The sequence below is a fragment of the Ptychodera flava genome, chromosome 15 (genome assembly GCF_041260155.1).
Source record: "Ptychodera flava strain L36383 chromosome 15, AS_Pfla_20210202, whole genome shotgun sequence".
Classification (NCBI taxonomy): Eukaryota; Metazoa; Hemichordata; class Enteropneusta; family Ptychoderidae; genus Ptychodera; species Ptychodera flava.
In genome coordinates this window covers 37,079,521-37,322,338 of record NC_091942.1, presented here as the reverse complement: position 1 = coordinate 37,322,338, position 242,818 = coordinate 37,079,521, and the positions used below count along the sequence as shown (strand labels likewise).

At 37.5% G+C, this 242,818-nt stretch overlaps 8 protein-coding genes across 9 annotated transcripts; 4 read left to right on the top strand and 4 right to left on the bottom strand.

Moving 5' to 3' along the window:
* Positions 1-12,951: 12,951 nt before the first annotated feature.
* Positions 12,952-35,953, bottom strand: LOC139152079 (eukaryotic translation initiation factor 3 subunit D-like). Its single transcript, XM_070725169.1, has 15 exons — positions 35,748-35,953; positions 29,500-29,545; positions 27,541-27,677; positions 26,874-27,023; positions 25,649-25,773; positions 24,373-24,505; positions 23,820-23,915; positions 23,027-23,075; positions 21,768-21,898; positions 19,178-19,260; positions 18,023-18,152; positions 16,791-16,936; positions 16,139-16,331; positions 13,664-13,754; positions 12,952-13,210 (listed from the first exon to the last, which is right to left on the bottom strand). The coding sequence occupies exons 1-15, from the start codon at positions 35,871-35,873 to the stop codon at positions 13,194-13,196; spliced, it is 1,653 nt and encodes a 550-aa protein (XP_070581270.1). The 5' UTR covers positions 35,874-35,953; the 3' UTR covers positions 12,952-13,193.
* A 276-nt stretch (positions 35,954-36,229) lies between these two features.
* Positions 36,230-60,159, top strand: LOC139152078 (E3 ubiquitin-protein ligase TRAF7-like). Its single transcript, XM_070725167.1, is given in 20 exon segments — positions 36,230-36,526; positions 38,900-39,031; positions 41,127-41,190; positions 46,546-46,643; positions 49,897-49,989; positions 50,531-50,570; positions 50,839-51,022; positions 51,358-51,433; positions 52,096-52,372; positions 52,704-52,745; positions 53,227-53,349; positions 53,928-54,132; positions 54,502-54,541; positions 55,129-55,245; positions 55,844-55,960; positions 56,453-56,572; positions 58,314-58,377; positions 58,380-58,444; positions 59,696-59,815; positions 59,996-60,159. Coding segments are annotated over 19 exon segments (1,923 nt in total). The 5' UTR covers positions 36,230-36,526; positions 38,900-38,965; the 3' UTR covers positions 60,008-60,159.
* A 2,571-nt stretch (positions 60,160-62,730) lies between these two features.
* On the bottom strand, positions 62,731-76,552 carry LOC139152077 (pentatricopeptide repeat-containing protein 1, mitochondrial-like). Of its 2 annotated transcripts, XM_070725165.1 has the most exons (9): positions 76,453-76,552; positions 71,585-72,362; positions 71,041-71,163; positions 70,406-70,546; positions 68,779-69,102; positions 65,844-66,584; positions 64,629-64,745; positions 63,703-63,885; positions 62,731-63,237 (listed from the first exon to the last, which is right to left on the bottom strand). In XM_070725165.1, the coding sequence occupies exons 2-9, from the start codon at positions 72,161-72,163 to the stop codon at positions 63,073-63,075; spliced, it is 2,373 nt and encodes a 790-aa protein (XP_070581266.1). In that variant the 5' UTR covers positions 72,164-72,362; positions 76,453-76,552; the 3' UTR covers positions 62,731-63,072. The 2 variants fall into 2 exon arrangements, with proteins under 2 accessions (XP_070581266.1, XP_070581267.1); XM_070725166.1 differs by lacking the exons at positions 62,731-63,237; positions 76,453-76,552 and having other exon boundaries at positions 63,725-63,885; positions 64,624-64,745; positions 71,585-72,332.
* Positions 76,553-77,586: 1,034 nt separating this feature from the next.
* LOC139152072 (protein phosphatase 1 regulatory subunit 7-like) lies at positions 77,587-98,104 on the bottom strand. The gene is made up of 16 exons (XM_070725163.1): positions 97,890-98,104; positions 92,878-93,064; positions 91,899-91,988; positions 91,331-91,401; positions 90,555-90,614; positions 90,033-90,085; positions 89,453-89,595; positions 88,612-88,698; positions 86,949-87,020; positions 86,039-86,100; positions 85,348-85,471; positions 84,896-84,978; positions 83,795-83,910; positions 81,988-82,069; positions 81,123-81,254; positions 77,587-80,443 (listed from the first exon to the last, which is right to left on the bottom strand). Exons 1-16 carry the CDS (start codon positions 97,988-97,990, stop codon positions 80,395-80,397), a joined length of 1,512 nt encoding a protein of 503 aa, XP_070581264.1. The 5' UTR covers positions 97,991-98,104; the 3' UTR covers positions 77,587-80,394.
* Positions 98,105-104,855: 6,751 nt separating this feature from the next.
* On the top strand, positions 104,856-107,411 carry LOC139152071 (polyisoprenoid diphosphate/phosphate phosphohydrolase PLPP6-like). Its single transcript, XM_070725162.1, has 2 exons — positions 104,856-105,322; positions 106,776-107,411. Exons 1-2 carry the CDS (start codon positions 105,016-105,018, stop codon positions 107,153-107,155), a joined length of 687 nt encoding a protein of 228 aa, XP_070581263.1. The 5' UTR covers positions 104,856-105,015; the 3' UTR covers positions 107,156-107,411.
* A 1,256-nt stretch (positions 107,412-108,667) lies between these two features.
* Positions 108,668-118,447, bottom strand: LOC139152070 (ADP-ribosylation factor-like protein 16). The gene is made up of 5 exons (XM_070725161.1): positions 118,242-118,447; positions 115,239-115,298; positions 113,571-113,690; positions 112,696-112,811; positions 108,668-112,263 (listed from the first exon to the last, which is right to left on the bottom strand). The coding sequence occupies exons 1-5, from the start codon at positions 118,299-118,301 to the stop codon at positions 112,089-112,091; spliced, it is 531 nt and encodes a 176-aa protein (XP_070581262.1). The 5' UTR covers positions 118,302-118,447; the 3' UTR covers positions 108,668-112,088.
* A 703-nt stretch (positions 118,448-119,150) lies between these two features.
* Positions 119,151-140,140, top strand: LOC139152069 (protein misato homolog 1-like). Its single transcript, XM_070725160.1, has 13 exons — positions 119,151-119,360; positions 122,346-122,438; positions 126,349-126,464; positions 127,129-127,204; positions 127,887-128,113; positions 129,352-129,469; positions 130,027-130,161; positions 134,906-135,058; positions 135,643-135,774; positions 136,458-136,645; positions 137,761-137,868; positions 138,218-138,333; positions 138,786-140,140. The coding sequence occupies exons 1-13, from the start codon at positions 119,277-119,279 to the stop codon at positions 138,989-138,991; spliced, it is 1,752 nt and encodes a 583-aa protein (XP_070581261.1). The 5' UTR covers positions 119,151-119,276; the 3' UTR covers positions 138,992-140,140.
* Positions 140,141-203,098: 62,958 nt separating this feature from the next.
* LOC139152068 (uncharacterized) lies at positions 203,099-227,103 on the top strand. Its single transcript, XM_070725159.1, has 9 exons — positions 203,099-203,558; positions 217,153-217,288; positions 218,749-218,979; positions 219,292-219,459; positions 220,845-221,009; positions 223,079-223,243; positions 223,679-224,317; positions 224,438-224,572; positions 225,145-227,103. The coding sequence occupies exons 1-9, from the start codon at positions 203,193-203,195 to the stop codon at positions 225,150-225,152; spliced, it is 2,013 nt and encodes a 670-aa protein (XP_070581260.1). The 5' UTR covers positions 203,099-203,192; the 3' UTR covers positions 225,153-227,103.
* Positions 227,104-242,818: the final 15,715 nt, after the last annotated feature.

Below are 242,818 nucleotides of genomic sequence, written 5' to 3'. Positions count from 1 at the left end.
CAGCTAAAGCGCATGCGTGAAGGTTGCCCTCTAGCGACGATACTCATTGTAGCGTTTCTCAAATATAATTTTTACTATAACCCAAACGGGATTCGAACCCCCACACACTCACAGCAACATCGCCTAGCTGCTAGGCCTCACACAAAAACCAGTCGGCTACCGTTTACCGTTTCTCATCCTGAACTTTTGCGCCGAAGAAAGTATCTCCCCATAAAAGTGCAGAAAATTAAGCATAAAAAATGAGGTGATTTACTGAAGCCTTGTATCTCTAAAGTGGCCAATATAAATTTACTAAAAAAACATAAATGAACTATTACTGATTGTCACTGATTTTTCTGAAATGCACACTTGCATATTGAGCCAGAAAGGGAAAAAAAATTACAAGTATCACAGCTTCAAGGCTATACCTGAGTTCAGTTATTTTAACAATTATTGTTCTAAAAGTACGGTTATGCGATTTACCTAAACTAAAATACGTATTTTTTATAAATCTTATACAATTTGATGCAATAAGTATCTTATAACAATACAACAACAATAGGACCTATAAACTTTATTTTAACTCTCTAGCCATGATAGGTATACGCCTCTTTTCTACAAGCGTCGAGCACAAAGAAAACTTACACACAGAAGACAAAGTACAGGATAACAACAACATTACAACACAGACAGGTTTCATGTAAAAGTGTCGAAAACGCTTTGTCGATAAAATTTGTAACAAGCCTGCTTAAAACCTCTAACACTTGTACAACTTCTTATTGCTGAAGGCAAATTGTTGTACAGGTAATTACTCAAAAAGACTGCTTAAATAATTCGGTTCTAGCAAATGTAACTTGTAGAGCTTTATTACTAATAAATCTTAAAATCTTTGTGGATCTTTGTACTTCGTTGTTATATCCCGGATGTATGGAGGAGACAGACCACAACATACCCTTGTAAACAGACACTATTAGGCTGTACTTATAACGATAGATAGCAGATACCATTGTAGAAGTGTAAACATTTCAATGGATGAGGTACCAATGTCACAATTCAAAATCAGTCACATTGCCCGCTTTAAAAGACAGTTCAAGTGATCCATATCCTTTTGACTACAACAACCCCAAATACCGAGACCATAATCAAAATATGGTAAAATGAAACTGTTATAAAATTGACGCCTTGCTGAAACTGGTAAAAATGCTTAAATTCTGGCAAGAAGATACAGATTACTCTTTATTTTTTCACAATACTATCAACATGTAATGTTTATGATAAATGACTCTGAATCTTCCACACCAAGCAGCTTTTCGCTTCTACATTTTCAATATCACTGTCACCATTTTATAATGGAACTTTGCGTTCATTTTCAACCAAAATTCATAAAATTGCAGAAATCTAGATTGTAATAATGATTAATGTCTTTAATGGCAATAAATCATTGTTGTAATAACATGTCAAAAATAAATTTAAACGTTTCAGTCCTGTCACGCATAACGTTCACTGGTCGTCAGTCCATGTAGTGTTGATCTGAAAGAATAAGTTCACACCACTTATTAATATACATGCATATTAAAAACCAGCAAATTTGTCATTTATTATACATATGTTTTAAAGTATTTGTCAATGATTATTTATCAAGTCTCAGTCAATTGTTAGGACAATTTAGTGCGTAAATTGTACAAAGAATGACACTCTTTGAAAATTATCACTTCAATGGATAAACATGCATGATATATTAACAGATATCAGTAGCAGATATTGTTATATAAAACAGGATTTTCACAAAACATCCTTCCATATCAGCTGTTCTGTGGAATCGTCCGACTTAAATGCTCTCATTTGTTTCTGATAGGATCTCATCTCACAAACTTAATGCACATCCGATGTGAACTCCCAATAGACTCCCTATGCTTGATATGAACTTCAGCCTAATTAGTATACAGCATCGCCCTCTAGACTATCATTTTCTCTAATGTGTACAGGTGAAGCTAAAAAATAGTCACTACTATGGCTAAAGACGCGGGTCATAGGAAGGGGACTTTGTTTTTTTCATGTTTAATACTACGTCACATTGTAAACACTCAGAGAAAAATCAAGAAGAATCGGAAATCGTACCCAAAAATGCAAGAAGATCGTTATTGACGATAAACTAAACAGGTATTGATTTAGAGACGTATTGGAAGCCATCGATGCTGGTTATTGAGTAAACTATAGCTTTTTGACAGGAAAATCCGTCTCCGAACTCGGCTGTACGTGCGTATAGCGGCTATTCCATTTCCCGACTTCCTATGTTTCTAATGCATACCAAAGCGGCCATCGCCGTATATCGAACAGCAAGTGACTGTGGCTCGAGGGTAACTTGCATGGTATTGTTTTTGAAATACCGCGACGGTTATAGCTATTCTGCATGATAATACATTAAGTAAGCGACAGGAGATTGTCAACTTAATGCTTCCCTAACAAATAACTGGATTAAACGACCGTGATACTAAATATGAATATTGTGAACGAAGTTATCATCAATTGTATCGCCTGGAAAGTTAATGTACTTCCGGTTTTCAGGTGTCTGCATTTCATACGCTATCGTACTGTCAAATGACCTCCTCCAGAAGCGATATTCACAAAATCTATCCTATACATAAACTGTTACGGAAATTACCAAAATTGTTCAAGATAAGGCCGTGAGACGAAAATGTTAACAACAGAAAGCAGGACATAATACCGAAACTTTCTCCTAACGATGCAATCCAGTATCGTCAGGAATGTCAATTTTCTTTGGGCATATTTACATTATTTAGAGGAGGATTACTGCATGAACGGTCAATTTTGATCAAAGACCAGTATTATCAAAATAAGATTACTTAAAATATTCCATCTCAAACTTACTTGGCGAAATTAAACGAAAATTTGGAGAGCTCCACCTACCTGAACCGTCACCCAGTCAGTCTGATGTTGCTCTGAAGCGCACGCCAGGACCCCTTGGCAACGATGGAATTTGGCATAAGCATGCTTAGCAACAACGGAAAAATCGCATATCTGCGTCCGCACTGACTAGACCATGGTCACCTGTTTTCCAAAATTCCGCATTGCGTGGAAGGGCTGTGTGTTACCGGCGTTGTACGGCAGTGATGGAGGCAGTATAACGCCGGGAACACACAGACCTGTACGCAGGGCTTAGGTAACACACAGCCTTGCTGCGAAAACGAGCCCTGCCACTCCTTGACGTGTTCTCCAATGACCAAGCTACCCGAGTGGCAGAGGCTACGGATTCGCAGCAACACACAGCCCTGTCACGCAGAACTATGTCTGAGAAGGTATACCTCCATACATATACATAATAATATGTCTACACGTGTGTTGGTATGAAAGCCCGTAGGGAACATACTCGTACAGCAAAAATAAAAAAAATTATCTCTAGATACTCAAGTTCGTTTCGCGTAATCTAAATTTTTTTTTATCTCGAGATCTCGAGATACTCAAGTTCGTTTGGCGCATAGGCGCAGAGCGAAATATTAGAACACAGGTGACCGTGGATCGAGCTGAGAATCGATCGATCCAGCAGACTACTCAACATACGCGTGCCTGTGGTGTATCTTTAATACGTCTACACAGTTCAAAACGTCTCTTGCATAGGGTCGGGGACCCGGGTCGGGGATGTTTTTGGGTGGTATGGTCATGTGTCATTCATTTTTTTTTCATCAATTGGATATTTATACTTTCCATTTTCATTTCCAAACTGTAAATTCAATGATGTTTATTTATTTATTTATTTATTTATTTGACTTGGAACAACAAGTTTGAGCCCAAGTACAGTTCCAGCAAAATAAAAAATACAAAACATACAACCAGGAGATAAATAATTAACAAGCAAGTAGCCTAACAAAAACTAAGAAAAATATTTGCAAAATAAAGACGAAAATATCAAGACTATGCTTCGTTGAAATTGTATTAAAAAATTTCATAGATCGCTGTAGGAATGAAAAAAAGTTTGCATTAGGCTAATCTTAGATACTATCATGGGTTCGATGTGCTGTGCAAAACGGAACGGAAAGGTACATTAAAACATATATTCTCTAAAATTTCAGGACAATTGTAAAAAGAAAGCATACATTTATAAAAGAAAGTCATCTCTACAAATTTCTACGCTCCTGTAACAGCAGAAGTTTGAAAAATGTGCAAAGCGACTTGTAGTTATTTGATGAATATATTGTGCCAACTCTGCCACACAAGTATTTTACAAATTTACACTGAACCCTTTCAAGTCGACTGATAAGGTAATGTTGGTGTGGAGAGTGGAGACCAAACCTGACTGGCGTGCTCCAGTTGGATCCTGACAAGTGTTATGCATAAAATCTTAGGACTGTTAACATTCTTAAATTTGCTGGAAGTACGTTTAAAAATAGTGTCTCCCATTTTACAGACTAAGTACTAGTACACACATGACATTGCATTCCTACAGAATTACTCCTCTACAAGTGCAAATCAATCTTATACCCCAGAAATGTGAAATGATCCACCTCATAATGACCTCTGCACCTACTTTAAAAGTGATGAGATAGACAGTTCTAAAGAAGAGTTTTTGACGAAAAATGGTTAAAATTGGCCAAAAATACAAATATGCAAATTTCACCATGATTTCAATGGATCCTATTTTAAATTTGGTCATTCTTAGGAACCTGTAAACCAAATTTTAAAGCAATAGGACCATTGGTTTTAGATAATTTTTTGACAAAATGAAAAAAAAAACATCAAAAGAGAAAACAGCCAATCTTAATTGGCATCACATAAGTACGGCTAAATCTGCGTCGCCTGCGATACTTTACAACCAGGTATGACAATGATCAGATGGGCAGTGCCTAAGTTCTTGATTTTTGACCAATTTTACAGTTTTGTACCTCATTTGAATTTTACGATGCTATTTACTCAGCTAGTTCACTCTCGTGCGCGGGAAATTTTTCGTGAGGTTTTGATATTGTTTGCCTCGCAAGGCAAATTCCTCACCGTGTGCGCCGGAGAAAGTGAATTCCCTTTGCCACTAAAGCACACGTAAGGAGATCGATATGACAGCGCAAAATGAACGCCCGTAGCCGGCCGTAGCAGTCGCTTGTGGTTCAATAAACGGCAAAGGCAGCTGTACACATTAGAAAGATAGGCCAATCTATCTTTTTGTCATGTATTTTCAAGTTGACGGCAGTTGCTCAAAACCTTTCCTCAAAAACCGATTGTTCGGTGTCTTTAACCTTTTCAATCATCAATATCCAGCGATGGCTCTGGACAGTTATGAATTTCAAGCACGTTTGGCAAAAGCTCTTCTCTTATAAATAATTGTTCGACTTCTGTTAACTTTAGTTTGCTAGTGAAGTCTTTAGGCCTACCCTTATTTGAGCATGGATTGGAATTTTCATTGAGAAACGTTGAGCTAAACTGTAAAAACAGTTCTTTCTCATCAGATTTAAAAGCTCTCATGAAATATGTCTGACAACTCAGATTTAGTTCGCTTGGCATGTCTTTGCTTTTATTTTAGCGATATTTGAGGGTTAATGTGTTGGTCCTCGTTGAATATCACATTTTCGACACTTTTGTCCGATAGCCATCAAATTTAATTATTGCACGCTGGTACTACTTCCACAGGGAACTTAGTAATCTTGTTGTTGTTGTTGTTGATGGTGGTGGTGATGATGATGATGACGATAATAAAAATATTAAAAAACAATGTCTCATTCCTTGCTGTTGTTTGTCGATGTTGTAGATAATTGTAAAAGAAAACTGTAATCGTGATCAAAAAACGACGTAGGTCGCCCAACGTCACTCCCGTCCTATTATACAACCAAGGGTGGAATCGAGATGCCCCTGATCAAGGCTCATCAGCCACCTTCAAGGCCCAGAAAAAACACCCCATTCACGAGCGATCGATTGAAATGTGCTATCATAGGCACTGAAATTTATCTCACTGACCTAATTTGGGCTTCACTTGAACTACCGACCTGCAAACGAGTGGAAAAACGGCGATTTCCAAGTCGTACCCGGTCAAAATCGATCACATTTGAACTTCCCGGTCGATGGTGACGGCGCTTTCGTCACTGGGCATTTAAATTGACCAATTGGGGGCCCTGTAAAGGCTGCTTCGGCCAGCCGATTGTTTATGTTTCAATGCTCCCTGCTCGTACGCGTACGTGTAACGTTCAAAAGTACGCGAAAAAACGTAGAAAAACCTTCATAGTCATGCAGATAAACGGAGACTTTCCAACTCTTTGTCAGGAAATCTGCCATTTTACGTCAGGATATACTGTCGATAGTTAGAGCGTACACTTCCGTGTATTTGACTTTCCCCCGTTACAATGATACAAGCGTAATCAACATCCGGGCTCGTACTTGAGCGAGTGTACATTGTCGTTGTGAATGAGTATTCCAGGTGATAGTTTACTGTAAATGACGGGTTGATTTGTCATTGGTATCCATATATAAGTATTATTCTACAAGAATAGAAATTGAATGAAGTTGAGACCGCGAAGTTTAAACTGTAGTGAAATTTTGCGTTGGGACAAGCCTCCTCATGTATTGGTAATGAGAGCTGGCCGAAGCAGCCTTTACAGGGCCCCCAATGGTCAATTTAAATGCCCAGTGACGAAAGCGCCGTCACCATCGACCGGGAAGTTCAAATGTGATCGATTTTGACCGGGTACGACTTGGAAATCGCCGTTTTTCCACTCGTTTGCAGGTCGGTAGTTCAAGTGAAGCCCAAATTAGGTCAGTGAGATAAATTTCAGTGCCTATGATAGCACATTTCAATCGATCGCTCGTGAATGGGGTGTTTTTTCTGGGCCTTGAAGGTGGCTGATGAGCCTTGATCAGGGGCATCTCGATTCCACCCTTGGTTGTATAATAGGACGGGAGTGACGTTGGGCGACCTACGTCGTCTTTTGATCACGATTACAGTTTTCTTTTACAATTATCTACAACATCGACAAACAACAGCAAGGAATGAGACATTGTTTTTAATATTTTTTATTATCGTCATCATCATCATCATCATCATCACCATCAACAACAACAACAACAACAATAACAACAACAACAACAACAACAACAACAACAAGATTACTAAGTTCCCTGTGATTTCATCATCAGACTCTTGGAATTGTCGTCCAAATACCATACTTGTCCTTCAATGAGTATATTGGTTACAAAATGTTCTACTAATCGCATTGCTTACATCGTTTGTAGATTTGAATCTAGCACTATTGACCTTTTTTGTATATCAGCACATTTTTGAGAATCCTGCGTTTATTAAAACAATGAAACTCTTCGTCTCTGTAGCAGTTTGTATGATATTATGTAGGATTTATTTTTACAGGTTCCTCGGGGTGGCTACATTTCGATTTTGGCTAAAATATGCGCTGTTTTGAAACAGTTTATGATGTTGCTCTAAGAGAGACGAATGTGAAATGTGCCTATGTAAAGTTTTTGGTTTGGGGAAAGTCTTCAGCGAAAGCCTGAACATTTCTTATGTAGCCTCCATTTCGAATATGCAAATTTCTGACGAATACAAAGACGCAATGAAAAAATTGTAGATTCACCTTATTTAAGGTGAAGCTTCATCCATGGCCAGTAGTCAAAAATCCTGCTCGTTTTACATTTTTTACATTTATTCATGCACGAAATACATTCTTAAAATGTATTAAATTAAAAAATGTATTTCGTGCAAGCCCAGCTGGACTCGACCCGATCTTAGAATGTATTTCGTGCAGACCTATCGTGCAATAAATTTTAATACATGTAATACATGTTTTACATGTAAATGTAAAAATGTAAAGAATTTATTTCGTGCAAGCCCATCTAGACCAAGTGCCGCGAATGTATTTCGTGCAGACCTTTCGTGTAATAAATGTAAAAAAATGTTAGATCGGCAACTATTGGCCATAGCTCAAATTTATTTGGAATTTCCAGTGTACGTGGTATACACAGATGGAAGTTATGTTGCTCTATACTGAACTGCTCCACGCGCCTGTGGGTGAACACAATACAGTGTCGACGCTGCTGTTTGGAATTTCTTCTTTACTCGCTTTTTCCAATAACTCCAACTATCCTGCCACCATTGGAGTAGTAGTTGAAGTACCCATGCCTCCAGAGTCAACCTCAAGGACTGTCGATCCCTGTCGGTCTTCCTATTTGGCGGACTGCTTCCTCTCTCCATCTTGGAATTGCACCAGTTGTAGAAACTGTCACCAACACGATTGGAACTAATTTGGGATAATTGGATCTTTATATTTTTCAAATTTCTCAAAAATTTCAGGTGCCCTATAGCTGAATGTTGCCTTATTACAAATAACTCATAAAAAAGTGTGTAACTTGAAAAGAAAAGCAGATGAGGTTACATTAGCAGCCTGAATCGACATTACTTTACCATCCAATTATCCCAAATTAGTTCCAATCGTGTTCACCGGAACTGTCGTATGGGACCCATACTATACGACCAATATAAAAACTGTGTATCCAAGGTACAGTGGTGATTGAAGAAAGTTAAAACTAATAGTGTCTGTCATAATCTACATCGTGTAATTTAAATGTTGCAGCTATGATGATGAGGTGCATCTAGATATTGTGCACCAAATACATTATTGTTAACAAGAAACTTGCACAGGCGCAGTGCAAACGACTGTTTCTCTTTGATATAAACTAAGGGAGCTTTCAGTAATTACAGGGAGTGTGGGCCGGGGGAATTTAGGGGAGGGTCACTTTTTAGAAAACAGTTCAAGGGGGAGGGTCACTTTTATAAACCTATCTTGGGGGGAGGGTCACTTTTGACAGAAGCAGATTTTATGGCCAAAACTTTGATTGTCCATGTGATATTTCCTGAATAGGAAATCACCAACAAAATACGTACACAATAGACCGCCATGCATAGTAAATTGACATTTCAGTGAAATTCCAAAATCAAATTTCTTGCACAATCATGGACTTGTAACCACTCTAGTCTAATCAAGAACAATAATCTAAATAATCAAGCATACATAAATGCACAGATTTATCTAATTTTGTACTGAAAAAAAATTATTCATAGTTTCATCATAGACCCCAATGCATAGTGAATCGACATTTCAGTGAAATTCCAAAATCAAATTTCTTACACAACCATTGACTTGTAACCACTCTAGTCTAATCAAGAACAATAATCTTAATAATCAAGCATACATAAATGCACAGATTTATCTAATTTTGTATTGGAAAAAACTATTCATAATTTCATCATAGACACCATGGATAGTGAACCAACTTTTTAGATGAAATTCAGAAATGAATTTCTTGTACACAAATGCACATTTTACTTCCCTATTCAAGCAAAGTACATTTAAATACATTATCAAACATATATAAAATACAGATATAGCATGTTTTGTTGGGGTAAATTGTCAATAATTTGCCTGATAGACTCCATGTATTATGATTTGATATTTTCGGATGAAGCACTAAATCAGCCACATCTTGCCCTCTTATAGTTGCACAAAATATGGTGACCCTCCCTCAAATGTATGAAATACCATATCTCTTCAAAAATTCTTGCGTGATAAATTGCGACTGTCCCTCCAAAACACCAGCCCTCCCCTCTGTAATTTGTCCCTAACATAACAATTGAACCAATTGTTATGTAAATTAGCTGATACTGTTTTAGTTATTCCTGGGGAGAATACCGCAGTGGTTGGGGGGAGGGTCAAGTTTTAGAATGTCGGACAAGGGGGAGGGTCACATTTTAGACAGGAGGATAGGGGGAGGGTCACATTTTACGGTACAGGTGTGCGCGAAATTCCCCCGGCCCACCCCCTGTAATTACTGAAAGCTCCCTAACGCAGAGTAGGCGATTACGATAGGCCTTCACCATCTATGGCTGGTTGTCACTCTATGTGTGAAGTAAGATTTTGTACAGTAAGGGTGTTCACAATGCACGTAACTGTCGTCTACGTAGCTCTATTGTTTAGCGGACCACTGTTAGCCCATCATACAGTGGATAGTAGTCTTTTCAAACCTTGATGGGGCGCTTCCTATGGAGCTCTTCATTAAAGAGAAATCACGGAAATTGCCAACTTTACTTGTTTACCGGTTACCTGCTTTTGTAATTGCCCTTTTTAACTATTTGGCTTAAACGAAAGATAGGCAAAATGGTTCAAACATCTGCAATTTCAAAATTCCTCTCCATGTTCCCCATAAGGTTCTCCTTTGGACCCTACATATCCTTTTTACAGATAGTGGACAAGGAGTTTGAGAACCGAAGTTGTCATTATTGTGACGAGATAATCTTTTGCCACTTACAACCTACCCTTGAGTCTGAAAGGATTATTCTTCAATAACGTACGGTGGGCAACAAAATTAACTTTAAATATGAAAACTTTATCGAAAACTTTCAAATTACTAGGCGCTTTTGACACTCGGTTATTCTTCAGATGATCGAGAAATTGGCATACGTAAAGTTTATGGATCCCCGTCTTTTGTGGCGAAACTATTTTCAAACTACTAGTCAGCCAATTTTCAATTTTAGAATGTCATATTTTGATCGATGTAACGGTTACACATACAGTCCCCTCGCACCGGGCCTCCCTCTGGTCTCAGCCCCTCAAAGCAAATAAGCCCTCTACGGAACCCTTTCAGTAAAACTGAATCCTAAGCTCCATGCCCCGTAGACTTGGTTCAAGTCTGTGATTTGTGAATGCTTGTGTGGAGCGAACGCGATGATTTGTGTTGCTTTCATGTGAAACCTGTGAGTAGGTTGAACGCGATGCACATTCCGAGGATACAGGGGAGTTTCACCCACGGCAGAAACCAAGTCACTACTGCGCAGACTCAAAGGTAACGCGTTCCATCACCAGTTAAACGTGACCCGGGCTGCCTAATTTCTCTGTTTGTATTAAACAAGGGGAACTACACTTGGCTCACATTTGACTCAATGTGGCAGGCTAGAGTGAGTGTACTTACCTATATTTACCCCTGGGAACATGCATACTAAGTTTCAAAGTAATCTGACGTGCGATTTAAGAGTAATTGATTTTTTGACCAAAAATGAGAAAAATTGCCCCAAAAATACAAATAGGAAAATTTCACCACAGTTTTAAGAAATCTGGCAGAAGACAACCCTAGGATCAAGAGTATCAAGTTTCAAAGCAATCCAACAAGAACTTTGGGAGAAAATGATTTTTTTGATCAAAAATGGGAAAAATTGCCCCAAAAATACATATATGAAAATTTCACCAAAACGTGGACTAATCTGACAGAGACCAACCCTGGGTTCATTCATAACAAGTTTCAAGGCAATAGGACGAGTGCTTTCAGAGAAGATTTTTTGACCAAAAACGGGAAAAATAACTCTAAAAATCCAACTATCAAAATTTTACCACCATTTTATCAAATCTAACTAAAGTCACCACAAACAACCTGCATACCAAGTTTCAACCAAATCTAGCTTATGATTACAGAGTTTTAGAGATTTTCCGGATTTTCTTGTTTTTACCTCATTTGCATATTTTTGACATGTTCATTTGAACAAATTCACATCTCCACCCTAGGGTGCACATGTACACCAGCTACTGCGATGGTAGGTGCTGCAGGTTTTGAGTTTTTGATGTGGACAGGCATACATACCACAGACGTTGCCGACCTACCATATGAACCTTTTAAATATATATACATATACCAAATGTGAGCTAAAAATTCACCAAATTAACCAAGTCTACATGCCCTGCTGGGTATGTTCAAAACTTTTTTATGCCAGATTCCCACTCTCAAACACATGTGGAGGTATATATTGACTGACGAGACTGATAATATAAACTTAGTTGATCTCCTATACTACATGTAAAAGCTCAAATCTACTACAAGATGTGGGGCAATGTCTAAACTGCAAAGTTCCTGGATAATACGTACCATAACTGTTGGTTCAGAATAAAATAAAAGTAGCATGACTGCTATTTTAGATATTTATTGTTTGGACAAAGATGATCCTTCTGACAGTTAAATTTTCTACCTTTGCTTGCCCGCCAGTTAAAGAAACATACTTTGGAAAATCTTTCTCTCGATTGCATGATGAGACTATGGCAGCTGTTGATGACCTTCATGTACGGCAGTATTCAAAATGAATTCCAAGACTAAACATCAAAGATGGCCTTAAATACTCATAATGAATTAAACACAAGTCCTGACTACTAACCATGGCAAAGTTGTTTGCCCAGTATACACAGGTGTAGATTGCCATAAAGATCGTTTTTGATTTTTTGTTTACTTTTGAGTAAAAAACCTTAAAAATGTGTCTTTAGGTAAACAAATGTATGTTAACTGTTTATGAAAAACAAACAAAATTTTTGAACTCTCCATTGACCAAGCTAATGAAAAATCTACATGTTGGGTGTGTGACCTCTTCTTTATGTGTAAATGCGGATTGAAAATAGGTATCAATGGAGGTGAGTTGCTACCTTAATGCAGATACATAATAATATTGCATATACATATAACAGAGAGAGACTTTTTTGAGGGTGGGGATTAGTTTGGAGTTTTTGACTGCAACGTCTGGATGCCATACCTTGTGAGGATTTACTGAATTTTCTAAAATGAAGATTATCCTGATCTCCTCACAAAATGGACATATAGGAAAACAGAATTCTTGACATGAACAACCATTATGCACATCAATCTTTGTCATTACTTTATTTTTCCTTTTTGTAGGGAAGAATGATAAATTCACAGTGACAGAGATATGGCTGCTTGAAAGGAAACAATTTCATATCGCAGTAGTTGTCATGGAGACTACAATGGCTGAATATTATGATACCAGTGTTTTGTTAACCCTTTGCACCCTGACCCCCTGGTACTCTATGACGTCATCGGACATTTATGTCCGAGCCGGGTTCAAAGGGTTAAAGGAACAGAGATAAATGTGGAATATTGTAAATACTGATAAGAGAAGAAAAATTCATTACTTATTTTTTTGCTAAAGTTACAACATTCATGGATAAAATTTGAGCCAATCAAAGTAAGCCACAGATCCACATCAAAATAATGTGTTACTGCAAGACGCTTCACTTCAATAATTTCTGTTCATACAGGTGTCACATGAGTGTCATATGGGTGCCACATTATCAACTTGGTAGTTCTTTTTCTTTGTCAACTGTTTCTTGTAGTCTCTATATAAACCATATCAGCAAACCATATAGGGCATTCTCCATCATTACTTAATCATCGTCTTCTTCTGCAGTGAGAAAAAAAGACAAAAATTATAAGATATGATAAAACACACTGGGTTTCATATGACTGTAGATGTTATTACTGTCCACAAATCAACTACAAAACCATGTACTTACAAATCACAAGGTCATTCAAGAGAGCAATAAAACATGTCAAAAGTGACAAATCTAGGTTTGACAAAAACTTTCTCAACCACTAACAGTGGCATTTGTTTATTATAATATAAAATTACCTTTATAGCTTAGGCATCAGTGTTTCAATATGTATGGCAACAAAACGCTGTCTCTATGTCTTCATCTATAAACTGTCTGACAGAAAATCACTCAGCATGGCAGTCTCAATTCCATTGAATAATAACACCTTTTTTCAATGATATTGCTTCAATATTTTTCAATAACTTTCACCATTTTGTAAAGTTCCCCTACTGATAAACCATATTCACACATTTTCAACTCACCATTGTCATCATTGTCATCTTCTTCATCATTGTCGTCATCTTCATCACTTTCAAAAGTGTTATCAGGGATACTATAGACTCGTACAACAGGCTGAAATGACAAACAGAATACATTGCGATTAAAGAACTGTTTAAGAACAGAGGCATAAAAGCTAATGAGATTCCCATTAAAGCAGACATAAGAGCTTCCATTGTGTATGACTGTACACGAATGGGGTTTTATTTGCTTAAATAGCTATCAAAAAATGTGTACATTAAGCTTATGTAAAGAAGGTCACAATGAATGGTAATGAGATATCAAAGTAGCAATACAAACTAATTCAAAAGATATTTGGTGTGAAATAAAGTTATTTTAAACATTAACAGTCAATGTCCCTACTTTTGACAAGTTTCTTCAACTACAGCTATTTATTTTTTTTCAACTTTCTATTAACAATATTCATTTTCGGTGTTCTACTTTTGACACTGTCTGCGTTGTCAGAACCCTATCGTGGCAGTTCTGGAGTCACATTCACCAAGCATTGGGCCTTCCATGCTTATTGACATCAAATAATTTAAAATATCTTAATTCAGACAACTGTGTTTGGATGTTTTGATTCTGCACTGTGTGCTGAACATGTCTTTGCAAGGTACAGACATGACTGGAATCACTGCTGCATTTATTGCAAAATGTGCAATGTTTGGAAACAGTTCACAATACTCATTGTGAAGAAGCGTGCAAATCCCAATGAAACCATTATTTCTCAGGCCATGTAGCATTATCTTATATGGCTGACAATGGACAAGGAGGTCTTAAAAGGGTTTGCAACTGTTGCGTTCATTTCCTTATTTCCATGTTGTACCAGAAATGGCCAATCAGTGATTGTATTTCCTCCACTCCGTAATTTTGGATTTCATTTCTGTCCTCTAGTAATCATTTCATGTTCAGAATGACATTTAGTGATGTGAGAATGCTAAATTCATCTAATGGAAAATGACCTTGTGAGTTTTCAATCAAATCCTGGCGAGTACAGTTTGTGAAAGCTTAAATATTAGCATAACTGAAGTAGAAGTCACAGAAAGTATTGCTCTCTTGATTCAAGTTGTTCATACACTGTGTCTCATAAAGGTTGCTGAGCAATGTTTCCAATAATACTTTTAGGCTGACTATCATAGACAAAATCACGGGCGATACATTTGATAGCTTAATCGCTGCCAGACAAGCCTATCTGATTGGAAAGGACATCTTTTAGAAGTTTGGTGGTTGCAAGGAATTTTGAAAGATGACACATAGTGAAAGCCCCCTAGTTGTTAGATTATTTTGACTCAGGGCGGCAGCCTGACCAAATTGCTAAGGGTAACAGAACCAAGCTGAGCTAGGATTTGGGTAACTTAAATAAATTTACATACTGACAGTGTGAAAAATTCTGGAAAGGGGGATATAGGCACACCCTATACGGGTTTTGTTTCTTGAGACAAGCTGCGACAATGTTCAATAGCCGGGTCATGATACTGACCTAAATAGATGCAAATCCCACAACTATGCATACATCAATACCACTGCTGTCAAGTGTGTAAAGTAAGAGCTGAGAATAGTTTTTGAATCCCTTTTCAGAATAGTAACATTTGGGTTGCAAGTTGTCATAACATGAATATAAACTATCGGATTGTTATTGATGATGATATTCACAGTTTTGCCTATGATAATACTGAATGATAAATGGAATGTTCTGAATGTTCCAAACGATGTCTGTCACTATTGTTTCTGCATATGGTGTCTGTGACTACCCACTGCATTTCATGAATGGACACTGACTGGGTGTACAGGTTGCACAGATTCAGTACAACGTTATTTTTTGCACTTCATACACACTCAATAATTTTGAATCTGTAATGTCTTCTTCAGCCATACAGTAAACTGTTAGCATATACGCATTTGAAAAATGACAGTAATCTTGTTGCAGCTGTTTCTTTTAACATAAAACAAAACCACGGCATTTGTTTAACTTTGCTGACAAATGTGATTCTTTGAAGAAAAGACCAGCTATACGGAGTCTGGATGAAAAGACAGGAAAACTTTGTGGAAGAATGATGTGTCTTGCAAAAGCTACATGATACTCAAGTCAAAAACTGATCTGTCAAGAAATTCTCAGTTCAAGATATGATGTTGAAATGGTAAATTGTTAAAAATTTGACATAAGTGGACACTTTAGTTTTATGAAAGTTGCACTCCTTAATTGTTTGCAGCAATAACTGCACATGATGTTCAAGAAAAATTACTTAAAGTAGAGGCTCTATTAGTTTATTGGTTATTTCTAACATATGATGATAAATTATCATGATGAAATAAAAACCTCACAATATCAATTAAGTCACTGCTAAGCCAGAGAAAATGCGCTGATTTGATGTTTTTGCAAGTTACAGCTTTGATAGTTTGTAAAGTCAATACATATACCATTGTTTTGATAAAGGTGACATATAAGATACATTGCATACCTTGTTTGGGTCTTTCATGATGAGGTATTTGCCTTCTTCCAGCTTTCTACAGATGTCAATAATACAACGAAGGATTCCCCATGCATTTTCCATGTTCAGATTAATTTGAGAAGCAAATTCACTGGGCTTGAACTGCTGAGTTCCAAGGATGACGTGTTTTGAAGAGTCTTTAGGATTCACACGGGAAACATAGCTATGATAAGGTAAATATGTGAAAATAGCATCAATGACAGTGGCAGCTGCAATAGCATGCAACCAAGGAAATTTGTAGTGGAAGCTTTTCTATTAACCATTACACATATCGAGTCAAGAAGTTTATTTCAAATCCAAAAATTGACATTATAAAAGTGGCATCATAGAACATACTGTAAAATATCAGTCTGTATTACATTGGTTTCATATAAAGACTGCAGCCACCAAAACTATGAAGTTACTCTCATTTCTCCACATAATGGTACATTTGGGAAAATTTACATACGGAATAGACAAAAATTGCTATTGCCCTCAAAAAAAGTGTGCAAAAGAAAACACCAGTGATGCTCCTTTCTTCCTACTATGCCAAATTCACTCTGTACTCAAAATGCTTTGAGGACTGGGTTTTTATCACAATTTATAATAAAGTCAACAACAATTAATTAGTTATCAAACTTACCCAAATTTAAGTTGATCAGAGTTAGCTAACAGTGCCACAGTAGTCCACTTAGCTAATTTGAAACTATTATTCTTCAACTCTGTTGCTAAAATAGCACCACGCTGAGAATCTAACTTTTGTCTCCATTCAACAGCACCGGGCACTTGCTACAAAAGACAACATTATTTAACATCATAAGTAGTTTGCTTTACCTATGAATTAAGATGATATTTTGGACAGACTTTTGTTACTTAATATACTTAACCTTATTCAAAGGGTATTTTCATACATGTTTCAATTGTCATGTGACACAAAAACATCATATTTTATTCCACTTCAAACAGAAACAAGTTGAGCTATATTATTAATTAATAAATTCCCCTTTCCCACCAAATCAGTTGAAATCTCACAGAATTTCTGGGTGTCCAAAGGAGTAAGGGGCCCTCATCTTGCCAAGTTAGTTGAAATCAGTAATGTCTTTATACAGTAGACAGACAAGTCCAGGGATCCACACAATGTTCAGGTGGATTTTTATGGTGTGCTAAAACTGCCAAGCTGAACACAAGTATGTTACATGTTAGTATATGAGACATGCTAGGTCTATGAAATTAGGTTTTGGTTAATACTGTTTTTCACTGACTTGGCAGGATGGCGGATGACAGGACCAGCAAGAAAACAGTTTTGTTTTCCCATCCGATACTGTGCAACTGTGTAGGTAAAGAAATACAAACTAGCACTGTTTTCAGGCAGTAAGGTCTACTAGTGGTATTATGTGTATTTGGTGAATTCTTGAGATGCTTACAGAACTCTTGAAACATTTCTTTTTTAATAAGACAATGGCCTTAACCTGCTTTACACTATGATACGAATCACTGTAATACTGTCCAAACATTTTCTCCCATTCTATCTGGACTGTTGTTTAAGTCCACGTATTACGAGATGCACATATTCAATCTCTGAGATTTTAAATTTTATTTGTCACCTGTCCATGAGTGTAACAGTAGACAAGACAACCACACTTATTTACAAGTAAATCAGTAAGAAACTGCATTTATGAATCTTGCCTGATAATTAAAATTTTCAGGTTTATTGAACACAGAATGCTGATTACTGAGTCCATGATACCACAGAGCAAACAAGGAAAAGGTTAAAACATTCATACTCTATCCGGTACATAACTGAATGCCATCCATTTGTTGACATTTTGCAAAACAGGAATTTTGGTAATATTTGTCATTTTCAGCTATGCCTACCTTTGAATCCCATTCATTCAGAGTTTTGATATTCAAAAATTGTGTTTCTCCATTTGAACCAACAATAACTCCATCATGTTCACATCGCACTATGAGTTCAATGCCATCACCTAAGTCCCACTTCCGATACCTATGAGAGAGAAAAAGAAGATTTTATTAAGATTAAGAACATGGAAAATAACAATTCCTACTACCATCAACATTTGTTAAAATTTTGAAGGACAAAGTTCAAGAAATCTGTACATCAATCAAAACTTTAATGAAATCCATTTTGCATACATTCTTCGTTCAATCAAAATAAAGACTTATGTGGTCATCCCTGTAACTTACTATCTGGCATTTATAGACTGTTTTACATCCAGACTGAAAAAGATATTTACTGATTTACGGTTTACTTTTGAAGCTTAGTGAAAACTGGTACTCCTTTTTACACTTGCTGTACAGAATGCACCTTTTCCTTGAATTGAAACAGAATAATCAGAACACCATATTTATCTTTCTGATCAATTGAACTTAGTATTTTATTCATTATGGGATAGTGACTATCAGATGTTGATGGGGGGAAATTAAACATTGGAAAAGAATCTGCCATAACAATTGTTACTTAGCCAGCATTTTTTGTAAAAAAAAGTATATAAACGAATGAAAGACTGAAACTGAAATAAAATATTGAATTCTAGAAAAAAGCATGCTCTGACAACTGAAAGTAAATGTCAGATTTCAGAACATGGAAAGAAAATTTGCATGTATCTTATCTGACTTTTCCTTAAATATCTACACTCTGGCAACTTGGGTACCAGCAACTACAATGTTGTGATTAATGTGTCTACAATAGCTTCATTATTATCAAATGATCAAACCCAAAGAATAAGAAGAATCTATGTGGGAAACCTATCAATCTGAGTGTGAAACAATGAAACAATTTCCATCAGTGGGTTTCAATATTACCCAACAATCACTGATAGGGTGATCTCTTATCCACAGCAATGCTGAAGCAAAAGTGGTGATCTCATTCTTTGGCCGCATTGAATGCATACAGAGCAATGGTAGAGTTTACTTTTGTCTGTATACAATGATATGTTATTGACGTCATTTATCCTGATTTTTTATCAATAGAGAAATGCATATGTTCTTTGACAGCATGGGACACCTTACCTGTATCCAACAGAAGCAATCTCACCGTCAGATTCATCTTGCTGAAATGGATTAGGATCTTCAAATGAATACTTTTCATTATTCTGAAGAAAAAAAAAATTACACAGCAGTGTCAAATATAATCCAAACAACCAATAATACCCATGACTATGATTGTTCATTACAAAAATGTTTAAACATTATGCAATATGATTGATACCCAACACATTACACAAATACAATAGAGAGAGCTATTTTGAAATATGAGACATTCAAATGTTAGCATAGTATGAAATGATGAAGAATAGAACTTCAATTGGTACTGGTAGAATCAATTTTACAATAACATATTAGCTATTTCTATGGATAAAGAAATCGTTCATGATATCAACATAGTCTATGTTGGATCAATTCTTCCAAATTTCTGAAGCAAACAGAGTGAGAAGGAAAGTCAATGAAAGCAGACAATGGAATGATTTCGCTTAGTTGTAGCATACATGCACAGGTATTGAACATGTTAAAAACTATTTGTTGGGCTCACAGATACATGTACATTAAAGGTCTGGTGAAATGGTCCCGTTCGTGTGACTGAATATCTTCCAGGGGGTCAATACTATTACACTCGCAACAGAATTGCAACCTAAAAGTACGCGCAAGTGTTAATTTTTTTTATATTTCTATGCGCGGCTTTCATGGGGTCATTTTGCGACACTCAGGTCACGCCCATAGCGGGGATAATGGTTGGCCGTCTGTGACGTCACTGGTGTGTTCATTTACATCGAATAGCGGTCCAACGCCGCCTTATCTCTGCCCGGTATCCGCTAACAAAACACTGTTCGCGCTGCCCATTTGCCACGTTCGCCAATGCGAATCGAAATCCGAAGTGGCCAAAAAAAATCGATCCTAATTCGCCACAGCGGCGAAACTGAATTTTGTTTAAAAATATGGTAAAATAAAGAAAAAACGTGGGTTTTTTAGTCTTTTGTTTAATCTGCGCTTCTCTCTCGGCGATTCGCAAAAACTGTGTCTACTTCCGTATTATTGCGTTCTTTCCGTCGTACGTATTTGCAATCGTGCCAAGTCTCGCGAGAGATTTGACGTCATTTAGTCTAGTGTACAGCATGCATAAATGGCTCTCGCGAGAATTGAAACTAAGACACACGCAATCGAGCCCTCGACATAAATTTGACGTCATTTTGTCTAGTGTACAGCGGGCATAGGAACGCTCGCTCGCGAGAATTGAAACTTTTGCTATACATAGCAGACATACGCATTTTAATCGAGGCAACAAGGTTCGGTGTTGCAGTTGATTTATATTGCGGTCTAGATGTTCTGTGTTGTGGATTTTCATCACGGTCTTCAACATTCCATGTTGCGGTCGATTTGCATCGCGGTCCTCGTGGTCCGGTATTCCCCGTTGTTCTTCAATTTAATTGCCGTCCCAACGACGCGTTCCATGTTGCTGTCGATTTGTATCAAGGAGGACTCTACCTCCGTGATTGGTATCGCGATCTCTACGTTCCGTGTTGTTGTTCGTTTTAATGGTAGTCTCAACATTCAGTGTTGCTGTTCATGCAGCTAATTTGCATCGTGGTCTCAACCTTCCGTGTTGTGGTTGTACTTGTAGTGCATTTAATCACGGTCCCATTTACCTTTTAAGTTACTGTCGATTTGCATTGCGGTCTCGACGTTCCGTGTTGTAGACAAGTGCATTTTAATGGCAGTCACAACGTTCAGTGTTGGTGTTCATGCTGTTGATTTGCATTGCGGTCCAACCTTCTGTGTAGCGAGTAGCGAGGCAGGCTGAGCCGAGGGACCGTGGCCGATCGTACGAACCAGCAGAGACAAGCACATCCTATGGTTCAAACACTCAACACTTGACGGGAACTTAAAATAATTTACAGTTGAGCCGTTCATGTTCTTGCCGCTGTCACAGCCACCAAAAGAACAACGTTCTCCCATAGTGAATGAGGACACTATCCTGATCATGTAAGCGGAAACCCTAGAAGTTACCCCCCGTAGGGAGCTTACGGAGGTGTGAAATACTTTAGTTCCCGTTATGAGATACGGCGTCGGGCAAACTTCGGAAAGCCGAAAAAAGTCGACTGGAGAGGCTCGGGGGACACGCCCACATTGCATTTTTCTTTTGCCATATTTCATAATCACGCGCGCTAAACGAAAAAAAGAAATGAACGTAACTGTTTTATAGACCATCAACTGTATTTCTGTGATTTTGCAACATGGGCATTTCACCAGACCTTTAACCAATTGTAAAACCCAATGGAGGACTTGTGTATTACTCATAACAAGACAACTTTCCAGTCATTCAGTCTACGCATGGAAACATGGACAGTCAGAGAAACTGCTTGTCACTTGAAAACTTACAACAAACTGGAAATAGACAAAGCTGATTGGATGACAGTGTGGTGTAGGAATTGGTACAGAATGTGTAATTACAAAAGACAGAGACATCTTCTACAAGTCAAGCACAGGCCAGGCACAATAAGTCGATTTCAAATTCCAACAGCTAAAACAATCTGACTGAAGAAATATCACTTGTGCCTGAAGAATGAAGGTTGCTGGTGTACTGTGACACTGAATATTTCCTTACCATTTTCAGACATTGTTGAGAAAAGTTGTGGTTGACAAATGTTGCCTCCAAAGCTAGATTCCTTGGTGCATTGATGTGTTTCTCCTCTTCCTGTGGAGGTTCTGTGGCTGTCTCATTGACAGTTAGTAAATCTGAAAAACCATGAAAGCAATGCATTATCTACGGAACTGACACAATTTCCAGTGTAACTGAATACAAAGAAAATTTTTGAAGAGTCACTACTTCATCTGTTCAGCAAGAGCCGCTGTATCAATTTTCACTACACAAGTTTCTTTGCAGTACCGAAATTATCCTATGCTACAAGTTCAGCTGTGAAACTTGTCAATAAACATATAACTGCCTTCGTCAATTGTATGCTGATAGAAGGGAAACAAGGAGCGTCTTTTACTCATTTTGGTCTTTTACTCATTTTGGTTCATTTCAACCTGATCAAAGAAATCTTACAAACAGCTACAAACATTTCACAATCATTTTGTCTCAGCAGTGCATGGAAGAGTGAGAAGTGCATGCACACAATATCATAACGTGGCAAAGAAAACTCTTTTTTAAGACATTGCTGTGCATCAGAAGCAGAGTTCCCACTAAGGCTTATTGGCGCTACTTGCATTGTGTCTCCAACTGCTCTTGCACGGGACTTTCATGTTTTTCATAACTTTGGTTTCAGTCATATTGATTGATATTAGGTTTAGTGATGATAAACATCAAAACTCTGGGCAGAAGGTGCTATCTCAGTGCTGATTTTGCTTCCACATTTTGAGTTTTAGCACTCCTTGGTGAAGTGGTTGCTACCAACATGCAATATGTATTCTGGGTAAGTTGTGACTATGTGACTGGATTTACATAACTTGAAAAATTAGCATACATAGAGAAGGCACAACTGTAGCTGCCATGCCCTCCAGGCACCATCACCGAAGTTATGATCAGAAGTTATGGACGAGAGATCATAGTGACAGTTCCACATTGGAGTGCAAGACAACCCATGGATACTGTTGGCAGGTCATAGGTCAGCTCTTACTGCATACATTTGATACTTATGGTACAGTTGATCATTTCACTGATGGTTTCAAAGTTAAGATGGTGTTAGAGCCAAGATATTTTACTGTGACAAAAAATTGTTGTTTTGTCAAACTTTGGATATAATGTTGTTCATCTTGTATATTTTAGCATAGCGAGCACTGTCAATGACTCCATGGTTAATACTGAAGTATAAAGAGGTGATGAATCCTCTAGCCTAGAGATGGACCATCATAGTGACTTACCAAATTCTGACTCATCTCTCTTGTCAAAGAAAAGCTTTCCTCCAACATGCTGAAACAGAATGATAGAAACTATTTTACTGTTTTATGAAACATTCTAGGATACATGTACGTTTTGATCAACTGCAATGACAAGCATACTATACAATTTACATATATACAGTAACAGCCTTCTGCAGTGTAACTTCTCCCTAACCTCCAAATATTTCTGAACTCTTTGTGTAAATTTAGGGATATCTTGAAATACCTCCTGGATCAGCTGTATGTCAGTACATGAAATCTGTACAATTTCCTTGCATAGAAAAGAAATATCTTGATTCAGTGTTGTACAAATTAGTTTGACAGCAGGGTAGTGTTCTGTCACATCTGCAGTAAGTATGCACATATTGACACGCCATGTAATAGCATAATGTTGTACTGATAAATCAAAACAAAAGTATCAAATCAAGTGCATGTTCAAAATGTATTGTAATAGTTATACAAAAACTACAATTAATATACACTGCATGTGATCCCTGCTGTGAAGGGTGCTTTTTGGCGGTTGCAAGTCGTGGCAAAGCTTGAAGTCATTGATAGCTGATGCAATTTGTGTAAACTTTAAATGATTTCAAGTAAATTTTAAAACTTCCTGCTGTCTACAAAGCGAATTGTGTTTATTTCTGCTTTACATTGGAACATTTTCTATGCATCCATGTACATTAGTAAATACAGCAATTATACATTGTCTGGGAAATAAAACTTTTGTACCATTGGAGACTAGAGTTACAATGTTTCTGTCAGATCAGTTGACACATACCTGAACAACCACATCCCAGGAGTAGACAGAACGATTACAACACATCAAGGTTGCTAAGATGATGTCTGTAGCAAACACGTTCCCCTTTGAGGCAAGCTGCAATTATACAATTGTGGAACATCTAGTTGAAAGCATGAATGAAACCAATGTGGCAAAATACAATGACATGAGTACAGAATAATCTCTGTTAACCCTTTTTATGAGTTGGCTGTGGTACATTGTCATTTTTCAATGTATTACTCTTTGGTGGAAGAAGTAGATTTATAAACAAAAGTTCAAAATTGTTGATCTGAAATTGTCATCAATGATCTACTCCTACCTATTTCATTACACTCATACTTTGGATCAACTATGCATTGTTGAATGATAGGCGGTTATCATGATGGCCGATTGCCACTGTCAATACTCGGTGTATATGAATATTTCAAGATCTCAGTGTAGAGGGGAGGTGTTGTGTGTTTGAGTTTAAAAGGGCATTTGTTTAAATATGGGGTATTTGTGCTGGACACCTTTCAAAGCAGTAAAGTTTGATGACTCCATGACACACACTCACCTTCCTTATAACAGGGTCATCAGTTGTAGTTACTTTGTGGAAGATACGATTCACTCTCTTCAACTTCTTTTCCAATTTGGTGGATACTCTATCGTAATTCTTATCATAATATTCCATGGATCCAGCACGGATTCTGAGAAAAGAAACACAAACAGTCAAAGAATCATACTTGTACTCCATACATGCATACTTGCATTATGGAAATGATTTTGCAAACAGAAGTGAGTTACGTTGAAAATTGAAACTTTCGGCAGTGTCTCATTATTACAGTATCCCCCAGAGCTGAAGTCATGATGGCGTTACAAACACAATCCTGTAAAACAAATGCATGTGGGTATACACGTTTCTCTACTGGTATGCATGTTTGTGGCTTTGTTTCCACTGTCCATTTCTGTTGAAGTTTGTGTTTTGCCCATCCCCTAGAACCAGGCCTAGAATCACCATTGATAACAATTGGTTTGGGCTAAACAATAGTGATGAAAGGGTTAAAGGGACATAAGCTGTAACTTGTAGCAAGTTTTTCAGTATTCTGTTCTGTATATCAACTACCGTGTCTGACCCTAATCCGTTTGTCATGCTGAAATTTTGAGTATTCTTTTTGTCAACACATCTTGTATGTGTGTATTGATCATTGCTTATTGTTTACAAATGAATTCTAGTCCGGACTTGAATACAATTTTCAACAATAACAATGTAGATTATACTCATATAGGTTGTGTTGATATGCTAAATACTTGGCATTAAATTACAGTTTAGGGATTCAATGCAGAAAGTGTAGGGAAACCACAAAACAAAAGTTCTGGAACAATAGCCAAAAGATACAGCTTATGGAGCTTTGAGACAAGAGTTTGAAATCTGCCATGACCTTTGACCTGCTCTGTGTAGCAATTCACTCAAATACGATACAATGTGTGGTCACATAATGGCTTCATGTTGACTTACCACACCAATGTTGGAAAATATGGTGAGGAAATCTAAGGTTAGCAGTCCATCTTTGATATCGACAATCATGTATAAACAAGTGAATTCCTCAAAACTTAATCTATGGCTCATGATGGCTGGGCTTCAGTAAACTGTCAAACACGACTGGAGTATGAATTTAAAGATGAAAGATACAAGACTTCACATTGACATTCATGTTTTGGAAAAATAATATTTTCAGACTGACAGTACTGGCAGGTCAAAGGTTTTAAAGCTACATGTATGTATCTGACATGCCACTTAGCAACATAAGCTGTGTAAATTCAATACAAAGACACACATCCTCTAAACTTACAGATCTTCTGGATCCTTGACATCCATGAATTTCAATTTACTAAGTCTTGGGAAATCCATTTCTTCTACAACCTTCCAGGTAGGTTTCACTTCCACAGAAGCCTCACGGTTCTTTACTGGACCCCTCTAACAGATGAAAAAAGTCAACATAATAAGTACTTGGCTGTCACACACTTTTATTTTGAAGATAAAGAAATCATCAACTGTTGTTTGTACACTCAAATCATGATAATGTATATATTTCAAAAGCTATTTACAAGATATGGTTATACATTTTGGTTGCTGGCTTGCCTAAATGATTGCCAATAAACATGACCACACAACTTTATAAGTTAATTTTGACTTCCTGAGGTCCGAATATGTTATACTGTGTAAACACAACTTCAGAGAAAACTATGGCCATTCACAATCAGAATCACTATATGAATCTAGAACATATATATGCATCTCATTTGTAGTATATTTTCACTTGTGTTCTCAGATTCTGATGATTGCTTGTGGTAGTGCTAAATGAAATTGCACTCTCGAGGTAGTGAAACTTGTTATCGGGAAAACTGGCGCACAGAGAACAGTCGTTCTGCATGCCAATGAGCCCTCTACACTTTGTTCTAAAGTACAAGCAGACGACATGCAAAACACACTCTGTCATGACCAGTACCAGTTGTAATATACTTGCAAAATTTCGATATGTGTTTATTTTTGGTAAAACTGTGCTTGTCCTGAAATACAGTGGTCAAAACTGAAGATAAACAACAATTTGAATTTTGACTTTAGCTCAACATTTTGGAGATTTGGGAGTACAGTTCACTGGGCTGCACCAAATGCTGTGCCATAAGTAGTTCCGATTTCAGTGAAAATATGATTCATATTTCGATATGTTAAAATACGGGTTCATATCAGTACTCTCTGAACAATAGGAGAATGACAATACAGACATAGCATGCACAATGATGGGAGATGCCAACAAACACTGCTAACACACTTGCATCAACATTCACTTTTTATTAGTATTTCATAAGAAATTTTATTATTTTATAGATTTACATGTATTATATTCTTTTTCATTATAGTTGTCAAGGGAAACAAATCATGCCACAGTGCTTTCAATTTCCTTACTTGTTCAAAACATGAATTTGTGTTACTGTTTACAGACACTGTGTTTGCATTGTTTGATTGGATCATCATGAAAACTATCTGAACAGATACATAAACTACATGATACATACTTGGAATCTATTGTCAGTCCACTTCTTGTTGCCAAACTGTTTCTGAAGTCTTCTCATTTGACGTTGTCTTTCTTTCTGTGCTTTAGTCAGAGTCTGCATTCCAGCATTGGCTCTCTGCTCTCGTCTTTCACGATCTCTTCTGATATTACGCTGCAAATCATAAACAGTTTAAGAATAATATTGTTGAGACCAGTCCATTTTTGTTTTCTCCTTTCCACTTGAACCAGTACAGAATTCAGATTCCCCACAGTCAGACATACCATACAATCATCATCATATGACATACCATGACGGTTATCATTATTTTACATACAACTTCTTTACTGGATACACATCCATTCATGAAGTATTATCATAATTTATACAATTTGGGCAAATAAAATCAATCTTATCATTAGAATGAAATTATAAATGAATACAATATATACAATATATATATATATATATATATATATATATATATATATATGTAAATCAATTGAATGATGAGGGTAGGAGGGTTTATGGATATTTTCTCCATGAGGTCACTGTACAGTAATGTCTTGCACTGTAAATGATATTATAGGAAATCTGACAGGTATCTTTCCTATTTTCCTAGATTTAAATCATTCTTATCTTTCCACACAGAACAACTGATTGACTTTTACTGAATTGAACACACACTCACCTGATTGACTCTGAATCTATTTCTTTGATACAATGGTTTAGGAATCTTAGCTGTATCAACAAGTTGGAAGGTTGTTTCATCTTCATCGTGGTAGTAAGCATACTGAGTGCCTGAACCAAACTGGGAATTGTATTTTCCTGGTTGAAAGGTGTGAAAATAATTAAAATAATGAACATAAAATGTAAATACTGAAATCTTTAATGCTGTTGTACTTTTAGTACATTTTTCTTACTGTATCATCAAATATATTGTATGCGTCATCACAACACATACATTTAAAACTAAACTTGAAAAGTCAAACAAAGTAACAATAAACAAATAGTTGACAATTATAAAGTTGAACAAATGGCGTGTTGAAAGATAAAAGGCACAGCTAAATAAAAAATTCCCTTACTACACTGAGCATTTTGCAGTGAGCTTTTAAAATCTACGCTCTAGCACTAGCTCCCGAAAACTTGGTTTGGAAATTATTTATGAAAGAATTATACCAGGAAAGCAAGCAATATCATTGACACTGTACATAAAGTAATTGTTGTTGTTCTTCGCATAGACCCTAGGAATAGAGTCGATCTTTTACAGAATACAAAATGCATGCACTGTGTTTTTCCAGACATCAGTGAGACATTACTGGCTAATTTGCATAACAAAATATCTGCAAATGACTGTGCATTGGCATTACGTCTATGAAAAAATAACAGTTTGTAATTTATCCCTTCTTTGAAAAACTACATTGCAGCTCATAAAAACATAGAAAATAGCTTTAAATAGTAGCGCAAGGTGGAAAACAGCACAATTTAATAATTTCATCCCTTTTGGATCAAACCATGTCATCAATCAATCACATTATTGCTCTACAACACACTCAGTTTCTTTCATCTCTGCAGCCTTTGATTTTGTTTATAACTAGAACCTGTGATAAGCAAGAGCTGCTCTTATTTTTCTGGTAACCTAAGTGGTCATCTACATTCTACTGCGCATGCTCAGGAATGTGACAGTGTAAATTGATACATTAGGGAATTAAGCCATGCTTTACAGTAAATCATCTTGCATTCTCCTAACAACATGGAACATGGTCCAATGGTTTCCCAACCATCATTTTAGGATAGAAAACTCCGATGAAAAGAGATTTGCAGCCAAAGAAAAATTGTTTTTACTGCCAATAAGGGATTAAAGACTCATAAATTATTCACTAGCTTTGAAAATTTTGTGAGTTGATCAATTAATAGAAATTCTTACTCAACTCACAGTCTCACTCAGTATACGCTGAAAAGGCAATATTTATAGTCTGACAAGCCTTTGAAATTGATTGACTGGACTTTTTTGACAGAGACTAAAATGACGAATATAAACTTGTTTTTGTCTGCTCGTTCAATTCCACAGGGATTATGGTGACATGAAAAGCTTCAACTCAGTTAGATTATTTCTTTGAGGATTATTTCTTAAAGCTACATGAACATACAATCCATTACTCCTGCAAAGAGGAAATTGATGTTGGAAACATTCCATAAGTCAGAATATACATGTTGTTAAATCTCAAAATATATCGAAACCTCATCCAATACTAAATCATTTTTGAATTTGCCACAGACACATTTACAAGCAAATTTACACTGATAGACAGATCTGGTGGAACACACAAGTCTTGTTAGCTAAAGTCATTTCAAAATCAGTACTAAATAGTCACAGTGGCAATCTGAAGCATCAACACAATGTGGTCACTAGTAATCCACTTTGACTCCATTCTGTTTCAAGATTGCTTTAGTTGACTCAAGAAAAATTGATATATTAAATGTGCTGATGTATGATTGAATCTGCAAAGAAATTCCTACATATTGAAAGTTAGGTGCCATACATGTATACTGTATCTACAAAAACTGTTGTCCTATACAAAAGATTAAAGTAAGGGTCTCAGACTGATAGTGAAATAATTATGGTGCATGTTGTATCAATCATACTTACCTAAATATCTTTTGTCTTGGTAAGTTGTTCCTGTCCAATCAGAAACCTACAAAAAATACAAAGTTAAAGGAAACATATAGAGATTAGTACAATAGATCACAGCATTGAGTTAGAAGCAAGATGATTGGGCTCACCACTTTTCGTTTCTAATAGATCAATCATTCTAGACAAGTTTCCATTTACAGCATGAAGGCAGCTACCTCCCATGGTTACAGGTTGATTGCCATGCACTTACATGTACGTTCTCCACCTTGTGGACCAAGTAACATTTTCTACACACATCACTTACACCAAATAATAGAAAGTCTTTCATATAAACACAAGTATTCTCTTTGGACAGTGTGCTGATCCTGAAAAGGGTCATGTCACAAGTGGCATCTTGTCCCAAGGAGAACTGTTTTGTGTTTGCAATATTTTACAGGCTTAGGCTCACATCAATGTCCAGCACTCACGGCAAGTTCAGGTACAGTGAACAGACTAGAGTTGTCAGGCTAACTTTGTTAGCCAAAGGTGTTTATTCGAGCATATGAGGCTAGGTTATTTTGTTGTCAAATTACGACAGGATATAAAGAATGAAAATACCAGTACTTTGATTGATCAACTATGGCAGAGAGAAAGAGTAAAGTTGTTTGATCCCCTACACATAATAGGGTGTTTCAAGAGGTTCCCAGACACTTCGCACAAAAACCACTTTGCACCATACCATCTCTTCCCATACCATTTCGCACCAAAACCACTTCGCACCAAGACAACCTCCTACCAAACCACTTCGCCCCAAAAGCCACTTTGCCCCAAACTTATCGCCAACCGGTAAAGCTGAAAATATCCAACCACTGTCATCGAAGTTTTCATCATCTTTCTGTCATCTCAGGACTGAAATCTTGAAACTCTACACATTTCGAGTAAATGACATCGTGCAATTCCACGCACGGCACCTGAGTTGTAGTATTGAGTTGTTTGCGTGTTTCTTTTTTCTCATTTTCTTATTCTACCGTTTATGGTTTCATGCAACAATAAATGGTTCGTGGTAGCCAAAATGTCCCGACACATTAACGCTTCCAAGTTGCAGGTAAAAACAGTGTTATGATATGTCGTGGCATCGTTGTTTTAGGACGAGTTGATGGTACTATACTTTGGGCGAAGTGGTTTTAGTACGAGGTGGTACTTGGGGCGAAGTGGTGTTGGGCCAGGTAGTACTTGGGATGAGGTGGTTTTGGGACGAAGTTGTGTGGGGCGAACTGGTTTTGGTGCGAAGTGTCTGGACCCCGTTTCAAGATTCTGATCAGGGACAAAAATATTTTTTTAACTACATGTATCTTAAGCTCCAGGTTTATTGCTTTGATCGTAAATATTTTCTTCCCTTATGTTTCCTATAGACCATTATAATCTTTTACTCTCCTTCATGACTGTCCATACTGTTTTATGACAGCTGTTTTAATCACTATCCTATCACTCTCTCAGCTAATTTTCAGATTGTGATTTTCATTTCAGCAGTTGTTTTCAATCTGTATGCCCTGGTGCTTTCATAAATTCAATACATACATATGACCATTAATTAATGTCAAGATATGTTGTTAACCCTGTCATACTTCAAATGAATACAGATGTACCATATCACAACGTTTATGTGAGTGTATGCCAAGTTATATACTTCAATGGGGTCCACACACCTTGCACCAAAACCAGATTGCCCTTCACAACTTTGTCCCAAAACCACCTCATCCAAAATACTACCTTGTCTCACCTCACATCACTCAACTACATGTACCAGCTTGCTCCAAAACTATTTCACCCCATAGATCACAGTGTAATGTCTTGCATTGCACTTTTAGACATATGCTGTGGCAAGACATTTTGGCTACCACAAATCTTTCCTTCTTTCCAAAATCATAGACTGTGTAGAATTGGAAAAAAGGAATATTGCAAATATGCCTGCAAACCACGTTCACAAGTACAATTGTAGCCTGATGAGTAATAGAGGGTGGTGAAAGTGCAGTGTTTCCCCTGGGTTCCAAAATCTTGTAGCAAATTTGGCTAGAAGCCCTAAAAAATTATTCGCCAAATGAGATATTCAATTAGCCAAGCCGATACCACTGATCACAAATGACGTCATTTCTTTCTCATTAATATGCAAAAATAAATATTTGTCTGCATTTTCCGTAAGAATGACGGAAATAAACCCTGTTAGTGCTACTATGGATACTAAAAGTAACACCAATTTATGGTTCAGATTACAAGGTGCCAACATCAGCCACGCATACAATATAAAATTTGTCCGAATTTCAAGCGACACCACGCGAGCGACACTTGTCCAAAGTTAGGCGTATGCAACTATATTCAGTAACAAACCTGAAATCGCTATCGTGCGATACTGTACATATCGCTACAGACAACGGCACGAAACCTGGTTCAGCATACTAGTTTTTTCAAACGAATCAGATATCTATTCTCGTAGCAGTTCGAAAGTAAAATACTCTCAGACTTGAGAAATATGTGCATTTTTTTAGACTTCCAATACATTTGCTTTACGCTTGAAGTTTAGCAAGCGAAGCTCGGCGCTCGGACAGTGCACAGCGTATCAATGGCGCTCGGGTCAGGGGTCATCATCAAAGACGTCAGTGTGTATTCACAGCAAGCTTGCCATGGATCGCGGAAATCACGGATCATAAATCCAAATGTTCACGTCTATTATGTAAACAGAACCGTAAAATATCAAATATATACCATTTTGATATGGAGAAACATCTTTTTGTTTCACTGACGATCAAGTTAAATGCTCAAATATCGCGACAAGACTTAGCGTATTTGCACAATGTGAATGCGGAACTAGGCGACTCAGCGGACGAGCGAGCGCCTTCTCTGAAAGTCCGATGTCACGTCACAATACACCACGGTCCGTGATACACTGAAAATTGTCGCGAATTTATATTTAAGGAAGCCAATTCACACAAGTTTCTAATGCCAGTAAGGTATTTTCTTGTTGGCAGCAATACACCACGAACAGTTTCGCTATTCAGGTGTGCCTTACTCGCTCTACGTTCTAAAAATGCCATGCGTATGCATGCATGCCGCTACCTTCCTTTCCAAATTCACGGTCGACTTTCGTACATTGATCATAATCTTTCTTTCCATTTCATAGATTTACTTGCGCGTAGAAATGTGTTTTATAGGGGTGGTTCCCCCATATTGGTGAACAGCCAAAGTCAAAAAGGAAAGTTTGCCGTTTTTGCTTAGTTTCACCGTCACTACGATCCTTCAGTGTTGACGATGACATGGCTGTCACTGCACGGAGTTATCACACATTGCGCGTAGTCAAACCCAAAACTTCGCAACATTTTAGTCAACTAGTCATGATATACGTGCGGTACTATTAATTTGTTAGTTATTTCGTTACAATTTATTCATACTGTATGTGTTACAAATAGGATCTCCTGACGCATAAGGTCGGGGATGTAGAGAGATAAAGCATGACGTCTCAAGTTGAATGCAGGACATCGATGTGCGCGCGGACAGACAAAGTGATGACGTCATAGTGCAATTTTCGATTCGCAAGTTTGGCTAACTTTTGCCAAAATCTTCTCGCCAAACGCTACTTTTTTCTCGCATTTGCGATTTGGCGAGCGGGCAGCGGAAACACTGAAAGTGTCCATCTGTGACAACACTGTCTTCCTACACATCTGTATGTACAGTAGATAATATGGTTACGGTCTTGCATGCTGTTGTTAGTTTCTCGAAATGTGTTCATTTTCAAGGCTATGATAGGTGATGAAATCTTCATGGGTATTGGTGGGGTTTCCAGTTATTTTCAGCTTTACAGGTTGGTGACAGTTTGAAGTGAACTAGAGTTGTTTGGGGTGAAATGGGTTTGGGGCAATGAGACTCTTCCAGTGAAGTGGTTTTGGTACGAGGTTGTTTAGTTGCAAAATGGTATGGGACGAGGTGGTATGCTGTGACTTGGATTTGGGGCAAAGTGTCTGGCAACCTTTCAGTAATCCCACTAAATTGCAAGATACTGTTTATCTGGGGTCCAGACACTTCGCACCAAAACCAGTTCGCCCCACACAACTTCGTCCCAAAACCATTTCGCACCAAAACCACCTCGTCCCAAGTACTACCTCGTCCAACGCCACTTCGCCCCAAGTACCACCTCGTACAAAACCACTTCACTATTAAAGGTTTACTTCCGTCATCTCGTCCTAAAACAGGCTAAAACGTCGACGCGGGTGCCACGAATCATAACGTTGTTTTTACCTACAACTTGGCTACCACGAACCATTTATTCTTCCATGAAACCATACGGTATATTAGAAAAAAAAGAAACACGCAAACTACTAAATGGTATATTTCAGGTTCCGTGCTCGGTATTGCATGATGCGATGTCATTTTCTCGAAATGTGTACAATTTCAAGATTTCAGTCCTGGGATGATAGAAAGGTGATTATAACTTCACTGGCAGTGGTTGGTTATTTTCAGCTTTTAACGGTTAGCGATAAATTGGGGAGTGAAGTGGCATTGTTTTTGGGGCGCAATGGTTTTGGGCGACGTGATTTTTGGGGCGAAGAGGTTTTGGTACGAGGTTGTTTTGGTGCGAAGTGGTTTTGGTGCGAAATGGTATGGGACGAGATGGTATGGTGCGAAGTGGTTTTGGTGCGAAGTGTCTGGGAACCGTTTATCTCAGTCTGAAGATCTAGAGGTACAGTGTATGTCACAAATCCTGTATTCTGTAAAGTTACAGATCATTGGATGTGTGACATCAGGGACTGAATTATATAATCCATGCTCAAGACACAACAGTCGGTCAAAGGAATTACACCGGTAACTGGTCTTTTCGGCAACAAGTCGTTTCGGCCTCTCAATTTCTGGCCCCAAGTCACTTTGGCATCGCAACCCAAGACGTTCGGCATCCGTGTTTCGTTTTTTTTTTCAAACTACTGTATTTAGTAATTGACTGATCCGTCATATTCGTAAGCGTGACCTTTGCGTTCTGACCAGTACTTTCACATGCATTTTGTGGTACTTTTGCCGTGCTGTTTTGGCACCGCGTTCAAACTTTTGCCATGTTCGTGGCTATTGATATCGATAAACTTGTGTCACAGATTTGAAAATGATATGAAGCTTTTTCTTACGATCTCTTCCCATGTTCTCACAAAGATTAAAGCATGTACGTGAATGCATGGAGGTAGCTTCCTACCTCCATGGTGAATGTTAGTTGAAACTACTTTTTAGTGCTTTGATTTGCAACAATATACGCTCCAGCACTAGTTCCCACAGGTAGCCTTCAGCGGTGCCGAAACGTCTTGGGTCGCGGTGCCGAAACGACTTGGGGCCTGAAATTGGGAGGCCGAAACGTCTTGGGCCGAAACGACCTGGTGCCGAAACGTCAAGAAACCCTAACACCAAACGTGGCCAAGAGCTTTTCGTAATCAGCAAGGCCGAAGGGGCAAAAGTTGTTGCGGCTGCAAACTTAGTCGGCTCATGAGCCATGCTTCTATGATGATCCATAGTCCCTCCTGTTGATGATCAAACTATCATCTATGGAGGTAGAAGCGGTCTCGCTTCTACCTTCGAGCCCTGCGTACGATGCTGTGAGTTCCCGGCGGCCGTACAACGCCGGGAACACAGAGCAGACATATGCATGGCGTTTGTTCTCGACTCGTCTCAACGGTAACTGGTCATTTCGGCACCAAGTCATTCGACCCAAGTCGTTTCGGCCTCGCAATTTCCGGCCCAAAGTCATTTCGGCACCGCAACCCAAGACGTTTCGGCATCCCTGTTTCGATTGTTTTCAAACTATTTAGTAATTGGCTGACCGGACCGTCATATTCGTAAGCGTGACCTTTGCGTTCTGACGAGTACTTTTCTGTGCATTTTACCGTGCTGTTTTGGCACCACTTTCAAACATTTGCCGTTTCGGCGGCTATTGCTATCGATAAACTTGTGTCACAGATTTAAAAACGATATGAAGTTTTTTCTTACGGTCTCTTACTATGTTCTCACAAAGTGAAGCATGATGTACATGAATTTTATTTGACACTACTTTTTTAGTGCTTGGATGTGCAACATTACGCTCCAGCACTAGTTCCCTCAGATATCCCTGAGCAGTGCCGAAACGTCTTGGGTCGCGGTGCCGAAACGACTTGGGGCCTGAAATCGGGAGGCCGAAACGTCTTGGGCCGAAACGACTTGGTGCCGAAACGTCTAGACCAGCAACCAGCATTCACAGCCTGACGCATTCACAATCTTCCTACCTTTCCGAGGCGATCTCCTTTGGAGAATGGTTGGTATGGCATATCCTTAAATTGCTCTGGGATCTCACATGGCCCCCAGCCATAAGCATTGTCTTGGATTGTTGGTGGTATAAAGTGGGCTGACATTTTTCAACATTCAATATGTTGCCTGCTTCTTACCACATGTAATCCCAGCAAATGGCGGCAGCAGTACGCCCTCTATAGAAAAGGTGAAATGATTACAAACATTCGAGAAACTGGGAGAGTTGAAAAACAGGTTGTTTTTATTTCGTTGTTTCTCAGACAGTTCGAATGCTTCACTGGAGTGAAGTTGCTCAGTGCAATTTTTTATTGCTTAAGAATTATAGGTCCCCAAGAAAGACATACCTCTGCCACTTTTTTGCCCACTGAAAACACTCAATAAAAAAATCGACGGGACGCCAGCAACGGTCATTCTAGTTGACAGTTTCGCATACGAGATTTCGTACGCCTACGCAGCTGACATACGGAACTTAGACGGATGTGGAAAAGGTATACAAAATATTACTTTCAGCCCACGAAGAAGTAGATTGTATTGATAACGATCACATGCGAAGCATCAACTTACAGTTGTAGTTCTCAGGCAGTTGTCTTCTTGTTGTGATCGCATTATATACCCTCTCGATCGTGGTTGAAACATAAGCAAAGTGACGGCAGTGATCAAGGATTGAAGGAATAGTGAATTGATATGGTCACCCATCTTCGGAAAGTTACTCAAACACAGACAAGTTCACCGTCGTACATTTGAAGGTTGTCAGCAGGTAATTTTATACGGTGTATTACAGTTAAACGTCTAATACTGATTTACAAGGAATCGATTTCTGGCGGTTAATATCAGCACGATCTACCATACATATCGGTGTAGATTGTGCAAGCTATGCGATAGTGCATAATACAACTTACAAGTGGTGTGATGAATTAGCATATTATAAAGGCTTCTGATGACGTCATACAAGTTGGGAAAGTTTTTGGCTATTTTTAAAGTAGTCTACAATGGCCATTGAAGTTCTCGTCTTTGTTTCCAGAAACCATTTTCAATAAGGGATTGGTACGTCTGTCATCATACAGGAATAAATGTCACGCTTAGCGATACTCCTTTAACATTTGCTTTCCTCCTAAGAAACTTTGTTAGTACGTAGGTTTTACTGGTTTTTATAGCATTTACAGATTTTAGGGATACAGTAGTGTCTAGATAAACTTAAAATGATATTAATTTTATGATTTTTCTGGTCATCAAATTTAGGAATTTCTTGAAGTTTTGCTGAGAGCTTTGTAATAGTGCAGTACATGTAATATGCAATGAGAATCATTGTCAATGGCGCATTAGATTGGCCTCAGAACACACTGGCAGCATCCCTCATAATCAGTTGTATTGTAAAAGGGTGTAAACCAGTGGATGAACAGATAATGGCATTTTCTAGTCATTTTATTAGATCGCACAATTAAAGATCAACAGAACAGCATAGTTCTGTATCACAGACCTTTGCCACAAACATTAGCAAAAAGAGTGTTTTATGTGAAAATACCCCTTTCTCAGTTTATTAGCTACTATAGACTATAGCCTATAGAAGCTATTGGGATGGGTATCCGTCTGGCGTCCGTCGTCAGTCTGTATGTATGTATGTCCGTTTGTGAGGCGTCCGTCCACTCAAATATCTTGAGAACCGCAGTACTTACTGATTTGATATTTGTTGTGTAGATGAAAAATTTATGAGAAACGTTTTTTTATTTTTTGATGTTGTTAAAAATATGCAAATTAGCACCAAAAAAGGCGTTTTTGGTAAAAAATCTCCACTGGTCAGACAGCTTTGTTAAATTGGTATACAGGTTCCTAGGGATAACCCAACTTAGATTTGTTCAAATTGTGATGAAATATGCAAATCTGTATTTTTAAGGAATTTTTTTGTCATTTGGGTCAAAACTTTATTTTATCAAAACCACTTGTCTGTCTGCTTTGATATTTGGTATACAGGTTTTTACAGATAAACTAATATGATATATTGAATATATGATGAAATCTGCAATTTTGTATTTTTGGTGCAATTTTTGCCATTTTTGGTCAAAAATGTGTTTCTCAAAAACTACTTGTCTGATGCCTTTGATATTTGGTATACAGGTTCCTAGGGGTTGTCTTAGTGTGATTTATTGAAATTTGATGAAATCTTCAATTTTTGTATTTTTGGGTCATTTTTGCCATTTTTGGTCAAAATATTTGTTTCTCAAAAGTTACTCATCTGAGATAGCTTTGATATTTGGTATACAGGTTCCTAGGCTTTATGTAATATAATGTAATATATTGAAATTATGATGAGATCTTCAATTTCATATTTTTGCAGCTTATTTGCCATTTTTGGTCAGGCCATCCTGAAATGAGCTATCAAAAGAAATATCCACCTTCTTCATCAATACATGTGTCACAAAAAGTTATTCTCTACATAACACAGTAGAGCTCTATCGACTGTTGGGTCACTTGTTTTTTCAAAACCGCTGGTCAGACAGCTTTAATATCTGGTTAACAGGTCCCTAGGATGACCTTAGTGAGATAATTTCATACAATCAGGAAATACTTAATTTTATATCCATGTCTACAGTAGCTTCAGGGACTTTGGCCCTATGTTTAGAAATGTAATCAGTCAACTTTCTTACATTTGTCCAGTTTCTGACGTAAAACTGAGTTGCTAGTACTTGTAACTGTAATCTTTGCTGATTGTTCTGTTTTGTGTGTTATCAATCAAAGCATGAACATCAACTGTTCAATGACAGTATGAGTGGAGTGTGTTGACTGTACATTGATACCAGTGTGCCCTCTATATCGTTGTTGAACTGTATCTCAATATTGCTTGTCAAGTTATGCATGAAAGAAGATAAAATGAAAACTGAACTTCTTGACTCAAACTATAGGCAGATTTTGTCTCTCAAGTTTTGTAAATTATTGGAATGATTCATTCAGTACATACAGAAAGTATAGATCAACATATTTAGGGAACATTTTTCATGAGTATCATTTCAATTAATTCTTTTTGTATGTCAATGTGTAACAAAATGCAGAGTCTAGCTATGTGTTGGTCAATGGACCTTGCCATTATCACCAGCAATAAATAAGTATTGATTTGTATCCTTTTGTTGTCTAGCAGAACTGACTACATTGTAAGTTGGAGAGTTGAAGCATTTCCAACTACTGTTTGCAAAAACTGAGAACCATGGATACGAGAAACAAGCAACCTCAGAGTTTACCGTCACCCTTACTCGACCAAGATGTTAATAATGTAAGTATGATGTATTAGTTCAGAGTCAGGATGTATTTGATCCGTTTATACATTCACATTTCTGATATTGTTATGATAACATTTTGATTTCAAATACAGCCTATGAAAAGTAACTGATAGCAGAGATCACACCTTTCTCCCAAATTCTGTGTGCTACTTTTTAGCTCCGCTGTCAGCGACGCGGAGCTTATCAAATAGGTTGATTATCCGTCGTCGTCCGTCGTCGTCCGGCGTCCGTCGTCCGTCGTCGTCCGTCAACAATTGCCTTCTCCTCTGAAACCACAAGTCCAATTGCTTTGAAATTTTATATGCAGTTCACTTGGGGTGACCTCACTTCAGTTTGTTCAAATCATGGTGAAATTTGCATATTTGTATTTTGGGGCATTTTTTGGTGTTTTTGGTAAAAAAATCTTCTACTCTGAAACCGCTCGTCCGATCCTTTGAAATTTGATATGCAGTTTGCTTAGGGTGACTTAAACCAGATTTGTTAAAATGGTGGTGAAATTTGCATATTTGTATTTTTAAGGCAATTTTTGTCATTTTTGGTAAAAAAATCTTTAAAAATCTTCTTCTTCAAAACTACTGGTCAGATAGCTTTTATATTTGGTACATATGTCCCTAGGGATGATCTATTTCAGATTTTTTCAAATTGTGCAGAAATATGCAAATTTGCATTTTAAGGCAATTTTTGCCATTTTTGGTCAAAAAATGTATTTCTCAAAAAGTACTGGTCTGATAGTTTTGAAATTTGGTATACAGGTTTCTATAGATGAACTAAGTAATATATATTGAATTTCTGATGAAATCTGTAATTTTGTATTTTTTGGGCAATTTTTGCCATTTTTGGTCAAAAAATGTGTATTTCCAAAACTACTCATCTGATAGCTTTGAAATTTAGTATACAGGTTCCTACAGATGAACTAAATGATATTTATGGAAATAATGATGAAATCTGCAATTTTGTAATTTTGGGGCAATTTTTGCCATTTTTGGTCAAAAATGTGTTTCTCAAAAAGTACTGGTCTAACAGCTTTGAAATTTGGTATACAGGTTTCTACAGATAAGCTTAGTAATATATATTGAATTTCTGATGAAATCTGTAATTTTGTATTTTTGGGCAATTTTTGCCATTTTTGGACAAAAATGTGTATTTCCAAAACTACTTATCTGATAGCTTTGAATTTGGTATACAGGTTTCCATAGATGAACTAAATGATATTTATTGAAATAATGATGACATCTGCAATTTTGAATTTCAGGGCAATTTTTCTCATTTTTGGTCAAAAATGCGTTTCTCAAAAAGTACTGGTCTAACAGCTTTGAAATTTGGTATACAGGTTTCTATATATGAACTGAGTGTGATATTTTGAAATTATGATGAAATCTGCAATTTTTATTTTTGGGGGGCAATTGTTGCCATTTTTGGTCAGAATATTTTATTCTAAAAACTACTCATCAGATAGCTTTGGTTGACATGTTCTTAGGGATGATCGGATGTGATATATTCAAAGTATGATGAAATCTTCAATTTTGTATTTTTGCAGCTTATTTTAGCCACTTTTTCTGGCCACTGCATTGAGATATCAAAGATTTCCACCTTCTTCATTAACATGTGTCAAAAATAGTTATTCTGTACATAAACACAGCGGAGCTATATCGACCGCTAGGTCGCTTGTCTTAATTTGTATAAGCTTTAAACATAAGTCTTGTTTGAATGCACAGGTGACCAGCACAAATGTAAAAGTGTCCCTCTACAAATATGCAAAAACTGAAAACAAAACTCAATAAATAAAAAGAAAGCAAACAAAAATAAACTATAAAAGTAACAAACTCATGAACAGGGAAGATTAAGCTCAACATCGTTTGAAACGGAGATATAAATAACACTAAATATTTATCAAGTCTACACTTTATGCAGTGGCACTTTCCTACCGAGATACATGTTATCTGAAGAAAAATAATTATTTCAAAGTTTAACTGGATAAATGTTCCAAAGAAAGGTTTGTCAACATACATAGGTAGTTGCAGAAGACTAGATAGATGGTACCCTGTAAATGCTGTGAAAGATAATTTCGCTTTCTTGATCTGATTTCAGGGTCATTTGGAAACCACATTTGGAGTTGGACCTGCCTCACCACCAGTGACCACTATCACCTCAGGTAGGTACTAGTACCTGTACATGTAAATATAGACTAGGCTAATTCATTGCTATTGTTTACTCAGACTGTGTGAGGACTTCCAATCTAGCCATTATTCTGCTCTCTATGCCTACATGCCTATGACAAAAAGGAATTCTATTTGAAATCAGACAATACTTCATTAGTGGGAAAAGGATTGAAAATACATATTGATATTTCCTATCTGCTATCAAAAGCCTACGGTAGAATCACTTTAGTAAACAGGATTTCTGTAATTCAGTTTCTGGCCTTTGAAGTAAGGAGGCATAGTATATTTTTTAAGTCCTGCAAAACATAATTCAAACCTTCAGTTCAAAGAATCTGTCATTTGATTTCCAGGAATGGATTTTAGGAATATATGTCTTTGTACTTTTTAGTCCCCGCGGACGAAGTCCGGCGGGGACTTATAGATTGGGTCCCGTCTGTGCGTCCGTCCGTCCGTCCGTCCGTCCGTCCGTCCGTCATCAACAGTTTCTCAGACACTGCTGAACCAATTTCGTTCAAACTTGGCACAAAGGCATAGCACTATGACCTACAGATGCATGCCGATTTATTTTGTGATACGATCGAATTTGGCCGCGAGGCGGCCATTTTGTTGCGATTTTTCATGTCTTTGGACCATAACTCAGACATCCTTGAGCAGATTATGTTCAAACTTGGCACAAAGGCATAACACTATGGCTTTCATATCCATGTTAAATAATTTTGCAATATAATCCAATATGGGCGCGAGGCGGCCATTTTGTTGCAATTTTTCATGTCTTTGGACCATAACTCAGACATCCTTGAACAGATTCTGTTCAAACTTGGCACAAAGGCATAACACTATGGCCTACATGTGCATGTCAAATTAGTTTGCGATACGATCCAATATGGCCGCGAGGCGGCCATTTTGTTTGCGATTTTTCATGTCTTTGAACCATAACTCAAACATCCTCGAACTGATTCTGTTCAAACTTGGCACAAAGGCATAACACTATGGCCTACACATGCATGCAGGGTTTTACATGACGCGCATTTCTGCGTCCTTTACGCATAAAACCGGACGCAGGACCCCTCAAAAACTAAACACGCGTCCCTTGGGACGCAGCAATATCTGTTGCTGGTGTACACCTTGCGAAGCTGCTGAACACGTAAAACACATCCCAGTAAACCTTACCGACCCCGTACTTTAATGGAATGCTCCATAGTGCATTGGCCTCCACTGTTTCATAACCGATGGTAACCGCGGAAACAAATTCTATTGCTGTAAAAAGTTACTTTCAAATGTAAACTGATTCTTAATTGGTCGATTTCTTGTTTGTGTCGATTAACACATGTTTATGCATTATGGTGGGTCGTGTCAAACAGGCCGATCTGCGAAGGTTTTTTCGGCGGCCGCAGCAACCAGCACCATGCAGGTTTGGTCGAGGCCGAAACGGCAGCTACGCCATGCGATACTGATACATCAGGTCCCCCGACCAAGTCAGCAAAATTACGAACATTCAACAGAAGTTGACTCAATAGATTTACGATAAATGGCTTCGATATTCTGAAGAGCGAAACGTCATTGAATGCGGTGTATGTTTGAAAGCGAATGTTACATGCCCGTTCATGGAAGGTTTTTGTAATTTTCAACATTCAACTCTCACTCGTCATCAGGACTCGAAAAGTTGTCTCACAAGCGTTAAAATCCTAAGCATGAGGACTGGCAGTTGCAGGGTAAGAGCACAGTTACGAGTGGAGTGATACGTAGCGGTAAGAGTAACGAACTCGAGGCGTACGCTGCACAATTACGTACTGTTTTACCTGATCGCTAAACGTGACCTTCCATGCGATGTATTCACTGACATCATTCATCTGCAGAATCTGAACGGCTTAGACATTGAATATTACAAACGTCCTCAGATAGTTATGGAGTTTGAAGAGTGTATTCAACATGCGATCGAGAAGTCCCTGATTGATAGCATATGCAAGTGACGTCATCGGTATAATGTTGGATGAGACTTGTGTTGTGACATTTCATTCATAAGAAACTTGCAATATATGTTCGATATATTCAGAATGGCGAGGCGAATTTTTCTTTCCTCTGTAACCAGCAAATTACAGATGCCACTGCTGCAGAGATTGAAAACGCCTTGATTGAATTTTTGACTAGGAAAGAAATCTGTGACGCAGCCGTGGACAAAATATATGGACTAGGAACAGACGGGGCGGCCGTAATGACCGGCCGTTTGAACGGGTTGGGTGCAAAATTAAAAGCCAGAAATCCCAACCTTGTTCAAGTGCATTGTGTTGCACATTGATTGAATCTTGCTGCTTCCCAAGCAGGCAGAGATATTGAATATTGCAAAGAATATCATAATATAATCCATTCATTGTATAAATACTTCATTGACTCTAGTGTGAGATATGACAAACTTAGGGAAATTCAAACTCTGTTGAATGGGAAAACAAAACAAATTACTGAGGCTACATCTGTTCGCTGGCTGTCGGTCGAATCAGCTGTCAAGATGGTTTTCATCAGTTTTGAGCCAATTGCCTTGGCACTTGCAAGTGACAAAAAAGGGGGAAAGGCTGATGAGCTGTTGAAATTTATCTCTAATTCATTGTGTCTGCTATTCACTGCCTTATTGATTGATGTTCTTACTGTCATTGGAATTTTGAGCCTTACATTTCAGAAAGATTCTGTCACCTCTTATATCAAAAAAAGTGTTCAGTCTACTAGGGACACATTGAATAGAATGACTAATGATTCACACACTGTCAGAGACGTCTTAATGATTTGGGTGATGTTCCTGGCAATGGTCAGAAAAACACATACAAAAACATTCAAAATACTGACAATCAGCCACTCAGACAGAGGTTCTGTGATGCAAGAGAAAATTATATCAACAAACTGCTGCAGAATTTAGATAGCAGATTTCCAGATGATGAGATGAATATTCTGGAGTGTTTTGATGTGATTCTCAACCCACACAGATATCCTGAAAATGTGGCCAACCTACCTGACTATGGGGTCAACCAGCTTGATCAACTGTTGATTCATTATAACAATACACCAGGTATTGATGCTGATAGAGCTAGGGCACACTTCCTTGTTTACAAACACTTCACAAGATCTCATAGGGAGGCACTGAATTTTGATATGTATATCAAGCTGTTGCTAACTGATTTTACAGAGGAGTATCCTGATTTTGCCATCCTAGCTAAAATTGCTCTTGTCATACCAGTGTTCTCTGCCCCATGTGAAAGGGGCTTTTCAGTACAAAATGCCATCAAACAGAGGGCACGAAATAGACTCAATCCTCAAAGGCTTAATAGACTAATGTTCATCAAACTGGTTGGCCCCATCATAGATGATTTTGACTTCATGAACACTGCTAGGTTATTTGCTGAAGGAGCTGCTGGCAGAGTGTGAACTCAAACCTACTGGACTTGCTAGGTGTATGCCATTTCAGAGTATGAAATTACTTACCTTCTTGTCAATTTGACAAATTTGAATATTTGTTCAAATTTCACGTTGTGAACTTGTCATTAAAGTTATGAGATAATATCATGAATAATGTTCTTTGAATTGATCAATGAGGGCCCTCAGTATGAACTAGAATTTTCATGTAGGAATTATTTTAAGAAATATGCAACTATTTGCTGTGTGTTTTAATACTAATTGAACACAGTGAAGACCATGGCATTGATAAACTATAAAACATTTTTGTGAAATAAATTGGGACCCCCATATTTTGATGTAGGACTCCCATTTTCTAACACCAGGAGTCCCAGGGACTCTCAAAAGTTAAAAGTGATGTAAACCCTGTGCATGTCAAATTATATTGCGATACGATCCAATATGGGCGTGAGGCGGCCATTTTGTTGCGATTTTTCATGTCTATGGACCATAACTCAGACATTCTTGAACCGATTCTGTTCAAATTTGGCACAAAAGCAAAACAGTATGCCCTTCATATGAACACCAATTTATTTTGTGAAATGATCCAATATGGCTGACAGGTGGCCATTTTTTTGCGATTTTTTCATGTCTTTGAACCGTAACTCAAACATCCTTGAACCGATTTTGTTCAAACTTGGCACAAAGGCAAAGCACGTACTATGGCATGCATATGCATGTATCAATTAACCTTGCGATAGGATCCAATATGGCTGCAGAACTGCCATTTTGTTGGAATTTTGCGTGTCTTTGAAGCATAATTCAAAGGTCATTACACCCATTTTGTCCAAACTTGGCACAAAGATCAAGCACTATGGCATACATGTCAAACATGTTCCAATATGGCTGCCAGATTGTAAATTTTTTCCAATATCTCTTAATCATATGCAAATATTCCTTAACCAATGTTGTTGAGACTTGGTACAAAGATAAAGTACTATGGCATACATATGCATGTCTACTAATTTTGTGCTATGATCCATATGGTCAAGAGACAGCCATTTGATTTCAATTTTGGTGTGATTTTTTATGTCTTTGAAACATAAACATAGGTCACTGTCCCTCGATGGACTGATTTTGTTCAAACGTGATACGAAGATAAATACTATGGCTGCATTCTTGTGCACATTAAATTGTTTCATTATATGATCCGAAATGGCTGATTACAACAACATACCCAATCCCATAGCATTTCGAAAATTCCACCAAACCATGTGTATAGTATGTGCCGTCATGACACTAGAGGCAGTGAGGGCATCGTTATGTGTGATGTAATCAAAAGTTCCTTCAGTGGTCATTACCGGCAGAGATGAGTCATTTATTACACGTTCCTCAGATTACTTTATTATGCAAGTCACAGGCCTGATGCACCCATTGCATCAATGTCATTCCACAGCGACCTAGACCACAGCTACCTAGACACCAATGATTATAACAAAATGGACAAGCGGGGACTGTGTCATCAACGATGACTTGTTTCCAAACAAACTTTCTTTAAGTGTAACAATTTACAAGTGATGTACTTTTCATGAAATCTTAAGACACACAGTGACAGTTACTGAATGTTCAATTTCATGTTCTCCAAGAAGTGCATGCTTATTCCTTATTGTACCGTGCCTGTCATTCTCCCATCTTAAATCAGTTTAAAGCAGTATTTAACCAAAACCTATTCATACTTGCATCTACTTGGCATGGTATGTTATAATGGGTTAAGTCGGTAAATAATCATGTTCACAGTATCTCTGTTTTCTGGGGCCTTCAAATGTTCAAGTCCTTGTTGCAATGTAAAATATTAGACGTAATGTACTTCATCGGTGCAAACTAACTTTACCTTGTGATGACATGTGAACTTGGTAGAATAGGGGTTAAGAGAAGTTTTGTTGTTGACTGTTGATTTCTTATACTTCTAGGTGATTTGTTGACACCAATGTCACCCAGTAATCGTGATCGTAGTGCATCAAATGTATCATATGACAGTGAACTTGGACTAGATTGCCACGATGAAAAGGTAAAGTACAGTACTCTTGATCATCGATACTTGAACACAGGATTACGTTATCAAGGTCTTTTCACAAGTGTACTGTCAACCTTTAAGAAGTGAAACATAACCTGTGGTAGATCTTTCCTCTATAACTTAAATTAAACATGGTAATCTCTGTTTAAAACTAACACTGTTTTATATGACAGCCTTCTCCATTGTCTGATAGATGCAGTGATAATGAACAACATCTATGAATATTACTCTTCCAAATTGTAGATTTTAGAAATATCAATGATTATGTAAAGTTGTGTCAGTTAGATGCTATCTCTTGGAACAATACAAGACTCCTTGTATGGGTAATACTAGATTACTCAACCTGGTTTTTAGAACATTATTTATTTCCCATAAAAAAAAGGTATCTCCAAACTTTGTCAATTTCTTGCATCACCTTCACCAACATGTACCAGGTCATAATGTTAAAAATACCTTTTGGATGTATTGGCTGACTGGTTTTCATGAACGCCAAGCATTTATTGTTTGTGCACAAAGTTGTAGACTAGGCTATAATTCGCAATTACCAAGCTACTGATAAACATAATATATTAGGTCATCAATCATGGTATTTTTATCCATTGTCTTTCACCCCATCTCTTTGCTAACAACCAAGTATATTAAATCAGAGCCCAATAAGCTAGTTCTGACTTGATAAATGTTAAAATCTTCTTGTACTAACCAAACATGGCATATTTTGCTATCCTCTTGCTTCTGCTTGTAGTTTTCATTTGTACCTCATCATAGACGTACTGGTTCCAATATCTCTGCAAGATCTTTTCCTTCTGTTAGTAGTGATGAAGAGGAGGTAATAATCATAGACATGATCATGTTTTCTATGTTAAATGTACCGATGTATCTGTAAATCTCAGTGTATTAAGCAGTTACTGCATGCATCATGGCAAAATATCACCAACTAACAATTGAACTGTATGTGGTGTTATTGTGTCTATGTGTTTTTGTCATTCGGTATCACACTTTGTAGCTCGATTTCGAGATGAGCTACCAGCTAGAGCAATTGTCATATACACGTATGACTAAGATGGGATGGGTGGTTGGGGCTCTAGGACCAAAGGATACTAAATTTTTCATTTAGAAGGCAGTCACTACCCTGCACTTTGCTTTTCTGTGTGCTGTTAAGCAGTACACTGGAAATTTAACAAGAAGACAAAATTTATAGGGTGCTTACAATGAACATAACTTCTTGTAGAAAAATGTTTGTATGATAGTTTATACATTATAAAAAGAACAAGATCATATTAAATGTATCCATATTGTCATATATTCACTTCAGTATTGGTGGTATCATGTCATTTGTCATTCAGTGTTGTCAGTTTCATTTTTTTGCTGTTTTTTCGTTTCATGTCACTCTAAACTCATATGTCAGGATGATGATGTGTTTCTTAGTGATGTAAGTTGTCCTTTTATGACAGTTGTAGTCAATTGGTGAAATCGACCCACTACCATAGTTCCCCCCCCTCTTTTGTTGTGTGATTTCATGTCATTACTGACTAATTAAACCTTAATGCTCTTATCATTAACTTTCTCAATGAATCCATGTCAATATTCATTGGATGTGGCGTTGTTGTAATCATTTATTTGCCGCATGCTTCATAATATACTGTACTTATCTGAGTATAAATCCCTACTTCAGCAACACAAAACTGCTGTTATACCAGGGGAGGGTCTTATACTCAAGCAACCCATGTTATCTGCCATTTGCTAACTTATGCACAATTACTGAACTGCACTCAAACTGTCAATCACGTCCAAAAATCTACTTACATCAAAAGAAATTGTAAAAGACAAAATTACTGGCAAAATTTACATTCTTATGATTTTATGAACTGGCATGCCTTGCATTGATACTGATAGGCAACCATTGCCAAAAGTCCGCAAAACTCAGTGACGATTTCCAAGCTGAACTGACACAGTATTTTATATTGCTGTTTCAAATCAAACTAATTACACCATCCCAGGATACAGAAATGACAATTTGGTAAAATTTCAGCTTGAATTATATTTTGAAATAAAATGTTAAATGTGGAACAAAGACGTCATGTATACTGCTGATCAACAGCATAGTGTGGATTATGAACCAGCATGCACTAGCTACACATAAAAGCAACTCAACTTCATAATATCAAATGGTCAGCATCTTTGTGAAAATAACATCATAGCACAGCAAATCGTATTAGTCACCAGTAAAAACACTTCAAAGATGAAAGGATAATTGCTTAAAACAAATTAAATCACATGTTGAGAGGATCAAAACCTATATCATGGACATGAAAGAAAATAAACAATGGTAGATGTGACTTTGAAGTGGTACTTTTCTACTTTTGGTAACGGGGATGGAGGGGCACTGGAAAAACGTGCCATTTTCCATATGATGCTGTCATAGGAACTTCAATGTCCCATTATTTTAACATCTTTTGATAGTTTCTTCGATCTGAAAAGAAATTTTACCAACTGTAACAACCCCTTATACCCTCCAAACCTTTCTGTATTTGAGTTAATTTAGGGTAGGGTTTACACAAGGATGTATAGCATTTTTGAAAATCGGGGCAAACACATGGTCAGTGGCTTATACTCAGGCAAGTACAATATACACACACTTCATATATAATCTGTCAAAACTAAGAGTTGTATCAACTAATATGAAAATTGATCACTAGATCAATGTGTATGACTTACCAGGGCTACAAGGTATAGTGACTGTCTGACTTAGCATGTAATCACTGAAAGCTAAAACAGATTTGAATGAACTAACTGGTGATGGTAATCATCTGCTGCAGCAGGTGATGACTTCTTGTGGATGGCCAACGATGAAATAGATGGTTATTGGTGTTTGTCTGAAACCGTTCTGGCCATTTGCAACAAAGTAGTGACCAATAGCAAGTGTCAAATCTTGCTTTTGTGTTGAGTTTTTACCCAGAGTTGGAATGATTCAAGTCTTGTTCAGACTACAGTTCTTCAGGTGTTTTCCCATGTAGCTACCCTACTGGTGTTGTATATGATAAACCTTCCTCTGGAAATGTTTATATTATTTGCAGTAGAGGAAGTCATTTGCATGTATGTGTAACAATCAAGCATTTGCAGCATTTTTCCTAGGATAGTATTTGAAATGTTTGTTCTCCAATAATGACACTGTATACAGACCTTACCATACCATATTATGAATGAGATGTACCTGTTTCATGAATTGCATCTCTCTCATTCTTTACAGGAGATCCTCATATTCACAGAGCCTCCAAACAAAAAACTGTACTGTTTGCTATGCGGAAAGGTTTTCAAGGATCCAGTTATTACTAGCTGTGGTGTAAGTACTGTCTTGATGTTTTCTATTCAGATACATATTTGATCTATTGTTGCTGACCTTACAAAGAGGAAATTTAAAAATTTGTCAGCTGATTACTGTTCTATTCTTGTGTTGAACATGAACATTGAAAGAGTGTTTTATTCCTGTTCTAGCAAACCATTTGACTTCCATGTGATTTCTACCCATTACATCTCAAAAAGTACGAAAAGTTCAACAAAATTTACACTATTAAATGTACCTAGCATATCTGATATTTCAAAAATAAAAATCTGTATTCAAACTACTGATGGGCATGAAATTACAAATAAAAAAAATGACTGTATTGTTATCAGGAAATTCATGTGTTTATATCAAAATATTCAGTGCATTAGTTTTTAATTGAAACCCTTTAGCAGAATGAGAAAGAAGAGTTACTAATATCACAAGCAGGAGCAACTTTAAGATCAGAAGAAAGTAATGATTTTCCCAGTATCAATATGATACTGATTTATGACTATAATACCAGTGAAATGAGATATTTTCTTTTTTTCCTTTCCCTCAGCACACATACTGTAAATGGTGTGTGACAAGAGGAGGACAAGGTAAAGGTTATCCTTTTAAATACAAATATAATAATGGAAATAAATTTTTCTTCACAGGACATATCTTATTTGTAGAGTGTTATAACTGGCTGTAATATCAACATCTTCAATGAAGCCATGCAATTCTGTAAAAAGTCAAGATTGGTATACACAAAAAATGACAAGTTGTCAGCATTGTTTATGATTGGCTTTGTTGGTGTGCAGTTTGTGTTGAATGTCAACAAACATGTTTTGTAACTCGGTGTCGCTATTCTTTATCATTTGACAGTCAAGTGCCCTGTAGATGATAAGAAACTTGCGTTTGTGGTAGCAAACATTGCCGTACAGGAACAGATAGGTGAGATGCAAATCCACTGCAAATATGGTTGTCGTCCATCAAGCAATGGAGTGCCTGGAGATTATGAAGTCAATCCAAATGGATGTCCAATGACAATTAAAGTCAATGAGAGAAGGTTTGTAAATCAACTTGTCTCATTCATTTGAGGTGCCATCTCTAATTCTCTTTTTGTCCAAGGAAAAAGTTACTGGAGTTGTAGGGTTTTTCAAATCCACTGGCTGAGTTTTAACATATGAAGAACCCAATATAAATAGCAATGATTATTTTTGTTGGTAAAAAGTCTGATTAAATGTATACATCATAAAAAATAACATTGAGTTACAAAAATGGTGACACAAATATAGTGGTGATATTTTTTAGCATCTCCATGAGTGTTTGTATTCAACATATCTGTGCTAGATTTCTAAGAAATTTCATCCTTTTACAACAGTAATGGTACTTTTCTTGCAGAGCTCATGAGAATGAATGTGGCTATGCTCCACTGCAGTGTCCAAACAACTCTGCTTGTCCAATGATTCGGAAAATGGTACGTCCAGAATTATTGTGAATTTAACATCTTGCAGAATAAATATTACAACTTTGGAAAGCAAACTTATGAAATATTGATTAATAAGCATAACCAGGATTTTGCAAGAAGGAAGATATAAACAAACCACATGCACAAATGCACATAGAAATACTTGAATTTCCATCCACATTTGTATATTTTGGTTGGTTTTTGCCACCATTATACGATGTGTTGCGCTAAGTGAGTGTTGTAAAATACTGCACACTTTTATCATAGAGAAGGCTTATTGAATTTTATTTTCATAACCAAGAGACAAGTACATATTTTGATTATCAGTTTGATGCAAAAACTATGATTCTAGGGCTTGCACTTCAATATTTGCAATACTGTTGTCAACTCTAAAGTGCTACTGACAGTTTTCTCATCAGAATGTGGTGTTAATTCTCAAACTTGATTTTATCAATCCTGTATCCATGACAATAATTGTTAGATAGGTTTCATCATTGATTGTGATGAGATAGCTCAATGGGAAATCTTGACTGTTCCTTTGGATGAAATACTGCGATCTGTTTCATGTTTTTGTTTCCAATTTCTTGGTTTTAATGGGTGTTCTACTACATGGCATTATGATGTGCATAAGACAAACGAAGAAGATCATGAATAATATTATTTAACTGCAGGATATGGAAGCCCATTTGAAGATATGTGATCAGAGAAAGTGTGACCACCAGAAATATGGATGTATGTTTGTTGGTACAGAACAAGAACTTCAGACCCACCTTACATCATGTCGGTATGAGTCAATGAAAGAATTCCTACAGAGCACAGAAGAGAAAGTTGCTGAATTACAACTCAGTCTGGAAAAGAAAGACCAAGACATTGGATTCCTGAGATCTATGCTTGGAAAGTTATCAGAGAGAGTTGATAGGTTGGAAAAAGCCAATGAACTTAAAATAGGTAGGTATTCACTCATGTATATATCTGTGTAAATTGTTGACAATCATTTTTGCTGGCAGCAAAATAGGACTCCTTTTGATTTTCTTCACTGACTGTGTCACAGCTTGAAGAAGTTATGGCCTTGACAGCAGTTAAAATTTCACCGTTGATCAAGAATGATTGATCTGCAAATCCAAATCTGGGAAATAGTCCATTGGCATTGCAATGTAACACAGATACATTTCAAAAGTGAGGAAGGATTTTAATGTTACTGAAAGTGATTTGATTCACAAGAAAAACTGTCACTGACAAGGAAAAACTCAAATTCGTATTTCTCTTCTTTACTTCACAGATATTCTTGATGAGAACCAATCCAGGCTGGAAAAATCTATAGGTAAGATGTGTAACTTTACCATCAGACACATCTGTATAGTTACTGCTTTTCACCCATTTTACGTGTCTAGGTGCCATAAAATATTTCAACTGACAGAAATGATGTACGCACCATCCATTTTGTATTAACAGCTTAAAATAACAGTTAATTCATATTCATCGCTTAGAACATGTACAGGATTCTAAAATATTCTAAAACTTCAGATACAGACATTGTAGCTGATGTTTTTAGTTGTATAGGAACAGATTTATATATTTCAATAACAATCACTAGTGTCCAGCTATATTCTTATATTTCAATCTAAACAACAACGCATTTGCACTGAATGTATCTTATGTACACTTCTGCATGTAATTTCTTTCAGCAGAAATTTTCTCATTGTTTCTGAAATTTCTGAGTTTGTACTCATATTATAGGAAGTGAACTAGTGCCATCTAGTGCTACCTCTCACAGTTTCCACTTGTTTGTGATTTTCACATAGATGTCCTGGATGGAAATCAAAGCAGAATGACTAATGAGTTGTATGATCTGAGAAGAGATTGTTCAATGATAAATGATGAGCTATCACACATCAATGCTAGGTTGAACTCAGGAGCTGTGGGCTGTAAGTACATTTTATGTCAACTGTAAACCCCTGTCTATTGAAGTGTCATTATCTACTAGTCATTAATGAATTATTTATATTATGTGCAACTGAAGGGGCTGACAATTCGGGGCTTTCTGATTATTTGGGTCACTGTCAGATTTTCTGTAAATGAAAATAATGGGGTCAGTTGCCCCAAAATAAACAAGGTGTCAGGGCTCTGAAATATTTTTGCATTGAGCCAAAAGAGTCTATAGTAATTAGGAGTGTTTTTAGGTAAGTTTTATTGGAAACATCCAGCCGTTAGGCAATTATGTTGGCAGAATGCAGAGGTTAGACAACATTTTGTAACCCTGACTCTTGATCAATTTATAATGTGCAACAAGTGTAAAGGAAACCATATGTATCCATAGCAACTGTGCATTCCCTGTAATGCTTGTCAAATACTAACAATAAGTGGACGAAAACTTACAGCTTTCTAAATTGTATGGCTAAGAGAAACTGTTTTGAATCTAATGTAGCAAGATGAAAACATTCGATGTCCATGAATTCCTGTTAGGTTTTGATTACATAAAAAAATTTCCTTTTTCTTGCATCAGGTTATGATACTCAACCAGTGTTCAAGTGCAAGGGCACATTTGTAGGTCATCAGGGCCCAGTATGGTGTCTGTGTGTCCATGGAGATCTGCTATTCAGTGGTTCATCAGATAAGACTATCAAAGTATGGGATACATGTACCACATACACATGTCAGAAAACATTAGAAGGACATACAGGAATTGTACTGTCTCTGTGTGTGCATGGGTAAGTTGGAAAATACTGTGAATAGTAACAAAATTATCATTAAAGACCTGGCAGCATATAAATCAGCAAGTTTCTTTAACCCTTTCACCATCATGGTTCCACCCAAACCCATTGTTATCAATGGTCATCTTGGACCTGTATACAGGGAACTGGGGATGAAAGGGTTAAAGGCTTCAACAATAAAATGAAGAAAATTATGTCCAATGTAACTTTTGAACCCTTTATTTCTCACTGTGCTTATCACTGCCTTGGACCGGTACATAGAAAATATTACTACAGTTGCAGAAAAAACAGTAACCCTGTTCACAGAGTCATATCTGATTGATACTCCCTAAGAGTAATTTCTGATTTTTTTCATTGACTTTTCAGTACCAAGTTGTACAGTGGATCAGCTGATTGTACCATTAGAGTAAGTAATTGTTTTGCAATCATCATTCATACTGCATACATAACTGATAAAAGTATTGCCTTTGATCTTTGTTTAGATTGCATTGAACCAGTTAGAAAATCATGGCTTAAGAATTTTTAGATGTGAGTTTGTCTGAAAGAGTGTCATCTGTTGTATGAGCAGTTCATGTATCATCTGCTTGATTGTAGAGTTTGACAATTTTGTTTATATCTTCCTGCATGTGTTGCCAGTATTTGAATATCAGCCTAAACAGTGATCATTATGTCAAGATGCACAACTTCACAAAACATTGTTTGATAAAAGTTTTCCGCCTTGTTTGAGAACTCTACAGAAACATTGTTAAAGCTTGTGACTCCTGTTGAAAAACACTGAAATATAAATGCATCCTTTTTAACACTATAACCACTTTGGCTAGTTCAGTTTCCTTGGATGTTAAATTTCGCTTTGACTTGGTCTTGAAGTGTATTGACAAAAAAACCAACATGATAAGTATAGTAATGTTTAGTACTGTCAGTCATTTTGACTGTATTCGAAATTTTGGGATTTTTATTGATAACATAATTACTTTTGTCATTTTATGAACACAGGTATGGGATATTGACACTCTAACTTTTGTCAAGGAGATTCAAGCCCATGATAACCCTGTCTGTACCTTAGTTGCTGCCAATAATATGTTGTTCAGTGGTTCACTCAAGGTCATCAAGGTAAGTCAAGTGTGGATGACAATTTTACCAGTATGTGATTTGGGAGATATATTCTGCTGAAGAAGACAAAGTGTTAATTGCTACAAGTAGAAGGTGATGCAGTCATTCATGATTATCAAGAATAGTGAATGAATAGAGTTAATGATGATTCTCTGATACAGACAGACTATGCAATTTTAATTCCCATTTCAAATATCATATTTAATCCTCTTACGCTTAAACCTCTCTATATAGGCATAGCTCTGGTAAGTGACCAGAAAGTCAGCCGTGAATTAATGTTGTAAGTCACCAACTCATTGCCCTGTGAAAAAATTGTGTGGGCTATCTCAACTTTGGATTGGATAAATTAACATTTCCACCCTATCTAGTCATGATTTTCTGTTGCTGTGTTCAGATTCATAGCAACAAATAGGTGGACATTCATCAGTCTCAGAAACATCTTCGTCAGCAATTTTATCTCCATAGCTATATAGAAATTTGTTACTGACCAAGCATATAATCACGTAATGAGCTAACAATTCACTCAAAGATGATCAATAAAACCATGAAAATATCAAACTGAATGTAAGTTTCCTCTGATGCATTCTATGATTTTCAGGTGTATGATATCCACACACATGAATTCAAGAGGGAATTGACCGGACTGAATCACTGGGTCAGGGCATTGGTTGCCTCTGGAAATTATGTTTACAGTGGTTCCTATCAAACAATCAAGGTAGGAATATATATCAATGGTCTCAATTAACCATGTGAGAATGAAAATGTGCCTGGATAAAGTTGTGTGTGCAAATAATTCTACTTACCATATCCCCCTTCACCATACAGGCAGTAGTCATTCTTTATCCATTTTATGTGAAGAGATGCTTTAAAGGCCAAGTAACTGTAGCTTTTTACAATTATTTAGTCTTTGTTGCATATGTCAGCAACAGTCTGTGTGTCAGTAGTTCACAGTGTTTTGAAATACTCAGTACTCACCTCATCAACATTTACTGCATATTTGTATTCTGTATTATTAGCGTTGATAATCAAATTCAGGTCTGGACTTGTGCCCATCCGTCAATAATTACAATGTCCATTACACACTGACATGCTGGTTTGACAAAACCAAATACTGGATATTTCAATTCTTCATGTTTGAATAATTGTAGCAGTTATTGACATCGAGGTGTATGAATGATTGACTCTTTGTTTTACTGTACCCTTACAGGTGTGGGATTTGAAAACACTGGAAATAGTCCATGTACTGCAGACATCAGGTGGCAGTGTCTACTCAATTGCAGTAACTAGTCATTATCTACTGGCTGGAACTTATGAAAATTGCATTCATGTGAGTATCAGCCATAATTTGTCTTTGACAATATTATTAGGTCAATGGTGGTAAAATATTGCAACATTTTTTCCGCAGACAGTACCTTGAGTTAGTGCAATATACAGTGACACTTTTGGTATACACCAGATGTTATCCCAGAAATGAAAGATTGCGCAATATTTCTGGCAGTGGTAGTTTTCACAAATTTACTAATTACTGGTAAATGCTATAGTTCTGATGATGTTCAGAAGAATAAAGTTCCACAGAAAATCCTTCTTTATGGCCAGAGGACAGTCAGGGCTTGAAAATTTCTATCGCCAGATGCCTGGGACAAGTGAAATTTACATTCGGGCAAGTCAAAAATAAAATCTGGTCGCCCGCTGGACAAGTTGTTTATACAACTTCTGGCACGATCAACGCGTATCTAAGTTGTGGTTTGTGCTCATGTCGCCCGATTTGCGTTGTAGTACTTACACACAACATAAATGTCAATCTCTGACTTTGTTTTAGATACAACTGTGACATTCTTCTGAGATTCACTTGCCGACTCACACAATGTTGCAATTTTAAGATGATCGACATGAAAGTGTTTCATCATCCAATCAAAATAGTTGCTTAAATTTTGCGTAAGCAGCATTTCTTTGTTGTATGCTGACTACTCTGCCCAAACAAATTAGGTAGAAAATTGCAAAACCCAATCATATTGCTTATCGACGATCGGCCATGATGTACTTGAAAATCACATATGCGGCCTCAAGAGGTAGACAAACATTGTTGGCAGATAGTCTGTGGAGTGATCGCTGTAAATATGACCATTTACGGTAATATTCCCACTAACACTAACAAGGTATTGTGCATTCTCGTGAGCCAGAGCATAATTTCCGCTCCACTGACCGACACAAAAATCAAGCAAAGCTGTTGCAGTAAAGTGGCGCGTGGTTTACGACGATGGGCATTGTGTAACTCTGAGAAACGACGCTGTGATGATTTACGATGGCGCCACGAGTCAGCGTGAGTGGGATTGTCTGAGAATCGACGACTTAATGTGATGATGTTTCTGACAAAAGATCTAAACATAAGCGTTATGATGCGGAAAAATGCTGTAGATGTTATCTCCCGACATGGAAAGCACAGTGCCCTTGGTTGAAATATGACGGTTCACCATTGCCAAACAACTTGGAAAGCGAAATGCTTTTCTTGACGGATGCGACATGTTTCGCGTGAATCAATAAGGTCTCACGAGTCTAGTCAACCGCATTTGGACTGTTTGGCGCATCAAAGATGAGATCATGATGGGGACAATGATTGTGGAAATTTTGCGGGTCCCAGTGAGCCTGATACGGTTTCACTTGCCAACACCCCGATCACATGCACTTGCAATGCGTAAACCGAATGACGACGACCAGCGACAGAAACTGACCAATCTGTTTACGACGGCATTTATGCTTGCCAAACACGGGAAGCCGGTGTATGATATGTGCCAGTAACGTGAACTTTTGAGAAAAATCGGCGTCAACATTGGCGAAAATTACCAAAATAAGAAAGCCCTGAAAGCCTCTACGGAATTCGTCGCAAGTATTGGCTGTTCTGATTATTACAAATGGAGGACAAGTAAAATTTTTGTGAGGACAAGTGAACTTGAAAATCCACTTGTCCCACAGACAAGTGAACTGAAAAAAAAATTGTCAAGCCCTGACAGTTCTGATAGCATTGATACTATTCACAAGTGGAAATAATGATATGTCAATATTTGTTGCAGGTGTGGGACCTTGAGAACTATGACCAGCAAGAAACATTGACTGGGCATGTTGGCACTGTGTATGCATGGCTGTGATACAGGTACCAGGCAGTACTAGAGTTTTCAGTGCATCCTATGATAGAACTCTCAGGGTAGGTACACTTCAACATTTTCATAACCACACATTTGGCAACCTTCCTAGCATTTTCTTTGTCAGAATTTTACCTCCATATTGTGATTTCAAGTTTAGGTGATGGCTCAAATATTTCAAATTGATCAGAGTTAGTAGCCCTTTTTTCTTTTCCATGCCCAAGGAAGATTGAAGAAGTGCATCGGTACTTGACGGCAGATCTGTGTCCAGAAAATGTGTTTGTTAGTTAGCAATCACATTCCAGTTGTTTTCATGTCCAAGGACATGCTACCAAAACATTTACAGTTATGCTCAACGGAAAGTAGACGATGAGATTAAATGATACCTTACTCAATTACTAATTTACATCAGACACTTTATTTCTAAAACTACACTAGTACCTCACAATATTGCTTGCGAGCGGCAAGTTCTCAAAGACAAGAATAACAAATACCAGACCTAAATGATTCCTTAACATAACAGTCGCTTGCCTGCTTCTCTGCCGACATGAGTGCCTTATCTCTTTCCACTGGTTTATTGCCGTAATCTTATACGTATTGTGATTTTGCAACAAAGTGTTTAGATTGATACTTTTAATAGTTTGACGTTCAGAGGTCGTGAACTTGTTACAAAGTGTGTCCACTGTTACAGTATAGTAGTCATGTTGAAAAAAAATCAATTTGTTTGAACTCGTGACGACTGCTCAGTACTCAACATCGCGTCCGCGTCGGCCGGTCTACCCCGGCGATGACGTTCATTTCAGCAAGAACTACAGTTGTCTTTTTGTCGCTGTGTAATTAGTATCGTGGTATAAGATTACGGCAATAAACCAGTGGAAAGAGATAAGGCACTCATGTCGGCAGAGAAGCAGGCAAGCGACTGTTATGTTAAGGAATCATTTAGGTCTGGTATTTGTTATTCTTGTCTTTGAGAACTTGCCGCTCGCAAGCAATATTGTGAGGTACTAGTGTAGTTTTAGAAATAAAGTGTCTGATGTAAATTAGTAATTGAGTAAGGTATCATTTAATCTCATCGTCTACTTTCCGTTGAGCATAACAGTAAATTCTGTGTTTTTTTACAAGAAGGAACTCAAAGCCTTTGTCTTTTGATCAGCATGTAATAGCTGTGTCACCATGCATAGGATTGTAGTACATAACAGATGACATAATATTGACATACTGACCATTAATCACAGAGCCTGCATGTAATTGATCAAATTCATGAAACAGTTTCAAACATTTTCATGAATATGACCAATTATTGAACATTGTAGGTATGGAGTATGGAGAACATGATCTGTGCCCAGACAATGTTGAGACATCAGGGTAGTGTGGCGTGCTTGGCAGTTTCAAGAGGACGTTTGTTTTCAGGAGCTGTTGACAGTACAGTCAAGGTGAGTTTCATTTCTGCCAGTTTTCCAGTTGTTCTTTACGCAACTATGATTAGCAAATAGAGATAATTACGTAATGTGGTTTACAAGCTTGGTCAGTGAAGCAGTGCAGTGTAATTCATTCATTCATATGAAATCAAAATATTCAAAAATCCGAATTAAGGCTCTGTTTCCTACTTGTAGGTATGGCAGTAATCTTCTCATGTCTTGGACAACTTTAAAGAAGAAGAATGTAGGTGTGATTGGATTGGTCACATCTTAGGATTTATACATCAGGGATGTTTTTCAGTTCAAAATGTTAGCTATATCAAGATAACAAAGCTCACATGGTGTATGACATGCTGTCAAATAGACTGAGTTGAGACATTGAAGAGATTACAAACCAACTATGGAGATCGTTAGTTTTCAGTTTCCTGTATCACTTGTATTCATGAACATTTACTGCTATGTTTACTGTTCCAGTATTCATATCCAGATCATTATTTTGTATTTTACCTTTCATTATGTGTATTCAAGCCAGTTGATTATGTTTTGATTATGTTTCTGTCAAATTTTCAAATTTATGTTATAATTTATGAATTTATGTTATAAGACAGATACCATATGCTCATTAGGTGTAAAATTGACAGTGTACCGATAGCATTTTCAGTTTGTTAATTAGAACAGAACAGAAAATATTTAACATTCAATATGTGTGTCATTTGAATTTTGAATTTCAATACGCTGACAAACTACATAAGTTGCACATTTTCTTCATTTGGATCTTGTCTTGCCAGACGTTTGATATGTTGCATGTTCAGTTTTAATTTTGATGTTTGGGTATCTTCAGAAACAGTTCATAAAACTAAGGTAACAAAACCGTGTTATGCAAAGGTCCATTAGCTCCTGCAGTCCTTGAATAAGTGACTTTGAATGTATGGACCTTGTTTTCCTATCAGATATTATTCAGAGGCAGAATTATTTCACAAGTGTGGAATAGCTATGTTGATTATGTCATATCTACAAGTGATTTGTACAGCACCCTACCTCAGTAACATCTCCCATTGTATTATGTAAAGTACTCAAAATGACAATTGTGTGTACACAGCAAATAATCTGATCTACAATTTCAGACACATACCAATAATTAATCCAGGATTGTCTAGTTAGTGAGTGAGTGTGATAATTGCAGTGCCATATTATTTAATCCTTATTGTGAGTTTGTCAATTTTATGCCAAACATTTTGACTTTGATTTTCTTTTTGTTCCTATGCGGGTCATGGGAATGCATTTTGATTATGAATTTGATATGTGTAACATCAACATGTTAATCATGAATTTCTATTGTAAATCCTATGGTGACAAGATCTGACTTGACAAGTTTTGCCCTTTTCTTATTGTGCTGGACACATATTTGTAACATCACAGAATTGTGTTGTACCGTAAATTACTTTAAATGATATTGATTACAATTGTTTATGCCAATAATGGCCTTATTATATAGTTATTGGATTAATTTCAAACTAAATAATGATATGAGAAAATCACAGACTGTGCCTTTTTTTTACTGTCTTAATGTCAACTTGCCGAGTTTAAGTGTAAAGTTGATAGTTGTGGCCGTGAGAATAACAAGATTTCACATGATCTGCAATAACCTGGAAATAAAGGCTGAAGTTTCAACACAGTGATTGGTTATTTTATTCTCTGTGGACTCTTTAACATTGTATCAGAATAGTCACGTAGTGCATGCAAAACATGATCGTTGATTGCAATGCTATCATCATGTGAATCCATCACAGAAATAGAAAAATATTTCAATGGCAGAATATTAGTACATTATTGGTACTGCATCACAGTGTTGTCAAAATATCACAAACACCTGTGATTTCTCACCTCTTTTTAAGTTTGTGTAAGAAATTGTGGAGATAGTTTAAATTTTCAGTAATGAGTTGGCATATTTTCAGGAAGCTCAGTCTAATGCATGTCACATTGGACTCAACTCACTGATATTTAACAGGTTGACACGTAGAATATTCTTTTAAGATTATTGGAAAACAACTTCAGCATGTACACTTTTGTTGAACTTGTAATAAAATCTCTACCTGAAATCTTTGTGGTGCCTGGATTTGTATGTGCAGCTCTCCATTAGTACTAGCACTGTAGCCCATAGCAGTATCTCATACAAATTGTTACAAGTTTTGACAAGCCATTTGTACCTTACTACTGGTCTAGCTTCTCACAACAGCTGTTTTTTAAATACATTTTCTTAAAAAATCAAGAAGTGTGATATTATATCCAAAGGGTCACATATACTAGTAAATTTTTCACATGAATAGTTTTTATGAGTTGATTGTCATTTACCACAACAGATCTTTTCAAGAAATGAAATTGGGATTTCTGATCATACATCAGCACATCTGTATGATTGAAAGTATCCCATGATGCAGTCTGTTATATACCCATCAATACTATTCTCATGACTCCAGATAATCCACTGCTTGACTCAAAACAGACAGCATTTCTGTACTATATACATGTATTTGATTTCAACAACTGAAATGAATCAAAGCAAATTGTCTAGACATGTGATATTTAAGCAATAAAGCCCACCCAGCGACGATATACCATGAGATTTTGACCAGTTCATGACATATGTGCACGAGCGATAGCAAGTATGTATACGAAGTGAACTGGTCAAAATCGAGTGGTATATCGTCGCTGGGTGAGATTTATTGCTATTATATCATAGCAGTATATTGAAATTCTGGCGTGGAACGTCAAAAACATATTTTTGGTCAAGCCGAGAGCTTGCGTGTATGCCAGCCATGGTATATTGCCAATATACCACGGTTCTTTTCACATCTCGACCAATTAGATCACTGTATTTGTGCTATCAATGTACTGGTATGATATAATAAAAATTGTCAAACATGTCAAAGTTAACTGCATTGCTGTCAAAACTTTATTCATTAATTATGATCAGCTTCACCATATTACATTTACAGACCTGAAAAGTACATACACAAAAATACCATAGAGGGTACAAAAATACCATAGAGGGTGTTCAAATGCAAGAAACAATGCCACTCTGATGTGATGAGGTGTATTGGAGGCTGAAAAAAGTCTATGTTGATGATTGACACTTTTGAGTTCATGAAGTATGCATGGAGTTGTCTGTTGTATTTCATACCAAATGTTACCACACCATATTTGGACAGGTACTGCAGCATCAAGTTACAATGAAGAGATGTGACCATGGTAACATGGCAATAATTATCACCTCATTGATTTATTTCATGGCTATCTTCTTGTTCATGTGTTTTTAATCCAAACTTTATCCATGGATGCTCTTCAATATCAATCTTCATCTCTTTCAACCATACAGTATAGTAACCGCGGAAACCTTGTATTTTGGCCATTTTGGGGTCCAATTTCTTGTTGAATCCCTTTGAAATAAAGATAAAGACCAAGCATTTTGTTAAAATGAGTTTCCAACATATCTCTGTACACCTGTAAACATGAAATGAGGGGCATTATGCGTAATTAAAAGATAGGAAATGGGAGGATACAATACACCATGAAAATGTTATTAGGGATTCAATTACAGAATTGATGCGGAGAATTACACCATGATATACTTGCAGCAAACATCTTGCTCACATAATTGTGAGATACCAGTAGTCCCACCAGCTGGATAGAATCTGTTAACACATCATGTCATTTGTGGAGTCTAACCGTCAGGCATGGAAATGGAAAGCAATTACACAAACCTAATTAATGTCAATTTCATAAATTTGCAGTGACATAGGATATGGAATTGAGCAAGTAAACAATTACCGGTAAAGCATATCATATCATAATTAGGGGGTTTCCTGATGCTAACATCATAACAAATATAGCACATGTAATACCTTGGCAATATTGGTGGTGAAAGCTGCAGCAAGCTCTAATTGATTAAGAATAATTTCGTTTGGCTGGACTCCATCAGCTTTCATAATTTTCATAATCTCTATCAAGTATCCATACTCCTTTTTCCTTCGTGCTGCAGTGATCAATGCTCCATACAATGGCAGATTTGGACTTAAACCAGTTGCCTGCAATGAGGGAGAGACATACATAACTTCTACTGTGTCACTAGTTCAACTGCAATGAACTATTACAATGAAAGCACAGTTACAGAGTACATGTGTATTGAGTATGGGCACGGTCCGTCTATCATGGATTGCAGTATGAGCATGGTCCCTCCAACATGGACTGTTGTATGAACTTAATCTGTCCAGTGTACCAGAGTAAAACCTTGGATATAAAATGTGATGGAGGGATTTGGTAAAATATTGACACCATGGGGTGAACAAATCATTTTCAGATCCACTAGCAAACATGCTTGTAGCAAAAAAAAATTACTATCCCATTAATAACTCATGTTTTAGTTACTAGCTCAATGATTCACTTGTTCTTGGGCCAGTAGAAGCCACAAATTACAAGCAAAGCCATAAAATCTAAGTTTGGGCTTAGTGGACTTGCTCACCATGAACACCAAATACAGTATACTACAGAGGGATAGAGAATGACTTTGTGCTGAAGAGTCAATGTACTATGGCTATATCACTGATCTTGGTTAACTCATCTGTCAAACACACAGGGATTATCTGATACGGCATTGCAGCTCTCTGAAATACAGGTTTTCAATTCATTGTGTCGCCTGTTTACACACAATATAGAAAGGTCAAAATGATGCAGGTAGTGCAGAACTGAGAAGAGTTATTCATAAATTCTTGATGATGAAATGTGCACTGATGGCACTGAGTGGATTTAGAGATGTGTTGCATTACCTCACCTTGACATCTTTCAGCAACTTGAGTCCATCTTCCTGTTTGAAGCAAGCACATGCCAAGTTGACAAAAGTCCTCAAATTTGGATACAATGCACTTTTATGAATCACCGAAAGAATATCCTGGCAACAAAAATAATTAAAGTAATCAAAGGAAAGAACAGTCGGATACAGATCAAGAAATTAATGATGTCACTGATGGTGTACATACTGGTACATTGAGGAATCATACAAGTTTAAACCACAATTCTTTTGATTTTCAGTCCACACAAATAATATAATTACGGAGCAAATTTTCCTACAAATTTTTAGAAATTGCTCATTTAAGAATGATGAAAATGATAGTTTTACCACTAATGACATGATGGAAGCAACATCGAGGGCTCACATCACATGCTGCAGCAATAAACACAGGTGTAAAACTGACAAAAATTTTCAAAATTTCTTCTGGTACAGGCAAATACCATGGGCAATATGTATTGATACCAGTATATTGACAGTACAAACAGAGTGATCTGATTGGCCGAGACATGAAAATAACTGTCTATATTCGCAATTTAGCACAGTTTGGAATATGTATGAGCTCTCAGCTAGAGAAACATTCCTTGTTTGACATTTCACGCCAGAATTTCAATATACTGTTATAATATGAGAGCAATAAACCACCTCAGCAACAGGTATAACAGTCGATTTTGACCGATTCACTCCATATTTGCACTTGCTATTGCTTGTGTATATGTGTCATGAACTGGTCAAAATCGAGTGTATACCATCACTGCCTATACTTTATTGCTTAAGTGTCCACAATTGCAATTGTCATCTCCAGAATACTATGCACCAAAGTAAGGAGATTTTAAGTCATGGACGACCTGCTCATCACTTTTAGATACCGGTATTTGCAAGGACATTTGTAGTTATGAGATAAATTACTGCCATTTGGCCAGATTTCTGCATTGTTATAGCTAGCAGTGTAATGAAGGGATTTCAAACAAAATAAAGATGTTGCAGGATACAAAAATCAGTAATTCTCTAGCCACCTTGATAAGCTACAACTGTGTGAATTCCTTTGTCAGTGAGTATGACACAAAAATGAGTCTCCTTTTGATGCCAGAAACTTATAATTTTGACACAAAGTTCGTGAATTCCTCACTTGAACCACAGAACACAAAAATGTTGTTTGGCATGAAGAAGCAATACTTGAAATTTACAGATATTGTTCACCTTTGCACCATTTAGATCATTCCTTTTTGTTCTCCTTCTGATGATTGCATTACAAAAATCAACATCAGGTTGTATTCCTGCTGTAGCCATGGCAACCATGAGCTCCTTCTCTGCTTTCGCTGTCATGGGAACACTATCCAGGAACAGAGTGCAAGTCTTGATATCAGGCTTTGCATTGTGATGTTTCATCTTTGCCAAGACTCCATGTACACCGCCAATTAATGCAAGCCTGGCTTCTGGACTGCTGCAATCACCTAAACTTTCAACATTTGCAATGACTGGAGAATTATCAAGTAAATTTGGAAGTCCAGATGGAATGCCAATTCCAGTTAAATATCCTGAACCACTGTCCTTTAATCTGTCATCTTGGCTATCCATAGCAACCAGACTGTCATTTTCTTTACTGTTTTGTTTCCACCAGTTTGGCTCTTCCAGGTCATTTTGATTTGCTCTATCTCCATCATCACTGATGTCCATTGTTTTCAATGTAGACACATCTTCCTTTTGCTCTATGTTCTTCTGAACATCATCAGCTATATCTAAAGTTCTGTCATCAGTAATTCCAGAAGAAATCATATTTACTTTCTTCTTTTTCTTTGTATACATCTGTCCTCTACTTCGTAGCAGAAGATGGTTGGCAGTTTCCACATCCCCTATCCCACAATCCCTCACTGCTCTGAGTAGCAGGTTGTATGTCTGTGTGGCAGGCTTAATACTCCTTGCATGCATCTGCTGCCAGACCTATACAAACAATATAAACTTATTCAAGTCAGTAAATGATTGCATTTGAAACAATGTAAAGGTAAAACAAAGTTTATGCACCTAAGTACTATTAAAGAGGCACTCCCACTTGTAACATTTTTAAAACACATTTTTTAATGCCAACGGTCGATATTTGACGTGGCGACTGAGCACCGATCGCGAGATATCGTATAAAAACATGTCATTTCCTGAGCGTATTTTTCATATCCCGAAGTTTTAGGATCGTTTCTGATTTTGACCCGAAGTCCCCCAAAGTTTGTTGTTGTGCTGATTGACGATATTCTAGGGAGTCTACAATAAGTTCGAACGATGCAATTAATTTACTTCCCACTGCAAAGACTTTATATACAGCATTATGCCATTACCTCAGGTAAGTTTTGTAAAACTTCTCCTTAGTTTTGTCGTTTTCATTATTCTAAATCAGTTGTACTATATTTTTTACCGATACCACATAAACATCAGTTTTAACATGTCAAATATTAGCGGCCTCCGGTGACTACATTTGTCGTCTGCCACACAGTACGCCGCGCGCGTGGTATGCGTCTATGCATACCACGCGGCGGCCGCTATGTATCAACCGCACGTAACTGTGCTAGTCACCTATGCGAATTCTGGTGGAATCAGCAAAAATTGTTTTTCGTTTTTACGCCAAGTCAGTAAGACTCAGCTTTCTCCCACAGGGCATGACCGATCACCGACGCCAGTGGTACTGTGGCGTACAGCAGCGTAAGCGTAGACTTGTACTCCATAGCTTAGTTGACAATGGCCCCAGTGCCGAACGTTCGATGTTCGGAAGCTGAATTTAGGTGGGCCACCGGAATTCAAACTTTTACTTTTTTTGAGGACATGTTTTTATCGATATCTCGTGATCCAGGCGCGGCCGCCGCCACGTCAAATATCGACCGTTGGCATTAAAAAAATGTGCTTTAAAAATGTTACCAAGTGGGAGTGCCACTTTAAGGCTTTGTCATCGTGATTTGTTGGTGAAGACTGACCTCTCCAACAATTGCAATGATCAGAAAAAGACATTTAGGTATAACCTTTGTCAGCCAAATGATGTATATAAACACTGAAATAAACACACAGCAATGAAATCAATGTTGGCTGACCTTTTTAGTCTATTGTTCAGGAAAGTCTGCATGTGCTTACACTCTAAGTGATGTTGGACTGAAAGAAGATTACTCAATGTCTACAGCTATTAATAAACAAACAGAGACTTCAGTGTTGATCAACATCAATTCAGCTGCCAATCGTATTAAAATTTTCACTACTATTGTGACAAGAGAAGTTAAAGGGACAAAGTCGCCCATTTTTCATGAATTTGTTTGATACGAGATACTATTTGTTTGACATGTTGAAAGATATTGAATAAATGGGTGACCATGCATATATTCGACACTGGTTTTAGACGTGAGTCATGAAACCAACGTGATAACGAATTAATGGTCATGACCATTAATTCATTTTCGCAATGGTTTCATTTAATTTGTCTAAAACCGGGGTCAAATATATGCATGGTCACCCATTCATTTACTTTCAGCATGTCAAACAAATAGTATCTCGTATCAAACAAATAGTATCTCGTATCAAACAAAATTCATGAAAAAATGGGCGACTTTGTCCCTTTAAACACTGGCACTTACAGAGAAGTGAAAGAGATTCTGAAACTAAACTGCTAAATGCTTGTACAAAGTGGTATGTTCAGACCAAAAATGTCTCTGTATTAAGTCATCCATATCTACCCTGTTGATAAAACTAAGCTCAGGCAATATGTGTTTCAAGTAGATGTCTCTCTTTATAACAAAAGCAGGTCAACATAAGCGAAAATCAAATTCATTATCATATCACAGAAATTTCAATGTAGATTAATGCATCACATTGATCCTTTGATCAAAATTATAAAAGATATGATTTGTTGATCTAAAATAATGGACAGCAACAAGGGTACTACTTGGAAGCAAAATTTAGGTTTTAGATGAAAGCTATCTTTTTATTAGTGAGATATGTAAATAATGTTTGAAGGTGCCATACAAAGAATATGAGACACAGTTTTAATACCTTGACTCTCAGTTTGAAGCTATGTATTATTGTTATGCCAATAACACCATCCTGATATAAACAATGTGTAACTACTACAAATGATATAGAGTTTTAACTGAGAGTTAAAGCTTACCTGTAATGCCATCCTGAATCCAGAATCCTTCTCCTCGATGCAAGCCATCAACAGCGCATTGAAACTATCAGTCACTGCTGGATGCTTGGCAAAAATCATTTCATCAAATGTTTGGAAAGCTGACAAAATATCACCACATTTAGCATATGCTTTAATCAATGATCGATAGCTGATTGCATTCAGTTTAACAGACTTAGCATCAAGCAGTGCTCTTAGTTTATTCAGTCTTGACAATCCATCTGTCTTTGGCCACGGAGACTGTGCACAGGCATTGATTAGAGCTGTGTAAGTCACATCAGATGGACTTAATCCTCTTCTTTTCATCTGTGGATCAATTATACAGTCCGTGTAAAGTGTCATGACGATCTTAAGAAGTTTATGGGTACTTTCATTTCTACTCTCAGTGTACCATAGCAGGTATGTTTTTGAGTGTGATGTGCATGTACCAATACATGATTGTTCCCGTTAATCTTCCATAGATCCATCGTGTATGTACTACTATGATACCAGTATGCTATTCTTGGTTTGGGTAAATCATTTCACAGTGGTGTTTTACTCTTAGCTATCAACCAGAGTTCTTGCAACAAGTGAAACTACATACAAGCATTTACACTCAAGTGCAGATTAAGGTGGAGCTGCATGTTGCCAACGCAGTTTTTTAACAAAGCAATATTTCTCATCAAAGATGACAAGGAAACCCTCTCATATTAGTACATGTATATATTTTCAAAAAGCGGAGACTCTAAAGTTTTAGTATTAAACCCTCAATTTTGGTATTAATGATAAAAATTAATTTAAGTCAAAAACTTGACGTTATTTTCTGAAATGTAATATTTAACTTGAAAGAAGAGTATATGTAGAAAAAAACGACTATTTTATTTTGCATTATCTATCCTCATTCTAAAATGGCAAGGGTTGAAAGACTGACACTCAAAAAGTGATTACGGTAAAATCATGATTAGCAAAATTAAAAATGATAGAATTTTATTGCTAAACAAAATAGTTGTTTTGTTATATAGCAATTAAAGAACATAATGTGAAAATTTCAGAAAATTTGACCCAGCCAGAGTGGAGTTAAATTCTTTGGAAATTTTGAAATTGGGAGGAAAAAGAAGCCAGGAAATCGGGTGATTTGCATACATTTGCATAAATTAACACTTCTTTATCACGCAACTTACGACTGCTTGACAAGCTAAAAGGTGAACCCAACCAATATTTTAATCTTGGGTTGACAATTTTTTAAAATTGAATGAATACTTGCAAAAAAGTGATTTCGAGCAAAATACGCTGGGTTGGGTTCAGCGCCCCCCTTAAATTCATTCATTCATTCATTATTGCTTTCATTCTTTACTATATGAGTTCATCAGCATTCACTGGCCCATCAGATCAGTCAAGCTGCAAATTTACTTGTTTGCAAATATGAGTCATCTCTGACATTGTACAACTGGATTTACTACCAGTACCTCTCATGTGTATTATGATACACAAGCTGCTACAGCAGAGTAAACAAAACAGATCTAGGTAACAAAAAAAAAGTTAAAATGTGCTGAATTTTCATATAACTTGCATTTACTTCAAGAAAAGTGAATGAATTTGATGAGCTGATCACAAATATCCAATTACTTACATCATTGTAAAGCTTGAAGGCTTTCTTGGTGTATCCAGCTCTACCACATGCACCAATAAGAACATTGTAATTGTACTCTGTGGGATGAACTCGATCTTCAGTCAACATTCGTGTTTCCAACATCTCAATGGCCTCCTTCAGCTTTAGATAGTATATGAAAACATGATAAGTATTATGAGACAAGAATGATAAGAAGAAGAGTGGTATTAAATATGTTTGTGGAATAATTTGTAAAATGACTTCACAAAAATGTCAATTGATGAAATACTCAAGTTACCCATTGGTGATTACAGCTTTCATTTCTCAAAGTACATTTCTAAATGTCACTGAACTATACATTGTTGCACTGATATGACTTCAACAAAGTCTGACCTTAACAAAGAAATGCAGGCAATGTTTCCTTTCAGCAGAACATTTTTTTTTTCAAAAATAAACAGAACAATGCAACAACAAATATTTGTAAATACATCTTTACACAGAAAAAGTGAAGCTTTCTTCAGAAAAACAGTGCAAATGTGGTACTTAATATGGATGTGCTTTTAAAATATACATTATACTAATTGAAGCTACATTTAGAATCTCAGAATTTACTTATTTCACTGTTTTTCAAATGTTTGATTTGCTAGATGACTTACTTTCCTATGTTTCACAAGTTTCTTCATTTGGTTACCATACCATATCGGGGTGTGACGGCGCCCTCTAGGCAGTATTAATTCTTTATCCTCTTCTTCAAGGATAAGCAGATCATCTCCCTCATACTTGAAAAAAATGTAGCAAATGAGATAACATGACAATGCAAGTTGCTGTAAAAATATACATTTTCACAAACTGATAAATTTCATGCACAGTTCTTGAAGGAATCAACGAGCTTAGCCTACAAACTTAAATGATTACAATATGGAATAGTTTAATGACACAAAATTTCAATGTGAGACAGTGATATTTTGAGATTTGATATAACATATATTTTGTTGATTTTTCCAGGAATCAATAATTTTAGATGAAAGTTTACAGTACAACATTCCTGTAATCATTTGTACATCTGTAAGAATAATTTTTCAAAAGGTAATGTTATGGTATACTTTCTTAAATACATACTGTATTTCAAATTATTATACAGAACAGTGCTGGAGTTATTTTGGACCTCTGAATATGTCATGATCATAGCGATTTACTCACTCTTCTATTCCTATATTCATCTGTCAATGTTCCAAATACATCAGAATCATCAACAGCTGCGATGACTGGACTTTCATCTTTATCTTTATCTTGATGGGGTGAATCCTCACTTTCTTCAGTAAATGTCTTACGTTCAAATTCTTCTCCTTTGATATCACGTAAAGATCTATTTGTAAATCTTCTACTGAGGTACGCCTGTCTGTGACTTTTAGATATTTCTTTATCGTATGTCTCTCTGTCCATTTCAATATTTTCACTATCATTATTGTTAAGCATGTGATTAAGATCCATTTGATTCAGTAATTTATTCCTGCGTCTTTTTGAAGATTGTATAATGTCACTTTCCTTGGGTGAAATGTCTTTGAAATCAGAATGATTGACAGTGCTGCTATGGAGTTTCCTTTGAGGAGACACAGTGTTACCGTGTTCATCAAGCCATGGTTGACTTGCATAAACAAACTTCTGAGAGGAACAATAACCAGTTCTCCACTTCTTTAATAAAGCAATTGAAATCCTAGCATTCTTCATGTAGAAGTTCTGATAAGCTTTTAATGCGCTGTGTGTCAGTAGGAAAGCCATTTCTGGACAACTGCAAAGATGGATGGTGGTTGTTGCTAATATTCAGACTAATTAGTGGAACATAGGCATGTCAGTTGATGTTTGCTTCTGGTAATGGGACAGAGTTTCAGAAACACACTTGCCAAACATGAGCTTCAAAGTCTTGATCTTGTGCCAGCACAGATGTAAAGCTAGATCTGTGTAGGTATGGTTTCAAGTGCTGAAAATAGAACAGATTCCTTGATGATAACCTTTTCAATTGGCTCAAAGAGGTACAAGACTGGCAGAAAATCAAAAATGATTTTATTGTAGTTTCATTATTATATTAGTTAACTTTCATCTGGTTTTCCTGTTTTTTGAGGGGGGTCATGACCACAAGGCCCTCATACAAACCAGCTGACCGGGCTTGAACTGCAAAGGGCTACCTATGTTGTAGCTGTGGGGTCCACACACTTGTTCCAAAACCATATTGTACTAAAAACACCTTGTTCTAAGTTCTACCTTGTCCCATGCCATTTTGCCTTAAGTACCACCTCGTACAAAAACCACTTTGCCCCATGAAGCAGCTGTTTCAATACCACTATGGCTCACAGTGTTATACGTTTACCATGTAAGGTGGATGCATTTGTGTAACCTTTCATTCTCCTAAAAACCATAATATGGTAGAATTAGAAAAAAGAATGATGCAAATGAGCTGTCAAACCCACATTCACATGTACAATAATAGCCCAAGGAGTATAGTGAAAGTGACCCACTATGAAGATGCAGCTGCGTCCTTACATGTTCATTTCTTTACATGTCTGATAGCTAGTAGAAGCTCCGACTGGGGCCTTGGGCAAAATTGCACTACATGTAAGTCAGTTTCTTGAAATGCATTTACTCTCAAGACTTTGGTCATGGGATAGATAGGTATAAAGAAATCTTTGTGGGTATATTCATAGGTTATTTTCAAGGTTACCACTTGGTGACAGTTCAGGGATCGAAGTGGTGTTGTTTGGGAGCGAAATGGTTTTAGGATGAAATGTGTGACTCTTGTGGCAAAGAGGTTTTTGGTATAAGCATATAAGGTGTTTAGGTCGTTTGCTGTGAAATGGTGTATGATGAACTGGTGTGGTGTGACTTGGTTTTGGTGCGAAGTGTCTGGCAACCATAGCTGAGAATGGAACACCATACTTCAAGGTTTTACCAGACGTTTTTTGGAGTCTGAGGTTTGCCATCAAGCACAAAAATCCCTGGTAAAACCTTGATGTATGGTACTGCAGCTACACCAATTGCAGCTACCAGAATTTACACAGCACATCAATGCAGTTACATGTACTGCAGTGCTGCAGTTAACTACAAACAAACATACATACATTTTGTATCTCCATGTTCTGGGAAAGCTACTAAAATCACTGAATTTGTGGTAGTATGACCGTCACCACAGCTACCTGGAGTTGCCAGTGTAGTATACATCCAGAGGAGCTTCTCTCTATGTATACTATGCTGGCAACTCCAGGCAGCTATGACCATCACATGGGCTTGGCACATTCAGGGTCTTGAAATTGTTATATTTATAAATGAGGCAAGCCGAGAGCCTGTTTGGGTGGTGTGCTATGATGTAATCAACACCAACGTTCCTGATTGATTGCATGCTAACGACGTGGTTCCACTTACAGGACTTTGTGATCACGTACACTGAACAGCCAAGGATACTGCAACATTGGCACTTTAGGCATTATGGAATAACATTATCTAAGTTCTCTAAATTAGAGTCTCATGTAAGACAAGTGGGTAAGTGGCCGATGCCCGACACGCTCTGTTATTGGATAATATCGGATAAAATTGATAATATCGTCTAACATCTGAGTTAGAGTCTAATATTAGAAGGTTGGGAAGTGGCCTATACCTGACATGTTGTTTTATCAGATAAAATCAATAAAATCATCTAACATCTAAGTTAGAGTCTAATATTAGACAAGTGGGGAAGTAGCTGATGCCCGACATGCTGTTTTATCGGATAATATCTGATAAAATTGATAATATTGTCTAACATCTAAGTTAGAGTCTAATATTAGACAAGTGGGGAAGTAGCTGATGCCCGACATGCTGTTTTATCGGATAATATCTGATAAAATTGATAATATTGTCTAACATCTAAGTTAGAGTCTAATATTAGAAGGGTTGGGAAGTGTTCAATATCCAAAATGCTGAAACCGAAGAATCGAAAAGGAGCTGAGTCGATTGAATCTCATGTTATGATGTAGTACGGTAATTTTACCTGTACGGTATGTTAAAAACATAAAGAACAAGAAAACACTTCATATTTTGCTGTCAAGTACTGTTGTAAATAAGAGTTTCAGTAGGTTTTGTGTCAACATGTTACTTAAAGGATTGTCAAGTTAATATTCATGAATCAACGCAGTAGAAAATAGCGGCTTTTACTAGTCTGTGAATGAAACGGAGAAGAAGGAAAAGCTCCACATCTGATTGCCAAGTACTGTCATGAATTAAGATTTATTTAATATTTGCAAATTAACATTGATTTTAACTTTTCTGTAAGTTTCGCATTATTGTAAGTATTAAAATAAGCTTATTTGGCATAAAACAAGATCTTCTATGATTTTTGTTGAATGTGTGTACATAGATATGGCAGAAATAGTGTAAGCCTGATCTCAGAACAAGTTGACTACTTTCACTTGTGTGTCTTTGATTTAAGACATTTACAATGACCGTTAAAACTGCATGTTGGGCATCGTCCATTTCCCGACACTTCTAATATTTGACCCTGAATTAAAAGTTAGAGGATATTTATCGATTTTATCCAATAACATCTGATAAAACACAATGTCAGACATCAGCCACTTCCCAACCTGTCTAATATTAGACTCTAACTTAGATGTTGGACAATATTATGATTTTTATCCTGTAATATCCAATAAAAGACAATGTCGGACATCAGCCAATACCTCAGTCGTCTAATACTAGGCTCTAACATCCAAGTTAGAATCTAATATTAGATGAGTGGGGATAACATCGATAATATCATTTAACATCTAAGTTAAAGTCGAATATAAGACATGAGTGCGAAAACTGATAAAACACTGTTTTATTGGTAGCTGCAAAATTGTAGCTCTACGGTGAGGCGGTCGGTGAGTTTTGGTTTTTGCGACCTCGCTCACCAGTAGAGCTACAATGCCGAAGGCCCTGTAGCATACAAAATACGTGCGCCACACATGGTGCGGCATTTTGATGTAAAATCCCACATATTTACTGCATTTGGTCGTACCGATTTATCAGTACTGAAGACTAAACACTATACTAAACTAACCTTGTCGTTTATGGGGTTTGGTATTAGCACAGACACGTCGATCGCGTTCAATAAACATTGAGCGTGTTTCTAGGAGCCGCCATTACCGGAAGTTGGTAATGGCGGCTCCAAGAAATGTTTTTGGAACGCGATCGACGTATTTGAACAAATACCAAACCCCATACACGACCAGGTTAGTGTAGTATAGTGTTTAATCTTCAGTAGTGATAAATCAGTATGACCAAATGCAGTAAATATATGGGATTTTACATCAAAATGCCGTGCCATGTGCAGCGTGCTTATTTTGTATGCTTCAGGGCCTTCGGCATTGTAGCTCTACTGGTGAGCGAGGTCGCAAAAACCAAAACTCACCGACCGCCTCACCGTAGAGCTACAATTTTGCAGCTATTTTATCGGATAATATTATGCATTATACATCACTTTAGTCTCATGCTCCTGAAACTCTCTAACTTAGACATCTTATGCGATATTATCGGATAATAAAGAAAAAGCACATTCGCGCCTTCATGGCATGACACGGAAAAGAAGTCATGAAACAAACTCAATGCGTACGCAAGTGTCGCAAAGTTTGGAGAATATTTTCACTCACAAGAAGAGGGAAATGACATCGGGCGATTTCTGAGTGTGTCTACTCTCTCGTTTTATGTGGCCTTAATCTAGTGAATCACATGTGCAGGTAACTGCATGACCCACGCTCCCCGTGGCTGACCTGATCATTTCACGCCACAGGCGTGCTGTTTACTGGGTAGTTTGTATAAGTGTAGTTTATGCGACGTTCCATGGCCTTTGGTTATAAGGCTACGGAACAGAACGTCGGAACGTAGCATAAATTACACTAAAGTTATACCATGGATGTAAAAAATAGATCCAAACTACCCAGAAAACAGCACGCCTGTGTTTCACGCGCCTGCGGTTTAATTCCGCTAATCAACCATGAACATCGCCTGCAGTTGAAACGTAGCTGGAAAAGGCTTAAACTACTAGCATCAATCTGGCTTACCTCATAAACACCCGTTGTCTTTGATGTCGGAGCCGGCCCGACGCACAACGTGCATCGCATGGAAGTCGCCATCTTGGATACTGGGCAACTAAATTACGCTACCTGATTGGTCAGAATCGCTGGGAGCATAACCTTTGACACGCTTAGGGGCATCTGAAGCTCGTAATACAATTACTGGCGGGAGGGGGGTGTCCTGAATTCGATATTGGTGTACTCAATAAGACGATTCCAATTCCCCTGTGCTACCTCCATGCATTTTTTTGATAGTATCGAAAACAGCTAGGGGTAAAAGTCTTTATTTCATCAAAGTTCCTCAAGGATGGAGGGGGGGGGGGGGGGGGGGGGATGTTAAAACCTTGATAAGTGGTCTTGGTTGCCCAGACTGCACTTTGGGGCTCTCTTCCGGCACACAGTACTGTAAATTTCCCATAATTCATTGCGATTTGTATCCTCAGAGATTCCCCAGAGAAGTCCAGGTCTCCCATGTGTAGACAAATTCATAGACTAGTTGTAAAAATTCTGAAAACGTACTTTTAAGAACACCATTCTTCTCAATTCTCATTTTAAATGATTTGGAAAATTATGCAAGATTGAGAGAGGAGATAGCATTTTTGTAAAATTTTCCACTGATTGTGTCTTCAGCCATACAGAATAATGTGATTGAAAGTAGGGAGACCAGTTGCACCTGTTTTTGAAACAAAAGGATATTGATTTTTTCCAATGGAAATGACAAAAGAAATTTGCATTCTAAGTTTTCTCAGAGAATGACCCCTTCAGTTCGTCATAACTTGCTGCCTAAAAAGTATGGCATTTGTAGTACCTACAGAACATGACTTCCATGGTTGTTTAATGGTTATTTTGAAACTTTTGCTGAAATTTCTAAACGTACTTTTACAGGATATTATTTAACAATTATTCTGATGCTGAACATTAGTGCTTACATGCAGAACTGAAAAAGTTTTTAGAAAAGTAACCTTCATGGATACAAATCAAAGAGAATTGTGGTAATTTATTGTACTGTGCGGCAGTGCCATCCTTAAACTATCAAATCACTAGTCCAGGTATGTTTGAATCTGTCACTATCCAAAGTGACACTGTTCCATTGATGCAATATTATTACAATAGACATAACCATTTAAATTCACATATTGTTTATTATAATAATATTTATAAATTTTAAAATGTTCACAACAAAAGAAAAACATTTCAAAACATGCGTGCATAAACTGTACAATGGTTCAGACTTCAATTCACAGATATTTTGTCAAGAAATTAGAAAATATGCATTAACCTTGCTTTGAATGGCACAACACAAAACGTTCAAACAAAGGGCATTAATTACACAATGAAATGATTTTTCAGCAATGGTCAGTCTGGCCGGAAACTCAATCAATAACTTATGTAAATGGAAAAATATCACCTTGCTGTAACCCCTGACATACACATTTCCTCTTTGAATGAGAAGCAGGTCATTTTGTTTACTCAAATGAGCAACTTTAGTTCAAATAATGTCACTCCATTGAGTTATACAATTGTTTTGAACTGCCTCCTTCCTCCAGTATTCTAAAATGGAGTTTAATACAAGTTTAAACTTCTCATGATGTGTTCAAAACAATATTTAATATCAATAACTGCCTTTTCCTTTACTGTAAGTGTCTAATCAACAAGCTTTGGTCAACTAGCAGTGCAAAAATGTTATTTTTTCTACATGGTCATAAAAAAAAGACCATTGATGGACATTACATGATTGAATCAATATCAAAGACATACACAAACAATATGCTCTCCCTGGTGAGAGACAAGTTCAAACTGTAAACAGTATATATCAAGGCAGCCATCAGATGAACACTTGGCAAAACCTCCCTTCTGGTAGAAATCAATGCCTGTCTGGGGTGCTTTAAAAGGTCAATACACATGAAAATACCTTCCACCCCAAAAATGAGAATGGTCTGAAATTGTACGACAGCTCACCATGGGTAAGGTTTTCTTCAGCCATGTAGTCAATGGATGGATATTGAATGGGGCCTTTGCTACCCAGTATATCAACTTTGTTGATAGTTACCAAAATACCAAATATTTCCATTGGCTCAAAGATAAGTATACCTTGGGCATGTTTTCACGGGCACAGGTAATTTAAGGATGTTATGATATTGTGTATCATGATTTTATAGTTTCCAGCAAACTGAAACATAACACAGTTCACCATAAAAGCAGGGCAACAGATGGTTTGTTGAACACTGATTGTTATGCTATTCAGAATAAAACCAGCATTGATAGAACAACTATCTACACAGCAAATTGTGTTACAAGTTTCTATATGATGACCAACCAACTGTGACAAAGGCATTAGATTATTATTTGTATTTCTGAGCATCCTTGTATTCACCAATTTACCAAGGCAATAGTGAAACACCCAATATACAGAATGTTTCATTCATGTTGTAAAGGGATTCACATGCAATCTTCAGACCTGGACAGACAAACGTCAATTATATGATTGAAACAAAGCAAAGTTATTTCTCATAAAACTACAAAAGTCGATGTTTTGCTACATCTTCCTCCTCCAGTTTTTAGCTGTTTACCTGCCCCTTAAGTTTTGGCCAATCGCGTGTGTCATCTTGTTGTACAATGTTCATCACCAAAGACATTGGCTATTGTTGGATAAAGTACATAAAAATATTCCCATTAACATAGTGTGAAACAACTGGTCATTACTATAACTTCTTTCCAACTCAAGGATACAATGCTTATCTTATATAAGTGTGAATGACGTCAATGAGCATCTAAATAATAAACAGTTGGAAACTAAACATGAATAACTGTAAATTATCATACTTCCACATTCCAAGGGGGTGCTAGCACCACTCATGCCTTTGCACTTGGCATGCGAACATCAAATTTGTATACGGCACCTGCTTATCTTAAACAATACAATTACTTACAGCAACACAAAGGAAACAGTCAAGGGAGGTTTCCAACAGATAAAATTAGAGTCAAACAGAGGTTTAACCATTGCAACTGAGTTGTTTCCTTGGTAAACTATCTTATGATTGGCAACTGATGGGTTAAATTTTTATGTACTGAGCCTTGATGTTACAAACTGTCCGAATGCCTGGAAATCAGAACAAAATCTGTGGTGAAACCCTATAGTTGTTGGCCTTAAAACTTGTATGTAATATAGAAATTGGCAACACATTAACACAATTACAATGTCACCTCTTATGGCAGTAGAAATTAAAATTTAACTTAGGATAAATTTGAAGTCCATTTCATCATACATATATCCAAGACAATCGGTAGATTGTTACAAAGTCCAGTAGTAATATCTTTACCTGGCAATTAACACAATAATTGGTGGCTTTTCTCAACAAAATAACACAACCACAGCCAAGTTCAAACAATGTGGTCATTTCTAAAGCAAAGTCTGATTGCTTTATACTCATATTCACATCAATAATTTTTACAGGTTATAAAGATAAGTACAACATAAAAATGGTATGGATGGTAAAATTCATCCTTAAGTTACATCTACCAGCATGGTTATCCAACTGTTGATTTAGCCAACTTGATGAGAGAAACTTTGTGTACAGTAAATAAATATCAGAAGTGCTTGGGAAGAGTAAATGATGTTTCATTTTCTGTGTCATGGACAAGATCAGATAGGAAGTACCTACTAGTATATCAGCAGCTTTGATCAGACATTACTTTTGCAAACTATGGAAATGCTAGTACAAGTTACTGTCTCCATCTTGACAACAAGCTGCCCAATTCCACTTCTTATTACATCACCATAGGCATCATTGCTCTCTTTACATAAAAAGGGAATCTCTGCTTGTCTTGGCCAAATGTAACCAGCAGTTGAATGACCAGGGGCATATAAAACATTACTATGTACATATTTACACAAAAAATTCTCATTGCACATTTGTACTCAAGTTTGCTTCAAAAATTTTGTGACGCGAAATCTTGAGCATCTCTGATTCTTGACCTCCTGTAGGTAAGACAAAGAAATTCATGGAATTATAATATTCGAATACATGTCAGTTATATGTGTGATAACTTTATGTCATAACACATGCAATACTACAATAATGATTGCTTTTGTCTTTTCCAATGAAATGAAACTTACTCTTGTAAAACCAAAGTGTTTAAATGAATGTTAGCTGTGAAAATAAGTTTGCTGATTTACTTATAACTGCCAGCAAAAAATCTATCTTGATCATCAGAAACATGTACAGTTTTTTAAAAAAATGATAGTTTTTTCCAAACTTTACTTGCATTACTTACTATGATAATAACATTTGATAGATAATAAATGGATTGCTTCTGTCTGCAGTAAAACGAATTCAAAAGTTGAAGGACGAAAACCATCTTTCATTTGACTTTCTTTGGATTTGATCATTGTGTGTGATATCTCAGAGTACCATGCAAGTCAGTTATTTGATTGAAACAAGAATGATCATTACTATTGTAATATGATGAACTGATCAAAATTTAGCCACCCAATGAACAACAGTGTAATCACTAACTTGGCTTCTAATATTTCAACAAAGTACAATATTTTTTTAAAAAGAATTTTCCCATGGCATACATTGTTCACTACTATCATTTGCATAAAATAACATGTTCTGGTTGGGCTGAAAACGGGGACATAATGGAGAGACACTTACACACTGCATTTACTTGTAGCTGGTCTTCCATCCGATGTGCCAGGGATTGGAACACCATCAAATGATGTCATCACTGATTTCTTAGGAAGTTCAGCAGGCAGGGAATTTACTGACATTCGCACATTATCAAACCTGAAAGCATATATATTTATTGATGCTATCATTTCACGGGCAACATACAATGTTTGTCAGTGGTTGTTTAATATTGCTGCCCCTTGATTTAGATTTATAAGCTACTGCAAAGTGTCTTGAAAGCTATGTGTAATTGAATGCAGAGAAGGTAATCCTGACAAAGGCAAATCAACAAGAGATCCAGCTCAGAGATCTGTGGATACATGTCATATTTCTTGAATACATGGCTTGTGTAGGAACACTTGAGAGAAATGAATCTACCATAGTATGACAATATGAATTATTTAAAACCAAACACTGTTATAAAAGGCGTAGAATATGTCATAGTTCATAGCCACACTTACAATAGAGCATGTACTAACTTACAGTGGAAAAAGTTCTTTTCTTGATGATTTGCTGTTGTAGGATATGAGTCTTCCTGACAGAAATAAGGGCTCAAAGCCATGCCACATTACAAATACTAAATATCTCAGAGTAAGGTACATGTGGGTTAGTTGAGTGAGAGTTGTCACTGTCCTTCTGAGAACATCAGATCAAATTGACTATTGGACCAAATATTCTCAAAGTGTGCTAGTATTTGCTAAAATTGACAAGAAAACTAACATTGCTGACACAAACTCAGTCTATTTCATGACAATGTGGCAAAACTGAATATTGAATATTGCCTAAAACTTTACCATCTTTGAAGCGCTCATACAAAATGGTAATTGAACTATTGCAAGTGACTGCTTACCTTGATGCTAAAGAGCTTTCAAATGTCAACATCTCTTGTACTGTAGATCTGATTTGATTCTCAACCTGTCTACTACTAACAACTGTAAAGAAGAAAGACAGACATTCCAATTACATCTGATGCTGGATTACAAAATGTTCTGAAAGTAGAAGATGAGGTATTAACTCTCCTCTACAATATTATCAATGAATGTAAAATCAAATCAACAATATAAGTTCTGGAAAGCAACTCCATCATATCAGTGTTTTTCTGATAATGTCACTTTTGGTTCTTCAGCAGTGTTCGCGGTGACTTTTTTCTCCTCGCGTACGGCATACGCATTAGTCTGCTAAAATTGCGTAATGGCTGGATTTGAGTGCGTAATTTCACTTCCGCACTCAATTGATAAAAAAACGACAGCAAAATACAATGTGCCGTTGAATAAACCTACACTACATATTCGGGTTGTACGATGTAACATTATTTTAATGAAAACAGTTTGCGAACAACTTGAACAATGTTGAAACGTAACAGCGAAGGGTATACATGCAACCGTCACAACACATCGGGCAACCCAAAAGTTAGAGTATGGCAGCTATCCAGACGGTTTCTGGACGTTTCGGCACCAAGACGTTTCGGCCTTCCAATTTCAGGCCCAAAGTCTGAGTCGTTTCGGCACCGCAACCCAAGACGTTTCGACACCGCTGAAGGCTACCTGTGGGAAATAGTGCTGGAGCGTAATGTTACAAATCAAAGTACTAAAAAGTATAGTGTCAACTAACATTCACGTACATGCTTAATCTTTGTGAGAACACGGGAAGAGACCGTAAGAAAAAAACTTCATATCATTTTCAAATCTGTGACACAAGTTATCGATATCAATAGTCGCCGACACGGAAAAAGTTTGAAAGCGGTGAGGAAACAGCACGGCAAAATTCACACAAAATGCACATAAAGTACTGGAACTTACTGGTCAGAACGCAAAGGTCACGCTTACGAATAGGACGGATCAGTCAATTACGAAATAGTTTGAAAAAAAAATCGAAACACAGATGCCGAAACGTCTTGGGTTGCGGTGCCGAAGTGACTTTGGACCGGAAATTGAGAGGCCGAAACGACTTGGGCCGAAACGACTTGGTGCCTGAAAGACCAGTTACCATCAAGACACTTCTGCAGTGTTCAAAATTTATCGGGATTCCGACGAGCTCTACCAATGAATCATTTTTTTCACGGACTCGTAGAGCAAAGTTGAAAGAAATTAAAACAGATTTGTCTGCTTCGACGCCATGCTGCATGTGTGCTTGATCAAAATTTGGGAACAGCGAGACGCGATGATCGTGCACGGTTGCATTTATATAATTTGTCGCAACATTTCTGTCAATCACTCACTTTCAGAAACTATCGCGCTCGCCTGAAAATTAGCAACGTAATTCATAGGCACAGCTGACATGATAACGTGCCTAACGTGATAACGTGTGGACTACGATGTCGATTTTTCAGACAACGCCCAGAGAATTCGAAACTTTCCACACAAAATGAGTGATTGACAGAAATGTGTTGCAACAAATTTCGTCTGGTTGTCGCCTAAGCTCAGTCGTGGGGAGTGCTTCGGTGTTATCCTTTGCGTATAGAAAACGCATAACGATGAAAAAATTGCGTAGAGAGTCAATTTCAATGCGTAAATACACACGATTTTTGCGTAAACGCGAACTCTGTTCAGGTATTTCATCTCTTGACACAGATGATTTTTTGATAAACAACAAACTTGAGACCAATTCTGATTTTTGTTTTGCTTTTTCAAGACAGATATAAGTATAATAATGAGTACCTGTAGACACAGACATGGGTCTCATTACTGGTGCTGACTTCTGTTGAAGTCTCTTCATAAGGGCTCCATCTAAGATCTCTAGCCTTGGTAACAGCTGATGCAGCTCATGATGGTAGCTGTATGTATAAAACACAGAAGGAAAATCATGTAAATATGTAGCATGGCTTTGAAGGCTGTCAGTGTCACTCACAAAATCTGATGAATGCAAAACATAGTTCCTTAATTAAAAGACTGGTAGCTGTCACTTTTGATGATGTTTTTCACAAGTTTGTTTGAAATGTCATTACAGTTTCTTGTTCTACTTCCCAAAGTAAGGTGAGATACACAGGGTAAGCTTGTCAACTTAGTCTGTACATGTGTAGACTGCATTGTTATTGTTAACAAGTGAATTCTATTCTGGACTGGAATTCAATGTAAACAATAAAAGTGCATTTTACATGGCACTGTATAGATGCGGTACTGACAAGCTAAAAGGTTAGTGTTTCAACATGCTATGGGAGTAGAATGAGAAACGTTAGTAAAAAAAATCATCTAAAGATATTGCTACTAAACCTTGAAAAGGAAGCATACAATCTTCACATGTGTGAAACTTCTCAGTACCTTTGTTGTGTGTCAGATTAAATGTCACTATGTAACTAGTACCACAACAAATATCTTAGATTTGCTTCATTTGTTGACAATACAGAGCTGACAGGTATTTGACTTCAAAAGTAGGTTCAATATATCACACATATCTGACTCTCACACGGCACATTTACCAAGTACCAATGCCTTAGAATAACACAAATATCATCTCACACAAAAATTTGAGCATTTTGAATAAATGTTTTAAAAGATGTGAGGCTACAGGGTGGCAGTCTTGCTAGCAAATACTGTAAGAAGAAACATGTGTGGTTGTTTACTATGTTTGAATTATTCAGTTTTCTGTTGCTGGTGTCCTTACTGTACGGCAATGGTGTAAATTGCACATACAAATCAACCAGTCAGTTGGTTGGAAAACATGCTGTCAAATTAAATACCGTGTATCGCTAAAAATCACAGTCTATGATGTTTTATAGCTGTTCAGTTTCTGTGAAGTTTATTATCGATTTGTTATTTCACCTCTGTTTCTCTCCCCCTTCTGCTGCAAATGGATTGCTGGAGACAAACAATTCGACCAGGGTAGCCATCTTGGATAAACAACACTGGAAAACATACATATACAATACATTTTTTACATCTTATTATTCTATGATACTTACAGTACAACTGATACAACCATAGAAATACCGCAATGAAATATCTTGGCACAATACTAACAAAGGTTTGGTAATTTTCTAGATGTATCACTCTATTCAAAGACTAGCGGAGGACTGATCCAAATCTCTACTGAGATTGTAGAATCTATAAACAGGATTTACCAAATCATAAATGTCCCTTCAAAATACAATGTTACATTTCCAAAAATGATGAATTGTACACCTTTTCTTGAAAAGGTTTATGTTTAAAAAACCAAACAGTAATAAAAAGACACAATATTTAGACTACCAGCATATCATTTTCTGAATACTCACAATCTCTTTCCAGTGTTTTATCCTATTACTGATAACATTGAGTGTTTGCAAGGATGGCATAGCTGAAATAAATGGCTCTAACAATTCTATCTGATTATGTGCGATATTCAAATCTTCCAATGACCTGTAAACATGAAAAAGTAATTAAAAAAAATGATAAAAAAAATCTGTGTCAAAAAATGCATTTAAAGTGGTCAACAATGACTGGTCTCAAAAAGTTTGAAAAGAGTTCTTCATATCATTTCCTTTAATTGGACCAGGGAAGTTACAGTTCGAGCGACAACTAACAGTGGTAAGAAATTCCTTCATGAATGAGGAAACTGAGGGCTTTGTGATAAGATTCTTAATTTCTGTTGATTCACAATAGAAAGGATACTTCATCATATGGTTTGCCTGATAGTTATGATCAATAGCTGTTTGCTAATGGTATATGACAGTGCAAAACATTCGTCTTTTGAACAGAACAAACAGTCATAACATCCTCATCTGACAATGAAGTCTAGAGACAATTTGATGGTTACCTGGTACTAACTACATTGATTTTGATCCTGACAGTTCAGTGCAATGCAAAAATGTGTATTATTGTATGATCACAGCTGTGTCACCAATGGCACATGAACATGCAACAGTGACTACCAATATATTGTGAAAGACAGACAGAAAGAAATATGATCTATAAATAGTCACTTACTTAAGTTTACCGACAGCTTTGACACTTTCATTTGAAAGACAATTATTGCTTAAATTCAGAGTCTGCAAAGAGATTATTTTGATGTTACTGTAAAGTTAATCCAAAAATTGAATGAAAACTCAACCAATGTTTCCATACAAACTGATTTGTGAACAATGCATAAAGTTATATTATTGAGTCATGAATTAGGAATTATTGAAATAATTGAAAAATTAAAACATACAATAGCATATCCACCTGTTTTATTTAAAACCATCATATATAATGAAATAGCATTTGAACCAAAGTTGGTGACTAGGTTGTGATTTCTAAGGATTATTGGTCAGTGATATAATGCCCTTTTGCACAAAACATATTGATCTCTATTCTAATACTGTAAATTCATTGCATACTTGACTTTGAAGTTAGGTTTGATTGGAAATAGGAAAATTCAAGAAATCAAATTATAAACCTACATTCCATTGTGACTGACGAATAAAGTTTGTCAGTACACTTGACAGCTGTTTCACAGCATCTTCTTAAGTTCATTTCAATTTTACCATTAAATATTAGAAAAAGTACATTTCAATTTTACCATTGAATATTAGAAAAGTACATTTCAATTTTACCATTGAATATTAGAAAAGTACATTTCAATTTTACCATTGAATATTAGAAAAGTACATTTCAATTTTACCATTGAATATTAGAAAAGTACATTTCAATTTTACCATTGAATATTAGAAAAGTACATTTCAATTTTACCATTGAATATTAGAAAAGTACATTTCATTTTACCATTGAATATTAGAAAAGTTCATTTCAATTTTACCATTGAATATTAGAAAAGTTCATTTCAATTTTACCATTGAATATTAGAAAAGTTAATTTCAATTTTACCATTGAATCTTAGAAAAGTTCATTTACTCACTGTAATATTAGGAAGCCCTTTCAGTCCTGATATATCTGTTAATTTGTTGTTTGACAGATCAACTTCCTGAAGCTACAATGGAAGAAATCAAAGAAATGGGTCACATGAGTCAGAAAATTCTATACTGCAGTTGAACACTACTGTAACATGCATGAATAGTATCTCTAGCTATTTTGAGGAGCAAAAATGGAGAGGATATTTACCCTACATGTCAGAAAAAATTCAGGACAGACAAACTTGTCAAACATCTTGATTGTGAGGCTGATCATGAGTGTATTTTATATCTTTATACTAGGTCCTTTTCCTGAAATCACACGAGCCCTTGGGAAATTATTGCAAAAATGACAGCCACTTGATGAAATCCAACAACAATATGAATCCCATTCAAGATCTCTAAAGTGTTATCCTTGCAAAATATTGTTGTAATGATATCAAATGATCTGGTACTTTTTTACTAAATCTGTGAAGAAAACATCACTGAATCTGAAAAGTCAAACAAACAGTAGCTGGACTACCCCGTGCATCATTTCCATATGACGGTACATTGACCTTATGAAGTCTTAAAGATGACAGCACTGGCACACACAGTAAGTGAGGCTACCCACAATTCTCCATGATCCGTACACACGGAGATCACTCACTGAACTGAAGCAAATTTCTTCTGTACACAGAACAGCTTGGTCCATATTTCGAAATTCTGGGACCATAGTTTTGATAATCATAATTCTCTAATTTCTCACTGTGAATAATGAGAAGATCAACCCCTTTTCCGCGGAGGAGATAGCAATTTTGTGATTTTGTCAACATAGTTTTTTGACAGCCATATGCAATATTTTCAAGGAAACTAAGGGAATAAGTTGCATCTGTGTTGGCAAAAGAAAGGGTATTGATTTTTTTGAATGTTTGTAACAAAGGAAATTTGCATGTCTGACAGGTGGTATGATGAGACCATCTTAGTTGCTGATAACTTTACCTTGACAAGTGTACAATTTTTAGCACCTTCAAACGTAGCATTCTTATGCAATTTACTCCTGAACTTTAAACATAATCAATAATTTTGGACCATAGTTTTAACCAATAATTCTAAAATTAAATTTTAAGTTTCAAATTGTTCAGAAACTGATAAAATTGAAGAAGCCTTTAGCAAATAATGTCTGAGCACACAAATCAAGGGGAATTGTGGGTAGTCTCACTTACTGTGGCACATGTTACATTTCTGGGAAATATCCCCGGTACACTCAAATGTAATTGCAATCATATATTCAAATATTCAGTAGCTGGTGAATAACCTTTAAAGACAAAGACATGAGGTCAGATTTCAGGCACTAGAGACAAGTTAATCAATGTCTCTGCATTCTCCCAACTCATGGCTAGTTTTGATCTTCAGACTAGCTCAAATTTCATAATATAGATTTTAAATATCAAGTCAAAAGAAGCTTCCATACATTCAGTTTTTAATTTGCCATACTGTATGCATGCACTGGCAGATATCAAGTGCATACTTATCTCAGCAGCTGATTGTTAATTGAGCACCAGCATGTCAGTTTATCACAGATAATCTTTGATTTATAAAGTCATCTAGATATCTTAGAATTTAAATCTGATACCATCCCAGAAATGTAACATGCACCTTTGGCCAACAGAACAACCAGTCAACACATACCTTCTTACATCTACTGAGGTCAGTAACTCTTTGAAGTCTGTTCTCTGAGGCATAGAGTTCCTCCAAACACTGGAGACAGTTCAAACTCTGTGACAGTGTAGAGAGAAAATATCAGATTCTGTAGCTTCTTTGACTTACTAACAAAATAAATACATTTTAGAGTAAAATACAAAATATTTTGAAAACAGTTTTGATGAATAATATTGCAAGATACAACCTCAGTCCAACTACAAACATTGAAGTCACTCAGAAACAGTGGGCATGTCCCAGAATCTTGACAAAGCAAGTACGATCTTGATATGTTTTAGTAGTACATCCATTCAATACTTGCAATTGAAAATGTGTGACTGCAAATTCAGTAGCTTTACATAAGTACATGATTCTTGCAGACACACTGAATCATTGATGCATACACTGCAAACCTTCACTAATTACAAATGTGAAAATACTACACTGTTGAATCATCAAATGATTGATCATAAACAAACTATTGTTAAATAACAGGCTCCCGGGCTACCATAAAATGTTATACTGACTGATTGAATGAACCCAAATAAGATGAATTGAATTGGACAAAAAGGCTATTGTTTGAAGTACCGGTACATGAAACATTTAAAGTTTTGACATGGTCTGGGGCATGCACACCTAATTGTGCCATTCATATCTGTAGCACTGAAGACCTTAGAAAATATTAGTAACAATCACATTTTCACGTCTTGAGTCTAACATGGTTCTCAGAGGCCCAATAACAGAACTTACCTTAATATGATTAATTACCAGCACATCAACAGTAATAGAAAATGGTATTACGTGAATGATTAAACCATTTATGGGTACTTACCACAAGGTTATCAATTCTATTGTTGCTGATGTCTAAGAAGGTGAGCTGACCACAGACTGCTAACTCTCTGGATTCCACTTTACATATCTGATTATTATCAAGCCTCAACATCTTCAATTTCCTTAGATTTGAAAGACCTTTCCCTGTGGAGATAAGGGTTCCATGTCAATGTGAAATGCTCAATTCAAAACTGAGATGAATAAAATTAAAAACAGTGACGGTATACTACCAACCAGAACAGAGAAGCATTGGTATTGACAATTGACTGGCTAATCCAAATAACTAATGGGTAAAGTTTCAAACAAATGAAATAATAGTACTTGGCAATAATACAGAATACATGAAATCTAGGAATAGGTTTCAAACTTTGGGAATAACTTTTATAAAAAGAGTCTTCAAATACCATTGAGGTGTTTCTTGTCATCATCTTTTTTTGCACATAATGTGTCATACATTGGATTTCCATTTCATATTCACAATAAAACACAATCACTTATACAAGTTGAACTGAAACCTAAACATCTGTATGAAAAGGAAATTCACTTTAATGTAAATTCTCCTGAAGTGTAAAGTGACTCACCTATTGATCTAATCTTGTTGTGTTGCAATAAAAGATTACACATTTCTTTGCACCTGATGATTGAAATAGATAATATGCATCATTGAACTCAAATAAATAGTCGTAAATAGAATAATCAGTTTTGTCAATACCTGCTTTGAAATTCTCTGACATGAAATTGTAATATGATGTCTTCACATGGTGGATATTTTGATGAGCTAACAGAATTATTTAATGGATGAAGAATATGGGCTGCTCATGGTTATAGCTGTTGACGTGGTAACAGTTTTAGAGTTTAGCGTTTTCGGCAAAGAATACTCTTTTATATAGTTGTGTATGAATATTCAGAGTATGACCTAAATTATGGACCTCCTAATTTATTAATAACACAATGGAAGTTCTTTTGTGAGTGTAACACTCCATTTTTTTATCTTTATTTATGGTCAAAAGCCATACCACCAACTGTAACACATAAATATGCTCCTAAAATGTGCACATTAACAAAACATCTCAATAAGTTAAATGGAAACAAAATGAACTTACCCTTCAAGATTTTTTATTTCAGTAATTTGATTACCATACAGTTTCAGCTCCCGCAGATCTAAAGAGTGACAAAAAGCTAAAGGAATAACTATGTGTTGTGAATATTTGGCATCTTCTAAACACAATACAACTATACAAAACCTTATGTTTTCAGGTTTGACAATCTTATTCTGTGCATAGCAATGTTCTTGATTCACAACAAAAATGGCTGAACTTCTCCTTCTTTAGAAGTCATTAAAGTGACTTTCAATTAGTGCATAATAGTTCTGACATCACACTTTATTACTTCATAACTAATGTATTTCATACATTGTAAACTGTACATAGCATGGAGTATATTGTTCAAGGTCCCTTGTAAATAATTCTTTGAACACCTATTGATATTCAAAAATGAATGAAATACACAAATTTTAAGAAGTTTTGCCTGTTGCAATATTAGCACTTTACTTTGGTATCCAGTCTATGACACATTAGAATCACTGAAACGTGTACCTGATAAACTCTCACAAAGTGATAGCAAAGTAGGGTCAAATGACACAATTAACTTACATACTTGCAAGAGAGAAGGGCACAATGCTCAATCCAAAATACCAAAACTATTTGTTTATTACATCTGTGACTTCAATGTGCATGGTTAAATTCATAAACTGAGATTACTGGTCCTAGAAATATGACATTTACTGCATTGTGACAACAAGATCGTTTTCTGTGGCAAATGACAGCAACAGGTGACAACAGCAACAGCATAAATAAGCTCAAACAGCCTGGTACTTACTGTATTCAAGTTCAGGTTTTCAATGTTCTTGATGTAATTACAAGACAAATCCAATATCCTCACTTTGGCAAACTACAAATAGAGTAGAATATGGTGCAATTTGAGAAACTTCACAGTAGAGGATAAAAGGATAAACAAACTCATTTTAAAGTATTCATTTGTTTGATAATACTGTAACTGGTAGACAAAGACTATTGTAATCTATGGAATGTAACATTTTCATTTCATTTGTCAATGATATCATCCAGGGAAAAAATCATACCTCAGTTTCATTATTCAATTTCTGACCAACATATCAATGCTGATAGATCTTGAAAGATTTACATGCACTTGACATTGTACAGTATGCATGAAAAGAAATTTGATTCACCTACTACTACCATACACATTGTATTATATACAGTACTTCTAACCGTCTTTACATTATTTCTTTCATAAAATATTGCACTCTTAGAAAGAGGAAGCACATGTGATCTCCTTTCAATGATACCAAAGATTTACATAAGTTTGCCATATCACCAACAATTTGTTGAGGGGCAGGGAAGCAAAGATTGAAAAAATTAACTTACCTTAGTAAGGTTATTTATTTGTGCTATTTTGGATGCATGTAAATCTACCTCATAGATTCTATCATAAGTATTTTCTCCAGAGTGTTGCAACTGTAGATCAAAAACATGAAAACCTCTTTTAACATTACACTAGAAAGTTATTACATGTACTTCACCATCTTCCTCATCAATGATAATTTTTTATACCCTTTTTCACTCATTGAACATGTTCTGACACCAAATATCAACTTATATATATTCTTAGATATTTCTATTCTGTTTTGCATTGAAGGTTAGCAAATATTGTATAACACTAGCTCTAGTTTTAAGTCTTTCAACCCCTTTTCAGAAAAAAAATGCAATTTATATCAAATATGGTTTCTTCAATATTTACCATACTGGTACATCAACAACATTTTTTCATGTCTGAAGTGATAATTAATCTTGATGTACACAATATTGAGGTTGGTTAACAATGACAAAGCATGTTTTTGTGGGTGTTTTTTTTTTCACCACTAGCCAATGTCACGTCTACAAAAGTGTATTATTTACTTTGTGGATAGATAGCAAAATACTCCAGGATGAAGCAAAAATAGAAAGATGTAGTCCATACATCTATGAAGACAATGTATATAATGAAAATTACTGACCATTGTAATTACAGCCTTGTCAATGCAGGTGAATTTTGTTATACAATCACAAGATGATCATTGATAATGTATCCAATTATCTAGTGTTGGGGCCCCAGGTGTTTTCTATATTTTCAAATTCCCTGGCATTGCCCAAACCTCTAAAATAATAGCAATAATGTATGCTTTTCCAGCCAATAATGGAATCAAGTAAACTTTGAAACTGCATGATGTGCTCAGCTTTGCCTCATACATTGTGTTGTGCAAAGATTCCTTGCGTCCATTATGGGCTGGGAGTGGGTACATATTGCATAAATAAATGGCTTAAACAATGAATTTTTCAATTTAAAAAAAATGATTTCAACACTCACAATCATTTGAGGATTGATTTCAGAAGTTATCCTGTTTGATGCTGTCTCTTGACTTGTATCCCCAGCTGATGGAACGTCTATCATCACTACACTTTGTTCAGTGTCACTGTCATCATTCTCAACAGTACTGTCACGTTTGGATTTGGTTGCACTTCTTCCATTGGTAGCACTTCTGACCTGATGATTTCTGTGAGGAGACAATAGTCACAAGTTACGGCTTAAATGATATGAAAAATATAAAAACTGTTAAGAAGGTACTGACTGTAAGTACAGTAATACCTGACCTTATTGAACTCAGTCGTAGAGATGGTGGCATTTCAACCTTTGCTTGTTCTTTGCTGTTTTGTGTTCAGCTGTTTGTTGAATGAGACATGTAGGCCATTTCTACATTGGACTTTGATGAGATTGGAGAGGATACATATTTCTCACAAATTATTTATCACAAAATTACTTTATGATCTAATTTACACATGATGTGAAGATTCATTTTTTACAAGGGCTGTGGATGGATTGGGAATGTAGTCAATAAACCTTGTCAGCCATCACATGTAAAAATGTTGTGAAGTGCGACCGGGATGACAGAAGAAAGGGGGTATTGGGATAGTGCTCATTCCTAAACAGTGACAGAAACTTAACCTGTTAATCAATGGAACACTGACCTGAACACCCTACTGTTCATTTCCCATCAACTAAACTGTTTGCAGTACCAGGCACTTTCATGTACCAGTACATAATCCAGTACAGTACAGGCCCAGGGAATGCAAAGTTATCTAGTTCTCTGGTGCAATATATTGCTCTCAGAACCACACATGCACAGAGCAAGTCTAAGGTCAGCATTTCTGAATTGCCTGTCCTAGGTGCAACCTTCTTAGCAGGTGCCTGATTTGGCTAGTGCAACTAAGACTTGTCGTTAACAAGAGCAATAATACAAGAGCCATTGCAGGGAGAGTGTGTTTCTTTCTGATGTATATCATATTGTGTCCTTTTGAAAGATGGTGTTACATGTACCGTGAAATGTGATCGCCAGGATGCACAATGGAAAGGTGGACAGAAAGTGAAATGTCAAAAAGCGATAAAAGTTTGAATTTATTCTCTACCAGATATTAAGAAGTCGAATATACTGCTGTACACAATTTAAAATAATGATATTTATATATAATCCCATGGTATTTTTCTCTGTTTGACATCATCGTATACGAGTGTTTTACGGCTTCGCGAAAAACACTCATATACGATGATGTCAAACAGAGAAAAATACCATGGGATTATATATTTATCACATGAACAGTCTTCTTCTTATTTTTCATTGATGTGGATGGATCAAAATTATTGTAACAAATTGCATGATTTTCATCGCGATTTTGTGTTTTATTTATGTGGATTAGTTTCATTTCATGAGTAAAGCGACTCGTCATCCAGGAGATGTGCAAATGTTTACAGGTATACTTTCATTCATAAATCCGATTAAGCTGAGATTTTGATACAACATTACCCAAGCCCTGCGTACAGGTCTGTGTATTCCCGGCGTTATACTGCCTCCATCACAGCCGTATAACGCCGGTAACACACTGCCCTTATTTATTGTTGAACGGCATTTCGTGCTTGTGTGTGTCCTTTTCCTGAACTAGTCCCAGACCCCAAATATGTTGATTTTCGAACGAGTAGCAACACGCACGTTGATTGTATTCACCATCTGAACAGCTTCTAGTCATCTCCACCCCTGACCGTATTTAATTCTCTTTCTACCAGGCTCCATAGACAAGCCATAGAAATTACTACAACTTAGGAGAAAGAGGATTAACCTCGTCAGCCCGGGTCACCTTGAAACCTCTACCCTAGTCACTTCAACCCCCACCTACCTAAGGGCTTTAGTAGAAGCCGGTAATGCAGAGAACACACAATGTGCCAAAATTCCCCATGGCTAAAAGGCAGATGTATTTTATTCTTGTAGAAGGCAAATCATCGTCACTTTATTAAGGTGGTTGGAAAGGCTATTTTTGCACCAATTCTTTTCTCAGAGTTAATGTCAAATTTCAAGTGTTAGAATCAAGATATTTAGTTCAAATTTTCAGGATAACTCCCTTAGTTAATATTTCTCCAAAGAATATAAAAATTGTATATTTGCAGCCATGATTTTGAAATATGACACCAGTAAATATTAAAATTTAATTTTCATATTTTTTTTACATATTTGAATTTAATAATAATTGGATAGTATTAATATTACCAAATTAGTTATAAATATGTTGACACTATTTATTGTAAGATTTGTACGGCAGGATTTATAAATAAAATTTGTTTTATGATTTTACATGGGTTTATATATCAAAAAATTATTAAAAATTCTTTAAAATTTCAAAATGTGATTTTTCAAAAAGTACTTCAAATACAGGAAAATTGTGCCTTACAAATCTTATCTGTAACCTTGTTAATAGGCTGTAAAAATTCCATGTCCATATCTCATTTCAAAGTTGGATTAAATTGGTATACAATTATGTAGGAAAACTGTTATTCTGTCAAAAATGTTGAAAACAAGCCATATTTGCACCCCTCTTTTGAAGTCAAAGAGCAGTTTTTTTGGTTAATCTCACTTTTGACACCTCTTTGACACTCAAAGAATGTAAAAATGCATTTACAATAGCAGTCACTCACTCTGAATGCCAGCACCGCCTTGTCAAACTTTCCTGAAAAACAGCAAATAATGACTTTCCCTTTTCAAACATTTTATTAAAAGCTAGGGGACCTCTACCATAGTTAATACACTAAGGACTCCCCAACTTCTTCTTATTTGGTCAGTTTTTCAGAAGTTTTAACAGGCTATAACTCTGCAATGCCTTTGTGCCCAAATGTCTAGTTTTTTTTATTCCACAGAGAATGTTGACTACTTTTATATTTTAATAGTTTTGTTGAAATTTATAACTGACGCTCTAGCCTTTCCAACCACCTTAATACACACAGGCACTAGACTGTGGTGCCTGAATTTAGCATATCAAAATGGCTACATTACTGTTAGAAGCAAGCAGATTTTCTCACAGAAACACCGTCAATTCTCCCTGGCAAGTTGCATGATATATTTAAAATGTTGTCATGTAACAGGAAAAGAGTGACCAGACCGAAGTGACTAGGGTACTGGGGCCAAGGTGACTATAACCAGCGACAAGACAGTGTGCCCTGCCTGTAATAGCACTCCAATCATATGTTGATGATGGCTCTGAAACAGGACTTAGGCATTGTTAATAAAACAGATTCTTTCTTTGTAGCTTTTTATTGATTGAAGTAGTCTTTGGTGTTGAGATATCAACTGATTACAGTTATTGGGAAGGTTAATTTCCTGACGGGTAGTTGATGAGCAATAATAGTAGGACTGGGTTTGGGTATGAAGAATGAGATGGTTTTGGTGTGAAATGGTATGGGACATGGTGGTGTGGTGCAACTTGGCTTTGGTGCGAAGAGTCTGGCAACGTTATGGGTAAGTGGTGTGGGACGAAGTGGGTTTTGGTATGAAATGGCACAGGTGTATGTGGACTGGGGTTCCCAGACACATCACACCATACCATCTCGTCCCATACCATTTCACACCAAAACCACTTCGCACCAAAACAACCTCATACCAAAACCTCTTTGCCCCAAAATCATTTCACCCCCAAAACAATGCCACTTCACCCCAAACTGTTGTCAACCGGTAAAGCCGAAAATAACCAATCACTGCCATAGAAGTTTTCATCACATTCAGGACTACAGGTAAAGTCTTGAAAATGTACACATTTCAAATAAATGACAAGAGCTATTCCCCGCAACGCACCCGAGTTGAAGCATTGTAGTTTGCATTTGTCTTTTTTCTAGCTCTACCGTTTGTGGTTTTGTGCAAGAATAAATGGTTTGTGGTGGCAAAAATGTCCTGACAATTTAATGCTGCAAAGTTGCAGGTAAAAACAACGCTGTGATACATTGTTGTTTCAGGACGGGTAGTATTTTGATGGTACATATTGCATACACTGTTGAAGTGGTGTTAGTACAAGTGGGAACTTGGGGCGAAGTTAAGTTGGACGAGATGGTACTTAGGACGAGGTGGTTTTGGTACGAAATGGTTTTTGGATGAAGTTGTGTGGGGGCAAAGTGGTTTTGGTGCAAAGTGTTTGGACCCTGTGGACTGGATCATGTGGGTAGTTTTAGTTATGCTACATTGTGACATGTGACAATCCACACACAGATAGTCTACGTATCAGAACGTTGTAATGTAGCATAACTCTACACTAAAATGGTAACTGGTAGATTGGGCCCAAGTCGTTTCGGCCTCTTAATTTCAGGCCCTGAGTCGTTTCGGCACCGCAACCCAAGAGGTCTCGGCATCCCTGTTTCGATTTTTTTTCAAACTAATTATTAATTGACTGACCCGTCATATTCGTAAGCGTGACCTTTACGTTCTGACCAGTACTTTAAGTGCATTTTGTGTGATTTTGCAATACTGTTTCGGCACTGTTTTCAATCTTTTGCCGTATCAGCGGCTATTACCATCGATAATTAAACTTGTATCACAGATTTGAAAATGAATAATGATATGATTTTTTTCTTACGGTGTTCTGCCATGTTCTCACCATGGAGGTAGTAGAGACTACTACCTCCATGTTCTCACAAAGACACAAGTAAGTACGTGAATGTTGAAATATACTTTTTTAGTGCTTTGATGCGTAACGTGTAACGTACATTACGTTCTAGCACTAGTTACCCGAGGTAGCCTGTGGTAAATCACGGCTTTGTGGAGGGACCGTGGATAAATAGAGCGGTGCTGAGACGTGTTAAGTCGCGGTACCGAAACGACTTGGTGCCAAAACGTCAAGAAACCCACTAAAACTACCCAGTCCACATACGCCTGTGTGAAATGGTTAGGGCCGTCTGCTGCATGCTGTGTACCTACCAACAAGCCACTGTCTGTGAACCCGTTCAAACAGATTTTACATTTGTCACCGACGTCGCTACTCAAACAAAACTTAGATCTTTGCTGTCACACTTACCTAATAGGTGGAGTTTTCCTTTGATAATGTGATGATGAAACGGATCGGGAAGGGGGTTTGGGTCTCCCTGAGGAGAACTGACGGAGAGTTTTAGCACTCATTTCGACGGAAAATATTTTGACAGCGGATAGATGGTGTTGTGTTCAGCAATGCGCCATGTTTAAAATATTGTTCGTTTGTTTGCGGGTAACTTTCTCCAGGTTACCATGCCTCAAATGTACGCGTCCCAGCAGGGCAGCGTTCCATGGCAGGTGAACGTAATCATGTGATAATACACTAATCAGTGTTTTTACGGGATTGGTGGGGGAGGGGGTTGCAGGGGAAATTGATTGCACCTTGTATCCCGACAGTTAGGAATTTGACCGCTACGTTACACCTGCAGACACTGGGACTATGTGGTAGCTTATTAGTAGCTTATTAGTCTAATTGTCCCAATATAAATCAGGCTCAAAAACAAACCCTTCAAATTATAGAGGAATCGCTATTTCAAGCTGTTTAGGAAAATTATTCACTAGTATACAGGGGTTTGAAGTAGGGGCCAGAATGGAAAAGTAGGCGGCTTGCAGCTGGCATGACAAAGCGGTCGTCGTCGGGGTAGGGTCCGGGAGGCCCCTCCCGGCCGAAGGCCGAAAACCCTGAAAAAATGAGCTAAAATTCACTTTTTACAGTTCACAGTCACTTGAATTTCTAGTATTTTTAGGAGAATTGTCAGCAGTGTTCCAGAGCAATTTATGGTCATATCATAAAAGCCATTTTCCTGGGAGATTAGGCCTAAATATGATAATTCATAATTAAAAATGATAAAATGTGGTAATGTTGACGATATTTTGAACAAAGAAAACTGAAGTCTTTAGAGCCTTTATGCTTTTAGGAGGTAAACTATAATAATTCACCATTATTAAGGATATAAAATTGATATTGTAGATGATATTATACAGTGTTTCATCTAGACAGGGGGATAGGGGATTCCCCCTCTGTTGAAATGTTGGCACCCCAATTAATTTGTCAAGGGGGACCACTCCCCCCCCCCCCCATGAAATGGTGCCAGTCACACCTTAGAGGTACAAGTAGAACACATGAACTGGTGAAATGCCCCCGAAATTTTCTGGTAAAGGGGCAAAATCCCCTTGTTGATGCCATCCTGGATGAAACACTCATATTTTAAGCACAGTAAATGAGAAACTTTTCATTAATGTACTATGCTGAAAATTAAGAACCCTGATGTTTGGTATGGAAATCTGTAGATGAAGAATTTTATACCACTTGGGAGGTAAAAAGGATAATTTATATAACGAATAATGATAAAAACTGACAATCATTACCATATTTCGCAAATAGAATCAAAGACCCTCAGGGTTATTTGACTATATGGGTATGCAAAGTAAGAACCTTGATATGGGATATGAAAATTTGTACGTTCAGAAGCTCACATTTGGATTTAACCTGACGATCGTTTTGAAGTGAATTTAGAGGTCTGATCTTATTTTAAACCACTCTGGGCGACATTCTTATTCAGGCGGACGTGCATTGCACTGCGGTAGGCGTAAATGTGAAGGTATATCATAACCAGCTGGACGTATGATATGTACTGCTTTTCGGTCTAGCCACGCCAATTATTGGCGTGGCTAGACCGAAGGCAGTACATATCATACGTCCAGCTGGTTAGGGGAACACCATTTGATTTCGGGGGAGGGGGTATGGAGGATTTTGAGAAAAAAAAAATTGTCGCCAGGTGAGATAGAAGAAAAAAAATTGATCCTGTCATGGCCTGAGAAAAAAAATGTCATAACAGACAGAAGTGAAAAAAAAATTGTCACAATACACCAGAAATTAGCAAAATTTGGAAACCCTATTCTCATGTATTCTTTGCCGGCGCGCCGCTATAGGCGGCGCAAATGGTTTTACCACAAGCAATTCTTATGTTTTTTTCCAGCACTTATGATATAAGCATGCACTACATAGGTCTACTTTACACCTCAGTGCACTTAATGTTTCTCTTCCCTTTTCTGACCCAAGAAATCATATTTCAGGATTTCTGTTGCAATATCTCAATGGCATAGGCACTATCTAAAGGGGACTTTTTGACTTCTGTAAATTGTGAAAATTTTAAAAACAAGACAGGAGTCAATAAACTAGTGTTAAAATCAATATATTATTCTCTCAATATAAATATATTAGGAAGATGTACAAGTTGACAATGAAAAATTGAGGAACAACAAATATAATGAAGTACAAGGGAGGGGTCACTAAAAAAATTGAAATTTTCAGGGGGGCGTTACTTAAAATGTGGAGAGGAAGAAGGGGGGGCGGGGTTACTCAATTTTTTTTTGCGAAATGAATTGAAACACATCTCAGATTACACCATTGCACACATACATTTCTCAAAATTTTCAATGCGAGAGGGGGGTACCCCTCTCGTGCTCTCCCCCCCTTGGGTCTTCTAACAGTTTTACTGGTAAAAGACAAATTTAAAATACCTATCGGATTGCACTACACTGCACCGTGGCGCACATCAATTTCTCAAAATTTTCACAGGATCTAGGACAAAACTGAACTGTTGTGAATTCATCCTTTATTATCACAGAAACATGTTTTAATTTGCCTCAGTTCAATGACCATTTTGACAGTTAAACATACCATATATATTCATGCTTTTCATTAGAAGCTGGCAGCTGGAGAAATGACACAAGAAGGTCACAGATTTTCCGTTCCTGTATATTCATCTTCAGTCTCTGGCAAACAGAACTGTTTTTCACAAATTGTATTGTCATTGTTTGGTTGTTGAATATTGTGACACAAACACTGATCATGCATAAAATGTAAAAAAAATATGCAGTGCTCAATGTCATTTTCAAACAGTTTTACCGAGTGCAAAATAACCTGAAACTCCTCTCAGATTGCACCATTAAACACATCAATTTCCCAAAATTTCCAATTTTCAATTTCGTGCTCTCCCCCTTGGGGTGTTCTAACAGTTTCACTTAGTAAAAAAATTAAAAAACACCTCTCAGATTGCACCAGACTGCACCATTGCACACATTAATATCTTAAAAATTTCCATGCAAGATAGCGGAAAGCCCCTGTGACACTTTCCCCCTAAACCTCTCGCGTGTTCTCCCCCTGTACTTTCAAATTCTGCCCGGTCAGATATCCTAGTGAAAACCCTGTCATAATACCCATCCAAATTAAACAATATACTATATGGTTAGATACTGCGTGAGCTTTTATATCTTTATTTTATTGTGACTTGCAATTTCATTTTGATGGGTTCACCTTTTTGAACCATCATGAGATAACTGATGATAGTCTAGCAGAGTACATCAGGATTTCAAAGGTTTCTACTGTTGCTGTATTTTGTAAATTTTACAAATACATGTATTTTTATTCAACTTAAAGTGGGGGGGATCAGTCAAAATTTCAGAGTTAGAGAGGGGAGTTACTCAAATTCATCATGGCTGACGGGGGGGGGGGGGTGTCACTCGAAATTTCTGAGTTTCAGGCCGTAAATAATGACGGCTCCCTTATATACAACGCATCACAAACTTGATGACAAAGAAAAAAAATTTGCATTGCTACTCCATTTGAAAAAAAAATTGATGCAGCTCTAACAGTAGAAAAAAAATTGCTGTCACTGTGACAGGAAAAAAAAAATTTGCTCCCATACCCATTTCCTCCATACCCCCCCAAAATCAAATGGTTCTCCCCTTATATATATACCTTCACATTTACGCCAACCGCAGTGCAACGCACGTCGGCCTACTAAAATTCGAACTGTAATCGGGAAGTTTTTTCGTGAGAAAAACATCAGGTCATTGCCTTCGAAAACAGGTTAAATCCACGTAATTATCCTTCTTTTGTTTCTTGGTCCACTGCAAAACCAAAGATCGTACAGCGAAGCTTGACCTTGCGATCGCTTCCGTCTTCATTTGTTCATCGACCATTTTGAGTTGAGCTAACCCAACGGCCGACAGGTGTAGTATGCACGATTTCATTGGCGTATATATAGGTCACCACATAGGAATCAGCAATCAGGTAGCCAATAGAATCGTCCGTGGCAATCCGATTTTTATTGAGGCAGTATACGCAAGACCGTGCTGCATCGTAATACAAGGCGATCGTAGTAGTCGCTCGTCTTCTAAATTTTGTTTCACTTAAAAGCCGTTGAAAAGTTTGATTACACAGCTTGTTAAACTTGTCCGTATCATTTCAGAAGGTAAACAATATTTTAGCTATGAAAGAATTCAAATTTTCCGAAAAAGTAGCCGGCGAAATCGTGAGAGTAACAGGTCAATTTCGCCGGTATATTAAAGGGATATAGTCGTCGGAACTGCGCCTGTGCGAGTTTCTTGTTTACAAACAATGTATTTCGTGCACGATATCAAGATGCACCTCATCATCATAGCTGCAACATTTAAATTATACGATGATAGATTATGACAGACATGTTTTAACTGTCATCAATCACTATTGTGCCTTGGATACATTGTTGCCATGGGTCGTATGGGTCCCATACGACCTTTGAGCGCAGTTCCGACGACTATATCCCTTTTTAAATCATAGATTGACAGAATACCTGATTAAAACAAGAAACTGACTGAACAACAATTGGCTAACTCTTGAGAAACAATATAACAGGCAAAATGTATAATATTATAAAACCATGTAGGCCCTATAGCAATATGACGTACAAGATTAAAACTAACGGGGGTCTAACCAAACAATTTCAATCTACCGTAGGGGTAAAACAGGGATGTAACCTAAGTCCAACACTCTTCAACCAGTTCATTAATGACCTTCCAAATATCTTTGATAATGATAAGTGTGACCCTTGATAAGACTAGCATCAGCTGTCTTCTCTACATTGACGACATCGTCATTCTGTCAAAGTCCAAAAAGAAACTACAAAATTGTTTGGACAAATTAGCCATGTACACTACAAAATGGCACTTAACGGTCAACACGGATAAATCAAATATTATGATATTTAATAAGTCTAACAGATATTTGGATAATCACGTATTATTTATTGGGGGTAGGGAGCTTAAATAGTCAAACAATTTAACTACCTTGGTTTGGTCAAAGGCGCCCTTCTCAATCCCAGGTTCTCGCATTAGCAAATGTGTCAATAGCTCATTAACAGTTTGTCATTCTTTTGTTTTCCATTGAATATTTTATCAAATACATAATATTGATATTAGATAAATCTGGTAATTGAATGGGGGCTTTATTTAAGTGCAAATGGAAAATTTAAATAGGACAGGAAAATCTTAAGAAAAAGGGTATGAAAGCAGTGTACCTTTTAAAAGAAAAAATTTGTAGAAATCTAAATGTCCCATTAGCACAATCATTATTTGATAAACTTATCAGACCCACTTTTGTGTATGGTTGTGAGATATGGGGACACGAGTGTACCTCCAAATCAGAAGACGTTCACCTCAGCTTTTGCCGGTTCTTATTGGGAATTTCAAGAAACACATCAAAACTTGCAACATACAGCGAACTCGGTCGTTATCCCATCGAAATTTTCATTCAAAAACAGATGATCAAATACTTTAATAGACTTAATAATAGTGAACACTGTCTGTTAAAGGAAGCATTCCTTGTTACTGCTAGTAACAAAATTCTGAAAAGCAAGTGGTATTGTAAGATTGAGTCAATCTGTACTAATATCGGGGAAATGCAACTTGTTAATTCCGATCAAATTATCACTAGGTCTGAATCGACCAAAATTTATGGCAAACTTAAAGGCACATACGATGAACTGTGGGAAAGAGAAATCCAAGATGATAAAAGAACGAATAAAGATGCAAAAAATAAATTGAGAACATACAGAATATTTAAACAAAGTATCGAGCTTGAAAATTACATTACTACTATCAATAATATTGATCTCCGAGACAGTCTTGTCAAATTTAGATTAAGTAACCATTCATTAAAAGTTGAAACAGGACGTCACAATAAAATTCCGGTACATGAAAGAATCTGCGAACTTTGCGATAGTAAATGTGTAGAAGATGAACAACATTTTATCATTTCTTGCAAATGTTACACCAGCCAAAGAAATCTCTTGTTTGCTGCAGGTGCAAAATATAACGACACATTCTATGATATGCTAAACAAATGTGAATTCATAATGAAAAATACTAGCATATCAATTCCTCTAGCATAGTACATATCTACATGTATGACATTGAGAATGGAACGCCTATCAGAAATGTAATCATAATTTGATTTGGTTTTTTGTATGAATTTATTTCTTTTTCGTATTATTACTTCGAAACACTGTTTTGGTTTCGTTGAGTAACTTCCTCATTTGTTTGTGTTTAATAAATATATATTATGAAGCCTCAGGACTAGTACAGGTGTAATTTTTTATTTCATACCTCATTTATACCTGTAATTTTTGGTACCTGCAATTTTGATTTCATGCCTGTATTTTTTCATGCCTGTAATTTTCATTTTATTTTTATGAATAGTCTTAAAATATTATTTTTTTCGTAATAATTAAAAATAATAAGTCTTAATTATGAAACATTGATATCACTAATACCTAGTTTGTATTTCATCAGGGTTGAGCTTCCTTGCTGCAAAGCAGTACTCCACTAAATCGTTGTACGTGTATGAGTTGTGTAAGACGTAGGTAGGTGTACAGGCGAACTGAAAATGAACAGTCTAAAAATATGATATTATTTTCGTAACTATTTTAAAAAATATCGTAATTATGAAACATTGATATCACTAATGTCGAGTTTGTATTTCATCCGGGTTGAGCTTCCTTTTTACGGAGCAGAGCTCGATAGAAAGGAATCGCAACCCGGATGAAATACAAACTCAGTATATGTAGTATAGAATTGTCATAATCAATCAGACAATAAGCAATTAGACAAATGACAATGACCAGTAAGATAAGGTGCTCATATGAGAAAATTACTAATGATGGACGTAGTTGGCGCTACAGTAGGGAGACCGAGAGGCATACACATCGACCTACACCTTGTTCTACTTCTACCTTCCGTTCTGTTCCTACGAATTCCCTGTATCCCTAAACTGTATATATTTTGTTCATGGACGTCCGTGTTTAGTTCAATGATATTTTGAATATTACCTGTCCTGAGCGAAATTCACAATGACAACGCAAACAATAAGGCGTTCAAAACATAAACTGCAATCGAGTCCCAGCGGATACACCACAGTGCGAGATGATGACCAGCTGAAACCGGAATGTAATAGCCTCCTCCAACTGGATGTGTTGTGGACCGAATCCCTAAGCATATGTGCTAATACAGACTCAAAGTATGGATTTCTTCGTCCACTAATGAAATTGCTGGAAATCAGTGGGCATGGCATACCCTGGTTGGCATCACCGTTTATTTATGTCTACGCTGCCGGGGTTGCGAAATCGAATCGAGAAATTGCAATGAATCTGCTTCTAGGTAAGGCCATCGTCACGGAGGAGGGCGCGGGGGGGGGGGGGGGGACTCAACAGTCCTCAGTGGAAAATATGCTACAAGAAAGTGTCTTGTTACAATCATCAATATCATGAATATATGGTGTAGTATGTGCGCTCAAACACAGACCATGACGATGAGTGTAAGTAGTAGTATGCTGTAATTTAAATGGAAGGTACGGTGTCTAACCTAGCTGCAATAATTGTAGGCGCTACACAGCCAACACGCAAGATAAAGCTCGCGCAGGGCCCATGGGCTAAAATTTAATATTGCAGCTAGGGTCTAGCCCACAGTTGCTTGTGAACTGATACATGACAGCCGCTGCTGTGGTATGCATTAGAAAAATACCACAACCGCAGTCATGTATCGGTTCAGAAGCGACTGTGGTCTAACTGACAACATTCGATTTTTTTATTGAGAATAGCATATAAAGAAATCACTATGACCAATACGTAGTCCCCCATCCCCCAAGTTTGGGGGCTGAAACTACGGACAATTTCTAGGCACTTTCTAGGGAGACACCATATCAGTGACATATTTAGGGTTTATGGCGTATGCACTCTTTCATGAAACCTTTATACACTTTTGGTCTCCAAAAGTATAGTGGGGATGAAACTATAATATAAACTTAAGACAACTTATGAAAGGAAATAATTTTTGTTGGGTGGCAAACATGAACTATGCTATACCGGGGTATTATAACTAGCGTGTCAGTTACACCAATGTGTAATTCTGATTGGACAAGAGCTCATTCCAGCCAAGTTAAAAAGCTGTTTTATCAGTGCTAAAAGTAAAACTGGCCTCTCAAGTAGCATAGAAGCTAAATAGACAGATTGCAGGATAAATCACCCTTAGAACTACTTCATTGATTAGAGACATCTACATTTAATTGCAAGAGTAGTGTAAATGTTTAGGATGAGTATTTTGTTTCCACTTTGCCAAAACAATGTTGCTATCTTTTATCATCCATGTTGCTTCCACTACCAAAGCCAAGCATTCATGTTTATGTATCCTTCACATCAACACTGGTCACTGGTGCTAAATTTCTGTTCTTTGACAATCACTCAAATTTTTATTCTTTCTCCTTTTTTGTGCTAGAAACCATGGAGGAAACAACTTTTTATGCCATAAACATAAATGTTGATACAATTAACTGCCTTTGCAGGCAAGTACATTCGGTTTGGGTACAGTTTGCCATCTCCAGTTAGCACCATATAGCTACCACCTAGCAGCTTATGTTACATTCCAAGCATTTTACCCAAATCTCGTGTATACCAGCCTGCAGTGTGTGTGTGTGTGTGTGGGTGGGTGGGGGTATTGCTTAGATTAAGTATGTACACAAAATTTATTTGATTTATAACAGAGCATGATTTTAACTTCTCATGTAATCTCGAATCATATTTGAAAAGATGAATGAGATTTTGTATTGTTACTACAGGATTGGTCATTGATTTGGTATTAACGGCAGCCATCAAAGCATTGGTGAGAAGACCAAGACCAAACAGCAACAAAATGGACATGTTTGCTACAGTATCAGTTGACCACTTTTCATTTCCATCTGGTCACAGCTCAAGAGCTTGCATGTTACTTGCATTTTTCATCTCTGAAATGACTTTCTCATCACCATTTTCATATATACTTCTGACAGTTTGGTCGCTAGGAGTGTGCATGTCAAGGTTGTTTCTAGGGAGGCACCACATTAGCGACATTGGTGCCGGAATGATTTTAGGATTTATTGAGTATGCACTCTTAAAGCAACTTTGGATTCCAGCACAGCAATGTGATGAATTAATGCAATATTTTGGTTTGCTTCCATAGCCTGAAATACTGATACTTAACTTTCCAAAGTAGCCATCTTCAGTCATTATTTCTTGTCATTCTGTTTCAGCTAAAGTAATGACCATGTTTATAATCAAATGAAACAGATAGTGACATATCCCTGTGAATAATGTAAAAAAACCGTGTATTTTAGCAGCAAAGTTTCCAATGTAATCATGTTACAATATAAATATTTACAATATCATGGAAGTTCATAACTTGAGATGATAAATTCAATAAAACTATACAAATAGTACCATTCTGTGTGTAGTATGTGTTACAAGATATCTGAGGCTCTCCACAAATCACTGGGACATACCGTATATGAAGACTGTCTTGTGAAGACAAGCGCTTGCTTTGACAACAATGCTCTGAACAATAGAATACTTTATGGGAGTTCCTTGAAATTTAAAGACAAACTTTGCCCAAACTTTCTTCAAGGAAACTTGAAACCATTACCTTTCAAAATCATGAATAAAACTTAGGGGTCACCATACAAAATTTTGTACCTGGGAAACAAATTACCCAATATTCACTGGCTCCTGAAATTCAAAATGGCCACCAACCCTGTGTTAACTCTAATTGGCAAAATAGTATCCGTTTTTCAGTGAAACTTTATGTAGTCAAGAGCTACAAAATGAGTCCAGACACATGGTAGACCAAATTTATTGTAAAAGTTGTTTTTACTGTTGTTGAGGCAGATTCTACCTTGATAGTATGGATGTACAGCATACTGTACTTTGCAGATCCCATGGACAGATCCTGAAACTTTATAGGTGAAATTGACACAAGCTAGCCATGAAAATTTACAGATACCCAACACAATCCATCGTAATTGCTTGGCTACCGAAAAGTCTACATCCCAGAGTCCCTATGTCAAATTATTGGATAACTCTTGTTCTTAACACCCATCACAGCATGGATGAGGTGTAATAAAAAGTGTCTATTGCATCTATGGCATTTAGGTGTCTATAAACTATCTATCAGAAGTAGGTCCTTTACTTTAGGCTACTTTACTACTTTGAAGTTGTAAACCTGGTAATCTAAAATTCTACTACTTATTATTCCTATTATTCTATTGCTTATTATACAACTCGGTATGAAAATCTCTGCAGTTAAAAGCTGTACGGAATGTCTATATGAATATGCATGAGTTCAAACACAAAGTATATTATTTTGAAATTTTCAAGACATGGATTTGTGTAAAAAGATGAACAAGACTTGAATTCCAGCATGCCTATATCGCTTCATACTTTTCAAATGCATTAATGTTTGTACTAAGTGTTATGTGAAGGTTATGGGTCAGAAAATTGAAGAAACTGCAGAGTGACAACCTTTAGGAGATGGACACCGTCAACAGGAATGGCGTTACTATTTTGTTTGATTTTATCCCACTCTATGATAATGGCAATAACATCTCATAACACACAGCGTTTTTGATATGTTTGATGTTTTAATATTCATAAAAATACATATGTGTTGTACAATATATACAGGACATGAGCAACAAAATACAACAAATTTATTTTATTCATGTTACAATGATCTCCAGTGACAGTGTAACAAGTTGAAAATTAAGACCAGTACCTGTTTCCCAGTACATTACAGAAACTAAAGAGATAGAAGGCTGTGTTGTTTGAATGTTTGCATGGCTAGTTTTGTCTCCTCCATGCAAAGATAGCTACAAATTGTAATTTTCAGTACCATGAACAATGCCATACATGTACTTGAAAAACTTGTCAAAGGGTTCTTGCCTTTCTGACGTAATATTTTAACAGCTCTTCATTGGCATGTTTTGTATGTTGAACTATCGGTCACATTGCACTGAATTTTAATAACATAAAATACTTCATGATACCCCTGTTGTAATTGTTGCCATATTTTCATTCAAATAGAAGCTATCTATCATACCACTCATTTAACAATGAAAATATGGCTGATTCCTAAATGACAATACAGTACCTGATCATTAACTATAAATTGTAAAAATAAATACTTGTCAGAGATCTTTCACTAGAGTCTCAGAAATATAACACACAAGAATAGGTACATGGCTCTTTGTAACTAGCTGTGTCAAGATGAAAACCCAAGCAAATAACATTTACAAGGATCTCATGCACAGACTACTCTGGTAAATGAAGGTGAAAAAAGAAAAGAAATGTTTCTGAATTTCTGTCAACAGTTAAAAACGGCATGGTGCTATATTTAGCAACAGATCTACTATTTTGATCTGTGCTGCCAAAAATCATTCCCGTAAAATATCTGCAACAATTCCTCCATGTAAAGTCAAAGACAAAAAGCATCTTTTGTACAGCAACCAAACACAATTTACAGACCAGTCTAAAGTTGTACATAGCTGCCAATGATAATATTACACAATGAGTCTGAAAGCATCATTGATGGGACAGGATTTTTATCAGGTTTATCACTGAACAAATTGATAATAATAACTGGACATCACTTTCTAAGAGAACAAAGAACTGATGAGCATTATGCAAGAACTAGGGACTGAGGACTACCACTTTTGTTAAGGTGGTTGGAAAGGCTATTTTTGCACCAATTCTTTTCTCAGAGTTAATGTCAAGTTTCAAGTGTTAGAATCAAGATATTTAGTTCAAATTTTCAGGATAACTCCCTTAGTTAATATTTTCTCCAAAGAGTATAAAAAATGTATATTTGCAGCCATGATTTGAAATATGACACCAGTAAATATTAAACTTTAATTTTTCATATTTTTTTTACATTTTTGAATTTAATAATAATTGGATAGTATTAATATTACCAAATTAGTTATAATTATGTGGACACTATTTATTGTAAGATTTGTACGGCAGGATTTGTAAATAAAATTTGTTTTTATGATTTTACATGGGTTTATATATCAAAAAATTATTAAAACTTCTTTCAAATTTCAAAATGTGATGTTTCAAAAAGTACTTCAAATACAGGAAAATTGTGCCGTACAAATCTTATCTGTAACCTTGTTAATAGGCTGTAAAAATTCCATGTCCATATCTCATTTCAAAGTTGGATTAAATTGGTATACAATTATGTAGGAAAACTGTATTCTGTCAAAAATGTTGAAAACAAGCCATATTTGCACCCCTCTTTTGAAGTCATAGAGCAGTTTTTTTGGTTAATCTCACTTTTGACACCTCTTTGACACTCAAAGAATCTAAAAATGCATTTACAATAGCAGTCACTCACTCTGAATGCCAGCACCGCCTTGTCAAACTTTCCTGAAAAACAGCAAATAATGACTTTCCCTTTTCAAACATTTTATTAAAAGCTAGGGGACCTCTACCATAGTTAATACACTAAGGACTCCCCAACTTCTTCTTATTTGGTCAGTTTTTCAGAAGTTTTAACAGGCTATAACTCTGCAATGCCTTTGTGCCCAAATGTCTAGTTTTTTTATTCCACAGAGAGTGTTGACTACTTTTATATTTTAATAGTTTTGTTGAAATTTATAACTCACGCTCTAGCCTTTCCAACCACCTTAATGACAATGTTTTCTCTCAACTGGGCATTTTGAGCAATTATCTGCCCTTAAAAGGTTACAGACAGCACAGAACTCACGCACAAAGCACAGCAAAGCAAAGACGTCCATATATATATTGGTAACCCAAGCGCATAGTGTAGTGACCTGTGAATTTACCATAGTTTCTAGTCATAGTACTCCCTCGGAAAGACAAAGTATCGCCTGTCATTCAGCCAACAACGTAGTTGTGGTTCAGTCACCAGAAATACTAGTAGAATTTTATGTTCATGTTTTGATAGCAGTAAAGTTTGATAGCAGTAAAGTTTGAAACACTGTATCAATGCTGGAATTAAGGAAAATTCCAGTTTTAGCTTTGTATATAGGCACGCTGCTGTGACAATCAATCTAAAACGTATGAAACACAATCGTTTGATAGCCGCATATTTTATTGTGTCCAAGGAAACAAATATGTCAAATTCTAAGTCAAGGAAATCTGTGGGTGACAGTCAATAGAAGATTGAATGCAGCCGAGCATATCACAAGCTGACAAATATGATGTCAGATGTCGACAGGTGTTGTATATAACATAAACAATACTGAACTTGGTGGCAATCGTAATGATATTGGGGAAGGGCTTTATTGGAAGGCAAAAGCAACATCAACACTACCCCCTAATTTGATGAATGGGGCACTAAGTGCCCCTTTCAATGAACATGCAGAGAAAACACTGACTTTCTGCAATGTGCCACCCAGCATTAGATAACTGATTGATTCAACAAAATAAAAAACACCATCGCAGTTATTTCAAAGATTGATTAATTCAGTGAAGTTAAAAAAAATCATTGCAGTTATAACTATGAAAAAACTGGAACTATGTACCACTTGTATCAATGACTGATTAATTCAATGAATAAACACTGTCTTTGCATTATTTCTCTAAATAAAAATAACAAAGTTAATTCAGTTTGAGAGGGTTTGTTAAAGGACACAAACACATCATCACCTAACATATTACAGACATACTGAGTTGGCTATTCAAGGATTTTAGTCAGGATTGTCTGAGAATAGAGTCAAACAAGGAGATTACTTGCAATGTGGTGCCATCAATACAAAATCTGCTTCTAGTATCAATAAACAGTGGTTAAACTACACTATGTGAGATGCTTCTAGTATCTGTAAATGGTGGTAGCTATATTCTATGTGAGAGACTTCAATCAGTACCAATCTCATTCAAAGTTTGCTACAAGCCTGATGTATCACATATACCAGGTACGGCATGCAAGAGCAGAAAGAGACTTTAGTGGGGATAAATCAAACTAGAAATTCCTAAATCTGACAGTTCTTGCAGACTGTGTACCAAACACATCATTTGTTGACCCTGTTTAACAATATGCACCATGTATTTACAATTTTGGGCACATCCACACAACACCAGACTAGTATCTCAAAATTCTATGAAGATTCTGGTTGATGGTTCTCATTTAACCATTTCACCAATTCTGGTAAGCCCTGTCCTCGTCTGGCACTTATCTCTAGTACAGTTATTGTCTGTTTGGCGTGTGAAATTATCTCTCTCATCCGCAGTAGTGAGTCCAGTTCATTACGGTTCATGGCACATGGTGAGTCACTTGGTTAATCAAGGAAAGAAACGAAGGAACAGTTAATTAAAATGTGCAGTCATTTTCAAAATGCCACCTGTGAATCTCGGATAAATGTCTGAACTTTGGCAAAAGTAGCAGAGAGAGCAACTTATGAAAGTTTTAACAAAAATGATGCAATAAATCAAACACAGGGCAGCAGTTAGATCAATTTACATTGATATCCACTTCCCTATGAACAAAAAAGATATGCTTGCATAACTCTAAAGTATAAATGCTCAAAAAAGTGAAAAACTTCAATGTGTCTCCCAAAATAAAAAGTCGTAAGATATCAAACACAACATATTCATAGGTTACTGGTTATGTACATTGATATAACATATGATTTCAAATTCACACTTGCATGTTACTTCTTTGCTGATTGAAATTGCATCAACAGAAAGTAAAACTCTCATACTTACACTTTGTTGAGAAGTAGGAGAACAGAGACATTCTGCAGTTGTTCATGGGATAACACTGTCAGCAACTGAATACAAGATGATGCAACTTGACAGGGATTGGCCATGTCAATCATGAACTTTGAAAAAAGACATAGTGAGAAAAGTAGTAAAGAAAGACACAAAATAGAGTACTTTGTGACTGACATTAGCAGTTCACATACAAAGGTATACCCTTGACAAATGTTACAATTATAATGTACTGATGGAGAATACACTAATATTTTTTATTTCTCTTTTGACAGCAATATTTGAACTGATGAAGTCATTTTTGTATCACCTACAAATGAGTCTCCACATTAAAATCATTTCTGATCTAACAAATAATATGATGTCCTCAAATTATGTTAAATAATGAGTGAATACAGCATTAAAGTTACCGACACTAAAGATTTTATAAAACATTAAAACTTCTTTCATGACTTCTGTATTGTAATTGGGATGCTTTGCAAATGACATAATTGTTTTTTCATAAATCTGCAAAAATACACATTAATCTGCAAATTCTGATTTCATTTTCTCAAAATCTCTGCATGCAAGTAGGAACAAAAATACAATTTAATACTGGTGACTGCTAATGTTACAATGTACACTGGAAAGGACATTATTTAGCAGCTCAGACTGCAAGCTGCGACAGCAGCCACACATGCTATACTGACAAAATTTGTCCTCATTGCAAGCAGCAGTGTTTGATGTCGCATGCGGTCAGCTGCAGCCAGTCATATCTAGTAACAATCCTGTAACCCAAAACAGAGCTATATACTTACCTAAAAAGTATGACGATAAATGTAACTTGTGATTGATAATAAATACTAATAGTATTTTATTTGATAACCTACCATTAAGACTGAACAGTCTTTGTAATAATTGTGCCAAATTGGTCCCATACAACCTCCTAGCTCTCGGATTGTAACATCATTTTTCTTTCCAATGTTGACATTTACAAGATTTGTTCCGACCTGAAAGTGAAAATACACACATCATAACTACGATTTCCCCAATATTCAACAATTGAAATTATTTATATTGCCAACTGGCTATTCTGCATGTATGAAAGTACAATAATTTTTCTGATTTCATAAATAAACACAATACCGTCAAGGACAGTGTGCTCACATTTGGTTTGAATTGGTCCATTCAAGAAATATTTAAACAAGAAAACAAGAATGACAAAAGCAAATAAGGTCTGCAACTTAGGTACTGGAGGTAATCTTTCGGAACATGCATATCAACTTCTATAGCAATGGGACAAGCAGATCCTACATACATAAGCAAATGTCAACCAAATATTAAATATGACAAAATTATGTTCACAGCCTTCGAAACTGTCTCATAACATATCCTGGGTTGTAGGTCATTTAAGGTCACAAACTGAGAAAATTACCTAAAATATAAAAATTTGGGGGTTTCCCAACACGTTGAGCAGAAAATTTATCTAATAACATCCCTTCAGACTTTTGTACCAAATTACAAAGATATCAGACAAGTAATTTTGAGAACAAGTTTTCTTGACCAAAAATGACAAAATTGTCTTAAAAATGCAAATTTGTATATTTCAGGACAACTTCCACATATCTACTGTCATCCCTGGACATCTGTACACCAAATATAAAAGCTGTCTGTCAAGGGGCTTTAAAAGGAAAATATTTTTTATGATTTTTTGACCAAAAATGATAAAAAAATTGCCCGAAGACAGTAATTTTTCCAATTTTGTCATAATTTCAACAAATAAGAAGAGTAACACCTGTGCAAACATCCAACCCAAATTTGACAGCAACTGTGCTGGCGGTTTCAGAGAAGAATTACCAAAAAATTAAGCAAAACTAAAAAATTCAAGATATCTTCACGATATTCATAAAACTGTTTAAGGTTTACCTAAGGTACTTGCACATAAATTTTCAAAGCAATCAAAACAGCGCTTCTTGAGTTATTAATCCTTGACCATTTCCACATTTTTAAGCTCATTTGCATAATTTTAGCAATGCAGACTTCATTTGAACAAAATCCCATCTATAGCTCAGGGTGCATCAACACACCAAATACCAAGCTGAAAAGTGCAGTGGTTCATGAGTTTTTGATGCTGACGGACATACTATACGTACATACATACATACATACATACAGACGCCACCAACTTCAGCTTATACGATAACCTCACATTGGTATACCAAATGTGAGCTACTAAAGCAATTTTATACTTTGTAATGCTTCCATGAACCATGGACCTCTCAAAATACTATTTTGGCAAGATGTACTTGAAATTCATCAGAGCTATGGAACACTCTTGTATGGTAGAAAACCATAGACCCTCCACAAAACTTGAGATGGAGTTACTCAAGGAATGAATTCATTATTATTATAAACCAATTGCATTAATGAATTTATTTGTTTTGAAACATTTCATAATGACATGTATCTGAGAAGATGAAGGCATTTAACTATGCTGCCGCTGTGGAGGGACTGTATATACATGAAGTAAAACAAGAGTCTAGGTAAATGCTACTTACTGTTGGTATTGTTGCAGGTGCTTCGTTGACTTCAGAAAATGAACCCTTGTTTGAACAATGTAATCATGCTGTCAAGGAAATCTAACAACAATTTTTGGAGACCTTAGAGAGGTTCAGTAAATACGTTCCATCACTACACGTTGCTTCTTTGTCACGTGACAACCAGACGCATGTACATGTAGCACAGACGTTGGGAACGGTGAACAACACTTGTATACGTAGTCATAATTACGTGTAGAAGTTTTTAGATTTTCTTGATGTTTTATAATTTAGAATAGCAACCTCATAAATTGTCATTGTAAAGTAGCAAACATCTTTGATATCAGAATATTTCATAGAGTTTGCACCAATATAAGAAGTACTTGCTTTGATTTCGCAAAATGAACAAAATGTTGAAGTCTGAGTCCATTTTTTATCTAACGCCTTGACAAGATATCTTTAAACCTCATACATAACTGAATCAAAGAAACTCAGCCAATTTAATTTGAGGGTGGAATGAAGTATAAGAATAGTCGTCATGTAAATAAACTAATAAATTTTTCTTAGGATTTATACAAATTTCACATATTTCTGAGAAAATATGTCGCAAAATCATACATCAAATAGCTCTGGATGCAAAATTACAGGCGATAGCATATATACAGATTTCAGTAAAGCTTTCAATACTGTGTCACATACTTTACTGTCACAATAACTGATTGCATATGGTTTCTCTGGCAATGTTATATCTTGGCTTACATCGTACCTCCAAAATAAAACACAATGTGTAGTTATTAATGGTCACATGTCATCACCATATGATGTCACATCAGGTGTACCTCAAGGTTCACTAATTGGGCAACGTTTGTTCATTCTGTACGTCAATAACATGCTAGATATTATCCATTGTCATCATCATTGTGCTCAATGTATGGTGACAATGCCAAAATTTACCACATAATTAGAACACAATGTGATTGTATTTCCCTTCAAATGGACATTGATGTTTACAAATGGTGCAATGTGTGGAAAATAAAGCTTAATGTCGGGAAATGCAATATTATTACATTTATTGACGAAGAGAAACTGATCACCTGCAATTACAATGTTGCTGTTGAGTCGCAATTTTGTGTTCATAGTGTTAAAGATCTTGGTATTCTTCTTACTTCGCAGATGTGTTTGAATATGGTGAGGAGGCGTAAATTTTTTGACGCTACTTTTGTTTATAAACTGGTCAATGCACACTATAACTGTCTATCCATTTTGTATAATTGTCCATCCATTTTGTACAAAATATCTTTTAATGTATCAAGCAGACAGCTACATAATAACTATACTTTCCACGTCAACACCTCTAGAAGTAATCTGAGTAATCTGAGTTTACATTCTCCCATTTTCAGATGTGTAACCACATTGATTTACATGTATTTAGTTCTACTTCCACCTTTCGGCATGTGCTGTAGAGTGCATGCTTTTGCTAGTTGTCCTGCATTGTTGCATTTGTTTGTGTTTGTTTTGATTATGATGTCACTTTTTATTTGTTATTGCTTATTATAGTTTTTTATCTTTTATGTGTTTGTTTTTATATATTCTCCTAAGGTGCCCGTAAATTAGTCTCGCTTCCAGACCGCGTCGCTTCGCCAGTGCAAAGTGCGCCGCTGGCGGTAGGAACATGAAGTAATTTTTCCACTGGCTGGGCGACGGGGTCTGGAGACTACTGACTTCCGCATTCCAAGATATTTATACCCACCAATCACATGGCTCAATCGACAACCACGACAACAGGCAAACTTTGATGCATATTCAATAGAAGGAGGGGCTTGTAAAAATATCTACCAACAACTATGAGGAACTTCTATGACTGACAACGTCAATAAGCTCAACTACGCAATGATATGACATACATAAAAGGATTCCCTCGGATTCCCCAAACGACGCACTGGGCATTCACAGTACGCGGACGTGCGTAAATTCAACTGGCGTAAATGGGGCCGACAGCCGAACTTAGGAAAGCAATCGATTGTGGCAAAGAAAAATTAGCCATAGAATACCTGAAAGACGAGCAAATTGAAGCAATTGCAGCTTTTCTACGGGGGGGGGGGGGGGGGGGGGGGGGGGGGGGGAATGACGTCTTCGTAAACTTGCCAACTGGGTACGGGAAGTCTGTTGGCTGTTGTCTTCACATGCTCTCCGTATATTTTCACGGGAGTTTCAGCATGGTCATTGTCCACAGAGTACATTTGCCCCGGACATTTGCGACGAGCTCGATGTTGACTATCGCATATTGAAAAACACATGCATTTGTCTTGGTTTTTCGGATTGAATATTCAAGTAGGTCAAGGGTCATATTTAAATTTGGTTCTCCGCCCGTCCTGATGCGTCATCACAGTGGAATGCAGTGGTAGTCACCAGACCCTCGTCGCTTCGCGACTCGAAGCTCGTCGCTCCGCGACTCGCCATGTCCTACCGCCAGCGGCTCAGTTTGCAGTGGCGAAGCGACGAGGTCTGGTAACGAGACTACCCGTAAATAGGCTTTATGCCAGTTGGTTTACCTGAATAGATAATAAATAAATAAATAAATAAATAGCTCCAAACATTCACCAACCTGCTGCCTATGCCGGTAGCTAACAGCCTAGCCCGGTATCTCCATGTTTAGAGCATTTTGTTAACATTAACACTTACACTGCAGATCCATGGCCAAGACAGATACGGGGCTCTAACGGTATCGCACTACTAGGATACTATCCTAGTGACACAGAGGGCGCGCACTACTTCAGATACTAGCAGCACAGTCGCCTGCGGTTAGCTACACGGTGAAGACCACTGTAACCTACAAACTGGGTTACTGGGGCCTCATAAACAAGCTCCTGTACAACAATCATGTTATGTTATGTTAAGTTATGTTACGAGAGCTAAATAACATGGAGCTAATAGCTCCATGTATATACCATGGGGCTACCAAAAGAGAGCCATGGTAGTGGTACGTGAGCATTATGATTTTGGCGACGTGTAATAAAGGATATGCTGTAGTCTCTTTAAAAGTAAAGTCTTGCCAACACCGGTTGTTCCGACTAAAAGACACATGCTTCTCCGTGTTATCTATCGCAATGCGTGTGATAAGAAGCTTCGGAACTTCAATCAGCTGAATATCTCCGGTATCATCTATAAAGAGCGCTGTCCGACAGCACTTTCATGGCACCGTCCGTCTTGCCGTCGGTATGTTTACGACTCCCTAGGTCAGCCAAAAAGACGCGGCTTCTAAACATAGGGTTGCACCATTGTGTTTTGGGGGTCTTAATGAATATAGAGCATTGCAATATCTTTTTGTCTCTTTCTGTGTCTTCTTCTTCTTCTTCTTCTTCTTCTTCTTCTTCTTCTTCTTCTTCTTCTTCTTGTTCTATTTCTTCTTCGAGAGAACAACAACAACAACAACCACAACAATAATTATAAGAGCTACTATCACCCGTATGAGTCATAGAAAAGGTGGCCGAGAACAAAAATTGGGTTTTGTCAAAAATGACATCCACTGAACAAGAGGCATGATCGATTTACTATGAAAAAATGTATACTTAATTTTTTAACTTCATGATATTGCCCTTTATTCAAGTTTATTTTCGAGAAGGTAGATCTTCCTGTTTTGTTTGTTATTTCTGAAAGCTACGTTCACTTTCCCCCTTCCAGTGGTGATGTGCAAAGCCTAGACTTCTGTTTTAGACTCTCCAAAAACTAATGGTTCATCCCTTGATGTAGAGTTATACTGAACAGTACAAACATAACAACTGGATTCGCATATCTATAAATCGTCTTCAAAATTTAATAATGATATTATGAGATTGTCATTGTAAGTCGATTAAAAAACGAACGTTACGGACGAAAGAGTATTTATATTTACATCTATGCGTTCAAATTTATTGTATAATATGATGACGAAACAACATTCTGTAAATGTATGGCTACTTAATTATGGCGGCCTCTATTTGATGCGGAGTGACTCAGGAATCCTTCTCAAGTAATCGTGAATTTCCAAGCGTCAAATTGTCATCTAGGTAATCGTCGACAATGGGAAGTAGCTACAGGGAAATCATTTCTTTGCAGTGTGGGCATTTTTCAAATTTCATCGGTACACATTGGTGGAATATTCAGGTAAGTGTCACTGGGACTCACACATCGAAGGCGTCGTCTGCATTATCATTTAAATGATGGATTCACATCTGGAGTAAGGAGATCGGTGCAACTCCTGGCCGATAACGTTGTAATCTTAGATTGCACTAATCTGTAGTGTCTTATTTGTTATTCACTGGTCTTTATAAAGAAAGAGTGAGATCACACCTCCTTGTACACACCCTAAGCTGTTGGACAACGTACGAGGTAGCTGTCGTCGAGTCTTGAATGTGGGAGGGGCCAGCTAGAACACCGTGAAAGTGAGGGCGTGTCTTCATGATTCGATATACCGCATCGAGGGATGATTCTTATAGAAAGAATTCCGCAAGGACCCATCGTATGAAAAATGCCATGGGAGACATGGGAGGGGACTATTTTTGATTAACTCTGATCCCTGGAATCCTGCAGCATGGTCCCGTTTGATGTTCCCCTGACCTCCAAGGAATGTCCTTCCATTAGTTTAAAGTGAGGGCATGGATAGATATTAAAACTCATCGTTTTGTTCTTGTAGTTGGATTTCTAACTTGCAAACTTGTATAGCGCCAAATGTCCAAAGTTAAACAATGCTCAGTGGTGCTTAGAGTTAAAATGAGAATCTTGAAGATGTCTTTTTTTAAGCATCTTTTGGAAATGTTGACATTAGGAGAGGTTTTTTAGTCCAAGGCAAAGAGTTCCAAAGGACAGGAGCTGCTGCAGAGAAGGAGCGGCGACCATAGGTAGTCAGATTCCTTCTAGGTGTGTGCAGGCAACATTTATCAGATGAGGGAAGAATACGTGATGAAGCACAAGGTGTTATTAAATTCTTGAGATATTGTGGGGCTTGTCCATTCAGGGCTTTGTAGGTAAGCAGCATAAGTTTGTATAAAATGTGATGATGTGGAAGCCAGTGAAGTTGCATACCGTATAGGGGTAATGTGGTCCAATTCTTGGTCTATGTAACAATTCTAGCTGCTTTGTTTTGGGCACGTTGTAACTGCTGTAACTGAGTATCAGGCAAGCCATATACAGTCTGGGTCATTTCCAAAATTGGCGACGCTATACCATAATATTTTCCCCTATCATTAGCCAATTAGCGGCCAGCGCGCCATCAGTAAAAATTGTATTTCCTGGCAACCTCCACATGCGTCCTTCGTTACGTACGCCATACTGTGTCGAACTCTCGCGCCGTATTCTGTCATAATGTCGAACAGTTGTGTGGCCACTCCGTCAAAACATATTTTCAAAATCACGTACCATTTTTATTCTGGCTTAGACAACCAAACCCCATATATCGCTGTGATTCCTGGACTCTGTCCTGAAGTCCTGTGAAATATAAATCGTGTACCTACACAGATCGTTCAGAAAACCCCATTTGTATCGGAGATGGCAGCGATCACAAATTCTACCGTATGTTGAACAGTTGTGTGGCCACTCTGTCAACACATTTTCAAAATCGCGTACCTTTGTTAGTCTACGTAGAACAACTACAATACAGGTATCATTTTAAAGCTCTGACATCGCTCTTCCTTCTTGCAAAACGCCATACGCGTACCTACACAAATAAGCTTTATAACAGTATTTCTAATAGAGATGACGAACATCTACAAAATGATTTTCGGTACTTGAGCGAAATCGATAAACTGGGGGTAGAAATGAATCGTCAATATTTCGAATATTTCTTCACTCATCGGACTCTTTGTTGGACATGACCTTCTGCAGAACACGTGGATTATGTTGACAGTCAAAATTCATCGAAATTCACAAGGCAGAGGCTTAATAAGCGGCCCAAAACTGCTGATCACACTTGGTGGGTAATTTGTGACCCAGCATGACCTGTACTTTATAAATGATGTAATCTGGTCGTTGATTGGCTAAAAGCCGGAATACATTATCATAATGAGTCACCAATTTTGGAAATGACCCAGACTGATATTAGTAGGCATTGCAATAGTCAAGCTTTGAAGATATAATGGCGGTTACAAGGTTGGCACAGGAATCTCGGGACAAGTACTTTCTGATACGACCCTTGTTGCGGAGAAGGAAGTGAATAGCACTGCAGTTGGCACCAATATGTTGTTGAAATGTATGATTTTCATCAAATATTACATCAATGTTCCTCAAAAAATGAAGTGGTATCAATTACACTAGAACAGACGTTGATATCAGTGAAAGGTGCTGGCGAACGGTCAAATTTAGAGCAAATAAAAATGACCTCTGTTATAGAGTCATTTAACTTCAGCTTGTTTTGTGTCATCCAGCACATAACATCATTGACAGTTTCAATGGAAGATACAGCAGATGTGATATTGGATTTCTTGAAAGAAAGGTACAGCTGATTGTCAACAGCAAATTGATGGAACTGGAGTTTATGGTGGTGAATTTGAAAACAAGGGTTCTCTAGGCCATGATGCTGATACTATAGTATAAGCAAAGTATGAACAAGGCAACAGTTTAATTACTGTTTGAGCAAACATACAGCCATGCCCAGTGATATTTGTTTGTCAAAAGGCAGTTTTATAGAAAGAAATTTCCAGTATATGAAAACCATCTCAATTCATGTAGAATTTTGATAAGCAGACACACAAAGTACAAACAAGTTGAAATGTGAAAACAAACCTGTAGAAATGATAAACAATGCTGTACTTTAAATAGTCCTAGTATATATGAAAATGAAATCTTGTCAAATATTATTTCCAATTTACATTTGATAGGAAAGAGGAAACTGTTACCTGTTCATGTTTTTCAATTCCAGAATAAGACTTTGGTTAAACAATTCTTGATACAAATTTACATTTTAAAAAAAGGAAAACTTTAATGTACCTTATTAAACCAAACTCTGAAACAGCAAATACTGCTGCCAGTTTTCTGAGTTTCTTTGGAATTGTACTTGGCAGTTTTCTGAGTTTCTTTGGAATTGTACATGGATCAAAATAACTTGTACACCATTTTATGAATTTCAAATTTTGAATGACTTCTTCTCTTTTACAGGAGTCTGCATTTTGCTATGAACCATTGAACACCAGTGATGTTCCAAAAGAAATTAATTCAAATATACTTTTCAGAGAAGGACTCACTCTTGCTGTAAGTTTACAATCACAAAATATATGTCTTTGTAATTCTCTAAGCTATTCTTCTCAGGAGATTTTCTTGATGTTATGTATGGTACTTAAAAATTATCTTATTTTATACTTGAAAATGCCAAGTTACTGCAGTTTAATGATGTGACAGTTTTCCTGTCAATATCATACCAGGCTGAGCCAATGATTTTTGTCTTTCTGACAATACATTCATCCGTCATAGTTAATTAGTACAATTTGAAATTTATAGTACACTATTTCACTTATATATTGAATGAATGTAATATAATGTATAGATTTATCAGACTGTTGCTTTGATCAACAGAATCAAGAGAAACCAGCTTTAGAATAGCCTTTCTACTTGTAACAGCTGGATGTGCACTGCATTGAACATTTCATGACATGGTGTTTGGTTGCTAGATCACAATCCCTCCCTTCTAAGGGATTGTCATCATATTCATTGGTGTGGAGGGAATTTTTGTATCCCCTACTTGGCTAGACCTCATTATATGCAAAAGTTTTACAGCTTTCATTCACTACATGCTACATGTGTTCATTGCCAATGTTCTATAATGGATGCATATTGTAATGTCGATAATGTTATAACTTTTCAAACAGGCAAGAACAATCTGGTCAAAATAAATGCATATCGTCATGTCATTTATGATGTAACCTTTCAAACAGGCAAGAACAATCTGGTCAAAATAAATGCATATCGTCATGTCATTTATGATGTAACCTTTCAAACAGGCAAGAACAATCTGGTCAAAATAAATGCATATCGTCATGTCATTTATGATGTAACCTTTCAAACAGGGAAGAACAATTGGGTCAAAATGCCTTATCTCAGGTCAGTTCAGCCTATGCCAATCCTTTAACCTTAGCCAAATTTTCATGAGGTGTTTTACATCAAGTCCAATGCAGCGAAATTTGTGTTACAAACTGCCATTATCAGTCTCATGACTGTGTACAGCTTGTTTGTCAAAATGAAGCTTTTACTCTCATTGTTCAATTTAAATTGAGAGCGCCTTATAGGAATATATGACAGCTTTTTTCTATGAAAGGGCAAGAATTCATGTTCAAAACAAGGATATGATATGAAAAAGACTAATATTCTAGCACAAAAGTAAGAATGGTAAGGGATAAAACTGAGTATTTGATTTCTTAAAAAATGAGTGTTGATGAAAAATCTGATAGCTGAAGTTTTTAAGAAAGGACAAAGGTAGATTAATGGAAAAAACAACTGAATACAGAGCACCTCATCTATATGCATGAAGACTACCGGTAGCATCAGGAACATACCAATGTATTAGCAGAAACAGATGAATTTAAACTTGAATAGGCAACATAGAGGGCGCTATACTAACCATGGTTGCTTGCTTCATAATCAGTGATGAAAAGCACGGAAGATGTCATGGTTGGGTCTAAGATAACATTTGTGAATGTGTATTCCGTTTGTTCAGTTGAAATCGTATTTCATATTTAATATCTGTTTGTATTAACTTTCCTAGTCTTAAAGCTCTGTGTTATTGTATGTATCTACAATCATTTGTCTTGTTTGTGATTGTCTAATTTTAGTTATTGGTGAAATATGTGTTCATTTTGAAGTCTTTCAAATACTGTGTATGGCAATTGTTACAATTTATAGAAGAAATTAAGATTTATTAGAATTCAATTATGATGTTTTATTCTGAGAGAATCATTGCTTTACCGTTGTCATACATGAATGTTACATGGTGGTAAGTTCATTGGTGTAACTCAGTAACCTCACATAACGGAGGTCGAGTACTGTTCACAGTACAAACAATTAAGTTAACTAAACAAATATATTACCACTCATACTCACTTTTATTTGTCAGAGAATGGTAATATCACATAGTTTAAAATTCATCATCCATGGCTTTGCTGTTGCACTAATGAAACCTTGTAAAACTTATTTTGGAAAGATAAAATATGGTACCGTACCTATATGGCATGCTTTCATAAATGCAGACAATGTTAGTATTTTTGGTGTGTATGATTATAATAATTATAAATTACCGGTAGATGTATAGCCATAAGGCTGTACTAATGGCAAAGAAAATAGTGGCATCAAACACTGTACATTTGTATCAGAATATAATGTTGTTATGACAACTTCACTATTCAGAGTATGATTGCATGGTTACATGTATTTAAACCTCTACCAATTCACTCTCTGTGTGTGATGATAATATGCATCAGCCAAGTATCCAATCAGTTGATGGGAACTACTGTTGTCATTGTTTTAAAATTTCCCCTTGTCCATTGTTCTATACCTATACAGTATCCAGTACCTATCAAGTGTTAATTTACAGCAATACAGGTGATTCTGATGTATGAGGTTATTGACAAACCATACTTTGTCTGTCAGTTTTGCAGAGTATGAGTACAGTGATTTAAAAGTGAGTCATTTCACTCGAGCCGATTTCACCACTTTTTGATCACCATTGCCTCAGCTATAGCTCTCCAGGGGCAGTGTTTTGCTTGTAAAGAAATGATGTCATCTCCTGAGAGTGTGAAAAATAGATAGGAACAATGTGCACACTGTATTGTGAAGTGTACCGTCTGAGAAAGAGTGTCTCCTGGGGGCTCAGATGTGCATTTGTGGAGATGTCATGCACAGTCCATTCATCCATTGATTCATTGATAAATGTAACACTCTGTGGTTCTACAAAGGCAGTGACAATGTCATTAGTCAGTACCTCTCTGACAGTATTGAAACAGTATTGAAAAATACTTGCTTATAACAGATTACTCATGCGTGACTGGCAAATATAAACAAGTTAGTATGGTAGTCTGTGCTGTGTATGTTTATTCATCTATTGATCTGGGTCATAGAGTGAGAGGTCACAGTAAGTCCTTGCCCAAATGACCTGCACTTCCATGTATAGCAATCTTCATAAGAGTAGGAATTTCACGAAGACATAGCATTATAGCAATGCAGTAGAGTAATCATAGTAATAAACACATACAGCTCTTCCTTATGCATCTTTTTGTATGAATATTATAAAGCTAAAAATTAACTTTGGTTCAAAATAAGAAGCTGTCAATGTGTTTTCAAGTTTTCAGGTTTTCATGTCTCTATCACGTTGTGTCCATAATCCTCAAGATACTACATTGTCATGTTTTGATTGGTTTCTGAATCTAGCTTAAATATACTACATGAACCTTCATATTGTAGTTGTGGGTTGAAAGGAACAAAAACAAATCAATGTGATGGTCTTTGAACATGGAAAGAAATCAATCTGGTTTATTTTTAGATGTGGCTATATGGAGAAATACATTGTATTAAAGCAGTGAGCAGATGAATAGACCAACAGATGAGTCAGATTTCAGACAGCTGTTAGCTCTAGACTATGACATCACTTTGCTTTCTCACAAAGAATCCAATACTATTCAACACTTCACCATTGATGTGTCAAAGAAAAGAAAGTAACACCTCTTTTACAAAAAGCATTGCAATGGCAACTGTATACTTCTATTCACACAACTCTCAGATTTGTTGTTTTGAAAGGAAAACACAAATCTGCTGTTTACAAGATGCTTCGGAGATTTATAGTCAACTCTGTATTCAGTTTTATACTTTCTCAAAGAGAACTTTAGATCATTGTATTTCCAACAAGGTACAACACACATGTCCATAATAATAATCTGCCGCTAAATCTACCTTGTACTTACTATCACTCAATGGCTCTGTTTAACATTCCTTGTGTTGTATCTTTTGTTCATGGACATGATCACATGTTGCAATAATACATCCTTGAGTGTACAGTATTTGAAATTTAGTGAAAACTATGAACATTAAGACTGTGCTTTATAAGTGGAAAATTTCAAAGAAGAAGCATTGGAAATAATGTGAATATACAGTTTACATTACATTTGTGTCTTGTCAGGGTGAAGTAACCTACACACCTAGACTGGTTGCTATTGATTTAAAAGGTAGTTTGAATACACTGAAAGCTGAAGGGGTTCTCTATGACACACCAGTACAAGATGAAGATCTGAAATGGTATTCTCATCTTTTCTCTCAATATTTGTATTATATACACAATTCATTCCTTCTTTGTGAGTTCCTAATTTCCCTTCATCAAACTGTAACCATATAGCCTAATTTGTGTAACATAACTATTAAGACAGTTCTACTTTTTTCAAGACATTTAATGAAGTATGTATTGCCTACAAAAGCAAATATATGACAAATTCAGTAAACATAAACAAACAAGCAACATTGAAAGACTCATGGTATTAGAAGTTTGCCTTTTCTTTCAAAATAAAAGCTCAATACATGGTTTAGATAATGGCGTTCAATTTATGGAATCATACTGAATGAATGATTTTGTTTCTTTTATCAATTTTTAATGAAATGTACATCTGCAAACTGATGTATCTCTTTGCTTCATATTTATAACCAAAAAAGTGAAAAAAAAAATATACTGGTAATTTTGAAGATTTTCATTTATTTCAATATATATAAATCAGTACATTTTTGCGAGACAGGATACCGGTATATTTAGTCATTTTAATGGAAGACTTATAAATTGTGATGGCAGTGCACTCAGTAAATTGATATAGCTAATGATATGTGATACAAGACAGTCACAATGTTCATGCCATCAGTTCATCACAATAACTGTTCTTCACATTTTGAATCACTTTGATTTCTACTTTGACAGGACAAGTGATGTAACTCTACACAAGACTGACTCTGTACCTAAAAATGAGTTCTTGACAGATTTAGAGAAGGTGGATGTAAGTGATGTACATTGCTAGGAATTAAGCCAACTTTACCCCAGTAACTATGGATACCACATACTGAAATGATAAATCTGTGGCATTCCAAAGGACAGTTAGTTCATCAACAGCACTTTAGAATTTCGAGCAAGTAAACAAGCAACTCCTAGTTTTCAGCCAGCAGTTTGAAATAACATTGACATATGTTGTGCAATTGCAGGCTTCAAAATAACTCTTATATTATCAGTTACCAATTGTATGGTTTCCTTTCTTGCATAAACAACTCATTGAAATAATGGTAAATTGTTTTCCACTTTAATCATTTGTGCTTTATGTCAGTTTTATCATATACTGGTATGTCACACCACCACAAAATAATACTTAATTTATAATGTTAATGTGATAAGATTGTAACTTTGAACCTTTATAATTTGCAAGAGCTATGAAAAAATTACTTTTTGAAATTATAGGAGTGTTTGTCATAAATGACAACTAATGGTTTTCAATGACAAATTCACTGCAACTTAACATTGATAAATAAAAACAAATTGCTCTATGTCATTCCGTTTATAAAAACGTTTTAGACAAAAAATATCAATCGGGACTATCTTACACTGAAATGAAGAACTATGGATATAGTGCTGTAATAGTTTACTACAGTAGTACATGAATTGATATCAGCATTATATCTTCTTGTTAGAAAATACGATCCGGTGGTATGGATGTAGATGACACATCCCAAGGATCACAGGAGGAGGCTGACATCATGGACACTGATGATCCTGTTCCTTCAGAGAGACAAGAAACACCAGATGTGACAAAGAAAATCTACAACTTAGACAATCAAGTCAATGTATGGTCTGACTACCTTAGGATTCATTTACATCCAAAGACATGCTCTGTTGTACAGGAATACACCCATGATAGGTGAGATACTGTATACATGCTCTGTTGTACAGGAATACACCCATGATAGGTGAGATACTGTATACATGCTCTGTTGTACAGGAATACACCCATGATAGGTGAGATACTGTATACATGCTCTGTTGTACAGGAATACACCCATGATAGGTGAGATACTGTATACATGTTCTGTTGTACAGGAATACACCCATGATAGGTGAGATATTGTATACATGTTCTGTTGTACAGGAACACATACGTGTTCTGTTATACAGGAATACACCCATGATAGGTGAGATACTGTATACATGTTCTGTTGTACAGGAATACACCCATGATAGGTGAGATATTGTATACATGTTCTGTTGTACAGGAACACATACGTGTTCTGTTGTACAGGAATACACCCATGATAGGTGAGATACTGTATACATGTTCTGTTGTACAGGAATACACCCATGATAGGTGAGATACTGTATACATGCTCTGTTATACAGGAATACTCACGATAGGTAAGATATTGTACACATGCTCTGCTGTATAGGAATACATACACCCATGATTGGTAAGATACTGTATACATACACCCATGATACGCAAGGTAACGTAGACAGTATGGTTTATCTAACATTCTTATATTTCTGAATTTCTGATCTTAGGAAATAGGTTTGTGTAAATTTCCTGTTGACTCAGACACAAAACCTTGGCAAACTCATGGGATGTTACATTAAATGTTCAACTGCAATCTTTAACAAAATGCCACAGGCTGCAAATCACATAATTTTATGTTGACCTTGGCATTGAAAAGTCATGTTATAACACAGACTGCATTTGTAATACAGAAGAATATGATGCAAGGTCATACAAGCAGTTTTTGTACCTTTTTTTCCTGTTGAATAGCACTTATTAGCTGTATGCCTTTTGACCAGGTGTTTGCATTTCCCTGATTTTAGCAGTGCACATTTTTTTGAGACTGTATCATATATAACCAGAGTAGCCCACTCTATGACAAAAACTGTCTGCTGTAATATATTTTTTCAGTGTAGAGAAAACTTTCATAGACCAGCACATATACCGGTACTGTATTATCTGTTCTATATCCCGTGGGTGAAAATTTTCAAATCTTGCATTCTGTTTATCCTCAAAATGTCTTTGATTGAAAGCCAGTCACTCTATAAGGGTATGTAAATAGATAAGAGAAAATTTGCAGCAATGTTTAAATGCCATCTGTTTGAACTCCGTATCACTTTATACTTTAGTGTTACAGAACAGTTTGATGTATTCATGTATGGGCAGCAAGTGATGAACAATACCAAGACAGCAGATGATATTGAAGACAGGATCAGATTCTTTACAGAGGAGTGTGACTCCTTACAAGTAAGCATTTCCCATCAACCATCAGGGTTTGGTCTCTAGGTGTCTTGTCTTGATGAATTACAGAACACAGTACGGATTTTGAAATAACCTGATATCTTAGGGAGACTGCTTCATAGCATTCAGTTCATACTTCAAATTGACATCCACAAGACATCAAAGATACATCTTCTCACTTGTCATCAGAATTCAGCAGTACAGAAATTGTAGATAACCAAGTCTATGTTGTAAAGAGGAAGTATCAATAAAATATGAACTGTAAAGAAATCCATAACAAGGCAGTGATTATGTGAAAAGTTCATCATATATACAGAAATCTCAGCATGTATACCTCAATACTACAATGTCCTTGTTCAAAATTACATTTGAAACATGTCGTGATGTTGTTGTCTCACATCCTAGATCATATACATGTATGCTGGTATGTTGCCAAATTACATCAGCTAATATTCCATTTGATTGGTGATGCCATAATTGCATGATATCATTGTGACTGTTTTGTCCATTGTAGTGTACAGTAAGCCAAAATATCAACACACACATTTGTGTTCTCTCTACAGGGTTTTCAACTTCTACTAGACACATATGATGGCTTTTCTGGTATTGGATGTAAGCTGATGGAACAGCTTGTTGATGACTTTAGCAGTAAAACAATGCTGTCACTAGCAGTATCACCATCTCACTTTCCAGACACTGTAAGTTGTCATGTGATCACATTCTGTAAATTGAGTGTGTTAACTAATGTCACTCACAAAGTGGGCTATTTGTAACATTGAGTGTGTTAACTGTTACAAATAGCCCACTTTGTGAGTGACATCAGAAGTGAATGCAGCACTGTGTCTTGTTTCCTAGAGCTGGTTAAATGCTAAAGGTATTTACCCATCTGTGCCTGGTAAATCTTGCTGAACTACTGCAAGAATGAGAATAGTTTTTTTAACTGCAACCATGGAACTCATTATAGTTTCGGATGTATTTATCTTGATATTTTTCTGTTTCTGTGAAAACAATGAGCCCATGTTGTATCTGAAATGATAGTTTATGTGCTAGGTTAGGTTTTATTTGCGTTCCAAGGCCACCGGCCCATATACAAAGGGGTTACATTAAGTATTGCAATACAAATAAATGTAAGCTACAAAGATGTGATACTTAAAGGAATAACATGCCAGTATATACTTTGTAATTGCATACAGAGAGTTAAATAAAAAAGTTTTGACTTGATAACATATCAGCAAATTTCAGCAATTCCACTGGCTCTTTCTCTAAGTTTGAAAGCTCTGTAAACAAAATTACACAGACTGAGCATAACATCTGATTCATTTGATTTCATAGCATTAATAAATTTCTGAAAGTTTGGTTCCAAAAATAGGTCTGTAGGTAAATATTTCAATCTCAGGTTGTTATACAGAGGACATATTACAAGAAAATGGTATTCGTCTTCGACAGTTTCTGTGTTACATATTGTACAATATCTGTTTGTAGAAGCAATACCATGTCTTCTGCCTTCCTCTATTGCTAGAGGAAGCGCAGAACAACGAAGACATGCTAACATTTGAATGGCTCTGTGATTACATTGGACGTAAAGATATCTTTCAGGTTCTAGAACGCTCTTAAAATGAATATATGTACGCAGTTTTGGCTTTTGAGCCAAATTTTCCATCCACTGTTGTCTTAATGTGTCTTTGACTCTAAGTTCAAACATTGACAAAAATACTTTCGTATTACCAACTTCCTGGGAAATCCACGCGAAACCAAATCCAAACGAAAACAAAATATTTTTTATGGAAGTAGCCCAGGTAGTTCTACCAATATTGTCGAGATTACATAACATACGATATGCTTGTTTTGGAACTCTACTATTAGGCATTTCTAAAAGTTTTATCCAATACCTTATACAACGACTGAGGGTATGATAATAAATAGGGAAACGACCACATTCCCCCATTACCGCTTCCTTTGCTGTAGAGTAGGGTAATCCCAGTAATTTCCTACACCAACTTCTTTGAACTTTTTCCAGGGCATCATAATATTGATATCCCCAGATTTCAGCGCCATAACACAAAACTGGTAAAATTGTTGCATCAAAGATCTTAAAATGTACATTAACATAAAAATGAGAAAGCCTCCACCTTGCAACTGACAGTACATTTAAAGCCTTACGGGCTTGCTGAGCTAGAGTATAAACTGCTTTTGACCACGTATTTCGTGACGAAAGAAGAAGTCCTAGACATTTGTAATAAGACACCACTTCAATTGCATTACCATTAAAACGCCAGTTTTCCCATCGAGAGCGGTGACCACCTTTACGAAAAATCATAACTTTTATCTTATCGAGGTTGATTTGCATACGCCATTTAACACAGAAACGTGATAGTATATCAATTAAATACTGTAAATTTGTGATTGAATCTGCTAAAATGACAATATCATCAGCGTAAAGTAAACAGAAAATGTCGTACATTTCTTGTGTGAGCTGGATGCCTATACGACCTGATGTCATGTACATAGTATTGAGTTCTTCGATAAAGAAACTGAAGAGAATAGGGCTGAGAATGCAGCCCTGTCTGACACCTGCTGGACATTCAAAATACTGTGAAGAGACATTGCCAGCTCTGACACATGACTTAATACTTGAATACATAGAATGCAATATATGAAACATTTTACCCTTAACACCAAGCGACAAAAGTTTGTACAAAAGAAGAGAATGATTGACCCTGTCAAATGCCTTGGAAAAATCAATAAAAAGACAGTATAGTTTACCTCGTCTTATACTTAAGTATTTTTGGATGATGGCGTGTCAGATAAAAATGTCGTCAGTAGTGCTGTGATTTTTCCTGAAACCTGACTGACAGTCTGAAAGTATATTTGTGCTGTCAGACCATCTTGTTAAGCGTACATTTAATACTGAAGTGAATATTTCTCCAAGTGCTGTTAGTAATGAGATGCCTCGGTAATTATTAACATCACTCTTATCACCTTTTTTGAAAAGCGGAATTACAGTGGCAATGTCCATTCAGGAGGAAAGTTACCAGATTCAAAGATAAAATTAAACAGGTGAACTAACAGTGGTAAAATTACATCTGCTGCATGGCTATAAAACTCGTTAGGCAATCCGTCGATGGTTTTGCCCTCACTGGAAATGTTTGACCTGGATAGGATTCTTGTGACCTTATTCAAAAGTAGTACAAACCATATAAATTTAATAAAGACATGGCCATAAGTCATATCAGTATTTGTTAGAGCAATGTCAAACACTTGACATAGTACAATACTTGAATATGATAGAATTGACTACACATAATCAACTGTACACTTAAAATCTTGGTCCCAAACAGTTACATATCATTCCAAGTTCAGTTTAGACCTGCAGAACAACAGGGGGTAGGAGTGGTGTAGTGAGACGGTTGGTGTCAGTTGATGTGTGTGGTAATTTTTTATGGCCATATCAATGTCATCATTGCTGTCATGCAACGTGTATGGATCTTTAGAAAGTCTCAATATATTGTATGTCAGGTGTCTGTCTAACTGTTTATCAGGAAGTTGAAAATGTGTTGTATCATGTATTACATGTCTCAATTTTATGCTGTCTACTTATTTTTTTTTTATGTATATTTTATTTCATCGTATAAAGTTTTCCATTTCTCTTTAGCTCTTTTACGATCTAGAAAAGATTCACAGAATATGGTAGTCTCCAAATCGTGTTGAAACACAGCTTTACATGGCTTTTGTAAACACCACGCCTTAAATATCGAATACATTGCAATAGTGATCAAATGTGTCACCGCCTTGTTTGGCATGCCGACAATCAATGATCGCATATTGATTATGGGATCAATGTCAAATGTCTGCTGATAAGAAGTCTAACCTCATTCCAAAAGGACTGAACTTTAATACAGTGAAAGAAAATATGTACTTGGTTCTCTGTCAGGTGGCAAAAAGCACAAAATGGAGAAGTGCGTATTTTCCATTTGAATAGTTTTAGACCACAAGGCAAAATACAATGTATAAATTTAAAAACAAAATTACACAGTTTTCTATCAAAGGAACATCTACTGCACCTTGTTTCCCATATATTATTCCATTTTACATTCTGCAAATTGCATGTCTTGGACCACATAGCCTCCACATACGATTTCTTTATTTTGTATTGAAGCAAGTCAAGACAGAAAGACTTAGTTGTAAATTAACAAAAATATTTCTATTGAGTGTAAAATTTCGAGAGGGTTCGGTATTTTCACTTAGCAGTGTAATCCAGGGTTTCATTGCATTTTTAAACAAAAAAAGCTCATTTACATAATTACGTTTGTTAACAATGATATTTATAATTTTCTGCATATCTATTTTCTTCCCAGTAATAACATCTTTTACAAACAAAATTCCAGATTTAATCCACTCCGGGAAAAAAAGAGTTTTATTTTTATACCTTATAAACTGGTTAGACCAGATTACTTGTTGCAGCAATGACGTCACGGAATTAGGCTTTTCAATTTTACCTTCAAAAGATTCGTGTAGATAAAGGATCATTTCTCTATAAAATGTTGGCAGAGAACCAGTACAAGGACAATCTACTGGTTTTGTAAAGTTGCTGTAGAAACTGATCACAATTTTTTATGGCCATATCAATGTCATCATTGCTGTCATGCAACGTGTATGGATCTGTAGAAAGTCTCAATATATTGTATGTCAGGTGTCTGTCTAACTGTTTATCAGGAAGTTGAAAATGTGTTGTATCATATATTACAATGTCTCAATTTTATGCTGTCTACTTATTTGGTATCAGTTGGAGACAAGCTGAATGAAGTATATTTTCTCTCTTAAGTTCATATGCTCTGACTCTAGATGGAACCTCAAATATGAGATGGCAGACTAAATCTAACAATTCAATCAGAATTGTCAATAGCACTTGTCATTTCACACCTGTACTACAGACAATGAATTGTTGCACTAAAAGTTGTGTACATAGTGAAGTGAAATAGCACTGAAAACTCTGCTGGAGATTTGCAATGAAAAGAGTGCCCAGACTCTTGTATTGTGATTCCATATTATTGGAATGACATACTAAATTTGTCCAAAATATAATTCTTCACAAATATTTAGCTTAAAATGTGTAGTATTCCTCCAGACATTGATAAATGTGTAAGAATGACATATGAAATGAGTTTCCTGATAAACAGAATAATAAAGCCTTTAACAAAGAACAATTTTAAAATTTAATGAAATGACTTTAATCTTTAATTTGAATATGTCAAAGGTCAAATAGTTCTAAAACAGTTATTTGGATCACTGCACTTTGTTTTGTACCGTTGATATTTCAATCATCTGATTGTTAGAAATAATTTCATCAGTGGTTCTGTGCAAAATATTTATCCTTCATATGTCTGAAGACTTTATACAGCTGAATAATTGTCTGATTTCATACTATGTTTTGGATATTTACAGACTTCGATAGAGGACAGTCAACGTGTCATCAACAGTGTTTTATCCTATGACAGACTATGCAATCACAGTTCATTGTTTGTACCTCTGTCTCTGGCAAGTACTCTATGGAGAAAACCAGGATCTTCTGTCAACTTTCCAAATCTTATTTATGATGTAAGTAACATTTCAAGAGACATTATTATATCACAAATTCAACATAAACATACCGGCTTTACTCTAAGTTTCTCTTTTTCTCCAATTTCAAAATTGTGATTGTAAATTAGGACTATTATGCTTACTGTGTGTGCCTATACAAATCCTCCATTAGCTGTAATCTTTCATATTGCTGTGAATTTCTTAATGAAATATTCCATTAAGTATGTATGTGGGATATCAAAATACATGTTGGCAGAATACTGTTGGTTTCAAATAAGCAGATCTGACAGGACTTTTGATTATCAATAGTTTCCAGAGCAATGTAAGTACATGTCTAAGGGCAAGTTGAAGTCTGAGTGTTTTAGTTCTCAAATAATAGAAATTTTTCATTTCTTGTATCATACCAGTACTCTTTTCAAAGACAAGAACTGACAAGTTGTCAGAAATCTTGAAGATAGCTATGATCCTTTTCAAGGAACATTTTGCATACAAACAATCCAGCTTACAGGTGTCAATTCATGATTTAGAAAAAGTCAAGTCAATATCATGTTAGGCATGTGATTTGTATTGATGTCACTTCTTGATATTTTATGTCACCCTAGGCTTCTTTGAAATACCACAATAGTGCAATACTAGCCATGGCATTGGAGACAGCTACATTACCATACAGACTTGAAAACAATTCAGTCCAAATGAATACTATCACAGACACTCTGGCCGCAATGGGAAGAAAGGTAACATGTCAGATCTTAGTTAGGATCATGATGAATGTTATTTCAGCTATAAACCACATTGAGCCGTGGTGTACCGTTTGATTTTGACCAGTTCACGACATGTATACACAAGCAATAGAGAGAGCATAATTTTATATTGAGTGATCTGGTCAAAACAGAGTGGTATACACCACTACCTGTAGCTGTGGTGGTTTATTACTATAATATCATATATTGAAATCCCTGGGTGAATTATCAAAGATTGGATATTTTCTGACTGAGAGCTCGTACACATTCCAGCTGTGCATATCACGAGTATAGCACTGTTCTTTTCACATCTCAACCAATCCAATTTCTATATTTGCACCATCAGTATACTGGTATGATGTAATTGCTCATATTGCAGGTCTTTGAATGGTTTTATTAACGCATTTCAGACAGAGGGCTTGATGATTCACCAAAGTTCATTTGTTTTGGCCATTGTCTGTTTTAACGCTGTTCAACACCAACCTCAACACTCAAATACTTTAGAATCTCAATCTCTAACTGCAATCTGTCAATCTTTGACAGTGTAGACATTTCACAGTCATGATAATCACATATAGTTCTTGTATCTGTGATTTCTTTGTCAAGATCAGAGGAACCTTTTATGGACTTCTTAAGTTGATTTGAAACATCAATGCTAAATGTACTTCACATTGCAGGCAGCTTCCTTATCGGTGGCATTGCCAGTACCACTTTCTGCAAATTCAACGTTTGCTGACATGCTCAGTAACTTCATTGATGTGTTTCCATGGCAATCAGTGACACCTTACTGCAGCCAAGCATCACCTGTAAACTGCTATGCACAAACCGTGGCATTACGAGGAATACCTAAGGGACTATTCAAAAGGCAAGTTGTTTCTCGCATGTTATGATAGACCTTTTAGTGTGAGTATACTGTATCTTCCCATTCCATTGTCTTCAGTATCTCTCTGAAATTGATGCATTTGAAGATTAATAATTCTGAAATTTGCAATCTGAAAAATTTCCCTTTCTAGAGAAGAGGATCTCTGTCAATGGTATACAATATGTATGGAGCATTTTTTCTGCAAACTTAAAAGATCTTGATGCTATCAACATGATTTATTTTTTAAAAATGCACCGTAATTCACATGGAAATGTGTAAGGTTTGTACATTTTGCAAATTGTTTGTACAAAGAAAAGATGATCTTCTCTGAATGCATACATTGATTTCAAAATGGTCTCAGGTGCCACAGCCAACATGAAAAGAACCCGATTTTTATTGTTATTTCAAAGTACTCATGACAGTAACTATGGTGACATGAACAGAGCACTACTTTCTACAATGCCAAGAAAGACCAGCTCCTTTGATCTTTATCACAGTATCTTTTATCATTGTATGGTTACTAAATTAGTCAGAAAGCATAGATGATTTTAGATTTTATTATAAGTAATGATGAATGAATTGTGGCAGTAATTAGAACAATTTGTAGATATTACTGCCTCCTTGACGTCTGTGGAGAATTTATGTCATAAATTTACTTTAATATCACTGTGTACAAACAAGGCAAATATTGTTATGCACGTGGTGTACACTGAAGACATTTCAGTAGCCAAGATGCTTTAAAGCACACAGTAAAAATGAATTGGAACAGTTGACTTTAACCCTTCGCACCCTGGCCCCCTGGTACCCTATGGCATCATGCGGACATTTTTGTCTGAGCTGGGGTCCAAAGGGTTAAACGAAGCATTGTCAGTGTTGTCTATGGAGTCACACACTGCTCATTAACGTACAGTGTGAGGTTTTGAAAAAAGACACAATAGAGATTTCCAACATCAGACTTTTTCTGTACTCTGGTGTCAGTTCATGCAGCTCAAAGGATAGGCTTTGTACATGCTGACTTTCTGTATTGATATACTGACTTTTTTACAAGAAATCATTTTATAAAATCCTGTCTTTGGCAATAAAATAGGTAATAAGCTAACTATTTTGTTTGATTGCAGGTCATCGACTGAAAGTGACATACCATCTGACAACCAACTACAAACTTGTAGGAACATGGATGAAATGCTGAGAATGTACTTAACTGCTGTCTTTCCAAGAACCCTCAAGTAAGTGTGCTTTATTCATAAGTATTTAAATCTGAAGTAAAATTGGACACTCTGGGCTAATTGATACATTTTAAGATATATTTGATCTATTTAGATGTGAAATAAACCAATGAAGCCTCTAGTCAAAGTACTTGTAATCCAATATAATTCTATGATTGATTGATTGATTGTGAATGGCAGTGTTGAGTTACCCTGGATATGCAGTCTGCCTAGTACTTGTACTGGTACTCGTGAATTCATTCAAGATTTACTTTAGATGAACACTCTTATTTTACATATCCAGGGGAAAATAACTCTGAATTATAATTTTGCATGTTCTTATTCTATGTATTTGTTTGTTTTTACACAGCTCAGGAATATTTGTAGAACAGCCATGTAAGACAACAACACCGTTTCCACATATCTTTAGTCCTAAGATTGACAAGCAGGGCTTAGAGAGGGACGTAAACAGGCCATCAACAACTGGTAAGGACATTTTCTTATTACTGATAAAAGTGTGAGAGTCACCATACCAGTTTGTAATCTAATCTTGATGACTTCTGAACTCTCTCTGTTAATTTAGGAATTTCTTGAAATTTCCATTAGTTAGCTCAACAGTCAACACATGTTTAAGAGACAAAGCTGGTATACCCAGGCAGTGTTGCCTTTATTGTATTTAAATACATTACATGTACCATACCTTTGAAGTTAACATAAGTAGGTTGGTCTGGAATACAATTCACATACCATAGCTGTATCTTCATTCATTGTGGTAGAGTCCGTGAATAGGGTTAAATTTTGAAATTGTGTACTCGGCAACGTCATCATTGTTACAATGTGGTAAGTTGCAGTTATATTTTCAGATGATTTTAAAGCGACTTCTTAGTTACAACATACATAGTCTAACACTGATTGATCTCAATGTTGGTTTCTTTCAGCCGTAGAGAGTGTACCCGTAATGACTACCTTACAGTCAACATCATGCATGGACAATCTGCTATCATCTCTACATACAGAAGGCAAGAAACTTGATATTAACAAATTCCATCATTATTTGAACAGTGGTTTAGAAGTAGATGACTACTCTGAGAGCCTGGAAAACCTTCAAGAATTAGCTCAGTGTTATCAAAACCAAATTTCCTAGATTCAACTTGTGTCTCAGAACATATGCATGATTTTCATCTTAGTGTAATGGTCTTGTCAAAAGTAAACAGAAAATGTGAAAATGTTTTCATATCTGTCCACAAGGTAAGTTACTTTGTGACAGTTTTAAATGTCCATGTACTTTGAATTTGGTAGGTTTCTGACAAGCTTCTATTGGAGTTGATGAATTATAATTTTACTCTTTTGAGTAAGAGATTTTCTAGAACAACTCTAGCTCATTCTACACACCGTGTGTGTTACAACTGGTGAAAGGGCTAAATCTAGGATTGATAAGTAGTGTATTGTATGTGTACTGTTTATCCATCTCCAAGTTTGTCATAAGGGTATTGTTAATGTTGTTATAGCCCTGTGATGGCTATTTGCCATTCATAGAAAATCTGTTTGAGGCATTGTCCTAGATGTAGAACATCTGTCTGAAGCAGGTAGCCAGACACAAACACCTGTCAAAGTGTTATTCTGTAAACATTGAGTGCATCTTGTCGATCCATCCAAGGTAAAACATTGAGGGCATACATCCAAGGTAAAACATTGAGGGCATACATCCAAGGTAAAGCTATCCCAAAAGGAAAAGAAAGGACAGTTTAACATGAATGCACCATGCACTTTGCCCCGAGGATAGCGTTAAATGTCAATTTGAAAGGCAGCTGAACTTGTTTGAATATAAATATCAAAGGCATTTGCACTTTGACTAAGGAATTACCTGGTACATGTTTTTCAAGTGATGTCATAAAACACTTAGATGTGTGCAAACATGTAGTTGTTAGCTCCATGACACAAGTGTAGAATTTTTGTGGAATCATGAATATGTAATTATAGATACCAATTACAGTTATATGGTCACATGTGATGTGTCTTTTTGAAACAAAACACCCGCCAACAATGTTATGCCAGGTTTTGAAGTCAAAACTGATCAACATGAAATAGATATATTTATTTAAGTCTTTAGCCAGTTTTTGAGAGCTTTTATGTTTTTATATTTATGTTTGATATACGTAGACATTTATAGTTATTTATTACAACATAATTTTTGATCAGCATACATAAGGAGTGTATTTTTTTATTCATATTTGAATGCTTGTACACTGTATTGTGGAACAGCAAAATTGAAGAAATCAGAAATCTTTTTTTAGTTTAACCTGTTCACCCCCGATTTCTGTAAACAGGTCCAAAATCACCATTGATAACAATGGGTTTGGGCCAAACCATAGTGGTGAAAAGGTTAATACTTACTTTAAAGTTTAGAATATAACATTCTTTAGAATGTGAAACATTCCATTGCATAGATAGTTGTTACAGTCACCTGTTTACAGTACTTACAGTACCTCTATGTGACTGTAGTACAGTAAAATCAGTTTTCTCATTGCAATTCTGGCTGATCTACATGTACCAACAGTCTAACTCACCACAACTGATCCCAGCATTATGCTGTACGATACAAGTACAGAAAATGACAGTGCATTTTGCACCGGATAATCCCAGTCAATAGATTTTACAAGATCTAATATCGTTGTGTATTTAGTGAGGACCATATAGACTGCCATCAGAGTAACAATTGCTCCATGTAAAACTGATCACATTGAGGTAATGTTACAAGAAACTTAAATGTCATTTGTAGCAGAAGCTTACCTTCTTTCCAAGGAACAGAATTAGGTTTAGAAAATTGACAACTATTCATCAAAGATATATGTGACTATATGTGATTTGAATTCATACGCTGCAATGTGATGTACCTCTGCATGCAAATCTGCTATTCATACAGAAGTGTGTAGAGTGTTTGATCTTAAATTCCCCATGTGATATAAAATTGATGTATTGGTGTGTTGCAATACTTTGCAAGTTGTGTCATGCGCTAGTTATTGTATAATATTTCATCGCCAAACTTTTCAGAAATATGATCCTGCAGCTGAACAGTACAAATGAAATCACCAGTCAGCAAATTACAGCATCACATTGGTAATGCATAACTTTCTGTTCCAACACTGTACCAGGAAACACCAATTGTTATTTATATATTTATTTGTAAACTCTTCAGGATACTCACTTTTGAAGTGTAAACATACATGTGGTATCAATAAAGACACTGAAAAGAAAACATGAAGTAAAATATGATGCGTCAGGAAAATGCTTTGATCACACTTTTTACTCAGGACACAGCCTCTATCAAATCGATACTTTTATCACATACTAAACTAACTGCTGGTGCAATAATCTATTCTTTGCTAAAGCTTGATATTCAGTCATCAATCTACAAATACTTTGATGTAATTATTGATAAAACTCAGCAGGTACTCTTCAAATTCTCACCATACATCAAAATGGTGAGATATGCTGACATTGGCCTGGTGCACTCTTTATAGTTATACCCTAGAAAACGTGTTCTAGCGTCTTTTGTATTCTCGCTCATATAAAACTTTCTCAAGCACTTAAATCTCTGCCAAACTCAATGATATGGTGAACATTCACCAGGGCGTGGCCTTTGCAGAAAGGAAAAAAACAAGAAAGACAAAATTGACAAAAGAAGAGGAGAAAACAAGGAGTGTCCTTACAAAGAATCCTGTTGTAAAAAAGTTGTGAAGAGGAACGGATGTTTCTCTGAGTTCGAAAATAGAATAAGCAAATTAAGATAGTGAACGCGAGGACTGGCGAACAAAGTTTGGGTGTAAGCCAATGCTAGACAAACTGATATTCTAATTTCTGTAGAGCGCCAGCTGGAGACCGAGTGGTTTGTGTTGTAATTTGTGTGTTGTTGTCACAGTAAACAATAGAAGTGTTTCGTTGAAATAAACTTTATCCAGAAAAGATGGGTTCCGAACTCACAATCAAAGGACAGTGAGTTTGAGACGCGACTTTGTGCATCGTAACGGACTCACTATCAGAGAATGGTGAGTTCAAGACTTGGCATAGTGTTGTATCCTTGAGCAGGCTCTATACTTCTCGTTGCTCGCAATGGCTGTTAGATCCCCCATCCTGTACATACCGAGCTTCTCGCCCCTTGAATGATGGATTAATGTGCTTTGGGGTTTTTTAACTAAAATGGCAAAAGTTGTTCATGGTTAGCTTTCTGGGAATGATTGGGATTGAGATGGATATTCGTGGGAAGAAAAAAACAGACAACTCGCTGTAACAGTCGAGATATCTGATTGGAAGTGAGACGGACATACAAGAATGATTGAAAATCTAGAGACACAACTCTAAGATACAACATTTTATGACATTCTTCAATGACCAGGCAAATCAGAATAGTGACATTAGCAGAAGTGGCTGAATTTCAATCCGGGCGGAACTTGTGTACTTTAAAGATCCATTAGCTTTAACTTAGGTCATTTTTTTATTTTGTTTGTTCTGTGTATCATCTGCAGTTTCTTATGTGAATCCCTGAACCATGGAGAAATTCCTAATATTTAGCTCATAAATATACCCTATATGAGTATAAACTGCATTGTTATTGTTTAAATTTTGTATTCAGGTTCGGACTAGAATACATTTATCAACGATAACAATGGTCATTTCACATACACAGGCTGTGCTAGCAAGCAGGACACCGAGCATGGCCATCATGATCGAATTATAGTAAAATGCTGTAGTTGATACATTGAAACAGAGTAGACTACTACTAAGTGAAAAATTAGTCAAAAGTTACAGCTAATGTCCCTTTAATGTTGTCAATGGTTTGTGTGCTGTGGTGTAACTCTTAGATCAACGACTTCCACAGCTTTCCATGGATGTACCCGGCAGAAACTGACGAGCTCATAGTTCAATGTGAAAAAGGGATAGAATCGAAGATAACATGAAGCGTCAAAGTAATTACCCATCGTAAAATAATCAAAAATTGAAGATTTTGAGATACTTTGACATTTACAATTTTGTTCTGCATTTCGGCTTACACAACTGCAAACAAATAAAGACCATGGCCATGCATTGTGTGTATCACATTTCAGCAATGAACCTTGAGTAGTGATGATAACATTTCCAATGCACGATTTGTAATCTATTTTTCAGTGACTGTCGCGGGCTTCGATACCTACGTCTTGGTGCCGATAAAAATTAAAACATTTAACCAAAATTATCAGCTTTCGATATATGCCAACTTATTTTAAGAAACTTTAAGGAACCTTACTTAAAGTAACAAAGTTCTTACAAAAAGCAATGTTTCACCAAATACCACAAACCAATGTTAACTTCACACTTAAACGATTCGACACTGTAGCAATTGTTACTTTTAAAGAATACTTTGTCTGGTATCAGGACAACATTCACTTTCGAATTCCATGAAAAAAATATAAACTTTCAGCAAATGGTACAGCTTGTTGCCGGGGATACACATTCGTACGTAAGTGCACATAACTCAATAAATGTATTTGGTTTCTCTGAGTATAAATCACTTTTCTGCTTCGTGCAGATTAAACAGTTCATCATGTATGCAATATAAAACACCCAACCGACAAAATGATTGGAAAGTTAATGTAGTATAGGTCTCTTTATCTGAGGCAAAATCAATCGAATATCTGTAATCGTTAAATAATCAATTAGCAGTATATGAAGGCAAGAAGCGGAAAATTAAACCAATCGACAGTTCTGACATATCAGTGTTGTATAAATTAGACCAATCATTAGTTCTGTCATATCAGTGTCTTATAAATTAGATCACTTTGCAGTATTATCCAGTGAGTTCAATTGATCCAAATGATAATCGACAACGCTATCTAAAAGGAAATATTTTCAAGCGGTGAAATCAATGAAGTTGAAAAAAACGTTAACTTTCTTTTCACAGAATAAGAGACATCAAAACATATGTAGATTTTTTAGATTGGAATGACGTAATGCATTTACAGTTTGAATTAGGCAGACTGTGCATATAATCTTTCATTTATGTGAGTTTTGCAAAAACTGGCGAGCCTTATAGATTCTTAAACAATTTTCACTCCATAGAAGCATTTTCCATTTTTGACCTTCCGGTCTGAAATCTACTGGTTTATCCCGTCATCCTTCACTCTCACCCAATGGTGACGTAAGATGACGCTCTCTTGCCACACAGTGCACCTAAAAGATATCAAACATTGTTTGTCCTTTGTTTTCAATCTGTGGCAAAACTCAAAACTATTGCACTTGTTAGAAGACATGTAGGCTATAATTTTGTAATTTCCGATATTGGCCGCACGACTGGCTCAGTGCATCTGCCCGGCAGTCACTCATCGTTACATTGTGGCAGTAAGCAGGAATTACCTTGGGTTGACTCGTATCCTGAAGCTTAACTTACGAATCAAATTATCGATTCCAACGTCACTTGATTTTCTTGCCCTCGCGCGTGTGTTCAGTCACAAATATATTATTATTATTATTATTATTATTGTTGTTGTTGTTGTTATTATTATTGTTGTTATTATTGTTGTTGTTGTTGTTGTTGTTGTTGTTGTTGTTGTCAACAACAAAAGGATGTAATCTGAAGACATTTTAATTTCAATCAGTACCCCCAAGACCGCCACAGGATACAATTTTGACACGATAAGAGTAAGGTGGTCTTAATGAAAGAAATAAACGTAAATATAGCCATATGAAGCAAATAATTGTAAGTCATTATCAGTAGTGACAGTGAAAGATACGTCAGTGAAAATGAGTGTAAACAAATGTTTATGTTTCTTTTTTAAGGCGAAAGGTTATACAACTGTAGGATACATTTATTTGTGAGCGTAGAGTGAAAATACCCTGGAAGGTTTCCGGTATATGATACAAACTGAATCCATTGTTAGTGCTTGTCTTAAGAAGACAAAGGGAAACGTAAACGGAAAAAACGTATAGGATCATTAACCAAAACTGACATGAATAATATTACGTGACAAAAATCCAGCTATTTTATATTTTTACCATTGAAAGTTAGAACAAAAGGATGACGTCATAAGGCACAGTTGAATAAAAATTACATCGATGTAAGCGGAAAAAGAAACGGATAATCTGGGCTTAGTTTGTCCAATTACGTGGCTTACTTCTCAGCTATTGTTGATGGAAATGCACTTAAAACTGATCTCCTCCTTTTCCCATAGTTAGAGTCTTAGAGCATGCCCCAAGGTATTGGAGTCTTACATGTGCTTTAATAGACATCTTAAGTACGTGTTTTAACAGTCATCCTAATTAAAGGTTTTGGTTCGAAAAGGCCATTGATGACGCGCATGGTGGAGGATAATGATCTGATTTGGAAATTCAAAGATTTGCCTGTATTATTCCATGGTATGTATTGTTTCCGTTCGCTGTTGCATAATCACGATGCAGTGAAAAGAAATATGACTAAATATTAACTTCTCTATTATTAATTTTTATGTACTCGAAATAATACGAAATGCGTTAAACCCTTTGAGTTTTCTCATTTTGCCTACTATACTGCTCGTTGGAACATCATGCCGTATAGTCTTTTTGTAATGATCACCGAAAAAGGTCAAGTCGAATTCAAACCAGTTGTCTCTGTATTATAATATAAAATGTGTCTCTCAAATTACCAGTAGTTGGCCCTAAATTTCCCCTGGCATGCTTGTCATTTCATTGCGATTCACATAAAGACCCATATATATGTGTGTGTTGCCAGTCGACAGTCCTGTGTATTAGGGTGTAGAATATGATGATGATCCAGACTTTGCGAATTCCGACAAGATCTGATTCCATTGAAATAATTCGACAGAAAACCATATTTGTAATGGATTTTAAGGTTTCCTTCAATTATTTTCTTCGTGAATATAATTAGTTACGCTGATAATTCGTTGTTTCATTTAACTGATCGAATAGCGTATTTCATTTTATTTTCAACAAAGCCAATTAATTTAAGAGCCCCAGGTTCTTCTTCTCACCCTGACTTATCTTATTAGCCATGTTCACTGATTTGACAACAGGAAGGACAATACAAATCAGCACATTGTGTTTCCAATAGTGACACTCGCCTGCAGCGTGTTTTTTTCTCTTCATCGTGCCTCTTCTCTGGCGGATTCTATGTTTTGCCAGTTGGTTGATTTCAAATCCACATGTCAAACATCAAAGAAACCCTACATGATATCTGTGTACTCAGAAAACCATTGGATGGCAATTGTTATCAGCCCTTTCAATATGTTTCCCCGATGACTTATTGATCAAACCACAGCCACACCCAAACTTGGAAGCATGAAGGACCCGCCAGACGTCATTTCCCCGCGGTGCTTTGGCTTTTTGTCAACAGCAATTCCTTATGTAGACCGATACGATTTATTCTCACACCACATCCTATTAATTCCTTTCATGAATAAATGTAAGTTTGGTAGTTGGTAACCAAGATATTTCTTGAAATATGTCTTCATATATAGCATAACTTGTGAAGTCTGAATGTATAGGCTAGTCTCTGATATTCGCCCGAATTCTGAATGTTGCTTGTTGGACTTGTTGACAAGACTCGAAGTATCAGAGTTAAAATGGAAATACTACATGGTTTAAAAGTCAGATGTCAATGTCAGATCTATAATTTGACAAATCTATTGTGCCAAAGATTCAATAACTCGATCGATTCTCAGAGTATCGTAAACTACAAAACATTAGGGGATAAAATCAAAACAAGATAAAAACACACCGCAGATTACGACATTTTGTGATATACAAGTAGGTTTTTAATTCCACATTAATTACAAGAAGTCAAACGAAGGAACGAATGAGGATACGCATCCAATGAATTTGGGAGATATTCACAGCTAAGCGTAATATAGGCATACAACGACGTTACATAAACTAAATCAATTTGTGGCGGCAATTGTTGACTGCTTTCCTTTGGCAATGCTCAGCGACATTCGTGCCTGTTCCTGCTTCACAACAACATGAAATTGTATCCTCTTTGCACAGGTGCGCCCAACTTGCCGTCATTTGTTTCCAATCTAGTAATTATTCCCCAAACCGCACTGCTTGTTGGCCGTGCGCCATTGCAGTACTGCCTGACCGACGCCGTTTATTGAAAGAGAACTGCCTCAAATTTCACGGTGATCACAAGGGCTCAGCTGGTGAAACGAATGTGTTATATTAGATAGCTGAAAGCCAAGCTTGCTTTGTAAAGTGACATGTTGAAATTCTCAAGGCAGCCTGGCCTAACGTGTTTATGGCTTCGCCCATTACGGAATGACATGCACAGTCTGTTACACTGTAATATTTTATAAAGGAAATGGAATATGAACGCCAGTTAAAGCGAAGGCTGCAGTTAACCTACAACAATATCCTTACATCCAACATTTCAAATCGTTTTCGATTTCTTTTCATCAAGAGTTAGTCTTTTCAACTACAGCAGTAGTTTAATTTTCCCTGTGTAAATATGAAATACCGAAGCTGCTTTTATTTGCCTGTTCAATAGTATTTCCTACATTCAATAGAAGGAAGCTTGTCAAACTATGCCCTTTCGCGATGTTTTATTCAGCAAAATCGCCCTCGTTCATTTTCCTTCATCATCCGCCTGTTACTACATTTTACCTTTTTACAAGGTATTTTCGTGTCTTGTGGTTAGTGATGTTGTTTATGGTTACACCTTTTGTTGTTGTTTCCTATGTCGTCCATCATCTACTGTCATGACATCGACGTCACCAGTTGCCATGTCAACCATGAGGTTCATCACCGCTTGTCGTTCATCTAAAAAATACAGGTTTCTTAGGGTCTTCTGTCGATATTTCTTTCCATTTCACTTCCTTCGCCTCTGCAGAGAATGACATCATACAATGACGAGCTGTCTTTTTAGACCTGATAACTGACACGTCACTATCGTAACGGTTACAATGACAATCTACTATTTACAACGAAAAATGGAAGGATCAAACCAAAATTCTGCTATATCACATAGATATTGCTGTGCAAATGCGACTGGGCGGATTGTACTGCTCAGGATTAATCTAAATCTCATTTCACTATTGGCGTCTGATTTTTAGCGGAGTCAGTTAAAGAGCGGTATAAGGTGATCGTCTGAGATAAACAAACGGCTCAGAAAACGGGTCGAAAACGATGAAAGGCGGAGGAGAAGCCCTCCCGTCCAATTAGCATTATGGAAGAAAATAATTTTCCCAAGGGTATGATATAGTTTCAATTGCACTAGTAATATACGTGTATGTATTTCCCATGACTCGCTTTTAATATTGTTTGAAGCGCACAGGAAATTAGGCTTGATTTTCAGGTGGCCCTGATGAAATGAACATTAGACTACCCCAGAAAGATGTGAAATTGATCTGACTAATTATAACTCTATAATGTCACAATCTGGATATTTTTTCTTTTGAAAATGTGCTTGTATATTTTATTCCTTCACAGTGTGGCACAAGACCATCGGGTATCATTGTCCAATGTCTCTTATCGTCACCGAAATTCACAGGCAACGATTGCTGTATTCTATGTTTTCGAATTAATCAAAAGAAAGGGGAAAAATTGTCAACGGGCGTCCAAAACGATAGAACAAAATTTCGGATAATATATTGTCTGCCTTCTTTTGTGAATATTAACACAGTATGCGCCTCGAAAGTGAAAGACTTAAACTTTGGTCAAACCTTCCTCAACGGAACTTTCAACTTGAACCATTCTCTTGCCAAATCGAGAATAACAATCAAGGGTCACAGTGCAAAGTTTGGTACTAGTGAAAAAATTACGTAACATTTACCAACATTTGAAATTCAAAATAGCCACCATCTCTGTATAAACGCTATGAGGAAAATGTTTTTCTCCCTCCAAGAACTTCAAAACGAGCTCTCACACGTGGCAGATCAGAGAAGAATTGTAAAAAGTGTGAGAGTCCGAATATCTGGCCCAGAGGAGCATTCTGCTTTAAAACGATATCCGTCGGAGAGTAGGTCTTTACGGCGTTTGTATACGTTTGTAGTACTATTTTTAAAGTGTTCATCATGCTTTTGATTACCGTAGTTAAAAGTCCTGCTTATATTGGTCCTATAGCTGCGCCATCATCACATTACGTGTAATATTGTTCACAAGATGGCCCTGTGTGGTTTGTATTTCCCCTGTCTTCTTGCTTGGACTGTCCGCTTTGTTCTTAATTCAATTTCATCTCAGCTTGAAGTGTTTGTATCGCTGCTGAAGATGCACCTGGTGTCAGTTGTGTCATTGGCCTTCGATGGCTTTTCTAACAACGAAAGGCTCTCCATCCACTGATCCTAAAGTCTATTTATCTCTTTGTCCTTAGCCTTGCTGTGACTGGATAGTGTTTGGCTGAAAGCCAGAACTCGTGCACTCTCACGCCCTTAGAATGTCAGATCTCGAACTGTGGTCTATAAAATTCGAAAAACTAATACGGTAAAAGGTAAACAGCAGTTACTTTGTCATAATAACCACGGTAAAAGTATCTCACACAATCACGCAAAATTAGAATAAATTTGACTATTCTATTTCAAACTAGACCTGTGAATATCAATGGTAAACGCAATATAAGATGAGAAGAATCTTTGTAGAAAAACTCCATTCATCAAAATAATATGGAAAGATGTTGGTACTTAAGTGTTCAAGTGAATTATTATTTGTCTGTCTTCAGAAATGCAATATCTATTTTAGTATAAAACATTTAAGACGACAGAGGACTTCAGAGATTGCAGAACAAAATATAAAATCATGAAATTTTAAATGTTTGAAAGAAGGAGCCTTAATAATCTATATACACTAAAATATTACTGGGACGGACGAATAAATTCGAATGAGGATAGTATCAACTCCGACGTTCCATGATTTGAAATGTCACTTATCTCCTACAACAGATATCTTACACTTTGAACAAGCAGTTGTTTCTTAAGAAAACAAATGCTGTTCGATCTGCCAGATTTAGTAGCCTTCACATAAATGTCGCATTGTATCATTTTCTAGGTTACCATTATCAAGTGGCCGAGATCGACACAAGTTGGGTCCCTTTCTGTGATTATTGTTGCCAAGCTATACTGTCCTATTCCCTAAATACTGTTCAGTTAACAAAGTCATTTGAGATGCACCGCCTGTCCTAGATGATTAATATTGACAGAATCTTTTATGCTCTTACATTGTTTGTTTTATCTTAAACCGAAAATTCGAACAATTTGTACCAATGGCTGAATGTGTTCTCAAAATTCACAGTTTCCCAATCCACACCTTATGCGAGGTTGGATTCAGAGCGCACACACTTCGATCCGAATCAAAAGGCGATGACACATTACTATTGCAGATTTGTTTATACCGTATAAGCTGTGCTTTTTCATTCATGGCGGGGAGTTTGTAAGCAAAGCACACGTAATTTGACGAAAATGCCTTATTCCGCGGAAGGTCTATTCTGCATTAGAAGTATATTGCTTCGCTTTCCAATCGACCACCAAAATTTGTCAACTTGAAAGAATAGGTATTACTAGAAGTAACATGAGTGCGGATTGTATGTTTGCTTATTGTTTGTTCTTTTTCTTTTCAGTATAAGTTTATCCTATCGACACCAAGCTTAACTCTATCTAGTTTCAAGTTGACAGTCTCTGTCCTTCGATTTGTCTTATCAACTCCTCTTCGTGTAAATCATCATTGTGTCTGTTTTCTTTATTTGTACTGACGAATTTTCTCCCGTCTGAATATCCATTCCATCTGTTTACGAACAGACAGGACAGCGTTATGGTTGCTGTTGTCGGCCTGACATTTAGCACCCGGACACGTATTACATCGTTGTGTCGAGTACGATGCAGGAAATAGTGATCGCATCGTGTGAAAACTTCCATAGACTTATTAGGTGAACTCGTTACGTTATACGAGAGAAAAAAATGGTTTATCAATGAATTGAATTGAATTGAATTGAATTGAATTGAATTGAATGAGTCAGCGATAGGATAATATGAGAAGTGGAATACAACTCGAAAAAAAATCATTTATCACTTTTGTAAAGATTGTATTTGACTTTGACTTTAAAGTTACGTTTATAATTAGACTTGAAAACATGTTTTCATGAAAACAAACTGTGACAAGCTTGGACGGTGCCACTTTACAAATGCAATGACTAACGTCAATTCGACGCTTTGCACGCCAGTGCCCGAATCTTGGCATACAAATTTGCAGGCTTAGATCTTACATCGATCGCATTTAAAATTCTCAACGATGTCGATTCATCGGTCGAGCATATATTTTACCAACAGCGCACTACACAATTTAGAGAGCATATGGCCAAAAGTTAACTGCAAATAGGGCTTAGGGGTGTGCGGAGTTAAGAAGCGGGCATGGTAGCATTGTTCTTTGGCGAACACAATACACCAACTTTCCCCAATTAATTAGATTCTCCTTTTCTCCCGATACAGCAGTGTGGGAGCGAGGCACACACCACTTTTCTGGAAATTAACTGTAATTAGTGTGCTGGGCTGTACAAAGCGGTGTTACAAGGGCCAACAATATCGTAATTTGTTCCTCTTCGGGAGGGATAGAGTGGAAATCAATTGTCTCGCCTACTAATGACACAAGGATTGCCGTTAAAACATGCATGCTTTAACGCCATGGCAGCGGTAGTGTGGATACAAATTACTCGTTTTCTCCGTGTAGGATTTACCAATCAAGGCAATGGAGACAGACAAGTAGCGACCAACATACGAAACCCGCTGAAAGTCGTCTGAAGCGCGGCGTTAAATCCTGAATGATCGGGACAAGCTGTTGAAGGCCTGATGGACAGGCGAGAAGAAAAAACGCCTGGGAAAATTTCTACAATGTCATCTGACTTTTACGAGTCCAACGAAGTTCAATAAAGGTTTTATTGGCGACCAGGGTGGTACATAGAGTAGCCCATCTCCCGAAGAGAATAAGGATGAGAGAAAATTAGGATGCCCTATTCAACTACTCTTTCTGGAATATCCACAACAGCGTACGGGGGCCATTAATTTTTGAAGTAATGTCCAACAATTAGACAAAACAGCAGTGCTTGAGATCATACGAAGGGCCAGTTACGCCTAGAGTGCTGATTACACGCCCCAATGAACCTTTGTTAGTCGAATTTCACGGTTCATCGTCTTCCTATAAGCCAAGCAAACGATCCCCAAATTTCATATATATATCGACGTATTCTCAATACACGGGTATGAATAAAGTTTTATTGACAACAAACAGAAATGGTAGGAACAACGACGGGCTCGTTGCTCTTTGCAATTGCTCGTCTTCTCTAATGAGAACGTCCATCTCACGAACAAGGGAAATGTGCGGTAAAAACAGCCAAGAGTGCTGACGACATTGTTCAAGTTTGTTTTGTTTGATGGACAATAGTTTCTTTAAAGTTGATCCCGTGGACAACAACATTTGTTGTCTTATTGAGTTTGTCGTTTTTTCTCCGTCCTTGTCTATACCATCAAATCGAGTTGCAAATTTGTTCATATCTTGGTGAGTGAGTTATTCACTGTGTATGGATGTCCGAAGGAAAGTCTTATCACGATGCAGTCTTCGCTAATTAATGACTGAATGACCGGGGAAAATTTGAACATAAAGGCCAACGTGTCAGGATACCGCACAATTTCAAAATGTATTTGTAATTTTACTTTTGTACAGGTCTTCATATTTAGATTGAATCGTAATCGGGATTTTGAACAAAAATGTTTTAATATTAAGTGAGAGAGAGGGGGGGAGAGAGAGAGAGGGGGAGGGAGGGAGGGAGGGGCTTTCATCATCATACCGAAAAAATGATAAAACAGTTTCGCGTGCAGTCTCTGTGACAGAGTGGTGTCTGTGGCACAATACACCATGGTTACCACACACTAAATGCAGTAGAGATCAACTATTAAACAGAACACAGATCAACAAGGTGCAGTATCATCGAACAGAAACTCGTCAAATCACGTTTAACCATATCAAGTCACATCAAATTGCACAAATTGACGATACATCTCTAGATATCGCATTGGAAAGCGTCGTATTACATCACTTCTTCACCCGACATATATCATTACCTTACATCACGTCACGTCACAACACATCAAATCAAAGAAAAGCAAGACGCCCCAGCACATTTCAGATATAGTGACATTGAAATAGAGTTACGAAACGTGACGAAGACATTAAAGACCATGTGAACATGAAAAACACAAGGCTAGTGCATTTCAAACACCGAAATTTATAGACATCGATAACAGTAACTGCGCCGGTCAGTTTGTGTATTCGATGTAACTTACGTAAGAAATCACGTGTGGCTCGGAATACCTTTTTGACTCGAATTTGCCTAAATGTATGTATGTCACACTGAACGACGGTGCGTATGTAGGTCGTTAAATTTATTTACAAGATGAGTTCTTGCTCTATAACATCGACGTAGAATGATAGACGTATGACAATAACATACATCATCCTAATCTGTACTGCTAATCTCATTTTCGCTATAGGAAGCAACTTTGATTAACTTACTTTTATAGCTTATAACAGAACACTTTCCTAAAATCCTGACGGATACAGAAAATCATTTTGATTTAAATCCAACCACTTCTTCTTTCGTTGTGTGTGAATATCATCAGCTTACCTATATGGGATGGGTCTTTGTCCCCATCTGTTACCATGTCCCGTATTTAATGTTTATAAAATAGTTGACCTTTTTTGGTCGCTTACAGGACAGCTGAATGAGTTTTCAATTACAGCGACCTTTCAAGAGCGTTTTTCTCTAAACCTACTGAGTGGCTGATCAAATCATAGAAGCATGAACGGTCAGAAAGTGTGCACCATATTCTCGGCACAGTGAGCGCCTTGTCTTGTCGTTTTGACTTCCTGAACCGAGTAAGACCTGTCTGCCCTCTTGATAAAGAGTATCGCTTTTGAAATCTGGCAGTGTTTGACAAGGAGATCTGGGTTTTGGAATATGGCAAAGGCCCGATTCGACTGCTGTCAAGTCGTCAATTGTGTCGCATTTGAAACTGTTTCAAAATGAAAACTACACGAAATTAAGGTGGCTGATTTTACCATTCACCTCTTGAGTTTTAAATTCAACAGCTGTCTGTCATTACAATCGCCTTTCTACTCGACGTTTCTAATAACTTTACCTTTTGTCTTTTGCACTGAGCACGAAAGAAAAAAAGCTGTATTCATCACTGATGGGATAAATCGATGTTAAATTAGTGACAGCGATCTTCACAATTTTAACAAGTAAAGTTACCACACCCTGGCATTGATTGCAGCGATTGAAGGCACTAGAATGAAATAGACTCCTTTTCAAAAAGCAAAGCTTTTAACAGCCAGGTCTCAAAGCACTGGATATCAGTGTCCCTCAAGTTTAACATATACTAGACATTTGAATGCTGGTAAGTATGGTTACGCATGTCTACTTTCTATTTTTGATTTGAGTACTGACACAATAAATTCGACCCTATTTAACAAAATAACGTTCACACCAAAATTCAGTAAAGAAAACAATTGACAAATGAAGAGATGTTACGTTATTACAGTTTAACAATGAAGGATTATTTTCTGTACCATGGATACGCCAAATTGAAAATTGTGATTTTCTTCAAGAAAGAAATACAGTCAGAGAAGAAATAGACATTGCCATTGGTGAAGTAATATCTGATACCTGACGGGTTACATCAGGGAAGTATAGAACAATGTCTGACAAAGCAGATTATTATAGTTATAATTTCGAAAGGGAAGTCAATCACACATGAATTACATGGTATTTCCAAACCTCCGAGAATTACTATACGAATTTGTACAATTGTATTGCTTCTGTACTGGCCAGAACCACAGCTCACTTTCATTACATTGTTTCGTTGTTTCAGCAAATCTTTTATGAGAGAGAGAGGAATATGTTTGGCATGCCTTGATAGCTATAGTGTACAGACACAGTAAACTGACGTGTTCTTCAATGTCAGTGGTACTTGGAAGCTTTATTTTCCCACAGGTATTAGTTTGGAAAATATTGGCTTGTTTTCAAGCCTACAATAATCTTGTGTCTAAAAACGAACACCGTTCAACATTTGCTCTTCCTACCGTCTGAAATAATAGGCTAGGTATTTGCTTCTGTTTGCTACTTCCTAGAGGACACTCAACGAGAACTCTCAAGAAATCCAGTCATTCAGCGATGTACTTCATAACTATTATCAACTTTTCATATTTTATTTTGGAGATTCTGTCAATTGTCGTTCTTTGACTAAATGTTCTCCTGTAGCTTGTAGTCATGAGAACAGTAGATGAAATATGGACCGTAAATTTTCAAAATAAAGTTCATTGCGGCATCGTTTTCAGTTACGACATAAAGAAGACAGACAATTACGATTTCATCAAAAATCCACTCTTCCCATTCTATGCCATCCCAAGCATTTGCCTTCACTGAAATGCTCTCATCATGACAGCTTGATTTTATATATCGATAAGTCACACTCGTTTCCAGAACGAAGATTCGTCCTATTCTCATATCTCATAATCAAATTAAAGTTTTAATGATCTTTTTTTCAGAAAGTGTTGATGTCAAATTAAATAGATTGCTGTTTTGCCACAATAGCCGTTAATGAGATCTATAACTTACGGTACAGCGAACTTTTCCGACTGATTTGAAGATAAAAAGTTCACCTTTCAGACATAACTATTTTAGAACGGAGAGACATCACCAAATGCATGACGGGATATCGCCTCGAGCACGGACATTTAGTTTCCATTAATTGTGGAAAATAGAATATGATAAGCATCTAAAAACGAACATTACATATCGTGTCTGTCATATCAATCAATATTTCCAGTATGGCTTTACGTTTTTCCTGTTTATTGACTTTCTTTACGCCACATTTGCCTTCCTTTCAATGTTTAAAGTGAAAAATAAATGATAATCATTAAACTAAACTCAACTTCATTTTACTGGCGGAAATTGTATTTAGTTTGAATGGGAAAATGATGTGGAAGGTGTTGTCGGTAGCTGAGAACTCCACAAGTAACGCGCCAGTCTTGGAGTCAAAATACTTGCTAATGGTACTAGTCAGGTAAGCAGAGGTGAGGGAAGAATTGCCGACTCCAACAAATACTTACCAGGCAAGCACTTCAAATCTCAGCATGTGTCCGAGTAGAGCTGTGGACAGCAACAGATTCAAATGCAGAGACGAGGTGGGAGTTAGATTCAGATAGAGTTCGATAAACATGGCGACATACAAGACCAGGACAAAGGAATGAGTCAAGACACATACCTTGACACAGAAGCTGATATAAGTCAGTGGACTCAGGACATTGTCTTCCGAAACAGACAAGATTGACACACGATATCAGAGATAGTACTCTACCCAATAGACAACGAGTCAGACGGAATTGAATTACCGAGAAAATAGTTTGATATGCGCTATGAAAGTAAAGAAAAGGTGCCATTACAGACAGAGAAATGAACGGGCAGAGACACTGTAACAAAGGACAAAATATGTCATACAAAATATATTGACCTCGAGCAGGCAATCGATCAATCTGGCAATAAATTATGAAAAAATTATATATATATATTATATATATATATATATATATATATATATATATATATATATATATATATATATATATATATGAGAGAGAGAGAGAGAGAGAGAGAGAGAGAGAGAGAGAGAGAGAGAGAGAGAGAGAGAGAGAGAGAGAGAGAGAGAGAGAGAGAATTTTAGTGTTTTTGATTTGAATTTATGAAAAGACTGCATTATGGTAATCGACGCTGAAAACATTATACAATTGAAGTCCATCTCCGTCGAGAAAAATTAACTTCAATATAACTTCAATATATTTGCTGTCATTCTGTTCTTTCTGTATTATGTCCGTTCATCCGAATGATTCGGTATCCCTTTGCACCGCTATCTCGTCGCTTTACGTTTTCCCAAGTTACAAGATTCACGGATGATCTATTGGTCTGTCAAATTCATCCATCGAACTGCCTGCCGTCTGCTCACTAAGACGAAAGAATGTCAGCTTATCCCAAAACAAGTACTTGATTTCACTCTGATGAATAGCCATCAAAGATTATGTTGCCAACTTTTGATGGAAATTAATTGCATGCTCATTAAAAGTTGTTTTTGCCTTCTCCAGGGAAAGCCCGTTAAAACAACCCCAATCATTAGACGGCGGGGCTTAGCTTTCGTTCCTCACACTTAATTTAAATATCCATATCCTAGTGCCAAGTATGTATACTGTTTCATATTTTTATGAAAACATCGATTATGCATTGTCGTTTCTCTGCATTGTATGACCTTTTCTTCCGTTGCAGTGTGACCATGCATTCATCATACACTCTAATAATCCCTACCTTTCCACAAAGGAGAATTAAATGTCAACTTGTCAAACCTTCCAATTAGTCCCATTTTCAAATTAAAACCATAGTCATTTTGCTCTGATTCGGTCAAGTCAGGAGGAAATCAAACGCAATGACATACTACAGGGATCAAAGAGAAAACAATGACAAACAAGTTTCAATCACAGTTTTTCTGGTCACTGATTTGGTCACGTGATCGACACAGTTCAAGCTTGTTGTGTTCCTGGTCCCTGAAATGCGAACTTCAATGTTGGTCGCCAATAAAATTGTAAGCTTTGAAATTCTACAATTGGCGTAAAACGATGACAAGTGATTCCAAGTGATTATAAGGCAGAAGCTCTATCAGCAACATGTCCTTGACGATTATTGTGTTGTGTTTGAAATTATTACATGTGTAATTAAATTTTACATGTCTCGAAGCTAATCGTATTTTTCTTAGCTCTCACCATTGTACCCTGATCAGTCTAACACTTAAGGTATATATTTCTGATACACATTATAAGGGTCCTCCACTAGACATTAGCGATACACTCAGTAACCGAACCATTGCAGAGTGATATTTGACTCACATAACAAGGTGTTGAAATTAATTAATAACTAACCAACAGTAAAGGGCTTTGACGAAATCAACAAATACTAATTACTGTATCGCTTAGCCTGCCAGGCCAACCACCTGCACCTATTTGCTTTTTTCACTCACTTTATCTCTTTCCTTATAAATTACATGATTGCATTTTGTTCTGTGTTTGTTAGGGCTGCATTTGTCAAGTCTTTCCCGTCATGTAGGATACTTTGGATACAATTCACATCCGTTCACAACCCAGAGTAAACCGTGAATACAACAATCTTTTGTTTTATAATGGAACAACTAATGAGTACAATCGATGACAGATCATTGTCGAATGACAATATCATCACTGTCATCAACTTCTGTAAAAGGCATGGAGACAGACTCAAATGTTACAAATGTTACAGAGGTTTATTTCACTCATTTGCCTTTTCTGTCACCTAACCGTGTTAAACTTAAGCTTTAAATAAAAAAAAAAAACCGCCTAGAAAATATTGGATGTGAGTCGATGCAGCATCGAATTATAATGTATTCGCTGGACGGCACGACACCTTCAAAATTAATACATACATTCAGTTTGAACATTTCGCGACTAGCTTTACAGTGTGGCATTTCGATGTAGCTCACTTTCATCAGTATCATTGTATCTCATCAGAAGAAGAATCAAACGATAGCTGTAGATTCAGTATGGCTAAAGTGCCTAAGGTCCGCTAGTCTCTAAAGCTTCGAATCCGATATCATCAACTTTCACACAATTTTGATGCAGACACACCAGTCCGGCTGCAGCGGTTTGATATTGCTTGCATTACATCAATCAAACTCCCAACTAGCCAATTTAGGATGTATGGTTAGGATTTATACAGTCTTCACAAACTCCGTCGGGAACAAAGAGAATATTCTAATCGTTAAATTTCGTTTACTTCGTATTTATGAAAATTGGCATATCTTTTACACAAAAGCAAGCGTCAACATTGGAAATATTTTCTGCCGCGATATGCCTCTTTGACAACCGATATACTTAGACTCATGGGAAATGAGATGGCACAAACAAATCGCTCCTCGCCACATTGAGTTATTTAGCAAACGGGGATAGAATGACAAGTTGACATACCTTGAACTTGGCCTGAAGACGTCATGTTGACGCTCAGGTATGTAAGCTTCGAAGGTAACCATATTCATTCTATCAAGGAATTGCTTCACTTGAGAATGTAACGAAAGCTTTGTTCTCTTTAATGTCTTACTTCATCGTATTTGTGAAGTAGACATGCAATGCATTTCGTGTAATGTGGGTGGGTGTAGGTAACTGACTTTAATTAGTCATACTAACATGAGCTAAAAAATACCGAACCTAACTTGCAAAGTTGTCAACTACGAATACTTTGTGAAAACACACCTGTTATTACTATAGGTACTATATATATATATATATATATATATATATATATATATATATATATATATATATATATATATATATATATATATATATATATATATATATATATCAATCAGTTGGTAGAGCAATCGAAATGTATTCGGGGGGGGATGTGTTGGTTCGAGTCCCACATGGTCACTTTTCATTCGTTAATGTATAATAATATATATATATATATATATATATATATATATATATATATATATATATATATATATATATAATATATATATATATATATATATATATATATATATATATATATTCATTCTCAGAGAAATTCTGCGTGAAGATGACGCGTAAATATCCCCTGTTCTTTTGGTTTTGTTGTTGCTGTTTTTCGCTAGACATGCAATTTAACAACATAGGCGCATCGGGCTTAACTGTTCTCATTTAAGATCATACAGCCCGGCTTGGCACTTTGCACTGAATGTGTGACGAACAAAAGGTTAGGTTAGCTTGGTTTGTCCGTCAGCTGTGCCATAACAGGACCACACCGAGCGACACCTCCGTTGTTCAAATTTTCTCAATTTACTCTCAAGCACTCTCAACGCGCTTGTCGGACATAAATCACATTAACCTGACATTTCAGACACCGAGGAAAAGTGGGCTTGGTGAATTAGTGTCCCGGTTTTTTGTAGAGATGTGGTTTTCAATCGTTAAGTAAAACGCGAGGCAACTATTAGCAAATTCAACAACTATCACCATTACAAAATGCATTAATCACATTACTGAATTTATATTTCCTTAGTATGGCGATATTTTGTTGCATATACCGATGAGAATCGACAAACACAACGATAAAATTTACTGTTATTAAATCAGGGAAAAAGAAAAGACATTTTTCGGTAAATACCTTTCAGTTTCACAAGCAGAAAATAAGATTTTTCCTCCTTATTTAACTCTCCAAGGCTGGTTGTTGGTCTATTGTTACTGACACGTGATGAACGGAGTAGGGTTGCATGTCCGGGCATGGCTTCCCCTTCTCTTTTTCCACCTGTTTTGCTCAACACATCTAGCCTTCAAATAGAAAACAAGAAGTGAAAGATCTTCAATGTCTCTTGTTATTTTATATGATTTGTAAAGATACACTCCATATTCAGGGTATGCTTGACATTTGAATGCATTAGCGTTGATGATGTAATGTTGTCTATCGTCACTGAAACTAATGAACAATTCTCCTGTTCTTGCACGTACTCACAAGCTATGTGCCCGTTTCACGAGGGTAGAAATGGATTAGCATGCTCGTAGTTTAATTGTAGGCAACACAATCGGTCATCTAGGATCGTTCCCTAAAGGGTAGATCAATAGATGGCTGTTGTAGGGCACGGAGGATAGCATTTTCTTCGGTAAAACATGGGGCAACGACGGCTGCTGTATCACACGGTCTCGCAAGCCACGGAGAGACACAGATAAGAACGATTAAGAGCGGTTGAGCTGTTGCGGACAATGACTTTGCCAGAGATCGGTTGCAGCACTGAATCGATCTGTGTTCCTAAGGCAATACAAGGGATGGCATAGCGGTGATCCAATACAAGTGGGGATTAAGGAAAAAGGTTCCAGGTGCATGGTTGTTTCATCGTGGAAAAAAGCTTACACACTGAACGTAGTATGCGTGCCTGAAGCTGTTGTCTCTTAACACAATGCATTTACTGCAGTCCCCAAAGCACTTATTCGCAGCCTTGTACATTCCAAGTTTTGCAGTCCAAACATTTTCGTTTGAAAGAATCAGGAGAAACTGGTGGCGAGAATCTTACCCGATAGGAATCATTTTGACCGGACTTAATCCTCGTTCTGACAACATCCACTAACTGTCATTCACAGTACATATGGAAATAGAGTATCACTCTTTTTTTTAAATTTCAATGTCGTCCCACCATATAAAGTGGACCTGACCTTCGAGCTCAGTATCATGGCGTTTTTAAGTTCCGTATGTCGATCGATGGGGTATAGAAAAAACTCAACCAAAGTTTCATTAAACTTATCACAAGCATTTCCCGCCCTTGCCGATCAGGCAACCGTGCATTGCCCACTTTCACAGTAAACGATAATTAGGCCTTGTGTTCAACATCCGTGATCTTAACTGTAATATCAATTAACATAAATTATAGACTTCATATACTATCATTTTTACTTTTATTTCATTCTATTTTCCGTCAAACGTCAAAGTCAAAGTCTTTATGGAGAACCATACATTCTGTGGATGTCTGTTTGTAGAATCGTCAGTGTAGTTTATGCAATGCAAGTGCTGACGTTGAAAAGATGTTTGGTAATATTGCTGGTCACGATATTTTTATGTGTACTATTAAATAATGCTACAATAATGTAAAGTTTAGTCATCAGACACTAAAAATCGCTGAATCAAGGTTCGATCACATGTTGAAACTTTTTAAGACTATCCGGTATTTTTGTTATATTTGTTCATTTCAGTTCTTTCTTATGTCAAACTGAGTAGTGTTTTATTTGCAAACAAAACCTGTAAGAGCGCATGTATGTCTTTCAATCTTATTGTTGACAACATAATATTAGTCTAGTCTTGCACGCATTCGACAACAACACCAACAACAACAACAACAACAACAACAACGATAATAATAATAATAATAATAATAATAATAATAATAATAATAATAACGACAACAACAACAAAACTAACTACGACGACAATGCATACAGTGCACAATGCACTCTTTGCATCGTCTAATACTTTACAGGTCAACACACTGTAGGGAGAAGACGTCGAATATTTACATCTTTTTTGTAAAATAAAACATTAAAAACATACATGTATTTGTCAAAGTTACAGTCATTGTCCCTTCAATGAGTAATAACAAACCTTGACAAATATCTCAATCTCCAAAGGAACAGTTGATTCTTCTTTGAAATTCATGCACTGGATGGTGACTTTAAGATTTCGTTCCATCAGCTGGCCACAGACGATATTGTAAGGAAGGTATTTGCTAGTAACATATATTATTTGTAAGAGAATACTCAACATCAAGGATTACGTCGAGGGAAAGTTAAGTTAAATCTTTAATTTTGGAAGGCGTATTAACCCAATACGAACCGAGTAAATTAAAAGATACTTAATGTTTATAGCGTACTTGTAAACTTTGCCGGAGACAATAGAAATGGAGATACTTAGGCCGGTCAAGAATATCAGAACTGCCAACAAATGAACGACATGGGATGATTTATGGCATACTTAGATTACATCTTTTCGTATACATTGTTATGAAGGTAGACATGATCAAATAGACGAGATCAAATAGAGGTTTGAAACATGATGACGTACCGGAGACAATGTCAACAGACACAGCGAAAGGCGGGGAGATAGGTAGACACTCTACACGGCTATTATGTTTACTCCTGCCAGTTGCAGGATTGCAGATGAATCATCTTGGGATGTTAAGTGTGTGTGTCCGTAGTCACATCATCTTCTCCGTAGTCACATCATTGTGTCCGTAGTCACATCATTGTGTCCGTAGTCACATGTGTGTGTCCGTAGTCACATCATCTTCTAAAGTAATTATTGTTAAGTTTAGGGTTTTGTTTCATTCATGTATTTGCGTTATTTCTGAATGTGATGCTTTTTCAAGTACAAATCCATGCATATTTATGTTGTTATACTTTCAAGTATACAATCATGCACATTTATCTTCAAAATTGTGAACAAAATGTCAATTATTGCTGAAAAGTGTTTCTGAATGTCTATTAAGTTAACACGATTGGAACTAATTTGGGATAATTGGATTCATATTTTTCAAATTTCTCAAAAGTGTTAGTTGCTCTAAAGCTTAATGTTGCAATATTACAATTTACTTATAAAAACAAATGTATAACTTAAAAAGAAAAGCAGATGAACTTACATTTGTTGATCAAACAGACATAACTTCTCCATCCAATTATCCCAAATTAGTTCCAATCGTGATATTTAAATTTACAATATAATAATTATAATATAATAATTATAATTATCTGACTAAAAGTGATATCTTAAAATTGTAATAGTGTAAAATTTATTGGATAGTTTCATCGCTATTAGTGTGGCCTGTTTTGAATTTCCCTAGCGTTCAAGTATAGATGACGTCATAGATTAAGCTGATCAGCATCACAGCGGACATTCCAGTATTCTTCAACTGTCCCGGATGTCCCAGGATAGTAAAACTAAAGCTAATTGCATACAGCTAGTCTTGGCAACTCAAACTTTTTTTCTGATCTAACGACAACTTAGTCAAGCGTCGTCGTCAATTTATTATCACCTAAAGCTGTTTTCACCTCGGCTGAGTTACTCCATTGAGTATTGTAGCCAGTGGCATTACCAATAATCCAACGATTTATAGTTGTGACGCGCGTGGCCAAGGATCTGACGAGAACCGACCAATATGTTCACTCAGGTGAGTTAATCTGTACTTTGTCCTTGCCATGGCTATAATTTTGCCGTAAAATGGACCTGAAAAGTTCAGACAGTGACCCGACGCTTAACGAGTCAAAAATCACATTCACTACAAAATGTTTTCTGGTATTCGGCAAATTGGAGAGAATGCAAAAACTTTCAACTGCGAGATTTACTGTGAAACAATTATGAAAAGAAATATATATCGCCTTGGGATAACGCCATCAATGGCACTGTTCGAAAGTAGTAAACTACTTGTATAGTAATTTTCCTCCATTTCAACAACGATTTCTCACTCTTTTCGCACGGATGATCACAGCTAGCGGGAGGTCAACGCATGGGTTCCGCCCACAACCGTTATCCTGAAGTGATGTTGAGAGTTTTTTCTCTCTGTTGTCCGCCTCCATTACGTGCAAGTCTTCTCAAGTCAAGTCGGTGCGGACATAAAAGATTACCATTAACGGAGACTACGCTTTTCATATGGTGTTCTGGATTGAAAAAAAACAACATGATGTAATTAAGTAGAGGACAAGGTAGACGTGAAGGTACCATATCTCTGTTGTGTTGTCAGTTGACAAGAGGTGACTACGTCTTTATGACGTCACAGGTTGCTCAGTGTGGCTTCAACGTGAGGGAAAGCGTAGCCCCCCCTGCGTCACAACAAATGCAGAGAAAAAACGGCCAGCGTGTTTCCTCATTGAAGGATACATTTTAAGAGCTAGTGGCTCTGTAGTTTCATACTTACAGAACTCGACATTTCCGAATGGTTTTGGGGCGTGACCTTAGATAGAACCAATAGGCTTGCGGATAACAATATGATAGACAGTTGGCCGAGATCCCATTCTCAAGCTGCGTGTACAGCTCAGCCCGTTATATAGCAGTTCGTGATGCAATGGTTTGGAGGTGCGTTCCTACAAAGGCGCAATTATACGGCGATAAATTACGGACATAAAGGAGAAGCGATATAAAGAGAAGTTTGAAAAGAACAGTTGTTCAGTCGATAGCACAGGCAGCGTTCACGTTTATAGAACGCGCGTATATGGCCTCGTGTTGACAACATACCAGTGAAGGAACATAGACGCCGTATTTAATTCTTATCGTTAATCAACTGAAAAGAAGTTTGATCTAGACAGGTGAAGAACGCCACAATTACGAGCGACCGTTACTTCAATCCGCTATAGGAACTGAAGAAGTGAAGAAAGCTGTGGCTTGCTATTGTTGTAACGAGGACAAGCTTGTTTCCCATTTATAATCTGTTCAGGTCCCTTTCTGCGCAGTTGTGTTGACCAAGCCACAGACTTGAGGAGCAAACTGTGTCTTATATATTCAAAGATGCGATACTCCGTTCAACATTGAAGCTAAAACAAGCCAAGGTGTGCTGCAATCAAGTAACGGAATCGGGACACAATATCTCTGCTTTGATTTTTTCGGCAGGTAATGTGTCGATCGGATCAGATGAGTGGATGGATCGCTGAGGATGTCCGCCACGCTTGAAAACGTTTCGACATGGTCTATTGAAGTTGTCCATGTGAAAAAACTGTTCTTTGTCTAGGCACAGTGGATCAGGATATTCTTCGGGCTTCTATGCCGACAGTGTAAACCATAAAATCAAGCCAGGGTTACATCTTTCAATCCAGCACATCTGTGTTTTGTTTCGTTGACAGGAGGATGAACTTTTTACTTGGCGGCACTTATCCTGTTCCCCCTCCGACAACAGTGCAGGACAAGGGGAAAGACCTCCTGACGTTTGTCAACGTCGCTTCTTCCCACATCATGAGAACTTTGCAAAAGCCAAAGAAAGGGAGATCAAAGAAACGAAACGTAAACCATCGTCGTTTCCTTGAGAAACAACTCAGTAAGAAGTACAGCACGGCAGTTGTTACCAATGATCCATTAATAGCTGCTGTGGAAAACTCGCCATCGGTAGAAACGAGTGAGAAAGAACCAGGTGAAGATATCCCGGACGAAAACATTACCACAGCGCAAACTCAAACAATCGTTTGCAGAAATAAGAACTTAGCAGCAACCGGACAGGTTAACGAGACTGTTAACACAGTAACCTACAAGAAACAACAGCACAGACACCGAGCACCAGTCATGTATTCGGAAAACGAATGTCTGGCTAGGCCACCGTCGCATCAACATTCCAGTTGCGTGTACAAACCATCGAGACACACCAGTAACACAGAAATGCATGGAAATATTGGCTATTTTCAACCGGCGAGTGAAAATTATTACGAAATACAAAAAGTTGGCAAAGTCAATAGATCATCGTCTATGGCGTCTCCGACCATGACATCGATGACAACAGCTTCAGAAATGGTTTACGGTGTTGATATTAGTGGGCCGCACTTTCAGGAAATAACGGACATTTTAACGCCTATATTTTCAGAAGAACGAAACAGTTACAACCAGGATGATACAATTGACAATCCAGCACACTGCAATAGCCATATCGCAGTGGAGTATCCGCCAGTGAGAGACTATGCAGATTCGTCTCCGGCTAGCTCTAATCTGTCTTATAGCACTGAACAGTCGTCGGAGTTGGAGTACGACATTCAGTCGACGGAACAAGTCAGTCAACAACAGAACAGTATTGCAGAATATACCGAACTTTCACCGTGTATGTACAACGATCTCAGCGGCTGGATCAGTAGAGACAGCAATCTATCAAATTTGTACGACCTGACAGTTCAACTGCTGGAGCAACAACGGGAATTCACGTGTGACAACGTTACAATCGCCGCCAATATCGGAACATAGCGTACGTTCGATAATTATTTTTATGGCAATTTTTTGCTCCGTTGTTTGTTTTACTTCCGTTCCCCATAGCCTCGTATAATAGAGAGATACTAGTGTTTGGTCAGCAGAATGCAATGCCATGATTTTGCAAGTAGAAGTGCTGGCTATGGAAAGGTATGGATGACCCTAATTCATTTTCGATGCCGAATGTCGAACATCATTGATATTGTGTACTTAGATTCAACCAACGACCTTGAATGGAAGGTCGTCATCTGTATATTACTCAGAACGTTCTGTCTGCGTTTGGCAAGTTTCGCTCGGTGTTTCATTGTGCTTTCATGAATGGCACATTGGTGAATGGGCGATAGGCAGTAACTAGCTCTGACTTCTACTCACATGTTTATGTATGTTTCAATGAAACTGCAATCTTGATAATAATAAACAAAACATCTTGCTGATGAAAAATGTACACAATAGAGGGTTTATTGTCTTTGGTTTTAAGTGCCTCTCAATGATAATATCTGAGTTAAGGATTGGTATTCATCCCACATTAAGAGACATCATCTCGTTGTAACCATCCGGGTTGAAGTTTACAGCTCAACCGTTACTTTTTACTCACAAGGGGAGTACGAGTTTCGTGTAGGTATGAATCAGGGTCCTTTGAGAGTAATATTGATCACGAAGAATAGCCAATAATGGGATTGCCTGATTGTCTATTTGTGCACATTTCACCGTGTTTACTAATCTCCGACAAGAGCAATTGAATCAAATGCACTTTATCAGCCGTGAAATAGCAAGAAGATTTGAACATTTCAACTACACGCTTCGCGTCCTTCTGCGTTTGTGTCCAAGTTGAGTTTAATCAAATTTGAACTGATTTCCTGGCATTAGTGTCATACACGGGATGCTACTACTCTCAGCTTAAAATGTACGATGTATAAGGCCCGGATTAGTTGTGTTGAAATCAGTCTATCACACATCGATGGTGTTAGACCCCGCTTGTCATACACTTTCAGTACTGAGTTTGGTTTTTCAGGAGTTTACTGCAATTTGTTTGAATGCTCTCTCTGTCAGACACACCCATTTTTTTGTTTTCCTTGTTTTGTATTTGGAACCGTACTATAGCATGGCGACCCTTTGAAAAAACATAAGCCATGGACATAGAAGAGAGACGAAAATGTATTTGACAAGAATCCATGTTCTCTTCCATTCAAAATAGTGGAGTATGACTTTGACCGAGTCAATTGCACATGTTTGTGCTACAGCAGTCTCTATCAACTGCCAAATTGATATTCATCATGGTTAACTGTATCACACACAGTCGCCATACGTAACGTCTACTGCTTCACTTCAAGTCACGTCTACTGCTTCACTTCAATTCAACTAATGTGCCATTTCATAAGCTGTCTTATTCGGAAGTATTTTAAGATTAATAACTTAAATCTATTGCTGTGAGAGTGCTGTCATTTACTAGTTCCCAGACTGCATGGGGTGGTAAAGACATTGAAAATACTCAACCCTTTGTGACAAAACACACAGAAAACTGAAAACTATGGTTTGTCGTAAGATAAATGACATGTTTTGCCTTGGCGCGTGACATCTATCTTGGTTAATTTGTTTGATAATGAAGTACACATTAACTAGAAACTTCATGATCTCTCTCTCTCTCTCTCTCTCTCTCTCTCTCTCTCTCTCTCTCTCTCTCTCCTGAAATCACTATGGGCAACACAAGGATATCAACAAAAACTAAAGTAACGGTGCACAGGCCTAGCGCCTTTGGTCAGAGACACCGGAGTTTTGTGCCCCCGAGTCTGACACAACCCTTGTCACGCTCTAGTGTGTCTTGTCAGTAGCAATCCTGCCCGGGCAAGTTGTTTTTCAGACTTTTTAATGTTCTGTGGGAGAGAAAGAAATCAAAGCCAGTATATCAGGGTTCCACTGGTGTGTAACCGCTATGACAGAACTTGTTCCATATAAAACTGCACAATTGACAGGCAGGAGTACTACTGCATAAAAAACTAAACCTCCATTCTTAATGCGGACAATGGAACTGAATCTCCCAACTGGGCCATATTATATCTGTCTTTCAGTCGACTAGACTTAGTTATACGGCAACCTATGTCCCGAAACCTTCATTGTCACACACACTATAGACTTGGTATAATTGTCTCCTTTATTCTTGTGGACATCACGCCTTAAAACACACATGTTTTGGAACGTATTATCAATCAGCTTATGAGGTTTTCCACGAGGAAATCTACACTGAAAACACTCTCATGACGAGCTTAACAATATTGTATTATGTCAAGTGTTTGAGACTGTGCGAATCGCGACAGAATTTCGATCATGGAGTCTGACAGTTAACTAAAATGCAATGGCCTTCTTTACTTGTTTGGGAACAAAAGAGTTGACCTTTAATTTGGGGAACTAATTACAGGAGGATGTTTCATTTACAATCTCTCTCTTTGCCCACAAACAAATGGAATTCGGGTTTCACCTTGGACCAATAGTGATACACGTACCATGCTGTAAGTCTAACACATCATTCAACTAGTGATACACGGACCATGCTGTAAGTCTGACACAACATTCAACTTGTACACGACAACAGCGGATTCTTTTTAATCAAAGGGGTTCTTACGCTTAACAGTTTGTTAGCCTAACTGGAAGCGGTAGAGACTTAAATTTTACTGTAATACCTCAAATATCTGAGAGCCCTAGACAGTTTCAACTTATTTTCAAATGTGACTTCGTTATTTATGTTCGGCATGAATTGGAGTATATCTGACTTTACTTTTACAACCTGCTGAGAAAGCGACTATGCACATTGATAAAAATTCAAATAAATTACACTAGCAACTAGCAATAGCAATTTTAGTCTTTAGAATTGGTGAGGGATATTTAGCAAGCGTAATTTTGTGATTAAATTTGAATAATCTGACGGACAGTAATATCTGCTATAGACTCCCTAGCTATTTTACTTGGCTACATGCGTTTATGGATGTTATGATGCTTATTTTGTAAAATCACCGATTAGCTTCATTTTTGCTTTTTATTATTTTTATTGTTATAGTTTTACATTCAGATACTATTAATTACTATTTTGTCTATCAACGCAAGATCATCGTTGTCGAGCGGAGGGTATTTAGCATTAATCATGTCCAATCGATAGAATGATAACAGAAAAGACGGTTTTCCATATTTAAAGGATTTAAAGTTTTTTTACCATTAAAATGTAGGTATAGGCGTAATTGCAGTACGTAAAACAACGTTCACAACTATTCTTAGTGATACACTTGAATTAAAACATACAACATAGTAAGCACAATTTGTTTTTAAAAAAATGTTGAGATATTAAGTCGCTTCTTAGAAAATCAGTTCAATCAGTTCATCGTATATTTCATTCTTCGCTCTGTGTTTGTCACACCACTGAAATAGACAACTGCAAAATGTACGAAATAAGAATGAAGAAATGAAAGAAAAGCTTGTAGGCACATTATTATCTTCCACAATAAATATTTGTACCCATTTGACATGCTCCTGTAAAGGTTCGCCTGCAAGCAATTTTAGTCCTACAGCATCAAAGAAGAGGCCAGATTTTTTATTTTGCTTCAAAAATTGCCTTATTTAATCCCCCTATCATTTCAAATAGAGATTTACAGCAACGGGTAACGCTTTATGCCATAAATAACGTCTTAATACAGCAAAGAAAGTGATAAACAAACTGGAACAACTTCCAAATCTTTATTAAGTGATTTCTGCGGTTCAGTATCCACGACACTGTGAGTCTCAGTGCTGTATTATCCGAACAAGCCGACAGAATAAGGTGAGTCTGTACAAATGTTGGAGCTTTCGCGAACAAGCCGACAGAATAAGGTGAGTCCGTACAAATGTTGTATTATCCGAACAAGCCGACAGAATAAGGTGAGTTGGTACAAAGTTGTATTATCCGAACAAGCCGACAGAATAAGGTGAGTCTCAGTGCTGTATTATCCGAACAAGCCGACAGAATAAGGTGAGTCTGTACAAATGTTGGCGCTTTCGTGAAAAAGTCAACCGACAAAAACTAATCCCATTCAGAATCTTATTTGTAATGATAATTGTTGTACTTAGTGTAGTGAACTGCTATTGGACAAAGGCCATGGCATTCTTCATATTAAACTACCCGTGCTGCGCTGTTTTTGACTTGAATTCAAGATGTACAGCCTAATACAATTCTCATTCCAGTTCGCGAGATTTTGTTGGGAAATATTAAGCCGAAGTCGTGCAATCTCTAAAAGCATAAGAAATTGATTAGCATTAATGTGACCTTGCACAGGTTTGAATTGACATTTACTGGGTCAGTCTAAACTTATTCGTTCGTCTTCGCTGGTGAAAGTTTGTTTGGCGACATAAGCTAAAGCCTTGTTCGATACAAATTTCAAGGGCATTCATACGCTCCGTGTTGAGCGACAAGAATCTGTTTTAGAGGCCGCCATTATATACGTAGTTTTCGGATGACTGACTGTGACAGAGCCATGAAATTTGGATTACTGTCTTTGCTTGCCGCTTCTTCCACGTAAGCGAGCAAATCCAATGCACCGTTTGTTGGCTTGAGTGAAAAACAGAGTATCGACTTTAAATAGGCCTATTGCCTGCACAAAACTTACTCTAGATTTCGTCATATATGACTTTGTAATTGAATCCGTCAAGGTTTTTCGGCGTAGCACGATCCCTAACAGAAATTCATACGGAAATAAAATAGATTCATAAATAATGTAAACGTTGCATTTTTCAACAATTTCGCTCATGAGCATGGCGGGCAAACCCTAGTTGCGTAAAATATATAGCGTTATGTGTTGCTATGTTGCATTTAGCCAACCAATGAACCTATGCAGCCACTACAAACAGCATCGCTAACATTACAAAAACAACAAAGCAATGACAAATCAACAAATCAAGTCAATAAACAAAAAGGTCACTGAGACGAGATTTACGTTTTCCTAAAAGTTGCTTTGTTCAGAGCACAGAGTAATATCAGACAGAGTGGCAACACTTGCATGCCTTTTGTTCCATGGTCGTCTCTGTAGACTATTGGCTTTTCATATTAAAATGAGCTTAAAAGGTGTTAAACTTTTTGGAGGCTTGGTTTGTGGTTGATAATTACACGAGATTATGCGAAACATACGACGAGATGGCATCGTACTGCCAGTCGCGTAGCAACCATGGTTACTTTGTGAGCTCTCAGGCCAGAAACACTGCCTCACGCCAATCAAAACATAACACGCCAGCAGTTTCATAAACATGTCCTTTCTTGGCGCACGTGTAAAAGACGGTATGACTGACCGTAAACCATTGAGTAAAACCAGACAGTATCGATAAAAGACTTTCAAATTTGGTTCAAACACACTCATTATATATTCATAAAAATATGAGAGGAATTTTTAAAACGGTAAAACCCACTTTCCTGAAGCTCAAAACACTTCCGTTTTCGCCAGCACATCAATTCCGATCAGCACCACACGACAAACAACAACACAAGCTTTGTCGAACATACTTTCGCTGAACAATTGGTGAAATCCGAAAATTACCGAAGGGTGCATGGTCGGCACTCTTCGGAAAAGAGAGCCAAGAGCTTCGTGAGGCGAGGCAAACATGGATTGCTTACGTAACCGCTTCACGCCTTAAACAATAGCTGTTGCCACTCTGTCTGATATTACTCTGTGTTCAGAGCGACACTGCTCACAGTCGCTATACAAAGTAATGCTGCACATACTACACGGTATCTTAGCTGGAGATTTAAATTCAACAACGCTGTTCACTCGAAGATTTTACATAGACAATGACAGAAACATCAACACAGGTAACCTATAGCGAGCGACGTGTGCCAGCGGGACTGCACACGGGGACTGCATTGTGCGAATGAAATGCACAAGGCAGATAATATCAGTCTGCGTGGCAGAGTCATCATGTACCGTAAGACAAACACCCCATTGCTAATATATATATATATATATATATATATATATATATGATAAATATATATAAAATACCTGATATATATATATATATATATATATATATATATATATATATATATATATATATATATATATATATCAGGCAGGGCTGTTCTTTGTCAGCCCTGTTATTTGTATTGGCGATCGAGGTATTAGCATGTAAAATTAGGTATGACGAAAGCATCAAAGGTTTTAAATTACCTGGTCCAAGCAACACAATACGTGAAGCAAAGATTTCATTATTAGCAGATGACACAACTATTTTTGTTGAAGATATTGCCTCTGTTGAATCAGTTCTTACAGTTATGGAAAACTTTCACAAATGTAGCGGGTTAAAGCTGAATAAGAAGAAAACGACAGGGGTTCTGTTGGGCAAGTTTAGACACAAGGATGTGAAAGCTGGTGACATTAAAATGGACTACAAACCCTGTGAAAACACTGGGTGTATATTTGGTTATGATGATATACTGTGCAAGAAATTAAATTAGGAAGAAAAAGTGAAATCACTCGAAAATTTGTTAAATTCTTGGGGAAGGCGCCACCTTACAATTTATGGGCGTATCGTTATTTCAAAATCTCTTGCTGTATCAAAGATAATGTACCTTGCTTCTGTAATTGGTATACCAGAAGATATCTGTCAGAAAGTCCAAAGTTTTATTGACATCTTTGTCAAACGAAAAAGAAATATTTCAAACAAAGTGCTTGAAAGAGGTTACAAATGCGGAGGTACATATCAATGTAAAATGTCAAGTGCAAGCACTGCAGGCTATGTTGGTGAAAAGATTAGTGGAAAGTAAAGACACGACATGGGCAGCGTTACCATGGTCGTACTGTTATCTTGATAATAACACAAATTTAAAAGCAACATTCTCTATATGGCGTGTTGTCCCAAACTGTATTGTAGCTGCTTTACCAGTTTTTTACGTTAATGTTTTGAACACTTGGTATGATGTGAATCACAGTGTGGACCACGCAGATCGTCACTTCTTACTTGGCTGGTCTAGGAAATATTGTTGTTTTTACTCAATGGTTTCTACAGATGATAATTTTGAGGTTTCTGCCAATGATAGTAAAATTCCCCTGAACAAATTGACATGCAAGGCACTGTATTCCATTCTTATACGAAAGCATACAAAACCCCCTATGTACTAGCTTTTGAAATGGTTCCACAATTTAAATGCAACTGCTAGAGAATCAGAAATCCACCTTATTTAGAAAAATGTGTATGATATTACAAATGAACTTAAACTAAGAGAGTTCCAATGGAAGCCTTTTGCACTTTCTACTCCCATGTAACAAATATTTATATTTTTGGAAGACAAAAGATACAATGCTGTGTTCAGTTTGCCAAGAAATAGATTCCTTGAAACATAGATTTTTAAATTGTTCAGTTGCTGTAAGATGCTGGACCAAAGCAAAAAAACGTTATTAAAAGATTTGCAGGGAAAGAAATTGAAATATCACCATCACATATTATTTTCACAGACTGTAATGAAACTACCATTACTGACACACATAGAAAATCTGTACATTTTTAATTTCAGTTGGAAAATGGTGTATCCATAAATTTTGGATTGAAAATGTAAATTTACCCATCGAGACGGTTTTCAAAAACGAATTCAATGTAAGATACAAGCTTCTTAAAGAGATGCACTTAAAAGTTGACATACTGCATGCTTTTGAGAGAATTTATAGATTTATGTAAAGAGCAGATTTGTTGTATATGGGGGTTTTCCCCGTTAGTCGGGATGATATTTTACAATAAAAGATAACACACACACACACACACACACACACACACACACACACACACACACACATATATATATATATAATATATATATACACACACACACACATACATACATACATACATACATATATATATATATATATATATATATATATATATATATATATATATATATATAATATATATAAATTCCCATTGACCACAAAAACAAGTGAAAGAGAAGTGATCGATGAGTAAAAGTGTAAAATTTGATGTCAACTAAGTGTTGATTTCGAGTACTATTTTTCTGTAACTACACTTGTTCAAAATCTTTCACAATTACAAACAACATTTCAGCACCAAATCAATCACCATATAAATATTCATGTCGAAGAACATGGTGATATTTCATGGCAGCTTACCCAACGAACTAACAGTACTTACTCGGCACAGCATATCATTCAAATTTTAGACGAATTTAATAAAAGTTAAGAAGAAAATTCAAATTTTCTTCTCATTTTGGATAAATTACAGCTGTCGGCAACAATAATGGCTCACAGATACCTTTAGGGAATACCGAACGAGGCGTTGAAAATAATAACAATGAGCGTAAAATTGACAGAGACCAAATTATGCGAATGAAATGCACAAGGCATCTGTTGGGAGTGAAAGGTCATCAGATCTAATTAGAACTTAATCAGTTGATCATGAAAGTAGCCATGAACACCGAGGCATTCTGCGTTCCTTATGTTGTAGTGCAAACTCACTGCATGGTTGTATGGAAGATTTTCACACTGACATGGGTTTTGGACGGTTTGCTGCACTGAGATCATATCTAACAAAGTTATTGAAATACCCGATGTACATATATAAGTTACCCGAAAAAGAACAAATGTAAGTCTCACATGGAAGCATATAACGGTATCAAAAACTAGTTATCTTTGAAAATGCGTAGTGCAAATTATTGTCCATTAGACCTTACAAACGTCATGACTTACAAGAAGTGTTTTATTTGATAAGAATCGTGCGGTTTAAACTAAGCTAAGTGTAACCTATACATATTTGCAATCCTCTGTGTGCTTTCTATACAATGCAAAATTATATGATTTTAATAAGTATCTAAGTGACAAAAGCCTGAAAAGCTAGCTATTCAAGAGCAAGAGCGTTGGTGCTGTGAACAGCGCCCTCTTTGGTCTTTCTTGATGCATTGGTTGTTTAATGTGGCATAGATGATGCAGATATTGCAGTAGGAGTCATTTCCGAAATAGAATTTAGTAATAATTTCATACAGGCGATTTTTCCGCTAAATTTGCGATTTTTCAATTTGCCTTTCAGCAAATAAGTGAAAACATTTCGCATTCAGAAATACTTAAACTACATCTGTCGAGCTGAGTAATCGATGAATTTAGTTTAAATGGTGACATGTTTATAGGTACATGACAGTTTCATTTTATCATGCTTAAATCTCATATTACTGTGGAAGTATAAGAGCCATGATATTAATTCCAAAGCTAATAGATAATTTATCTGTCGGTCTACAAAAAATCTATGTGACATGGTTTTTACACCCGCAATGATTTGTCACAAGGTTTCACAATATCTGGCATGGTGGAAGGCCTAGATGCAGTAGTCGGTCTGCGCCAAACCATAGACCCTCCAGGGTCTATGTTCAAACACAATATGTATGCTGTGTCATGGAGAATGAACAAAACATTGAACGAAAGCAGAAGCAGCGACAATATATAAATTTGCCGGCTAAGTTACGTATACATTCTTTCATTTTTTATTCTTTATCTTTATTTTGTATCATGGCAGGCTATGGTATTAGCGCCATAATAAAACAGATAATTTTGCACAACCTGATAGGAATAAATTAAACAGCATGATGATAAGAACGAGTTACATAAAGCTGGAGGCGCCAAGTTCCTCTTTATAAAAATTTCATTGTGCCTGTAAAAATTTGTCCGGTTCAGGATATCCACATTTCATGCTCGTCCATTCCATGCACATTTCGTGTATATTTCATGCATGTCAGTCAACGGATGCATGCATCATACATACATACATACATACATACATACATACATACATACATACATACATACATACATACATACATACATACATACATACATACATACATACATACGTACCTACGTACCTACGTACCTACGTACGTACGTACCTACGTACATACATACATACATACATACATACATACATACATACATACATACATACATACATACATACATACATACATACATACATACATACATACATACATACATACATACGTACATACGTACCTACGTACCTACGTACCTACGTACGTACATACATACATACATACATACATACATACATACATACATACATACATACATACGTACATACGTACCTACGTACCTACGTACCTACGTACATACATACATACATACATACATACATACATACATACATACATACATACATACATACATACATACATACATACATACATACATACATACATACATACATACATACATATATGTAAATCTTTAACTTGTGACAGAGAAAATGATGTATCGTTGTGATTTAGATCATATTTTGACCAAAGAAGGTGTTAAAGTAATGAGAAAGTCATAAGAAAACACCAACGTGTAGTGTCTGTAATGTAGGCATGCTCGGTACACAGGTGATGGTCACACAGGTTCATTGTAAGGGTATCTTTTCATGGCGAAATATTAAAAATGTTGAAATGTGCTGTATAAAACGGTAAATGTCAGCTAAAACATCGATTTTAATATGACGTTGAGTGTTTGCTTAAATCGCAGAGTCTAACTTTTCCGCGGGTAGTTATTATGGAGTCACATTCATTTCCGAAGTAGCTGTGTTCAATTTCCTAAGTTGGCTGTAGGTGAACTGTAAAGTTCTGAATGCAGCATACATTTGACTACGGTATCTGACAGCGTAATCTCGACCTGTAATTTTATTTCTCCGTTCATGTGATGTGTTCGCTCGTGATCCAAATAACTTTAAATTACACTTGACTTATGCATTACCAGTGAAAGTAAGATCGTGTTTACACAACCAACTGTCGTGTGATTGACATCACATTTCGAGTTATAAGACGTTAAGAAAGTACATAAATTATCTTTTGAAGAAACACATTTCGTACACAAAAATGTTAAGCAAAGGCTCTTGAAAGATTATTTAATCGAGTAATATAAAGAAAAATAATAGAGAAAGCGGAAGGAGAATAAGGATAGCTAAAATGGTGAACATAGGTAAGTACCTCACAGCATCTGGGATACAATTGCACGTCGTGTGCGAGTACTGCAGAGCAATAAATACATATTAACTATTCCGAAGGGACGCGTGTTTTGAATCCATTGAGGCTTAGAATGAAAGACTATACTACTCTTTGAAGTATGTTAGTATTTGGCATTCCGGACGAAACCATAGCAGTAGACTGTAATATCCTGTACAGTATTCTTGGAGTGGATAAATCACCTCCTCATGCATTTACGAGCAAAATAGTGATTGAAAACATGTGCTATATGCAATTGGTTAAAGTCAATATTTGGATACGTGATGGAAAGGCGCAACTTTGATGAAACATGTTGCACGGCTGTGAAGGGTATTTCCTCTTTCTGTACTCATTATGCATAACATTAACATTTATTATACAGCATTCTGTACATATTCTATTAATTTTGCCGAAAGGGTGCAGGTATTAACAAACTTAGTCTTCGAAGGTGAAATGACAATTGTAACACATATTGCATAGCCATATAATTCCACAACGTGTTTTCTTTTCAAAAAAAAGAGATACCAAGAAATGTACTTCACAACCTCAAAGTGAAGGAAGTTGAATGATAATGCCAATATTAACACATTACACGGGACTCGGAGAAGCAAAAGGTGATCGTTAAAGCATGTAGTAATCGTATTAGTATACAAATGATATAAAGTGAGGATGAATATCATTTTCAAATTCTGACTGTACGGTACATTGTGTGGCAAATCTAAGAAGTGCGTCCAACAAATGATAAAGCTTCAATACGAAATAAACTATAGCTGAATGCACCGATCGTCTTCCCTAGGCCGAAATTTGAGGAGATATGAAAATAATAATGTTTACTTTGAACACAGGGTAACAGCTTACATAAATTATATGTCACGGGAGTTCTGGAGGGGTTCCAAACCGGTGTCCTGCGATCTGAACTTCGTGCGATGTAGAATTCAGAGATATATGTATACGTTTAGCTGCTTCCTTATGGTAGGGATACGGTCTCATTCAGACAATACCACCCTAGGATCAAACATGAGCCTGAAGATCTACTACGGATGACACCTTGGGAAATGTTACATTTACATCCGCCATGGAACCGCATCATGTGTATCGAGCGAATAGATTTGCAGATAGGTTGTTGAAGTGGAAGTCTAGAAAAGTAGTAGCTATTTCGAGAGGACAATTTGAGATCTGATTGACAACAGAAAAGTGCAATTTACAACTATACTCTCCATGAGCTTTCAAAGTTACAATTACCGGGAAAAATATTTCGTATTTACTTGGAATAAGAAAACGAAGGGAATAATTGAACACATACAAAGGGCAGAGTTTAAAAAATAGAAAATAAAGCGAGAGGCATTCTAACAGATTTAACAGACCCAGTTTCTAAATTCAGTCAAGAGGTAATTTTGTAGGGCCTGTTCGGACAGAGGTTACACTTGGTTTAAGTCTGTGGATGTTTGAGTGGGGTAAACGCGATGATTTGTGTTCTGTTTTCATATGAAACGTGTGAGTGGGGTGTAAGCGATAAGTACGACGTAAGTGATACAGAGGAGTTTCATCCGGCAGAAACTATTTCACTACTGCGCAGACTCAAAGGTAATGCGTTCGATCGTTAGGAAAACCTGACCTTGGCTGCCTAATTTCAAACAGGTTTGCATGAAATAGAAGAGACACAAGAGACACTATTACAAATGATTTTATTTCCTAAAATTCACCGACTTGAACCAAGTGTAGGCAGAATTCCAAATCTTAGTGGCACGATAAGTGAATGACCTTTGACACGTCGCTGTCTTACAAATCGTTCAGCAACCATTTCTGGCAGTATGATGATTTGTTTCAGAACAGAGTGAACAAGATTTTTCAAGTATTAGGGTGCAAGATCATAGAGTATTTTGAATGTCACAAAGAAATCTATGAAATCATCAGAATGGAAATCGATAGGCAACCATTGTAGGTTCAGGAGAATGGTCGGAGAAAGAAAAATCATCGTCAACCCAAAGTACAACCTTGTTAGTTCTTTTTTGAAGCTTATGCAGTTTTGGTGTGTTACCTTTGCAAGTGTTATTTAATGCAATACAATATTATTGTAGTTGACAAAAGAAATAAATAAAGTGTTGTACACTTTAAAAGAACATTCCTCTGTGTACATGGGTGTAATTTTCTTAAAATTCACATTTTCAATGATCAAAATCTTTATAAACTATTAGTATAATCATCCTAAGTTGACATATTGTCTACTAATTACTTATAAACCGAGTAGTTTGGACGAAATACGTAGTGTTGTTAATTTGAATGCTGATGGAAGTACTAGCTTTATCTAGAAGTCTGATTTAATTTTCGAGGCAGAAGCAACAACCACATTTCGTTTTAGAAGTGCTAACTAGACATAGCATAGTGCGGGATACGTCAACAATCGAAATTGGAATGACATCCTCATTCGTTTTTGTGATCAGTCAGTGTGTGATGTCAATTTCTGAGACATACAGAGCAGCCTACCCATCGACAAACATACAGCCTACCCGTCAACAAACATACAGCCTACCCATCGACAAACATACAGCCTACCCATTGACAAACATACAGCCTACCCATCGACAAACATACAGCTACCCATCGACAAACATACAGCCTACCCATCGACAAACATACAGCCTACCCATTGACAAACATACAGCCTACCCATTGACAAACATACAGCCTACCCATTGACAAACATACAGCCTACCCATCGACAAACATACAGCTACCCATCGACAAACATACAGCCTACCCATTGACAAACATACAGCCTACCCATTGACAAACATACAGCCTACCCATCGACAAACATACAGCCTACCCATTGACAAACATACAGCCTACCCATCGACAAACATACAGCCTACCCATTGACAAACATACAGCCTACCCATTGACAAACATACAGCCTACCCATCGACAAACATACAGCCTACCCATTGACAAACATACAGCCTACCCATTGACAAACATACAGCCTACCCATCGACAAACATACAGCCTACCCATCGACAAACATACAGCCTACCCATTGACAAACATACAGCCTATACCCATTGACAAACATACAGCCTACCCATCGACAAACATACAGCCTACCCATCGACAAACATACAGCCTACCCATCGACAACATACAGCCTACCCATCGACAAACATACAGCCTACCCATCGACAAACATACAGCCTACCCATCGACAAACATACAGCCTACCCATCGACAAACATACAGCCTACCCATTGACAAACATACAGCCTACCCATTGACAAACATACAGCCTACCCATTGACAAACATACAGCCTACCCATGACAAACATACAGCCTACCCATTGACAAACATACAGCCTACCCATCGACAAACATACAGCCTACCCATTGACAAACATACAGCCTACCCATTGACAAACATACAGCCTACCCATTGACAAACATACAGCCTACCCATCGACAAACATACAGCCTACCCATCGACAAACATACAGCCTACCCATTGACAAACATACACCCTTCCCATCGACAAACATACAGCCTACCCATTGACAAACATACAGCCTACCCATTGACAAACATACAGCCTACCCATCGACAAACATACAGCCTACCCATCGACAAACATACAGCCTACCCATCGACAAACATACACCCTTCCCATCGACAAACATACAGCCTACCCATTGACAAACATACAGCCTACCCATCGACAAACATACAGCCTACCCATCGACAAACATACAGCCTACCCATCACAAACATACAGCCTACCCATCAACAAACATACAGCCTACCCATCGACAAACATACAGCCTACCCATCGACAAACATACAGCCTACCCATCAACAAACATACAGCCTACCCATCGACAAACATACAGCCTACCCATCGACAAACATACAGCCTACCCATCGACAAACATACAGCCTACCCATCGACAAACATACAGCCTACCCATCGACAAACATACAGCCTACCCATCGACAAACATACAGCCTACCCATCGACAAACATACAGCCTACCCATCGACAAACATACAGCCTACCCATCGACAAACATACAGCCTACCCATCGACAAACATACAGCCTACCCATCGACAAACATACAGCCTACCCATTGACAAACATACAGCCTACCCATCGACAAACATACAGCCTACCCATCGACAAACATACAGCCTACCCATCGACAAACATACAGCCTACCCATCGACAAACATACAGCCTACCCATTGACAAACATACAGCCTACCCATTGACAAACATACAGCCTACCCATTGACAAACATACAGCCTACCCATTGACAAACATACAGCCTACCCATCGACAAACATACAGCCTACCCATCGACAAACATACAGCCTACCCATTGACAAACATACACCTTCCCATCGACAAACATACAGCCTACCCATCGACAAACATACAGCCTACCCATTGACAAACATACAGCCTACCCATTGACAAACATACAGCCTACCCATTGACAAACATACAGCCTACCCATCGACAAACATACAGCCTACCCATCGACAAACATACAGCCTACCCATTGACAAACATACAGCCTACCCATTGACAAACATACAGCCTACCCATTGACAAACATACAGCCTACCCATTGACAAACATACAGCCTACCCATCGACAAACATACAGCCTACCCATTGACAAACATACAGCCTACCCATTGACAAACATACAGCCTACCCATCGACAAACATACAGCCTACCCATTGACAAACATACAGCCTACCCATTGACAAACATACAGCCTACCCATTGACAAACATACAGCCTACCCATCGACAAACATACAGCCTACCCATCGACAAACATACACCCTTCCCATCGACAAACATACAGCCTACCCATTGACAAACATACAGCCTACCCATTGACAAACATACAGCCTACCCATCGACAAACATACACCCTTCCCATCGACAAACATACAGCCTACCCATTGACAAACATACAGCCTACCCATCGACAAACATACAGCCTACCCATCGACAAACATACAGCCTACCCATCGACAAACATACAGCCTACCCATCGACAAACATACACCCTTCCCATCGACAAACATACAGCCTACCCATCGACAAACATACAGCCTACCCATCGACAAACATACAGCCTACCCATCGACAAACATACAGCCTACCCATCGAACAAACATACAGCCTACCCATCAACAAACATACAGCCTACCCATCGACAAACATACAGCCTACCCATCGACAAACATACAGCCTACCCATCAACAAACATACAGCCTACCCATCGACAAACATACAGCCTACCCATCGACAAACATACAGCCTACCCATCGACAAACATACAGCCTACCCATCGACAAACATACAGCCTACCCATCGACAAACATACAGCCTACCCATTGACAAACATACAGCCTACCCATTGACAAACATACAGCCTACCCATCGACAAACATACAGCCTACCCATTGACAAACATACAGCCTACCCATTGACAAACATACAGCCTACCCATTGACAAACATACAGCCTACCCATCGACAAACATACAGCCTACCCATCGACAAACATACAGCCTACCCATTGACAAACATACACCCTTCCCATCGACAAACATACAGCCTACCCATTGACAAACATACAGCCTACCCATTGACAAACATACAGCCTACCCATCGACAAACATACAGCCTTCCCATCGACAAACATACAGCCTACCCATTGACAAACATACAGCCTACCCATTGACAAACATACAGCCTACCCATCGACAAACATACAGCCTACCCATCGACAAACATACAGCCTACCCATCGACAAACATACAGCCTTCCCATCGACAAACATACAGCCTACCCATTGACAAACATACAGCCTACCCATCGACAAACATACAGCCTACCCATCGACAAACATACAGCCTACCCATCGACAAACATACAGCCTACCCATCAACAAACATACAGCCTACCCATCGACAAACATACAGCCTACCCATCGACAAACATACAGCCTACCCATCAACAAACATACAGCCTACCCATCGACAAACATACAGCCTACCCATCGACAAACATACAGCCTACCCATCGACAAACATACAGCCTACCCATCGACAAACATACAGCCTACCCATCGACAAACATACAGCCTACCCATTGACAAACATACAGCCTACCCATTGACAAACATACAGCCTACCCATCGACAAACATACAGCCTACCCATCGACAAACATACAGCCTACCCATCGACAAACATACAGCCTACCCATCGACAAACATACAGCCTACCCATTGACAAACATACAGCCTACCCATCGACAAACATACAGCCTACCCATTGACAAACATACAGCCTACCCATTGACAAACATACAGCCTACCCATCGACAAACATACAGCCTACCCATCGACAAACATACAGCCTACCCATCGACAAACATACAGCCTACCCATTGACAAACATACAGCCTACCCATTGACAAACATACAGCCTACCCATTGACAAACATACAGCCTACCATTGACAAACATACAGCCTACCCATCGACAAACATACAGCCTACCCATTGACAAACATACAGCCTACCCATTGACAAACATACACCCTTCCCATCGACAAACATACAGCCTACCCATCGACAAACATACAGCCTACCCATTGACAAACATACAGCCTACCCATTGACAAACATACAGCCTACCCATTGACAAACATACAGCCTACCCATCGACAAACATACAGCCTACCCATCGACAAACATACAGCCTACCCATTGACAAACATACAGCCTACCCATTGACAAACATACAGCCTACCCATTGACAAACATACACCCTTCCCATCGACAAACATACAGCCTACCCATCGACAAACATACAGCCTACCCATCGACAAACATACAGCCTACCCATCGACAAACATACAGCCTACCCATTGACAAACATACACCCTTCCCATCGACAAACATACACCCTTCCCATCGACAAACATACAGCCTACCCATCGACAAACATACAGCCTACCCATCGACAAACATACAGCCTACCCATCGACAAACATACAGCCTACCCATTGACAAACATACAGCCTACCCATTGACAAACATACAGCCTACCCATCGACAAACATACAGCCTACCCATCGACAAACATACAGCCTACCCATTGACAAACATACAGCCTACCCATTGACAAACATACAGCCTACCCATGACAAACATACAGCCTACCCATCGACAAACATACAGCCTACCATCGACAAACATACAGCCTACCCATCGACAAACATACAGCCTACCCATGACAAACATACAGCCTACCCATCGACAAACATACAGCCTACCCATCGACAAACATACAGCCTACCCATCGACAAACATACAGCCTACCCATTGACAAACATACAGCCTACCCATTGACAAACATACAGCCTACCCATTGACAAACATACAGCCTACCCATTGACAAACATACAGCCTACCCATCGACAAACATACAGCCTACCCATTGACAAACATACAGCCTACCCATTGACAAACATACACCCTTCCCATCGACAAACATACAGCCTACCCATCGACAAACATACAGCCTACCCATTGACAAACATACAGCCTACCCATCGACAAACATACAGCCTACCCATTGACAAACATACAGCCTACCCATCGACAAACATACAGCCTACCCATCGACAAACATACAGCCTACCCATCGACAAACATACAGCCTACCCATCGACAAACATACAGCCTACCCATCGACAAACATACAGCCTACCCATCGACAAACATACAGCCTACCCATCGACAAACATACAGCCTACCCATCGACAAACATACAGCCTACCCATTGACAAACATACAGCCTACCCATCGACAAACATACAGCCTACCCATCGACAAACATACAGCCTACCCATCGACAAACATACAGCCTACCCATCGACAAACATACAGCCTACCCATCGACAAACATACAGCCTACCCATTGACAAACATACAGCCTACCCATCGACAAACATACAGCCTACCCATCGACAAACATACAGCCTACCCATCGACAAACATACAGCCTACCCATTGACAAACATACAGCCTACCCATTGACAAACATACAGCCTACCCATTGACAAACATACAGCCTACCCATTGACAAACATACAGCCTACCATTGACAAACATACAGCCTACCCATTGACAAACATACAGCCTACCCATCGACAAACATACAGCCTACCCATTGACAAACATACAGCCTACCCATTGACAAACATACAGCCTACCCATCGACAAACATACAGCCTACCCATTGACAAACATACAGCCTACCCATCGACAAACATACAGCCTACCCATTGACAAACATACAGCCTACCCATCGACAAACATACAGCCTACCCATCGACAAACATACAGCCTACCCATCGACAAACATACAGCCTACCCATCGACAAACATACAGCCTACCCATCGACAAACATACAGCCTACCCATCGACAAACATACAGCCTACCCATCGACAAACATACAGCCTACCCATCGACAAACATACAGCCTACCCATTGACAAACATACAGCCTACCCATCGACAAACATACAGCCTACCCATTGACAAACATACAGCCTACCCATTGACAAACATACAGCCTACCCATCGACAAACATACAGCCTACCCATCGACAAACATACAGCCTACCCATCGACAAACATACAGCCTACCCATCGACAAACATACAGCCTACCCATTGACAAACATACAGCCTACCCATTGACAAACAATACAGCCTACCCATTGACAAACATACAGCCTACCCATTGACAAACATACAGCCTACCCATTGACAAACATACAGCCTACCCATCGACAAACATACACCCTTCCCATCGACAAACATACAGCCTACCCATTGACAAACATACAGCCTACCCATTGACAAACATACAGCCTACCCATTGACAAACATACAGCCTACCCATCGACAAACATACAGCCTACCCATCGACAAACATACAGCCTACCCATCGACAAACATACAGCCTACCCATCGACAAACATACAGCCTACCCATCGACAAACATACAGCCTACCCATCGACAAACATACAGCCTACCCATCGACAAACATACAGCCTACCCATCGACAAACATACAGCCTACCCATCGACAAACATACAGCCTACCCATCGACAACATACAGCCTACCCATCGACAAACATACAGCCTACCCATCGACAAACATACAGCCTACCCATTGACAAACATACAGCCTACCCATCGACAAACATACAGCCTACCCATCGACAAACATACAGCCTACCCATTGACAAACATACAGCCTACCCATCGACAAACATACAGCCTACCCATCGACAAACATACAGCCTACCCATTGACAAACATACAGCCTACCCATCGACAAACATACAGCCTACCCATTGACAAACATACAGCCTACCCATCGACAAACATACAGCCTACCCATCGACAAACATACAGCCTACCCATCGACAAACATACAGCCTACCCATTGACAAACATACAGCCTACCCATTGACAAACATACAGCCTACCCATCGACAAACATACAGCCTACCCATTGACAAACATACAGCCTACCCATTGACAAACATACAGCCTACCCATTGACAAACATACAGCCTACCCATCGACAAACATACAGCCTACCCATCGACAAACATACAGCCTACCCATCGACAAACATACAGCCTACCCATCGACAAACATACAGCCTACCCATTGACAAACATACAGCCTACCCATCGACAAACATACAGCCTACCCATCGACAAACATACAGCCTACCCATCGACAAACATACAGCCTACCCATTGACAAACATACAGCCTACCCATTGACAAACATACAGCCTACCCATCGACAAACATACAGCCTACCCATTGACAAACATACAGCCTACCCATTGACAAACATACAGCCTACCCATTGACAAACATACAGCCTACCCATCGACAAACAACAGCCTACCCATCGACAAACATACACCCTTCCCATCGACAAACATACAGCCTACCCATTGACAAACATACAGCCTACCCATTGACAAACATACAGCCTACCCATTGACAAACATACAGCCTACCCATTGACAAACATACAGCCTACCCATCGACAAACATACAGCCTACCCATCGACAAACATACACCCTACCCATTGACAAACATACAGCCTACCCATCGACAAACATACAGCCTACCCATCGACAAACATACAGCCTACCCATTGACAAACATACAGCCTACCCATCGACAAACATACAGCCTACCCATTGACAAACATACAGCCTACCCATTGACAAACATACAGCCTACCCATCGACAAACATACAGCCTACCCATTGACAAACATACAGCCTACCATCGACAAACATACAGCCTACCCATTGACAAACATACAGCCTACCCATCGACAAACATACAGCTACCCATTGACAAACATACAGCCTACCCATTGACAAACATACACCCTTCCCATCGACAAACACTATACTCGGATTCGACACAGAGGAAAACCCCGTTAGCTGTACCCTGTTGCATTTACTTATCAAAAAACACCGTAAAATCCCCGGAGAGATGTTTTTGATTCACTTTATTAAGCAATATTGTCTTTGAAAATGTCACTACTTCAATCTTTGGCGACGGTTTCGGTTGATTTTTCACAGAAACGTTTCTGTGTACTCGCTCATGGCGGCCATATTGTTGATTTGTAAGTCATACATTATTTAGTTGTTAAAATCTGAGCTGTATGTTTGTCGCCAATGTTTCAAAAAGTTTTGTGGGCACATTTCGGCAAGTATTTTTACATAAGTTGCTTTTAATTCAAACCATTTTATCGAAAACATGAGAACCCTTGCAGCTATCGGGGCTTTAATAATATCATAAAAGCGGCTCTAAAATAGACCCCGGGGAAAACCAAAGCTAATGGGTAGATCTCTGAACTTTCAGCCATGTTATGAACATTTTTTTCTGCCTGTATTACATGAACGAAACCAAGCTCAGAAATATTCCGGTAACATCCCCAACCCACAATTCCCTACCGTATATAAGGGCTTAGAGGGAGGGTTTTCTGAACAAATTGACACAGCGTTGAATCTGGCACGCTCACCCTTTTCACTGACCAAAACTGAACCCTTTCGAAATCTAATCTTCTTGCAGACTGCACCATAGACAAAGAAATCGTAAGAATTTTGGGCAATAGCAATGTATGAGCTTTGTAAAGTAAGTCGTTAGGGAGAATATCTCCCTCTCCTAGACTATGTAAACCACGGTCACTCCACAAAAGACCGTGTGTAAACTGAGGTGTATTGTCAGAGCTAATATTCTCTCATGTTCCTCAAAAGAGTGATTTTTGTTGAAGAGTCGAGAAAAATAGATGTATCTTGAAATTTGCGGAAGGAGTATGAATATCCAGACCCCGGATCCATATATCCTAAGTGTATGAGTGTCACCGTGAAGTCTGTACACTGCCGATATGTGGTCTCTACAGTGTCTACCCCTGTGGGTGAAGGTACTATCTCAGCGCATGGAGGTATGCTCAGCGCAACAAGCGAAGCGAAGGCAATGACTTATTGAAAAATACAAAGAGCATTTTAGACGATTGTAAATGCGATAAAGATCAGTAAACAGTGGCCTTTACCACAGTCCAAAGTAACAAAATAACAGTGAGTGAACTCATGATCTTTCGTCCCAATCAAAACTCGCATGCTAATGAGGTACGAAACAATAGTGCAAGCGGCCATGTTGCATAGTATTTGACAAAAGCTCGGGCTCAGACAGAGGTCATTGCCACGTAGGTAGTCTGGAAGACGCATGGCTGAAGGGGAAGTGTTTTAGACGTTTGCTTTCGCAGTCCAGCAACCCGGTGGTGAACTTTGACAGTATTGTTCACACACGACCGAGAGTTTACTACTTCTGTGGTACTGGCAATTTCGAACTATATTCTTCACAGTCACCACCTTTGATCTTATTCCTGTGTATTTGGAACGAGTTTGAAACGTCAAGACTGGACAATTGTATACAGTACACCTGTTGGGCAGCACCTTAGTAAGTGGTATTCCAGGTGACTTATAGGTAACATTTCCTGTGTTTGTACGCTAACTTTGTGCAGCTAGAAGCGGCTAGTTGTCTGAGCTGTGGCTCATATATCAGTATGTGTTGACACATTATCTCGGGTGTATACGACTGTCAGCTGTGGCAAGATTCCTTGTGGAAGCTTAACTGCCTCTGTAGTACATCGTAGCTCACACAGTGGCAGAAAAACAATTCCAGTGAATCACCACTTACGACCAGTCGGCAACTGTTTTGCCATACTACGAAGAATAGACACTGATTATAATCACATGGACAGATAATGGGACAAACTTTCACCACAGCTGAGAAACTGGTAAAAAGATGTCGTCCAGGTGATTTGATAGAGTTTGATGACCCTAAAGCACGGTTCAACCACTGGGCAGTGTATGTCGGAGAGGATGAAGTTATACATCTCAGTCGTGGAGAAATTCGGAAAGAGTTATTGGTTACCGCTGCCATGGGACGTGGAGTCAAGATTAGCAATTTGCGACACCAGTATCCCGTCAAGGATGCAGAATTCATTGTCAGAACTGCGCATGAGCAGCTGGGAATGGATTGGTACAATTTCCAGTGGTACGGCTGTGAGCAATTTGTAGTCAGGTGTCGCTATGGGATAAAAGTCAAGCCGACGGAATTACATAAACACTTTGAACCGCCGAGAAAACCCACCTCTGGATGCACTATTGTGTCTGTTACCAACCCGATGACTTTGTATGGACATCAACAACACGAAGATATGAATGAGTCAGACGTATCCGGATGAAACATTCTAGATGACGACCATGACGTATGACAGTGTATAGATAAGTAGAGCAGACGAGTTACGGATCAATATCTAACACTTATACAATGGTATTGAATGAATATACAAAAACTGGACACATGGGTATCTAATTTCATTTTTCTAATAACATACATCCACCCAGAGAAAGGCTTTACAGTTGAGCAAGTTCAAGGACTTCCTTATCAAAGACTGACACCCGTGTTTACATTTTATTTTAATATATTTGTTATTTCAACCATTATCATTTTATCAAGGTGGAAATAAATCGGGAAAATCTGAACAGAGGGAAAGGAAGCAAGCGAAGAAGGCAAAGGAGACAATCTTTGCACACTTATTAGTTTCCTAATAAACCTCTTGGCCGATTGACCTACTCCTCATTAGGGTCATCCAAAATACTGATGATTCTTAAGGTTACTTTGTTTAACCATGTACAAGATAACGATACTATTTTCATGTAAACTAACAATATCTTGCAAAACAATAAGTTTGTACTGATATCATCAGAGTGCACTAAACTTTTTTTACAAGAATTATGGCGTCTGTTTGTGTAAATGGTTGCTAACTGAAAGACAGCAATGTTGCAAAGATCAAAATTAATTAAATTTAACCAGTCTACGCAGTGGTATATGAAGCACCTCTGCGGTGTGTTGAGAGAGGCGTAACAGGCTGACAGGAGGTAGCATTCTGTACATAATGGCTGTCAAAATACAGTGGGCGTCGTCGTACATCTCACACGGCTGTCGCGTTTCTGTACTGGGCGACACCGAGAGATTAAGTTGGTCAAGGACTTTGCCGCTTCACGGTGCTCTAGCAAATCTTTGTGAAATCATTTCATATCCACACGCCAATCCTACTGTTACGTTGTAGAGTGGAAATATTCTAGGCTGGGTAAATTACTATGCGATCTAAATTTGTAATGGTAATGAAGTAATTTTAATACTTCAATTATAACATGGACGAAACGCTGTGTAACTTTTTAAAATTAACAATAGTGTACTATCATGTATTTCGTCGTATATCTCCATCGTCGATAAACATCTTCTCCACACAGCTTGAAATGCAGCAGCAGATTACAGGACCCCTTTGTAACAGGCTCAGACAAGTTCCTGTTACATGGTAATAAAAGCTGTCACAAGGCCAGGCTGTAATATCGAGAAGAGTTCAAAGCTTAATCACAGCCTGTATCGATCTGGTCTGTCAGGACACAACATTACTGCAGACGAATAAAGCAATGTAATCTGTCAGCGTATTCGTTGTCGTAGCATGGACGTTAACGTTTATGATTGTAACTATGTGAAATACGGCTGAACAGACAAAGCTCAGTCTGTCTCCGTCATTGAATTTCAGGACCCGTGACAGGTTTATGAAAATTCGCAGATTCTCAAGTTTGAAACTCGAGCGCTTTCAGAATTGACAATATATATGTAAAACACACATATATGTAAGATCCTGTCAAATATCCGTATGCGTAGAACCACGACACCTGTTTTCCAGAAACTGTTGTAGAACTGTACCTAGTCATGTGAAACACACTGGAACAGATACATGCATTGAATTCAGGCCAGGTCACGCACCTGCGTTCGCAGCACTGTACACATCAATGTCTATGTTAGCACTGAATACATACTTTATATGACAGCTCAGTGTCATCTTTCTTTGTTTAAACAGGAGCGTACCGCATGTTCGTGAAAGGGGCCAGAGAAATCCTATTTACAGGGTCGTAGATAGGGGAGCGGAATTTCGCTTCACTGTCTACGCTTCACTGTCTACGACGGATGGAGGTTATTTGTTACTTAGTACAGATTAGATCCTTAAGTAAGGTAATGAACAGTATCCTTAAACACCATCACCACAGCGTCAATTTTGTTATTCGGTAAAACGTATTGACGATTATTGTCAAAGTCTGAGAGAGTCTTTCCCATGAAGTTGATACCTTAAAGAGGTCCCTTTACAAAGAACACAATCTTCAAATCTTGAAATCCTTAAGTAAAGTTCACTCGCAAGATCATGGACAATGATGACATGTTCAAGGCCAATAACGGCCACTCCATTTTTAGCTAGTATAGACTATAGTCTATAGAAGCTATTGGGATGGGTATCCGTCCGGCGTCCGTCGTCAGTCTGTATGTATGTATGTATGTATGTCCGTTTGTGAGGCGTCCGTCCACTCAAATATCTTGAGAACCGCAGTACTTACTGATTTGATATTTCTTGTGTAGATGAAAAATATGATTTTGAGAAACTGTTTTTTTTAATTTTTTGATATTGTTGAAAATAGGCAAATTAATGCCAAAAAAGGTGTTTTTGGTAAAAAATCTTCTTCTTCATAACCGCTGGTCAGACAGCTTTGTTATTTGGTATACAGGTCCCTAGGGGTAACCCAACTTAGATTTGTTCAAATTGTGATGAAATATGCAAATGTGTATTTTTAAGGAATTTTTTTGTCATTTTGGTCAAAATTTGACTTACATTGTATGTAATTCTTGTACTGTATAAACCCTATCAATTCACCCAGAAAAAAATAATTAATATGATTTTAAATAATTGAATTAAATAGGAAATCATCAAAGCCAAAATAATTTTAGTGTAGAATTATCAGAAAGTTCAACTTTTTTTGATAATTCATAGTGAAATGTTACCATCTTGGAGGATTAAAACATGTAAAGGCAACTTTCCTGAATCCCAACTTTGACATATTCTGAACCGTCATTTATTGTACCCTGTATGTTATCTAAAAGAAATTGCTCAAAATAGTCAATAGAGATAGAGATAGAGATAGAGATAGAGAAAGTTCTAATTTCCATTTATGGTTGACTTGGTAAGGATAAAATAAAATTACTTTTTGAGGAAAAAAATAGAGTGGTCAATTAAAAGAGTGGTCAAAGTGATAGGGTTTTTATGGTAAAGCCCAGTGGGCTGTAAGATTCCTCATGTGCTATTTATAGCAATTATGCAATCTGTGTAAACAGTGCAATGAAAGTTACATGATTCCTTATAATGCTTTTGATGACCTTGAACTTCTTAAGTTTCAAACATTTGTCTCTTCAGTGTGCTTTCTCTGAGTATGTACAGTCTCAACTTATTCAACAGAAAAAAATACAATGTTAATCAAAGATATCCACCTTCTTCATCAATACATGTGTCACAAAAGGTTATTCTCTACATAACACAGCAGAGCTCTGTCAACTGTTGAGTTGCTTGTTCTTTCAAAACCGCTGGTCAGACAGCTTTAATATTTGGTGTACAAGTCCCTAGGATGACCTAAGTGAGATAATTTCATACAGTCAGGAAATACTTAATTTTGTATCCATGTCTATAGTAGCTTCAGGGACTTTGGCCCTATGTTTAAATGAATAGTAAAGGATAGCGTCTTTAGATAAAGTGTGTAGAGCCATCAACGTGACCGTCCATACCATACGTGCTTTAGAGTGGGTGAAAAATACAGCAGTATGTGAGTAATTCATCAAGAGATGGCGCCCGTCTCCGTGTCTTCCTGAGTAGCAATCATGCGTCCGAGTCAACAACCATGACCATCGGGAATACCTGCAAAAATGTGTTAGGGAGAGAAGAAAACGACCGGGGAGATCCTGCAGTTTTACAGTTGTACCATGGGGATAGAACGAGACAACCTTCAAGCACATTTTCTCCGACTCTAGGGTACGAACAACTTGAAATGCTTGTTTGTCGCCCCTTACACATACACACCTATCTACTCACATCCAAGCCAAACACGTTTCGCTGTCATCACTGATGTCTTCTCGTTGACGACATATTATTACCCCATGCCTTGCCAGGCCTACGCTTTTTATCTCTGTGAGCACTGTGAATTAGTGCAATTTTACTCTTCCTTTTGTGTAATACATATGGACTGCCTGAAAATGAGCTGATTGGAGAGCACGATACGTGGGCTTACGCGATCACACAGCGTTTTGCAATTATACATCTCTCAATGTACTCACAGTCATTCTTCATGTTATAATGTAAGACAGATAGTATTAAAATGTATTACTCTATGAATACGTAAGTGACCCATAAACCTGATACAAGCAAGGAGATACAGGATAGCCATGACTTTTAGTGTATAAAGAACTGAGGAGATGGACAATTACCAGTGACAAGCGAAGTATACTGTTTAAGTGTGCTAATCAAATCTGTAAAGACATCGTGTCACCATTCATAGATGTGGCGGTTTGGCCGAATTACGCCTGAAAGTACCCACGTCAAATGAATGGGAGAATAGGTTGGAATGACTTGTGATTGATCTCTATACAGACATTAGAACTGAGGTAAACCATGACGCCTGAAACGTGATGGAACCCAGTGTGACTTTTCGTCAGACTCAAAATACACACTGTAGTTATCACTTATTAGACATAAAGTCGAGAAGCATATGTTAACAAAATGCATTGTCAATATGCCGTACCATGGTATATTATAGAGCATATATTCCGAACAAATATCAGAACCATTATACTATTCTATGATCTTATTCAACAATCGCTGCTTTGAATACTGTTTTTCTCTAATAAATCAAAACAGTTAATTTAACAGTTTATTAATTTAAAGTAGACTTACATACATTTGCTTTTCGTTACTTTACTCAAACCGAACGTGAATTCGATTCTGATCGTTGAAGTTTCTACAATTCAATACATCGCGGCATTAAAGTATGCCATCGGTGCGTGCATCAAGTGAGATCTGCCGGTCCATGGACGGTTAGAAATGGGAAATCCTTTGTCAGTAGGAACACATCAGTGTACATTTGAATATCAATTTTCCCAGCATGCTTCAGTCGAACACGTCTGACGAACCAATACCACCTACGCCATGCCAATTGCTAATTTCAAATTTAGAATATTGATATTTCTATTTACCAACTCAATCACTGTCTTTGTCTTCGGTACTTTAGACCGAATAAATGCCCGGCACGATACCTACTAGTACATATAATTTACTTATGTGTACTAAAGTGCAATTTTATCGCTTATAATGGAGCGTTTTAATTTTTTGGCCGTATCCTTCCATCCATCATTCCACGACCTCCGTTTTGACTCTTTTCCATGTTTTCCTGCTACAATCTAGAAAATTGCCATAAATATCTTTGTGACATCGTGAAGTTGGAATAATAGACTGAAAGTCAGTATTTTACTTCAATCGACGCATTATATATCCCTCTATACTGTTTATACATTATTTTTGCGCATTCCTTTCGTCTATTCCTGCCGTATTGGATAGCAGCACAGATACTAGAACAACGGCAATTGTATGCAGTCATCGTGGTCATATTACTAAAGTTGCTCTAAAATATGCAAATATTACATAATTACCTTTCAGAATCCGTGGCATTATTCGGCCAACCATTTTTTCACCCTGAAATCAGAGAATGAAAGTCGAAATGTGGGCAAATTTCATGATTTCATCGGTTCACTTGACCATTTACATTAAGACAAAGAGTATGATTGTATCGTCAAACCCAAAGATCAAAAATTTAAAAGAGTCAAATGCGACAATCAATGTATGTATAAACAACTGTGAGATTTCAAATGTTTTCAGTCACAAGCTTCTCGGTATTGAGATTGACAGTACTCTAAGTTGGGATAATCATGTAAATAAGTTGTGTAAGAAATTGTATATGAGAATAGGAGTCTTGCAAAGGCTGCGTCCTTTAACTCCTCATAGTGTCCTTATTTTAGTTTACAATGCCACCTTTCCTTCTGTTTTCGATTATTGCTGTACTGCATGGGGAAACACCACAAAGAGTAATTAACTACAAAAGAGAGCGGCCAGGGTTATTTTAGGTGTTGACATTACAGTACACTTTTCTCTCGCCTTCATTGGCTACCCATTGACTTCCATATTGATAATTTCATTGCTGTAATGACCTTTAAAATCTTGAATGGGCTTGCACCTGATTACTTAAACCAGTTCCGTTATATCTCTGACGTTAGTAATATTAATACCCGTGGTTCTTCTAGCAACAGGAACTTATACGCTCCAATTTTCAAAACAGCCACTGGACAGAGATCGTTCATTTATCGAGCCACAACGATTTGGAATAATATTCCTATTTCCATCCGAAGTGTTGAAAGACTATCGCAGTTCAAATCTCAACTGCGCAATAAATTTCTAGAATTCATTAATGAGGGTTCATCACTGGATGTTTTCGTTGTATCTTTTCCTTTTTCTGTTGATGTATAATCATTTACTTTGTATTAATTTGTTGCTTTCTTGGCGAGGGCTCTGATGTAAATTACAATTCATTTGTAACTCAGATAACCCTGTATAAATAAAGAGTAATAATAAAAAATATTAATAATAATAATAAAATTGGACCAAATTTCGATCTTGAATTTGCTCTGTTCGCATTCTATTTCTCAATTAAGAATGACACGTTCAGCGCGGTATCTTGCGGCCAACCTTATCTGTAATCGAACATGCAAATGGGAATTACGAATTGGGTTAAGATATTAAAATGCCCGTAGAACCGTGCCACTCCCCTACATCAATACGCATTTCCGTCATTTAAGTTTTGCTGACTCATTGAAAGCTAAATTTCGTTTAAAAAAGAAAATCAATCTCAATTTATGTTTGACAGGTATAGACATTTCCATCTGCAATGTAGACGCAGAATAAAATTTGCACATTTGTGTCTTTGTAACAGGAGGTTGTGTAGCATACTGCAGCGGCATACTTGTCGGTTCCTGCCCGTTAACGACCATTGAAATTCCCGCACTTCAGGTACGAAAGAGAGTCAGCTTTTTATCAGGCACTTGTCAAGCTGCCTGCTCAGAGTCATTCAATTTCACGGACCTTAGGTACGGTAGATTGTCAATCCTTTTTCGGGTAGAGCTTTCGCTGACTACCCGCTGAAAGACATTCCAATCCACATTCTTTGGTACGGAAAATGTCGACCCTTTTCCGGACACAATTGTGGTCTGCTGCCCGTTGACAGCGTTTCCAATCTACGCACTTTTTGTACGGGAAATTTTTTACCTCTTTTCCGGTATACCTGTCCCCGGCAGCTCATTGAATGCAATTCCAATCGTACGGGAAAGTTGCCGCCCCTTTAATTAGCGCACCTGTCGTCCAATCCCCGCCATCCGACATTCAAATACATGTACTTGTGGTGGTACCGAAGATTGTCAGTCTTTTACCGGACACTTCTGTTACCCTGCTCCCGCCGCCTGATCCTTATTCATGATTGTTATGTCCGGAAAGTTGACAGTTCTTTATCGGATACACCTGTGAATAAATCCCGCAGTTCGACTTTCTAGTCCTCGGCAATTTTTAGTGATCGGTATTGCCAAATCTTTACCGAGCACATTTGTCGCCTAATTCCCGATCACAACATAAGCTTACATCCATTCTGTCAAGATTTGTATGACCACTCAGGAGCAGTACCATGCAGACTTTCTAAGTTAAGGTTCTGCCAGCACGGCCGTCAACTACCGCAGGGGCGATATCAAAATCCCCGTAGAACGATGCCACACCGACGGAACACAATTTAACCAAATCAGCGACACCGATCGGTGTTGTAGTAAAACTACCCAAAAAGCGTATGGGTTTGCAGCTGTAGTATAGCGGTGACCCTTGACCCGAACGCGTTCGATAGACACCGCAAGCACCGCTGCAATATCACAGCTGAGAATTACCGTAATTTCATTCTCTGATTTCAGGTGAAAAAGTGGTTGGCCGAATAATGTCACGGAGTTTTTAGAAACTGAAGTACTACGAAATCAGTATGTGACAAACTTGCTTACAAATTAAATTCTTGAAGATTTTCTTATACAAAATTCAACAAACGTTTTCCAAGTAATGTTCTATAGAGGGTGTAGCCTTCGCTGACCGTGACACAGTCTGTGATATTGAAGGCCGACAAGACGTAGCCGCTGTCCTTTTGACGGAAATTCCACTGTAATGCAGCTGGCGCATTCAACGCCTAAGAACTTTCAACACAATCCCGCATTTCCCTGTACGAGAACCTTAGATCTTTATGTCAGAAAAAGTATTAATTTTTGAAATTGGTGTTGTATACTAAATGAAGACTTTTTGATCAACGTAAGAGTCTTAATGACGTAACCCACAAAGTTAGGATCCTCATTGCATCCCAGGAAGTCATTTGATACATCTACATGAAGAATAGTGTCCCGTGATGCAATCTGAGACTGCACTGAAGAAATAAAGTACCTTGGGTGTACGATACATTTCAGTTACAGTAGGTCATAGTTCAGCGTGTATCAAATGTTCTCATTCCGACACATTCTGAGCATGCTGATGAGATATAACAATAAATTTGTCTTTTAATTAAGGAGGTATTTTTGTCTCCTTTGTGATACATCTACCGTTTGTTTTTTCTTTCTGATGCTTTCAGCCGTCGGATAACATTCGAGGCTATTTTTGTTCAATTCTTGTCCGAACAAAGAAATCTTTGTTTTACGGTCATTAAGACACCACTGATTTCCTTCAGTGTGTGGCTCCGGGGTGAAGGGGCAAATTTGTTCGTAAATAATTTTTTATCACATGATGATTTGTGTATCCAATTAATATAGCCTTGACAGGGAATACTTGCTGTTATTGGATACTATTCTACTGAGGCGAAAGAATTTCATGCCTATCTGTTCAGTAAAATATGGCATCTCTGTAGTGTGGCCAAATGTTGACGACATAGGTTCAGTTTGCTGACTGGATCAATTGTCTGGAGAATGTAGAATATAAATTGTTTTTCGAAATTTCACTGAGACATTTTGACGCAGGATTATGTCACAAATAGAATTAAAATCGTCATATATAACATCAGAAAAACAATAGCTGTACTTCAATTTGAAAAGAAAGAAAGAGTTCACTGCGGGCAGAATTTCAGATGAGCTAATAATAAACTATTGTCCAAGGAAAGAGTGCGCATAAATTTTAGGATAATTTGTAGATTTGGGGAAGGGCGTTGATGAACTAAGAGGTTGTTCTAATCTGATCACATTCAAAGTAAATTATTTTCCCGCTATCTCTTGATCATTCAATTGCGATCAGTGACGAGAAAATGAGTTACCAATTACTTCGGTGAAATGAGATTTTTTTTCAGAATTCGATGTTCACTCGTATAGGAATTATCGAGCAATACGGTGTACATGTTCTCTGCAGTATAATTTTACGTCGATTTCGTTTTAAGATATTCATTGTATTTCTGCTCCGCAAAGTTCAATGCTAGAATTACTATGATCCTTTTGAACACGAAACTATGGTTCACCAAATTACAAAGTATTACCTATGTCTTACATGTTTGAGTATTTGCTTTACGAGACCACCGTGTCTTTTAATTCCTTCACAGAAACCCAATTACTATGATCCGTTCGAATACAATTACAAGCCATGATTTACCAAATTACAAAGTGTTACGTATGCCTCATATGTTTTCATTTTGAGTTTGTGCTCTATGAGACGACCGTGTCTTTTAATTCCTTTACAGAAACCCAAGAATCTTATCTCCGGGCCCTGTGAGTTGGTGAGCCGAAATCATGTCTCGCGAAAACAACAACACCGAAATGAGTGGCAGCACGTAATCCAGGCAAACCGTGTTTGTTCGTTATCCACTTAGAAAGCAGCCTGTGTTTAATACCGTTGGCAATATACGACTTTCACTTTGCAAATAAGTAGTGATTTATGAAAAGGAAATGTCCATGCATTTCACATCCAGAGCGAATGATTAAGAAACAGATACCAATGCACTGCACGATGCCATCACGCTGCTTACAAAAGTCTCTAACATATACTTCACGTTTAACGTTTACCCATTAACTGCTTTTCGTATGGAGAGAAGAAATTACATTAAAACCAAGTTTGATTCGGAAATGTATACAGTATATCAGAGCAGAGATGTAATAAAGATTAAATTGCATTCATTCATCCGATAGCGTCGAATATGAAAATACCCATCTGTAAAAGAAAATTGGATACGACACATCTATGTTGTAATAACCAGAGATGTCCCAGATTTCAAGCTGACACTGTCAGGTGAACACACACCACATAAAATTGTCAGAAATACTCCAACAAAACTACAACGTATAATGTTCCTCAATTTTGCTCCTTTCGTGGCTATCGGGCATTATTTCAACTTGGGAAATTCTTCTTTTACATTGTCTATGTTTCCCTAATTGAACAGATAACATTCCTTTGTTGACCAAAACATGTCATTATCCAATTTTACAAGTTCATAGTTTCCTAACGTGGGGAAAATTACTTAGCTGGGGTTGTACTTTTAATGTGCACCGCGGGTAAAAATGGCGCACCATAAATGTATGTACCGTTCAATGACTGCTATGGATTAAATGTATGAAGTAAATCTGTACATGTTAATCGAAAATAGTTTACTTTTTGTTGGTTGGTATATTTGCACAGTTTGCGAATACTCTGTAAAGTTCAATATTAGGTTTACTGTATGCCCATGATTGCATAGCACGCCAGATATTTTGGAACTTAATTTAGCTCACCTTTTCAATCAAGCCGAATAGAGTATGATCACTTTCTAGTCAAGGCAATGTGATACTGAGGGAGTGTTACAAATATTTAACTAATTTGTGGAGAAGTTTCAACTTTAGTCACAGCTAGAAAAACACTCCGACAAAAGTGAAGGACACTAATCGCATAAAGATACTGATAGACTGGCATGGAGTTCAATCATCCTTCAAAATTTCAATATTTGTTCTCCCTGTGTGAAGCAAATGTCAAGCTCCTAATCCTGTTAAATTTTCAACGTCTTGTTAATCTGCCAAAATTATACTTGAGATTTAGTGTACTCACTGTACCATAATGTATTGACGTCATTGCCATAGTAATAGCAAAATAATATTCCACAAGTCATCCTTTCCGTGTTATTTGAACTGAAAGTTGAATTAAACGTCTTACGGTCACAGCGTTTTGATACGGACACCCTCTCTTTATTAATTAATTAATCATTCTCTCTCTCTCTCTCTCTCTCTCTCTCTCTCTCTCTCTCTCTCTCTCTCTCTCTCTCTCTCTCTCTCTCTCTCTCTCTCTCTCTCTCTATCTATCTACCTACATACCTACCAACCTACCTACCTACCTACCTACCTACCTATTATCTATCTATCTCTCTCTCTCTCTCTCTCTCTACCTACCTACCTATCTATCTATCGATCTATCTATCTATCTATCTATCTATCTAGCTATCTGTCTGTCTGTCTGTCTGTCTGTCTGTCTGTTTGTCTGTCTGTCTGTCTGTCTGTCTGTCTGTTTGTCTGTCGATATCATCTATCTACATATTTGTCTATTTATCCGTCTTTCTTTCTGTCTTCCTATATACCCATCTGTTTATACAGACAGGTAGATACATAGATAATGTTACGTAAATATTTGTGTGTATTATTATAAAAAGAATCAGTAACTTCTTCAGTGAAGTATCATGAATAATACACTAAAACATATTGTTTTAGTTCATTCCGAATTTGACTAAAATCTAAAAGGTAACGATTTATCTCTGTCGATTAAAATTTCCTGACCCATACATAGAATACACGTCATGATGTACGTACTTCACTATGGTTCATTAATAAAACACTCCCCGTGAAAGAAAGTCATTTTGTCATAATTATACCAACTGTTCAAGGACCGACTTTTTTGCTTTAAATCGGAAGATTCTTTAGCAGAGTTTGTTATGAAAAAAATCCCTGTTTTTGTCTGATTTCAGATTCTGTGTATGTACCATAGCAATAAAGAAGCTGAAATAACACGTTTCCACGTATTAAATTTGAAATTCAAGATCAGCAGCTATAACAATTTGATGCCAAGAAGAGCTTATATCAACTGACGAGACAGGATCAGCAAATATCTGTAATTTAGAAACTATCTTGGTTGTACTGAAAAGCCACTGAAAGCAAAAACACAAAGTTGTGGGTGTTGATTGAAATATACCGAAAGGACGTACTCCTTTCATTTATTCACGTTGTTGGGATAAAAAGCCACTACGTCACAGCAGTACAATTATGTTAGAATCAGTGTGAAGGTCACCGTTTTGTTACGATAATTGTCAGACTGTCTGAATGGGAAATCATATAACTAAGTGGCTACAGTACATTAGCGATAACCATAAGGTACGGCGAGTATGGCTCTAAGCTTAAAATACTGCTAAGCAACAGATTACGACTTATTCTGCGTCCATATTAGCCAAGAAGTTGCCCTCGTAACAGCTTTATTTTGTCGATTACTAGCCTACATTTCTGGCATGGAACGTCAGCTTCCATTTAGAATGCTGCCAGTGACTTATGGGTGTACAGCCTGGGGTTATAGTTACATTCATTCTTGTTAAAGGCGCCCAAGATATGTTCAAAATACAAACCAACCAGTCATTTGTGTAATCGATCCATGTTTACCGACAACGAAGCTACCACTAAACTTGTGTTACCGTTCACGATGACAAACGTATTCATCGCTGTAACATTTCTGTTATCATATTCGATGGAAATGTCGGCAGCGACGGCAACAACGTCAGTGATTTCGAAAATGCCGGTAAAGTTGTTTGTTTTGATCATGAAGAAATGCATGATGTGGTGAGGTGTGGACAAAATGACCTCTTTAGAGTAGAAGATTGTTACAGACCATGCAGGTGACAGAGAACTCTATGAAAACGGAGAACTTAGATTATTAGTCAAACTGTTGAGTGCAAGTATAATTAATAAAACTGACGCACGATATAGGACAAAAACACACACGTATGTGTCATAGTGTCACGTGATTGTTACCAGGAAACGCACTGATCTCATCAAAAAAGTTAACCGTCTACGGTTGAAGGGTTATACAAATCCTCTAACGTTGTTCTGTCGTGACGTTTGATAGTTGTGGATATATATAAGCCTTTGAACAGTAAACACAAACCGCAAACGCTGTTGTATTGCTGAGACAAGAATGAGTAAAAACAGTGTCTATGTTCTGCTTGTGTTATACCACATCATAACGGAACAAGCTACTTGTGACAGTATATGCCAGGGCCATGATCGATGGCAGCAGAGGGATGTGTCGTTCGTGGACGGTTTTTCTCACTACCTAGATAACCACTTAATTTTTCAAACCTTTGCTACCAGTATATTGGATTGTGTCGAAATATGTCAAACGAGTGGCGAATCTTGTCAGTCGGTCAATTACTGGAGACGTCAGAGCCTTTGTCAGATTAATGACGCCGACAATCTAGAAAATGGAATATCTGAGGACTACAAGGCAGAACATGGCGCTGTTTATGTCCCAAGAAATGCTTTGTCATTATCTGCTGTTGAGGTAAGCAAAAATTTTTCGAAAACTTAAGTCTGGATCAAAATTTAAATGTTTGCACTAAGTTTAAGATATGGCGTGAAAGCACGATCGCTTGGCGAGTGACGATAGACGCAGTGAAAGAGGATAATAAACAATGAGACATATAAAACATGACGATAGTTTACAAAATCGCACATGACCTTACGGTAATAGGACTCGCTATGTTGAACATCACTACAAAAACCTGCTCGAGAAGTTTCAACTACGCTTACATGGCGTCTTGTAACACAGCAGAACAAATCCACAGAGACAGTAACATAAAGCAGTACACTGTATGCAATAAGTGTGTGTAAAAACAACATATACAACTGACTGTACAATTATACATAACATAACAAAACGAAACATCAAGCAGAATGTAATACGTTTCGCTCGAATTGTCTGAGTACGTCACTAAGGGATAGAGTATACTAATTGTAAACAGGGTGATAATTCTTCCCATGAAAGAACAGTACCGCCGGCATGCGGCAGTATCTCATAAAAACAAGGCATTGGTTATATAGACTCACAACATAAAAACCGTATGATTCGTGATCAAACGGATTTGTTATATACTTTCAGAATGTGTGTTTGTAAAATCATTGAGTTCTCGTTCACGTACACGTAGATTAGATCATTCGTTCGCTCGGAGGTATGAAACCGGCGACCGTTTAATAGCTATCTACGATCTTTCACCACCAGGGATCTATCCAAGCCTTGTAGCAAGGCAATGATTCGTCAACCCAGATATTTTCGACATAGTATCGTGTAACATTCTTACTCCATTTTCAACGCCTAGAACTGTCAGCGTATTTAGAACCAAGGCACAATATATCAGCTGAAAGAATACCAATCGTATGCTCTTAAATTGCTGTGAGCACCTTTGATTTCAAGTTCGTTACAATCTGGCGTTCGTATGTGAGAAACCATTGCCTTTTGATATTTTAAGCCTCGGTGGTACTATAAATATCTTCTCATTATTTTATTATTTAAGTTTCAAGCTGAGGGAATGTTATGTTATCGTGTTCAAAAGATGTGTAAAACTGCTTCTTACTACTTTTGTACGAGAAATTATGGTAAATTTGAGTATATATATATATATATATATAATATATATAATATATATATATATATATATATATATATATATATATATATATAATTTCTGAAGGCGCGTCCAGAAATATGCACAGCCACAAATCGACTGTAGACAGTGATTGTGTTGAAACTAGGTCCCAAGTTGCCGGAGAAGTTGTCAGTTACAGTCTAGGAATACGATATGCTGCATTATGTATTGACTAACGAACATTGTGGGAGAGCTTATTGTTTAAAATCTGCCTCGTGTATGTTCTAGCGCGTATAGTTCAACCGATGCGTCAGAAGATGGCAGTTAAGACTTGAAATTACACGGATGTTTACCGTACGATACGTCAATAACGGCCGTCATATCAAAACGTATACTAGAGCATTGCCTGAAAAAAATTTCCATAAAATCGCGGGAAAAGATGGTATAATATTTGTGGAAAAACAGTACAAAGAGATGCCGCCAGGGGAGCTTAAACAGAGTAATCATGCAGAGCCTGACGCTGAATATAATTCGATAATAAACCTATGCTACGGACAGATGAACTTGATTTGTATGTGAAGTGCAATAACATGCCCTGATTAGCAACCATATTTCGAGTACATGAAAGTTTGCAGCGAGTTAATTAATTTCACAGTTCCGTCAATGTGACGTCAGAATTTTTGACTCACAAAATTATTTTGACAGCATAGAAATTTGATCAGGAAATATGCCAAAAACGTACATGTCATCAACAAATAACCACTATATTGTACTAAAGCGATGCCACGTTTTATTCACGAAAAGCGTTTAGTACATCAGAAGGATGATCAAGGCCAACAGGACTCCATGACAATTAATCACATAGCCAAGTACGAAGTACAGCCATGAAGTGATATCTGCTAAGCTTTGAGTGTATGGAAAATGTATATGTAAATGTAATACACTATCTATCTGTCCACATTACGTAGATTCTAAAAGATATCTATCTGTCCGCATTACGTAGATTCTAAAAGATAAAAGTTTAATAAAAACTTGATGTGTTCATCATCGAAATAAGCGACTGCTGATGGTAGTAAATCTTTGTACTGAGTGAAATGGGATTACTTGAAAAACGTTTGTTTAGTAAGAGTGTTCTATGTCATGTCAATGAATGCACCAGCATGACGAGGATGGAGACAAGAGAGAAATGTCTTGTAAGAGCATACGTTATCCTAAATTGTGATGCCTTCTAGATTGAAAAGTAAACCTGTTTCCACATACGCCATCTATCAACGACTAGTACAAATAATAAGAATAACTCAATTTATGGATGTAAATGTCGTAAATTTGAAAAGCAATTCATCATTCCACACGAAAGAAATAAATCTTCGTTGATTGCGAAGTCATACTGCGTTCATACGTGAGCCAGACTTTTTGAAAGTTGTTATTTCACATTCTACTCTCAAACAAACACCCATAAAATGCGACTTAAAAATGTTGCCAAATAATCCCTTTTACCTCTGCCTATCCCCTCTTTCAACCCCCAACCAACAAATTCATCATCGGAACCTTCAAATTATTATAATTTTATGAGGAGAAACAATAACTATTTGATCTTTTCGCGTGTATTCATTTGGTGTTAATTTCTGAGAATCACTACGATTTCTTACCCAACAAGCAAGTATCAACAGCCAAAGATACTGATTTCTTACCCAACAAGCAAGTATCAACAGCCAAAGATACTGGAAACAATATATCAGTTAAATGGAAGAGTCAGCATTCGATTAAATTCTAGTATCACAACCAGATTTAATCTTCAAGTTTGACCTACGAATCCCATGGATATTGAAAATTATTTTGAAAAAAAATGAATAATATTCGAACTGAAAACTTGCCGATGACTGCTCTCCATGCAATGACACCAATACTCATGGTTCCAGACTAGTATATGCAAGTCATAAATAGCACGAAAAATGACTTGAAATGTTACGCCCTAACAACATGCAGCTTTTACAGGACAATAGGCTTTAATATTTTCCTTGCTTGCGATTAAAATGGACCATATGGAAAGGCCGAGTACAGCAGTTAAATATGATGAAAACATTAAAACAGAAGAGTTACTGTCCAGCTACCTACCTGACAAACATGAATTATGGCTTAGGAGATCTTGAAATCGAAATTATGTCAGTAAAAGTGAAGTAATCGACATGAATAAGAATGATGCCAAGTGAATCCAACCTATAGGAAATAGTGTTTTATCCGGACCATTTACTCCATGTTAAAACAGTGAATGTGATATCATCAACGGCAAGTTATGACAATGCATGCCTTGTATTACCTCGGTTGCACTGGTATATATCAAATGAAAATCAAATTGATGTGAAGTGGAATCCAATGAGATGCACTAAGGCGAGGGCAGTTGAGTAATAACAGTGATATAACGTAATATCAGGACGAAAACAACTATTTCATGATCATAGTATTTCTGCCGGTGTTCAACCCTGATGAATAGTGATAAGTAATTGCCAACCCTGCTAATTTATTACTATTGCTAGAATGATCAGTGAGAAAAAACCCACACCTGGAATTTAATATGTTGAATCCGACAAAACGATTTTTTCATAATGGAAAACTCCCTAAAAATCTTGTCCATATTATGGACCGATTGCTGCCGAAAGAAGACTGTGTCTATCACTTTTCAGTAATAATATCAGTCAACATTTATGTTATCTTTCAATATAATCGGAGGTAAACGTGATTTGCGCGGGCCAAAACAAGATTACGTTTACATCTTTTAGTAAAAATTTATTACCCTAAAGAAAAACTGACAAAAAACATCAGTTTCGTATGTCTACTGTTAAAATAATGACGCTAGACATTCTGACAGTACATCGGTCCATTAAGTAATGCTGCAGTAGAACAGATTGATTCTACGCCGTGTTGCTTTATTGGTAAGTTCCCATGTTATTCATTGTGCAGAACATGAAAGGAAAGCAGAATACAATAATGAGAACACACTATTCTTCAGATGCGACGTCTGTGACAAAGTATACCGTAGTACATTTAGCATACATTTTACATGTGGGGAAACACATTCTGGAACGAAGACTCGCCATAAATGGGTGTAATTCATGACCCCTGCAGGACCAAATACTTTATTGGACAGGTACGAATCCATCAGTTTTATTAATCATCCCGTAGAAACTGGCCATTTTCAATGGACTTCATACCTAATTGCAACTCAGGCTTATATTAAGACAAATTTGTCATTTTCTTGCAGGCTCATTTTGAATGCCCCCATCTACCTCTGATCCTGACTGTTAGAAATTTGGCCCAGAGATTGTTTTTCATTCTTGACACTAGAGTAAAACTTCCTATATCGTTGTAAACATAACAATAGGTCCTATATACCGTATATTCCATCGGAAGATGAACCTTAGTTTGATATATATCACGTCGATGCGAATATGTAATTTTAGCCTTATCATGCAGTTGTGAATGTCGGTAAGATTCGAATCGTACATTGGAAAAATTCACATCAGAGTGAGGTAGTCAACTTGTTTAATCGATATTGAAGGTGGTTCTGTACACAGGAAGTTTCCAAACAACTTTTCTTCAAATTCATTGATTCCGTTAAGACTGCATGAAGGACACTACAAAAATATTTTCAAATTTCATAACTTGTACTTTAGATGAAGCGTTAAGATTCATTTCCGGTGTAATAAAGCAATCAAATTAATAAAAACACTCTTTGTAACACATGCGCATGATATTCATCCTCGATTATTTATAAACAAACTGAATAAATCGACTGTTTGATATCTGGAGATTGAAAACAAACTACCTTACGAAAATCACTGATCTAGTTTATCAAAATTTATTAATGGAACCGTCAATTCCTGAAAATCAATCATACAGCGATTGAGCCATTTACAGATTTCCATTAAATGTGTAAATCTAACACCTTTGTTGACTGATTTAAACCTTTCTCAGTTATTTTAAATGCCATGATCGATATGTTGAACTATTTGTCAAAAATGAAGCGGTTACATTGAAATAGGTCGTCATACATACCGCAATTAATGACAATAGTCACTGCATAACTGATGTGAATTCTGTAATTAATAATAGACAGACCTATTTCACTTTATAATGTCTCAAATGATGAATCGTGAAAACTGTGTTTCCGACATTTTAATATTATTCAACGTTTTAGTTATCAGTTACTGAACTCGCAAAAACCACGGGTCCTTCAATCATCCAATGTTAGATTATTATAACACAGTGTCTACCTTTCTGTCTTTCTGAACAAATGATTGCACAAATTGGGCGCTATGCCTTTAAGACTACTTTCCAAAATTTCGTATCGTAAAGCATTATCTCAGTCATGTTTTTGACACAGAAAACTGGAATATGTTCTCCCAATCAGTTAACTTTGACATTTTATCTTGATAGTAAACATACTTTACGATTTGGAAAGTTGCCATTTACAGTACAATGCTTTGTACTTTACGAGTGGAGTGATTGATTTACAATAATGAAATTAATATGATCGTTCACATTTCGATTTTATTATTTTATTTGAACAGATTAATCTGATTTATAGCTTTATTCAAGGGTTTCCTACAAAATGTTACTTTCCGTCAATTAAAGTAACACACTACAAGAAGAGTTAATTGTTTTTGTTAACTTGCTTCCTTTTAACAGATAAGAAGTTTTATTACCCGGGACGCTGTTATTTAAATTTCATTATTGCGTTAAATTCCAATTGAATTGTGGCGGTTGACAATGAACTAAGCGAGCATGCACACTCTCAATTTTACCGAGAATATCGTGTTGCACACGATGACGTCCTCTGACGATAAAAGTGGATTTATTCTCTGCACTCTGAGAATGGCCACGCCAAATGGCACCGTTTACTTTCTCTGTCGTCTATCTAGTCGACATCATGCACTGATTGACGTCGATCAGAGCTATCAATGGAAATGAATATGTTACGGTCTCTGCTGTCGATGTTACACATACACACACCGACTTTCTTGTCCAGCATCTGTAAAGCCCACAGTGAAATGCATACGTCATCAAAATACGGAAACAGTCGTCAGGAGGATGCTAATCATACGTTTACATGCTAAAAGAAGAAAAACACTTAAAATGTAAATTTTCAAGGGGCATCAAGAAAAGAAAGCGAATTTCGGCATCGTCGCCCCATTTTACAGTACAAAGAGCAGTGCTTCCAGCTTTCAAATGATGAAGTTGGACGGTGGAAACACGGTCAAGCAAGAACTATGAACGAATTCTTAGACAAAATAGGGTTTCCCTCATAAATTGTTTACGATAGATCTCACTTAAACTACAAGGCTAAGACACACAAAATGGATGATCCATATATATTTATGATATAGTTTTTACCTTCAATGTGTTTGGGAAAGGTATCTGGTACAACAGGTCTCTGTGATTCAGAAGAACACCCATTATTTTTGCCCGATTTACAAGTCTGTGAACGTCATGCCTTACTATATTACCATCACTAGTGTCTCTTCTCATATGCAATAGTGTCGTAAACAAGTGACGAGCCATATGCAATGATGTCGTAAACAAGTGACGAGCCATATGCAATGGTGTCGTAAACAAGTAAAGGACCGTAAGTGGCCTTTCGTGAGAAATAAATCTTTTCAGAACAATCACAGCCAGCAGTCAAATTATTGGAAAGCTTCCTTTCAGAGTGAGCAAGATAACTGTCGCGCATCGCAATCTTTAACCATATATACTCAGCTTGATATGACTTTCTGAATAGTATTTTATGATAATCCCACTGTCTATTGAATTTCAGTATTTATCTTTACCGTTTTGGCAGTGTACGTCAACGGCAAATTTTCCAACTCTAAAGGTCCTACTGTTAGTTCCTAGTTATGTATAGACCCATCCTGATATCTTTGGGAACCTTAAACAGGCACTTTGGTAATCAAAATTTCATTTTCCCGTCGCGGGACATTAACATTAAGTTTTTTTCAAATATCTAGTAAATTTCGAATTATTCGGCCACCTGTGATTTGAATTCATTACATGAAAGAGAATGGTTCAAAGTTTCCATTATCTACTGAAACTGGAACTTTTAAATGTTTTTTCTCGAGTTGATTACCAGAGGATAAAAATGCGAATATAATTTGTGAAAGCCCTTATAGCTTAACACATGAAGGAAATATTGACGAAGCTTACAAGAGACTCAATGTGACATTGTGCCCCTCTTCCAGAATCCTATTTTGTGATCGTGCAGCATTGTCAACTTTTAATAGAAACTGCGTAGTTATTGCTTTATATTGCCATTCTGATCTGAATTGAGAAAATCATGAGCACTCCCATGCCTAGCTATGCTGCAAATTTTTCTGGTTTGCCGGCCAGCTAAATTCAAGCCAAAAATAAACCGGCTTGTTTGTCAGTAAACGGATTGTTTCGAGTTGTGAATTTTGGCTTATAATTGGCTTTCTGGCATGCCAAGTCTGGTTCTTGTGCATGCCAGTTTGGGTTTGATACGGCATATATACATGCCAAGTACAGATCACTTCAGCTTGCCAGTAAGCCAGTTAGTACTAAAGAATGGTTTACAGGCAATCCACTATTATATGAACTAGGCTTGCTAGCAAGCCATGTTTAAGATACTGTGGCTTGCCAATATACCAGATAATGCTGAACAGTAGCTTATTTTTAAACCAATACCACACTTCCATGGATCAATAGTAAGCCAATTCTGGTTCCATCTGGTTTGAAGATAAGCCAATATTACTGCAATGTGGCTTACAAACAAACCAATTTCTGACTAATTCTGGTTTACAGGCAAACCACTGTAAGGATTCCTCTGGTTTACCAACAAGCCATTACAAGCTGGCTTGCAGGCATGCCAATCTATGGCTTTTTGTAGGGCTTGCTGACAAACCAGTTCAATATTAGCCATATTTCCGGGGGGGGGGGGGGGGGGAGGGATAATTATTTCTGACCATCCTTCAAATTTAAATTGGATGTCTTCAAATTTTGTAGACACAGAGGAGGATTATCATCCCATGGAATGGCCTATTGGGTCCTCTATGTGATGGAGCTACACAAAGCAGGACTGTAAAATATCTGAAACACAAACAACAGCTGAAATAGTTAGAAATCCTGCAAGCTACATTAAAAAAAACAACAACAATCATCAAAATGAATTTCAGACTAACATTTATTGCAATTTACAAGAAATGAAACAGTCTTTGTTGCAACATAATTGAATCTAATACTTACAAGGGAATACTAAAAATGACATTCTTATGAATGCTACTTGTAAAATCATACTGATAACATAATTTAATGCATCTGATGCAAAATTGCTAGCTGTTTCACTGGAAATCCCCTGTACACTGCAGACCACTCATAATTGTCAGCCATTTACTTCTCATCCCAGCTTTGTCAGCCAGAAGTACTCTACAAATTGAAATGTTCCTTTCACACATCTGATGTAATCAAAGTTTGAAACCCTACATAACTAAGCAAACCTAGCACAACATTGTCTCTTTCCATGCTGCAGATATAACACCTTCAAGAAACAACACAAACTGTTTCCTCCTTTATAGACGAGCACACCTAAACAGGGCTGCTGCTTTGCATCTCGTCCACAGAATGTGAGTTTCCAGCATCCTGCATATAAAAGATGCAAACATTCAAACTCTGCGGTCCAAGATGAGCTCCTGGTAAAACACTCAGTGCCCAGCTACTTGTACAATGAGGGCAAGGCCTAGAAACTGGTATGTTTAGGGAATTTGCACAAGTATATAACAGTCATGTTCTTAAACACATATTTGACTGCAGGAACACAATTTTCAAGTCTTTCTTGGTGCATCAATAATCTGACATGACTGCTCAGGGCAAGTCTCTCAGTATGACAAAGATAGCTCTTACAAGTTACTGTCAATGTCATAGGCTTGCTGCAACAGTGCACTGGCAAAAAGTGTGTGAAACTACGGAGTGAATTTCACGATAATGAATTTCAATTCAAGAATATCAAAATGATTATTACAAGACAAGATATATCAGAGTCACAGTGCAATGTCCTTTTGAGACTTGCAAAGAAGTTAGTAGACCTTTGAGAAAGCATTTTATCACTCTGGCTATGCAACCCTCATCATTGATGATATACTTCACATGTATGTAGTTTGAAATAAGTAAATGAGGCTCCATTAACTGTAACTTTTGTCTACTTCTTCAGTATTTCAGTACTGTTTATCAACTACAATTTCTTGGTCTACTTTCCACAGCATACTAAAATGCGAAGTTTTATAGCCTGTATATTGATCATTTTTATAATTGACTAATGAAGTCTTGTACGGCCCTAAATGAAATTTTCAACAATAACAATGCTACATGTACATACTGTATTGAGTAGCTAAACATTGGGGATTTCATCATGCTTCAATGACTTAATGGGAAACTGCAGTTGATAAGCAGAACAATTGTACTGGACTGTTAACACGCTGGGTACATGGATGTAAATGCAGCTGTGCTAGTTATTTTTCTGACTATGCTATACTGGGGATATTATTTTAATAGCTGGTAGTCTCTGTTGCTTCTCAGGGCTGGTACAGCTGTGTGTACATCCCTGAACCAGCCCTCTGAAGGTAACAGGGTTGTATGAATTTTCAAGTGTAGTGTTACACAATGTCCATGCACTGAATCTGACAGTAATCAAATCCAGCATGTTGAAAGCTCAATCAGCTGTAACTTTTAGCAATTTCCAAGTAATTTTATTTTGTGCAAAAAAACTGCAGTTTCTTGTTCTACTTCTTAAGGCATGATGAGTGTCAAACATACATTATCAACCCAGTTCATATGTGCATATTTAGCATTGTTACTGTTGAAAATCAAATTTAATGAACACCCTTTGTGCCAGTCCTGAGGGGACATGGAACTATGGGAAAATACTAACCGGACGTGCGGTAAAACATACGACCTATACTTTAACATGGAAAGGTGCAATTTTCGAGTGAAAAAAAGTGAAATACGAAGTGAATATTTATGCTACAACAAGAAAACACTAGTGGTGCATTGGACTAGCTTAGGTAAGTGTTTGTGTGCATTGTTTAGCAAAGTAATATTTTATAACTGTAGATATCGGTGATTTTTGGCACGCGAAGCGGGCGAGTTGTAGACTTTCATTTCACTATGTACAATGTATGACGGCGTAACATGGCCAGTATGTCAAAATCTTCAGAATTATGGGTAAAAATTCAAAATTTTAACGAATTCATACTTTGTTGACTTATGTTTTCATTGCTGTGTTTTTATTTTTGAAATATTTGAAAAAAATTGAACATTCACGTAAATTTGTTTCCGCTGAGCTACTACGGGTCCCTTAGATTCGGGAAGCGCACAGTCATCATACCGGCGCTACTGTCAGCAGGGCCATGTGACACAGTTTGCGTCACCCACTCTCGTATTGAGTCTACAACTTGGCCGCATCGCAGGCTGAAAATCGCCGATATCTACAGTTATAAAATAATACGGAGCTAAACAATGCACATGAACACTTACCAGAGCTAGTCCCATGCACCATTATGTGTTTTCTTGTTTTAGCATAGATATGCATTTCATATTTCACTCACTTTTTCCGCTCGAAAATTGCACCGTTCTGTGTTAAAGTATAGAAGTCGTCATATGTTTTACCACACTTCCGTTTAGTATTTTCCCATAGTTCCATGCCCCCTGGCGACAGGCGCAAAGGCTATATAGAACTCATTTGTCAACAACAACAATGGTTGTTAAACATGTACACAGTACACTGTCAAGCAGAATATTGGTATTCATGAGACTGTTATATAGCTATCAAAACTGCAGTTTGTACACACAACAATGAAGATTCAAAATTGCTAAAATTTACAGCCAATGTGCCTTTACTAATTTGCACAGAATTATGGTAACAAATTTTTTCAACAAGCAATACTTACGTCAAAACCATAACCATTTGTCCAACTGCAGTTTTTCCACAAAAGACACTCTTGAGAACCGAGAAGTTGATGCCTGTTTAACAATCAGGAAAATGGTAAATTATGTCAATTCTATTCTACTTCTATACATCAGACTAAGATTCAATATCAACCATTACGTCATTTCGGACAAATGATTTGTGAGGTATGTTTGTCTGTATTAAATCATCTAAGTTGCCAGGTCGAGGTTATTATCAACATAACCAAGAAATATCATTCATGAAACAGTCTAGTTTTGTTATTGAAAGAATGGTATGAGAATACCTGCATCTACACCATGGCAAGTCAGTTTGCCGTCATGAAAGCCATACAAACACCGTATAAAAGGGACACACACACATCAGGCCCATTTGTTACATCCTTGGCAATCATCATTGATATGAATATATGCACTAGCTGCAAAATTTGAAGCGCTACGGTGAGGCGGTTGGGGAGTTTTGGTTTTTGCGACCTCACTCACCAGTAGCACTACAATGCCGACGGCCGTGTAGAGTTCCACCACATACATGAAATAAGCACATCCCACTGGACGAGGCGTGTTGATGTGAAATGCTACATATTTGCTGAATTTGGTCGTACCGATTTATCACTACTGAAGACAAACACTACACAACACTAACCTTGTCGTTTATGGGGTTTGGAATTTGTTCAAACATGTCGATCGCGTTCCATAAACCATGGATGTAATTTTTTTTTACATCCATGCATAAACATTGACTGAGCGTAGGGCATCCGTGTTTCACTGAGCCGCCTGTACCGGAAGTTGAATGGCGGCTCCCAGAAATGTTTTCGGAACGCGATCGAAGTGTTTGAACAAATTCAAGCCCGGTATAAATTAATGACTTTGCACATCTTACACGGAATATAACACGGAATAAAGCTTACTTGCCTCAAATTCCAAAGACGTCGGTTCTTTCTTTCTACCTCCATGCACAGATCTAGCGGGACTGTGCTCCATCGAGTGACTCGATGCATGGTTGAACCATGGAGGTAGTACCATGGTTGAACGAATGAACACAAATACATGTAGTTTCGCTGTACATAACAATAAACATGTTCTTCCAAAGTCATATTTCGTCGGTGATGGAAGCCATTGCTGTCGACTGTTATATGGGAAATTTTGGAGGTAAACTGACGGGGACTGCCGTAGTTCGGAAAGGACTTCGGAAAGGTGGACGATCGTAGACTGCGTAGAGTACTGTCTCGGCTGCACTGCATCTCGGCTGTGGCTTGGCGCGCAGACAGAGGAATTCATACGCCACTCCCTTTGAAGTGAAGGGGTGAGGATTCCACTAGCCAGCGGTCACTTTAAGAGTACGATCAATCAGCAAGTACAATAATTCTTACATATGTCACGGTGATATAATATCTATAACGAAGTTCACATTGACTCGGGGAATCATTGTGTAAAATTGAACTATGTTAAAGCGTAATGTTACAAAGGGGTGAACGTGGGTCAAAGGTTACGTAATGACCGTGACCGTTGACTTTTTTGAAACACATCACGCGTGGACACACGTATACGTAACGCTCTAAATTATCATCAGCGGTGATTGGCTTGCATATTTTTGGCACGTCATGAGCCATAAATTATTGTGGTTTTTACTTTCGTTGTTCTCGCGGGAAATGCAGACAATCCGACCTATAGGCCCAACATTTATTTTTGCATGTTAGCCTAATGAAAGAAAAATTACGTCATTTTGCGATCAACACTATTTCAGTATTGTCAATTAATTCCTTCAAATTATTGTTTTGATATTTATGTACCCGCATACTTGAAGCAAGTTCTATCTTATGTTCAATTGAAAACATCCCAAAATTGTACAGTACGACAAAATTAAAGCTAATCAATCTGTCGCACTGAATGCAGGCATTGATGCGCACCGTCCTCGCTGTTATCAATGTAGTGACGTGATGTACGATTCTGGTTTAGATATTAACCAGTGACTGTCATGACAATGGCTTGAAAACAGGCCGATTAATTTCAAGTGCATGGATGGTTTAAACTTAAACCATGCTCACAAAGTTGCCACTTGTGGTTGGTTTAAAGATGAGCCAATGAATTTGTCGGTATATAAGCAAACCAACGATGCCAGTGGCTCAAATTTAAAACCAATGAGATTAGACTATGAAAGGCTTAAAAAGAAGCCATTCGGCTTAAATTTATGCCATGACGGGCTTGATAATAAGCCACCCATGTATTGGTATAAATACATGCCATTCATACTCTTTGTGGTGGCGTGACTGCAAACCAAAAAATCTTAGTGGATTGCGGGCAAACCGAAATATTTGAAACTGGTTCACCCGCAAGCCACATACAAACCAAGTGGTTTATTTCAAGCCAGAAGAATTTGCAGTGTATGTGTGCCAGCCAGTGTTCTTCGAGGCAAAGGGGTTATTATCTAAGCCAAGCCTGTACGGAGAAAGACACTTCTGCATGCTGCTGTCAACTGCACTGAGTATTTATGGGTACAAAATGTCAGGGAGGTTTAAAAATTTGAGAATATCAATCATTTCATTTTAGACTTTACCACGGTACTGCGCGTCTGAGCCATGTCTAAATGGAGCAACATGCAAAGAAGACTGCAGTGTACATAATTATATCTGCCTTTGTACGGCAGGATACACAGGAAACAATTGTCAATATAATTCTTCAGTCGGTAAGCCTCTTAATTACATATTTCGAAATAAATTTGAATGTTTGTTGTGTTAAGTTGGATGTCCTTTTTGAACGTGAGGTGATTTTCAACTTCATCTGTGACCTAGTCAAGGCTTGATTTTCACACAAAAACTTTCAAAAGATTACGCTAAAATTGATATATAAAAGCTTTCAAAATGGAATTAAGCTTTGACAGGTAAATTGATATGTCTTGAGATGATGGATGAATTCGTAAAAGTTGGGAGAATGGATAAGTTGATGGATAGAGTCATGGACGTTAAAAACACGGATGGTTTGATCAACACATGGTTGAATGAACAAACTAATCGACTTGCGAATCGTTTGAAATTGCCCTCTCAGAACGGTAAGTTGGATTATTTCAGGGAATCAAGCATGACAAGGCTGTCAGATAAATGATGAGAGTGTCGATTGCCCAACTCTCGAAAGTCACGATACGATTAAGATGAAACGCCACATGGGGAAACATTTAAGCTCCGGCAACATTAAATTGTTGTTTTTCAATCTCTTGGTCACGATTATCAGCCATCATTATTGTCACAGAGTCTCCCTTTTGAATTAAGATATCGATACTTACAAAAATAATAGATTAGGCTTATACGGTCCTGTACATTGCTGGGGACCGAGAGTCGAAACATTGCTTTAACAAGAACAAAATGATATTGTGAAAACTAATCCTTACAGCCACAGTAATAGCTTTAGTCTGAAAAAGGACGTGGAAAATTGTTGCTGGTTATTTCTATATTATTTGCATGTTTCATATTTTCATAAAGCCCGGTATAAGGGAAGCAGATACTGTACATGGGATATCACCGCACTGCCTCGGGTCGAGATAGGTTTTCCATATCCCTTCCATGAAAAGGCCGGTACTTTACTGCATTCATTCACACGTCCTCCGTTTGTGCGTAGATTTTGTGTAACCCCAAAGACACAACATAAAACCCATGTTACTGTAACCATGGACGTACGTCAATACTGTACAATGACAAAAAGACATTGTGAACATCGTCTTTTGGAACTGTGACATTTGTATCATGAATTGTCTTAAGGTAGTATGCGCCTCGAAAGTGAAAGTATTAAACTTTTGCTCAAACTTTCCTGAATGAAACTTTCAACCGTTCTCTTACCAAATCAACAATAAAAATAGGGGGTCATCGTCCAAAGTTTGGAACTAGCGAAACAAATTACCCAAGCTTTTGCGATATTTTCAATTCAAATGGCCGCCATTCCTGTGTTAACTCTATGGGGGAAAATTAAATTTTGGATTTTCGAAAAACTAAGCAGTTGAAAGTTTTTCTTTCCCCAAGAGCTTTAGAATGAGCCACTACAACTGGTAGATCAGAAAAGCATTGTAGAAATTTGAGAGTCCGACTGTCTGTCCCCGAGGCACGTTCTACCTCAACCAATCCATTTCAATATTTCGATATTTCATACCTGCTGTAGGTACCTGTGCTGACACTGCATTTACTTGTATTGACGGTACTTGTATCGATCCAAGTCACCAATGTGACTATTTTCAAGACTGCAGCGACAGAGACGACGAAGAAAATTGTACCTGCAGTGCTGACGATTTTCAGTGCGCTGACGGCAAGTGCATTCCGTCAACTCGTCGTTGTGACGGTATACGAGACTGTTTGGCAAATGACGACGAGAACAATTGCACGGCTTTACCAGGTATGCCATACTGTACATTTATGCTACTTTTTGTCACGTGACCCTTTGTTCTTGCTGCTCATTTATCCAATAAATCCATTGCAACGATTTTAAGATAAATTCACTGAGTTTACATAAACGATGGCACAGCATGATACCAATGAGCAAATTGTCTTTTCCGAACCTGATGCTTCGAGACATAGTGTAAAAAAGCATTTTTTGCATACTTCTGACTCGAGAAAAGGGGTAATCGATGGACAAAATGTACCTAAAGCGACGTTTTTATTTCGAATGACAAACAAACCCTGTTGTTATCTTGTCAATTACATACAGCTGACTGTCCCGTGTTATCTAGTCCAACAAATGGTGACAAAGAGGGTTCCGTGGAGACTCACGGCAGTGTAGCTAAGTTTTCGTGTGATGCTGGTTATACAATGGTCGGACCGTCGGTCCTTGTATGTTTGGATGGTAGTTGGCATAGCAACGCCCCAACATGTCATGGTGAGATAATTTCGATTAATATATACTCAGATAGGCTACACTTTTTATTGTTGGTATACCTGTACATTTGATGGCAACGCAATTTACTCTGTAAATTGCGTTCTTCATCAATTATTGTAACTTTTTGGTATGCAAGGAAATGTTATTAAACTTCTGTCGGTATGCATTTATACTTTGTGCATCTGTTCAAATGTGCGAGACATTGATCATTTCGAGGGTCAATAGCCGCAATTTGGATATTAGATATTTCATTATTTTTGCTTAAATACTTATTTCCTGAAGTATGTCGACATATTAAGGATCAGCCTTGCAAACATGAAGCACTGTACAATATACAAGGCTGTTGTGGACAAATAAATCCTATCCGGATTAAAGAATAACGTCGCACAATATGTACTTATAGATAGTGTTTGCTACTTGAACACTCGCTGTTTTGCCGTAATGTTAGAGGCATAACACTATTCTGTCATGTACAAACATAACAAAATAATGAAAACTGATCAAAAGTTAAACGGCTAACGGAACCTTCACAAGATATGAATCGAGTATGCTGCCGTGTTTCGGTATAAGTACTTTTGGCGTTCGTATAGTTGTCCTTGACCGGTCTCCTTTGAATTCTCTCACATTCCAATATTCCACAAGGCTGCAATAACTCATCGTGAATATCGTTTGCACGCCCTCAACAAATATAATAGGCAAGAAACTACAAAATGCCTTTCTTTATAATCATATACATGTCTTCTTGTGATTATAATCAGCAACAAAGTTCGTTGAAACCTGAGGAATTAATTTAAAAGATAAAAGCAAAACTTTGGAAATCCTTCAAGTATACATGTTACAATTTTTGACATGAAACTAAGAAATAATTCCCAATTCACTCATAAGTTGTTACGATCAATATCTATGCCAATTAAGTTTTTGTTTTAGGATTCATCAGACTTGATGCAGCCAATCTCAGAACATATAACTTTTAAAAAGGTCAATATACAAATTTGTATTTATTATGCTAGCTACACTTATTAGTCGTGTCAATCTCTTCGGATAACTTTGAACAGATTTTGCATGATGTGAAGCTGTCGTCAATTTGATAAGTATGGGCTAGATTTTTATGTGGCTTAACAGTTACTTTTTACAACAAAATCCTATCATATTGTGTTATTGAACTTGATCATTTGAAGATCTTACAAACATGATTTTCTCTCATTTGTCCCGTATAACCATAGACATTTTCGCTGTACTTGATAGTGCATATCACAGCAATGTGTGTCACACTCATCTTTATGGCATATTGATTTTATGTGCTACTTTTGAATAACTTGACCAGAAACGGACGAAAAGAACTTTATTGTAACTGACTTTACTTTCATTTTATTGATGAAATACAGCAAACTGCAACGATCCTGGTAGTCCAATGAATGGTGAAAGTTTTGGCAGTACAAACCACAGCAATTCACTTTACTTTTCATGCATGCATGGTTTCACCATGATTGGACAATATGTGATTCACTGCATAGATGGTTCATGGAGCAGTATCGTACCGACATGCTACGGTAAGTGTAACATGTAATTCACTGCATAGATGGTTCATGGAGCAGTATCGTACCGACATGCTACGGTAAGTGTAACATGTAATTCACTGCATAGATGGTTCATGGAGCAGTATCGTACCGACATGCTACGGTAAGTGTAACATGTAATTCACTGCATAGATGGTTCATGGAGCAGTATCGTACCGACATGCTGCGGTAAGTGTAACATGTGATTCACTGCATAGATGGTTCATGGAGCAGTATCGTACCGACATGCTACGGTAAGTGTAACATGTAATTCACTGCATAGATGGTTCATGGAGCAGTATCGTACCGACATGCTACGGTAAGTGTAACATGTAATTCACTGCATAGATGGTTTATGGAGTAGTATCGTACCGACATGCTACGGTAAGTGTAACATGTAATTCACTGCATAGATGGTTCATGGAGCAGTATCGTACCGACATGCTACGGTAAGTGTAACATGTAATTCACTGCATAGATGGTTCATGGAGCAGTATCGTACCGACATGCTACGGTAAGTGTAACATGTGATTCACTGCATAGATGGTTCATGGAGCAGTATCGTACCGACATGCTACGGTAAGTGTAACATGTAATTCACTGCATAGATGGTTCATGGAGCAGTATCGTACCGACATGCTACGGTAAGTGTAACATGTGATTCACTGCATAGATGGTTCATGGAGCAGTATCGTACCGACATGCTACGGTAAGTGTAACATGTGATTCACTGCATAGATGGTTCATGGAGCAGTATCGTACCGACATGCTACGGTAAGTGTAACATGTGATTCACTGCATAGATGGTTCATGGAGCAGTATCGTACCGACATGCTACGGTAAGTGTAACATGTAATTCACTGCATAGATGGTTCATGGAGCAGTATCGTACCGACATGCTACGGTAAGTGTAACATGTGATTCACTGCATAGATGGTTCATGGAGCAGTATCGTACCGACATGCTACGGTAAGTGTAACATGTAATTCACTGCATAGATGGTTCATGGAGCAGTATCGTACCGACATGCTACGGTAAGTGTAACATGTAATTCACTGCATAGATGGTTCATGGAGCAGTATCGTACCGACATGCTACGGTAAGTGTAACATGTAATTCACTGCATAGATGGTTCATGGAGCAGTATCGTACCGACATGCTACGGTAAGTGTAACATGTGATTCACTGCATAGATGGTTCATGGAGCAGTATCGTACCGACATGCTACGTAAGTGTAACATGTAATTCACTGCATAGATGGTTCATGGAGCAGTATCGTACCGACATGCTACGGTAAGTGTAACATGTAATTCACTGCATAGATGGTTCATGGAGCAGTATCGTACCGACATGCTACGGTAAGTGTAACATGTAATTCACTGCATAGATGGTTCATGGAGCAGTATCGTACCGACATGCTACGGTAAGTGTAACATGTAATTCACTGCATAGATGGTTCATGGAGCAGTATTGTACCGACATGCTGCGGTAAGTGTAACAGAGTTTGAAATTCATCAAATGTAGGATCATATTTGTCATTTTCGTAAAAAAGGAGTTTCATTGGCATCAGTTATGTAATCGTTAGTAGAGATATTGTTTTGAAATTGTTTTCATTCGTCTTGATACGTTACAACTCTATCGCTACTATTGCTCTATTTTGTAGAGAATTTGTCAAATGCAGCTTTATAAAGACAAGAAGGGTAGATATTATTCGAAGGACATAACTCTAGGAACTGAAGGATACAAAAAACCCAAAAAATATAACAGTCGTTCAAGGTCAGGCTTGCTCAGTAATTTGAGTAAACTCTTAAGTTGTCAAACCTTGCTGAACGGATTGTCATGTAAGGATGACCTTACAGGTAGTCTATAATGTCGAATTCGATGATGACTGTTATATTTACGTATCTATTAAACGTATCTTTCATCCATGTTTCGTAATGGATATGAATTAGAGTAAACTTTGAATATCGTATATTCATGACATTTCATAGATTAGCATTGTTTGTTCCAAGCCTTCCAAAGAAGAGATACAGCTGATACAGCTACTCTTCATTTCTCTGTAGCTGACTGTGTCGACCCCGGTATCCCAGACAACGGCACGCGTTCTGGTTCACTCCATCATTCAAACAATGTCACTTATTCATGTGATGCTGGCTACATTATGTACGGAACGTCAACCTCCACATGTAATATGGGAACATGGACCGATACAGCGCCCTCGTGTTTCGGTAAGGGAAACCCGAAGTGGCTTTTGCGTTTTGACTTTCTTTCCAATCATATTCTTTTAGCCTTTCGATGGAAGAGTCATCGATCAAATCGGTTTATTGTTGAAGCTACGTTACAAATTTTTTGTCTATTGTCGAACGTTTTATTCTACACTCAATTGACGTTAGAATATCATGTAGCTTACTTTTTTACTGCACCAGTTTGACTTTGTGTGTCTGATTTTTCATGCATTCATGCATGTGTCTGCTTATTCAGCATGTTTTGATTTGCACTCACATCTCTGAAGCCATCATGAACTATAACTTGACTTAGTGACTCGTCACTAAGCAATTAAGAGTATGGTTGATCATTAAGTCATCCTTTTCCCACGGCCTTCTTGGTATTAAAGTTTGCTGCGTATATCATACCTTTGACAGTTTGCATATATTTCGTTACAGATTTAACTCCATATATGTACTGGGACCTGAGTGGCAAGTGCGCATTAGCAGATCCAAATCCCACGGTCTCCTGTCCGGGTGTCGCCTGCTCTAGCATCATATACGCTAACATCGGAGACAAGTCTGGAACTATCAACAGGAGCTTCAATTTGACGTCCTCGCCGTTCAGTAGACAAATTCACCATACATGTGTGGTCCATTTTAAAAAAAGTAATTGGATAAACTTTGGAGATATGGATGGAACCTGTCTAGCTGACCAAAGTCAGTGTTCAAATGGCATAACTATATCATTTTGGCTTTATTTCGATACACATCTCGCCGATAACGCTGATGGGAATCCGGTTAATCCACGTTACATCGTCTCATCTGGTGGTCAGACCGGTAACGGAAGGGGCGTTGCAATTTTTGTTCGTCAAATGGCGCCACCACGACTCGAGTGCATGGTTAGAACAATAAAATCGAAGACAAAACTGAACGTCTACTCAGTCGCAAAGGACAACTTTCCTAGCGCAGAATGGTTTCATGTCACGATGACCTTCCACCCCATCAATCATTTATTCATGTACTTTGATGGTGTACAGCAGACACCAGACATTGATTCACATGCAGCTGAAAACACTGCAGACCATAAATACACAAGTAAGTTTTCATTGCATATTGAAAGTTGAATATGAACAGGCAAACTGAGCAGAGACAGAAATTTTACAGAGCCTTTTAAAGTTACTCGTCATTTTTATGTATTCTCTTGCCTGTCATTAGACTTTGCAGTGGGAGCTGACAGCGTGAATCCTAGCAATGACCTCGGAAGCGATGCAAGTATCAGTGACCTAAAAGTCTTTTACAGAGCACTGTCATCGCAAGAGATAGACGCGCTCTATCAATACGAAGCTGCAGGTCAGTGTTTGAATATTTTTTTGCAATTTATCGGTTTGGAAATGCTGAAGCATGGGCAGGAGAAAGTTGACGGCTACAAACAAGTTTCAGTACAAAATCTCGCAACAGCTCGTTTACTGCTTTGTCAATTTTTTCAACAATCTATAGTTCAATAGCGATGGAGGCCTTGTTTCTGAAAGCTCTGGTCATATATTATAAATTCTAGCCAAGAAAAATATCAAAACTGCACAGCTCTGATCAAAGTCGGTAACCGGGGAATAAATGTAATTTCACAAGAATAGTGAACGAATAATCCTCACTTCATATATTTGATGGCGATGTATTGGGACTTCGCGAAGGATAAACTAGTACGTATAATACATGTATGTCGCACGAACTTTCAAAAGCCGCAATATCAGGAAAATTATGAATAGACTAGAAGAAAAGAGGTATTTACATCAGCACTTCATATAGTCTCTCGGGCGTGGGAGCAGCTCCTATGGCTTAATAGATACAGAACTAGTGCTGATGCATCAATTTTTTATTGTTGATTCGAAAACATACTGAACTATATTTTTCTGCGTATCTTACAGGGAACTGATCAACCGTTACCAGAAGTCTTTTGCACCTTTAATTTCGCTTATTTATTACATTCTGCCGTGTTTATAATAAATTAGCGTTGGTGGCATTGCAACATGCACCCGAATCGACTTGACCAATATTTTTCTGGATTAATGGTCCGCCGTAAAGGAAATTCCGAATGTGCTTACCGTGGATACAGAGAGTGGTCTTTCTACTGAAAAGGGAATACTTGAAACGATTTATTGAAACTATTTCGACCAGCGTCAAGATAAGTGGACATAAACATTTGGATACGAGCTATAACAGGTTTCCTTGGGGCCTTTGGCTTGTACAATATCCCTAACTCTGACCCTAGTGACTCCTTAGGTCACATGTGATTCACGCGAAACGCTTTAATCTTGCCTTGATTTCATGTCAAGTATTATTATAAGTATCATCCACATGCGAGTTAGTTCGGAAGCTACATCGCCGCTTAACCAATAAATTAATTACTTTTTATGAATGAAGTTGTTTCTGATATTAATACATTTAAAGTTTTACACTGTGCATAATTTTGATCGTTCCATAAGAAATAGGAAGGCAATATTAATCTTTAGTATGGCCTGTAACGTAGTACTACGAATTCCCAAGAATATAGTTGAAGTAATACACTGACTTGCTAAAAACAAATGAGTGACAGGAGGAATAAAGTCACAAATTTATGTTTTGTGAAGCAATCGTATATGAATATTGCATAGATAACACTACAAGTCATTGTAGGTGCTTTATTCCTGCTAATCTGACGGTTTTGCAATACTCAATATAGGTGAGTTTTGATTCCGCAAAATTTACACGAATACTTTTAAGTTTTTAGAACCAATACATTACTTTCTATTTGCAATGTTAAAGGAGAATACAATTAGTTAATGACTTAAACGGGTGGTCGTCGGAACTCTGCTCAAAGGTTGCCAGGGACCCCCCACTACTGATGTAAATACTGTATGTAGGGTACGTTGGCGATTGATGAAAGTTGAAACATGCTTGTTAACAATGAATATTGTAAATTTTATATGTTGCAGCTATGTTGAAGTGATGCATCTAGATATCATGCATGAAATACATTGTTTATAAACAAGAACGTCGCACACGCGCAGTTCCGACGGCCACCCCCCTTTAATCATATTTAAGAAAGAGTTCATAAGTTTCATTAACTCTCATTTCGTACGTGTCTTCGGTATCGATACCCTTTACACAGTAAAAATAGCATTTCTACACAGTAAGTCATAGGTAGGCATAAATTTCCTCTAAACCACTACCACTTGAAGTAGTCCTTGTACATCGCATCAGAAATTCGTAGGGACTTTGTTCAAGTTGATGCAATTTGCTACTGAAGACTATAGTTACCGACATCGATTAAAGCAAAATTGATCTCACAAAATTACACTTCGGTGTTAACTCAAAGTTTTAATATCGTTATTTCAAAAGTTGGACGCTAATTTTAAAGACGGAAATTTTTCGTAAACATGGCAAAATAACATCAGCTTCCCGCCTCTTCCTGGCGATTGTATGATTTGTATTAATCCTCCTATGAAGCATCATACATGAACGATTGCTTGATAAAAGTTATATTGGATATCATCTTCAAAGGATGACATAATGGATTTTTTATGTCTAATGTCTTGAAATAGGAACCACCATTTCATTTCGTCAGTTTCATATAATAAGTCAGTAAACAAGATTAACCTTACACATTGTTATCCACATTCATTTTTTTAAAGACTTACTTAGATTTTCACGTAACTCACATTTGTTATCGAGGATCAATTGATACTTTACTGTTCTTTTGAACTGCTTTGTCAGTTATCGGCAGTTATTTATGAAATCAAATTGATTTACTTTACACAAATTACTATACTGTAAACTTTATTTACATGACAAAGCAAGGGATATGATAATTACTATGAAAAATAAAACACTCACACACTCCATTGATCGGTATCTTGCTTGGGTTACTTCTTACACGACATCGCACGATGTGGGATTCAAAGGATTCTGGGACATATTGGTCAAATATAAACATTATGACAGGTGGAGCTTACCTCCACAGTGATATCACGAATTTACCGACGTTAAAATCATTATTATATAATTATGAGCCACTGAAAATATGATTTCTTAATTTAAAGTGCACAATAAGTTGTAACAACCCTGTTTTTAATGTAATGTAAATGGCCGGGAGAGAGGATATGCGCACTATACCCTGGGACGAGGCTATCTCCTGGTTCTCCTCATCCCTTGCTGTACTAGGTGGTGCGGACAGTTATGTTCAGCATTTTTTAAAATCTAAAACGGAGTTGTCACCCCCGGGAGGTACTTCCATTACTTGCCAATATGTATACGTGCCACCCAATGGGGTGGGTATTTCAGCAACTTGGTCTAAAATGGGGGTATCAATTCACAGTAAACGAGGGTCTAAAATGGGGTCGATTTTTGAGTGCCACACAAGAACAAATTCGAACTGTCAGTTCCCGTCTTCCTTTCAGGGTTTTGAGCTGCACTCAATAAGCATCGATATCTTTTGAAAGAGACCCCCTGGCTTTAGCCAAAGTAAATATAGACTTTGTTTTAAAACACTGTCACTAATTGGTCAGAACTCCATATATGGAAGAATTTTGCCCAATAGAAAGTATCGAAACAAAGTGGCTCTACTACTTCTATCATAACAGGTAGACCATGGGGAAACTAGCAGTGCCTTATGGGCGAACGGCGAGGCTTCTTGTAGTTTGGCATTTTAAAAATCACCAGTCAGACTGTAACTGCAGATAACTGATAATTTCAGAAGCTGGACAAAACTTTGGTGAGGGTGAAAGATAGTTTCTTTCACTCAAATTTTTTAGTATTTCAAAAAATGTTTTTCGGAAATCATGGCTTGGCCAGCAACAACATAGCCGTAAATGCAGTATAGTAGGCTCTGCCGGTAACTCGGTCATGCAAATGCTGCTTATTTCCCGATTACGTTTTTGCAAATTTTGACACTATGACAACGTGTTGAAAGGTCTCAGTCAGAAAAATGTAACAACTTAGCCGGCTATTGAACCACTCTTTTTTGGGAGTGGAGATTTAGCCGACTGGTTCTGTCTCAGGCCTCTCAGCTAGGCGACTGATGCCGTATGTTGTGGGTTCGAATCCGATTGAAAACTATCCGTATTTTCTATCCTGGGTCGGTAACACTGCTGGTGGACAGAATTGTCCCCGAGGTTATCGTTCGCCCAGTTAAAGCGTTGAAATTCGTTTCTTCGCTTCGATAAAGTGTGTATGTGCGATGTATGATAGTGAGCATGCGTGCGTGCGTGAGTGCTTCACGAACTCTACAACGTGTTGAAAGGTCTCAGTCAGAAAAATGTAACAACTTAGCCGGCTATTGAACCACTCTTTTTTGGGAGTGGAGATTTAGCCGACTGGTTCTGTCTCAGGCCTCTCAGCTAGGCGACTGATGCCGTATGTTGTGGGTTCGAATCCGATTGAAAACTATCCGTATTTTCTATCCTGGGTCATCTTCGCTTGCCAAGGTCTCCGCTCCGGGCAGCTGGATGCTTCCCGAAATCAGACCTTGGCTGATAGACCCCCTAAATCGTGTTTTTTAAAGCGCCACCACACGACTGTATGTGACCAGTAAATAGCCAATCAGATAATCGGTTACTACGAATGTAGTGGTATAGGTCTTTTCCCACTTTTTTCTCGGTGTTACATTTACAAGTATTCGTGGTCACTGTTTACATTTCATGCTACTGAAATCTACTGCTGAAATAACTGATGTGTTCAAAACGTCAAAACAAAGGCCCAGCCGCCAGCGCGTCGTACCGCAAGATATCCCCAGCTGTCGCTCAACTAAAGGGAAAAAACATCACCCCGCCAAACTCAAAAGATCGTGGCGCGAAATAGAAAAGTTCTACCCGCCGAAGTAAATCTGTTAAACCACTCCTCCAATTTTGACCTCAACATTTCATGATAAACCCATTACTCAGACGTTGTTCAGACATTGTGGTCCTGTCAACTGGCGCGGCCGGCAGCTATTCTGTTGTTCATATCTTTGGAAAATTGTAAACATTGTGAGACGATGAACAGGATTTACAAGAACAGAACATAGACACGCCGCGGGAGAAACAACTGGAAGCATGGCTCGAAAACATGGACTAAGACTTTGTGAAATATGCTAGAACTGGAAATCAAAGAACCGGATTTTGTTTGGGTGTTGTTCAAAACAATTGACACATTCATCACAGCTATACACTCATCGGTGAATTTTTCATACAAGCGTCAGTTTTTTCAAAGTCATCTTCTGCACTATCGCCATATTTATTCGTCGATTTTTTTTCTTTGGGAGATATCTAACGCTCACACGATACAAAGCATTACAGCATACATTTCGTAACCCACGATCACTGTAACGGAACTTTTCGCCACTCTCTGTATGACGTAGACTTGGTTCAAGTCCTGTGATTTGTGAATGTTTGAGTGGAGTGAACGCAATGATTCGTATTTTGCTCTCATGTGAAATGCGCGCGTGAGTGGACGCGATGAGTAGGGTGAAGGCGATGGTGGAGTGAACGCTATACAGCGGAGTTTCACCCGGAATCACAGACTTGGCTTTCTTGCAGGGTTTGCGTTGCTATAAATTATTCATGAGATGACGTTTTCTTTACTCATATTTTATTCATAAGATGACATCACTAAATTTTACACATTGGGAGGAGTTACCAATTGACCCAAACGAGACGTGCATAAAACTCACACGGCTTGTTGACAAAATGTCGAGTGCGGGTACGACCTCTGTTCTATCACCGAAAACGCGTGAAAATATCTGTGTTGTTTGTTGGGCCCATGTTACAAAATGCGAAAATCGTGGCCGGTTATTCAAGGATGGAAAAAGACACCGTCCTTACAGTTGTAGCCTGTTCTCTTACGTGCCCAAAGCGATGGAAATCAAAACAATGTGGAGCGACTTCGTATGTCAGTGATTTTCCGCTGCCGGTTGGTGCGCAGACGAACACATCTTTTCCCTCAATGTAACTCTCAACAAGCTTTCTTTGGTAATCTCGCATGATTAGCGGTGGTCGACCGATCAGTTGTAAAACGCGGTTGATGTACGAACTTGATGCCATTATTCGCCCAGATATAAAACGTACTCGATGTCTAGCTTTGCACGGAGATGACAACAAACTTTTTAATGCATGCAGAGGTTTATTAGCAAGCGTTCTTCTTATTGGCCAGAATAACGGCGGGGGCTGTCAATCATTTTGTATTTGCTCTACGTCACTGTGTACACAGTCCGTCTCACCGCCTGTACTTTGCAAGAAGTCCAAGTCGGTGAATCCGGCAGAAACTAACTCACTACTGCGCAGACTCAAACGTGACGCATTCAATCGCTGGGAAAACCTGGCGTGAGCTGCCAAATTCCGGATAGGTTTGTACGAAATAGGAGAGACACAAGAGAAACTATTATAAATGATTTTATTTTTTAAAATTCCCGACTTGACCAAGTCTAAGTGTGTATGTGCGATGTATGATAGTGAGCATGCGTGCGTGCGTGAGTGCTTCACGAACTCTACACGTGTTGAAAGGTCTCAGTCAGAAAAATGTAACAACTTAGCCGGCTATTGAACCACTCTTTTTTGGGAGTGGAGATTTAGCCGACTGGTTCTGTCTCAGGCCTCTCAGCTAGGCGACTGATGCCGTATGTTGTGGGTTCGAATCCGATTGAAAACTACCGTATTTTGACCTGGGGCAAAGGTCATAAGGTCTAAATGGGGTCCCAAAATAACGAGATTTTAGGTCTAAAATGGGCCCCGGGTTTTTTATGTGCGGCCGCACACCCCTACCACTTTTCAGAGCAAGTACCCCCCCCCCCCCGGTTATCACCAGACTTCCTTCGATGGTGCGAAGAACAAGGCTTAGGTGAAAGATACTACAGAGAGATTACTGAACGAGCAGTTAACCTCGATCGAAGTCAGTCAATCAATGGAAGCCTCCGAAGGCATGCAGTGCATAGTACCACGGGAGTCGCAGGTGAACAGCAACACTCCATAAAGGGAGGAACAAACTGACGACACAGCTCATCCAGGCACAATCAAAAACCTGCCCAGCAACTCTGAGCTCAACTGCCTACTGGAAACACCAGGATTGAATGAATATAAGCATCCACACAGATCCCGCCAATGATACCACACATCAGGGCGTCGAACCACATGACGCATGTCACATGTCGAACCACATAAGGGCATGGGAGGCGAGCAGACAAAAACCACTCCTCATTCCAGAATTTTTACTTCTGAAAAGGCTCGGTTGATGTAACCACAGTCACCTGTGGTCGGTCTATTCCGCTCGGCGTCTATGCCCCCATAGACGTGTAACTGTGTGTACATATGCCTGAGAAGTACACACAGGTGATTGTGATGTAACAGATGAGGCAGAACTTGTCAGTGATGATATAACTAAACTATGTTCGTCCGCACATTAAAAAGCCCACTAAAGCCAGAATAGGTCACATTGCCTCAGTGGTGCGACAAAAGACGCTTGAACTCTTCGAATTACAGAACAAATTATTGTTATTGAGATATTGTAAATGGCGATGACAGACTCGTTCTTTGCCTAATGGGGGCGCTACACTACGCTAAGGTCCCAAAGGTATTCGCCGCCGACCATCTTTCTCAGAACGCTAGTCCATATCTGTACTGGTGACGTCATAGCGCTTGCAGTGACCTGCCACAAGTCACCTGACAATTCAAAATCGAAGCAAACCAAACGCCGGTGATCTCGGGCTTAGAACATTCATGTTCAACCGGGAGTCGGTGTATCATGTAGGCCTACCGTCCGAAGTTTTCTTACAAACTTTGCTGGTAAAAAAGTGCAGTACTCTTTTTTGTGAAGTCAGTCCCCAACTATCGAGATGCAGGAGGCGGTAACTTGATGTTTTATCTGTGGCCTTCTACTATTAGTCCAATGAGGTAAAGTTGAATTTAAAAAGAGAAAGTGATAAATTCAGGAATGCTGTATTATCATTGACAAACATAAATGTTGCTGAAGGAATATACAGTCGCAACTGTATCAGGAAGGTGTACAGGCTCTTTGAATCTGTCAACTGCATAAGAAGTCAAATTGCACAGAATGTCAACAAACGAAATGCTGAAACATCTCCAGCATTTAACACTTCAAAGAGACATTTAAAATGCACTACTCCAGGCCAAGGAGAAGTAACACTGACACTAACAAAATGGCATCACCATTACATGTTATAGTGCAGAAGAGCCTTACAATTTGTCCAGTATCATCACCCGAAGAGAGGAGCGATTCAAAGGAGGAAGGAAGGAAATCCTCATGGAATGTCAACATCGGATGCAGGTGTGTATTGATTGTTTCATAGTGGTAGATATCCCAGCTTTTTCATTTTGAATGGGAATTTTAAAGCTCATCCACTGACAGTAAGTCATCACGAGCAATTTTATGTGCATACAGTACTAACTATAACTGTCGATACATATGTAATTTTATAATATTACTCACATATAAAATCAAAGTGCACAAACTTTGGAATAGTAGTTTTCAAACGAAAACATTCTCGTGTATACATGATTGAAATAGTGATTACTTGTCTTTTCAAACAGTTTACATCATATTCAACCAATTGCCAGGTGCAGTCCTATTTAGGATAGACTGTAAAACTCGAGAAATCTGAAACAACTCACATTGACAGTTGTAAATTCAATTTTTTGTCAGGCACCAAAATTGAAAGGGATTGAATGAAGCAAGCAAGCAAACAATGTGACTTACTTTGACCTGTTTGACCTTGATTCGTTTTGACCTATTGTTGTTACCTTTGACAGGCATTTTTTATCTTGAAGGCATGCAAAGTAGCCATTTCATCTTTTTTATATCACATCTATAGAACCATTTTCACCTCAAGACCACAGTTATTCCATGCAGCTGACAGAACATCAAAAACAGCATGGGCCCTAACATTGCGTGGGTATGTTTTCTTCATTATGAATATTGTTTATAACATATATGGTTAAATTCAGATTTTTTTACTTTATTTAGTATTTCAGGTCAGATAATATTGTGTTTGATATACATATTACAGTACAGATTCATCAAGGATAGAAAACAATAAAAAAGATCATGCATTCTAATAAATTATGGGGAAAATCATGTAACCTTGACCGTTGTCGTATGTTAAAATCACTTATTTTACAGCACAAACAAAGTTTTGTAAATAATAAAATAGCTGAATACCTATAAATATCAATTTGAGTGTTTGTAGAGAGCATATAACAGAATTGGCAAATTACTTTTCATGATGATGACTGACACTGTTATCCCTCCATGTATCTCAATAAAAACAGATGGACTTAGCTCTGCTATCATGAATTTTGTTTCATCTATTAATGGTGTTGGCATTCTATATACTTGAAAGTGTTTGTCCTGTACACTTTCCCCAAATCCTTTCATAGATATACAACCCCAAACAAAACTTGTCACTTCTACTGACTTAGATCACAATTATGTAAGAAGTGTGAATAAGCTAAAACATGCACATCAACTCCTGAAGACCCAATTCAGAAATTTGTAAGAATGCAGTTGGACTGCAAAAGTTATTTCAAAAGTTCTCGTCCACATCCTCCTGACTTCTCAGCTATACTTGATTTGTGTAAATGTAGGCTTCAAATGAAGAGATATCTGTGAAGAACATACTGAAACTAGCCTGAAGGATATCTTCATTATGGCGTTGATGAGTGAAATTTCAAGAGAAATTTCTCGGTAGAGTCAGAGAAAGCATGGGTACATGAGCAAGCTGATGACAAAGGATTATAAACAAATATAAGAATTCTCGTGGGAAGAAATCCAGTTTGAGTTCATGGAGAAGGCCCCTAACTGTTTAACGCTATTAATCGCTCTAGCCATACCAGTAAGCAAGATGGGTAGTCAAGAGAATTCTATCTGAGCGATGCCTCGTCTTGGCATGGTTTGTGCCATTTTCATGCAGACACAAGTCCAGGAGCTAGTCGTACCGTGCAGTCCGCTGAAGAACAGTTTAATGCAACGTTGGATAGGGAGAGTTCTAGTCAGTTGTGTGAAGGTACATCGCCAACGACAGAGATTGCTTCAACTTCATACCCTCTAGGAGGCCACAATTCTGGATCTCACTATGGAACTGGGATATATTCGTATCCCACTTCGTATACGTATCCATATCCCCCGATTTACAGCCCAGACGGCTACCAAGGCTTTGGATACTCACCCTCCATGTCTGTACAACCTACTCTGAGTGGGTACACATACGTTGCCGGTCGACAAGTTTTCTCAACTCCGCCATTGTCAACCCACACGTCTACCACTCACAACACATAGGTTGGCATGCCGTATTCTTTCCTGCCACCACCACTGCCGCAAGATGTCGTGTTTCCAACCGGTCAGTCGCCTACCTCTCCAGAAACTAAAGAGTAGATTTGGTACTTTTTTCGTGATGATGAACAGACTGACTGCAATGTACATGAATCACAGAATAGTATGAAGCAGTCGTGACGGTAGTTTGTTCAACATGTCTCAGTAATTTCAAAATGATTGTTTGCAAGTTGTAGTAGCTAGAGGAAATACGTTGTTCATGACTTGAGTACTTTTATTAACATTTATGATATTAGTCTTTTTCACTCTTCACTGAAAACTCTAACTGGTGAGGCCGTCTCATTCACGGCAACGATGCTTTGATATTTCTTCTAATACAATTTTTCCCATCAGTTATTTACTACATAACATTAGTTATTCCTACTGTTTCCGTGATGTATAGTCATGTTGTTTGATTTTTGTAGTTAACTTTCATTTGTTTTCGTTAACGACGAATATGTGAGGGAATGTACCGTTTTCTGTCCACACAAATTTGTAAGAAAAACATTTGAGTATTTCATGGTGAAGCAAGTACTGAACGATCATGTCCTGTGTGCGTACTGCCTTACTACATCGAATAATAGTGAGTTATAAAGAAAAGAAAAAATAACAAACTTGATTTACTTCTCAAATCAATGTACTCCATAAATCACAACATACGTGTGAATTCCATCCTCTCTCCCGGAAAAAAATTGATTGCTATGATCTACAAAGAAACGAAAACAAGTAGGAATTTATACGAATTTATCATCATAGTGGTCCCAAGTCGGGTAGAAAACTATATCGCGGCATGACGTGAGCCATACACGACAGTGACAAAACAATCAAAGGGTAGGGCCACGAAAGTGCGTTGCCATCTCCCGAAATCGCAGAAAAATTGAATGGAAAAATGAATCAGAAAGCTGACGCCATGCATGTATTTATCAGTCATATGTTTAGGATAATCATTGCATTTGAATGTATGGGTATTTTTTTCCATTTGTAAAACTGCAAACTTTTACGTATTCAAATAGCCCGTTTGCCGGTAAAAATCCCACGCAAATCAGCTGGCCTGACATTGTCGAGCGCAGAAAAGATCGCCAATGGAATGTTACGATACGTAAGCCGTGACAGTATTGGGTCATGCTGGATGTAGTGCTTGGCTTTCCCAAAACTGTTCTCAGCAGGATTAAATTCGGGCGAGTATTTTGATGTGTAAATTACTTCGATTCCTTGTATAGCTAACCATGCATTTAAGACCTAGGCGACTTCGCGCTGTGATGAGTTGGACAATTATCTACGATAAGAACATGCATCTCCGATTTGACCCATCTCGGTCACTGAGTCACACATTGCGTTATAAAATCCAAGTGCGTCGCCGAATCAGAAGCGCCGTCATTTTTCTTAACATGCATTATTTCATCGAGTCCGACTAACAAATTGAGTGTTACGTTTGGGCTTTGATGGTAACGGATAACTTCGACGGATGGCGTTCCAACAAGTGAATGTCCATAGACAGGACGGCTCATATGCGTGTTTTAAAACTGGACTCATCCATGAATTTGATTCGCCTTGGATCAATAGTATACAACAAATCCATGTACGCCTGCATGGGTATAGCGTAAATTGGCTTAATTGCAAACCTTTCCTCGGCAACATTTGTAATAGCATTCCTACTTCCAAGCCCTCCAAATCCCGGGGTTGCAATGTAGTCGCCGAGTGGGATGAACAGGTGCGTAATTTCCACAATGCCGCTCGTGATGCTTTTAGACTCTGGGTGGCAAATGGTAGATCCAGATTTGGTCCATTGTTCGATCTCATACACAAAACGCGCGCCGAATTTAAATCTGTGTTAAGGGCATGCAAAAAAGACGAGGGTAGAGCTAGGGCGGAGGCTATGGCGTACAACTTGACACAGGGAGGCTCACGTAAGTTTTGGAACACTGTGCATTCTACAATTGGCCGTTTCTCTCCTCTTCCTCTAGTGTGAATGGTTATAGTGGTAATGAGAATATCGCCAATATGTGGAAAAATCACTATGAAAATCTACTGAATTCTGTTCCAAGGTGTGATGATAAAGCAGTTTGATAAGATCAATTTTCATAATGGAATGGTAGTTACTGTAAATAAGACCAGAGAGTGTTTAAATAAGTTAGAACGGGGAAAGGCTTTGGTAATGATGGTATCGCTGCGGAACGTTTGATTTATGCAAGTCATGTCCTCTGTGTTTTATTTGAGCATGTGTCTAACTAGCTTTTTTATTCATGGTTATCTACCAGAGATCCTCATGCGCTCGACTATATGTCCCATTGTAAAGACAAAGACATGACATCAGTAGATAATTATAGACCTATTGCAATTGTCACAGCTACCTCGAAATTGTTGGAGTTATGTATTTTATCTCGAATCGATACCTTGTTAAAAACGAGTGATCTCCAGTTTGACTTCAAAAGAAATCCATTCTACTGACATGTGTATTTTTGTGTTGAAGGAAATTGTTGACTTTTACAAAAGTGTTTCTCTGTTTTATGGATGCTACCATAGGCCTTCGACAGGGTAAACCACTGGACCCTGTTTGGAAAATTGATTAGGAATAAAATTCCTCTTTTCATTATTCGAATCTTACAGTTCTGGTATAGTCGACAATTATTCTTTGTCCGTTGGGTATCAGCCAAGTCAAAACCTTTTAGCGTCATCAATGGTGTGCGTCAAGTTAGCGTCCTTTCACCTAATTTATTTGCTGTTTATGTTGACGAATTAAGTCGGAAGCTTCAGCTGGCTGGTGTTGGATGCTGTTTGGCTAACTGCAGTATTAATGATTAATTTTATGCAGATGATTTAGTTCTGATATGTCCTTCAACTAAAGCATTACAGAAATTGATAAACATTTGTGAGCATTATGGAGATGAACATGATATTCTTTTCCACACTGAAAAAACAGAGTGTATGGCAATTTTCCCAAAGTCCTGGAAACCAGCTAGAATCCCTTGTGTATATTTGTATGGGAAACCTTTAAATTTTGTAAACAGCAAAAAATATTTAGGATATGTTATGTCTTCCTCCGTGACGATGATGTGGATATGCAAAGGCAGCTCCGATGTTTGTACGTCAGAGCCAACTTCATTGTTCGCAATTTTGGCAGATGTTCTCAGAAAGTGAAGTGCACTCTTTTAAAAGTTTTTAATACAGTGTTTACTGTTTAAATGTTTGGTGTAAATATAGTGTTAAACAAATGTCAAAATTGAAGGTGGCCTATAATAATACGATGCGGTTAGTCTTGATCTTAGACGTGATGTTAGTATGAGTCATAATTTTGCTATTAGAAATATTTTGAATTTTACATCATTGCATCGTAGGATGTTATTTGCATTTGGTCAACGTCTGTTGGCCAGTAGAAATATTGTTATTGACAGCTGTGTACACTCCGAATCTTATTTTCATTCCAGCTTTTGGAAACACAGTCGGAGTATTCTCTATTAGGGATTTTTATTCACCAGTTTTAGATCTGTTTTAATATTTTAATGTTTTCTTAGTATATACTTTTATTGTATGGGTTATCGACCTGAAATAAAGGATAATAATAATAATAATAATATTCCTCTTGTACGTCCAAAGTCCATCGGTAAAGTAATTACGAACAGCGCGTCTATAATTGTTCTCTCACTTTAATCGGACGCTGAAACTTCAGCTAACTTCACCTTCATTGCTCTCGATGTAATTCCGGTTCTTTGAATCTTCAGCCCTTCAAAATAAGCTGTATCATCGTGTAGGAGCTTCCTGGGACGGTGTCTCCTCCATGTCGGTTGAAGGGAACCTTTCCTGATATACCTCTTCCAAACTTTTCTGGCTCCATCCACGCTTATCTTAAAACGCTTCTTGTTTCGTTGTAAGCTCCTCGTGGTACTTTGCCAGATTCCGGATTGCCACCACATTCCCTTATATTTTGAACAATCAAGCTTGATACGTCTTCACTGAAGGATTTGCCCTTATGATATTCGCGACCGTTGTTATTGATGTTCATTTTTGAGTGCAGACTTGCAGTGTCTCTGCAGTGCAGTGTTAGTGTCTCTACAGTGCGGTGTTCTGACCGATTTGAATTGGGCAGGCGTGACATTTTAGTAAAACTTTATCTCAATCCTAACACGGCAGTATTGCTGAAGGCAATGAGTACTTGGGCCGTGATAGAGTAATTTTGAGGACAATATATACTACTATTCAAATATGGTCTTGAATTTCCTCCTGTCAATGAGGCATTTGATTAACTGGTTATTAAACGAAGCAATGGCATGACAACGGCAAATATGTCTAGCAACTTTTGTGGAGTTTGAGGCAGGGGTTCTTTATTTATAGCGGGAATTGCTTAAACTCCTTAAATATTCACATTACAGCAAATTTCTTTTGTTCTCGATGGTAGATGTCTAATATTTAGATGGGCATATTTAGATTTCTAGTTATCCCTATATACCAAAAATCGGACATCCAGCTCTATTGGCTTGCTCAGAATTAGATATGCGCATAATTAATGAGGTACAATATGTGGTGTCATAAGGTGTCCCATCATACCATTTATGAAGGGTGTAGCACTTGTGGTTACTGAGTTGTGGACAAATATATATATTTGAGGTCAAAGGTCATTGAGGTCACGTCACATTTTGTCATAATAATTGTATTGCTAAGTTATTCCTATATACCAAAAATCAGACCTCTAGCTCTATTGGCTCGCTCGAAATAAGATATGCACATAATTAATGAGGTACAATATATGGTGTCATAAGGTGTCCTTTCATACCAAATATGAAGGGTGTAGCACTTGTGGTTACTGAGTTGTGGACAAATATGTATATTTGAGGTCAAAGGTCATTGAGGTCACGTGAAGTTTTGTCAAACAAATTATATTGTTAACTTATCCCTATATACCAGAAATCAGACCTCTTGCTCTATTGGCTCGCTCATAATTAGATATGCACATAATTAGTGGCATACAATATGTGGCGTCATAAGGTGTCCCATCATACCAAATATGAAAGGTTTAGCACATGTGGTTACTGAGTTATGGACAATAATGTATATTTGAGGTCAAAGGTCACCAAGGTCACATGATATTTTGTCAAAATGTCTGAGATATCTGCGTGAACCGATGGACTCACTGATGGACTCACGGACGGATATGAGCCAATCTATAAGCCCCCTGGATTTTATCCGTGGGGACAAAAAAACTGTGTCACTGCATCCTTTAGGCAATATGAATACGATGAGAAACTAAATTTTTATTTTTCTTGGCATCATACATGCGAGTCTATGGAGAACTGCCTTATACATGGGAGTCTATGGATATGGAGGTAAACTAAAAAGTCCTCTAACACGGCCAAATTTGAAAGCATTGTGAAACAAATCGACGTGCATCTGTATGGGGTTGGGTACTAGGCGTGAACGGACGGACGGACGCACGGACATGACCAAACCTATAAGTCCCCTCGGACTTCGTCCGTGGTGATTAAAAACAACGCAACAGTTATTACAGCTACACCGGCGGTAGGTTCATATCCAGAGCCCCGTACGGTCTGCCGCCGTCGCTTGAAAACAATCTCATGCACCCGGCCATATGGGCAGCTGGCCGGATGCATGACTTCCCGGAGAAGGCGAGCTGTCACGTTCAAGCTCAGGATTATTTGTCGATCAAATTTCAGTAAATTTACCTTACCTAGATGAAATTTTGTCTATAGGCTGAAATTTCGCCGAAGTTTGACAAAATTACATCGATTTTTCAGGTTCATATGCGACATTTTGAGTTTTGAGTGCAGACAGAAATAAGTTTTGAGGCAACATGGCTGCGACCCCATGTTGACCCCTAGCCCTGCGTACGATGCTATGTGCTGCAGCTAACACACAGCATCGTACGCAGGGCCAGCGAGAGAGTTGCCGACATCGACGGTTATTTACGAGAAGTGAATAAAAGACTGTCATTTTTGGAAGCGATCGAGTAGCAGAGGTAGGCTGGGATACGACTTGGGCCCAAGAACGCTGAATTTCGGCAGTAATTTGGCTTTTTACGTCAAGTCCCAAAATGGATTTGAAGTCACCGACCCAACGTACGGGTCTTTGCAGGGCTGTGGTGAGCGGGGCGGTTAGCTGTAGCGGAACACACAGCATCGTACGCAGGGCTAGTTGACCCCCAAGTGAAAATGTGTTCGCGATCAAATCTTCCTATATTTTTTTCAGAATTTTCAACAAAATCATTGCTTCTTACATCTTTTGTAAATAAAATACTAAAATAAAACTGTGATGTGCCATGTCTCCAGATTTCTAAAATATCGTTCGTGGACCGTTCGACGCAAACTTGTGACGCAGTTGAAATACTGACCGCCAAATAATCTTAATGAGACGAGATCAGTCTAGACATCCTCCAAATTATCCAACCATTCGCATTGGAGTTCAGCTCGCTTAGAGTATCATAACATTTTTCGGCCTTCTTTTAGATCGACCCTAATATCTCCCATTTAGGAAATAAATACACAAGCTACCTCGACAAAACTTCGTGCACCATCCAAGACCAAACGCACTACAAATCTGTCTTGACGTCATCATCTCCTTACATGGTAATCGCATACCGTATTTTTTAGCAAAGGGGACACAGAATACGTCGGAGTATTCAGTTTCAAAACGTATTACATTGTGTGATGTTGTCAAAAAAAAGTCATGTTAGGCCAAAAAAAAAAAAAAGAAATGTTTCTGGTCAGCGCGCGCGTCACTTGAACAACAGCGCGTCACCCTTTTTTTCCCTGGTTTGAGGCCGGGGGCTGTGGCAAACTACATACTGATTACTATAACACCAAACCAAAACGGCTGAAGAGAAAGAAAATTCTTTGGGGCACATGATCAGTGACTGCATGAACAGTTTAAATGTTACTAGATTGATAAAACTACAAAACTCAGTGTTATCCCCAGGCCATAGCGGTCCCGCTACGCTTTCGCCCCCCCCCCCCCCGCTACGTTTTGATTCTCCCCGCTACGCTTTAAAATATTCCCGCCATCCTTAGTTCACACGCTCTGCGTAGCTACCAGCTGATGCCTGCATTGTCTACACATAAGCGCTCACTGCAACTTTTAACCTGGTCACAGTCCCTCCAGAGGGACTGTGAGGGACTGTGACCTGGTGAAAGAGTGGAAGGTGTGAAGTATGGTATGCATCAGATAAGTTGTCCGGAAGTGTTGAGAGAGAACGTTAAAACAATAGAAGAATCGGCTGGGTTGTTCACAAATTTTCATTCCAGAACGACTATTACGACCAACAAAGACAGTATACATCGCGGACAAGTGTTCACAGAGGTAGGCGGTGTAGCACTAGCAGGGCCTTGATCACATTCCCATGCTTTGATCAACGAAATGGACCGCAAAAGAAACAAGAGTTGACTGGTGAGGTTGATTATGATTGTACAACGATGAGTTTTGTCTGAGTACGATCACGATCGCGATCGAGTTCACATTGCATAAATTTCAATATGGCGGCGGCCATGTTGGTCGACAGGTTCATAACGTGTTGACATTGATCCTGGCGTCGTCGCGTGTGGTTCCACTCTGACACGTTCTCTGAAAGATTTTACACCTGATTTTCGAGGATTCTAGTTGTACTTAGTTCATGTCTTGTGATCATCTTGGTGGTATTTTTAAAATCAAGAATCGAACGACAATGTTCAGTGGAAGTAGAAGTTATACGGGGAGGGGGGGGGGGGGGGCGCTGGTTGAAATCTATCCCCGTGATGAAATTATTCGCGGTGTTTGTCGTTCAAAAATGATATAAAATTCAATTGCATTTGAATTGTGTAAAGCTTAAACTTGTGAATTTTCCTCTTTGTTGGCAAGTTTTGACAATTTATTAGCAATATATGTATTAATGAAACTCCAATGAGACGAACCATTTCTTGCTCTCAAAGTTTCAATCTGAATCTTCTGTTTAATTGCAATTGTAATTACAATACTGTGATGATTTATTTAAGTGTAATAAAGAGTTTCCATGATGTTCAAACTGCACACTTTTGTGTTACCATTGCATTTTGTTGTGAGTGTACATGTATGTGTGGATGCATGTGCAAGCTTACATCCATATGCAAATATAAATTAATGATATGCAAATGATTATGCAAATTAGCCGCTAAGCTTTGGCGCTTTAACTGACCCTGCTCCCTCCCTTGAGGAGGAAAAAAAAAAAAAAAAAAGCCGCGTCGCCGCACCATATTTAAAGAAAGGCCTGACCAGAAACATTTCTTTTTTTTTTTTTTGGCCTTACTGCAG

What these genes read in the sequence shown, in the direction of transcription:
- LOC139152068 (XM_070725159.1), top strand. Translation starts at nt 203,193, where the DNA reads ATGAGTAAAAACAGTGTCTATGTTCTGCTTGTGTTATACCACATCATA. An exon ending in TGTCATTATCTGCTGTTGAG is followed by an intron (nt 203,559 to 217,152) that starts GTAAGCAAAAAT and finishes ATTTCATTTTAG; the next exon opens with ACTTTACCACGGTACTGCGC. An exon ending in TCAATATAATTCTTCAGTCG is followed by an intron (nt 217,289 to 218,748) that starts GTAAGCCTCTTA and finishes TACCTGCTGTAG; the next exon opens with GTACCTGTGCTGACACTGCA.
- LOC139152071 (XM_070725162.1), top strand. Translation starts at nt 105,016, where the DNA reads ATGACAACGCAAACAATAAGGCGTTCAAAACATAAACTGCAATCGAGT. An exon ending in TGCAATGAATCTGCTTCTAG is followed by an intron (nt 105,323 to 106,775) that starts GTAAGGCCATCG and finishes TTGTTACTACAG; the next exon opens with GATTGGTCATTGATTTGGTA.
- LOC139152079 (XM_070725169.1), bottom strand. Translation starts at nt 35,873, where the DNA reads ATGTCAGCCCACTTTATACCACCAACAATCCAAGACAATGCTTATGGC. An exon ending in ATAGATTCAGAGTCAATCAG is followed by an intron (nt 27,024 to 27,540) that starts GTGAGTGTGTGT and finishes TATGATTTGCAG; the next exon opens with CGTAATATCAGAAGAGATCG. An exon ending in TCATGAAAGACCCAAACAAG is followed by an intron (nt 13,755 to 16,138) that starts GTATGCAATGTA and finishes TTGTCATTTCAG; the next exon opens with CCTGTTGTACGAGTCTATAG.
- LOC139152072 (XM_070725163.1), bottom strand. Translation starts at nt 97,990, where the DNA reads ATGAGTGCTAAAACTCTCCGTCAGTTCTCCTCAGGGAGACCCAAACCC. An exon ending in CAACAAGATTAGATCAATAG is followed by an intron (nt 89,596 to 90,032) that starts GTGAGTCACTTT and finishes TTATCTCCACAG; the next exon opens with GGAAAGGTCTTTCAAATCTA. An exon ending in TAAAACACTGGAAAGAGATT is followed by an intron (nt 84,979 to 85,347) that starts GTGAGTATTCAG and finishes TATGTTTTCCAG; the next exon opens with TGTTGTTTATCCAAGATGGC.
- LOC139152069 (XM_070725160.1), top strand. Translation starts at nt 119,277, where the DNA reads ATGGGAAGTAGCTACAGGGAAATCATTTCTTTGCAGTGTGGGCATTTT. An exon ending in TTCCAAATCTTATTTATGAT is followed by an intron (nt 135,059 to 135,642) that starts GTAAGTAACATT and finishes ATGTCACCCTAG; the next exon opens with GCTTCTTTGAAATACCACAA. An exon ending in GTCTTTCCAAGAACCCTCAA is followed by an intron (nt 137,869 to 138,217) that starts GTAAGTGTGCTT and finishes GTTTTTACACAG; the next exon opens with CTCAGGAATATTTGTAGAAC.
- LOC139152070 (XM_070725161.1), bottom strand. Translation starts at nt 118,301, where the DNA reads ATGTGTCTTTTAGTCGGAACAACCGGTGTTGGCAAGACTTTACTTTTA. An exon ending in TACTTTTAAAGAGACTACAG is followed by an intron (nt 115,299 to 118,241) that starts CATATCCTTTAT and finishes ACAGCATGATTA; the next exon opens with CATTGTTCAAACAAGGGTTC. An exon ending in CACCTGCAACAATACCAACA is followed by an intron (nt 113,691 to 115,238) that starts GTAAGTAGCATT and finishes TTTCACTTTCAG; the next exon opens with GTCGGAACAAATCTTGTAAA.
- LOC139152077 (XM_070725165.1), bottom strand. Translation starts at nt 72,163, where the DNA reads ATGGCTTTCCTACTGACACACAGCGCATTAAAAGCTTATCAGAACTTC. An exon ending in AGTTGCTGAAAGATGTCAAG is followed by an intron (nt 63,886 to 64,628) that starts GTGAGGTAATGC and finishes CCCTCATTGCAG; the next exon opens with GCAACTGGTTTAAGTCCAAA. An exon ending in TCACCACCAATATTGCCAAG is followed by an intron (nt 63,238 to 63,702) that starts GTATTACATGTG and finishes TTTATTTCAAAG; the next exon opens with GGATTCAACAAGAAATTGGA.